This window comes from Astatotilapia calliptera, chromosome 11 (assembly GCF_964374335.1).
Source record: "Astatotilapia calliptera chromosome 11, fAstCal68.1, whole genome shotgun sequence".
NCBI lineage: Eukaryota > Metazoa > Chordata > Actinopteri > Cichliformes > Cichlidae > Astatotilapia > Astatotilapia calliptera.
This window is the reverse complement of record NC_137432.1, coordinates 11,241,595-11,529,952: the sequence shown is the minus strand read 5'-3', so window position 1 is coordinate 11,529,952 and position 288,358 is coordinate 11,241,595. Positions and strand designations below refer to the sequence as shown.

General features: G+C 39.6%; 1 protein-coding gene, 3 long non-coding RNA genes and 2 pseudogenes across 10 annotated transcripts; 1 reads left to right on the top strand and 5 right to left on the bottom strand.

The window, feature by feature from the left end:
- Positions 1–22,928: 22,928 nt before the first annotated feature.
- On the bottom strand, positions 22,929–59,659 carry LOC113032058 (uncharacterized; annotated as a pseudogene).
- Positions 42,435–45,543, top strand: LOC145431754 (uncharacterized). Its single transcript, XR_013912046.1, has 3 exons — positions 42,435–42,721; positions 42,814–42,856; positions 43,137–45,543. It is a non-coding gene; the product is annotated as an uncharacterized LOC145431754 (long non-coding RNA).
- An 8-nt stretch (positions 59,660–59,667) lies between the features above and the next one.
- On the bottom strand, positions 59,668–75,488 carry LOC113031504 (uncharacterized; annotated as a pseudogene).
- Positions 75,489–130,135: 54,647 nt separating this feature from the next.
- Positions 130,136–133,067, bottom strand: LOC145431751 (uncharacterized). 2 transcript variants are annotated; one of them, XR_013912038.1, is made up of 5 exons: positions 132,927–133,067; positions 132,449–132,512; positions 131,938–132,090; positions 131,481–131,571; positions 130,136–130,886 (listed from the first exon to the last, which is right to left on the bottom strand). It is a non-coding gene; the product is annotated as an uncharacterized LOC145431751 (long non-coding RNA). The 2 variants fall into 2 exon arrangements; XR_013912037.1 differs by lacking the exon at positions 132,927–133,067 and having other exon boundaries at positions 132,449–132,588.
- Positions 133,068–165,744: 32,677 nt separating this feature from the next.
- On the bottom strand, positions 165,745–276,028 carry LOC145431753 (uncharacterized). Of its 6 annotated transcripts, XR_013912044.1 has the most exons (7): positions 275,891–276,019; positions 273,991–274,374; positions 227,062–227,198; positions 192,523–192,798; positions 187,374–187,436; positions 172,306–172,362; positions 165,745–166,115 (listed from the first exon to the last, which is right to left on the bottom strand). It is a non-coding gene; the product is annotated as an uncharacterized LOC145431753 (long non-coding RNA). The 6 variants fall into 6 exon arrangements; XR_013912040.1 differs by lacking the exon at positions 187,374–187,436 and having other exon boundaries at positions 275,891–276,028; XR_013912043.1 differs by lacking the exon at positions 187,374–187,436 and having other exon boundaries at positions 165,745–166,110.
- Positions 276,029–282,695: 6,667 nt separating this feature from the next.
- sox4b (SRY-box transcription factor 4b) lies at positions 282,696–285,178 on the bottom strand. The gene has a single exon (XM_026185756.2). The coding sequence runs from the start codon at positions 284,598–284,600 to the stop codon at positions 283,356–283,358; it is 1,245 nt and encodes a 414-aa protein (XP_026041541.1). The 5' UTR covers positions 284,601–285,178; the 3' UTR covers positions 282,696–283,355.
- Positions 285,179–288,358: the final 3,180 nt, after the last annotated feature.

Below are 288,358 nucleotides of genomic sequence, written 5' to 3'. Positions count from 1 at the left end.
CAGGCAATATCGGATCATTTGGAGTCACCTGGTCTATGTCTTCATTCTGTCTTTTTACCTTTATGTCACTGTCACATTCCTTCTTCATCAATGGGCCCTCACTCAGAGTAAACTTCACACTTCATTAATTAATTCATAACCTAAAAGCTGAGTATTGATTTTCAGTAATGGATTTACAAAACTGTTGGACACCTTGCTGCAGGGATAATTAAAAAGAATGAGTATTTGCAATAAATCATCCTTAAAAGGGTTAAAAGTCATCAGAAAGAGGACTTACAGTATTAACAAACAGGCTGTGATATCCTCAGTCATTAAGGACACCAAAGGACAGCTTTTATGATTGTTTTTTTTTTTACCATGGTAACACCAACCAAAGCGGGCTTAATGGGTGTCATTAAACACAGAGAAAAAAAACGTAATTGTCAAGCACTGAAACTCAGAAGTGACGTATTGTTAGAAGGTAATTGATTAAGTCAGTAAAATAGAAGTGGATAAATGTCATGGAGCACACGTTTTTTCTTTACATAGAATATATTTTGATATTTGAAGGGACAGAGACACATGGATTCATACATCAAGTTAACACCTAACACTCATTACCTATACTATGCGTAACAGGCAAATGTTGTAGATCAGAAAAACTGCAACAAAATCTTTATTCGATTGGAGATTTAAAAAATAAATAAATATACACAATACAAACAGATGTAGGTACATCCTCTTGGCTTGCACTCCAACAAGGTCAATTTGTCATTGAGAAGATGTAAATGTATTCAGCCATGACCTTTTATCATAGTAATCACAGCCTACACTTCACTTGGGCAAAACTTGTGATTTAAGATAGGAGACTGTGTTTTATAACACTCTTTAATTTTTTTTCTCACTCTGCCTTCCCTCCCCTTTGTCCAATTGCCTGTTAGCTTCTCGCTCTCTGCTCTCTATCTTGCCTCACCTCCACTGTCTTTCTTCCTCACACACACATGAACACACAGTTTCATACCAAGGGAGACCATAAATCTAGTTGGTGTGCCAGACTGGGCCATGGACGCCATAATTACAGAGCATCAAATGAAAGAATTAGTGTCCCTTTTCTCATTACCATGCAAGACTTGCAAGTCCTCTGCAATTTCTCAGCTTACCTCTATTTTACACCTACACAGACAACACATATACCTCCTTTTCTTCATGTCTTGTGTAAGTGCATGCATATGCCCAAACACTGTGTATTTACAAGGACTGACGCCTACAATATGTGCAAGTGTGCACCTGTATGTGCAATCACAATAGCACTTGGATACTCTTACACAATGAAAAAACACATTTAAATCACATTTGTTGTCTCTGAAATTACTTTACAGGAGTGCTGAGAGTTTGAGGATGGGCTGGGTATTTTATTTCCTCTGTCTATACCCAGAAAATATGAGACAAATGTACAAGCTACACAAAAGGAACACTCGGTTGTGATACTTGACAAATTGTCCTTGTCATACCATTCTAAATCTTTGGTGCTATTTGAAATTCTCCAATCAGAGATCCAGCAAGTGCTGCATAGATGCCATGACAGACAGACAATCCATCCATATGGCCTCCAATATCAAATTCCCTAAGTGGAATTGCTCCAATCACAGACTCCCTGTGCAGACTCAGCGACTGATCTGCAGCACCCTTCCTTTTGCTTTCCTCTCACCTACCTTTCCTGTCAATTACCACTCTACAGATAGATGGAAAACTGCACATCTCAGCACTCTGAGAGCCACCTCTGCTCAAGTATTTCCCAAGGTTTTGATTGCAAAATCATATGAAAAGCTTGAGATAGTGGCTTTTGAGGACAGCTCCCTGTGGAATATAAGAGCATACAAATGGCTGCCCTTAAGTCCTAACTGAACATAACAAGGAGAGAGAGTTAAGAAAGAAAAGGCTCTTTTTCTCTCTCACTCACTCTGCTTTTTTGCTCTGTGTGCGTGTGTGTGTCTGTGTGCTAGAGAAACTACATTTCAAGATTTGTTTCACAAAAACAGCATGTGTGCTTGTTACACAGGAACTGAAAGACTGATTCAACTTAAGATTTAAATGGAAAAGAAATAGAAAAATTAATAAAGGCTCGCTTCTAGTGAAAATGCCTGGTATGTGTAAAATTTAGGGGTAGGTTTAAGGGTAGCAAAGTATTTTGTTACTAGCTTTAAAATTGTGGCATGTGAACATTTCACATTATTAAAATACGAAATCATGTCATGGTCCTCCAGTCCTCCTTTGTGTCTCCACCGTTTCTCTCTCTCCTTTGTTTTCCCTCTCTCTCCCTCTCTCTCTTATTCTGTTTACGTGCTGACTACTCTGTGTGTGTGTGTGTGTGTGTGTGTGTGTGTGTGTGTGTGTGTGTGTGTGTGTGTGTGTGTGTGTTGTAACGTGCGGTGGAGATGAAGCCAGCCGCGGAGGTGTGCAGGTGGATAGCGAATGAGCAACAGCTTCTGACTTTCCAAAAAGTACTCATTTATTTACAATATCAAAAATAAGTGCTACCTCTACCACACATTACTGAAGAGCACACTAGTCCGCGTACACACGGGAGCATCCATTACAGGAGGAGTGCGAAGAAGAACAAAAAAGAGGGTGACACCAGTCGTGAGACAGGAGGCGCCGCCATGTGGTGATACACTGCATTACGATAGCAACTGTTACAGTGTGTGTGTGTGTGTGTGTGTGTGTGTGTGTGTGTGGAGCTCCACCCTTTCCTGGCCACACCTGAATCAATCAAACACCTGTGGATCGCAAGGCAATCAGCTGGCTGCTATTTAAGCTCGGACCTGACCTTCAGTCTACACCTCAGTGTTGGCTAACTGTAGTAGTGTCTGTGGGACCGCTCTTTGAGTCTTTGTTTCTGGTAACTTGAACAAAATTTCTAATGTGCCTATTCCTATGCTTAAGACGACCCAGTGGATCTCTGAGAGAGTGTTTGTTTCCTGGCAGAGTTATGAGGTTCCTAATGTTCAGACTCAGAGAACCAGGGACTTGGAATCACAGAACCTTCCTTCCATATGATTTTTTTTTATTTAAATTTAGCACTGTTCAAGTTATTGAGGCCATTGTAAACATATCAACTTGTGAGTTGTTGACAATGTCTATAAATATTTACCACCCTGAAAGACAGTCTTCAGTATAATTTTGTATAACATAAGTATACTGTGAATGTATTTTCTATTTCAGTGTCATCTCAATGATTGTATAGAAAGCTAACTTAAATTAAAAATTCATAGTCATATGAACTACTTTCTTATTGATTTCTTTGCCCCATTTACATTTTAATGATGTGTGTATTTGAACCTCATTGAACCTAAAAACCTCTAAACACAATTGTTTCCTTACTCTGTGACATGTAGTTATCATCTATCAGTACAGTCCTCAATAACCACCACCCATGAGGTTCACTTATGACACAAGACCTTGGATGGAACATCATAAAATAAATCATTTTAACATAATAAACTTTGCAGTAGAGACTTAAATGTACACGATAACTGTCTGAAAATAAGAAATGCTTCTAATATTTTAAAATACCCTGCAAGTTATCACATAACACAGAACTCACATTAGTATGATTTTCCTAGTGACACATCTTGCCTTTAGCCCCCACAAGGGTCAGGGATCAATTATATTTTGTACCATTTCTTGCCAGATAATAAGTGGAGGTTTCACAACATTAATAATGGAGGCAGCATAGTCTTATTTTTATTATTAGTGTGTGTGTGTGTGTGTGTGGGGGGGGGGTTCGTGTTGGTGTTTTACTGTGCAGTATTGGTTAGACAAATTACATGTAACATTCTAGCTACAGACTAGCAGCACATCATCAGTGGTGAACATAATGATTCTGGGTTCAGACCACCTGGGTGTGTTTCTGTGTGGAAGTGGCTACTTCACTTCTTTCCGTAGTCCAAGACATGCAATGTGGGTTAATTTTTTGAGTCTAAATAGGTTGTAGGTGGAGGTGTGAATGGTTATCTTCCTCTATAAGTCAGAGAATGCCATGTCAATGTTTCCCCATGCTTTTTTAAATAAGTTGATAAATAATACTGCATATACAGAGGCATTGCTTGCCATCAGGCACAGCAGACAACTGCTTATAGGCCCCAGGCCACTGGGAGACCCCTAAGGCCTGACAGACTTTAAACTACAGCAGTGCCATTTTAAAAAAGGAGAGACTTAACCTCCCTGCATGATAGTGTTTAACCAAACCTAATGACAACATTGAAGCTCAGCAAAATTTGAGAGGAGAGAAAAGAGAAAAAAAAGGGGGGGAGAGGATAAATAAAGCAAGACCAAGGTGAGTGGAGTAGATAAGGATTAAATATGTTAATATCTAAATGCTGCTAGCCTTAACAGTAGGGGAGTGACACTTGAGCAATGTAACTTCCACTAGAATCACATCATTTCTTTCTTTCTTTGGTTTTTTTTACATTGGTTAACTTAGCTAGCAGAGGGGTTTAGTGTGTCCAGCTCTGCATGGCCAGCAGTTAGAGTCAGGACCCCAACAAACACTAGAATCACCACTGCACATTAACAGCACTTTAAGTACATCTACTCCAATAAGCTAACAAAATCCTGGCTGCAGTTCATATAACAGCAAAGAAATTACTGACTTGAATAGATGTCAATAAAACAGAGTGCAACTCTCTAGCACAAACAGTTTCAGTTTTTTATCCCCTAGTTATTTAGAAATGCCAAACTCTTACTGTTAAAATTTGCATTCATATGGCTTGAGGCAGTGAAGATGGCTGCAACGTTCACCTTTTACATCACAAATCTCATTCATCAAAGAGAATGGGACATCCCATTAACTCATTGCTTATTCAAATACAGAATCCCAGCAGGTGGATCCTTTGCCTTTCATGGCAAAAAGGGTCAGCGATCAAGAGCTGGTCAGAAATGAACTAAAGGTATGAATATCACTTCAGAGTTCTCTCACCAAGGGGATGACTGATGACTGTTTTTCTGCCTGACTGCCACTGTGGGTTAAGACAAGGGGCTTTATGATGCATGGACATCCTTTGTTACTAATTAACCTTCATACCACACTAATTAATTAGATTCTTCCAAGGTCAAGCTTTCTAAATGGGACAATTAAGTGCCTTCCTCTTAAAGTATTTTGCAATAAATAGCCCAAAGAATATTTAAAAAAGAATGTGAACGTATATATTTAAAAGAAGAGATGCTAAAAAAAAATGTTTTAAAAATATCATTACACTAAGTAAATATTAAATGTGAAATATTATGAATTGCAGAATTATTTTAGCATGCAGTAAACCATTTCTCATGACAAGTGATTTTAAAATACCAATTTAAATAATTCAAGGTCAAATAATAATCTGAGAAAGGAGGCTAAAATAGCATTATTTATTTATAAAATGAGTATTTATTATTATTGTTATTATTATTATTAATAAAAATAATAACGAGCATAAAGTGTGATCAAGACCAAGGATGCATCTGGCTTGGGAATTTCAAAGAACAGTTTAAAAAAAACTGTAGTGACAGGCAAGCAAGGTAAAATGTGATGATGTTAGCATGCTGTGGGCCTAACAATGTTTTAACAACACATTAGATTTCACTAATGATGCTGGTAGCTGCAAAGCGGTAAACATTAACACACATTTTTATTTTCTTTGCACAGATAGACAGACAAATTACAAAAATATGTGGTAAAGGAGAAAAAGTGAGAGTCAGGAAATTAAGCCTGCTTGAGTACACACATTTTCACTAGAAGGCGTAATGGACCAGTTGGACAGGACAGCTTGCTTGTGTTTAGAAGAAAAAAAAACATATCAAATAATGACAGAAGCAAATGCTTGCACTGCCATAGTCCTTTACATACACATATGCACATATGCATGCATTTCACATTTGAATGGAGTGCACAAAGATGTGAAGACATAAACAGACTGTGGGCTAGGTATCATTTGAAAGACAATTCCCCCTGTACAATGGAGCCGATATCTGACTAACGGTGTGGAACCAGCCAAATGTGGGAGCCAACTGGTGCCCACCCTCGGGCTATCCCTGGATTTGGACCAAGTACAAAAAATTGTGTGTGTGTGTGTGTGTGTGTGTGCGTGCGTGCGTGCGTGCGTGCGTGTGCGTGTGTGTGTGTGTGTGTGTGTGTGTGTGTGTGTGTGTGTGTGTGTGTGTGTGTGTGTGTGCGTGCGTGTGTGTGCGTGTATGTGGTATAGGGCCTTACAGACAGTAAGCTCTGGCTCATGAGATAAAATAATTGCCTGGAATGGAATATTATGGTTGACTTGAGGTTGTGCATGTGTGTGTGTGTGTGTGCCATGGAAATACCATAGAACCTTTTTCTCGTGTGTACTTTGCTAGCGGAACAGTTATGTCTCACCATCAGTCAATCAGTAGTACATATACAGCAACTTTGATAAATGGCTAATTGTTTTCCTCATTCTCAGTTGAAAAAACTTCTTCAGAAAACTGTGTATCTGACAGAGATTAATAAACAGCAACGCCATCTTGGATCTCTCATGGATACATCCAATGTTTTATTAAACCCCATATAAATGAAAGCATAGGGTGCCTTTTGCTTTTAAATACAGCAATGTTCTTTAATTTGAGCATGGTGGAAATTTAGATAAGTTTATTCAGAGAAGGCAGATAAGTGATAGAAAATCTATCATTATCATTATTACTTATTCACTGGTATGATACTGTTAGATGACAGGCTCGGTTAGAATATTTTGTGGGACAAATTAACAACTCTAACGAGGTAAAGACTGAAGATACAAGTTACCCAAAGTAGATACTCTCAGAAATTCTGCTGTGCTTTTACTACATAAAAACAGAAGATTTCACACTTTATATTTGGTATCACTGACATGGATCAGAGGTTCAGTATTCAACAACCAGGCTAGAGCCAGTGGCTTTCTATGTACCTACCTGACCAAAACACAGATGATTCATGGAAAGTGTTTAACACATTAGTAACACTCTGCTCATAAACAGATTAAGTTTTGTTTTTTGTAAGATTGTAAGATACATTTTTTTTGACAGAGCACAACTGTTTTACTGTGATTCCACTGTGTATGTGTTTTAAGTACATATTATGAATTTAAGTCTGTTTAATTCTGTTGCAATTCTTTTAAATACCATATCAAATGTATTTTGGATAAAATCACACTGGGCATTCTGTGCCGTGCCAGACTCCCAAGATTTTGTGGGCAAACACATCCAGGCATTAACTTCTTTATTAAAAATTTCAAGTAAAGGATCGTTGTTTGTTGCAAGAGCTGAATCTCCAGCTATGCCTGAGGAGTCTTCTGCAGCTTTCTGTTAAAGAGTCCAAATTCTCCAACACTTTTTGAGACAGTGTTATGCAGTGTCAGCTTGTCCCAAAGTGTAAGACTGTCTAGGTTTTCTGTCAAATTAAGAGCTATGTTGCTTTTAAAATGAAATCCTTACAGGAAATGTTGAATTTGCCTTAACAGCACTCTACTCTACAATATACTTCAGGTCAACAGATGATGAAAGTAGATCTTGTTCAAATATAAACAATTGTTCTTGCAGTTGTTACTGTTTTATTAAATGTGTTGTAAATAATCTTAATACAGTGTCATGGCATCATGAGAAGGCATTTGGTGACAGTTTGCCAGATGCATCTGATTGCTAAAGTTTTATTTTGGACAGTACAAAATTAATAATACCACTCAAGTCATATAATTTTCTGTAGTATTAAGTCCTATAATTTGTATGTCAGTGGCACATTTTAAACAGCAGGTGCTGGCTGAAAGTGCCTTGCAGAAAAGGATGGATTGTCGGGCGTTGTGTGGAGGCGAGGAAGAAGGAACCCAAACGCAGGACTGGCAGGTAGGTGAAGGTTTATTATAGGGAGTGGGTGAACAGAGGGTGAACGGACACTGACTGGCTGGACAACTGAACGGCTGACTGAACTGAGGGAACACACGGGAAGGACAACATAACATCAATGACACGACAGTGAACGAGTAGAAACAGAGGGCTTAAATACACAGACTGATGAGGATTATAATGAGAGACCGGTGAGTACACAGCTGAACATAATCTGGCTAATGACACAAGACGAGCTGACACAGGAAAAGCAGGAAGTGAGCACATGGAAGTGGCAAAATAAACTGAACATGAACAAAACTGAAAACACTGGGTCACCGACCCAGGAACCCTGACATGGATATATTTCGTAAAATCCTGGGAAATTATTTGTTATTTGTCTGTGTTTATTAATTTACCAAATAATAAATATTTGTAGACTGCACAGAATCCTGTTTTCCTTAATGTATCATTTTGCAAAAATGCACATTTTCCACATCTTAACAAATGTGTTATACATTTATAAGCAAATAAAAACCTGAAGACAGAAAACAGAGAGAATGTGTGGGTGTTAGCAAGAGAGAGGAAGGGCTAATTAGAGAACACTGTATTATATTCATTCTCATACACTAGGGACACCCAGTAACACAATGCCTTGGCACAACGAGACAAAATGCCACATCTCCAGGTAAAATTTATTAGGGAGTGATGCTAGATAATATGGATGCCCTGGCTCACATAGGAAACAATGTGTTATCCAGTTACCATTACACCCAGCTAGCTGTGAAAAAAGCTTAGATTAATGATGCACCTGTTTGGTCTATATGGAGTACTTGATAATGGCCTGCATGTTAGGGCTTATTAAGATGCCAGAGAAGGAGAAAACGAGTGGATAGTAGGAGACCAAAATGAGGAAAATAGGGCTTCAAGAAAAATAAAGAAAGGGGAAAAGACAAATACAAACTGAAAGAAAGAGGCAAGAACTGAATAATATAAAATGGGAAAGAAGAGAAAAAAGTGGGAAAAAGAGACTCGAACACACATATTATTTTATAAATTTGACCTTTTGTTCATGAGGGTCATCTTGTATACATTTAGACAGTTTCCAGGATTGCTGTTTTCACGTTCTTTTTGAAAGGCCCCTTTCAGGGTGTACTGGCACAAGATGGCACACACAATAGCTCTATTTCCCCTCTACCTCAGATGCCTTGGGATGTTACAGTAGAATTCCTAACTGACTGCCTGTGGGGGATGATTTTATGGTGCAAAACCCCATAAATGTTGAAAAAATGACAAGCAGGGTACTGGTTGTGCTCAGACCTTATGTGACAATTTTGGGTTTAGAAATTGCAGTTTCTTCCATTTACCAGTGATCTTTGGCCTGTAGGTCATTGCCTTTGATTTTGTATGGATGCGGTTGTGAAAGTTACTGATCATTTGTGTCATCACTTTTTCGATGAAACAGTGCACACGCAATTGTCTTTTTTTTGCCTACATGAAAAACATTCTCAGAAGAGACAGTCTGAAGTTCCATTTACTCCACTATGAAAGAAATACTGAGAGCAAAGAGTGACAATCATCCACCTGCTATGACAACCTGCTATCATTACAGTGTCAAATGACCCCTTGGGCTATATTATATCCACCCAGTGACACCAATTACTAAACAAAGATAAGTTGTAATATCACCAACATACATTTATACTGTGTTTTGTCAAATGTTAATGTTACATGGAGGTCATTTGGGTGTACTTTGAGTATGTGTTGAGGCATTTGATGAACTGTAATGCAGCCAAGTCTGCACCAAAAAATGATGAAGGAGCCTAAGATGTTTCCTTTTGGGTCAACAGTATTTCACAGTGATGGCTACAAAATGCAGTTTCACAGCTCACAGATCTCTTTGCACACATTTGTGCAGAAGAATAAATATATTTGTATTATTTTGGTGAATAATTTCGAAGTTAAAGAATCAGTTGCTTTCCATATTTTACAGTCAGAGCCCTGAGAAAGTACTGAAGATGTTCTGTTCTGAGCCTATTTCTTCCATTATGGAATATGCTTTTGAACAATACCAGCATCAACTTAGCTATGAAATCATCTTATTACCATACAGTCTACTAATCTGCACTCTGGAAAAGCAAGTTATGTTATTCCTGTGATGACCTGTAGGGTACAGTGGTATGACAGCTGGAAAAGGCTCCCTTGGAAACCTTAATGGGATAAGTGACTAAGAAAATAAATCAGTCCTTCACTAGCTATTAATTAGGCATGAAGAAAGAAAATACATAGTTTAAGAGGATTGCCATTCCATGTTAGACATTTTAAATATGTATCTAATATACATTGTATATAGCTGTTGTGGGAAGTTGCTTGAAATTTTGCCATAATTACAGTCCTGAAACTGCTGAAACTGAAGATAATATGGCAGGTAAAACATCCTTGTTTAAGACTTGTAATACATTTTAACCCAAATTGTGTAGTTTGCATTTCAATAGCTTAATAAATAATCTTATTCAGCATAAATTGAGGAGTTTGTTCCTATGTCTCAGGTGGGAGTCAATGGAATGACTATAGGAACCAGCAAATCATAAGAGGAGTGCATTTGCCATTACACACTGCACATTCCCACAGGGACAGTTGAAAAGAAAGGAATGGATAATTTGCTGATCAGGGCATATTCCTTTCCTCATCTCTCTTGCTGTGCATGCATAGTGTCTCCATACCAGAACCTGTGACTGTGTGCGTGCTTGTAAAGGCAGTGATGTGTGCCTGTGTACATGTGCCGCATAGGGAAGAATAAATGAAGATGAACATTCCAGACCCTCTGCTCTTTTCTTGTGTTTTCCTCTATTTTTCTGTCCCCCACCACCAAATATGTATTGATTGCCATGCATATTTATTATCTGTGCTGAACCAGTGGCTCTCTGGGGCTTTTAGAGGTGATAGGCCTCCTCCATAGAGCAGAATCAACAATATTGAACAGACAAGGAATCTCCAAACCTGCCTTTAAGCACTGATGATATAAAGCATTCACTTCTGACTCATTGCATACTCATTGTCCACTGGGTGCATATTATGTACATTGCATGCAATTGGATGTTGGTTTTATGATGGTATTAAACAATGATTCAGTTTTTTCATTTAAATTTTTTGCACTGTATGTGCTGGCATTTTTTATTTTTTTATACATATTCAGATCACATTGTGCCTTTCAGTTTTCTTTTTCTCTTGTTTCTGCATGACGTTTCTTCTTTCTTTATGTTTTATTAAATTTTCAAATTTAAACTTGATTAAAAGGACACTCAACATCACTAATCTTGTGATTCTGATTTTATACCGTAACGTATTTATTAATACTTTTATACTTATAATCAAGCCAAATTATTCATTTTCCAACAACTGCAAGCCATCATTTATTTCCTATCAATAGGCTCACTGAGTATAGAGCTCTTAAAGGGAACGCCCAGAATAAAGACAAGAGAAAGGTCTCCTAAGTGCCTCTTCATCTGCCTGCTGTCATCCTTGACCTAGTACTGATGGTTCTGTGCCTGTTTGTGTGAATATAAGTCTTTTTTGTATACTTAGTGTGCAGTAAAGCATTTAGACTATCAACCTGGTAAGAGTCTTGCTATATAAATTAAACAATATTACAGAAAAATAGATATATTACACTGAACATGTTTATTTATTTGTATGCAATGCATGCCTTCACTCTGCTCTCCATCTCGATTAGGCTTAGGTCAGGTGGCCAACATGGCACCTGTGTGTTTGGCATGCCATCTATCGCTCTCTTTTATTTGTTTTATTTTATTGCTTTTAGTCAATTTTGTGCAACATGTCAGCCCTACATTGTTTTATGATTGCCAGACATTATTGGCCGGTGGACTCCTGCTTGGTTCCTCTTGTGGGATCTCTCGAGAAGGGTTCTGCAAAATCCCCTCCTCTCCGACATCTGCGTTGGCGTGGAGTGGACCGAACAAACCTCCGACCTGTGGATCTGGTTGTTAACGCCTTGGAAGCTCCCAAGCCAATTCCTCTCAGGTTGGGTTTAATTAATACCAGATGGCCAGTGGCAAATAAGACATTCATTTTGAAGGAATTTTTCTCTTCCCATGCGCTGGATTTTCTTTGCTTGGCTAAAAACTTGGATTCCACCCGGTGAGTTAAGTGCCTTTTCTGAATTATTGCCGGCTGGCTGTGCCTTCTTTAGTGTTCCGAGAGTTTCTGGTCGCGGAGGAGGGCTAGCTTTTGTTTTTAAGGCACATGTTGACTTTAAGCAGCTATCCCCATCGACACGCCACACCAGTTTTGAACTGTGTTTGTGCAAACTGGGCCACTCGTCTTCGGTGTTGTGTTTGATTGTTTATCGGCCCCCAAAATATAATAAGGAGTTTTTATCCGAGTTCTCAGAGTTTCTTGCTAACTGTGCATCACGGTATGACCAGATCCTTTTGCTTGGTGATTTTAAAATGCACGTCTGCTGCCCGGGAAGCCCCTGGCTAAGGACTTTCTGGACTGAACTATTTTAATTTTGTTCAGTCTGCTAAAGGTGCCACTCAAGAACGTGGTCACACACTGGACTTGGTTTTATCACATGGTTTATCAGTCCGTAACCTACTCATCGAGGATGTTGTGTTTTCTGACCATATGCCTATTTTATGTGACATTGTTCTTTTTAATCCTGTTGTTAAGCGAGCTGTACCTGCTCGATGCTATCATGCTTTTGGCTCAGATACTGCCGAGCGGTTTTCCATATTGTTTGACCAACTTATTTCTTATCCTCCTGAGTTGTCCACCTCAGATGGATTACTTTCTTATTTGGATTCTGCTTGTAAATCTGTCCTCGACGTTGTCGCTCCTTTTAGAATCAGACAGTATAAGCCAAAGTCTAGTCCTTGGCTAACTGATTTTACCAGAGCCGCTAGAAAAGAATGTAGAAGATGTGAAAGACGGTGGAAAAAAGATAGGCTGCATGTCTCTCTGGAAGCTCTTAAGACTAGCTGGAAAGTCTATCAGAGAGCAGTAAAGGCTGCCAAGCACTCCTATTTTTCCCAACTTATTGCTGCCAGCTTGCATAACCCTCATGTTCTATGTAACACTATAAATTCTGTACTTAATACGGAAGGCTATATTCTTTTGCACTCTTCTGCGGTTATGTGGAATAAGTTTCTTAATTATTTTGTGGACAAGGTTGCTAGTTTGAGACCTCCGACTCTATCTATTGCTGACCCAACCATGCATGGTTCTTGCTCAAGTCTGTTCTCTGCTTTTCTACCAATTGTTTTATCTGATTTAGAGAAACTTGTGTTGAATGCTAAACTGTGTGGCTCTCCAAATGACGTTGTTCCTCCCCATTTTCTTAAAAAGGTATTTCCTACCATCGTACCAAAAATTTTGAACATTATTAATACTAGTCTTTTGTCTGGTCAAGTACCTAGGGAATTTAAGCATGCAGTCATACATCCTTTACTTAAGAAACTAGGCTTAGATAGTTCAGTCATATCAAATTTTAGACCGATCTCTAAGCTTCCCTTTCTTAGTAAGATTCTGGAAAGGATTGTTTATACTCAGTTGATGGACTACTTGAATGACTCTAATTTGTCAGAAATCTTTCAGTCCGGCTTTAAGCCATTTCACAGTACCGAGACAGCCCTCGTAAAAGTTATGAATGACATCCTGATAGCGACAGACCGTGGTAAATATGCAGTGCTGGTCTGGTTGGACATGACCGCTGCATTTGACACAATGGATCACGATTTGCTGATCTCCCGCTTACAGCACTGTGTGGGAATTTCTGGTTCGGCACTTTTGTGGTTAAAGTCCTATCTCTTAAATAGGACCTTTTGTGTTAAGTTGGAGTCGTCTTCATCCTCTGTGGCCCCTCTGCTTTCGGGTGCGCCACAGGGATCTATTCTTGGGCCATTATTGCTTAACACTGTACCTTTTGCCTCTTGGCACGAATTCCCGAAAACATAAAGTGCCATTCCATCTATATGCAGATGACTGCTGCCAGCTTCATTTACCTTTTAGTCATTCTGATAGTCTCCCAACTGGACCTCTGCTTGACTGCCTTATTGATGTTAAAGCATGGATGGCAAAAAACTTTTTAAATTTTAATGATCGGATCGTTTTTCTCACACTCCAGATGTTGATCTTGGCGTTTAACTCTGTGGGTAACTGACATTTTTCTCTTTTTTTTAAAATTAATTTTATTGCTATGTCTGGTTTCTGCTATCTTATTACTATATGCATATTTGTATTGTACAGCACTTTGGTCTACCAGGTGTGTTTTTAAAGTGCTAATATAAATAAATGATGATGATGATGATGATGATGATGATGATGATGAGGTGACTGTGAAGGCCAGGCCATCTGGAGCAGCACTCCATCACTCTCCTTCTTGGTCAAACAGCTCTTACACAGCCTGGAGGTGTGTTTGGGGTCACTGTCCTGTTGAAAAATAACTAAACTAAACTCAAACCGGATGGGATGGCATGTCAGTGCAGAATGCTGTGGTAGCCATGCTGGTTCAGTGTGCCTTCAATTTTGAAAAAATCCCCAACAGTACAACCATCAACCACTTCCACACCATCACCTCCTCCTCCATGCTTTACGGTGGGAACCATACATGTAGAGACCATCGTTCACCTTTTCTGCGTCACACAAAAACACGGCGGGTAGAACCGAAGATCTCAAATTTGGACTCATTAGACCTAAGTACAGATTTCCACTGGCTTCATGTCCATTCCTTGTGGGGTTTTTTTTTTTTTTTTTGCCCAAACAAATCTCTTCTGCTTGTTGCTTGGTTTTAGTAGTGGTTTCTTGGCGGGTATTTGACCACAAAAGTGCAGTCTCTTCTCGACAATTGATGTAGAGATGTGCCCTCTACTGTAACTCTGTGTGGCATTTATCGGGGCTCTAATCTGAGGTGCTGTTAACTTGAAATTTCTGAGGCTGGTGACTCGGATGAATTTATCCTCAGCAGCAAAGGTGAATCTTGGTCTTCTTTTCCTGGGGTGGTCCTCATGTGAGCCAGTTTTATCGTAGCGCTTGGTGGTTTTTGGAACTACAGTTGGGGACACATTCAAAGTTTTAGCAAATTTCCAGACTAACCGACCTTCAGTTTTTAAAGTAATGATAGACTGTCGTTTCACTTCTCTTAGCTGATTGGTTCTTGCCATAATATAAATTCTAACAGTTGTCAAATAGGGCTGTCAGCTGTGTACCAACCTGACTTCTGCACAACACAACCGATGGTCCCAGCCCCATTAACAAGGCAAGAAATTCCGCAAATGAACCCTGACAAGGCAAACCTGTGAAGTGAAAACCATTTCAGGTGACAACATCATGAAGCTCACTGAGAGAAGGCTAAGGGTTTGAAACACCATCTCCTGGTAGACATAGCAGTTGTTGTCTGAGACTGCAATACCAAGCTCACCAACCCATGCGCCATGCATCACCATCCAGTGTGGGATATACCAAGGAGATGCTCTGTCCCCACTGCTGTTCTGAATAGGCCTGAAGCCTCTCAGTGAGATCTTTGACAAGACTGATTATGGATTCTGTGCAAGCCACCTCCTCTACATGGATGACATCAAGCTGTATGCCAAGAGTCAACTAGACATCAATTCACTGATCCACACCACCAGGATATACAGATATACAGGTAGTCAGAACTGAAGGGATTGCACTGCCAGAAGGCAACACTGGAGACATAGAGGACAGCTACAAGTACCTGGGAATCCCACAGCCAAATGGGAACCATGAAGAGGCCGCTAGGAAAGCTAAAACCACTAATTACCTGCAGAGGGTCAGGCAAGTCCTGAGAAATCAACTGAACAGTGAGAACATGATCTGGGGTATCAACACCCATGCCCTGCCCATGATCAGGTACCCTGCTGGGATAATAAGCTGGCCAAAGAAAGAGAAAGAAGCGACTGACATCAAGACCAGGAAGCTTCTGACCCTGCATGGAGGGTTTCACCCCAAGTCCAGCACCCTGAGGCTGTATGATAAGGAAGGAGGCCGGGAACTGGTGAGTGTCAGCACTACGGTCCAGGATGAGAGAACAAACATCCACAAATACATCAGGAAGATGGCCCCAACTGACCACATGCTCAGTGAATACCTCAGGCAACAGAAACCCAAGAAAGAGGAGCAAGAGGAGGAATGATCATGGAAGGACAGGCCCCTGCACAGTATGCAACAATGGCAGATAGAGGAAGTGGCTGATATCCAGAAGTCCTACCAGTGGCTGGACAAAGCTGGAATGAAAGACAGCACAGAGGTGTTAATCATGTCAGCACAGAAACAAGCTTTGAACACAAGATCCATAGAGGCTGTGTAAAGATGCCCCTGAAACAATCCAACACATAACAGCAGAGTGCAAGATATTAACAGGCAGGGCATACATGGAATGCCATAGTATACAGAAATATCTGTGCTGAGTATTGCCTGGAAATCCCAAGGTCAAAATGGGAGACGCCCCCTAGGGTGGTTAAAATTGACTTCCAGATACAGACGGATAAAATGGTGATGGCTAACCAACCAGATATAGTAGTGAAAGACAAGCAGAGGAAGACGGCAGCAGTGATAGATGTAGCGATACTGAATGACAGCAACATCAGGATGAAGGAACAGGAGAAGCTGGAGACATACTAAGGGCTCAGAGAAGAGCTCAAGAAGATCTGGAGTGTGAAGGTAACAGTGGTCCCAGTGGTAATTGGAGCACTAGGTGCAGTGACTCCCAAACTAGGTGAGTGGCTCCAGCAGATCCCACGAACATCAGAGGAGCGCAGTCCTACGAACAGCTGAGAAACTTCGCAGGACCCTCAAGCGCCTGGGCCTCTGGTAAAGGACCTGAGCTTGAAGGATAGACCATCTGGCTTTATGTCAGGACTTCTTGTTTGTAGAGGAAGAGTCTGAATTTGAGTTCTGAACTAGTCTGCCAGATATCTGGATAATTTACCAATTCACCAACCAAAATCGATTTGAGCATGAATAACTCGATATCGATTCATTAAAATCCTGAATCAATTTTTAAATATAAAATTATTTTGCCCAAAACTCCAGAATCTACAGAAACCAGGTCAAACCTCACAAAATTCCAACAACCACCAAAGACATAAACACAAAGTGCGGACCCGGTGACGCATCACCATCAGTGAGATGTTGGCTTTCTCACACGGATACGCTGTCGGGGCTAAAAGCCGACAGCTCACAGATTCTGATGTGTTGCCGGGTCTGCGCTTTGTGTTTACGTCTTTTTTGCACTAGATTCGGAAGCTCCAGGTTTCAAGACTCTCCAAACAATATTGACTGAACCAGCAGCAAAAGAAGATCCAAACTGCGCTTCACATTTCGGTTCACATAAACATTGTCATGAATTCCCTCTTACTTTTGCTGTTGCTTCCACCACGATAAAATGACACTTCACGTACAGCTCTTTCTCTGTCTCTCTGTGTACTCCATCTAAAAATCTCTGTTTTCTGCATTATTCGCTTGCTTATTAACCACCAGTCTACCATTGTTTACAGCGCTGTCAGCCGCTGTTTTTTTTTCTTTTTTCTTTTTTTATTTAACTGACTTCCGACAAGTCACCACATTCCCAAACCAGAAACCGTGGATGGACAGATCGATCCGCACTGCAGTAAACGCCAGGACCGCCTCCTACAACGCGGGTCTCGCCACTGGCGATATGAGCGCCTACAAAGCGGCCTCATACGGCGTGCGGCGCGCGGTGAGAGATGCCAAACGCCGGTACCGGGAACGTGTGGAGTCCCGCTTCCACCAGGGCGACACACGGAGTATGTGGCACGGACTACGCACCATTATGGACTACAAAGCCAGGGACACTGCGCCGATCAACGCCGACTCTGCATTCACGAACGAGCTGAATCGGTTCTACGCCCGTTTCGAGGTTAGCCAGGCGGCTAATGCTATCTACCGCCTGACTACCGAGGACAGTGACATCATCAGCGAGAGACCGGTGACCAGCATCGCGGAGTATGACGTCCGAACGGCACTGAGGAGAGTGAACACAAGGAAAGCGGCGGGGCCAGACGGCATCACCGGCCGTCTGCTGCGCTGCTGTGCTGACCAGCTAGCAGGTGTGTTCACTTGCATCTTCAACGAGTCCCTGGCGAAGTCTGTGGTCCCCACATGCTTCAAAAGATCCACCATCATCCCTGTGCCCAAGAACAGCAAACCCTCATCCCTGAACGATTACCGACCAGTTGCACTGACCTCGGTAGTAATGAAGGTGTTTGAGAGGCTGCTGAAGAACATCATCTCCTCCTCCATCCCAGACACCACAGATCCGCTGCAGTTCGCCTACAGATCCAACAGATCCACAGAGGATGCCATCGCCCACGTCCTACACACCACTCTCAGCCACGTGGACAAGAAACAGGGTAACTATGTGCGAATGCTGTTTGTTGATTACAGTTCAGCGTTTAACACAATAGTGCCCTGCAGACTGTTCACAAAGCTGAGGGATCTGGGACTTAACAGCCGTCTGTGTGCATGGGTGTTGGACTTCCTCACTGGCAGAACTCAGGTGGTGAGGGTGGGCAGGTGCTTCTCCAACAGCATCACCATCAACACAGGAGCACCTCAGGGATGTGTCCTCTCGCCAATGCTCTACTCCCTCTACACTTCAGACTGTGTGGCCACCCATGGCTCCAACACCATTGTGAAGTTTGCTGACGACACAGTGGTGTTGGGTGCCATCTCCAACAACGATGAGGCGGCCTACATGGATGAAGTGAAGAATCTGGCATCGTGGTGCCAGGACAACCACCTCCAGCTGAACGTCAGCAAGACCAAGGAGCTGGTGGTGGACTTCAGAAGGGGTCAGCACAGAGACTACAAGCCCATTATCATCAATGGAGCTCCAGTGGAGAGGGTGCAGTCCTTCAAGTATCTTGGTGTCCACATCTCCTCAGACCTGACATGGGCTGCCCACATTCAGGTCCAGACCAAAAAGGCTAGGCAGCGCCTGTATCACCTACGACAACTGAGGAAGTTCAGGGTCTCTCCAAAGATCCTCAGGATTTTCTATACAGGGGCTGTGGAGAGCATCCTCACACAGAACATGACATCGTGGTTCGGGAACAGCTGTGTGAAGGACCAAAAAGCTCTCCAGAGAGTGATCCATACAGCAGAACGCTGCTGCAGGATTGCTCTCCCCCCGCTTCAGGACACCTACACCAGGAGATGCCGGACTAGAGCAGCGCAGATACTGAAGGACCCGTCCCATCCTGGCAACAAACTGTTCCAACTTCTGCAATCTGGTAGAAGGTTCCGCATCTTCCGGGCAAGGACAGAGAGACTCAAGAGGAGCTTCTATCCCCAAGCCATCCGTGCCCTAAATACACACACCCGCCCTCTCACATCATCTATAATTGACTGAGACAGGACTCTCTTCCAGACACTCTAAACCAAGGCACAATGTACATTTCAAATTCCTTTAATTTTAAATATGTTTATATTGTCTATCCTGCAAAATAGTCAGATGTCTATTCATATTAATGTACAGAATTCACCTGCTTGCTGCTACTACTGCACATTCACCCAGTGTATATGCTATATATATATATATATATATATATATATATATATATATATATATATATATATATTAGGGGTGCAACGATATTCGTATCGATATTGAACCGTTCGATACAGTGCTTTCGGTTCGGTACGCATATGTATCGAACAATGCAACATTTGTAATTTATTTTATCAATTTTCCTTCTGACGATGCTGTCTGTGTTGAGCGCTCAGTGAATCTGTGTTCGACTACTCCGCCTAGGCTGCACTGTCGAGCGCAGATCCCCTGAGCGCTCCACACAGACAGCATAGTCAGAAGGAAGAGCGCAGGGCAAGCTAGCGAGACAGAAGTTAAGCTCTCCTTTCAACAGGCAAATTGAACCTCATTCAGATCTGGCGTTTGGAATTATTTTGGTTTTCATGTGACGTATGACCCTGAAGGTAAGCGAGTCATGGACTAAAGTAAAACAGTATGTTGGATGTGCCATGCAATGCTCTATTACATTGGTGTGAATTAGTGTGTTACCGCAGTTAGCTCGTTAACGTGTTGGCCGTCTAGCCCCATGCACGGAGCGATCGGCGGTAGCTCGTTAACGGAGTTTTGCCGTGTTGTGGCGTTAAGGTCATTTCAACGAGATTAACCTGAAAGCACTAGTGGGAACACAACGAATATGACTGCACATTTACGCCGACATCATCCTAGTGCAAAGACAAGTGGAAGCAGACAAAAAAAGCAAGCATGCTACTAACTTTAGCCGAGTCATTTAGACAGCTGTTAGCACATGATTCTCCTTATGCTGCTGAGAATATAGCCCAGAAGAAGCGGATAGTATAGCTTTTATTTTGGAAAGAGCCATTTCTCTGTAATAAACTCTCTTTTCCAAAGATGAGTGATTCCTCAATCAGATACAGGGCTTGCAATATCGCTAGCCCGACGTCCCGGAGCTAACGATTTTTTTCAGTCGGGCTACCAAAATCTATCTCTGCCCTGCCCGTCGGGCTATTGTAGGAAAAATATATGTCAATGCTTTTGCATTCTTTCAGAAATGTAGCTGGGTAATTATGTCATTGGCATCAGTGAGCCACTGTCAATATGTGACATATTGAAATCGCGTTTGAATTTGCACTTGTTTTTTTGCTTTCACTTTGCAATCGTGCGAACTGTGTATAGAGAGCGACAGCACTGATCTGTGAGTGATGATAATTTGTGCACCAATTCCTCTGACATCGTCTTATTAATCGTTAGCTTACTATGCAAACATGACAAGTGAAATCTCCCGCAGCAAGCTTAAACATGTGAGAGGTTGATCGCGCAGAGAATCGCTGAGCTTATGTGAGTGTGTGTGTAAAAGCATTTCAGTTCTGCTGAGCCAAATAAGACAGGTCAGGGTGAAGAAGTGACAGCCAAATAAAAGCTTGCCACAAAACGGAGAAGTTATGACAAATCAGACTATAAGGCAAAAAGAAAGTGCAGCTTTATGGTTTCATGGACAAAAGAATTTCTGTGGCTGCAATATGACGAGCTAAATAACCAGGGCTGCACATAAGTGGTCCGCAGGTGCGCATTCGCTGTCAAAATAAAAAACACGCACAAGGGTTAGGGTTAAATTTAAAAACTGTACTTTTGAGTTAAAATATATATTTATAATTTTAATAAATGACAAATTAAAAATGCATGAACATTTTTTTTGTATCGAAAAAATATCGAACCGTGACACCAAAGTATCGAACCGAACCGAACCGTGAATTTTGTGTATCGTTGCACCCCTAATATATATATATATATATTTATATATATATGTGTGTGTGTATATATATATATATATATATATATATATATATATATATATATATATATATATATATATATATATATATATATATGTATGTATACATGTTCTTCCTCTACCCCCCCCCCCCCCCCCCCCCAATTTTTGCACATGTCGAGGAGCGTGTCAGGCTACATTTCACTGTGTGTTATACCAGCCGCTGGTTTTTTTCTTTTTTCTTTTTTTATTTAACTGACTTCCGACAAGTAAGTCTCAATACTGAATAAATGTAAACTTTTTAAAATTATGCGAAACTGCAAAATGCTTGGCTGTGTCTCTAATAAAACCTCTATAACTTTGCTCTGCTTCACTTCAGCAGCACCAGGTAATGTTTATATGTTGATTTCTGTTTTATCCTCAGTTACTTTGACATCTGCTGTGATGCTTACACCTTTGATAAAGTCTCACAAGTGTCAGCTCTCTTTTTATAGATATAAAAATCTGAATTATAAAATAATATTTCTGGCTGTCTGAGGCAAAATTTCCTCGATTCAAATCAAACCAAATCGAATCGAATCATGGATTGAATCGATCCATGTGAATCGGAATCGAATCCATTCTAAAGATCAGTGACGATACCCAGCCCTACTCTTGAGGTTTATAAAAAGGTGAAATACATGGGTCACTTTATTACTGATCAAATGAATGATGACGATTAGATATATATATATATATTTATATAGACAATGTTGTAAGCTCTATATCCAGGCAAATACCACTGCATGTAAGTTCAGCTTCTGTTCAGTGGCTTTGCTTAAAGCAGTGGTTCTTTTCTCAATGAGTACCACCTCATAAAATATATGGCTCTTGAAGTACCACCCTCATAACTGACATTAAAGTACAGTAGTATAGGTCTATTTAACTCCACATACAGTTTACAGGAGACAATTTTATTTCTTATATGAATGTTATATATTTCAACTGTCATAAAGCGGATGTGACAAATGATGATAATAATAACAAATGTACTGGATTAAAACATCCACGCTTTGTACATTAATGCTTTGTATTTTGTTCTATTTAATCTGAACAAGAACCTAAAAAACAGTCAGTGATCACTGCTGGCCTCTCTTGGTTGAGAACCACTGGCTTAAAACGTATTGCACAGCACTATATACTGCTTCCTTGTGGTCATCTTACAAGCAATGCAGCATCCAGAAGCTGCATGTTGCATATAATGATGCAATGAGAATCCTGCGTGGGATACCTAGAGGGGTAGTGCCAGTCAGATGTTTGTACCTGTGGGTATTTGGACCTTTAACAAAGTTAATGTTCACGTTTCGGGAACGACAGAATGGTGGTTCTCTAAGGATTGATTGATTGACTGATGGGTAGAGCAAAGGATTCTAACCTTTCAACTATTTCTCTGCAACGGGAACGAATGACTCTTCAAACGTGTGCTGCACCAATATTTATTTGGTGTTTAAACATGTGCATGGAAAAGAAACAGAAAGTGTAATATGTTTTGTAAAATATTACATGTGATACAACAGATAAAGGTAAAATTTATTTATGAAGTCATATATGAATGGAAGCATTCAGTAAAAAGTGATTGATCGGAATAGAATATCCCTGCAGTGTGTCGTGAAGAGTAGGGGGTACAAAAAAGAGTCACTAAAAAGTAGCAAAAAACTTGAAATAAATGACCCTTATTGTCACACACCTACTTTAGAACTTAAGGAATACTAGAAGACTAAATAATTTTGTTTAGACCCAGCCACACTCAGATTCATAGTAAGAATCGAGTTGTGTACCATCAACTTCCACCTCACAAAGTGTCAGGTATTCTGTTCTCCCAGGAATAATGATGTTTATGTAGCGACCTTCCATTCCATTGCATGCAAAGGTTTGTGATGCCCCAGCAGCGATGGATGAGATTACAGCACATCTGAAAACAAATGACAAGAAAAAAGATTAACAAGTAACATAAGACTAATGTAAAACAAAAATTGGATAAATGTCCCTCTCAGATAGTTAAGATGCTGCTCGAAATTGTATGGTGGACGTAACTCTAAATAACGGGGTAGAAGTAGAATTTTTTATAAACATAATTAATGATTGCCACATATATGACTGTTATGACAAAGTTTCAAAGATGAGTAGCTCATTTACCTGGGATTCGCATTGCCATTGTCATTAAGTGAATTTCCAATGCGGATCTCAGCTCCATTGATCCTCTCAGGGCAACAGTCTTGTCTGTTGGTGATAGTCACAGTGTTGATTTTATATGTCTTCAAAAGGTCAAGTCTCCACCATGGATTCAAGTCGTTGTTTGTATGGGCACAGGATCCCTGGTTGTAGTTGCTGGCATGATTCCCATCAATGGCATTTTCGGGTTTGGCATTCCCATACGTTGAAGACTGAGCCACTTGTCCAATTCTGGCAACATTAGTCTCTGAAAAGTTGCAAATATTAGCAATAATATCATAAGAAGAACTCCAAAAACCATTATGTGTTCATTAAACGTGGAAGACACAAGAAGAATTGGACAAGATTTACCTGAAAGTGTACCATCAACTTCCACCTCACAAAGTGTCAGGTATTCTGTTCTCCCAGGAATAACGATGTTTATGTAGCGACCTTCCATTCCATTGCATGCAAAGGTTTGTGATGCCCCAGCAGCGATGGATGAGATTACAGCACATCTGAAAACAAATGACAAGAAAAAAGATTAACAAGTAACATAAGACTAATGTAAAACAAAAATTTGTATAAATGTCCCTCTCAGATAGTTAAGATGCTGCTCGAAATTGTATGGTGGACGTAACTCTAAAAAACGAGGTAGAAGTAGCATTTGTTTTATAAACATAATTAATGATTGCCACATATATGACTGTTATGACAAAGTTTCAAAGATGAGTAGCTCATTTACCTGGGATTCGCATTGCCATTGTCATTAAGTGAATTTCCAATGCGGATCTCAGCTCCATTGATCCTCTCAGGGCAACAGTCTTGTCTGTTGGTGATAGTCACAGTGTTGATTTTATATGGCTTCAAAAGGTCAAGTCTCCACCATGGATTCAAGTTGTTGTTTGTATGGGCACAGGATCCCTGGTTGTAGTTGCTGGCACGATTCCCATCAATGGCATTTTCGGGTTTGGCATTCCCATACGTTGAAGATTGAGCCACTTGTCCAAGTCTGGCAACATTAGTCTCTGAAAAGTTGCATATATTAGCAAAAATATGATAAGAAGAACTCCAAAACCCATTATGTGTTCATTAAACGTGGAACACACAAGAAGAATTGGACAAGATTTACCTGAAAGTGTACCATCAACTTCCACCTCACAAAGTGTCAGGTATTCTGTTCTCCCAGGAATAACGATGTTTATGTAGCGACCTTCCATTCCAGTGCATGCAAAGGTTTGTGATGCCCCAGCAGCGATGGATGAGATTACAGCACATCTGAAAACAAATGACAAGAAAAAAGATTAACAAGTAACATAAGACTAATGTAAAACAAAAATTGGATAAATGTCCCTCTCAGATAGTTAAGATGCTGCTCGAAATTGTATGGTGGACGTAACTCTAAATAACGGGGTAGAAGTAGAATTTTTTATAAACATAATTAATGATTGCCACATATATGACTGTTATGACAAAGTTTCAAAGATGAGTAGCTCATTTACCTGGGATTCGCATTGCCATTGTCATTAAGTGAATTTCCAATGCGGATCTCAGCTCCATTGATCCTCTCAGGGCAACAGTCTTGTCTGTTGGTGATAGTCACAGTGTTGATTTTATATGGCTTCAAAAGGTCAAGTCTCCACCATGGATTCAAGTTGTTGTTTGTACAGGCACAGGATCCCTGGTTGTAGTTGCTGGCACGATTCCCATCAATGGCATTTTCGGGTTTGGCATTCCCATACGTTGAAGACTGAGCCACTTGTCCAAGTCTGGCAACATTAGTCTCTGAAAAGTTGCAAATATTAGCAATAATATGATAAGAAGAACTCCAAAACCCATTATGTGTTCATTAAATGTGGAACACACAAGAAGAATTGGACAAGATTTACCTGAAAGTGTACCATCAACTTCCACCTCACAAAGTGTCAGGTATTCTGTTCTCCCAGGAATAACGATGTTTATGTAGCGACCTTCCATTCCAGTGCATGCAAAGGTTTGTGATGCCCCAGCAGCGATGGATGAGATTACAGCACATCTGAAAACAAATGACAAGAAAAAAGATTAACAAGTAACATAAGACTAATGTAAAACAAAAATTTGTATAAATGTCCCTCTCAGATAGTTAAGATGCTGCTCGAAATTGTATGGTGGACGTAACTCAAAATAACGATGCAGAAGTAGCATTTGTTTTATAAACATAATTAATGATTGCCACATATATGACTGTTATGATAAAGTTTCAAAGATGAGTAGCTCATTTACCTGGGATTCGCATTGCCATTGTCATTAAGTGAATTTCCAATGCGGATCTCAGCTCCATTGATCCTCTCAGGGCAACAGTCTTGTCTGTTGGTGATAGTTACAGTGTTGATTTTATATGTCTTCAAAAGGTCAAGTCTCCACCATGGATTCAAGTCATTGTTTGTATGGGCACAGGATCCCTGGTTGTAGTTGCTGGCACGATTCCCATCAATGGCATTTTCGGGTTTGGCATTCCCATACGTTGAAGATTGAGCCACTTGTCCAAGTCTGGCAACATTAGTCTCTGAAAAGTTGCAAATATTAGCAATAATATGATAAGAAGAACTCCAAAACCCATTATGTATTCATTAAACGTGGAACACACAAGATGAATTGGACAAGATTTACCTGAAAGTGTACCATCAACTTCCACCTCACAAAGTGTCAGGTATTCTGTTCTCCCAGGAATAACGATGTTTATGTAGCGACCTTCCATTCCATTGCATGCAAAGGTTTGTGATGCCCCAGCAGCGATGGATGAGATTACAGCACATCTGAAAACAAATGACAAGAAAAAAGATTAACAAGTAACATAAGACTAATGTAAAACAAAAATTTGTATAAATGTCCCTCTCAGATAGTTACGATGCTGCTCGAAATTGTATTGTGGACTTAACTCTAAAAAACGGTGTAGAAGTAGCATTTGTTTTATAAACATTATTAATGATTGCCACATATATGACGGTTATGACAAAGTTTCAAAGATAAATAGCTCATTTACCTGGGATTCGCATTGCCATTGTCATTAAGTGAATTTCCAATGCGGATCTCAGCTCCATTGATCCTCTCAGGGCAACAGTCTTGTCTGTTGGTGATAGTCACAGTGTTGATTTTATATGGCTTCAAAAGGTCAAGTCTCCACCATGGATTCAAGTCGTTGTTTGTATGGGCACACGATCCCTGGTTGTAGTTGCTGGCACGATTCCCATCAATGGCATTTTCGGGTTTGGCATTCCCATACGTTGAAGACTGAGCCACTTGTCCAAGTCTGGCAACACTAGTCTCTGAAAAGTTGCATATATTAGCATTAATGTGATAAGAAGAACTCCAAAACCCATTATGTGTTCATTAAACGTGGAACACACGAGAAGAATTGGACAAGATTTACCTGAAAGTGTACCATCAACTTCCACCTCACAAAGTGTCAGGTATTCTGTTCTCCCAGGAATAACGATGTTTATGTAGCGACCTTCCATTCCATTGCATGCAAAGGTTTGTGATGCCCCAGGAGCGATGGATGAGATTACAGCACACCTGAAAACAAATGACAAGGAAACAGATTAACAAGTAACATAAGATTAATCTAAAGTAAAAGTTTGTATAAATGTCAATTTCAGATAATCAAGGTGCTGCTCTTTATTGCCTAATTAACTTAACTCTAGAAAAACAGAAGTAGAAGTAGAAATCTATTACAATTTTAATTAATGATTGCCACATATATGACAGTTATGACAAAATTTGAATCAAGTATAAGATGAATAGCTCATTTACCTGGGATTCGCATTGCCATTGTCATTAAGTGAATTTCCAATGCGGATCTCAGCTCCATTGATCCTCTCAGGGCAACAGTCTTGTCTGTTGGTGATAGTCACAGTGTTGATTTTATATGTTTTCAAAAGGTCAAGTCTCCACCATGGATTCAAGTTGTTGTTTGTACAGGCACAGGATCCCTGGTTGAAGTTGCTGGCAAGATTCCCATCAATGGCATTTTCGGGTTTGGCATTCCCATACTTTGAAGATTGACTCACTTGTCCAAGTCTGGCAACATTAGTCTCTGAAAAGTTGCAAATATTAGCAATAATATCATAAGAAGAACTCCAAAAACCATTATGTGTTCATTAAACGTTGAAGACACAAGAAGAATTGGACAAGATTTACCTGAAAGTGTACCATCAACTTCCACCTCACAAAGTGTCAGGTATTCTGTTCTCCCAGGAATAACGATGTTTATGTAGCGACCTTCCATTCCATTGCATGCAAAGGTTTGTGATGCCCCAGCAGCGATGGATGAGATTACAGCACATCTGAAAACAAATGACAAGAAAAAAGATTAACAAGTAACATAAGACTAATGTAAAACAAAAATTTGTATAAATGTCCCTCTCAGATAGTTAAGATGCTGCTCGAAATTGTATGGTGGACGTAACTCTAAATAACAGGGTAGAAGTAGCATTTGTTTTATAAACATAATTAATGATTGCCACATATATGACTGTTATGACAAAGTTTCAAAGATGAGTAGCTCATTTACCTGGGATTCGCATTGCCATTGTCATTAAGTGAATTTCCAATGCGGATCTCAGCTCCATTGATCCTCTCAGGGCAACAGTCTTGTCTGTTGGTGATAGTCACAGTGTTGATTTTATATGGCTTCAAAAGGTCAAGTCTCCACCATGGATTCAAGTCGTTGTTTGTATGGGCACACGATCCCTGGTTGTAGTTGCTGGCACGATTCCCATCAATGGCATTTTCGGGTTTGGCATTCCCATACGTTGAAGACTGAGCCACTTGTCGAAGTCTGGCAACACTAGTCTCTGAAAAGTTGCATATATTAGCATTAATATGATAAGAAGAACTCCAAAAACCATTATGTGTTCATTAAACGTGGAACACACGAGAAGAATTGGACAAGATTTACCTGAAAGTGTACCATCAACTTCCACCTCACAAAGTGTCAGGTATTCTGTTCTCCCAGGAATAACGATGTTTATGTAGCGACCTTCCATTCCATTGCATGCAAAGGTTTGTGATGCCCCAGGAGCGATGGATGAGATTACAGCACACCTGAAAAAAAATGACAAGGAAACAGATTAACAAGTAACATAAGATTAATCTAAAGTAAAAGTTTGTATAAATGTCAATTTCAGATAATCAAGGTGCTGCTCTTTATTGCCTAATTAACTTAACTCTAGAAAAACAGAAGTAGAAGTAGAAATCTATTACAATTTTAATTAATGATTGCCACATATATGACAGTTATGACAAAATTTGAATCAAGTATAAGATGAATAGCTCATTTACCTGGGATTCGCATTGCCATTGTCATTAAGTGAATTTCCAATGCGGATCTCAGCTCCATTGATCCTCTCAGGGCAACAGTCTTGTCTGTTGGTGATAGTCACAGTGTTGATTTTATATGTTTTCAAAAGGTCAAGTCTCCACCATGGATTCAAGTTGTTGTTTGTACAGGCACAGGATCCCTGGTTGAAGTTGCTGGCAAGATTCCCATCAATGGCATTTTCGGGTTTGGCATTCCCATACTTTGAAGATTGACTCACTTGTCCAAGTCTGGCAACATTAGTCTCTGAAAAGTTGCAAATATTAGCAATAATATCATAAGAAGAACTCCAAAAACCATTATGTGTTCATTAAACGTTGAAGACACAAGAAGAATTGGACAAGATTTACCTGAAAGTGTACCATCAACTTCCACCTCACAAAGTGTCAGGTATTCTGTTCTCCCAGGAATAACGATGTTTATGTAGCGACCTTCCATTCCATTGCATGCAAAGGTTTGTGATGCCCCAGCAGCGATGGATGAGATTACAGCACATCTGAAAACAAATGACAAGAAAAAAGATTAACAAGTAACATAAGACTAATGTAAAACAAAAATTTGTATAAATGTCCCTCTCAGATAGTTACGATGCTGCTCGAAATTGTATTGTGGACTTAACTCTAAAAAACGGTGTAGAAGTAGCATTTGTTTTATAAACATTATTAATGATTGCCACATATATGACGGTTATGACAAAGTTTCAAAGATAAATAGCTCATTTACCTGGGATTCGCATTGCCATTGTCATTAAGTGAATTTCCAATGCGGATCTCAGCTCCATTGATCCTCTCAGGGCAACAGTCTTGTCTGTTGGTGATAGTCACAGTGTTGATTTTATATGGCTTCAAAAGGTCAAGTCTCCACCATGGATTCAAGTCGTTGTTTGTATGGGCACACGATCCCTGGTTGTAGTTGCTGGCACGATTCCCATCAATGGCATTTTCGGGTTTGGCATTCCCATACGTTGAAGACTGAGCCACTTGTCCAAGTCTGGCAACACTAGTCTCTGAAAAGTTGCATATATTAGCATTAATGTGATAAGAAGAACTCCAAAACCCATTATGTGTTCATTAAACGTGGAACACACGAGAAGAATTGGACAAGATTTACCTGAAAGTGTACCATCAACTTCCACCTCACAAAGTGTCAGGTATTCTGTTCTCCCAGGAATAACGATGTTTATGTAGCGACCTTCCATTCCATTGCATGCAAAGGTTTGTGATGCCCCAGGAGCGATGGATGAGATTACAGCACACCTGAAAACAAATGACAAGGAAACAGATTAACAAGTAACATAAGATTAATCTAAAGTAAAAGTTTGTATAAATGTCAATTTCAGATAATCAAGGTGCTGCTCTTTATTGCCTAATTAACTTAACTCTAGAAAAACAGAAGTAGAAGTAGAAATCTATTACAATTTTAATTAATGATTGCCACATATATGACAGTTATGACAAAATTTGAATCAAGTATAAGATGAATAGCTCATTTACCTGGGATTCGCATTGCCATTGTCATTAAGTGAATTTCCAATGCGGATCTCAGCTCCATTGATCCTCTCAGGGCAACAGTCTTGTCTGTTGGTGATAGTCACAGTGTTGATTTTATATGTTTTCAAAAGGTCAAGTCTCCACCATGGATTCAAGTTGTTGTTTGTACAGGCACAGGATCCCTGGTTGAAGTTGCTGGCAAGATTCCCATCAATGGCATTTTCGGGTTTGGCATTCCCATACTTTGAAGATTGACTCACTTGTCCAAGTCTGGCAACATTAGTCTCTGAAAAGTTGCAAATATTAGCAATAATATCATAAGAAGAACTCCAAAAACCATTATGTGTTCATTAAACGTTGAAGACACAAGAAGAATTGGACAAGATTTACCTGAAAGTGTACCATCAACTTCCACCTCACAAAGTGTCAGGTATTCTGTTCTCCCAGGAATAACGATGTTTATGTAGCGACCTTCCATTCCATTGCATGCAAAGGTTTGTGATGCCCCAGCAGCGATGGATGAGATTACAGCACATCTGAAAACAAATGACAAGAAAAAAGATTAACAAGTAACATAAGACTAATGTAAAACAAAAATTTGTATAAATGTCCCTCTCAGATAGTTAAGATGCTGCTCGAAATTGTATGGTGGACGTAACTCTAAATAACAGGGTAGAAGTAGCATTTGTTTTATAAACATAATTAATGATTGCCACATATATGACTGTTATGACAAAGTTTCAAAGATGAGTAGCTCATTTACCTGGGATTCGCATTGCCATTGTCATTAAGTGAATTTCCAATGCGGATCTCAGCTCCATTGATCCTCTCAGGGCAACAGTCTTGTCTGTTGGTGATAGTCACAGTGTTGATTTTATATGGCTTCAAAAGGTCAAGTCTCCACCATGGATTCAAGTCGTTGTTTGTATGGGCACACGATCCCTGGTTGTAGTTGCTGGCACGATTCCCATCAATGGCATTTTCGGGTTTGGCATTCCCATACGTTGAAGACTGAGCCACTTGTCGAAGTCTGGCAACACTAGTCTCTGAAAAGTTGCATATATTAGCATTAATATGATAAGAAGAACTCCAAAAACCATTATGTGTTCATTAAACGTGGAACACACGAGAAGAATTGGACAAGATTTACCTGAAAGTGTACCATCAACTTCCACCTCACAAAGTGTCAGGTATTCTGTTCTCCCAGGAATAACGATGTTTATGTAGCGACCTTCCATTCCATTGCATGCAAAGGTTTGTGATGCCCCAGGAGCGATGGATGAGATTACAGCACACCTGAAAAAAAATGACAAGGAAACAGATTAACAAGTAACATAAGATTAATCTAAAGTAAAAGTTTGTATAAATGTCAATTTCAGATAATCAAGGTGCTGCTCTTTATTGCCTAATTAACTTAACTCTAGAAAAACAGAAGTAGAAGTAGAAATCTATTACAATTTTAATTAATGATTGCCACATATATGACAGTTATGACAAAATTTGAATCAAGTATAAGATGAATAGCTCATTTACCTGGGATTCGCATTGCCATTGTCATTAAGTGAATTTCCAATGCGGATCTCAGCTCCATTGATCCTCTCAGGGCAACAGTCTTGTCTGTTGGTGATAGTCACAGTGTTGATTTTATATGTTTTCAAAAGGTCAAGTCTCCACCATGGATTCAAGTTGTTGTTTGTACAGGCACAGGATCCCTGGTTGAAGTTGCTGGCAAGATTCCCATCAATGGCATTTTCGGGTTTGGCATTCCCATACTTTGAAGATTGACTCACTTGTCCAAGTCTGGCAACATTAGTCTCTGAAAAGTTGCAAATATTAGCAATAATATCATAAGAAGAACTCCAAAAACCATTATGTGTTCATTAAACGTTGAAGACACAAGAAGAATTGGACAAGATTTACCTGAAAGTGTACCATCAACTTCCACCTCACAAAGTGTCAGGTATTCTGTTCTCCCAGGAATAACGATGTTTATGTAGCGACCTTCCATTCCATTGCATGCAAAGGTTTGTGATGCCCCAGCAGCGATGGATGAGATTACAGCACATCTGAAAACAAATGACAAGAAAAAAGATTAACAAGTAACATAAGACTAATGTAAAACAAAAATTTGTATAAATGTCCCTCTCAGATAGTTAAGATGCTGCTCGAAATTGTATGGTGGACGTAACTCTAAAAAATGAGGTAGAAGTAGCATTTGTTTTATAAACATAATTAATGATTGCCACATATATGACTGTTATGACAAAGTTTCAAAGATGAATAGCTCATTTACCTGGGATTCGCATTGCCATTGTCATTAAGTGAATTTCCAATGCGGATCTCAGCTCCATTGATCCTCTCAGGGCAACAGTCTTGTCTGTTGGTGATAGTCACAGTGTTGATTTTATATGTTTTCAAAAGGTCAAGTCTCCACCATGGATTCAAGTCGTTGTTTGTATGGGCACAGGATCCCTGGTTGTAGTTGCTGGCACGATTCCCATCAATGGCATTTTCGGGTTTGGCATTCCCATACGTTGAAGATTGAGCCACTTGTCCAAGTCTGGCAACATTAGTCTCTGAAAAGTTGCAAATATTAGCAATAATATCATAAGAAGAACTCCAAAAACCATTATGTGTTCATTAAACGTTGAAGACACAAGAAGAATTGGACAAGATTTACCTGAAAGTGTACCATCAACTTCCACCTCACAAAGTGTCAGGTATTCTGTTCTCCCAGGAATAACGATGTTTATGTAGCGACCTTCCATTCCATTGCATGCAAAGGTTTGTGATGCCCCAGCAGCGATGGATGAGATTACAGCACATCTGAAAACAAATGACAAGAAAAAAGATTAACAAGTAACATAAGACTAATGTAAAACAAAAATTTGTATAAATGTCCCTCTCAGATAGTTAAGATGCTGCTCGAAATTGTATGGTGGACGTAACTCTAAAAAACGAGGTAGAAGTAGCATTTGTTTTATAAACATAATTAATGATTGCCACATATATGACTGTTATGACAAAGTTTCAAAGATGAGTAGCTCATTTACCTGGGATTCGCATTGCCATTGTCATTAAGTGAATTTCCAATGCGGATCTCAGCTCCATTGATCCTCTCAGGGCAACAGTCTTGTCTGTTGGTGATAGTCACAGTGTTGATTTTATATGTTTTCAAAAGGTCAAGTCTCCACCATGGATTCAAGTCGTTGTTTGTATGGGCACAGGATCCCTGGTTGTAGTTGCTGGCACGATTCCCATCAATGGCATTTTCGGGTTTGGCATTCCCATACGTTGAAGATTGAGCCACTTGTCCAAGTCTGGCAACATTAGTCTCTGAAAAGTTGCATATATTAGCAATAATATGATAAGAAGAACTCCAAAACCCATTATGTGTTCATTAAACGTGGAACACACAAGAAGAATTGGACAAGATTTACCTGAAAGTGTACCATCAACTTCCACCTCACAAAGTGTCAGGTATTCTGTTCTCCCAGGAATAACGATGTTTATGTAGCGACCTTCCATTCCATTGCATGCAAAGGTTTGTGATGCCCCAGCAGCGATGGATGAGATTACAGCACATCTGAAAACAAATGACAAGAAAAAAGATTAACAAGTAACATAAGACTAATGTAAAACAAAAATTGGATAAATGTCCCTCTCAGATAGTTAAGATGCTGCTCGAAATTGTATGGTGGACGTAACTCTAAAAAAGGAGGTAGAAGTAGAATTTTTTTTAAACATAATTAATGATTGCCACATATATGACTGTTATGATAAAGTTTCAAAGATGAGTAGCTCATTTACCTGGGATTCGCATTGCCATTGTCATTAAGTGAATTTCCAATGCGGATCTCAGCTCCATTGATCCTCTCAGGGCAACAGTCTTGTCTGTTGGTGATAGTTACAGTGTTGATTTTATATGTCTTCAAAAGGTCAAGTCTCCACCATGGATTCAAGTCATTGTTTGTATGGGCACAGGATCCCTGGTTGTAGTTGCTGGCACGATTCCCATCAATGGCATTTTCGGGTTTGGCATTCCCATACGTTGAAGATTGAGCCACTTGTCCAAGTCTGGCAACATTAGTCTCTGAAAAGTTGCAAATATTAGCAATAATATGATAAGAAGAACTCCAAAACCCATTATGTATTCATTAAACGTGGAACACACAAGATGAATTGGACAAGATTTACCTGAAAGTGTACCATCAACTTCCACCTCACAAAGTGTCAGGTATTCTGTTCTCCCAGGAATAATGATGTTTATGTAGCGACCTTCCATTCCATTGCATGCAAAGGTTTGTGATGCCCCAGCAGCGATGGATGAGATTACAGCACATCTGAAAACAAATGACAAGAAAAAAGATTAACAAGTAACATAAGACTAATGTAAAACAAAAATTGGATAAATGTCCCTCTCAGATAGTTAAGATGCTGCTCGAAATTGTATGGTGGACGTAACTCTAAATAACAGGGTAGAAGTAGCATTTGTTTTATAAACATAATTAATGATTGCCACATATATGACTGTTATGACAAAGTTTCAAAGATGAGTAGCTCATTTACCTGGGATTCGCATTGCCATTGTCATTAAGTGAATTTCCAATGCGGATCTCAGTTCCATTGATCCTCTCAGGGCAACAGTCTTGTCTGTTGGTGATAGTCACAGTGTTGATTTTATACGTCTTCAAAAGGTCAAGTCTCCACCATGGATTCAAGTCGTTGTTTGTATGGGCACAGGATCCCTGGTTGTAGTTGCTGGCACGATTCCCATCAATGGCATTTTCGGGTTTGGCATTCCCATACGTTGAAGACTGAGCCACTTGTCCAAGTCTGGCAACATTAGTCTCTGAAAAGTTGCAAATATTAGCAATAATATGATAAGAAGAACTTCAAAACCCATTATGTGTTCATTAAACGTGGAACACACGAGAAGAATTGGACAAGATTTACCTGAAAGTGTACCATTAACTTCCACCTCACAAAGTGTCAGGTATTCTGTTCTCCCAGGAATAACGATGTTTATGTAGCGACCTTCCATTCCATTGCATGCAAAGGTTTGTGATGCCCCAGCAGCGATGGATGAGATTAAAGCACATCTGAAAACAAATGACCAGAAAAAAGATTAACAAGTAACATAAGACTAATGTAAAACAAAAATTTGTATAAATGTCCCTCTCAGATAGTTACGATGCTGCTCGAAATTGTATTGTGGACTTAACTCTAAAAAACGGTGTAGAAGTAGCATTTGTTTTATAAACATTATTAATGATTGCCACATATATGACGGTTATGACAAAGTTTCAAAGATAAATAGCTCATTTACCTGGGATTCGCATTGCCATTGTCATTAAGTGAATTTCCAATGCGGATCTCAGCTCCATTGATCCTCTCAGGGCAACAGTCTTGTCTGTTGGTGATAGTCACAGTGTTGATTTTATACGTCTTCAAAAGGTCAAGTCTCCACCATGGATTCAAGTCGTTGTTTGTATGGGCACAGGATCCCTGGTTGTAGTTGCTGGCACGATTCCCATCAATGGCATTTTCGGGTTTGGCATTCCCATACGTTGAAGACTGACTCACTTGTCCAAGTCTGGCAACATTAGTCTCTGAAAAGTTGCAAATATTAGCAATAATATGATAAGAAGAACTCCAAAACCCATTATGTGTTCATTAAACGTGGAACACACGAGAAGAATTGGACAAGATTTACCTGAAAGTGTACCATTAACTTCCACCTCACAAAGTGTCAGGTATTCTGTTCTCCCAGGAATAACGATGTTTATGTAGCGACCTTCCATTCCATTGCATGCAAAGGTTTGTGATGCCCCAGCAGCGATAGATGAGATTACAGCACATCTGAAAACAAATGACAAGAAAAAAGATTAACAAGTAACATAAGACTAATGTAAAACAAAAATTTGTATAAATGTCCCTCTCAGATAGTTACGATGCTGCTCGAAATTGTATTGTGGACTTAACTCTAAAAAACGGTGTAGAAGTAGCATTTGTTTTATAAACATTATTAATGATTGCCACATATATGACGGTTATGACAAAGTTTCAAAGATGAGTAGCTCATTTACCTGGGATTCGCATTGCCATTGTCATTAAGTGAATTTCCAATGCGGATCTCAGCTCCATTGATCCTCTCAGCACAACAGTCTTGTCTGTTGGTGATAGTTACAGTGTTGATTTTATATGTCTTCAAAAGGTCAAGTCTCCACCATGGATTCAAGTCGTTGTTTGTATGGGCACAGGATCCCTGGTTGTAGTTGCTGGCACGATTCCCATCAATGGCATTTTCGGGTTTGGCATTCCCATACGTTGAAGACTGAGCCACTTGTCCAAGTCTGGCAACATTTTGACCTTAATATTTAAAAGATAGAAAGATGCACAGAATTACCAAATGTAATTACCAGTGGTGTAAGTAATTTCACTAAAATATCTACAGTCAGCTTCTTTAATTGAATTTTTCTTATAATCTTTTTGAAAACACTTTTTCACTGATCTAATTAAAATATATAATTAAATGTGAATTCTTCAAATCAGTTATTTACTTAATATCTTTTCGTTTGTTAAATTAACCAAGTCCTAGAATTGTAATGAATTCACGTTTACTTATTATATTTCTTAGATACATTTTTTAATCTCACCCAAATTTCCACTCAGCTTTCCTAGAATAGACAACAAGACAAATATTCCAGCCGTAGTCAACATCCTATAGACAAAAGAAAACATTATTTCAGATAAAGTTTATCATATTTAATCTGGAGTAGAGGATTTTACAATTTTTGTTAATGGTTTGCAATTTGCAATTCCTTCTAGAGTAATTTTTTAAATACAATTGTAAATTTTTAAATTATAACAGTAATTAAGACTTGATAAGGTAGAATATTTCCAAAAATATATTAGTTTGACAGTTGAAGGTTATTAATGATATTACTGTCACATTTAAGTTAAGTACTTTTTTGGTTTTTTTCCTTTGGTTTTTTGTTTTCTTTTTGTTTTCTTTTTCTTCTGTTTTCTGGTAATATATATATATATATCTATATAGATATATTTTACAAAATACATGGAAAAGCATCCTATTCTACCAAGGAATTACCTTCAGTTGTAGTTAGGAGTCTCATAGGAGGTTCAATCTGCATTTTCACAAACTGAGCCATTATTATATATTCTTACAGTGATCATGTGATCATGTGACATCATGTTCAAATAATAAATGTTATTTTTGTAACTTTGCTTAGTTTCATATACACCCTTGTCAAATACCAGGTGACTCCCTTTTTCATAACAGTGCTGTGCATACAACAGAACTTTTTGTCACGGACCCAACCAGACAACCTCACTTACTGTATTTCTCTATTCTGAAAACATCATGGGATGTCATGTAATAATTCAGAATTTCCTAGTTGTTGCCAGAGGCGGAGCCAGACATTTGAAACACCCGGGGCTTAGCCCTAAATGGTGGTATGCATGTGGGATTTTTTTTTTTGATCCAGAATTAAAACAGGACTACAACAGTTCAATATCAGGACTACTTAGGACTTAACCAAGACGGAATCAGAACTAGATGATAGTAGCACTAAAAATCATCATAGACCTGCACTACACTTATTTTTTAATTCTACCAAAGTCCACTATTTAGATTGAGAAAAGTTTATATAATTATTTAGCCTTGTTGTGCAAAAAAGCCTGCATAACTTAATAAATGTAGAATTTGAAAAATAGCAAACCTAAAAAGAAACACTAGGTACGAGATACATGAGTACCTATGATACGGTGATACTTTTGGTAAACAACCATTTGACTAACATGTGTGTCTCACCTGCTCTTGTTCCATCTCTGTTCTGTCCTCATTCTCCTCTCTCTCTCTGTTCCTTTCTCTCCCTCTTAGGCAAGGCAAGGCAAGGCAAGGCAAGTTTATTTGTATAGCACAATTCAACAACAAGGTGATTCAAAGTGCTTTACAGAGACATTAGAAACAAGAACAAATAAAAACATGATTTAAAATTGATTAAAACAAGCAAATAAACTAACTAACTAATTAACAAACAAACAAACAAACAAACAACAGTATATAAAATCAAAACAGATAAAATCAGAACAGTAGATAAAATCAGTAGTTAAATGTAAGTTTTGAAATTTAAGCTTAAAGTGTGGATTTGGTGCTTTATTCAAATGCAGCTGAGAACAGGTGAGTCTTCAACCTGGATTTAAATAAACTGAGTGTTTCAGCTGATCTGAGGCTTTCTGGGAGTTTGTTCCAGATATAAGGAGCATAAAAGCTGAATGCAGCTTCTCCGTGTCTGGTTCTGACTCTGGGAACTGATAAAAGACCGGATCTTAGTGCTGACAATCATCAAATATACAGTTGAAACCAGATATTTACAAACTCTTCAGATCAAAACACAAACACTTTTTTAATTGTAACATCAAATCAGACTAAATGTTTATTTTTTTAGATTGATAAATATAAAAAACATATTTGTTAACTTTAAGAGTAAAGAGATAAATTGTCTGTATTTCTTAATTGTAAATGGCACCAAATTGTATTCAAAACTGAGCCACACTTATGGAGCTCCACAATTATTTTCCTGGTGTTTTGGTTGACATCTCTTGATTTTCCCATTTCAAAGAAACAGGCTCTGTGTTTTGCCTTATATGCATCCACAGTTGTGCCACCAATTTACTCAGATGGACTCTACTAACCTATCAGAAGCTTCTTCAGCTCAGAATAGAATTGTCTGGAGTTTTCTTATTAATTAACAATAAACTTAATGTACATGTACTCCTAAATTTGATCAAAGTGATAAAAATACACAGCTCTGTCTCTCTTTATTCTGACATTTAACTAATTCAAAAGATATTTCAATATTTATTTATCCAAAACAAAACAAGTTTACTCTAAATTGATGTTTAACAGTAAAAAAAATGTTCTTGCGTTTTCCATAAAGTGTATGTAAATATCTGGTTTAAACTGTGAATATACTGCTGTGTATTGAAGTTCCTCTTGTTTTGCATAGAAATATACTGAACAAAGCATAATATATAAAATACTACCAGAGTTTTTTCTTTGAAAGAAGCCCCTTATGTCCATTCTTGTATATCCGTACATTACTGAAACCGATTTATTTAGCTGTGGAGGGTAACAACTAGAAGTGGGAATCGCCATACATCCCACGATACGATATTATCACAATACTTAACGCACGATACGATATTATTACAATTTTTTAAAATATTTTGCGATATTCGAATTCTGTACATAAAGGTAAACTTTATCAATATTCATTTTATCTAATATCAAAGTCTCACACTCAGTCTTTCTCTCATTTCAGTCAGTTTTAATGTTGACAAACTGAACGGTTTGTATTACAGTCTAGTCCAACTTAACTGAATGCAACCATCTGGTACAATTATAGCTATTCTGAACTATGCAATTTTTGAAAACTATGCAGCCCCTTCAGCAACTGAAGAATTTGAAAGTAAATTAAAACAAAATATAATTTTACATTAAATAAAAAAGTTTTAAACTTAATTAAAATAAAAAAAATGTCTTAAATTAAAATAAGTAAACTGTCATGTTTATTGCTGCCAAAAAAAAGTTAATCTTTTGCTCAGAAAAAGGATCAACATGCTCTGAAGTCAGAGCATGTTCCATTCCACAAAAACTTTTTTTGTAACAAAATATCGATTTCTGCTGTCCCTGTATCGATACATTATTAGAAAACAAAATATCATGATACTACACAGTATCGATTTTTTCCCACACCCCTAGTAACAACTGAAAATATGAAATAAACAAACATGTACGCTAAGACTCTCTAAAAAAACAGCATTGTTGTTCTTCAGCTTTTCATTTCGCCATTTGTTGATTCACTTGAAGAGCAAGTAGCCTAACGTAATAATGGGTCAAGTGATCAGTTTGATATCTTTTGTGATACACCTTCATATTTACATTATTTGTACAGTATGAATGATTTGCTTTGGTACCTGGTCAAACTTCAGTTCTCCTCTGTCTGCCTGGCTCCGTTTCTCCAACAGCGCACTCGTAGTCAGCAACTGCCCCACCCCACTTAGTGCCTGAGTTCAGATCATACCATTATTAGGGGGGATTTACGCACAGTCGTAAATTCCCACAGTGTGCACTATGTGCTTCGAATATTGTGTGTAGTTTTTTGTTTTATACAGTTGTCAGCCAGGCATCTAACTATGAAAAAATTACCCCGGGCTTCTGAGAAAACAACCCGGGCTTAAGCCCAGTAAGCCACCCCCCCGCTCCGCCACTGGTTGTTGCCATAACTATTTGCCTAGTTATAAACTAGTTTAAAATATATTGATTAAATGTTTTGAACACTTACACAATTTAAGGAGTAGATTTAAGGGGAAAAAATCCCAACAAGAATAAAATTTGTGCAAAACTGATTTTTGTCTCGTTTTTAATTTTCTTGTTCTTTACCAGTACTACAGTGTTTTTTAAGGTCTGTCTTTAACACACTTTATTGCTATTCCTATACCAGGATACCGGACAATGTATGCATTGTGGATGACGTCAGTGCTGAGGAGGATGTGTGGAAGTGCTTCAAAAAGGTGAATGCATGCAAAGCTACTAGTCTGGATGTGAATCCCAGCTGTGTCCTCAAGTCATGCTTGAGGTCGAGCTGGTTGGAGTGTTTCCACACATCTTCAACCTTTCCCTCTCTCTGTCTGTAGTCCCAGCCTGCTTCAAAACAGCCATCATCGTCCCTGTACCCAAATCCTCCACCATCTCATCACTGAATGACTGCCGACCAGTAGCCCTGACCCCCTTCGTGAGCAATACTTTGAGAGGCTGGTCAGGGACTTCATTTGCTCTGGACTACCCAACTCACTGGACCCTCTAAAATTTGAATACCACCCCAACAGGTCCACTGATGATGCCATAGCCCTGACACTACATACTGCCCTCTCGCACATGGAGAAAAGGATGCTGTTTGTAGATTACAGCTCAGCATTCAATACCATCGTTCCCTCGAAGCTGGACAGACAACTGCAGAACCTAGGATTGAGCAGCTCTCTCTGCAGCTGTCTGACAGATGCCACACACATACTGGTGCTCCACAGGGGTGTGCACTGAGCCCTCTCCTATACTCACTCTACACCTACGACTGCACGGCCACTAGCAACTCCAACACCATTGTGAAGTTGGCGGATGACACAACAGTGGAGGGTCTTATCACCAAAGGTGATGAGACAGCCTACAGGGAGGAGGTCAGCGCCCTGACACAGTGGTGCCTGGAGAACCATTTCACCCTCAAAGTCACACAGACAAAGGAGTTGATAGTGGACTTCCAGAGTTGTAGAGAAGCACACACCCCCATCACCATCAACGGCGTTGCTGTGGAGAGAGTGAGCAGCTTCCATTTCCTAGGTGTACATCTGGCAGAGGATCTCACATGGTCTGTTCACATGAACAAAACAGTGAAGAATGCGCAGCAGCACCTCTTCTTTCTCAGGAGACTGAAGAGATTTGGCATGAGCCCCCGCATCCTCAGGACCTTCAACCGCAAAGCTCTTCAGAGAGTGGTGCGGTGTTCTGAACGGATAATTGGAGGTGAGCTTAGCCCCCTCCAGGATGTCTACAAGAACTGGTGCCTGAGGAAAGTGGGGAAGATCACGGACCGGACACTTCATAGACACCTTACCTTCACTTACTGCAACTTTGACCTTTTCAGCCTCAGTCTTGCCTAACTTTATGTTATTGCTGTCACATTTAAGTTGTACTGCTTTTTTTGCTTTTTGTTGTTGTTGTTGTTTTGTTTTGGGGGTTTTGTTGGGGGGAGGGGGTTAAAAATATATATCCAGTATAAAATACGTGGAAAGATGGAAACATATTCTCCCACGGACTTACCTTAAAGCATAGATATGTGTCTCAAAGTAGGTTTGATCTGCATTTTCATATACTCAGCCATTGTTATATATGCTTACTGTGATCATGTTCAAATAATAAATGTTGTTCTTGTAACTTTGCTTAGTTTCATACAAACCCATGTCAAATACCAGTTGTCTGCCTCCCTTGAAGGTGACTGTCACTCCACATACATGTTGTTTGTAACCCACATACAATGAGGGTACCACTTTAAGGACTAATATGAGGAGAGATGGACAGCCTGCCCAACCAATCGAAATGCACAGGTCCCAGTATGCTTTGACCAATGGCAGAGCAGCCTGCCGCTGTATGTCCCACCCATGTGCTCTGTGTTCGCTGCTATGTGTGGAGGTAGTTGCATGCTGGCAGGAGAAAAGAGAGACTGAAGCTTTTGAGCAGGAAAAAGTATTAGATATAAGTTGCAACCAAGTTCGCTGGTTATCAGCTACCTTTCATGTTAAAAGAAGCCACAGTGAGTAAACAGGCGAATGCTGCAGTTTTCTGGCGATTTTAGAAAGTACCGTGTGGAGCTAAACTGTTAGCCTTCATTAGCTCTAGTTGTTATCAACTGCCTGAAAGTTCATCTCAATCTGCTTCCAGAAGTAAGGTAACACTTGAAGCGCAACTTATGTTTATTTTCCTTCACGTCGTATTGCAGTTATTAAAGAGAAAAACAACATGTCCTGTTACGTTATTTAGAGCCCCGCATACCATTGTATTCGGCCGTGATGCACTGAGATCGGTGAGCACATATTGTATGTCTCAGTTAAGTCTGTTTTGCATTTTATTGTTGAGAAACTGAATTTATCTGAATTGTTTGATTAATAACTGTCGTATATGCACTGACTTTACTTGGTTTAATGCATAGTTTGTGTAAGAGAGATGTTTTATTTTTGCAAATTTGAGTATTTTAATTGCAAATTGATGTTGAATGTGATTTCAACAAAATCCTAAATTGTGAATTATAGCTTGAACAGCATAATTAATATTTGAATTGCTCTTCTGACCCTGTCTGTTGACAGGTCAGGGTTTGAAATAGATGGCGAGCCTTCCCACCTGGACGTAGAGAGACTGAGATTCACTTCTTTTCCACTTGATGATCTGCTGCACCTTGCTGTGTGGTAGGACTGTATCACTCTGTTGTGGAAGTTTTCCATTTAAATAAAGCCTGCAGACAAGCGGTGAGTGGTAGCTAACATTCTTTAATCCAAACACACAAAGAACAGAACACCAAGCTTGTGGAGAGCCTGCATGACCGCAGGGCAGGGTCAGCAGAGTCTCACTGAGCCTAGCATGGCTGTCAGTTAAATACCTTCTTCAGGAACAAAAGGCAGTACACAGCTGTTTCACACCTTAAGGTTCACACTAGGGCTGGGCGATATGACCCAAAATTCATATCTCGATATTTTTTAGCTGGATGGCGATATAAGATATATATCTCGATTTTCTTTTTTTTTTTTTTAAGCCATAAGTTAAGAACAAAAAGAGAGTTCTTAGTCACGCTGTGTCCCAGATGTCACACGGGCACTTTTATTTACATACAGCGTAGATGTACATGAAGAAATTACTCAAAAATAAATTATCAGCATTTATTAAATAATCATGGTCCATAAATAAAAGAAAACAATGTTGTTTTTGTGCATAACAAAAAGCTCACAATTGTGCAGTCAAAATGTAAACTAATAGACGCTGAGCATAATAACAAAGAGACAGATTTCACAGCTGCACCACGTCTCTGAACAGGTGCCATTTGTGGTCCTTATACACACACAGTACGTATCACTCCGCGAGGCTCCTCCTCGGTAGCCGTAATCCTCCGACAATCCATCAAGCGGTGCAGCTCCGTAGCTTAGCAAAGTCATATTAAAACATTTTTTGACAGATTGCTGAGCGCTGTGTACCACATAAAATCGGTTCGCGGTCAGTAAGCACAACCAGAATTCATACATAAGGCGCACTGTCGATTTTTGAAAAAATGAAAGGATTTTAGGCCGTGCCCCTCCGGGCTGCATGTCGTTAGCGCGGTTAGCTCGCTAGCGCGGTTAGCTCGCTAGCGCGGTTTGCTCGCTAACACGTTGACGCCATCCAGCCCCACGCACGGTAACTCGCTAACGGAGATTTTCCGCTTTCATCTTGTCATTGCCTGCAGGTGAAGCTATGGGGGAGGGGGAGTTGTGTTCAGTGAAGGAGAGGTGAGGCCGAGTAACGTTGCGTAGAGACAAAAGTGGACGAAAGAGAGGCAAACCTGCGGCTCCACAAGTATAATTATAACGTAACATAGACTATATTGATATAAACGATATTGTCACATCTTATATCTCGTATGAAAATATATCGATATTTTTAAAAAACTCGATATATCGCCCAGCCCTAGTTCACACTCCCTGGCTACTAGGGCTGGGCCATATTATACCGTTCACGATAATACCGGTATAATGTTAGGCAACGATAGGAAAATGAAATATCGCGATAGAATGGGAGTAAAACGCGCATGCGCAGTGCCTTTGTTTTCATACGCACATGGCCGATTGTTGAGTGAAACAGATGAACCAGAATTGGTTTGTAAAAATGGTGCAACTTCAGTGATGTGGAACTGGTTTGGTGTTTGTCCGTCAGATACACAACAAAGCACATTTTTTTGCAGAACATGCAAGCGGCCGTCGTTATTGTCGTATTTGTCGGACTAAGATGCTCTTAAATCTGGGAGTAATCTGGGTCCTAAACTCCGTATGTTTCAGGTCAAACAACACTGCAGCATCACTTAGAGTTAAAAACTGTCTAAATTCTTTCATCTTTAATAAAACGATCAGCATTGCTGCTTTACCAGGTGTAACTATAAAGTTTAACTTCCAGGCATCCATGAAAACAAAATGTATTACATTTAACGGAGTTAGAAGTTAGCAGGAAGCTAGCGGAAGTTAGCTCGCTAGTTTCGCTAGTTACCTAAGCATGATATAGCATGTTCTGACTGAGAGATTTCTGAAAAAAATCAAACGTACAGCTCTGCTATCACTTCCAACATAAATGAAGACAGGAAACTAAACAGCAGTGACGTTTGTAGGGTTACTGAAATTGGGCTAGCTGGTATATAATGATGTGCTACGTGATCGCTAGCGACACAGCTATGTTAGCATAACATAAACAGTGAAGCTGGAGGACGAACACTAACACTTTTCCACTTATAAAAGTTAACGTGAAGGTTCTTCATGGTTAGAGACAAATGCAATCGCATGGCAGGATACTGTAAACGGACCAAACTTCAGTCAGGAGAACAACTGAGATAATCCATCCACAATACGAGGTTAGTCATTAATATACTGCAACAACATGGGAATAGAGCAGCTGCCAGAGAATTCAACATTAATGAATCAATGGTACAGAAGTGGAGGAAGCAAGAAGAATGAGTTTAATAAAGTTTGATTTATCTGACTGCTTTGTTTCGCTTAATGTGCCTTATAATCCCGTGCACCTTATGGTCCGAAAAATGCGTACTGCACACTGCAGTTTAATGTTGCAAAGCACCTCTTTTTAACTTCAGTGGATATTATACATGGTTATGCTCAGGATATGTCAGCTCATTTCTACTGGAAATGCCTTTTGGTTAAACTTTCAGCAAGGAATTTGCATTTGCACTGTTACATTTTTATAAAGCTTTAATGTACATAAAAACCAGCTTCTTGTTTAAGTGAAAATAAATGGAAGGTTGTCTTTTTGCGCTAGTAATGTTGTGGAGTTGTATTTTGTCTCGCATCAATTATATCGTCGGTTATATCGTTATCGCAAATTTTCAAATATATATCGTGATAAATATTTTTGGCCATATCGCCCTGCTCTACTGGCTACCTTCTTGAAGTCCTTGAAGAGACAAAAGACTCTTCGTGTGGAGTGTCTGCTTCCCCCCAACTTCCTTACTAGACCCCCACCATTTGTCTTGCGGTATGTGTGTCAGACATGTTAAAATCCAGTGGCACCAAGGCATTATACAATAAAATAATAATAATAATAATAAAATAAGTGTTAATACATAAGTAAAAGAAATTCCTATACACACTCACACTTTCACGCACAGCTGGTTATACATAAGACCACTGACTGACATTCTCTCACCCCTATTTTCTTTCACACCCTGGGAATTTTTTGGACACTACCCCTTGGACATTTTTTATTTGGGACTTTAAATAATGAGCTGTTGTGTAGAACATTCTCCACATGTGAAAAGAGTGTGAGATTTTCATTTGAATGTACATTGGATTTGTGTAACTGTTTCTATAAGAGTTAAGGAGTCATGTTACTAGGGTGCACCCGAACATTGAAACCCGAGCATTGAAACCCGGACATTGAAAACCAAAAGTAACACTTGGCCAAGTCATTGCTTTAGTAGTTTATGTGTTTTACTTTTCTTTTAATTTTTGTAAGCTTCCTTTCTACCATTGTAAAGTGTCTTTAACCTGTGCTTCTCAACCTTATGGTTTATTTCACTAAAGTTGGCTGGTTCTTTTGAGTTACATTCTTGTATCTGTGTCTCATTTAAACTCACCCGTGTGCTCGTATAGTCGAGCCTATTGGCCCATTGATATATTCTTTTCAACAATTCCCCTTACTGTGTTACATTTGCTATATAAATTAAACAACAATACAAAAAAATAGATATATTATACTGAACATGTTTATTTATTTGCATTGCATGCCTTCACTCTGCTCTCCATCTCGATTAGGCTTAGGTCAGGTGGCCAACATGGCACCTGTGTGTTTGGCACGCCATCTATTGCTCTCTTTTATTTATTTATTTATTTTTTTATTGCTTTTAGTCAATTTTGTGCAACATGTCAGCCCTACATTGTTTTATGATCGCCAGACATTATTGGAAATAGGCTTATCTACCCAAGCTTTAGTTCGGTTTGGAAATGACAACCAAGGCTTTCTGCCTCCCGATTTGGAAGTAACACCACCACACTGGCGTTCCTTACCACTGCCACTGGATGTGCGGAAGCGACGCAGGAGACGGGGTAACCGTGGAGGTCGCCTCGTCAAACTGAGATTCCACGCCACAGCAGTAGCAGACGGGGCTCTCAGTAGCACAACAGCAGCTGCTACAACGAGACTATTTCCAGCGATCCGGAGGTAAAAGACTTTGTTTCATCTGCCTTTCCGGTGCACGGGACTATGTTTACATTGGCTATTAACCCCTCCTCTGACAGTATAAGCATGGTTAGTTCCGAAGAAAGAAGCTCAAAGACTGTTGGTGCATCAGCAGATCACACTTCTCTAGAGGTTGTAAACCCTGAAGGTGGTGCTTTAGTGCCTGTAAGCTACAGCTTTAGCACACTTAAATCTGCGAAGTCAGAGTGCTGTTTCTCATCCGCTCACTCAGGGCAGGGAATTAATCTCTTGCAGTCTGTTCTTTCTAGGCCCGCCTCCCAGGCCCCTTGTGCTCTAGGGATAGCTGTGGCTCAGCACTCCCCTGCACCTGCCTCAGTTCCCCAGGTGAGGGGGGCTGGCGCCCAGCTGTTCCCTGTTCCGGTTTCCGGATCGGCTGAGGCTCTGCTGGTCCCTGCACCCGTATCAGCTCCTCGGGTGGGGACAGCAGCCGCCCAGTCCCTGCCGAAACCTGTGCCAACCCCTGAGGTGAGGCCCGCCAGGACCCAGCCGATCTCTGCACCTGTACCTACTCTTCAGGTGGGAGCGACTGGTGTCCAGCAGGTGCCTGCACCCTTCATCCGCATTTCAGGCTCAGGGGAACCTACACCACCAGCTGTCCTACATCTGCTCCCACAACCATCACTACACTCAGCTGCTCAGGATGCTCCTCAGTCAGTCATTCAGCCTTCTCCCCAGAGCACAGTCCAGCCTTCTCCCCAACCGCCATTACTACCACTCAGTCGCCCTTAGCTCCATCATCCACACTACCACCTGCTTCTCTTCCACCACAACCATCACTACACTCAGCCATTCAGGCTGCTGCTCAGTCAGTCATTCAACCTGTAGTCCTGCCATTAATCATGTCAGCACAGAAACAAGCTTTGAACACAAGATCCATAGAGGCTGTGTAAAGATGCCCCTGAGACAATCCAACACATAACAGCAGAGTGCAAGATATTAGCAGGCAGGGCATACATGGAACGCCATAGTATACAGAAATATCTGTGCTGAGTATGGCCTGGAAATCCCAAGGTCAAAATGGGAGATGCCCCCTAGGGTGGTTAAAATTGACTTCCAGATACAGACGGATAAAATGGTGATGGCTAACCAACCAGATATAGTAGTGAAAGACAAGCAGAGGAAGATGGCAACAGTGATAGATGTAGCAATACTGAATGACAGCAACATCAGGATGAAGGAACACGAGAAGCTGGAGACATACCAAGGGCTCAGAGACAGTGGCGTTTCCAGCGGGGTGGCCTGGGGGGGCACAGGCCACCCCCCCAACCAGACTGGCCACCCCAGGTTAACATAGCTGGACTGGCCATCGGGCATACCGGGCATATGCCCAGTGACTTATTTTTTATTTTTTTTTGTAACGGCATGAACAATGAGAGGTGGTGGATTGGCCAGATGCAGGTCGATGTGTAAAAATAACTCAGTTGTTTGGTGGTGGCTATGGCGGGGCTTCCACAGAGGCCAGCAGGTGGATGAGGGAAGGGGAGGCAGGAGGAGAGCCCCGAGGCAGCCGCCAGTCCGAGTGTCAGGTGAACTGAACTTCAGGTAAGAAGTTATGGCCTGCAGTCTATCTGGGTCAGATATAAACCAAGTTCAGGTGGAGTTTATTTTCGTTGTGCTGACTTTTTACAGTCAGTTACAATAACTCGTACTGCTACTAGCTAGCATGACGGAGTTTCTATACAGCTGGGTGGGTGCTATGATGTTACTGATAGTGAACTTTATTTTATTCATAAGTTTAGTTAGTAGATTTGCCAACGGCTCCTTAAAAAAGTGGAATGGTCCCTCATTCAGAGAAAATATTATGCGTTTCGTATTGAGCTGAGAAGAGACACAGTTTGTCCCGTACTTTCGCTATAATGAAAAAAAGGCACAAAGCTGGAGTTATTCTGTCGTTACGCTGCACAGCTGCATCTTCTTCTCTCATTCTCTCCCCCTGCCTCTCCTGTTGCTACTTCAATCATGAAACTGATCAATGATCAGCTGATCGGCTTTTCTCTCTTGTTTGTTTATCGCCCACTTTGCGCCAGAAAGAGGAAACCAGCAGATGTCGCGCTAAACAATAGCAGGACGTTTAAGCTTGATCAGCTGTTGTTAGAATTTATTTAATATTAATTTCTAGTATCAGCTGATGTTTGCTGGAGCCACAGCTGTAAAACTGCTGGTCATGATATCGGTTTGGATATGTGGTGAGAGGGAAACATGAAACCAGGAGATGTCCTTACTGAATCATCAGAGCTGAACAGGTGATGGAGAAACAGGTTTACCTTTTAGGTCACATGAATGAGTTGAATGGAAGTTATGAACTGTTTCTGAGAGACGAATAACACCAGCATCCTTTTCTAAGCAGCTGACAGCTGGTAACTGTGTAGGGGCGGGTCTAGGAAAGTTTTGCCAGGGGGCAAAACGTTCCTAGATCCGCCCAGGGGGCCAGGTAGGGCATTAACACTTACACCCCCGGAGAGCAGTCATTTCGGGGTAGTACCTTAGACCCCCGCGGAGTCATCATTTTGCGTTTCTACCTTTAAAAGCCGGAGAGCAGTCAAATGCTGGAAGTGGAAGCTAAATTGGCTAGTCATTCATATGTATATTGGGTCGTTACCTAGGAATTCTGGAGGGAGGGGATTGGGGGAGAAATCAACACACATGAGTCTAGGTCCTTTGTTGCTGACATTTATTGATAAAAACAGTAGTTTCATTTCATGTTATTTCCTTTTTCATTTCAAGCAAGGAAGTGGATGTAGTTAGTAAGTAAGATATTTCAGACATTATTCTGACACAGAGGAGGAGATACTGGAATTATAATTAGTATCTATGCATGCATTTGTGATTTTGTTTGACCTTCCCATTGCTCACAATTTGAATTTGTTCACACTGCAGATGAGTGTCTCAGTCCCCAAACAAGCTCTCTTTTTCGGTGGAGAAGCAGTCTCCTCATCCGCAGTGAGTGTGGAGAAATCAACACACATGAGTCTAGGTCCTTTGTTGCTGACATTTATTGATAAAAACAGTAGTTTCATTTCATGTTATTTCCTTTTTCATTTCAAGCAAGGAAGTGGATGTAGTTAGTAAGTAAGATATTTCAGACATTATTCTGACACAGAGGAGGAGATACTGGAATTATAATTAGTATCTATGCATGCATTTGTGATTTTGTTTGACCTTCCCATTGCTTACAGTACAAAAAACCAACCATTTGTACACATATGTACTAATAATAATAAAAAGTGAGTGCAACACTGCAACCCGTCACCCCGTCGTTCAGTGGTCGTTGATCAGTGGTCCATTGTGGCACCATTCAGAGCACTGGTACAATAGTACCAGCAAGATATGGGAAGACATTGCAAATGTACTTGGATTTTAGGTCGCAAGCCACCCAAAACTTGATCCCAAACTTGTCCGGTTTACTGGCAATATACTGCAGGAAACTGCACCGAGTTTTTGATGGGAAAAGCTGTTCATCAACGGTGATATGTAGACCAGGGTTGTAGCACGTGATGCAGTTGGTGACAAATGATCCCCACACACTGGAAATTGCTGCGAACTTATCAGTCTTTGCTCGATCACAGCGGGTGGACTTGTCATCAAAGCGTAGGTGTTGCATGATGTCTTGGAAGCGGTTTCGTGCCATAGTTCCAATTATCTGTGGGTTTCCCAGGTTTGCTGACCAGCAGTCATTTACAGATGGAACCCTGTAAACCCCCCGCAAGATGACAATAGCAATAAATGCCATTAGTTCAGGGAGGTCCATGAACCAACAAACATGCTCCGTTTGCTGTGCATGTTGAATAGTCCATTCTTGAATGCTACGAAGCATGTCAAGAGTGATGAAACACAGGAAGCTCTGAAGGCGACTCAAGATACTTCTCCTGGCCTTAGCCGTTGGCTCTCCATCTGCAGCGTACGGTTCTATAGGGGTGAAAGGGAGACGGGTCCCCACATGTTCTTCACGCCACACTGTGCCATCTTTCGCTGTCTCAGTCCCCAAACAAGCTCTCTTTTTCGGTGGAGAAGCAGTCTCCTCATCTGCAGTGTGAACAAATTCAAATTGTGAGCAATGGGAAGGTCAAACAAAATCACAAATGCATGCATAGATACTAATTATAATTCCAGTATCTCCTCCTCTGTGTCAGAATAATGTCTGAAATATCTTACTTACTAACTACATCCACTTCCTTGCTTGAAATGAAAAAGGAAATAACATGAAATGAAACTACTGTTTTTATCAATAAATGTCAGCAACAAAGGACCTAGACTCATGTGTGTTGATTTCTCCACACTCACTGCGGATGAGGAGACTGCTTCTCCACCGAAAAAGAGAGCTTGTTTGGGGACTGAGACACTCATCTGCAGTGTGAACAAATTCAAATTGTGAGCAATGGGAAGGTCAAACAAAATCACAAATGCATGCATAGATACTAATTATAATTCCAGTATCTCCTCCTCTGTGTCAGAATAATGTCTGAAATATCTTACTTACTAACTACATCCACTTCCTTGCTTGAAATGAAAAAGGAAATAACATGAAATGAAACTACTGTTTTTATCAATAAATGTCAGCAACAAAGGACCTAGACTCATGTGTGTTGATTTCTCCCCCAATCCCCTCCCTCCAGAATTCCTAGGTAACGACCCAATATACATATGAATGACTAGCCAATTTAGCTTCCACTTCCAGCATTTGACTGCTCTCCGGCTTTTAAAGGTAGAAACGCAAAATGATGACTCCGCGGGGGTCTCAGGTAGAAGCCTTCTTGACTTGACTGCTCTCCGGCTTTTAAAGGTAGAACGGTAGAAGCTGGGAATTCCAGTGTTAACAGGGAAAGGGGGGGGGGGCACAAAGAAATACCTGCTCTACCACCTGGCTGTAGTTCAGGTCAGCCACTAATCAGAAGGTCGGTGGTTCGATCCCAGGCTGCCTCCTGCCTGCATGCCAAATATCCTTGGGCAAGATACTAACCCCATGTTTGCCTACTGGTGGTGGTCAGAGGGCCCGGTGGCGCCAGTGTCTGGCAGCCTCGCCTCTGTCAGTGCACCCCAGGGCAGCTGTGGCTACAATGTAGTTTGCCATCACCAGTGTGTGAATGTGTGTGTGAATGACTGAATGTAGTATGAAGCGCTTTGGGGTCCTTGGGGACTAGAAAAGCGCTATACAAATGCAGGCCATTTACCATTTACGTTCTTATTCTCATTTAAAATATCTAGCTTTTATTAAATAATTATCTAAATCTTACAACCAAAGTTTTTATCTGACTTAAAATGTATAGAAATCATACATATACCAACAAGACAGTGTACATCACTGTCACAACAGCGTTTGTTTTCATTCAAAGGCTTTATGGCTTTAATACCTGGTGGGCCGGTCTCTAGTCAAAATGCCCGATTTTCTGTCCCAGTTAATACTGGCAGTGTTACCATGCCAGCTGACTGTATTTCATCATCAGCCAGTGTTGTTCTTTATCAATATTACCAAAGCTTACCATAAGGCAGCATAGAAAGTATTTACTTGCTTTCAGGTTTTATTCAAATGTTAGTCTTTTCAGTTGTTTCCCCACTTTTTTCCTGTTTCAAAATCAAACACCAGTTTGTGAGAAGATTATCTTCTTTTTTTAATAGGCAGATAAAGTTTTACATTGGCATTGGCTAATTTGTCAATTTGTTTGTTAGAGATGTTTGTATTTTAATATTCAAAAATGTTTTTGCCCAAAACATATGTGCACTATATGTCAGTAAAAATACTATGCAAATATTGCTGTCCTTGAATGCTGAGTAAACAGTGACAAAGCACTGATTGTATCTCTTGTACTCTATCAACATAGTATCTAAAAACTTTGCACCGTAGTGGTTAAAATCTCATTCTAATAAGAGTTAAAAGCGCATTCGGTTATTAGGTTTATAGGGTTATTAAATTATGGTTAACGGTTGGTAGAATGTTTTTTAAACATTATCTGCCAATTACATCTGCCACCCTTCTCCAAATCTGTGCCCCTACCTGGCCCCCCCAACAAAAATTTTCTAGACACGCCACTGCTCAGGGAAGAGCTCAAGAAGATCTGGAGTGTGAAGGTAACAGTGGTCCAAGTGGTAATTGGAGCACTAGGTGCAGTGACTCCCCAACTAGCTGAGTGGCTCCAGCAGATCCCACGAACATCAGGAGCGCAGTCCTACGAACAGCTAAGAAACTTCGCAGGACCCTCAAGCGCCTGGGCCTCTGGTAAAGGACCTGAGCTTGAAGGATAGACCATCTGGCTTTATGTCAGGACTTCTTGTTTGTAGAGGACGAGTCTGAATTTGAGTTCTGAACTAGTCTGCCAGATATCTGGACAATTTACCAATTCACCAACCAAAATCGATTTGAGCATGAATAACTCGATATCGATTCATTAAAATCCTGAATCAATTTGTAAATATAAAATTATTTTCCCCAAAACTCCAGAATCTACAGAATCCAGGTCAAACCTCACAAAATTCCAACAACCACCAAACAGCTAAAACAGTAAATGAGAGCAGGAACACGGATTCTGCACAAAGACATAAACACAAAGTGCGGACCCGGTGACGCATCACAATCAGTGAGATGTTGGCTTTCTCACACGGACACGCTGTTGGGGCTAAAAGCCGACAGCTCACAGATTCTGATGTTTTGCCGGGTCTGCGCTTTGTGTTTACGTCTTTTTTGCACTAGATTCGGAAGCTCCAGGTTTCATCACTCTCCAAACAATATTGACTGAACCAGCAGCAAAAGAAGATCCATTTCGGTTCACATAAACATTGTCATGAATTCCCTCTTACTTTTGCTGTTGCTTCCACCACGATAAAATGACACTTCATGTACAGCTCTTTCTCTGTCTCTCTCTGTGTACTCCATCTAAAAATCTGTTTTCTGCATTATTCGCTTGCTTATTAACCACCAGTCTACCATTGTTTACAGCGCTGTCAGCCGCTGGTTTTTTTTCTTTTCTTTTTTTATTTAACTGACTTCTGACAAGTAAGTCTCAATACTGAATAAATGTAAACTTTTTAAAATTATGCGAAACTGCAAAATGCTTGGCTGTGTCTCTAATAAAACCTCTGTAACTTTGCTCTGCTTCACTTCAGCAGCACCAGGTAATGTTTATATGTTGATTTATGGTTTTCTTCAGTTTTGTTTGAGTGCAGAATATTTTTAAGGTTATCTGATTTAAAAAGCCAGGCCAGTAAAATCTCCTTCATGTTTTTCTGTTTTATCCTCAATTACTTTGACATCTGCTGTGATGCTTACACCTTTGATAAAGTCTCACAAGTGTCAGCTCTCTTTTTATAGATATAAAAATCAGAATTATAAAATAATATTTCTGGCTGTCTGAGGCAAAAATTTCCTCGATTCAAATCAAACCAAAACGAATCGAATCATGGATCGAATCGATCCATGTGAATCGGAATCGAATCCATTCTAGAGATCAGTGACGATACCCAGCCCTACTCTTGAGGTTTATAAAAAGGTGAAATACGTGGGTCACTTTATTACTGATCAAATGAATGATGACGATTAGATATATATATATTTATATAGACAATGTTGTAAGCGCTATATCCAGGAAAATACCACTGCATGTAAGTTCAGCTTCTGTTCAGTGGCTTTGCTTAAAGCAGTGGTTCTCAAACTTTTCTCAATGAGTACCACCTCATAAAATATATGGCTCTTGAAGTACCACCCTCATAACTGACATTAAAGTGCAGTAGTATAGGTCTATTTAACTCCACATACAGTTTACAGGAGACAATTTTATTTCTTATATGAATGTTATATATTTCAACTGTCATAAAGCGGATGTGACAAATGATGATAATAATAACAAATGTACTGGATTAAAACATCCACGCTTTGTACATTAATGCTTTGTATTTTGTTCTATTTAATCTGAACAAGCACCTAAAAAACAGTCAGTGATCACTGCTGGCCTCTCTTGGTTGAGAACCACTGGCTTAAAACGTATTGCACAGCACTATATACTGCTTCCTTGTGGTCATCTTACAAGCAATGCAACATCCAGAAGCTGCATGTTGCATATAATGATGCAATGAGAATCCTGCGTGGGATACCTAGAGGGGTAGTGCCAGTCAGATGTTTGTACCTGTGGGTATTTGGACTTTTAACAAAGTTAATGTTCACTTTTAGGGAACGACAGAATGGTGGTTCTCTAAGGATTGATTGATTGACTGATGGGTAGAGCAAAGGATTCTAACCTTTCAACTATGTCTCTGGAACGGAAACGAATGACTCTTCAAACGTGTGCTGCACCAATATTTATTTGGAGTTTAAACATATGCATGGAAAAGAAACAGAAAGTGTAATATGTTTTGTAAAATATTACATGTGATACAACAGATAAAGGCAAAATTTATTTATGAAGTCATATATGAATGGAAGCATTCAGTAAAAAGTGATTGATCTAACTAAATGACCCTTATTGTCACACACCTACTTTAAAACTTAAGGAATACTACAAGACTAAATTCTTTTGTTTACACCCAGCTACACTCATATTCATTGTAAGAATCGAGTTGTGTACCATCAACTTCCACCTCACAAAGTGTCAGGTATTCTGTTCTCCCAGGAATAACGATGTTTATGTAGCGACCTTCCATTCCATTGCATGCAAAGGTTTGTGATGCCCCAGCAGCGATAGATGAGATTACAGCACATCTGAAAACGAATGACAAGAAAAAAGATTAACAAGTAACATAAGATTAATCTAAAGTAAAAGTTTGTATAAATGTCAATTTCAGATAGTTAAGATGCTGCTCAAAATTGTATGGTGGATTTAACTCTAAAAAAGGAGGTAGAAGTAGAACTTTTTATAAACATAATTAATGATTGCCACATATATGACTGTTATGACAAAGTTTCAAAGATGAGTAGCTCATTTACCTGGGATTCGCATTGCCATTGTCATTAAGTGAATTTCCAATTCGAATCTCAGCTCCATTGATCCTCTCAGGGCAACAGTCTTGTCTGTTGGTGATAGTCACAGTGTTGATTTTATATGTCTTCAAAAGGTCAAGTCTCCACCATGGATTCAAGTTGTTGTTTGTACAGGCACAGGATCCCTGGTTGTAGTTGCTGGCATGATTCCCATCAATGGCATTTTCGGGTTTGGCATTCCCATACGTTGAAGACTGACTCACTTGTCCAAGTCTGGCAACATTAGTCTCTGAAAAGTTGCAAATATTAGCATTAATGTGATAAGAACAACTCCAAAAACCATTATGTGTTCATTAAACGTGGAACACACGAGAAGAATTGGACAAGATTTACCTGAAAGTGTACCATCAACTTCCACCTCACAAAGTGTCAGGTATTCTGTTCTCCCAGGAATAATGATGTTTATGTAGCGACCTTCCATTCCATTGCATGCAAAGGTTTGTGATGCCCCAGCAGCGATAGATGAGATTACAGCACATCTGAAAACAAATGACAAGGAAACAGATTAACAGGTAACATAAGATTAATCTAAAGTAAAAGTTTGTTTAAATGTCAATTTCATATAATCAAGGTGCTGCTCTTTATTGCCTGATGAACTTAACTCTAAAAAAAACAGAGATAGAAGTAGAAATCTATTACAATTATAATTAATGATTGCCACATATATGACGGTTATGACAAAATTTGAATCACGTATAAGATGAATAGCTCATTTACCTGGGATTCGCATTGCCATTGTCATTAAGTGAATTTCCAATGCGGATCTCAGCTCCATTGATCCTCTCAGGGCAACAGTCTTGTCTGTTGGTGATAGTCACAGTGTTGATTTTATATGTTTTCAAAAGGTCAAGTCTCCACCATGGATTCAAGTTGTTGTTTGTACAGGCACAGGATCCCTGGTTGTAGTTGCTGGCACGATTCCCATCAATGGCATTTTCGGGTTTGGCATTCCCATACGTTGAAGACTGAGCCACTTGTCCAAGTCTGGCAACATTAGTCTCTGAAAAGTTGCAAATATTAGCATTAATATGATAAGAAGTACTCCAAAAACCATTATGTGTTCATTTAACCCAGAACACACGAGAAGAATTGGACAAGATTTACCTGAAAGTGTACCATCAACTTCCACCTCACAAAGTGTCAGGTATTCTGTTCTCCCAGGAATAACGATGTTTATGTAGCGACCTTCCATTCCATTGCATGCAAAGGTTTGTGATGCCCCAGCAGCGATGGATGAGATTACAGCACATCTGAAAACAAATGACAAGAAAAAAGATTAACAGGTAACATAAGATTAATCTAAAGTAAAAGTTTGTATAAATGTCAATTTCATATAATCAAGGTGCTGCTCTTTATTGCCTGATGAACTTACAGTGGGGCAAAAAAGTATTTAGTCAGCCACCGATTGTGCAAGTTCCCCCACTTAAAATGATGACAGAGGTCAGTAATTTGCACCAGAGGTACACTTCAACTGAGAGAGACAGAATGTGAAAAAAAAAAAAAAAAAAAAATCCATGAATCCACATGGTAGGATTTGTAAAGAATTTATTCGTAAATCAGGGTGGAAAATAAGTATTTCGTCAATAACAAAGATACAACTCAATACTTTGTAACATAACCTTTGTTGGCAATAACAGAGGTCAAACGTTTACTATAGGTCTTTACCAGGTTTGCACACACAGTAGCTGGTATTTTGGCCCATTCCTCCATGCAGATCTTCTCGAGAGCAGTGATGTTTTGGGGCTGTCGCCGAGCAACACGGACTTTCAACTCCCGCCACAGATTTTCTATGGGGTTGAGGTCTGGAGACTGGCTAGGCCACTCCAGGACTTTCAAATGCTTCTTACGGAGCCACTCCTTTGTTGCCCGGGCGGTGTGTTTTGGATCATTGTCATGTTGGAAGACCCAGCCTCGTTTCATCTTCAAAGTTCTCACTGATGGAAGGAGGTTTTGGCTCAAAATCTCACGATACATGGCCCCATTCATTCTGTCCTTAACACGGATCAGTCGTCCTGTCCCCTTGGCAGAACAACAGCCCCATAGCATGATGTTTCCACCCCCATGCTTCACAGTAGGTATGGTGTTCTTGGGATGCAACTCAGTATTCTTCTTCCTCCAAACACGACGAGTTGAGTTTATACCAAAAAGTTCTACTTTGGTTTCATCTGACCACATGACATTCTCCCAATCCTCTGCTGTATCATCCATGTGCTCTCTGGCAAACTTCAGACGGGCCTGGACATGCACTGGCTTAAGCAGCGGAACACGTCTGGCACTGCGGGATTTGATTCCCTGCCGTTGTAGTGTGTTACTGATGGTGACCTTTGTTACTTTGGTCCCAGCTCTCTGCAGGTCATTCACCAGGTCCTCCCGTGTGGTTCTGGGATCTTTGCTCACCGTTCTCATGATCATTTTGACCCCACGGGATGAGATCTTGCGTGGAGCCCCAGATCGAGGGAGATTATCAGTGGTCTTGTATGTCTTCCATTTTCTGATGATTGCTCCCACAGTTGATTTTTTCACACCAAGCTGCTTGCCTATTGTAGATTCACTCTTCCCAGTCTGGTGCAGGTCTACAATACTTTTCCTGGTGTCCTTCGAAAGCTCTTTGGTCTTGGCCATGGTGGAGTTTGGAGTCTGACTGTTTGAGGCTGTGGACAGGTGTCTTTTATACAGATGATGAGTTCAAACAGGTGCCATTCATACAGGTAACGAGTGGGGGACAGAAAAGCTTCTTACAGAAGACGTTACAGGTCTGTGAGAGCCAGAGATTTTCCTTGTTTGAGGTGACCAAATACTTATTTTCCACCCTAATTTACGAATAAATTCTTTACAAATCCTACCATGTGAATTCATGGATTTTTTTTTCACATTCTGTCTCTCACAGTTGAAGTGTACCTCTGGTGCAAATTACTGACCTCTGTCATCATTTTAAGTGGGGGAACTTGCACAATCGGTGGCTGACTAAATACTTTTTTGCCCCACTGTAACTCTAAAAAAAACAGAGATAGAAGTAGAAATCTATTACAATTATAATTAATGATTGCCACATATATGACGGTTATGACAAAATTTGAATCACGTATAAGATGAATAGCTCATTTACCTGGGATTCGCATTGCCATTGTCATTAAGTGAATTTCCAATGCGGATCTCAGCTCCATTGATCCTCTCAGGGCAACAGTCTTGTCTGTTGGTGATAGTCACAGTGTTGATTTTATATGTTTTCAAAAGGTCAAGTCTCCACCATGGATTCAAGTTGTTGTTTGTACAGGCACAGGATCCCTGGTTGTAGTTGCTGGCACGATTCCCATCAATGGCATTTTCGGGTTTGGCATTCCCATACGTTGAAGACTGAGCCACTTGTCCAAGTCTGGCAACATTAGTCTCTGAAAAGTTGCAAATATTAGCATTAATATGATAAGAAGTACTCCAAAAACCATTATGTGTTCATTTAACCCAGAACACACGAGAAGAATTGGACAAGATTTACCTGAAAGTGTACCATCAACTTCCACCTCACAAAGTGTCAGGTATTCTGTTCTCCCAGGAATAACGATGTTTATGTAGCGACCTTCCATTCCATTGCATGCAAAGGTTTGTGATGCCCCAGCAGCGATGGATGAGATTACAGCACATCTGAAAACAAATGACAAGAAAAAAGATTAACAGGTAACATAAGATTAATCTAAAGTAAAAGTTTGTATAAATGTCAATTTCATATAATCAAGGTGCTGCTCTTTATTGCCTGATGAACTTACAGTGGGGCAAAAAAGTATTTAGTCAGCCACCGATTGTGCAAGTTCCCCCACTTAAAATGATGACAGAGGTCAGTAATTTGCACCAGAGGTACACTTCAACTGAGAGAGACAGAATGTGAAAAAAAAAAAAAAAAAAAAAATCCATGAATCCACATGGTAGGATTTGTAAAGAATTTATTCGTAAATCAGGGTGGAAAATAAGTATTTCGTCAATAACAAAGATACAACTCAATACTTTGTAACATAACCTTTGTTGGCAATAACAGAGGTCAAACGTTTACTATAGGTCTTTACCAGGTTTGCACACACAGTAGCTGGTATTTTGGCCCATTCCTCCATGCAGATCTTCTCGAGAGCAGTGATGTTTTGGGGCTGTCGCCGAGCAACACGGACTTTCAACTCCCGCCACAGATTTTCTATGGGGTTGAGGTCTGGAGACTGGCTAGGCCACTCCAGGACTTTCAAATGCTTCTTACGGAGCCACTCCTTTGTTGCCCGGGCGGTGTGTTTTGGATCATTGTCATGTTGGAAGACCCAGCCTCGTTTCATCTTCAAAGTTCTCACTGATGGAAGGAGGTTTTGGCTCAAAATCTCACGATACATGGCCCCATTCATTCTGTCCTTAACACGGATCAGTCGTCCTGTCCCCTTGGCAGAACAACAGCCCCATAGCATGATGTTTCCACCCCCATGCTTCACAGTAGGTATGGTGTTCTTGGGATGCAACTCAGTATTCTTCTTCCTCCAAACACGACGAGTTGAGTTTATACCAAAAAGTTCTACTTTGGTTTCATCTGACCACATGACATTCTCCCAATCCTCTGCTGTATCATCCATGTGCTCTCTGGCAAACTTCAGACGGGCCTGGACATGCACTGGCTTAAGCAGCGGAACACGTCTGGCACTGCGGGATTTGATTCCCTGCCGTTGTAGTGTGTTACTGATGGTGACCTTTGTTACTTTGGTCCCAGCTCTCTGCAGGTCATTCACCAGGTCCCCCCGTGTGGTTCTGGGATCTTTGCTCACCGTTCTCATGATCATTTTGACCCCACGGGATGAGATCTTGCGTGGAGCCCCAGATCGAGGGAGATTATCAGTGGTCTTGTATGTCTTCCATTTTCTGATGATTGCTCCCACAGTTGATTTTTTCACACCAAGCTGCTTGCCTATTGTAGATTCACTCTTCCCAGTCTGGTGCAGGTCTACAATACTTTTCCTGGTGTCCTTCGAAAGCTCTTTGGTCTTGGCCATGGTGGAGTTTGGAGTCTGACTGTTTGAGGCTGTGGACAGGTGTCTTTTATACAGATGATGAGTTCAAACAGGTGCCATTCATACAGGTAACGAGTGGGGGACAGAAAAGCTTCTTACAGAAGACGTTACAGGTCTGTGAGAGCCAGAGATTTTCCTTGTTTGAGGTGACCAAATACTTATTTTCCACCCTAATTTACGAATAAATTCTTTACAAATCCTACCATGTGAATTCATGGATTTTTTTTTCACATTCTGTCTCTCACAGTTGAAGTGTACCTCTGGTGCAAATTACTGACCTCTGTCATCATTTTAAGTGGGGGAACTTGCACAATCGGTGGCTGACTAAATACTTTTTTGCCCCACTGTAACTCTAAAAAAAACAGAGATAGAAGTAGAAATCTATTACAATTATAATTAATGATTGCCACATATATGACGGTTATGACAAAATTTGAATCACGTATAAGATGAATAGCTCATTTACCTGGGATTCGCATTGCCATTGTCATTAAGTGAATTTCCAATGCGGATCTCAGCTCCATTGATCCTCTCAGGGCAACAGTCTTGTCTGTTGGTGATAGTCACAGTGTTGATTTTATATGTCTTCAAAAGGTCAAGTCTCCACCATGGATTCAAGTTGTTGTTTGTACAGGCACAGGATCCCTGGTTGTAGTTGCTGGCACGATTCCCATCAATGGCATTTTCGGGTTTGGCATTCCCATACGTTGAAGACTGACTCACTTGTCCAAGTCTGGCAACATTAGTCTCTGAAAAGTTGCAAATATTAGCATTAATATGATAAGAAGAACTCCAAAAACCATTATGTGTTCATTTAACCCAGAACACACGAGAAGAATTGGACAAGATTTACCTGAAAGTGTACCATCAACTTCCACCTCACAAAGTGTCAGGTATTCTGTTCTCCCAGGAATAACGATGTTTATGTAGCGACCTTCCATTCCATTGCATGCAAAGGTTTGTGATGCCCCAGCAGCGATGGATGAGATTACAGCACATCTGAAAACAAATGACAAGGAAACAGATTAACAGGTAACATAAGATTAATCTAAAGTAAAAGTTTGTATAAATGTCAATTTCATATAATCAAGGTGCTGCTCTTTATTGCCTGATGAACTTAACTCTAAAAAAAACAGAGATAGAAGTAGAAATCTATTACAATTATAATTAATGATTGCCACATATATGACGGTTATGACAAAAGTTGAATCAAGTATAAGATGAATAGCTCATTTACCTGGGATTCGCATTGCCATTGTCATTAAGTGAATTTCCAATGCGGATCTCAGCTCCATTGATCCTCTCAGGGCAACAGTCTTGTCTGTTGGTGATAGTCACAGTGTTGATTTTATATGTTTTCAAAAGGTCAAGTCTCCACCATGGATTCAAGTTGTTGTTTGTACAGGCACAGGATCCCTGGTTGAAGTTGCTGGCACGATTCCCATCAATGGCATTTTCGGGTTTGGCATTCCCATACTTTGAAGATTGACTCACTTGTCCAAGTCTGGCAACATTAGTCTCTGAAAAGTTGCAAATATTAGCATTAATGTGATAAGAAGAACTCCAAAATCCATTATGTGTTCATTTAACCCAGAACACACAAGAAGAATTGGACAAGATTTACCTGAAAGTGTACCATCAACTTCCACCTCACAAAGTGTCAGGTATTCTGTTCTCCCAGGAATAACGATGTTTATGTAGCGACCTTCCATTCCATTGCATGCAAAGGTTTGTGATGCCCCAGCAGCGATAGATGAGATTACAGCACATCTGAAAACAAATGACAAGGAAACAGATTAACAGGTAATGATTCCCACATATATGACTGTTATGACAAAATTTGAATCACGTATAAGATGAATAGCTCATTTACCTGGGATTCGCATTGCCATTGTCATTAAGTGAATTTCCAATGCGGATCTCAGCTCCATTGATCCTCTCAGGGCAACAGTCTTGTCTGTTGGTGATAGTCACAGTGTTGATTTTATATGTCTTCAAAAGGTCAAGTCTCCACCATGGATTCAAGTTGTTGTTTGTACAGGCACAGGATCCCTGGTTGAAGTTGCTGGCACGATTCCCATCAATGGCATTTTCGGGTTTGGCATTCCCATACGTTGAAGACTGACTCACTTGTCCAAGTCTGGCAACATTAGTCTCTGAAAAGTTGCAAATATTAGCATTAATATGATAAGAAGAACTCCAAAAACCATTATGTGTTCATTAAACGTGGAACACACGAGAAGAATTGGACAAGATTTACCTGAAAGTGTACCATCAACTTCCACCTCACAAAGTGTCAGGTATTCTGTTCTCCCAGGAATAACGATGTTTATGTAGCGACCTTCCATTCCATTGCATGCAAAGGTTTGTGATGCCCCAGCAGCGATAGATGAGATTACAGCACATCTGAAAACAAATGACAAGGAAACAGATTAACAGGTAACATAAGATTAATCTAAAGTAAAAGTTTGTATAAATGTCAATTTCATATAATCAAGGTGCTGCTCTTTATTGCCTGATGAACTTAACTCTAAAAAAAACAGAGATAGAAGTAGAAATCTATTACAATTATAATTAATGATTGCCACATATATGACGGTTATGACAAAAGTTGAATCAAGTATAAGATGAATAGCTCATTTACCTGGGATTCGCATTGCCATTGTCATTAAGTGAATTTCCAATGCGGATCTCAGCTCCATTGATCCTCTCAGGGCAACAGTCTTGTCTGTTGGTGATAGTCACAGTGTTGATTTTATATGTTTTCAAAAGGTCAAGTCTCCACCATGGATTCAAGTTGTTGTTTGTACAGGCACAGGATCCCTGGTTGAAGTTGCTGGCACGATTCCCATCAATGGCATTTTCGGGTTTGGCATTCCCATACTTTGAAGATTGACTCACTTGTCCAAGTCTGGCAACATTAGTCTCTGAAAAGTTGCAAAAATTAGCATTAATATGATAAGAAGAACTCCAAAAACCATTATGTGTTCATTAAACGTGGAACACACGAGAAGAATTGGACAAGATTTACCTGAAAGTGTACCATCAACTTCCACCTCACAAAGTGTCAGGTATTCTGTTCTCCCAGGAATAACGATGTTTATGTAGCGACCTTCCATTCCATTGCATGCAAAGGTTTGTGATGCCCCAGCAGCGATGGATGAGATTACAGCACATCTGAAAACAAATGACAAGGAAACAGATTAACAGGTAACATAAGATTAATCTAAAGTAAAAGTTTGTATAAATGTCAATTTCATATAATCAAGGTGCTGCTCTTTATTGCCTGATGAACTTAACTCTAAAAAAAACAGAGATAGAAGTAGAAATCTATTACAATTATAATTAATGATTGCCACATATATGACGGTTATGACAAAAGTTGAATCAAGTATAAGATGAATAGCTCATTTACCTGGGATTCGCATTGCCATTGTCATTAAGTGAATTTCCAATGCGGATCTCAGCTCCATTGATCCTCTCAGGGCAACAGTCTTGTCTGTTGGTGATAGTCACAGTGTTGATTTTATATGTTTTCAAAAGGTCAAGTCTCCACCATGGATTCAAGTTGTTGTTTGTACAGGCACAGGATCCCTGGTTGAAGTTGCTGGCACGATTCCCATCAATGGCATTTTCGGGTTTGGCATTCCCATACTTTGAAGATTGACTCACTTGTCCAAGTCTGGCAACATTAGTCTCTGAAAAGTTGCAAATATTAGCATTAATGTGATAAGAAGAACTCCAAAATCCATTATGTGTTCATTTAACCCAGAACACACAAGAAGAATTGGACAAGATTTACCTGAAAGTGTACCATCAACTTCCACCTCACAAAGTGTCAGGTATTCTGTTCTCCCAGGAATAACGATGTTTATGTAGCGACCTTCCATTCCATTGCATGCAAAGGTTTGTGATGCCCCAGCAGCGATAGATGAGATTACAGCACATCTGAAAACAAATGACAAGGAAACAGATTAACAGGTAATGATTCCCACATATATGACTGTTATGACAAAATTTGAATCACGTATAAGATGAATAGCTCATTTACCTGGGATTCGCATTGCCATTGTCATTAAGTGAATTTCCAATGCGGATCTCAGCTCCATTGATCCTCTCAGGGCAACAGTCTTGTCTGTTGGTGATAGTCACAGTGTTGATTTTATATGTCTTCAAAAGGTCAAGTCTCCACCATGGATTCAAGTTGTTGTTTGTACAGGCACAGGATCCCTGGTTGTAGTTGCTGGCACGATTCCCATCAATGGCATTTTCGGGTTTGGCATTCCCATACGTTGAAGACTGACTCACTTGTCCAAGTCTGGCAACATTAGTCTCTGAAAAGTTGCAAATATTAGCATTAATATGATAAGAAGAACTCCAAAAACCATTATGTGTTCATTTAACCCAGAACACACGAGAAGAATTGGACAAGATTTACCTGAAAGTGTACCATCAACTTCCACCTCACAAAGTGTCAGGTATTCTGTTCTCCCAGGAATAACGATGTTTATGTAGCGACCTTCCATTCCATTGCATGCAAAGGTTTGTGATGCCCCAGCAGCGATGGATGAGATTACAGCACATCTGAAAACAAATGACAAGGAAACAGATTAACAGGTAACATAAGATTAATCTAAAGTAAAAGTTTGTATAAATGTCAATTTCATATAATCAAGGTGCTGCTCTTTATTGCCTGATGAACTTAACTCTAAAAAAAACAGAGATAGAAGTAGAAATCTATTACAATTATAATTAATGATTGCCACATATATGACGGTTATGACAAAAGTTGAATCAAGTATAAGATGAATAGCTCATTTACCTGGGATTCGCATTGCCATTGTCATTAAGTGAATTTCCAATGCGGATCTCAGCTCCATTGATCCTCTCAGGGCAACAGTCTTGTCTGTTGGTGATAGTCACAGTGTTGATTTTATATGTTTTCAAAAGGTCAAGTCTCCACCATGGATTCAAGTTGTTGTTTGTACAGGCACAGGATCCCTGGTTGAAGTTGCTGGCACGATTCCCATCAATGGCATTTTCGGGTTTGGCATTCCCATACTTTGAAGATTGACTCACTTGTCCAAGTCTGGCAACATTAGTCTCTGAAAAGTTGCAAATATTAGCATTAATGTGATAAGAAGAACTCCAAAATCCATTATGTGTTCATTTAACCCAGAACACACAAGAAGAATTGGACAAGATTTACCTGAAAGTGTACCATCAACTTCCACCTCACAAAGTGTCAGGTATTCTGTTCTCCCAGGAATAACGATGTTTATGTAGCGACCTTCCATTCCATTGCATGCAAAGGTTTGTGATGCCCCAGCAGCGATAGATGAGATTACAGCACATCTGAAAACAAATGACAAGGAAACAGATTAACAGGTAATGATTCCCACATATATGACTGTTATGACAAAATTTGAATCACGTATAAGATGAATAGCTCATTTACCTGGGATTCGCATTGCCATTGTCATTAAGTGAATTTCCAATGCGGATCTCAGCTCCATTGATCCTCTCAGGGCAACAGTCTTGTCTGTTGGTGATAGTCACAGTGTTGATTTTATATGTCTTCAAAAGGTCAAGTCTCCACCATGGATTCAAGTTGTTGTTTGTACAGGCACAGGATCCCTGGTTGAAGTTGCTGGCACGATTCCCATCAATGGCATTTTCGGGTTTGGCATTCCCATACGTTGAAGACTGACTCACTTGTCCAAGTCTGGCAACATTAGTCTCTGAAAAGTTGCAAATATTAGCATTAATATGATAAGAAGAACTCCAAAAACCATTATGTGTTCATTAAACGTGGAACACACGAGAAGAATTGGACAAGATTTACCTGAAAGTGTACCATCAACTTCCACCTCACAAAGTGTCAGGTATTCTGTTCTCCCAGGAATAACGATGTTTATGTAGCGACCTTCCATTCCATTGCATGCAAAGGTTTGTGATGCCCCAGCAGCGATAGATGAGATTACAGCACATCTGAAAACAAATGACAAGGAAACAGATTAACAGGTAACATAAGATTAATCTAAAGTAAAAGTTTGTATAAATGTCAATTTCATATAATCAAGGTGCTGCTCTTTATTGCCTGATGAACTTAACTCTAAAAAAAACAGAGATAGAAGTAGAAATCTATTACAATTATAATTAATGATTGCCACATATATGACGGTTATGACAAAAGTTGAATCAAGTATAAGATGAATAGCTCATTTACCTGGGATTCGCATTGCCATTGTCATTAAGTGAATTTCCAATGCGGATCTCAGCTCCATTGATCCTCTCAGGGCAACAGTCTTGTCTGTTGGTGATAGTCACAGTGTTGATTTTATATGTTTTCAAAAGGTCAAGTCTCCACCATGGATTCAAGTTGTTGTTTGTACAGGCACAGGATCCCTGGTTGAAGTTGCTGGCACGATTCCCATCAATGGCATTTTCGGGTTTGGCATTCCCATACTTTGAAGATTGACTCACTTGTCCAAGTCTGGCAACATTAGTCTCTGAAAAGTTGCAAAAATTAGCATTAATATGATAAGAAGAACTCCAAAAACCATTATGTGTTCATTAAACGTGGAACACACGAGAAGAATTGGACAAGATTTACCTGAAAGTGTACCATCAACTTCCACCTCACAAAGTGTCAGGTATTCTGTTCTCCCAGGAATAACGATGTTTATGTAGCGACCTTCCATTCCATTGCATGCAAAGGTTTGTGATGCCCCAGCAGCGATGGATGAGATTACAGCACATCTGAAAACAAATGACAAGGAAACAGATTAACAGGTAACATAAGATTAATCTAAAGTAAAAGTTTGTATAAATGTCAATTTCATATAATCAAGGTGCTGCTCTTTATTGCCTGATGAACTTAACTCTAAAAAAAACAGAGATAGAAGTAGAAATCTATTACAATTATAATTAATGATTGCCACATATATGACGGTTATGACAAAAGTTGAATCAAGTATAAGATGAATAGCTCATTTACCTGGGATTCGCATTGCCATTGTCATTAAGTGAATTTCCAATGCGGATCTCAGCTCCATTGATCCTCTCAGGGCAACAGTCTTGTCTGTTGGTGATAGTCACAGTGTTGATTTTATATGTTTTCAAAAGGTCAAGTCTCCACCATGGATTCAAGTTGTTGTTTGTACAGGCACAGGATCCCTGGTTGAAGTTGCTGGCACGATTCCCATCAATGGCATTTTCGGGTTTGGCATTCCCATACTTTGAAGATTGACTCACTTGTCCAAGTCTGGCAACATTAGTCTCTGAAAAGTTGCAAATATTAGCATTAATGTGATAAGAAGAACTCCAAAATCCATTATGTGTTCATTTAACCCAGAACACACAAGAAGAATTGGACAAGATTTACCTGAAAGTGTACCATCAACTTCCACCTCACAAAGTGTCAGGTATTCTGTTCTCCCAGGAATAACGATGTTTATGTAGCGACCTTCCATTCCATTGCATGCAAAGGTTTGTGATGCCCCAGCAGCGATAGATGAGATTACAGCACATCTGAAAACAAATGACAAGGAAACAGATTAACAGGTAATGATTCCCACATATATGACTGTTATGACAAAATTTGAATCACGTATAAGATGAATAGCTCATTTACCTGGGATTCGCATTGCCATTGTCATTAAGTGAATTTCCAATGCGGATCTCAGCTCCATTGATCCTCTCAGGGCAACAGTCTTGTCTGTTGGTGATAGTCACAGTGTTGATTTTATATGTCTTCAAAAGGTCAAGTCTCCACCATGGATTCAAGTTGTTGTTTGTACAGGCACAGGATCCCTGGTTGAAGTTGCTGGCACGATTCCCATCAATGGCATTTTCGGGTTTGGCATTCCCATACGTTGAAGACTGACTCACTTGTCCAAGTCTGGCAACATTAGTCTCTGAAAAGTTGCAAATATTAGCATTAATATGATAAGAAGAACTCCAAAAACCATTATGTGTTCATTAAACGTGGAACACACGAGAAGAATTGGACAAGATTTACCTGAAAGTGTACCATCAACTTCCACCTCACAAAGTGTCAGGTATTCTGTTCTCCCAGGAATAACGATGTTTATGTAGCGACCTTCCATTCCATTGCATGCAAAGGTTTGTGATGCCCCAGCAGCGATAGATGAGATTACAGCACATCTGAAAACAAATGACAAGGAAACAGATTAACAGGTAACATAAGATTAATCTAAAGTAAAAGTTTGTATAAATGTCAATTTCATATAATCAAGGTGCTGCTCTTTATTGCCTGATGAACTTAACTCTAAAAAAAACAGAGATAGAAGTAGAAATCTATTACAATTATAATTAATGATTGCCACATATATGACGGTTATGACAAAAGTTGAATCAAGTATAAGATGAATAGCTCATTTACCTGGGATTCGCATTGCCATTGTCATTAAGTGAATTTCCAATGCGGATCTCAGCTCCATTGATCCTCTCAGGGCAACAGTCTTGTCTGTTGGTGATAGTCACAGTGTTGATTTTATATGTTTTCAAAAGGTCAAGTCTCCACCATGGATTCAAGTTGTTGTTTGTACAGGCACAGGATCCCTGGTTGAAGTTGCTGGCACGATTCCCATCAATGGCATTTTCGGGTTTGGCATTCCCATACTTTGAAGATTGACTCACTTGTCCAAGTCTGGCAACATTAGTCTCTGAAAAGTTGCAAAAATTAGCATTAATATGATAAGAAGAACTCCAAAAACCATTATGTGTTCATTAAACGTGGAACACACGAGAAGAATTGGACAAGATTTACCTGAAAGTGTACCATCAACTTCCACCTCACAAAGTGTCAGGTATTCTGTTCTCCCAGGAATAACGATGTTTATGTAGCGACCTTCCATTCCATTGCATGCAAAGGTTTGTGATGCCCCAGCAGCGATAGATGAGATTACAGCACATCTGAAAACAAATGACAAGGAAACAGATTAACAGGTAATGATTCCCACATATATGACTGTTATGACAAAAATTTGAATCACGTATAAGATGAATAGCTCATTTACCTGGGATTCGCATTGCCATTGTCATTAAGTGAATTTCCAATGCGGATCTCAGCTCCATTGATCCTCTCAGGGCAACAGTCTTGTCTGTTGGTGATAGTCACAGTGTTGATTTTATATGTTTTCAAAAGGTCAAGTCTCCACCATGGATTCAAGTTGTTGTTTGTACAGGCACAGGATCCCTGGTTGTAGTTGCTGGCACGATTCCCATCAATGGCATTTTCGGGTTTGGCATTCCCATACGTTGAAGACTGAGCCACTTGTCCAAGTCTGGCAACATTAGTCTCTGAAAAGTTGCAAATATTAGCATTAATATGATAAGAAGTACTCCAAAAACCATTATGTGTTCATTTAACCCAGAACACACGAGAAGAATTGGACAAGATTTACCTGAAAGTGTACCATCAACTTCCACCTCACAAAGTGTCAGGTATTCTGTTCTCCCAGGAATAATGATGTTTATGTAGCGACCTTCCATTCCATTGCATGCAAAGGTTTGTGATGCCCCAGCAGCGATGGATGAGATTACAGCACATCTGAAAACAAATGACAAGGAAACAGATTAACAGGTAACATAAGATTAATCTAAAGTAAAAGTTTGTATAAATGTCAATTTCATATAATCAAGGTGCTGCTCTTTATTGCCTGATGAACTTAACTCTAAAAAAAACAGAGATAGAAGTAGAAATCTATTACAATTATAATTAATGATTGCCACATATATGACGGTTATGACAAAAGTTGAATCAAGTATAAGATGAATAGCTCATTTACCTGGGATTCGCATTGCCATTGTCATTAAGTGAATTTCCAATGCGGATCTCAGCTCCATTGATCCTCTCAGGGCAACAGTCTTGTCTGTTGGTGATAGTCACAGTGTTGATTTTATATGTTTTCAAAAGGTCAAGTCTCCACCATGGATTCAAGTTGTTGTTTGTACAGGCACAGGATCCCTGGTTGAAGTTGCTGGCACGATTCCCATCAATGGCATTTTCGGGTTTGGCATTCCCATACGTTGAAGATTGACTCACTTGTCCAAGTCTGGCAACATTAGTCTCTGAAAAGTTGCAAATATTAGCATTAATGTGATAAGAAGAACTCCAAAATCCATTATGTGTTCATTTAACCCAGAACACACAAGAAGAATTGGACAAGATTTACCTGAAAGTGTACCATCAACTTCCACCTCACAAAGTGTCAGGTATTCTGTTCTCCCAGGAATAACGATGTTTATGTAGCGACCTTCCATTCCATTGCATGCAAAGGTTTGTGATGCCCCAGCAGCGATAGATGAGATTACAGCACATCTGAAAACAAATGACAAGGAAACAGATTAACAGGTAATGATTCCCACATATATGACTGTTATGACAAAATTTGAATCACGTATAAGATGAATAGCTCATTTACCTGGGATTCGCATTGCCATTGTCATTAAGTGAATTTCCAATGCGGATCTCAGCTCCATTGATCCTCTCAGGGCAACAGTCTTGTCTGTTGGTGATAGTCACAGTGTTGATTTTATATGTCTTCAAAAGGTCAAGTCTCCACCATGGATTCAAGTTGTTGTTTGTACAGGCACAGGATCCCTGGTTGAAGTTGCTGGCACGATTCCCATCAATGGCATTTTCGGGTTTGGCATTCCCATACGTTGAAGACTGACTCACTTGTCCAAGTCTGGCAACATTAGTCTCTGAAAAGTTGCAAATATTAGCATTAATATGATAAGAAGAACTCCAAAAACCATTATGTGTTCATTAAACGTGGAACACACGAGAAGAATTGGACAAGATTTACCTGAAAGTGTACCATCAACTTCCACCTCACAAAGTGTCAGGTATTCTGTTCTCCCAGGAATAACGATGTTTATGTAGCGACCTTCCATTCCATTGCATGCAAAGGTTTGTGATGCCCCAGCAGCGATAGATGAGATTACAGCACATCTGAAAACAAATGACAAGGAAACAGATTAACAGGTAACATAAGATTAATCTAAAGTAAAAGTTTGTATAAATGTCAATTTCATATAATCAAGGTGCTGCTCTTTATTGCCTGATGAACTTAACTCTAAAAAAAACAGAGATAGAAGTAGAAATCTATTACAATTATAATTAATGATTGCCACATATATGACGGTTATGACAAAATTTGAATCACGTATAAGATGAATAGCTCATTTACCTGGGATTCGCATTGCCATTGTCATTAAGTGAATTTCCAATGCGGATCTCAGCTCCATTGATCCTCTCAGGGCAACAGTCTTGTCTGTTGGTGATAGTCACAGTGTTGATTTTATATGTTTTCAAAAGGTCAAGTCTCCACCATGGATTCAAGTTGTTGTTTGTACAGGCACAGGATCCCTGGTTGAAGTTGCTGGCACGATTCCCATCAATGGCATTTTCGGGTTTGGCATTCCCATACTTTGAAGATTGACTCACTTGTCCAAGTCTGGCAACATTAGTCTCTGAAAAGTTGCAAAAATTAGCATTAATATGATAAGAAGAACTCCAAAAACCATTATGTGTTCATTAAACGTGGAACACACGAGAAGAATTGGACAAGATTTACCTGAAAGTGTACCATCAACTTCCACCTCACAAAGTGTCAGGTATTCTGTTCTCCCAGGAATAACGATGTTTATGTAGCGACCTTCCATTCCATTGCATGCAAAGGTTTGTGATGCCCCAGCAGCGATAGATGAGATTACAGCACATCTGAAAACAAATGACAAGGAAACAGATTAACAGGTAATGATTCCCACATATATGACTGTTATGACAAAAATTTGAATCACGTATAAGATGAATAGCTCATTTACCTGGGATTCGCATTGCCATTGTCATTAAGTGAATTTCCAATGCGGATCTCAGCTCCATTGATCCTCTCAGGGCAACAGTCTTGTCTGTTGGTGATAGTCACAGTGTTGATTTTATATGTTTTCAAAAGGTCAAGTCTCCACCATGGATTCAAGTTGTTGTTTGTACAGGCACAGGATCCCTGGTTGTAGTTGCTGGCACGATTCCCATCAATGGCATTTTCGGGTTTGGCATTCCCATACGTTGAAGACTGAGCCACTTGTCCAAGTCTGGCAACATTAGTCTCTGAAAAGTTGCAAATATTAGCATTAATATGATAAGAAGTACTCCAAAAACCATTATGTGTTCATTTAACCCAGAACACACGAGAAGAATTGGACAAGATTTACCTGAAAGTGTACCATCAACTTCCACCTCACAAAGTGTCAGGTATTCTGTTCTCCCAGGAATAACGATGTTTATGTAGCGACCTTCCATTCCATTGCATGCAAAGGTTTGTGATGCCCCAGCAGCGATGGATGAGATTACAGCACATCTGAAAACAAATGACAAGGAAACAGATTAACAGGTAATGATTCCCACATATATGACTGTTATGACAAAAATTTGAATCACGTATAAGATGAATAGCTCATTTACCTGGGATTCGCATTGCCATTGTCATTAAGTGAATTTCCAATGCGGATCTCAGCTCCATTGATCCTCTCAGGGCAACAGTCTTGTCTGTTGGTGATAGTCACAGTGTTGATTTTATATGTCTTCAAAAGGTCAAGTCTCCACCATGGATTCAAGTTGTTGTTTGTACAGGCACAGGATCCCTGGTTGTAGTTGCTGGCACGATTCCCATCAATGGCATTTTCGGGTTTGGCATTCCCATACGTTGAAGACTGACTCACTTGTCCAAGTCTGGCAACATTAGTCTCTGAAAAGTTGCAAATATTAGCATTAATATGATAAGAAGAACTCCAAAATCCATTATGTGTTCATTTAACCCAGAACACACGAGAAGAATTGGACAAGATTTACCTGAAAGTGTACCATCAACTTCCACCTCACAAAGTGTCAGGTATTCTGTTCTCCCAGGAATAACGATGTTTATGTAGCGACCTTCCATTCCATTGCATGCAAAGGTTTGTGATGCCCCAGCAGCGATAGATGAGATTACAGCACATCTGAAAACAAATGACAAGGAAACAGATTAACAGGTAACATAAGATTAATCTAAAGTAAAAGTTTGTATAAATGTCAATTTCATATAATCAAGGTGCTGCTCTTTATTGCCTGATGAACTTAACTCTAAAAAAAAACAGAGATAGAAGTAGAAATCTATTACAATTATAATTAATGATTGCCACATATATGACGGTTATGACAAAAGTTGAATCAAGTATAAGATGAATAGCTCATTTACCTGGGATTCGCATTGCCATTGTCATTAAGTGAATTTCCAATGCGGATCTCAGCTCCATTGATCCTCTCAGGGCAACAGTCTTGTCTGTTGGTGATAGTCACAGTGTTGATTTTATATGTCTTCAAAAGGTCAAGTCTCCACCATGGATTCAAGTTGTTGTTTGTACAGGCACAGGATCCCTGGTTGTAGTTGCTGGCACGATTCCCATCAATGGCATTTTCGGGTTTGGCATTCCCATACTTTGAAGATTGACTCACTTGTCCAAGTCTGGCAACATTAGTCTCTGAAAAGTTGCAAATATTAGCATTAATGTGATAAGAAGAACTCCAAAAACCATTATGTGTTCATTTAACCCAGAACACACAAGAAGAATTGGACAAGATTTACCTGAAAGTGTACCATCAACTTCCACCTCACAAAGTGTCAGGTATTCTGTTCTCCCAGGAATAACGATGTTTATGTAGCGACCTTCCATTCCATTGCATGCAAAGGTTTGTGATGCCCCAGCAGCGATAGATGAGATTACAGCACATCTGAAAACAAATGACAAGGAAACAGATTAACAGGTAATGATTCCCACATATATGACTGTTATGACAAAAATTTGAATCACGTATAAGATGAATAGCTCATTTACCTGGGATTCGCATTGCCATTGTCATTAAGTGAATTTCCAATGCGGATCTCAGCTCCATTGATCCTCTCAGAGCAACAGTCTTGTCTGTTGGTGATAGTCACAGTGTTGATTTTATATGTCTTCAAAAGGTCAAGTCTCCACCAGGGATTCAAGTCGTTGTTTGTATGGGCACAGGATCCCTGGTTGTAGTTGCTGGCACGATTCCCATCAATGGCATTTTCGGGTTTGGCATTCCCATACGTTGAAGACTGAGCCACTTGTCCAAGTCTGGCAACATTTTCACCTTGATATTTAAAAGATAGAAAGATGCACAGAATTACCAAATGTAATTAACAGTGGTGTAAGTCATTTCACCAAAATATCTACAGTCAGCTTCTTTAATTGAATTTTTCTTATAATCTTTTTGAAAACACTTTTTCACTGATCTAATTAAAATATATAATTAAATATGAATTCTTCAAATCAGTTATTTACTTTTACTATCTTTTCGTTTGTTAAATTAACCAAGTCCTAGAATTGTAATGAATTCACGTTTACTTCTTATATTTCTTAGATACATTTTTTAATCTCACCCAAATTTCCACTCAGCTTTCCTAGAATAGACAACAAGACAAATATTCCAGCCGTAGTCAACATCCTATAGAGAAAAGAAAACATTATTTCAGGTAAAGTTTTTCATATTTAATCTGGAGTAGAGGATTTGACAGATGTACAATATTTTTTTAATGGTTTGCAATTTGAAATTTCTTTTAGAGTAATTTTTTAAATACAATTGTCAATTTTTAAATTATAACAGTAATTAAGCCTTGATAAGGTAGAATATTTCCAAAAATATATTAGTTTGACAATTGAAGGTTATTAATGATATTACTGTCACGTTTAAGTTAAGTACTTTTTTTGTTTTTTTTCCCTTTGGTTTTTTTTTTCTTTTTTCTTTTTTTTCTTTTTTTTTTGTTTCTGGTAATATATATCTATATATATCTATATAGATATATTTTACAAAATACATGGAAAAACTCATATCATCCTATTCTACCAAGGAATTACCTTTAGTTGTAGGTAGGAGTCTCATAGTAGGTTCAATCTGCATTTTCACAAACTGAGCCATTATTATATATGTTTACACAGTGATCATGTGACTGACAGTTGTTTAAAGAATGAAAATTTATGTTCAAATAATAAATGTTATTCCTGTAACTTTGCTTAATTTCATATACACCCTTGTCAAATACCAGGTGACTCCCTTTTTCATAACAGTGCTGTGCATACAACAGAACTTTTTGTCACGGACCCAACCAGACAACCTCACTTACTGTATTTCTCTATTCTGAAAACATTATGGGATGTCATGTAATAATTCAGAATTTCCTAGTTGTTGCCATAACTATTTGCCTATAAACTAGTTTAAAAGATATTGATTAAATGTTTTGAACACTTACACAATTTTTGGAGAAGATTTAAGGGAAAAAATTCCCAACAAGAATAAAATTTGTGCAAAACTGATTTTTGTCTCGGTTTTTAATTTTCTTGTTCTTTACCAGTACTACATTAAATATATATATAATATAAAATACATGAAAAACTGGAAACATATTCTACCAAGGACTTACCTTAAAGCATAGGTATGTGTCTCAAAGTAGGTTCGATCTGCATTTTCATATACTCACCCATTGTTATATATGCTTACTGTGATCATGACTATGAGTTGTTTAAAGAATGAAAAATCATGTTCAAATAATAAATGTTGTTCTTGTAACTTTGCTTAGTTTCATACAAATCCATGTCAAATACCAGGTGTCTGCCTCCCTTGAAGGTGACTGTCACTCCACATACATGTTGTTCATTAACGTAACTACAGATTTGCATTATTTCTTTGTCCACAATCTTATTTTCCCATTACATGACATATTTTCTGTCTGCCTTTATGCATTAATTTCTTGTGCAGTTCCTTTGGCTTTTAGCTACAAACTACATCCTAACTGCAAAAGAAACAGACATAGTTCAGGTCTGCCATTGCAAATATGCTATTTATCGTGATGCTATTAGCTGGCAGCCTGATTGTACTATTGTACCATTCTGTCAGGCTGCCATATCTGATGACATGCCTTGTATTAGCATGGTGTCTGTGCAGATGTTTGCAAAGAGCTGGAGTTCTCCTAGAAGTACAGTGGGGCAAAAAAGTATTTAGTCAGCCACCGATTGTGCAAGTTCCCCCACCTAAAATGATGACAGAGGTCAGTAATTTGCACCAGAGGTACACTTCAACTGTGAGAGACAGAATGTGAAAAAAAAATCCATGAATCCACATGGTAGGATTTGTAAAGAATTTATTCGTAAATCAGGGTGGAAAATAAGTATTTGGTCAATAACAAAAATACAACTCAATACTTTGTAACATAACCTTTGTTGGCAATAACAGAGGTCAAACGTTTACTATAGGTCTTTACCAGGTTTGCACACAGTAGCTGGTATTTTGGTATTCCTCCATGCAGATCTTCTCGAGAGCAGTGATGTTTTGGGGCTGTCGCCGAGCAACACGGACTTTCAACTCCCGCCACAGATTTTCTATGGGGTTGAGGTCTGGAGACTGGCTAGGCCACTCCAGTACTTTCAAATGCTTCTTACGGAGCCACTCCTTTGTTGCCCGGGCGGTGTGTTTTGGATCATTGTCATGTTGGAAGACCCAGCCTCGTTTCATCTTCAAAGTTCTCACTGATGGAAGGAGGTTCTGGCTCAAAATCTCACGATACATGGCCCCATTCATTCTGTCCTTAACACGGATCAGTCGTCCTGTCCCCTTGGCAGAAAAACAGCCCCATAGCATGATGTTTCCACCCCCATGCTTCACAGTAGGTATGGTGTTCTTGGGATGCAACTCAGTATTCTTCTTCCTCCAAACACGACGAGTTGAGTTTATACCAAAAAGTTCTACTTTGGTTTCATCTGACCACATGACATTCTCCCAATCCTCTGCTGTATCATCCATGTGCTCTCTGGCAAACTTCAGACGGGCCTGGACATGCACTGGCTTGAGTGACTTATGTATGTATGTATGTATGTATATATATGTATATATTGTACTATTCTTAGTTAGCGTATTGTCTGTCTTGTCTTAATGTTGGTTTAAAATGGAGCACTGTAACAAAAAATAATTTCCCCCAGGGATCAATAAAGTATTCTGATTCTGATTCTGATTCTGATTCAGCAGCGGAACACGTCTGGCACTGCAGGATTTGATTCCCTGCCGTTGTAGTGTGTTACTGATGGTGACCTTTGTTACTTTGGTCCCAGCTCTCTGCAGGTCATTCACCAGGTCCCCCCGTGTGGTTCTGGGATCTTTGCTCACCGTTCTCATGATCATTTTGACCCCACGGGATGAGATCTTGCGTGGAGCCCCAGATCGAGGGAGATTATCAGTGGTCTTGTATGTCTTCCATTTTCTGATGATTGCTCCCACAGTTGATTTTTTCACACCAAGCTGCTTGCCTATTGTAGATTCCCTCTTCCCAGTCTGGTGCAGGTCTACAATACTTTTCCTGGTGTCCTTCGAAAGCTCTTTGGTCTTGGCCATGGCGGAGTTTGGAGTCTGACTGTTTGAGGCTGTGGACAGGTGTCTTTTATACAGATGATGAGTTCAAACAGGTGCCATTCATACAGGTAACGAGTGGGGGACAGAAAAGCTTCTTACAGAAGACGTTACAGGTCTGTGAGAGCCAGAGATTTTCCTTGTTTGAGGTGACCAAATACTTATTTTCCACCCTGATTTACGAATAAATTCTTTACAAATCCTACCATGTGGATTCATGGATTTTTTTTTCACATTCTGTCTCTCACAGTTGAAGTGTACCTTTGGTGCAAATTACTGACCTCTGTCATCATTTTAAGTGGGGGAACTTGCACAATCGGTGGCTGACTAAATACTTTTTTGCCCCACTGTATAATGCTGTTGTGTCTGTCCTTGATGCAGTTTCCATTTTACCATAATGCACTTGTCCTTTTGTGCAATAAAAATTCAAATACCGTACATATTCCTGCTGTAGACAACACCTCTATTTTCGTCCTCGATGACATGAACTGAAATCAGCTGGTTATAGTGCAAGTGCAAATGGAACCGATAAACAGAATCATTAGGCAAACAGACTAACAAATCAAAGGAACTACACAGCTCCATCCCTTATAGACTCCAATTTGTTCATATAAATGGGAGGTCCTCTTTTCTTTATCGATACATGAAGCCAGATAACACACACTGTAGGAAAGTCTTTTAATTTCATGCTTCTAAATCCAAATAAATTCACTAGAAATATATTGTCTAACCAGGTGTTTAATCTGGATGGCAAGCATCTGGTGCCTAACCAGACAGACCATGGCTTTCACTCTTTGGCTCTGTCAAATTGGGCAGCTTGACATTGATATAAGTTATACGGTGTGATTTTTTTCCCCTATTACCTCAACCTGATACTGCTGGAGACTTCTTCTTGTCAGAGGGGAATTTTTCCTTCCCACCAAGTACTTACTCAAAAGAAGGTTCCTTTGATTTGGTTTTTTTTCTCTGTAATATTGAAGGATCTATACCTTGCGATAGTGCTTTAAAGTGCCTTAAGGTAATTGCTGTTGTAATTTGGCACTATCTAAATTGAATTGAACTAAATTGAATTGAATTAAAAAGTGACAACATGTGCATTGGACAGGCAATAACAAGGCAACTCCCAAAATGGAACGGTTTACCAGGTGGTGGCTACAGTTCATTGCTCCTTCTACCTCCTGACTGATTTTTCTTCCACCCTCTGAGGTTCCAGAGATACTCCAGCTCCTGCAGCATGGCACATCCATGTGTGCCATTATTTGTTGTGTTTCCCAAACAAGTCATGCTAGATGACATTTTAAACAACATAAAGTATACATACAGTACAGTGTCTCTGCCAATTCTGTGTTTGAGTAGCACAGTGTTAGGCTGTGAACAGGTCCCATTAACTGATGGCAGGCCTTCATGCCACCCTCACAGAGTCTGTCTCTCACCTGTTGTTCAGAAATATGTGCAGAAGTAGCCTGATGGAGGTCATGTTATAAGGTTTGGGAAGTGCTCCTCCTGTTCCTTCTTATACAAAGGAGTAGTTATCTACTCCTGCTGCTCGGTTGATCCTTTTCTATAGTCTAGCTTCCCTCATGTAACAGCTACTTTTCTGGTTTCCTTGACAATATAAACATTGTGTTGGGAGCTGATGGCACAATTGAAAGAGATGGACTACCTAGAGTAAGTAAACAGAATGGGCTGCAGGTACTATCTAATGCAACCAGCTGTGACAAGGCTCTTGGCCTCAAAGGCAGCTCTGGAACTGAATTGGAGACTCGGCTTCAGACCCTTGAAAAACCTGAAGCTAACCAGGCCCCCACTAAGCTAACCCGAAAGTAGTGTTAGCTCTCCCCTGGCAAATTGTCCCCAACGGCCAGGAAAGCAATATGGCTAGGTGACGGTAAGGAGGAAGCATAGTCTTATCTGTCTGAGACATTTTCCCCACGTGGTGACACACCTGCTGGGGATCAAACTCTGGTAATCGGTGATTCTGTTTTCAGACATGTAAAGCCAGAGACACCCTAACCCTAACCATGGTCAATTGTCTCCAAGGGTCAAAGCAGGTGACATTGAGGGAAATTGAAAACTGCTGGCTAAGGATAAAGGTAAATTCAGTAAAATTATAATTCAGTTTGGCAGTAGTGACACCTGGCTACGTCAATCGAAGATCACTAAAACTGAAATTGAATTGGTGTGTAACTTTGCCAAAACAATGATAGACTCTGTAGTTTTCTCTGATCCCCTTCCCAATCGGACCAGGAGTGCCATGTTTAGCCACATGGTCTCTTGAGATTACTGGCTATTTGATTGGTGTCCAGAAAACAATGTGGGCTTTATAGATAATTGGGAAACTTTCTGGCGGAAACCCAGTCTTGTTAGGAGAGATGGCATCCATAACTCTTTGGATGGAGCAGCTCTCATTTCTAGAAATCTGGCCAAATTTATTAAACCCCTTAAAACGTGACTATCCAGAGTTGAGGCCAGGAAGCAAAGTTGCAGTCTTACAAGCCTCTCTGCAGTTTCTCCCCTCCTGTTATCACCCCCAGAGCCCCCATGCCCTTAGAGACCGTGTCTGCTCCTAAACAGACAAGCAACAAACTAAAAATTGGCAAAAAACATGAAAAATCACAAAGAAAGAACAATACAGTATCCACATCTGCACCAGGAAGAACTGTTATTATTAAACATTACTCGATTACATCAATTTACTCTGCCTTACAGAAACCTCGTTTCTGGCTTGGTCTGCAGGGTAGGTGGACGGACACACCTGAGCAGCATCCACAATCACGCCTCAACAGCTTAAAAGTCTGTACTGGGTCCTGAGCTATATTCTTGTTGGTGTGTGTTCGGTTGGCGGCTGAAAAGCTGCAGCAGCGTGTAAACAAGCAACCATAATAAAGTGTGCTGAAAAGCGTTGAGATGTGGTTGGGTCTGTCATGGATTGTTTACAGTATCATCAACTTCTACCTCACAAAGTGTGAGATGTTTTTTTCTTCCTGGAATCACAATGTTTACGTACCATCCTTCCATCCCATTACACATAAACGTTTGGGAGGCCTTATATCTTTAAACTATGATCACCCCAACCGGTCGCAGCAGATGGCCGCCCCTCCCTGAGCCTGGTTCTGCCGGAGGTTTCTTCCTGTTAAAAGGGAGTTTTTCCTTCCCACTGTCGCCAAAGTGCTTGCTCATAGGGGGTCATATGATTGTTGGGTTTGTCTCTGTATTTATGAAGCGCCTTGAGGTGACTTTTGTTGTGATTTGGCGCTATATAAATAAAATTGAATTGAATTGAATTGAAAATTGAATCGTCTGTAGTAAACCCAACTTTTTTTCCATCCTTCCATCAGCTTTCAGAAGGGATGCAGGGGGACTGGAGCCTATCCCAGCAATTATAGAGGGTGAGAGTGTACACCCTGGGCAGGGCACTCGCAGATACATAGAATAAAAAAATGCAGAATAATTAGGGATCATTCTGCAATATGAAAACACATCTAGAAGTCCAGGAGTGAAAATAGATCCAGTCTGTATAAGAAAATCTATTATTTTGGTGGTGGCGATCGTGGCTCAAGAGTTGGGCGTTCGTCTTGTAATCGGAAGATTGCCGGTTCGAGCCCCGGCTCCGACAGTCTCGGTCGTTGTGTCTTTGGGCAAGACACTTCACCCGTTGCCTACTGGTGGTGGTCAGAGGGCCTAGTGGTGCCAGTGTCCGGCAGCCTCGCCTCTGTCAGTGCACCCCAGGGTGGCTGTGGCTACACTGTAGCTTGCCATCACGAGTGTGTGAATGGGTGGATGATTGTGTACAGGGAGTGCAGAATTATTAGGCAAGTTGTATTTTTGAGGAATAATTTTATTATTGAACAACAACCATGTTCTCAATGAACCCAAAAAACTCATTAATATCAAAGCTGAATGTTTTTGGAAGTAGTTGTTAGTTTGTTTTTAGTTTTAGCTATTTTAGGGGGATATCTGTGTGTGCAGGTGACTATTACTGTGCATAATTATTAGGCAACTTAACAAAAGACAAATATATACCCATTTCAATCATTTATTTTTACCAGTGAAACCAATATAACATCTCCACATTCACAAATATACATTTCTGACATTCAAAAACAAAACAAAAACAAATCAGCGACCAATATAGCCACCTTTCTTTGCAAGGACACTCAAAAGCCTGCCATCCATGGATTCTGTCAGTGTTTTGATCTGTTCACCATCAACATTGCGTGCAGCAGCAACCACAGCCTCCCAGACACTGTTCAGAGAGGTGTACTGTTTTCCCTCCTTGTAAATCTCACATTTGATGATGGACCACAGGTTCTCAATGGGGTTCAGATCAGGTGAACAAGGTGGCCATGTCATTAGTTTTTCTTCTTTTATACCCTTTCTTGCCAGCCACGCTGTGGAGTACTTGGACGCGTGTGATGGAGCATTGTCCTGCATGAAAATCATGTTTTTCTTGAAGGATGCAGACTTCTTCCTGTACCACTGCTTGAAGAAGGTGTCTTCCAGAAACTGGCAGTAGGACTGGGAGTTGAGCTTGACTCCATCCTCAACCCGAAAAGGCCCCACAAGCTCATCTTTGATGATACCAGCCCAAACCAGTACTCCACCTCCACCTTGCTGGCGTCTGAGTCGGACTGGAGCTCTCTGCCCTTTACCAATCCAGCCACAGGCCCATCCATCTGGCCCATCAAGACTCACTCTCATTTCATCAGTCCATAAAACCTTAGAAAAATCAGTCTTGAGATATTTCTTGGCCCAGTCTTGACGTTTCAGCTTGTGTGTCTTGTTCAGTGGTGGTCGTCTTTCAGCCTTTCTTACCTTGGCCATGTCTCTGAGTATTGCACACCTTGTGCTTTTGGGCACTCCAGTGATGTTGCAGCTCTGAAATATGGCCAAACTGGTGGCAAGTGGCATCTTGGCAGCTGCACGCTTGACTTTTCTCAGTTCATGGGCAGTTATTTTGCACCTTGGTTTTTCCACACGCTTCTTGCGACCCTGTTGACTATTTTGAATGAAACGCTTGATTGGTCGATGATCACGCTTCAGAAGCTTTGCAATTTTGAGAGTGCTGCATCCCTCTGCAAGATATCTCACTATTTTTGACTTTTCTGAGCCTGTCAAGTCCTTCTTTTGACCCATTTTGCCAAAGGAAAGGACGTTGCCTAATAATTATGCACACCTGATATAGGGTGTTGATGTCATTAGACCACACCCCTTCTCATTACAGAGATGCACATCACCTAATATGCTTAATTGGTAGTAGGCTTTCGAGCCTATACAGCTTGGAGTAAGACAACATGCATGAAGAGGTTGATGTGGACAAAATACTCATTTGCCTAATAATTCTGCACTCCCTGTATAGTGTAAAGCGCTTTGGGGTCCTTAGGACCAAGCAAAGAGCTATACAAATACAGACCATTTACCATTTATTTTCCTATGCTGAGGTTTGTTGAGAAACGTTTGATGACCATCCTGCTGAAATAATAATTGTTTGGGATTTTTTTGTAAGTTTGCTTACTGTTATACACAGTCTTGTCAAATGTCAATATATCCAATTGAAGGATATGTTAAAGAGATGTATCTGTTTCATATTTACATTTTTATATAAACCGTTCATCAACGTCATCATCATCATCATCAAAAACAGCAGCAAGAATTCTACAATAATAATCCATGAACTGAGCAGACTAGTAACTGGACTTTAGGGATAAGAATATTGTCCCATTCCTATCTGATAAAGAATTCTAGCTGCTCAATAGTCCTGTGTCTTCTTTGCCATATCTTTTATTTCACGATGTGCCCAGGCAGTCTGCAGGCAGGCCGTTGCTGTTGTAATGCCATATGCAGTTTACCATTGTCTTGCTGAAAAATACCATAAGAGATATGCTTTACTGAAAAAGATATACTTTGGATAGGTACATTTGTTGCTCTAAAAACTTTATACACCTTACATCATAGATAGTGCCTTTCCAGATGTGTAAGCTGTCAGTTTAAGGCACTAATGTTCCACCATACCATCAGAGATGCTGACTTCGTAACGAATGCTGATAACAAGCTGGATGGTGCATCTCCTCTCTGAATGGACCCTCTCCTCTTTAGTCTGGATACCAAATCCATGTTTCCAAAAACAAAATTCAATTTGTTTGACCACAGAACAGTTTTACAATTTGCCTCAGTCCATTTTAAATAAGCTATGACCCAGAGAAGAGGAGGTTTCTCGACCATGTTCACATATGACTTCTTTGCATAACATGCTTTACCACATTTATAGATGGCACAGCCAACTGTGTTCATAGACAGTGATTTCAGGAATTGTTTCTTAGCCCACTGCATGCCATGTATTTAAAAAGGCATGACAGAATCATGCCTTAAATACATTTTCACCTTAGCGCCTGAAACTCATGGGCATCCAGTATTGATGTCCTTGTGCACAGAGATTTCTCCAGATTCTCTGAATCTTTTAATAATATTATGTACTCCAGATAATGAGATATTCAAAGACTTCTCAATTTTGAGGAGCATTATTCTGAAATTTGTAGAATTTTTTTTTTAGACTTTTCACTGCTGCAATATTCAAAATAAGGTAATATTTTTCATGAAATAGTAAAGTTTCAGTTTAAACATTTGATATGTTTCTATGTTCTATAGTAAATAGAAAGGGTTTTATGAGATTATTTTATTTATTTACATTTTACAGCGTCTCCCAGTGTTTTTGAAAGATGGATTTGCTTTCACAGTTGAAGATGGTATGTAAAATTGCTGACAATTGTTTGGTTTGGTTGTAAATATTATTACACATGATTTATTTTTCATCATAATAAAAACAAACAAACAAAAAATTTGATTCTGACTCTATTTGATAGATTGTGAAAAAGGTTAGACGAATCTTCAATTGAATGACAGGAACATGGTGCTTCCTTTGGAGTTTATGCCATGACACTTCAGACCAATTTCATTACAGATATGTTACACACAGTATAGTCGATTGATCAAGACACCAAATTTTTCAATGTACAATGTTAATGTAGTGAAGAGGCATATTCTCAAAAAAAAGAAGAAAAAAAAGTACCAAGAAGAAAACTAAATATCTGAAATTAAAGCATAAGTCTCCCTATTTGGAGAGTTGTATAACTAAGTGTCATGTTGACTGAGCGTCCCACAAGAAATATCTGAAATTATTATTTGTTTAAGAAGTTTTTGTTTTGTTTTGTTTTTTTTACTGTTATTGTTGTAGTAGGTATGAAAGTACAAAATGCAAAATAATTAATTTGATTAGATGACTCCACAAGGACAATTAACAGAACTGTATCACGAGTGTGCAGATGAGAATTCCAGCAAAGCAGACTCAGTTTTCAAAAAGAAACAATTTGCATAAAAATAGCTTCATATATTTGTTAAACCTGAGAAGATACCATATATTCGATAGAAGCAAGCAAGAAAGGAAGAAAGATGACGAGGAATGTTCAGAGGGAATATCAATGAAAGAACCAACTCTCCAGGGAAGCACTCTGCTCAATTGCTTGCTCTCAGGTCCTCCCTAATGACATCTCTAGCTCCAGATTGCCTCCCCCGCTCAAGTACTTGTTTCACTCTATTGTCCCAGAGAGATGTTCCTATCATGGGGTGTTGAACATGTGGAGGTGGAGTGATGTAGTCAGACAATCAAATGATAGGATTTTCTCTTCCAATCATTTTGTCTTTTTTCTCTCCCTGGCTTTGAATGCGCCAAAGAGAAGACAAAGCATTGCTAGCTGAAACTGCCCTTATGCCCTTTGACTTTGGGTCCAAAAAGATCACTTATATTTTCAAATGATCTGTTTTTATGGTCTTTCTCCTTTCCAAATATAAGATATATATTATTTCATTTCACACAGGATTTCAAAACTGAAATCAAATTTAAGAAGAAGAGGAGGAAAAAAATTATTGCAAACATTATTTTGTTTTAGAATTGTCTGGTCCTTTTTAATAGCAGTTCTTTAGGACAGAATTAGAGTTTAAATTTTGACACATCATTAGTGTTTACACTTCAAGTTTAAAATATGAAAAATGATGATTTGACAAACAGTCTATAATGAGCCTAAAAAGACAGGAATCCTAGAGGCAGTGACCGTTGTTTGCTTTCTGTAGAAGTACCACCCACATTTAGATAAGGTTAAGTGGGATTTAAAGACTGTGTCACCAATGACTGACATGTGATAAGTAACAAAGGGACGGCATAGTTTCAGTAGAATGCACAAATCTCTTTGTCATTTGTGTTGAAGAGCAGACATCAGTGGGTGTGCCCTACACTCTTACTGTGCATCCAAGTAGTCGCCATAGGCTTTACCACTGCAGCCACAATGTTTACTTTAAGGGACAGAGTCATATACATAACACTTTTTATGGTTTCACCAACATTTTGGCTTGGTTTGCAATTGTTTGTGGACATATCCATATGCTCTAATTATTTCTTCTTATCCACCGGGACATTTGTTGTCATGCAAAAAATGACATAAATAGCATTGAAAAATATATTTTCATTTTTTTAAAGCTATTTAAGATGCTAACACAACGCAATATCTTATTACAGTATAAAACCACATTATATATTGTCATAAAATAAGGCAATATATAATGAATCAGTATTGCATAGTACAAAAATATGTGCACAAGTTTTCTCAGTATCCCTATTTTAAGTAAATATAGTGTTTACTTTGCGTTAAATATTTATTTGTGGTCTTCAATAGAATGCTCAACATATATATTTTTGAATGTTACATGTGAGAATATTCTTTTTTAACTGTTTGTTGATGTTATTTCTTTTTTCTACTTGGAAGGTAGGGTAGCTTTAATAATAAGAATATAGGCCAGGCATATAAATAGACATCGCTTCCGCCTGAGCCTGTTCAGGCATTATTTGTAATATAGATATAACTCTTTCATTAATTGTTTTGCAAAGTCTGTGTAATATGTAATTAACTGCTTAAAACATTAAAAGTCCAGCTAAGTAGATTCTTTGTTAATCCAATAAGCATCGCATATTTCTGTGTAATTCGAGTAGATTTCTGGTGTGCATTATTTACCAATAATTAACAGAAAAAATACCTTCCTTTTCTAATGTCACTTTATACACTGGAGTAGCAGTTTCACCCTAAAGGTCAAAAAAAAGATGCAAAAATGAAAATGAAACAAATTTGTTAACTTTTTTAAATTCAACACATTTATAGTAAGTCATATCAACTTTTGCTTATTAGCTACCAAGATCCTGTAAAATGCACACTGTTTAAAAACAGTTTTGTCTTAAGTTTTATCTTGTAATCATTAAAAAACATGATCATACCCAAGGCTTTGTACACCCTTTTTCTAAATAGTGTTGTGCAAACTACAGTTGACTTTTTGTCATGGTCCAGTACATTCCTAAATGATCGCTGAGCTTATTATATTTACTCTCTTCTAAAAAAATGTGAAGACTCTGTCTGTGCTTTCATAAAGATGTTAAGGTGTGTCTTTATGAAAGCACCATTGTAAATTGCAGTCTAGCAGCCAAGAGATAATATGTCTAAGTTCCGAGGTTGACGTGCACAAACAATTACTTTAAACCATATTGCTGTACAGACTTACAAATGAACATAAAAGTGCACTAAATGCAAACCAAGGATCAGTATATTCCAAAACAAAAAACAAATGAACAAAAAAAAATATATATATATATATATATACAGTATGTATATATATATATATATATATATATATATATATATATATATATATATATATATATATATATATATATATATATATACATATATATATATATATATATATATACATATATATATATATATACATATACATATATATATATATATACATATATATATATATATATATATATATACATATACATATATATATACATATACATATATATATATATATACATATACATATATATATATATATATATATATATATATATACATATATATATATACATATACATATATATATATATATGAAATAAGCTGTCTCATAATCCCTATTCCTTTTTGTATGAATCTTTCTACATGCTGTATATTTTCCTACACTCATCTTGTCTCACTCCCCTTACATACACTGTCTGTGTCACTCTTTTCTAGCTCCCTTCTCAATTGCTCTCTTCTAGCTCCTTAATCCTCGTACTTCTATAGTGCACTGTTTGTCGCCACAACCTGCACCCCCCTTGGTGTCTACACCCTTCCTGCTTTTTCCTCAGCTCTGAGCAGGGTCAAGTGCAGACTTTTGTCTCAAAACATGTGGAGGGAATTAATTGGTTTCAGTGTTTGGCTCTCTCCAGCTGGCTGCTTCTACAAGGCTGTCACCTGGCTCCACTCCTATTTCTTTTGCATCACTTCTCCTTTTCACATATTCTCACTCCTCCTTATGTTCATTTTTTTATTCTTCTACTTTTCTTTCTCTTTCCTCATCTTTGCGCGCTCGTGGTGTCAGGGCCCCCCTTGTAAGATCAAGGCCTCTCTTGCACCTGAAGGACCCTTACATTGTGTCTAATAAGAAAGGATAATGTGTAGTGCTAGTTGATAGACATATATCATAGAAAATTGTGAGAGCTCTGTGAATTATCTTGTGTCCCTTCATTCTCATATCTTTACCCATCACTCACAATAACATGAATTGATCCTCCAGTTGTCCTTACACCATTTAAGCACACATTCTCACTTTCACACCCCAAAATCAGAATAAAGAATAATTAATCTCCCCTGTCCAACTTTTCTTTTTACACCAACTACCAGACCCCATTCACCCTGTCACCCAAGACATACACCCCATTCTAAGAAAAACAGATAAGTCAGACTGCATATTAATTGGATTTAAAGGCACAACCACGTGCCTGGCGTTCTCCTTGTTTCCATGACAACTGAATCAGGATCCAGAAAGATTTCAGGGCCAAATGGAGTTTTGTGGGTGGGCGTCACCCCAACAGAGGATAAGCATAATTACAGTGAGTCACATAGACAGCCAGAGAATAGTGAAGTCTGTAAGCAAGTGCCCCAGCCATACAATAATAATCTGTTTTATTTTTTGTATGAAATTTGATGATCTGTAGTCTAAGATTATCTATTTAATTATCTATCTATCTGTCTAAATATATTTGCATTTACTTTTGCTTCCAAGCCTTTTTTATGTTTCAGAAGAATAATCATGCTGCTGAGTCACTTATCTACATGAAAGTGCTTGAGCTCTGCTTTTATCGTCAATGTTGGTTTAGAAGAGAAAAAAATAGAAACTCTTTTCACTTTAGATAGTATTTAAACAAGTATGTGTACACATCCTGTGTGTTTTGAGGGTTTTTTTTTTAGATGTTAGATAAAGCATACAATGCTTTATCTAACATCTCAATATTATATGCAGTGTCAGGAATAATGGCCCCACCCATTTTTTTGTCCCAAGGATATGAAGCAGCAGGGAGGCAGACTTTCTGCAAACACACACACACACACACACACACACAGAGACAGAGAGAGAGTAAGGTAGCTCAATGTTTTATGCATGAATTTGGTTTAATTACAGTGATCCTATTTGCATAACCTTTCCTAGTTTGATCAGATATGCTCATCTATATTGCAGCCCTCTGACACTGACTGTTGATAGGTTAATTCTTGTGCATATGTATTTGCGATTGTGATGCGTGCGATTATCTATATAAAATGTTCAAATATATTATCCCATCTTACTATGCACAAATGGTAACATTTCCTCACTCCTAAATGCCACACTGATAGTGGAAAATATTTCCACTACTTTTTGGGGTGCAATCTATTTTTAAAGTAGTTAATTCAAAGGAAATTGGGGGAATATTTAGGACGAAATGTAAGAAAAAGAACTTGCTGATTTCCTCTTGGGCATTCTCTCAAGGGAATTGTATATCCCTGCATGAGACTACAAACATCTTCAGAAGTTTATTTTAATTGCTCAGAAGTGCCTTTTACACAATTGGATCAAAGACTCCCCACCAGGTGTTACCCTGTGTTGCAAAGAGATTTAAAGCTGATTTGACCCGTTTCTGAATTCTTGACCACCTTCTCTAGATTTTCTGGAGAAGAAAACTAGCAGACCCAAAAAACTTACTTGCATTTTTCTAAAGGCTCCTTTCACAACCTTATTCATGGAAAGATTGCTGGTTACCCTAAACAAATATACACAAATATATAGACAGTAACATAGTTATTTGAAGAACAACAAAGTTTTTCTAATTTTGCCTATGAACATCACCACAGTAAAGTGGTGTTCAAACAATTGAGATGTGATCAAACTGCTGACTTTCAAGGGTTTAACCAAAATGTTGAATTGACTTCAGGAATTAGTGCTTCAGAAAATGAGCAACTAGGTATAAAACTTGGGGGTATGGTGTTGTTCTGTCACTTGTTATCTCAGTTATGAAGATCGAAAAATGTGTTACTCTAGACACAAACTGATTTTATATCTATTGTGTAATCTGAAATCTCAGACTAAATCTCTGACTAATCTATTCAAATCTCCCTCCATCCATCCATTCGCTTCCGCTTATCCTTTTCAGGGTCGCGGGGGGCGCTGGAGCCTATCCCAGCTGTCATAGGGCGAGAGGCAGGGTACACCCTGGACAGGTCGCCAGTCTGTCGCAGGGCTAACACACAGGGACAGACAACCATTCGCACTCACGTTCACTCGCACATTCAGACCTAGTGGAAATTTGGATTATCCAATTAACCTATCCCCACTATTCAAATCTATCTATTCAAAACTGTTAACTTTGTCGTAAAGAGGGAAAGAGATTGGACCCAAAATGCAGACTCGGGCAGGCAGAACTTAACTGGAAGGAATGAATACAACTGGGAAAAACTAGGAAGTAAACTCACAAACAGAATACACAGCCAAGAATGAGGAACAACACCAAACCAGATGGATTCAGGGCAGAGAGGAAACACCTGGGGTACACGGCTGAACACAATCAACTGAAGAGACAGGGGAAGCACAGCGAAATATAGTACAAACCGAACAAGTGACTGTCAAGGTAAAACACGAAGTATACAAAATGCAAGACAACAGAAACCTACAGAATAGATAAGAAAACTAAAACAGCCAAAGAACATAAACAGCGGGATGAGAGAGCACACAGAGAATTAAATGGAGAAACAGACAACTAGGCAACATGAAGACAAGTGTTCCTGTGTGTGCTCTTCACAGGAAGGCACCCATAGGAGGTGATGCTGGGGAGGACACACAGTGGCAAGAACCAGACAAAAAGGACACAGAGAGAAGACCAGGGCATGAAAAGGGACCTAATAACAAACCAGACAACCCAAACTGGACTAAACTTAAAAATGCTCTTCTTGCAGCATTTTTCTGTTTGCTGGTGTGTTTTTAAGGTACAGTCAATTTGACATCTCAGTTTTTCTACCTTGTTTTGAAGTAGATTCAGTGTATTGCAAGTATTGTTGGATGTAAAAGATACTTTCGTTTCAGGGACCTTTTACATGATCAGGACTGACTAGGTTGGATCTCTGGTCTTTGACCCTAATTCAAAAGTAACTTTGATTGAGAACCACTGATCTGTTCAATCCTCAAACTTTTCTCAATGAGTACCACCTCATAAAATATATGGCTCTTGAAGTGCCACCCTTATGACCGACATTAAAGTACAGCAGTATAGGCCTATTTAACACCACATACAGTTTACACGAGACAATTTTATTTCTTATATGAATGTTATTTATCTTAACTGTCATAAACAAGATGTGATAATAATAACAACTGTACTGCATTAAAACATTCACAACAGTTGGGATATCCAATCTTTAAGTGATGACCTGATGAAACCTGCTTCTGGGTCCAAACTACTCCTGTTGTATTTTTAACATGTTTTAATGCTTTATATTTTGTTGTATTTACTCAGAACAAGCCCCTAAAAAAGTCAGTGATCCCTGTTGGCTTCTCTCGGTTTTTATCATCACTATACATTTTAAAGCTCAGTTTTTAAAACCTTACAATGTAACTACAGCCATGAAGCAGTATATTAATGACTGCAGTTGTTCTCCTGACTGAAGTTTGGTCCGTTAACAGCATCTTGCCATGCAGTTACATTTGTTCATCTTCCAGCTTCAGTGTTTATATTATGCTAACCATAGCTGTGTAGCTAGCCACCACACAGCACATCATTACAGATCAGCTCGCCCAACTTCAGTAACCCTACAAATGTCACTGCTGTTTAGTTTTCTGTCTTCATTTATGTTGGAAGTGATAGCAGAGCTGTACGTTTAAATTTTTGCTGTGGCGGTTAAGCTGTAGGATTTTTGGCTTCATGACCCTCCTTCATGGTTCGTGCACGTCGAAACTCAGTTTGCCCTTTGTGGCGTTTCAGCTGACAACACGAAATACCATCATGTGGTGGCCTTGCTGGATACACTTTCCACCCGGCATGTGATGACCCTCCTCCAGGACCCTCCCACCCAAGGGAAATACACCGCTCTCAAGGTGCTGCTGCTGTCGCGCTACTCCCTCTCTGAAACAGAATGGCCAAGAAATTCCCCTCCCTCTCGGGCCTGGGTGATGGTACTGCACTCGAGCTCATGGAGAGCATGCTGTCCTTGCTAGGAACGGATGACGGCAGATTCCTCTTCACTCACGTCTTCTTCCAACAGTTGCTGGTACGAGCTGGTGTCGCCAACTCCCCACTGCTGGCCGCGAAGGATTACCACTCACTTGCAGAAGAAGCGGATTGCATTCTCCTGGCTACCAGGAGCTTCGCCATCCAGGGGATAGTTCCCTATTCACCGCCTCCCGCACCCCTACCAATCCTCCCTGGGGCCTCCAACTCATCAATGGTGGCTGGGATGGTGGCACGACGGAAAAGGGCCGTGTTTTTACCATCAGCGTGACAGCGCTGTGCCGCCTTTGCAGGGAAACAAGCCCACTAGCACTTCGTAGTGGCAGCGACCGCTGGCGATAAGGAAAGGCTACTCTTTTTAAAGGACTCACACTTGGGGACACGTTTTCTGGTTTTTTCTGGTATTTAAAAAAAATTGGAGCTTTCCCGCGTGCCACTAGTGGTACACGTACCACACTTCGAGAAAGACTGGAATAGATATATGGATGGGGCAGATTGGTGGACTGAAAAATGAATTGGCAGATATGTGGATGGGTGGATGTGCTTTTAGACGTGGCTTTCCATCTGCATTCCTGTCAAGTGTGCGTAAATAAAGACACAGCCTTTATTTTTGTATGCCTATGTGTCCAATATGGTATTTTCTTATCATAGAGGGGAAGAATTGATTACTGCTTGGACCATTTGTTACTTCAACAATATAGTACCTGTATATGAGATATATATAACATGACAATCCGCAAAGAATGGGAGACATCCCTGAATTTTGTCACAGGCTTGATGAATGTAAAGTATTTAGGTAGAAAGGTGGCATTTTAGGAATAAGGTAACTGTAAAAACCTGTGGTAAGACTGACATCCTTATCCCCTTTTACATGTATTATTATAAAATGGATATCGGTATGTCACCCTTATACATGCTTTAAAAATATGCCAAATAATTTTTATGTGTGTGTGATTTTTGTAATTTAAGATACCATTACAAATAGAAAGCAATACCACCATAATGACTACATGTCAAATAACAATCTTCACTGTCCCTTGAGCATTCTAACCATATAAACCACAGATGGTGTAATTACTTTTGCTTAGCTTACTTATTAAACTTAATTTGTGCTAAATTACTGTTTTGTTTAATAAACAGGGATGTTCATTGCATTTAAATAAGTGACATTTTAACACTATTAATTTCTATAGCAATCAGTACATTTTATGTTATGTCCATTATCATTTATCATTTAATACATTTTATGTGCCATTTATACATTTAAAAGTGGTTATTCATTTTGATAGTTTGATTCCTGTAAATCCATTTTGTTTTTGTCTTTACTCTTTTTCTACTTAGGTTTTTTCTGAGGTTTAAGCTGTAAATAGCAAGAACCATAGAGGGAAAAACTGAGAATGAGTCATTAATTATGGGACAATGGTTTGGTGAGGGGCCATTGAGTGCAATCTATGAATTAGGAGCTGGCCAGCAGTTCCATTTGCATAATACTGGGGGACTAAATTGCAATTCTAGCGATCTATTGAGAAACACTTGTGGGGCAAAGCTAATGCATCCAAGTCAAAGGAAGTTAAGCCCACATTTATAATAAATTATCCCTCATCTATGCAATCACTTGAAGAAATGATTGCTCTCTTTTATCTCATTAGCGTTTCCTCTCTATTTCTCCCCTGTGCCTTTCTCTTAGTTCCTTTTTCCCCACTTCTTTACTGCATTCCTTCTCTGTGCCTATTCACATTTGTATTTGACTCAAATGCATACCGTTAGCAAAGTACGCTCCAGTGTTTACTTCCACCATTCCTGAGGTCACTGCTCCTCTCTGCCATTTAGGTGAGTCTCTGTCCCTGTGCATTTAGTGAGGCAATGACAGGAGATGCATGGTAATAACATCAATTACTCTGAGCTTTTTCTTAGAACATTCCGCTGATGTAAAAGCAACATAAATGTTTATATAAATTAGGGGCTTTTAGAGGTTCCAGGTTTTTGTATTAATCCTGCAGAGGGGGGAAAATTCCACAGGGCAAAAGATCAAAAACGTATATGTTACGATTAATTTTAGCTTAAAACTTATGCATCTTAGATATTGTTGCTAAACACATTACCTTGTCCAAAAAAATGTGCAAATTTGAAAACAATCAAATTAAGAAAAAGCTAGCTAACCTTTTCTAACTTCATTAGAGAAGGTTAGAGAAATGTTTTATATGTACAACAAGAAAATTATGGGATTCAAAAACTGTCACAGTTTGCAACCATGTTCGGTAACTGATGAGGACCCAGGAACAGACACAGGCGAGGAGACGGTATTGAACTTGAAACAAATGGTGAGCTGTTATTATGGCTAATAGACGGAGACAAAAACAAAGCAGCAAGGACAGTGGCGAAATTAAACTAGAACCTAAACTGGGAAAACTGGAAAAACTGAACACTAAGAAAACTGTGACTCAACTGTGATAACTAGGAAGACAAGGACTAAGAACACTAAGAACACTTTGCTATGAATACTATGAACACACTATGAACATGGCAGACTAAATACACACAGGAGGTGATCAGGGGAAGTGGAAGCACATGAGGAAACAGCTGACCCAAATGAACATCATGACTTTCAAAACAAAACAGAAAACATAACGAGACGCCGACATGACACAAGCTTGACAAAATGAAACGCGCAAACATGAAACATGACAGGTTTAGACACACGAACCAACAAGAGAGACTTAAACACAGGGGGTGATAACACAAAGGGATCTAATAAACAAAAAACTACAACTGAGCAGCCTAGCCCATATGGAAAAGATATGTATAAATCTTATAAGGTTTGTATCTGTCTTGTGTGAAACTTGTATGAAAAGCATACAAGAGTGAAAACGGATATAAGATCCCTTATATCTATATAAATGAAAGTTGTATGTTTTGGATACTTACTAAAACAATATATGAAAGTAATGAGAAAGTGGCCACTTTCATGAGTAAATCATATAAGCCTTATATGATTCACTATATGAAGTAGGCCACATCTTATGCAATTTTTTTTCTATTTCTTTTCCATATGGGAGGAGCTTAACATGACAAGATGAACTTAAAAATAAACTATATAAAAATACAAGGAAACTCAAAACACTGGGTCACACGACCCAGGACGATGACAAAAAAACCCACAGTACAACCTAACTTTTAAAATCACTACAAGAACATGTTTTGTCTTAATTTATCACACCGAGTAAATGGGTTCAGTTTGTATTGACTTTGAATCTTTAAATAAGATCTTCTAATAGCTAGATGAATATCAGGTATTAAAAGAAAGCATTTAATACATGGCCAATTAAATTGCAAATGCCATATAACCAAAGCATCCTTAAATCAGTTTAGTGCAAGAAAAATCCAGTATGAGATTGTGTATCTTTAGTTGAGACATCTGGAATCCTGTCAGTGTAGCTGTAATTAAAGGTTACGGCAGCCAAGGCCAACCAGCAGGGGTCTGCCTCCCTCAACCCATGATGCATATCTAACCAACCATTCATCCTCCACTGTCCCTCTGCATTGCCCCTAATCTAGTTTGATGTTTACTAGGAAGCAATGTGGACATGGGGCTTTCCTTAGGAAACTATGTGCCAGCAATAGTCCAATCAAATGGCAGGGCATTATAGTTCATCTTAGTGTATATCTTAAAAAGATATTCAGATGATTTAAAGCTACCCAGCATCTTACAGATAATGTAACCTGATTATATTGAAATGGTTTGTCTTTTAGTGAATGAGGGAAACCACCTAAAACTGGATAATTAGTTGGATAGCAAAACCTGCACTATTTCACAAGAAACTACAGTTGAAGTGCTTTCATTGCCAACATTATTGTTTGTAAAAGCCTAGAGCTACTTCTGTCAATACAAGTATGAGACACAGGCAGGCAGACAGGATTAGCTAGGGCGAAGTGTGATGTGAAAGTCCAAACTATCAGGGAAAGTGAGGTGTCAGGCACCAAGTGCCAAGGACCTAAAGATGCCACCACTGAATGAAACAAAACAAAACAAAATCTTTTCTTTAAACTTTGGCATTTTGCTATTTCTGCAAAGTTTGTCATACAAACAGCTTTTAATATTTTAAAGACAGGCTTGTTCATATATTCCATACTTCCTAGAAATCTTTATACATTTTTTGTAAGGTAAGACAAAAACTGGGTGTTTATTGCAGAACTAGCGAAGCGCCAAATTAAAGAAAAGATTTTATTTTTTGTTTCGTTTTTTTTTTCCCTGCACAAAAACAATTTGACTGTGCAGCCTTCTCACACTGATTCCATATTTAATACCTGATTATGTTTCTTAGATTTTTTTTTCTGACAAAGCTTGGATTTGTTATAGGTTTTGTCTATAAGTTGAGAATAACTAGAATGGCCTATGTGTATCAGGATATATTGGACACAATGTAATGTGTCCAAAGACAGAGGATCTGCAGCTAAAATCCTGAGAATGATAGATTTCTATTTGATGTGACATTGTGATTCTAAATGCATGAATATGTCTTCACCAAAACCCACAAATCACCCTTATTGCACATGCACATATTCTGAAAACACACACACACACATACAAAAACCCAGACTACTTTATGTAATAGTTATTCGTTATCTGGATTCACACTAGCAGGAAAAAATATTGCTCCCCTGCTGAGTTGTAACAACAGTGAAAACTCTGTTGCACTTCTCCTCTTTATCTACTGTTTCTGTCTTCCTCTTCCTACATTACACTTTGTCATTCTACGCACTTTCAAAGTTTGTGTTAACATAAGCCTAAAGGTACTACTCATATTTCCTCAGTCTTATATATGTTAATGCACAAGGGCACAACAATAGTGCCAATTTAATTAATCTTTAACAACATTTATTTAAAAGTCTGGAAACTGGAAAGACTGGCTAGATATGATTTTCATTTTACAACTCTTAAATTAATTATTTGCAGGGTTGTAAAAGAAACTCAGAATTTGATAGGGCCTTTGTTTGTTTGCCTGTTTGTCTAATCATGTAGTTTTGTTTACTAGACTCTTGGACTTAATGAAGAATGAAGAAAAAAAGGTGATGTGTGTGTGTATGTGTTCCTGTTTAGCTATCTTTGTGAGGACCGATATCTGCATTGTACTATACTTGTGAGAACCAACCGGTCCTCGCAAATTTGAAGGCCTTTTTGAGGCTCAAAATGTGGTTTTAGTGTCAGGGTTACAATTGGGTTATGGTTAGGTTTAGGGTAAGGGTTATTTAGGGAGTCATTTTCAATGGTTAGGGTTAGGGTAAGGGGCTAGAGAGACAATTATGTCAAAGAAGGTCCTCACTAAGATAGCTGAACGGTCTTGTGTGTGCGTGTGTGTGTGTGTGTGTGTGTGTGGGGGGGGGGGTACAGTGAGTATTGCAAAAGGGACAAACTGCAAATTACAGAAAAAATAAAGCCAGAAAACACACTGGAGAAGCAGTGACTACAACACAGAAATGTTTTTCAACTCTGTGTTGAGAGTGATGAATGGAGAGTTGTGTATGCCAGGTTCTCTTATTAAGGTGGCAACAAGTGCAGCTATTAGTACTCCATTTGGACCATATCCAATCATACACACATCACACCTACACACACATGCACAATGTCTGCCCTTGCAGGTGTTTGGTTTGCTAACAAGCATCATCTCATTATTCTTTTAGAGAGCCGATTAACTGCTGCAATCATAACAATAATGATCACCAATCAGCCCATAAATACCACAACACCTTAATTCAGAAGCGTGTACCTTGTCTTGACGACATTTTAATATTAAACTTTTAACTGTTCTCTTATTACCTGCCGTGCAGCTGTTTGTTTATACTAGTGAGAACCCTCCTAAACACACACACACACACATTGGGCGTATGTTCCAAAGTTACTTAGTGAAACATGGTTTTTACATCTCAAGATGAAAAAAGAAAAATATACTGCATAAGTGCATCAATCTGACCATGCAGGAAGTATGTGGTACCATGGGATTTACCCTTAGTTTATTTCTATGAAGCAAGTAAGTAGGCGAGAGGAAATCAATGTCTGGTGACAGCTAGTCAATCTTAGACAGTGCTTACATTCTACTCTGCTTGAAAGGGTGGATCTTCCCATATCTTCCCACATATGTTCTTTACAACAAATCCTATGGAGCTCAAGACAGAGAAATCTTCATGTATATCGGACAAAGTCGGAATAAATTGCCTGACAGCATCACTAAATAACTTTAAAACCTGCTGTACTTCCTTGCAAATTGGGTTTGAGTTGACAATGTAATGAATCCTTTGGTGGATGAGCATTTTCCTTTTCCCTTTTGAGTTCTTTTCCAGGACTTACATGTTGACAAAAAATACAATTAATAAAATAAATAATAAAACTACATGATAATGAAAATAACACAGGCTCTTTAAGACTGCAAAAAATCAAAAACATACAAAAACTAAATCGTTTTGCACTTACCTCCTGTTGACTTATTGGAAATGCGCTCTCTAGAGCAAAAAGCTATGATTAGTTTGCTGCTGTTCAGAAAAAATGTTCAGCAGCTAGGTTGTCCTTGTCATCTATTGTATCTTGAGTCAAAACACCCAGATGATCAGTAGACAATCAGGTCATCATAGCCTTAAATGCTCCACTGAGATAACTTATTTTAGGCCTCGTCAGCAGTCAAAAATCAGTTACATAAGGAAAGATTTACATGTTGTTGGGCCTGTGGTGCATGGCTAGAGTGTAAAACAGTAGAAAATTTGATGTATTGCAAAACTGGCTGTAGTTTGCAGGTCCTGAAAGAAGCTCTTTAGCATGGAACAGGAGTTTCATTACACACGAAAAAGCAGTTTAATAAAGCAGATGATATGTTTCTGTGTACATGTAGGAGTTGATTTATCAAACAGTATCAGTAGTGATGCAAAGAAAAGTTCAAAGTTTGAACCTTTTACAATTTTTGAACTCGTTTTATACATTTTGGACTTCATTAAGGTTTTTTGGGGATGCTGTTTTCATTGAAGTGGAGCTTCTTATGTCTACAAACTATTGCATATTTCATTGACATTCTGACTCAAACAAACATGACTAAATAGAAACTTGTTTAATAATAACAAGCTGATATAAGATTAAATATGTTATTGTGCTCTTGCATCAAGGGCAAAGATATAGTCTGTTTTATGTTATGAAGGCTCCAGCTTTATTTTAATATCGTTTAAATGTGGGATACAGCTCAGGTCAGGTTTCCAGGGTGGATTCTTGAATTGTTTTCCAGTTGTGGGGACACCAACAGAAACACTTCTTTTGAAAGCTATGCAAGTTTCTGCCTACGATTTAACTTGTATCACATTAATGAATAAATGGTTGAATAAATACAATAAAAAATCAGTAATATAATAATAATAATAATAATCCCACTTTTACATTGATCTGTTCTTTCATGGTACGTGGCAGAATGATTTTTTATTTATTTATTTTTTTTTGCCTGTCCCGTTTGGATCTTTAGCCATCAGCATTGTTGTCTGAAGGCCAAGAAAGATGCCAAGCGGATATACTTTCCCAAGTGGATCATCATGGCCTTGCCATATTGATTGACCTTTATTATAATTATGTATTTATTTGATTTGATTTTGGGTTGTTACAGACGGGACAGACATGACTGGGGGATAGGACAGGGAGAAAGAATGAAAGAAAGAGAGGGAGAGAGAGAAAAAAAATAGAGGGGAGAAGAGATGGTGAGAAAGGGGGGAAGAAAAAAAAAGAAAAAAAACAAAACACCTGGATCACCTGTATGGAGATTAAAAAAACAGAAGAGAAAACAAACAAAAAAGAGCAACATAAATACAACACAATCACAATAAACTAGCTAACAGGAGATAACAGTAGATACTAAATATTAAATGTTATTGTGCAGCACGCATGATCGACAGCGCACAATGTGCTTTGAGGTAGCAGCCAAGAAAGGTGTAGTTTGTGTCTGTGAACACCCGTGTGTACACCTGTGTGCACACCTGTGTGGATCAGCATGCTTGTATTCAAATGGTTTCTCCATGTAACAATCTGCTAGGGAGTGTGGGGAGCCATAGCTCCGTCCCCCAGGGCATAAAGCAGTTATGGAGGAGATCCAGGCCCCAGACATCCAGAGGCCCCAGTGTACGAGGACCCAAGGAGGACCACCAAAGGGGCAACCGTGCCACCCTCCTGGGAAGAGCTGAGGAGAGCCCCGAACAAGAGGTCACCCAGCAGCCACGGAGCAGAGACCAGAGGGGGCTGCAGTGACGTGCCCACAGGCTCTGCCGGCAGCCGGCTGTGCCAGAGAGGACCGAGCCTCAGGCCCAGAGGCCTGAGGGCACCCCACCCCCCGGAAGAGGCCCAGCCAGGCCACAGGCGCCAGGCCCCACCAATCAGCCACCAGGAGTGAGTCGGTACATACATGAGCGCCCAGCCTCAGACACCAAGAACCACCAACACACCAACGTCTGAGGGTATCAGCCACCGGCAGGGAGTGTGGTTAGGGGAGATAGGCCTCAATACCTCGGAGAGCCTGAGATATTCCCAGAGAGGTGGAGTCTAAGGCCCAACCTGACATATAGACACAGACGAACAGGCGCACGCAGACACAAATGTGCATTCCCACCCCATATACACAAACATACTCGGCACTCACCCGGCATGGAACAGGAGTTTCATTACACACGAAAAAGCAGTTTAATAAAGCAGATGATACGTTTCTGTGTACATGTAGGAGTTGATTTATCAAACAGTATCAGTAGTGATGCAAAAAAAAGTTCAAAGTTTGAACCTTTTACAATTTTTGAACTCGTTTTATACATTTTGGACTTCATTAAGGTTTTTTGGGGGTGCTGTTTTCATTGAAGTGGAGCTTCTTTTGTCTACAAACTCTTGCATATTTCATTGACATTCTGACTCAAACAAACATGACTAAACGAAAACTTGTTTAATAATAACAAGCTGATATAAGATTAAATATGTTATTGTGCTCTTGCATCAAGGGCAAAGATATAGTCTGTTTTATGTTATGAAGGCTCCAGCTTTATTTTAATATCGTTTAAATGTGGGATACAGCTCAGGTCAGGTTTCCAGGGTGGATTCTTGAATTGTTTTCCAGTTGTGGGGACACCAACAGAAACACTTCTTTTGAAAGCTATGCAGGTTTCTGCCTATGATTTAACTTGTATCACATTAATGAATAAATGGTTGAATAAATACAATATAAAATCAGTAATATAATAATAATAATAATAATAATAATAATAATATATAATGATATAAAGTATGAATAAAGTATGATAAATCAATCAATCAATCAATATAACAACAACAACAACAACAATAATAATAATAATAATAATAATAATAATTACACTCTTAGTAATCCCACTTTTACATTGATCTGTTCTTTCATGGTACGTGGCAGAATGATTAAAACATTGTTATATAGCTAGTTATTTTTCAAGTTTAGCCTAGTTTCTGTCTCTCCCTGTAATTCCAGACTGACTGATTAATGTCAGTTGAGGAGATGGGCCATACAAGAGTAAATATTTATGACAGCAGTTCTGTGTGGTTGCAGCTGTTTGAAGAATTCATTTGGGATGACACAAATCCCTTTCTGATAGTACTGCTTGGTGTAATAATTGTTAGATTTTTTTTTTTTACTAATAAATATTTGCTCTGGAGTCTTGGGCATATATTACACAGAGTCATTTCTAAATATTGGCTATTATAAACAGAAAATCGATTATCTAAACATTGCCTGATAGTTACATTTAAGCAAAACTTTTTTTTCACTATAATAATCAGTACTAGTTATGTCTAGCTTTGGTCCATGGTGTTAAAAATACATTATACACATCACATTTTCTTTGTGCAGTCAGTAGTCAGTCAGGTCAATCCCTGTAGGAAGTCTACTTCGAAATCAGTGACCTTCATTCCAATGCCTCCAACTGCTATTTTGACAACTGCAGCCCAATCTGACAGGTTAGTTCAGACTATTATGCTCTCACTCTCTGGTGAGCACCGTGTATTTACTGTGTATAGAAATTATCTGCTTATCTGCTTCAGTTTGAAATTTCATTTCTAAGTTGCTGACCTTCGTTTACTGTCTCTTGCTAAAGAAGCACTGTATTAGCTGTAGTTAAACAATGTTGCTATAACGGCACCCTGGGAGTGAAAATGCAGAAAACTTCAATATCAGAATCTTACAAAAACAACTCACATGTGAAGAGAATAAATAACAGTTAGCCATAAATAATGAGTTGTACCTAATTTGGCAAAGCAATAATATAATCAGGGAGTTCAAAAGTAGCATCCCAAATGCAGATTTGGTACATTCTGCCTGTGATTTGATTCCAGATTGGATATGGATACCATATTCATTTTTAATTTTGTGTAGGAGCTGGAGATAGGAAAGAAAGAAAGAAAGAAAGAAAGAAAGAAAGAAAGAAAGAAAGAAAGAAAGAAAGAAAGAAAGAAAGAAAGAAAGAAAGAAAGAAAGAAAGAAAGATGGGGAGAGAATGCAAAGCTAGTTGAGGTGACAGATCTCTGAAGCCTTGGAGCAGAGCCCAGTTGTCCTCTGTGTATGATTGGTTGGGGGGTAGGTGATGTCAACCCCTGACAGGTAATTTGGTCTGAACCAGGCTCCCCGGGGTCAAAAATGCACATAGACTAAGCTAACACATACAGAGTCACGCACTCATATACACATACGCTGGCTCAATTCTAGCCCAAATCCCCATGGCTACATTATATTTATGTGTGCTCTTCAGAAGGACACTAAACCCAGGGAAAGCAACAATGTTTTAGCATCACTGGACAAACAGTTCATAATAGCCTTTCAGCTTACTGCCATTCAAGTCATCTGAAATTAGCTAAAATCTTATACCTTGTATAATATCGACTAAAGTTAAAAAGAGGTCCTTTGCAACATTAAACTACAGTGTCCCAAATAAAAAAGTCAAATACTTATTTTTCAGATCATAAGGTGCCTGGGATTATAAGGCACATTAAGCGAAACAAAGCAGTCAAATAAATCAAACTTTATTCAACTCATTCTTCTTGCTTCCTCCACTTCTGTACCATTGATTCATTAATGCTGTATTCTGTCACAGCTGCTCTATTCCCATGTTGTTGCAGTATATTAATGACGAACCTCGCATTGTGGATGCATTATCTCATTTGTTCTCCTGACTGAAGTTTGGTCAGTTTACAGCATCCTGCCATGTGATTGCATTTGTCTCTAACCATCAGGAACCTTCACGTTAACTAATTATCAAGTGGAAAAGTGTTACCGTTCATCCTTGAGCTTCACTGTTTATGCTATGCTAATATAGCTGTGTCGCTAGCGATCACGTAGCACATCATTATATACCAGCTAGCCCAACTTCAGTAATCCTTCAAACGTCACTGCTGTTTAGTTTTCTGTCTTCATTTATGTTGGAAGTGATAACAGAGATGCACGTTAAAATTTTTTCAGAAATCTCTCAGTCAGAATATGCCAGAGGTGGGACCAAGTCATTGTTTTGCAAGTCTCAAGTAAGTCTCAAGTCTTTATCCTCAAGTCTCAAGTCAAGTCTCAAGTAATGTCAGGCAAGTCAGAGTCGAGTCTCAAGTCACTGGTGTAAAAGTCCAAGTAAAGTCACAAGTCTGAAATTTTGAATTTCAAGTCCTTTCGAGTCTTTAAAAAAAAAACGAAAAAAGCATGTTGCAGTTATATGCTAAATGTAAATATTAGACCATGTAATTTTTAAATCTGTGTTTTTCTCAACACATGACAAAATAGTGAACTTAGAAAATATACACAAATTGTGAAATTGCACCTCTTTAAAATGCAGCTCAATTAAACCTAGCTCCAAGAATAATTTTCACCGACAGTTCTGAGATAAGCTGCATGTTATTCTTGGATGCGGTTGTAGGACTGGCTTTAAAATCGCATGACAAAAATATCATACATAAATAAATGATTTTTTTTTAAAATATCATTTTAAAAAAAAAACTGCATCACCAACGTAGCCTGGAAAACATTTGCTAGTTACATGAAGTCAGCTATCTCATCGTAGCATATTTATATGCATATTTATAATTATACGCTTCTTGGAGTGAGTGCATACACTCATGAAGTTTAGTAACTTCAGGTCACTGCAACAAGCCCAGGTACAGTTTACCGACGGATGGGTGCAGGACCTTGAAATGCACCGTGTAGAAAGTAAAGACCATCGTACGTATCATAAGTTTACCAGTCTCACAAATCGTCGTCATAAATACACATTCGTTAACCGTTTATTAATAGGACCTTTGAGCTCAATGGTAATTAATTAGCAGTGGAAATAATTTCTGGTAGCATCACAGAAATGTAGCAGTGACAATAATATTGTATGCTGTAATCGTACTGGACAATTAGTGATACAAAACAACTGTTTTATCCTGTGAATAAAAGTATATGTTTTTGTCAATGTACCATAATAACAGAAGCGAAACGCAATATTGTGTCAAGACAATTCATTATTTATGCACAATAAACAAAGGAGCATAGCGCGACAATTTCTGTTCAGCGCCAGACTTGCTTGTAACCTATATCACCAATTATGTTAAGAAAAATGACGTATTAACTACAACAGCAGACTGACCTTTGTGGAAATGCTTGGAGCAGACTAACCTGTGAGCTGGAGTGTTCTGGGACGTTATATTTTGTCTTTGAATGGCTGCAATCCAGTCGCCTCTTTGTTACTTCGGAAACATGGCTCGAACAATTTCTCTTCAACGACGTAATCCGATAACAACCGATCTCTTTACTTGTCGGCTTCCCGTGGCTGTCATGCGACCGGCTATTGTAGTTAATAATACAACAGCTTCTTGACATTTTTGTGTTTCTTTTTATCGCTGTGTGACTGATTTCAATTGAAAGCCTGCGTGTGCTAGTACCGCTTGCCACGAGTTCCCAGAATCCTTTGCGGTTCTACCCGTGAATGACGTCACATTTTCAATCTCTATATAATATGCATGTTAAATTTTATATTTGGGGTAAAATATCAAGTCTTTTCAAGTAAACCGGTTCAAGTGAACGGTATAATATGGCCCAGCCCTAGTATAAATAACTTTTTTTTAAGGCCAAGAAGGGAAAGGAAGGTTCAAATGGTTAATGCCTAATTATTGTTTATATCATCTATGTACTGTAGTAAAGATGCATCATGAGGGACTCTTCATCAGTGGCTGTAGCTCAGGAAGTTGAGCAGCTCAATTACTAATCAAAAGGTTGGTGGTTTGATCCCAGGCTGTTCCAGTTTGTGTGCCAATATCCTTGGGCAAGATACTAACTCCAAGTTCCTCTCAGATGGACTGGAGTGTGAATGTGAGATAGAATCTTAAGCATAAAAAGTGCTTGGGCGAATGAGGCATGTTGTATAAAGTCTTCAGGTATAAGAGAAAAGCTGTACATTAGAATCAGGCAATGTAACACAAAGTTTGTTTGTTTTCCCCTGTTGGCCAAGCAATCTTTTTAAAATTCTATCCCATTTAATTTTATTGATTTGTTTTTGTTATCATTAAAAAAAAACAGTTACCTTTTCAAATTAAATGGATCAGAGGCATTTGATTTATAGTAGACTTCTCTTCTACAGCAAATAAAGCACATTACAATATTTAAAAGAAAATTACAAAAATAAATACATAAAAGAAACAATTCAGCAGAGTAAGTAAGATTATATATGATTACATATGGTTTGTAAGCGTCTTTCCATCAAATGGTTTTTATACTCTTGTAGGAAACGTGTGACAGAGGTTATGTCGCTAATGCAATATTAGATGTCGCTCTAAAAAATTACCAACAGATCTGCAGTGTGAAAACAGGGTGAGGATATGTCTACTGGTTTATAGACTTGGTCAAACAGTGCTGCTTTGGCTGGGATTCTTGCATGTTGGCTTTGGTTTGCAGAATCTAAATAAGAAGACTGTTAATGACTGTCATTAATCCTCTACAGCTCATAACATACTGGATTGGCTGTTTTTGAATAGGCAGTAAACTGGAATGGTGATTAAACATGAAATTGAAATAAATTACTATACCAGTAAAACCTTACCTGTAAAACAAAAGGGAAAATGAAAACATAAAAACTACAATTTTATGGTTTATCTTTTAGTAATTATACATTTTCATACTCTGAAGCTGTGTTAAAGTTCACCTCACGCCTTTGTCAAAAATGCTATATTCATCAGTTAGCTAATTAAAGAAGCACAAGTGTTTTCGGAATTTTCCTTAACAGTTGATGGTTTATTTTAGTGAAGTTGTAGTTGAGATAATAGCCTACAGGGAAAATGTGTGCTTTACAATTAGGATTTGGTGTTGTTATTGTTGTTGTTTCAAGTTTAAACATATCAATTAACTCATTCACTGCCATTGACGTCTATAGCCGTCAATGGCAGTGAATGAGTCAATGGGTTTAACTCATTCACTGCCAATGGCTGGCAGTGAATGAGTTAAAAAAAAGCTATGTGAATACCAAGACATATAAGCAAGACCATCTAAAGAGAAATTCACAAATTCTATCTGAAATAACGTCCTATATATAAATCCTGCGGTGTGAAAACATGTCACCATATAGCTTGGTCAGGTCACTTGTGCTTTGGCCTTACTGTACTTACTAACTGCCTGGTTTCTATCTGTCTATTTGCTGCTTGGATAAATTTGGCCTGGCTCGATTGTGCCCTATCTGATGCCCAATTATTTTCTCCTAGCCAGCACCCCTGAACTCTTATCCTAGTAGATCCCATGTGTGCTGTAGCACTGTCACTGAAGGTTGGCCAGGTCAGTACTGTTTCAGTGAGGCGCAACATATCTGCTTGCTTTGTCTAGATTGGGCACATCAAAAGTTATGTGTGAACAATCATAGACAAAAGGAAAATTCCTGCAGTTAGTTCTCTAGTCAATTTGACCTTGTGGACACGGGTAATGAATGATAAAAGAACACCCCATAGTGCATTTTAGTGATGCACATTGACAGGGAACTCGTGCATTGCCTGATAGGAAGAATGCAAGTCAATGTCTTAATAAAGGCCTGTTGCAGCTCTCAGAAACTGACACTGTATGCAGTTTACCCTGCAGTTTACACAACTTTGTATTGAAGTCAATCAAGTGCTTCTGCTTGAAAAACCAGTGTTCCAGAGGCAATTAAAATTTTACAAGGAACATTGCATGTCAACCTCAACAGATGGTATCGTGCAGAACTGATATCAAAATGACATAAAACTGAAATAAACTTCTGATGAAGGACTTGAGTAGAAAGATGAAAAATGGCAATCTTTTCTTTCCCCCATACTGAAAAGCAAATAAACATATTTACAGAGATTAATCATCTCCAAAAGTTTTTGCAATTATTTACACAACAGAGTTGGACATTTGGCATTGACAAATATCTGTGGTGTGCTCTTTGGCATTTTATATATGACATGCAAGATTAAACAAAAAAAAAAAAGAAAAAAAAAACTAGAACCGTCTAGAAGGAGAGGGCTCTACTGAAGTTACAGTTCCTGATAATGGTGTAAGAGAAATTTCCTCATCATCATCAAAATAACTTATTCTTAGAGAATTTCATCATGGCAAGCAAGGCAAGCACTGTAAAACCAAAGAGAACATGATAGCTCTCCTTGCATCTCAGAGTTCTGCCTCATACACGTCTTACATTGTTTGTTTACAGTAGAGGTGAGAATTTAATGTGTTAATTGCGATTAATTAATTTGAAAACACATGTTAAAAAAATAATGCATTTAATAGCACTTTGCATTCCAAGCAAAGAGGAATTTTTGTCAATGCACGATTTCCTGGTATACTGATTACACTAATGCACACATCAGAGCTACAAAAAATCAGACGAAAGTGTGCTGCCAGGAGTGATCTGAGGCAAATTTCATTTCAAAAGACTACCTGATGGAAGCCTTGATAAAAACGTAGTTTTGTGCAAACTGTGCAAAAAGGAGTTTGCATACCACTTCAATGTTACCAATCTAAATGCACCAACCAAAGCGTACCAAACAAAAGGTGTCGGCAGCCCAAACTTCATGAAATGACTGGTTTCAGGACCAAAGTTAGTAGGTCAGCGGTGGAATTCAACATTAGATATGGTTTCTCGTCTACTAAAGAATCCAGAGGCTAGTTTTGCTGCTTTAGGCAAAAGCACAAGCAAGTAATTTTTCCATCAGAGCTGATAAAACTCCAAAAGCTGGCGACTGTCCTTGAGCCATGCAGGTAAATAAAACTATTTTTTAACTTATTTATACTGTTTCTTCAAAAAGCCCTATAGTTGACAGTTATTATGTAGATTAATAATTGCTTTCTGTCTACTACAGGTTTGTGACTAAGCTTCTTGGAGGTGAAACATATGTCTCATGTTCAGTGGTTTTACCTGCTTTCTGCCACCTGCATCCCACCATGGAGGTCTCTGATGATGACTCAAACTACACGGTGAAATTTAAGGCTCCCTTCATAAAGGACCTATCTCAACGCGTAGCTATACTCAACCGTCAGTGGCTCAAGATAGCTACTGTATTTGCCCCACGCTTTAAGGATTTAAAGTGCCTTGCAAGGGGAGAGTGAGAAGAGGTTTGGACCAGCCTTGAGGCCCTGCTGCAAGAACAGTGTAAAGATGCCACCGCAAAGGAGCCAGCAAAGACAAAGAGCCTCCTCCTCTCTGATAGGTTTGTAGCTTGAACCTATTCGCTGGAACGTTGAAGACAATATAATTACACAGCAAAGCAAGACACGAAGTAGGCAAAGTTCTTCATGATTCTCGTGCATGGGAGAGAACCGGACAAACGCCGTTCCTTTGCTTGACCCCAGTTGCTCTCGTCCGCTCCCCCGTAACACTGCTCTTTTATTGAGGTTACATGAATATGCATAGGTTCATTAACATACGACGTCTACATACAAACAAAGAGTACCTTGCCTGTGTGTGTGGGGGGGGTCAGAGTGTGACCCCATAAATGACTTCCCTAAACCTGCTGGTCTGGAAGTCCAACAGTTCATCTATATGTGAAAAAGCACTTAGACTAAAACTGACATAGCTACGTTAATCCTACAGTAAAACAATAAAACAAGGTACGACCTCTTCCCATGCTCCCAGGATGTAGCCTTTGCAGCCTGCTAAAGATCACACATCCTATCACTACACAATTGATTATACACCTCTAAGCATATATGGTTAAATATTTCTAAGCATAAATGACAAAACCTAACACTCTCTTCATTGTCTTCAGACTCTAATTCAGATGAGGAAGCCCCGTGTAACAGGATCCTGAGTTGGTAGAGCAGAATCCACCATCAGTGAGACAGACTGCCCACTGCAATGGTGGTCCAGTTGAGCAGGGACCCACCCACAGCTGTTTGTCCTGGCCCACAAGTATTGGATTAGTCCTGCCACTTCTGTTCCATGTGAGAGATTGTTCTCACTTGCAGGTCATATTGTAACAAAAAAATAGAGCTGCCTTGAGCTCTGAAATTGTGAGCAGGCTAGTTTGTCTAAGTAACTGGCTGATAGAGACAGACTGTAAATAAGCATGGAGGTATTTTGAGTCCGTTGGGTTTGTTATTTTTTGCACTAAAATGTTCGATGATCACACTGTTTTAGCCTAATGTACAAAATTATTTCCTTACTCCCTTCCTCTTTCTCCCCACTGCTTCGTCTGTATGCCTTGCTTTTTAGTCTGCTGTGCTTCAGGCAGATCACACTTCATGTCATTGAAGTGTGACTAATGTTAGGACACACAATACACAACCAAAAACTCTTTGATCATAATTAACAGTAAAACTGTGCACAGCAAATAAAGAATGAAAAAGTCAAGGAAAGCAGGAAACAGAAAGAAAAATTAGAGTATTATTGCTTGTTACTCTATCTTCCTACCCCATCAAGCTAAACAGTCCCTCAAAAGTCAAGAAACTAGACTAGATGTACAATACACAGCGCAATAATTTTTTTAAAATTTAAATTATGTCAGTTGCAAACACAGATTACTAATTTCAAGCATTTTTTGTTTATTTAAATGTGCTGTCAGTTTAAATAATATGCATGAAACATCAAAGATTCAAGATCTTTTATTTGCATAGTTATACAATTACCACATACAGTGAAATGTGTCCTGATACACTCCTCGAATGTGCAAAAAGAGAGAGAAAAATATATAAAGTAAGTACATATATACAAAGAGGACATTATGTGCAGCAAGTGAGTGAATTATATATATTAAGTAAATTAAATAAAACAATCTGGAAATTTACAGTTCAAAATTTGGGAATGCACATTGTGTTAGTGGGGTGTTAAAGTGACTTGCAAATCACTTCAATATTGTTTAAGCATCAATAATAAATACATTAATAATTAATGTCTGTTAATGTATGTTAATTAATAATTTAGTGAGGGCACATTCCAACTAATAAAGACAGTGTCAAAATAGGACCCAAAACACAGGACTCTTCACTGCAACAGTGCAGGAAAATAACAATAAATACCTGTGTGCTCCCTTGACTCCCATGTTGTGCCTTTGTGCTCTCCGCTCCCGTGTTCTCCCAATCCCTGTGCTTGCTGCCCTCCTGTTTCCACGCTCCTCCTGGGGGAAAGAATGGTATTATACCAGAGTCAGCCATCAAGAAAGAAAGAAAGAAAGAAAGAAAGAAAGAAAGACAGAGACAGACAGACAGACAGACAGACAGACAGACAGACAGACAGACAGAGACACACACACACACACACACACACACACACACACACACACACACACACACACACACACACACACACACACACACACACACACACACACACACACACACACACACACACACACACACACAGACTTTAAGACACTGCCATGGAGTCTTACACAGCAATCCAGCATCAAGGAGCCCTCAGCCAAACTGTTAAATAGCTCCCTGACGAGGCTTGATCAACTTCAGGTGTGTGTGATTCTCCTCCGCAGGTGTGGCCAGGCTCCTGGCTGACACACCCACCAGGGCTGAAGAACAGGTGCTCTGCCACACCCACACACACACACTATACACAAACACAAGGAAACAGGACAGCAGCACCAAAAATACACATGTCCATACTTATTCAAAGACCCAGGTCCGTGACAGACAGGGCGCAGATAGCTCTCCTGCTGTGGGGTGATATGACTGTATGCTGTAAGGAAGCATCTTCTCTTTGTAAATATGACGGTTTTCTGGAACGAAAGAAAGGCAGCTGGGAAAATGCTTTAGTGTAAAAAGTGGAAGCTGGGGAGATGAATATTGTGACGTGTACTGTGCAAGTAACAATAATAACAATTAGAACAATTGTTGACCATGAGAAAAAGAAAGCTCCTGCCTATAGCAAGCCTTTTATTAAAATATATATAACACCCAGCACTCCCCTGCGGGCAGTTTATCCTTCAAGCTCGGGTCCTCTACCAGAGGCCTGGGAGCTTGAGGGTCCTGCGCACTATCTTAGCTGTTCCCAGGACTGCGCTCTTCTGGACAGAGATATATGTGTATATATATATATATATATATATATACACAGCAAATCACTGGAGTTAAATATTCTGGAGTTAGGCATAAAAGTGCGCAAGAGTTACATTCCGGGAGTTTATTTTTCACCTTATACTACAGTCAGTGTTGGGGAGTACTCTAAAGCGGTGTAATATTTAGGTGTTCATTCACTGGGTGCTGAGGAGTCTAATTCAACACATTGCTGGTGTTGTTTGTCTGTCGACCGTTACAGCGCCTATCTGTGTTTCTTTCTTGGACTCCAACATGTAGGAGGTAAAAATACTTTATTTACTTTGGAATTTTCTGTGAGTGTAGTGATGTTATTTATATATATATATATATTCAGTTACATGGATGCACAAGTAAAATATAAAGTTAACTAACTAGCACTACATGTGTTTTCTGTATGTTATGCTGATTTGGAGATAGCAGCTAGGCTAATGCTAGTCAAAAGTTAGCTAACTTACTTATCTTACTGTATTTTAAGATACACATTTCACGTTGTCAATGAAAACGTTTATTTCTATTTCTTAATTTTAACACCAACGTTTAATTTAATGTTAGCTAACTACAGTAATATTCGGTTTAGACTCATGGTAATGGCCGTATTTAACCAAAGAGAGGTGCAGCCTGCACTGATGAGATGTTGAGGTACCATTAACATCAGTTAGTTAGTCCTGCTGCACACTGAGACATGCACACAACCCTGTCTCCAGAACTGTAAAGACAAGGACACAGCAAACATGCAGTCACATTGTCTGCTAAACCAGCCTAGCTAAATAGATTTTAAGCAATATTTAGTGTGGACAGGCTAACTCAATGTAAGACAGTGTTCGTTGATTAAGTTATACACAGTTTACATAAACAACCTCTTCTTCTTGTGTTGTGTTTCATAGTAGTAAAGGTATTTTTTTCCGTAGGTGGCCAAGATGTTGATAAAAGTAAAACACAGAGAGACAAAGAAATATGCAAAATTGGAAGAAGTCAGCTTCACAGATTTTGTGAGAGCAGGTAAGTTATGGTTTGTACTAAGTCATTAAAGAAGAAATGATAATGTTGTTATTAACTAAGTGATGATTTTACTTCAGTGCAGCAGAAGTTTCTCATACCAGAAAATGCAGCACTGAAAGTCACGGATGAGCAGGGTATAGAGGTGGATGAGGATATCTTTCCTGAACTTGCAGCAGTCAAAGAGGTGTGTTTTGTCATCTATACAGCTGAAGGTAAGTAAATATATGCTCTGATAGATTTTGAAGGATTTGATTTGTACAGTTACTCTTAAATAAACATTTTTAATTTGTCTAATATCCTGTGGTAACAATCACAAAATGCTGTTTTCATGGCTCAACAGTAAGTTGGATTTATCACATGCATTTCAGACATCCTGGAAACACAATCATCCAAGAAGCTGCGTGACACTCACACCTTGTGGTATGTAAATTGTATATTACCATAATAAAATACAAAATAACCATCTGTTCTCCTGGGAGAAAGTATAATTTAATCAAACCGTGCAATTTACTGGCCCTGTGTGCATAAATGGTATCTTTGTTGTGTTGTGTTTTTGATTGTATATACCTTGTATTCTAATATTTTTATTTGTCACCCTCAGATTTGACTGTCCTGAAGCAACATGTGGAAGAGCCCTCCTCTCCAAGTCTAACAGATACATTGTCTGTCTCAACCACCAGCAGTCAGAGCAGTGACACAAGTGATGCCGGACTTCAAATGGTTCAGCCTCTATTGGACAGCATACATGAAAGAAATGTAGATACAGTACTTAATTGACTTATACTTGACTCTTTAGTTGCCATTACTTGAAAAAGCTTAAACACGAAGATAAAACAGATTAGAGAAAAATAATTTAATATAGTATTTCATGTAGTTTGCTCTGCAACTGTAGTGTGTAATAAGACTTGCTCTCTCTCTCTCGCTCTCTCTCTGTTTTTGTTATGCATGTTAACCATGAAATGTGTTTCCATGATCAGTGTCCTGCTTTTCAGGTAAATGAAACCATTTTTAAGAAGATACTGGTCCTAGAAAGGGAGAAAGTAAGACATTTCAAATGTTTTGATGCCCAAATGTCATATGGGTGTGATTCACAATTTTATGTTCTGTGAGAGAGTTGCATTACTTAATTTGTTGGCTTGATGGAGACTTTACAGAGTCTTCCTCACGTTAACACTGCATTACAAGAAGTGCTTATTCTGTAGTCATTTTTTTCCTTTAATTCTGTTTTTTTTTTCTTTTCGCCCAATGTTAGGCCTTTCTGACCTCAACTGTTTAGCTGCCAATAATGGTGGATATTATGCTATTACAGTACTGTTACACAGAATGTATGTTAATCCATGCAGCATTCATATTTGAATATGTTATTTTTGATAAATAAAATCCAAACATTCATAATAATCACTATTGTGTTTTTGTAGTAATTTGCACCAAAAACCTAAAACTTTTTTCAATTGATGAGTAACACTACAAAAGAGTTAATATCAAACTTAACTCTAGTTATGAGTTAAATTTTACTCTATATGGTAGTAGAAATTTCACTCCGTGAGAGTTTAGTTTTAACTCCTATAAAGAGTTGAAAAATCAACTCCCGGAAAAGAGTTACTCTAACTCTGCACTAGAGTTCATTCGATGGTCACGCATGTACACTCAAATGTAGTTAATCTGAACTCCCTGAGAGTTTATTCCAAGGACCAGAATTTGCTGTGTATATATATATATATATATATATATATATATATATATATATATATATATATATATATATATATATATATATCTCAAGTAATTAGATTAGATTAGATTAGATAGAACTTTATTAATCCCTCGGGTGGGTTCCTCTGGGAAATCCGATTTCCAAAAAAGCACAGCACCGACAGAAGTTACAGAGTTACAGAATATTATATATATATATATATATACACACACACACACACACACATATATAAATACAGAGACAATATAAATAAAATATACGAAGGGGATAAATAGAATAAATAGGAATAAAAAATAAAAATACAAGTGAATTGCACATTTCAAGTATTGAGGTCTATTGCACTGTTGACTATTTACAAAAGTATTGCACAAAAGGTATTGCACAGTGAGGTGAAGAGGCACTACAGCTTAGTTGTTCCCCCCTCCTTTGTCCTCCTGTTTCCCCTCCCTCTCCCCTCCAGAGAGGAGTTAAACAGTCTGATGGCGTGTGGGACAAAGGAGTTTTTAAGTCTGTTAGTTCTTGTCTTTGGGAGAAGCAACCTGTCACTGAACAGACTCTTCTGGTTGTTAATGGCCGTGTGCAGAGGATGCCCAGCATTGTCCATAATGTCCATCAGTTTCTTTAATGTCCTTTTCTCTGCCACTGTCACCAAAGTGTCCAGCTTCATGCCGACCACAGAGCTAGCCCTCCTGATCAGTTTCTCCAGCCTGGATGAGTCCTTCTTTGCTGTGCTGCTCCCCCAGCACACCACAGCATAGAAAAGTACTCCAGCAACCACCGACTGGTAAAACATCCTCAGGAGCTTCCTGCAGGAAGTACAGTCGGCTTTGGGCTTTTTTATACAGGTGCTCTGTGTTGCATGACCAGTCCAGTTTATTGTCCACCCACAGCCCGAGGTACTTGTACTTGTTGACCACCTCCACCTCCTCCCCCTCTATCTGAACCGGCAGTGGACCTGCTCTAGACCTCCCGAAGTCCACAACCAGTTCCTTAGTCTTTGAGGTGTTGAGTTGCAGGTGGTTTGTGTGACTCCATGCGACAAAGTTCCTCACCAGACTTCTGTACTCCTCTTCCTGATCATCCCAGATACACCCCATGATGGCCGTGTCATCTGCAAACTTCTGAATATGGCATAATTCAGAGTTGTAGCAGAAGTCAGAGGTGTACAGGGTGAAGAGAAGAGGGGACAGCACAGTTCCCTGTGGTGCTCCTGTGCTGCTGACCACAGTGTCAGACGTGATGTCCTTCAGCCTGACGTACTGTGGTCTGTCGGTGAAGTAGTCGGAGATCCAAGCCACCAGGCAGGGGTCCACCTCCATCCTGTTCAGTTTTTCCTGAAGCATACAGGGCCGGATGGTATTAAAGGCACTGGAAAAGTCAAGAAACAGGATCCTGACCGTGCCTTTTCCCCCATCCAGGTGTGAGTGGGCTCTGTGTAGGAGGTACAGGATGGCATCCTCCACTCCGACACCCACCTTGTATGCAAACTGTAGTGGGTCCTGGGCATGTTGTACCTGTGGTCGGAGGAGGTTGAGGAAGAGCCGCTCTAGGGTCTTCATAAGATGTGACGTCAGTGCCACCGGTCGGAAGTCATTCAACTCATTGGGCCGGTTCTTTTTGGGGACCGGGACGATACAGGATGTCTTCCATAGGGCGGGCACTCTCCCCAGTCGCAGACTGAGGTTGAAGACTCGTTGTAGCGGCTCCCCAAGTTCAGCAGCACACGCCTTTAGCATCCTAGGACACACCTTGTCTGGGCCTGCTGCCTTTCTGGGGCGAAGCTTCCTCAGTTGTCTCCTGACCTGATCCACTGTGACACTGGGAGATGTTTGGGAGGAGGGGAGGGGGGGAGATGTCTTGCTGCTGAGAGAGGGATTGGAGGAGGGGGGTGTCATGGTGTCAGGAAGGGGGGGAAGCGAGGGAGGTAGGAGAGTGGGGATTGGACTCTGTAGTGAAGGTGAGGGTGAGGGTGAGGGTGGGGGGGTTGTAGGCTGGTCAAACCTGTTGAAGAAGTTGTTGAGTTCGTTTGCCTTCTCCACAGTCCCCCCCACTGTGCTTTTCTTGGTGTTGTGGCCTGTGATGGTTTTCACACCATTCCAGACCTCCCTCATATTGTTCCTCTCCAACTTCTGCTCCACCTTCCTCCTGTAGGTGTCCTTTGCTTCCCTCAGGCAGCGTTTCACCTCCCGCTGTGCTGCTTTCATCTCCTCCTTCACTTTGCTCCTGAAAGCCTTCTTCTTCATGTTGAGGACAGCTTTGACTTCCTGTGTTACCCACGGTTTGTTATTAGGATAACACCGTACCGTCTTAGCAGGGGCGACCGTGTCCACACAAAAGTTGAGATAGTCTGTAAGACAGTGTGTCGCCCCCTCTATGTCCTCACCATGTGGGCTCAGGAGCACATCCCAGTCTGTGGTGTCATAACAGTCCCTCAGAGCATCTTCCTTTTCTGGGGTCCATCTCCGGATGGAGCGCGTTGTGACCGGCTGCCTTTGGACGAGGGGTGTGTATTGTGGTTTACGGCAGCATCGTAACATGGTGGTTAGCACTGTTGTTTCACAGCAAGAAGGTCCTGAGTTCAATTCACCATCAGGCTGGGATCTTTCTGTGTGGAGTCTGCCTGTTCTCTCCATGTTTGCGTGGGTTCTCTCCAAGTACTTCAGCTTCTTCCCATAGAGTGACCCTGACAAGAATAAGCAGAAGAGAATGGATGGATGGATCTCAAGTAATTAATGAGCACATTAAAACATATTTAATGGGACAGAAATGCCTTGTACTGATCACATTTTTACAAATGTGGAGTAGCTTCTGAGAAAACAGAAGTAGTAAAGTCACCATCAAAAGTCATCCTTAACAGATCTTAAAGAAAGCTGATTTCAGTGTCACTAATAACACCCAGCCCTGATTATCACCAAACCTGTTGAATCACATGAATAGAACCTGTGGAGCACAGTGAAGTAGGGTTTAAGCTCTCAAAAAGCAACCATAGACTCCAGCAAGCCAAAGTGAGAGCCATTAGCCATGAATGGACAAAGGTTGGAACGGTCAGTGTTCATGATTTAGTAACGAAAAAGAGATATGGAAAACAGGGAATGGGAGAATTTTGAAGCTAAAACTATAGCTGACCAAAAAGAACACAACAGTTGTCTAATATTTGTGAAAAACTTCTTGACAAGCCCCAAGACAGAAAATATTCTGAAAACTAACACAGCATTTCATAACACATCATAAGGTAAACACGATAGTGAAAATAGTAAAAATTGTGATATTATAATAAATGAAATTTTAAAAAAAATCTAATGGGTCAAAATTTATTGGAAAGTGTTACAAACACTTGAAGTATAAAAGGGTTTTAAACAAAGGAAAAGTTAAACCAGTGCTACCAAAAAGAGGCAATATGAATATGGTACCTACTTTTTTATGTCCAGCTCTGCTTACAGTATTTAACGTTGTAACATTAAAAATTAGGCAGTCTGTTGTGTGCTGTGTGGCTTACCATATACTTGGCTTTTCTATACCAAATTCTAATAGGTTAGTTTACTAAAATATCTAATCACTGAACATATTTATAGCCTCTAAGGATTATAAAAGCTAATTTAAAACCATGCAATGTCTAGGTTATATGGCCTGGGGCATATGTTACTTATTGGAGCACAAATTAGTCACACAGTGAGGCAAATTAAATCCGAAATGACCATGCAAATGCAAATTAGGGCTGCATTTAGACATACATGTAAACACAGAAGAACGCAGACACAAATTTAGAGAGAGTGCTTCATATTGCTTGGGGATGTTAGATATGAATTCCTAAGAGGTAGCCTACTGTAAAATTGTCATGTTAAGCTAATGATGTAGGGGACAATATTAAAATATAATTATTTGTCTGGACTCATCATGTGTGCTTATGAGAAGTACTATAATGTACATATAACAAAGATTAAATAGCATATAATGTGTAACATATATAAATTATGATTTAATGTGAGATATGAATTAAATTGCTTTCTTAAATAAATGCTCAAAATATAACTCACATAATGAAATGGCCACAGAAGTTTGTGTGGCTGATAGCAAGACTCTTAATGAATAATTTTGCTTTTTTGGTTATAATGGTATGGCAGTCCAGTGGCTATAGCAGACAAAAGTGTACATATGTATACATATGTAGCTTTATACATACTTTATACTTACTTCATAATAAAATGTAGTACATACATAACAAAAACAAGTTTCAGCATATTAGAATATTTTAGAAAAATGTCAGTGAGTGTGAGAAAAAGAAAGTCATGTGATTGTAATGCAAGCCTACAAACAGGATCTATTGTTATAAATATTTATCATGTTCTTCCAGCATACTGTGCTGTACTGAGCTGTACTAAGCTACTGTAAAGAGTGATAAATGTATACTACTTCCACCAATTCTGTGATTAATTATTAACTCTCCTCCAATTCAAATGTTAGCTTGGATAGCATGGCTTTTTAAATATTTTTAGTAAGATTTTCTAAAAATGAGAGACCAGAGAGACCACACAACACTGAGACACAACTGGGTAGACCAGAGGTAAAAAAACAGACTCAGAGACCACATATAAGAGACAGACAAAATAATGAAACTAGAATTCAGGAAATTTAAATAACAAACTCAGAGGCACTAGAACATAACATATTCAGGAACAAGAACTTACATTATCTTATAACGTTCCAACAAACACGCCAGTATAAAACTCAAAATACTAAGTCAAAGACTCAGGACCATGACTCTCTTAACTCCAGCCACAAACAAAATGTGAAAATAAATACTTTTTAAAAAATTACTTTAAATTGGCTAATTATTTTATGCATATTCTTTGCATATTTTCTGTCTCTGAAAATGTCATATTATGTATGTATTATGTCAAATGTAGTATCTGAGTATACAAAAGTGTGAGTTCTTTTGAAACAACTGCATTTTTCTTCTGGCACATGTGGTCGAAGTTTACTCTTTTTGTCTAGATGCAAATTTGTCGAGTCACATTACAGCACGTTTTGCTTTTGAACTGCAACATTTTTAAGAACTACTTGGAATGGGGAAAAAAAGCAGGAGTCTGAAAAAGATAAGTGCTCCAGTGAGTATCTTTCTACAGGAATGAACAGGAAGCTCTAATGGAGAGTAAATGGGGGGTTAGTGATGGTCAGGGGTAAAGTACACAGTAGAAAAAGTTGGCTGATAATTGAGGAGTGGAGTCTGAGCTCTTCTTGGATATTTCTCTCAGCAGGCAGGAAGTGAAGGGGTTACTGGTGGGCCAGAGGAATCCCAGGTGGTTGCAATACATCAACAGCCACCATGCACAGCCACTTTCAGTCAAGTGTTGCAAAAGTAATGGCAAAAGACTCCAGAACCACAGACAGTGTCAGGAGTATCTTAGCTGGACTAAGGAAAAAAGAACTAAACTGTGGCTTAATGGTCCAAAGTCCTCGTTTCAAATGAAAGTAAATTTGATTTCATTTGAAAATCAAGATCCTAGAGTCTAGAGAGACACAGATGTAAGGTGTTGAAATGCCAGTGTAAAGTTTGTGCAGTCTGTTAGGATTTGTTGTGCCATGTCATCTGCTGGTGTTGTTGGTGGTTGGTCCACTCTGTTTCAACAAATCCAAAATCAACACAGCTGTCTACCAGGAGATCAGGTCAGGATTCCATCTGTTGAAAAGCTTTATGGCGATGCCGGTTTCCTTTTTGATTAAACCTACCACCTGCAAACAGTGCCAAAACTACTTCCAAATGGTTTGCTTACCATGTTATTGTCATGTGAATTTTATTGTAATGTGCTTAATTGATAAGCTGACTCACCTGACCTGAACCCTACAGACGATTTATAGGGCACTGATAAGAGTAAGATGTGAAATACTCAGCCCAAAAGTACAGATGAGATGAAGACTGTTATCAAAGCAACCTGGCTTTTAGCAACACCACAAGCTGAATGCCTCTGCCTCACACTTTACTGATGCAGTAAGTCATGGTAAAGGAAACTCAATCAAGTACTGTAGAATAAAAAGCGTACTCAGAAGTTCCACATTTAGTAAATCCTTTTTTTGATTGCTGTTTGGGAATATTCTAATTACATAAGATGCTTGATTTCTGATTTTCGTGAGCTATAATCATAACAATTTAAACAAAAGAATATCGGAGATGATGCCTTTTTGAATTAAATCATGAAAAAACAACTTTTCACAATATTCGATTTTCTTTTGAGCTCCACCAATATATTGTAGGGTCTTTTTCCCATCCTTTTTAATTGCCTCCCCAGTGTTCTTTAAATTTAACTTCCCCCTTCCTGTCCCATCTCGCTCTTACTCTTACTGTTCACTGATCTATCCTCACATTCTTTTTCTTTCTCTGTGTCATTCGTTCAGTGCCAGGTCTTGGTGGTTGGTGGTTCCCTCTCTCCAGATGGCCCACTCTGATCATTTATTGATGACAGGAGAACAGAGGAAGGCATTCCCAGCTGCTGCTGCCTGGCACCCCATTCATTGTGCAAGTGCACATGCACACACACACGCGCACACAAAGGCTCAAATATTTGAACAATGACTCGGATCCATACATGCATGCAGTTATTGGATTTAAACCCTATCGCACACAGACCTTTTTTCTTTTTTTCTTTCTTCCCTGTGCCTTCTTTTTGCAGTGTCACACATTTTTGCATTGCCGCCGTCTAATGTTAGGCATGAATCTGTGCTGTACTTTTGCAGTTTCCCTCTCCTCTCTCTTCCTGCCTGCAGCTCTCCTCCTTTCACCTCCTGCTGTGGTGTTACTGACTCTGTCACACAGGAACAGACAGAAGGAGAGGCGGGGGGGGTCAGTGTGCTAGGCTGTGTACAGTGAGTAAAACTGCAGTTTGCTAATGTTACAAGTTAATGTGCTGCATCTTATGAGAATCTTAAAGTTTATGTTGAAGAAGAAAGAAATGTCATTTTGACCTATTTTTATAGAGTGAGAATATCCTGTACTGGCTTTGTTTTTTGAAAGGCTGCAGTGTTTTGTTTTTATTTTAAATAAGGAAATTGACCGCCCACAGTGCACCTGGCTTCTGCAATTTATATAAAACACTTCTTTGTTTTCCCCTATCACTCTAGTGCTGTGCATTCGCAACCTGTGAAAACTCTTATACAAATTTATATACCAAGTTTGAGCGCCTGTTTTTGTGGAAATGTAATTAAAACTTTGATTATGTTTATCTTGAATAATTGTGCAAACTTCTGAGGTGAAATATAATCCTATCCTGAATCATGTCTGAGTAGCAGTGTAAGTGAAAGTTAGTTGCTGTATTTAGTATTTATAGCGTTTGGGGTTTTTTCTGTTTAGAAAGATGAGTACCATCTCCCTCTGTTCACACACATTGTTTTTTCTACATCTACATACAAAGCATTTTTTAAAATCAGTTTTAACCCTTAGATGCACACGTGGGGTCAAAAATGACCCCATGTGTTGTTTTTCTTCAAAATCTTTAAAATGAAAAGTTGTAATATATTCATATTCCAGGTATTCCTCATAAAATATGTTTGTAACATGAGGCTATTTGCATTTTTATTAATTTTTTCATAAATTTAAAAAAAAAAATGCAGTTTTTGTATCGCTACCCCACTCTTCCACAAGTGGGGTCATAAATGACCCCAAGCAGTTCCTATGGAATCTTCTATGAAACTTTCATTCTTAGCAACTCTGACTGTCCCACTTACAGTTCTGATGGATCAAGAATTAATTTTTACACAGTAACATACATGATTTATAGTCAGGGCTGCACATAAGTGGTTCGCAAGTGTGCATTCGCTGTCAAAATAAAAGTATTCCCGGAAATTCATAGAATATGCGCTTCTTTTGCGGTGGAGGAACGCCAAAGTAATTGCTTACAGAGCTTGCTTCTTCGACATCTTTAGAGTTCTGAACAAATGTCTGTCCTCCTCCAGAACATCTAATGTACGCAAACGAGCGTTCCAACTTCTTATCTGGTGCGTGTCTTTTATTTTGACAGTGAATGCGCACCTGTGGACCATTTATGTGCAGCCCTGTTTATAGTTTCCTGTGCATTTCAAACATTGTCCTTTCTGATTTATTTTTTTAATATTTAAAGTAACATGGCTGCTATGAGGCCAGCTGTGGACCTTGCCCTATAAATGATCCCGGACGGATGGGATGAAGAGCCCAATTGGAGGCATTGACTCAGAATCTGACATCTCAGGTATAGAGGACCCAGACTACTGTCCCCCCCCACTGGACAAGGCCAGTCAGACACAGAGGAGTCCTCTGATGAGTCCTCTGAAGAGGAAATGGATATTGAGTCTAACAGAATGAGGCCCTCTTACTGCTTTAGCCACAATATTCTGAATTAGTCGGCAGGGGCTTGCACCTGGGTTTAGTACTGTCTCCCCAATAGATGCATGGAAGATGTTCATGTCTGATAATATAATAGAAGAGGTGCTGACATGCACAAACATGGAGGCACAAAGAGTAGCCACAGACAGGGGAAAAGAGTGGAAAAATGTAATCAAACATAAGCTCCTGGCCTTCATTTGATTGAACATTCTTGCAGGAAGTGAGAAGAACTGGGATGTACCAGTCAGTGTGTTTTTTGGGAGTCCTCTGCATAACCCATTGTACAAGGCCACTATGTCAATTCAAAGATTTAAAGATATTCGCCGTTTCTTGCACTTTGATGACAAGAGGACCAGAGCCTATGGACTGAAAACAAACCACATGGCAGCTTTCCACTACATATGGGGCCTGTTCCTAGTCAACTGCAGGCAGAAATTAATTCTCAGTGATTGTGTTACAGTGAATGAACAACTTGTGCCTTTCAGAAGGAAGACCCAGCTTCTGCAGTACGGTATATGCAGAGCAAGCATACAAAAGTGATACAAGTGATACAAAAACTGCAATTTCTTAAAATTAATGAAAAAACTAATAAAAATGCAAAGGGCCTCATGTCACAAACATGTTTTATGAGGAATACCTCAAATATGAAAATATAACAACTCTTTGATTTAAAGATTTTGAAGAATAACAACTGAGTTTATACCAAAATGCATTGTTTCTATTTAGGATCATTTTTGACCCCACTCGTGGAAGAGTGTAGGTATTGGTAGGTTGTGCATCCAAGGGTTAAAGTACACTCAAACACTATTTGACTCATAGGTTGGAGGAGCCAGAGATCGAAACACTGACTTTCCAATTAGTAGATCTCTTTCTTTAGTTCCTAAGCCACAACCTCAAAAGGTGGACAAGTAGTCCAGAACCACTTTGGCAGTTATTTTTTATTTTGTTTTGCTTTATTTTTTTGTGGGAATGTAGTCTGTACATGAGAACTTTGTTTTATGTTTCTTTACAGATTACGTCTCATCTTCTTACCTCTATCCACTTTCTGTTGCAGTCTCTTTTGTTCATCTTATCCTTTCCCAGATTGTGTTGGTCCAAAAGTTTTCAGGCAAAACTGAAATACAAAGTCACAGCGCTATGAAGACAGTCAAATTCTCTACGGCAGTTTTCAAAGCATGGTTATTTCAGTTTCAAGTTGTGTGAAGGACACATGGCATGCATGTTTGCTTCTTCTGTCCAGGGCCAGAGAGATTTCTCTGCTGTCCTCCCATATAGCTCGGTAAGAAAACTTGCTGAAATGATATCCTTGAAAGAAGTACAGAGTAAGTATACGACATTATATGTACAGCAGTATGTCCAGGTTCCATAAACACATGTGTCCTTCCGGTGACTGTGTCATGAATAGCCTGAACTGAACATGCTGTGACTTTGAAGTTACACAAGGGAGACTTGCGTGATATACAGCTGGCTTCAGCTGGGTACCCCAAGAGATGCATGAAAACACAAGCGCACACAAGCACACACACACACACACACACACACACACACACACACACACACACAGACTCGAGTATTTCATCTCACATATGCAAACTCACAACAGCAACTTCTCAACCCCAGAGGTGCTATTTGGAGGTAACACGCACTGTTACACTAGAAGAGTCATCCTATATCACAAGTCCAGAAGGATAGTGAAGGAGGAAAATTATGTATTTTTTTGTGTTAGACACATAAAATAATAAATTTCTTTAGTGCAATATATTAATGTTAACTGTAGATTCTGGATGCATTTTCACTTTTCAAAGCACCTGGAGTTTTAAATGTATTTCGGATTATGAATGTAATATTAAAATCAATTATCATGTTAATCAATCATGTCTTCTTAGTAGCTTTCCCCCACAGATGATTTATGTATTCATTTATATAATCTAGTGATGTAAAGAATAAAATGGTATATACTAGCACATGGTCAGAAATGTGCTGTGGAGGCTCATTCATTAAGAGCATGCTAGGAGTCCTCTAGGTGGCACCGTTATCATGTTGGAAGTTAAAAGGCTGTGATTAAGACAACAGTACTTCCAGCAGCAGTAATTCTGACATGATAAAAATATAGCTGTGCAGATAGAAATTGTGTTTAACTTAAAGAAAGAGATCTTTTAGGCTTTTTTTAAACCTTCAATCCATTAAGGAAAATTAGAGTTAGATATCACCTCAACAGTGAACCATGGAAAATGTAACAACTATTTTAATATCTTTAAAGACAATCTATATTTGTTACTTAAGTGTGTTAGGCATTCTTGTCTGATGGAATGACAATCCACCTTAGTGGGGTCAATTACTTGACAGCATGGGATTTGTACTGAGAGTTGTTCTGTTCAATAATTTTGAGTTGGTACACTCCTGCAAGATCACTGAGGTCTGCAGATCAAATGCTCCTAGCTGTCCCAAGGTCCAGATTAAAGCACAGAGGAGACTGGGCCTTTGCTGTGACTGCTCCTAAATTGTGGAACAAACTGCCGCTTCACATCGAGACCTCCCCAACATTAGACACTTTCAAAACCCATCCGAAAACCCACTTTTATTCCTTGGCTTTTACATTAAAATGACTTTGTACTACTTTTATTTATCTTGTTTCTTACTCAAATCTTCTCATTTTTTACTACTTTTTCTTAAATTTTATGTCTTCATGTTTTCCTCTGTTTTTTTTTTAATCTCTTTAGATTATTTTAAATGTATAGCAACTTGCTCAACAGTTGTTGTCTGAAATGTGCTATATAAATAAATTTGACTTTGAATTTATGTTTATCCCAGTGGCTGTGCTGAGTCTGACCCCATGCTGTCAGTATACCAGACAGTATGCTTAAAAAAGACATGCTTAAATAGCAGAAAACTTAAAAGCAAAATTTTTAAAAAGTTATATTTTACATACAAACTTTTAAATCACAATCATTTTTAACTAGACTGAGTATAACTCAATGCCATTCATCTGTTGCAGATTACAGTAACATTTAACTTGTCATTTCATTGTATATCACTGCTACTTGTAAATACTCTATTAAAAGTAAAATACAGCTGTGACGATTTGGTGCAATTCTTGCCATAGATAACAGATTCTGGTCTCAGGAAACATCTGCATGTCTGTGAAAACGGTCTGTGACAAAGGTTAGAGTTAGAGGTGGAGGACAGGATGACAAGAACACATTTGGTGCGCGTCTGTGTGAGTGTGTGCCGATGTGAGTGTGTGTGTTCACCTGCATGTGTGCATATTTAGCAACTGTGAAAAGGTTGACTGCTGTAAGAACCCTGCTGTGGTTTAATCCCTTTACAGGTCAGTAGGGTTCATATGCAGGGACATGTGGTTTGTATAGACATATATGCGCATGGTTTTCACCTACAAACAGGTATTTCCATCTACTCATCGAAACGCTTCAAGGTTGGTCAGAGTTGAGCAGCACAGAGGGCTCACTGTATGTTAAAAGCCAAAGCTACATTCCTGTCTGTCCCATTGGACCTTTAATTGCTCACAGCAGCACATGGATAGTAAAATACCCTGAAAAGTACCACTGTCTCAGAGTGTGAGAAAGTATGCCTAAGGATATGACTTCAAGTCATCCATATGAGCATGTAGTTTGCAGTTTTTCATATTGAAGTTTTTATTGAAAACTCAAAACTCTTCATTCTTTTTCAGCTTCAAACTTACAGGACAAAGGAACTGATATATTCTATGTCAAGTACTGTTGTTCAGGATTCAGCTCTCTCGTGGACTTTCACAGTTTCAGTGAATGGAACATCATCATCTATAAAACATTTTCTTTTTTACATAAATTCTACAAAATCTATTATAGTTTTGAAGCTATACATCTTAAGAATTTTGATGAAGGTTGAATTTTATATTACAATATAACAAAACCTTTTTCTGTCTAAGTTCATGCAAGATCAAACACAAAACAGCAAAGACTTAAAGCAAGCGAGAAAGAGAGATGTGGGTAAGAAAGCCTGGATATAGACATTCAAAATGAGCTGTACCACTGAAGCACTAGCACATTTCCTACTATGTGCTTGCCTGTGTAATAAGGTTGACATAAATCAAATCTTTGTTTGTTTTATATGAATGATAGCAGTGTCAGTTTCTGGATGCTGACTTTTACTTAAATTACATTTAGGTTTATTTGTTTAATACAAACCTTTAAGAAGTAATAATGTCACTTGTCAAACACAGGTGCTTTGTTTTTGTGCTTAAAGAGAAAGCTTGTGTTTTTTTTCCTTTTTACTGCAGGATGTAAAAACATTAAGTTATGTAGTTTATTTTAATTATGCAATATTTATGATAAAATGTTGCTATCTACACTAAGCTAGTATCTTTGGAATCATGAAGTGCATTTGTTGTTAGCACAGTGAAATCTAGCATGCCTAGTAAATTAGATTGAACTCAGAAAATAGGTCTTCATCATATATGAAATGATCACCAATAATAGTAAAATACTCACAGAGTAATCGATTGGTGATAGAACATTCATTTAAGGTCCCAGGTACTTCTGAAGCTTAGTCCACAGAACAAGCACAGGACCAAAAACATTTGTTGCTATAACATCCCAGTCACACTGTTCATGCATTTACTGGAATGAAGACTGAGGATGATCTGCTCTGCTGCTTTAGGCCAGGCCTACACCTTGCAACAAAATGTTTTAGTAGGGTGCTGATCATTTCCAGGCCCTCTCATCCAAGCTGAAACTTACAGACTTTGAGCTCAATCATAAACAGTGCTTGAGTTTATGAAACAGATGACTGATTAAGATTCTTTTGAAAGTGTTTCAGATGTATTGTTCATGACAAGACATCTAAGATTAGGTGAGAGGAGATGTTTTTAAGGAGCTTGAAAGAAAGAAAAGCGTCTGGACTTCCTTAAGTTGTTTGAAGACGTTTCACCTCTCATCCGAGAAGCTTCTTCAGTTCTAGGGACTGACCCCCCCCCCAACAGGCACAATGGAAACTCCCACAGGGCTTAAATCTGGGACTCTCCACCATTTGACCCTAGAACTGAAGAAGCTTCTCAGATGAGAAGTGAAACGTCTTCAAACAACTTAAAGAGGTCCAGACACTTTTCTTTCCAAGCTCCTTAGACTATGATGACCTGGATGACTGAGAACTTTCACAGACACGAGGTGTTTTTGAATTTTTTCAATCAAAAGAGGGCAAAAAGCAAATCTTCTGACCAAAAGTTCTGCTAAACATGTGTCATGAAAAGTTTGGATATTCCCTAAAGCAGAGAAAAAAAAGTTTAAACTATTTGCACTGAGATGTGAGTATTTACATTCAATAAAACAGCAGAGGACTAATGACTGTGTAAGGGTAGCAAATAGGGGAAAACTGTGTCTTTAACGTCTTTGGCTAAACAACTTTTTTTTTGTCTACACTGAAAAAAATATGTTGTTGGATTTACTTAATTCAATGGTGGACATTTGTTGCACACAGATGTTTTGCTTTGGCAGCAACTTAAACAATTGAGTTAAATTAACACAATTTATTCATGTTCAATAAACTTGTGCAATTTGTGTTGATAAAATGTGACTTAAACATGTTTTGATGAAGTAATTTGAGCTCTTGGAATATTTTAATCCTTCACAATTTTCTCACGTTATCCCAACACGATTCAATAACTTTTACCCAATACTACTTGGTCACTTAAATACTACATGTTATCTTCAAATTACATTTTGCTATTATATTCTAGTATCAAATACACAATTTTCAAATGGAGGCCTTATAACAGATTGTATTGTTCTCTTCCAAGATGGTTGCTGGCATCCACCAGTAACCTTTCAAAACAAAATGTCTAATTTCACTGCATTGACAGTAGGTAAAGAATTAAACTGACATTACTCCTCTACTGAATCTATATAAATCAACAGTTAAATAATGTCAGTTCTTCCGTGTTCTCTGGAATCAATCACAGCAAAGAAATTGGACTGTTTCTTTTGAAAAATGTTGGGAAAGAACAATACAAAACATTCTATTTAAGGCCTCTGACATCAAGATTCAGTTAAACAACAATTATAACTAAACAATTTGAGGTAATGTTAGTTTCCATTAACATTAAATTAGGTTACTGAATTGGCAAACACCTTCCTATTAACACTACCCATTTTACCCCAATAACTAAAGAAATTAGCACTTGCAGGTCAAAACCTTTATTCAAGAGACGCAAAAATAACATTGATACAGTGACTGTCAAAAATTACAGCACTGATCATACTGTGACATCTTGGTTCAAAACAGCACACTTAGAAATATTCAACGTTCTTTACTTCAACTGAATGAAACTGAAAATACCATTTCACACGACCCATATGGGATATTTAGACTGTATAACTGTTCACGCTACATCTCTTCACTAGTAAAAGAAAGAAAAAATACAAAGAGAAATTTAAAAATGCTGCCAAACAGACAAACAGAACTTGTACAGAGCAAAAGGAAAAACAAACAACAACAAAAAACGGCTCGTCCTCATGGCAGTTGCAGAGTATATAAAAATGAACCCTGCGATCCGTTCCTGGAATTGAGCTTCAAAAATGCAGCAGAACAAGTGTGAGATTTAAATGTCCTCTCACCTAGAGCTGGTCACCTCACATGCATAACAGTGAGCTTCGTTGCAGGAGCAGTTTTGTCTTAGTTGTGAGCTTTTCTTGAGAGCTGAGTTGCATCCAACTCCATTACCACCCATTGAATCACCTCAAAAGTGTAGCAGAGTTGTGATGGGTAACTCATGTTGAAGGAATAAAAAAGGTCCAAACAGCATGGCTACTGCAAAGGTCACGTTATCCAGATCTTGAAGAACAACATCAGAAAAGTCATTGCCTGGCGCATCTCTGGAGACAGATGTTCATTGTGGCTTTCTCAATCTGTGCAGTGGCCTCAGTCAAGTCCTGGTTAAACACAAAACATTTCTTTAAGATTCCTTTTTAAACTCATCTCTTTTGAATCTACCAGTTCTAATGTTAGAGTAATTTAAACCAATGCAAGCAACATAGTAAATAGCTATAGCCAAAGAGTGGCCTGCCATGCTGCCATTCATGGTCTAACAGAGTTTCTAAGAGAGGGTGAAAAACATAATAATTTCAAATGCTTTACATTAGTTTTTGTTAGAAAGACACCGGCCCATCAGAAATCCAGGTTATGTCACTCAGAAGATGTTAGAATTTAGACTTTCAGCCCCACAATTTGGTTAGCTGTTGGTCAGTTGGTCATTTTTTCAAACAAAAGCTAATATAAATATTGGTGGGATTTTCCTTTGTTCATTAGAATGACAAATTTAAAGTTTTTTCACACTGATGTGACCCCTAATACAGGGGTGGGGATGGGGCCTCAAGGGCCGGCGGCCGAGTTCACTACCAGGCCTCATGTGAACTTCAAATTATTAAAGAGGACTACTGGTCCTAACCAGTCCAATGAGGATCAAGTGGATAACTAAATGCATTTTTAAATGTTGCAAAGCCACAATCTACTCATAAAACACTCACCATGAACTCCTGCACCAAGATGTTGCAATTGTCTTTCACACAGATGCGGAGCACTTTGATGAGGGACTCCGAGCATTAATGTCATCCTTGACTATTATAACAAAGAAAACAGAGATTTGTGAACTTTTCAGTAGCACAGAAGAAAATGATCCCAGACAAAAACTCTTGACTTTTTAAACCAGTCAACATGCAACACCAGCATCTACAAAGCAATATCAAAAGTTCCTGTTTGACATCAACTTTATGGATATATAGTTTCCAGAACATTTATTTTTAAAAAAAGATAATTTTTTCTCAGTGGGCCAGTAAATGCATGACGAAAATTATGGCATCCTTTTAGTGGAATCATTACTCACAGGTAATAGTTGACTGTTTCAATGGATGTAGCATAAAAATCTTTTACTGACCTAATGCAATACATATACACTTTGTAGTTAAAGAATTTTAAAGTTCTTACTGTCATTATGGCAGCTACATCCTTTAGCTTTGTGCCCTGTTCCCCCGATCACTTTGCAAACACTTTCAGCAGACTGTCAGAGAAAAACTCAGCTCCGTCAGAAACCTTGACTGTAAAGGCATGGTTGGGATGCACTGGAATGCTGCATTTTATCTGAAATGACATAAAATTATTTTGAAATAACAGCAGGCACTGTGCTTGGTTAATCAGTAATGTTTTGTTGAATAAAAACTGTGTTTCCAGATCTTATGGGATTAAAAAAAATCCAAAGATGTTTGTTTCTGATTTGCAACCCAACAACCCACAAGTTACAACCTCATTTCAGTTCAAGTGTGCATTAATGCGAGTCCAGTAATCACCTTTCTGGCAATACATACAGGTATAAGTTAAACCTATGGCAGATTTTGGATCTCTCAGTTGTATTAATAGGGTGAGTATGCATGCACCTAATAATTATAAAAAACCTATTATAATTAAGTTACAGAAACGAAAATAGAATATACTTTCTTACCATAACACCTTGAACCCACAATCCATCAGCTGACTCCTGGTGAAATGCAGAATAGAGGTCATCTCTCAATGTGCAGCAAAAAAAACAAAAACAAAAGGACAGCAGGTGAGGGCAGGAGGGGTAGGGATGTAAGCTAGCATAATGCCGCTGATGATATTAGCTAAAACTGTTCAATGTCCAAAATCTCACTAACACCACGGTGCAGTAAATACACAATGTAACTGAAGAGTCAGTTGACAAATCTATTCACACAGAAAACCAAATTATGTTATGAGTGCCTCGTAATTAGGTTTAATGTGATATTACGGCTCTTGTGCCAAAGACAAATTCAAATGAAAAAGCGCCAATTCTTTGACAACAGATAAAACAGCAAATAAGCTAACGGCTCTTTTTTAGCATGTTACATGGCGACACTCTAGACGTTTAACTACATTTGGCTGAATTATGGTAAAAATGAATTCAAAAAATCAAGACATACCAAAAACGTAGAGTTGGCTGCTCGACTTGACTGAGATGGATGCCTTTTTTAAACCACGATCCAAAGCCCGCGAGATGAAATCACGCGTGGTTTCACGAGATTTAACGTTGCTATCTTATTGACTTACGTCACCTGAACATGATATGAACAATTTAATACACCCTTTCTGCATATCATGTAGTTTTTACACTATATAGTTACATTTAACTTTAAAACATGAGGCAATTGTGTTAAATGCATGCAAGATGCTTACATAAATCCAAGAGATGGCCAGTCCCTTTTTTTCAGTGTATGGAAGAGCGTGTTTTCCCTGGAAACAATTTTTAATTTCACAAGCATGCAATAAAACAACAGGTATTTCAGAAATATTCTAGGTATTAAAATCTTATGTTCAAGTATTTTATTAGGGCTTTCACTGAAATCCCAGATTACTTAGTGTGGTATTAAAAATGTTTTTTTTAAAAATCTAATTTACATAGCATACTGTTAGCTGTAGTCCAAGTAGCTAAAAGGATTTTATGAGACTCATCTGTGAGTATTTAACATAAACAAAGCCGCAGGTCTAATGAGAATGAGGGCTGCACACATGCTGGATTTCAGGTCTGGGAGGTCTTTACACTATTTTCTGTATTAGTAATATCATGCAGCTTCCCGGGTGACATTATAAGAGAAAGGTGTTTAAAGAACAACCAATTAAGGTGCAGATGTCACACAGTGCACAAGTTTAGGAACTTGTCTTTCCTATATTATTAAACTTCACTTATCCAACCAATTGCACTGTATAAAAAAGGGGAAAATTTGATTAGAATGATATTTTAAGAAAAGATTACATCTTCTCTAAAGCTATATAAGCTCATTATATTTCGGCAGTCTTGTGAAATCACTTCTACCCACCAAGGCTCACTGATTCTAAACACTGAGGCAGAAAATCTGACATCAGTGCCTGCCAGAGCATGTCATGATGTCATGCTTTGACTTAATGTTACAACTTCAAAGTTAATGTTTCATAATCTCAATAGAAAATCACCAGAAACACAGTTTTTATTTTTATTTTATGACAGATTTATTTCATCTTGCTGTCTCTTCAGCCACATCTCTTCAAGGAAGCCATGGTTTCAGAGGTTGAGAGGACGCAGCCCTTGTAGTTTGTCAAGTGAAGCATGACCTTAAAGTTTTGATCTTTCTATCCAGTGACTGACCTTAAATTATGTTACACTGGAAAAAAAAAATACTGTAGCGACATGTTTCTGCAATCACAAGTGAGGTTTAATGGTGTTTTAAACAAGCTTATCAAATTAAAAATGAGGCTTTATTTGCATGCATTTACATAATTTTCTAACGTTTTCGAAACAGGGTTGTACGTATTTATCAGAAACATTTTCCTTCTCTATCCACTAATTGCAGTGATGTTTTAAAAAAAATTACATACAGAAATACCTTTGATTCACAGGATTAAAGAATGTGTTGTTTGTCTTTCACAGGTAAAGAGCCAGTGTGATGCAATCTCTCTGTAGCACAGTGAAGTAGGGGTTACTAAGGAGGTGTTACTACTACTAGGGGAGTAGGAAAGGCTGGGGCTCTCCAGAAAAACATCTGATGACACTGTGTATGTTAAACAAACAGCAGTGCTCAATTAGAAAATGTCTGTAACAAATGTAAATCAATGTTTCACATGTACTTTATTAGAAGAGACTGTGATGGTTTTGAAATGTGTCCACTATGGAAAAAAAACAATAACTCGTTTTGCTTTTTTCAGCAGTGAGAGTTATAATTCAGATTGACTTCCTCCAAAACACAATATTACAGTCATTTGACTATCAAACAAATCCAACAATATACACTTACCTGCTATACAGTCTTCAGTCAATGGGGGGAGCTATTCCACATAAGATGCAACACAACCGGTTAACAGTGATTTTAAGTTCAAAGTCTGGGCTCTCTTGCAAGACAGGTGGCTATGATGTCAGCTTACATGTTGCATTCCACTCTTATTTATTGCAGAGCTTTCCATACACTTGTTTACAGTCGGAGTTTAGAATAGCACAGAGGGCTTAGCGCAAGGCTTAGAGAGACACATCTGCAGCAGAGCGCACACAACCCGGTGGAGCCAGTAGGTTTTGGAGAGCAGAGCTTGAGTGACAACTGTGTGGCACATGTGACCTGAGGGAATGAATCATGCTTGAGTCAAAAGAGAAGACAGAAGCTGTTATGACAAAAAAGAACATGTGGGGCATCCACCTTTAGTTACTGTTTGTGGCTAAATAGAAAAGCAAAGATAGGAAAAAAAACATGCCTATGATTTCCATCTAATAAAGGCCAGGCACTTGGATATTCAGCGTTGCATCTGGACCGAAAAACAGTACATCTACAGTAAACAATTATAGTGAGATCCACTGGTGATGTGTTGCTTGTATTTTAATACACAATCTACAGTATCATAAGATTCTACAATAAAATAATAACAGCAAAGCAAAACATTTTCCCTTAACCTTTCTTAAATGTAATAGCTTTACTGTCAAATATGTTGTGATTTAATTGCGTTTAGTTTGGACTCATCCCAAATCTTTTCCTCTGACAAAGTCATACACGTGTATACGTGTGTGTGTGTGTGTGGGGGGGGGGGGGGGGGGGGGGGAGGGTGTACATGTTTAGACATCCTTGTGGGGACAGACAATTGGCATACCACTATACTTGTGGGGACCAAAAGTCACTTATGGTGACAAAATGCCTGTCTCCATGAGCTTGAAGGCCTTTTTCAGGCTCAAAATGTAGTTTTAGTGTCAGGGTTACAATTAGGTTATGGTTAGGTATAGGGTAAGGGTTAGGCATTCATTTTTGATGGTTAGGTTTAGGGTAAGTGGCGAGGGAGCGCATTATGTCAATTAGATGTCCTCAGTAAGATATGAAAATGAGAGCGTGTGTGTGTGTATGTACCTATTAGAAATTACAACATGTGGGAATCAGCTCATTATCTCCAACATTTATGCACAATATTCCCTCTTCCCAGCCTGAAAAATCTTTGAGAAACAAACTCTTTGAAGGACATTGCCTTTAGGTACATCTGCCTTCAAAGCTGTGCCTCTCCTTTTCTCTCCCTCTGTCTGTCTCTAGCTCTTTATTGCTAAGCCTACACATGTGTAGCAGAGGAACGAAACTTCAGTTTTTTACATTGCCATTAACCAAAACCCTGTACACACACACCACTGAGTGCATGTGCGTATGTGAGCGTGTGTGTGTGCATATGTGTCTATACGCTTCTGTTTAGGCAGCATCATAGCTGAGTTTAAACCAAAATCCTACAAAAAAGTTTGAAATCTGGCTTGGCTGTTGAGCTGTGGTGGGTGCTATCACACACACATACAGAGTTGTGGTGGGAACGCTATCAAAGAGAGCTATGCCTGCAAGGCACAGCAGCCTCAAGCCCAAAATTGATTTACAGAATAAAAGAGAAAGAGAAGTATATGAGGGAAAAAAGCAACACATTAGATTTAGGATGCAGCAAACAGAGACTCGGAGAGATACTGAGAGAGTGTGGTAGATTTGGGATAAATACAAGTATGGCTGGCTAAACAGAAAGCTTGTTAAAATAATATGGCCCTTGTTAAATCACATTTTTCCTTCTTGAGGGTTTTAAGGATTTAAGGATTAACAAGTCTTGCTGCTCTATCCTTCTCGATGCTTCACTTGTGTTAATTTCAACCTTGAATTCCAAAACTTAATTTCACAGCTGAGCTTTGCTCATCACAACATTATCAGCCCATATCTTTATTGATTTATGGTAAGTCAATTCAACAGAAGAATACAAATGAAAAATTACAGCTTAATGCAGGAGTTACAAAGTTACATGTGAAGGTGGTTTTCATTTAGACTACTAACAACAGTGATGTACCCTTGTACTTGAGTCTTGATGTTGAACAAAAACTTTAAACTTTAGTTTCCGGAGGAGAGAACAGACATCTTGCTTGCATCGCTTTACAGTAAACTGTTCAGCATGGATTAAGAAGGCGTTGTTAGCCAAAGCTTACAGTACATAATTGCTTACCTCGTTCTGGATGCACAGTATTTTCCCATAACAACCACCTTCTATTTTACACCCAATCTAGAAGGAATGGGCTGGGCTGGGCTTCCTGTTATTAATGCCACTATACTTGACTATTATCTACACCATGTTTGTGTGTTTGTTTTTGTTTTAATTGGTTGATTTGCACCATTCTAATGCGTTCTTTTTTCCCCATCTACTGGGCACTCCGTTCCTACTCTTCAGTGGCAAAGGGAAACAGAGCAGTAGAATAGAGGCCAAAAAAGAAAATAAAAACAGTTGACCAGAAACAGGATGACCTGCACCTGAAAAACAAACTGAAAACAAACCACTCCAAATATCTAGTCAGCCAATTACGTGGCAGCACCTCTGTGTACTTACATGTGTTGGCAGGATTGAGATAAGCCAAGCATCAGAATGGGGAACAAAGATGATCTAACTTTGAACGTGGCATGGTTTTTGGTACTAGAGAGGGTGGTCTGAGTACTGGGATTTTCCCACACTGGGTGCCGCAGCAGTGTCCCACACTGGGTGCCGCTCCTGTCAGCTAGGAACAGGAAACTGAGGCTACAATTTGCACAGGATGAGCAAATTTGAATGACAGGAGACTGAAAAAATATTGCCTATTCTGATGAATCTCCATTTGCGGTAAACAACATAAACACATGGATCTATCCTGCCTTGTATCAAGAGTTCAGGCTCCTGGTGGTGCATCATTTAACATCATAGACTTCCTAAGTGCTGTTGCTAATCATATGACCACAGTGGTTATGAGCACAGTGTACCCATCTTCTGATAGCAGTTTCCAGCAGGATAATACATCATGTTGTGTCACAAAGTTCAAATCATCTCAAACTGATTTTTTGAACATAACAATGAGTTCCCTCTACTCAAATGACCTCAACAGTCATCAGATCTTAATTCAGTAGAACTCCTTTGGGATGTGGGGGAACAGGAGATTCTAGTCATGGATTTCCAGCTGATAAATCAGCAGCAACTGGGTTTTTGCTATCATGTCAGTGGGGACCAAAATCTCTGAGAAATGTTTCCAGCACCTTGTCGAATTTGTGCCATGAAGAAGTGAGACAGCTGTGAAAGCAAAAGGCGGCCCAACCCTGTACAAGCAAGGTAAGGTAAGGCTGAAACAATGCAGTGCCTGGTGAGTGTAGGTCAATATTCAATTAACACTGTGTGAATGTGTGTGTGAATGGGTGAATGACTGAATGTAGTGTGAAGCGCTTTGGGGTCCTTAGGGACTAGAAAAGCGCTATACAAATGCAGGCCATTTACCATTTTTACCATTTAACACAGTTGACAGATATCACTGTTATATACAATGACTCAGCTCCAGACTCCCAGTTATTAGACTCAGAGGAAAAGAAACTCTCGTAAATCACTTGCATAAGTCAAGCACTACCTGACTTTGAGGTTTGTTTTCACCCTACCTCATGTTTCAGAGAATCGAGCAAAAAAATAAAATAAAAAAATAAGCAAATAAGATAGATTCACTTCTACTCTCTCACTTTCTCTTTCTGACACACAGTCTTTCACATCACTGAGGGTCAGGTTAGAAAAAACAAGGACCAGAGCTCAAGGGCATCGTGGACTAGTAGTTACTATGCAGAATGTCTGTGTGTGTACACATGACATTTCAAAACTTTGAGTAATTTTGAGGTGATCAATAAAACTTTGACCATAACTATGTTCCAGAACACGTTCTTGTGACTTGATGTGAGTGAGCTTCGTACACACACACACACACACACACACACACATATATATATATATATATATATATATATATATATATATATATATATATATATATATATATATATATATATATATATATATATATATATATATATATATATATACTCAACAAAAATATAAACGCAACACCTTTGTTACTGCTCCCATTCCCCATGGGATGGACGTAGGGACCTAAAATTCATTCCAGATACACAATATAACCATCCCTCCCAAACAGTGGTCACAAATCAGTCCAAATGTGTGGTAGTGGGCACATCTGCTATATTGAGATAATCCATCCCACCTCACAGGTGTGCCACATCAGGATGCTGATCTGACATCATGAGTAGTGCACAGGTGTACCTCAGACTGCCCACAACAAAAGGCCACCCTGGAATGTGCAGTTTTTTGCGCTATTGGGGGTCTGGGGACCCAGAACCGGTCAGTATCTGGTGTGACCACCATTTGCCTCATGCAGTGCAACACATCGTCGCATGGAGTCTATCAGATTGTCAATTGTGGCCTGTGGAATGTTGGTCCACTCCACTTCAATGGCTGTGCGAGGTTGTTGGATATTCGTGGGAACTGGTACACGCTGTCGTATACGCCGGTCAAGCACATCCCGAACATGCTCAATGGGTGACATGTCCGGTGAGTATGCTGGCCATGCAAGAACTGGGACATTCTCAGCTGCCATCTGCCCTGAACAATGTGAACCATGATTCATCCGTGAAGCGCACACCTCTCCAACGTGCCAGACGCCATCGAATGTGAGCATTTGCCCACACAAGTCTGTTACGGCGACGAGCTGGAGTCAGGTCAAGACCCCGATGAGGACGACGGGCATGCAGTTGAGCGTCCCTGAGACGGTTTCTGACAGTTTGTGCAGAAATTGTTTGGTTGTGCAAACCAATTGTTCCAGCAGCTGTCTGGGTGGCTGGTCTCAGACGATCTTGGAGGTGAACCTGCTGGATGTGGAGGTCCTGGGCTGGTGTGGTTACACGAGGTCTGCGGTTGTGAGGCCGGTTGGATGTGCTGCCATATTCTCTGAAACGCCTGTGGAGACGGCTTATGGTTGAGAAATGAACATTCAATGCACGGGCGACAGATCTGGTTGACATTCCTGCTGTCAGCATGCCAATTGCACGCTCCCTCATTGCTTGTGGCATCTGTGGCATTTTGCTGTGAGACAAAACTGCACATTCCAGGGTGGCCTTTTGTTGTGGGCAGTCTGAGGTACACCTGTGCACTACTCATGATGTCAGATCAGCATCCTGATGTGGCACACCTGTGAGGTGGGATGGATTATCTCAATATAGCAGATGTGCCCACTACCACACATTTGGACTGATTTGTGACCACTGTTTGGGAGGGATGGTTATATTGTGTATCTGGAATGAATTTTAGGTCTCTACGTCCATCCCATGGGGAATGGGAGCAGTAACAAAGGTGTTGCGTTTATATTTTTGTTGAGTGTATATACATATATACCTGTATATACTGCAGTCCAGAAAGAGGTGATATATACCACAAAAAGAGCACCACCTCACCAGCAGTCTCAAATGTTTAAAGACACTCATAGAAGGAAAAGGTGTGAAAAGGAAGTCAAGACCAATGCAAATCTCACATTAGGAGACAACCAGCACTGAGCTGACTTTTTGACAACTTATTGGCGTGAAGATAAGTAGTGCTATTTTGGAAGGCTTGCAACCTCTGAATGTCCTGTAAAACAGGAAATAATATGTGCATAGTAAGAAACACAGTATGATAACCATAACAGAAAAATAACTAACTATATCAGTTGTGTGCTTTCAGTTGTGTGCTTTAGTTTTTACTATACAGATGTAAGAAAATCTAGAATACCAAATGACCAATTTCTAAAATAATTTCGGATTTCATTATAAGGGTCTTTTTGATGCTTTTTAAACCTTTTGTTGCATATTCTGTGTAGTGCTCTTGAAAACACAATCTGGGTTTAAAGTACCACTGAAGCAACCTGATGTGGCAGGCTAATGACATCAAAATGCAGATTGGAAGCTTTGGCTTTGGTACAAAAACACCTCTCAGTGCAGTGACAACTGTACGCTGTATTTCACACACACACATGCGCACACACACATACACAGACACACAGGTGTAAGCCCACACAAGCAGACACACAAACTGAACTGTAAAAGCAACCACTCCTCTACTCACACAGTTTGCACAGTTAAATCAAACTGATTTGCTACCATTGTGAGAGGAAATTAGCATAACAAGGATGGGATCAAATGAGGTAGTTACAGCTTGAATCATAAATTGCAGACTGAGCGGACGTGTGGCTGCAAATGGATTGTAGTTCACATCAGTATTCATGAAAAGAGAAAAGTAAGCTTCAGAATGGTTTGGTTTGTTTTGGTTTGGGGTTTTTTTTTTAACTTCATTCAGCCAGTTTTACATTAACACCCTGAATCTTTTGTCTTGTTCTCTAAATGACCAATGACAATTTCTTGTTAGGTTTTATGACTCAGGGACCAAGCAAAATGTTACACAACACTGTAAAATGAAATTTTTGGTGGGGTTTTTCATTATTATTTGTTTTCTTGTTTTTTGAGATATAATGGGTAACAGATGGATGGATGGATGGATGTTTAATGGTATTGCATTGTTGAGAATATCACCATAAGAATTCATGAAAACATCAAATTAAAATCACCTTTATCCATGCAAATGCACAATAAGTGCATCTGAGATGAATGTTTAAAAGGATCCATTATGATTCATGGGCAATGATCAGCAGTGACAGTCATTTTTCTTATGGTACAATCAGCAGTAAGTAAGCACTGAATGAAGTCAGCAATAATAATAATAATAAAAATAATAATAATAATGGATTGGATTTATACAGCGCTTTTCAAGGCACCCAAAGCGCTTTACAATAGAAATAGAACACACACATTTACACTCACACATGAATTACTTTAGGGGACATCTGTGGCTCAGGTGGTAGAACAGGTCAGCTACCAGGCATGTCAGTGGATCGATCTCCAGCTTCTCCTGTCTGTGTGTTAAAATATCCTCGGGCAACATACTGAGCACTACTGTATCTGTTAAAGTGAATTTTGGATAAATGTTCTAAGGTGTGAATGAAACTTCTGCTTTAGGTGCTCAAATTAAGTAGAAAAGTGCTATATAAGTACCAGTCCATTTACCATATATTAGAATCCATGCGTACTGTCTTATGAATATGATTCCCCTTTATAAACACTTCTATCTTTCAGCTGATGTCAATATAGCACTTAATCATAGCAAAATAATTGCACATTATTTTGTATTAGGAAGATGCAGATGACTGCCAGAGTATTAATCCCTTTTTAGCATCACAACTTTGATCACTTTCAAGCTGGAAAACAATTATTTATTAATTATCATAGTTTTAATTATTCATAGAAATACTATTTGGATTTAAAAACTGTTTCAGCAAATAAAACTACTCACTTTATTGCTCTGTCTATTTCTCTTTCAAGATTTTTACTGTCACACCTGCCATGGTTCCTAATTTATTCTATATCTTTTCTCATATTTCAGATTCCTCTGCTTCCCGTTTATCTTTTCAGTAGAGAGTGATGATCAAAAAAGTTCCTATCAAAGCAAATTGTAATATTTGGTTGTATGCTCCACTTTCAATAACAGTATGGAGGAAAATACTTTATAGCTATATAACGTAATTAGTTGGCAACATCTACTCGTCCATTTTCTTCTCCTTACCCAGTTCAGGGAAGCTGGAGCCTATCCCAGGTGTCACGGGACAAGAGGTGGGGTACATCCTGGACTGTTTGCCAATATATGTTGCAGCGCTAACACACTGACAAATGGCAACATGGATACAACTCACCATTCAATTTTTTTAGCCAATGGGAGAATAGGACAGAAAGCACCAGGACCATTTGTAAGTGATTATTAAGAGGGAATCCTATAAGTTGCCCACTGCCCACATCTGTGTCCTCTTGATTTTAAGAAGCATAACAGAGCATGAAGCAACAGTGTTCTGCACTTCACTAAATGATTACACACACAGTTACAGTTTGGAAAAATCTACAAAACAACCCTGCTCAAGCTCATCCATTAAAAGGAAGAGATCAGTATAACAACTTTTAACTGGTTAAAGTCTTGTGTTTTGGGGTATTATAGTGAATGAGGAGGAAATGCCAGCATGATGTGAAAGCGCCCATACTAAACCAGAAACAGAAAGTTATGATTCTTTCCTTAATGGATTTTTAAGCATCTTTTTTCCCCAGCAGCCAGAGAAAGCTATCCAGCTTAAAAGCAGCAGCTATCCTATCCCCTCAAGGAGGTAAATAGCATGTCAGTAATGACTGACGGGAACTGAGTCATCAGCGACTGCTCGTAGACAAAAACAAAACTAAGCAAATATAGGACTTAGTCATCAGGTTGAGACAAATACACTCCCCCCAAAAATTGACGTTGCCGGTGTTGTGTCTGCTGGATATGTAAATAGCCACCTATTTTTAATATCAGTGATGTGTAGTATTATGACTTGCTTTGTTGCCCCCAAGTGGCTAAAATTCCACTAAGGAAGAATTCAAAATAAACTCCCACAAAATGAGAAAGGCAAGAAAACTGTTTTGCCAAAATAATAATGTATTGAAATCAGGGCTGATAACATTACGTTATTCACATAATCAGTGTTGGGTTGTGATTTGTTATTGCTCTTATTTACAGCTGATGACAGCATTCCGTTTCTTCTGACATGCAAACAATGTCTTAATAAAAGATAAGAGGTACGTTAAAAATATTTTAAAAAAGTGCTGTGAACCTTGTGAAAGTAATTGTATCTTGATGAAAATGTATGAAAAAGATCAACCCATGAGCCTCCTGCAACAACAACATAGCATTTAATTGTGAAGACTTGTTGTTCAGACTTCATACTGAATTCATTAAATATTAGGTTAGGACTGGTTCTTCAATTTATTAAGTGTTATGAGGCAAAGTGAAGTGGAACCGGTCTAATTTCTTTCTCTATCTGTTTGAAAGTGTTGCGAAAAAGATGTAATTGATAATGCAGCATACTGACCTTTCCAACCCGTTCTCAACCGACTGCACACTGAAACACATGCATTTACACACATCCAGACTCCGGTTGAAAAGGAAAAAAGTTTATTTTAATAACTTGCATAGTAAATGATTCAATATCAAAAGGTTAATACCATATTCCTGTGTGACATTTTGCTTGCTAAATATTCACCATCCTGGATTTGGAGAGCCTAACTTTCCATATGAATATGAGGTTATTGAAAAATAAGTTTCAAACTTCCAGTCATGGCTGATATCACAAAGAATCCAGATATTAACTCATAAAAAAATAGAACCCAAAACAGAAACTATGGTCTTAATCAAAAAAGCCTTCTTTGCTTATTCTGCTCTATGGCTGATAGTGATGTCTCTTTGAATGTAATTAAACCTGAGCCTGTAAGGATCAAAAGTAAGCTTGTTATAATACATTCCGAGGGTAATGGAAAAAAAAAATAAAGACAAAGAATAAAATCCACAGATTTTATTGCTTTGAAAATTATATTGGATCTAATAACTTAGAGCTGTGAGGCATCATTACGCCAAAAAAACAAGTGAAGGACAGAACAAGAGAAAAGACAGAGCTGAAAGGAGGAGTCCAGGAGAAGAGAAGAGAAGAGAAGAGAAGAGAAGAGAAGAGAAGAGAAGAGAAGAGAAGAGAAGAGAAGAGAAGAGAAGAGAAGAGAAGAGAAGAGAAGAGAAGAGAAGAGAAGAGAAGAGAAGAGAAGAGAAGAGAAGAGAAGAGAAGTAGCAAGTAACACGTGGAAGCAAAAATGTGAGATTAGTGGAGACAACTGAAAGGGCACGCAAGTAAACTGAATCAATAATCCAGAAGGCATCCTCTGTCTTTGTATTTCACTCCAACTTAGAAATCTCAATGAAACCAGTTAATTGCATCAAGCCAAAGAGCCCAAGCTGAGGATGATTAATGAGTGGCAACAAACCACTATGTGTTTATTAATGCTGAATTGATCATTTAGGACAAAGAAATTGTCTTTTGAGGCAGGTACTGTTTGAAGGACAGAGTGTCTTAGTGGCAAAGCTAAACATATGAGCTTGTGAGTTTTTAATTAAGAGCATTAATTTACTTATGACATTAATAAACTGTACTTTGTCAAATTTAGCACATTTAGTTTCCATAAATTTACTGTATTTCAGTTACCATTATTGTTTGCCTTTTATCTCATAAAATGTATTCAATAACTTCACATTAATGAGAATTTTTTTAAACTTGCAGTCATGTGGATTTAGACCACCCACTTGTTTGCTATGAGCAGTGAAAACTCAATGCAATTATTCAACCTACTAGTTCATGACCTCCATTTCTAGAGCCACCATGCTTTAAGTCTGGGTTCATGCAGTTCATTCAAATGATAATCCTCCCTTCAAATAAACAAGCCTAGACTTCCTGCAGACAGCACTTGACAACATTCCATCATCAGTCTTTTGCTCCTCCTCATCGTCACCTTCGCTTTCATAGCTATATGAATGCATTAGGACATCCGTGTGCACAAAATCCCCGCTACCCAGAAACTTAAATTACCACATGCACAGATGCAACTGACTGAAAATCTCCATACGCTTGCTGCACAGGATTAGATCTGAGAACGTGCACTGATGCACACTTAACAAACATCCCCGTCGACGAGCATGAACACATATTCTGACACATGCACTCTTCTCTTTTAAAACCACATGCATTTCTTTGGAACAACAAAAAGAAGAGGGTGAGGAGTTGGGGCAACCACTTCAGCAGCCCTGAGTCTTTACAGTGAGTCACGGTCAAGTCGGCTGGAGAGAGATGGAATATCCTCCCGAGCATGGATTGTGGTAATTGCCTCTGTGTCTGTGTATGGGATAGAAAGAGAGAAAAAGAAAAATTATGTGTGTGTGTGTGTGTGTGTGTGTGTGTGTGTGTGTGTGTGTGTGTGTGTGTGTGTGTGTGTGTGTGTGTGTGTGTGTGTGTGTGTGTGTGTGTTGCCAGCACCACCTCCAGGCTGAACTGATGAGCTCATTATTTTTGCTCCCAGAACCCCCTCCAGTTTCTGGAAACAGCAACACAGCAGAGGGGTCCCTGTGTGCGTGTGCGTGTGTGTGTGTGTGTGTGTGTGTGTGTGTGTGTGTGTGTGTGTGTGTGTGTGTGTGTGTGTGTGTAGGACTGTGGCCTATCCTTTGTAGTTCTGAACTATTTGTGAAAGCAATAAGGATAAAGAGAGGTAGGAGATGTAGAAAGGCAAAGAGCAAAGACAAAAGCAAGTGGAAAAGAGGACAGCGGGTGAGAGCTGTGCTCATGTCATCAGCTCTCAGAGATATTAAGTCAACTTACATGGAACAATATGATTAAAAAGGTAATAATGTACAGAAACTAATCAACATGCCATATTCCAGACAACTAAATTTTGTCTTTAGTCAATAATGTGGTGAAAAAAAACCAAGTGATCACAATCAAGAATGTGATAATGAATATGATGATAAGCTTCGAAGATTAAAATATAACAGCTGATAAAAGACTGTGTTGGAATGTGTCAGATGAAAACCAATCACCGAATGCTGTCTCTTCTCTGCTTTTCTCAAAATACACATCACAAAGTAAAATACCAACCAAAGCAGATAACAAACAAACGTTATATTTTTGATGCATTTGTGTTTTCGGTGATCACATTTCAGTGTAAGACCCATTTTGGCACTGTGGTCATGAAATTACATTAAGAGAAAGTGGAATTAGGTAGTGGTAATAGAGAAAAGAGAGTGCTGTTTTTGAACTCTAGCATAATGTTTTTTGACTAAACTGGGACACTTGTGTTTTTATGCTTGAACGATTCAGTGTTAAGTGGCTCAACAAACATTCCCCTTAAAATGGGCAGGTACAAGCACTGGACTCGATAATGTCCAATGAAAAACATTTTAAGACCTTCAGAAAAGTATTACTCAAGACCACTTTTTAAAAATTCAAAGAAAGCCTCACTTTGAAGCTAAATATAAAGCATTGAGGGCTGGCTTAAGACTTTTTCACAGTATTGTAATGCTTCCAAGCAATAATGTACAGCATAGTGTACTGGTTACATAAGATTTTATGCATAGATCCCCAAGTTTTGACAATTTTAAATGCCTGCCAGAGGCTTCCATACAGTGAGTAGGCTGATATATGGCGTTAATCCCCAAAAGATGACAGAGTTACTGTATAATTAGCATTTCACCCTTCTTACTAAGCAAGATTAAGGAGGTCTATATCTAAACCCACATGCATATACACATACACACAAGGCATCAGATCCCTATCATTTTTATAATTAATGCCAATATAATAAAAGGCGGGACGTTGAAATTTAAGACTCTGGGCAAGACAAGACATCATATGGCAAAATTAAGCTGGGTGATAAAAAACAGACACACACCCAGCTGTGCTGGGTTTGAATGCTTTCATGTGGTTTGAGTTTAGAAAAGGCAGCCTTGGTGTGTGCATGTGTGAGTATGTGTGTGCTCAGTCAATTCATTTTTGGCTAAACGAAAATTTGGTTTTAGATTTTTATGATTTCATTATTTTTGCATGATGTAACTTAAATTTATTTTATTACACTTTATTTATTTCTTTTATTGTGTTTGTTTAAAGTAGGTTTATTTTCTTTACCTTAACAAGCTGAGTTCAGATCAGGTCAGCCGAACTATTTCTTGTGATTTAAATTTTCAGATATAAGCATGTGTGGCTATTACCCAGACAGCACTTGTATAATTAAACCCTGCTGTGTTAAAATGTAATTAACACCACCAGTCATTTCTCATATCACAAACTCGCACAAAGACGTAAGCAGTGTGGAAGCGCACTTCATCATATGAACTAAATATTCACAGTAATCATATTCAGGAAGACCTTCCTTGCATCAAAGTCTGTGTCCTCTAATTCAAATCTTCTACTTTCAGTGTATATTTTTCGCTTTATGGACCAAATTTGCCTTTTCTTTTCACAGGTCAGCTTAAAGAAATCGAGTGTGGTCTATTTACTGCCACTGCAATTATTACTTTTTACAGTCTACAGTGAGAACAGCTCACAGTTTTCACCTGTTATATATTATTGATATGTTAAGCCTGGTATAGCCTCAGTTTTGATATTAAATCAAAAAGTATGCATTCTGATAACTGTGTAGAGTGGTGGGCTGTTCTCTTGCAAAGGTTAGTAGAGGGGAAATGCTAACATCATAACGTTATCATTCATCGTCTAGAGTCTGGCCCACATAGTGATTAAATCAAACGTGGCCAAGAGTCAAGCAGCGCTGGAGGAGACAGCCAAGTAGAGGCTGTACATTGTTAAAGACGACTTGCCCATGAACTGACATTAGCTCAGTTGAGAGCTTATTTATAATTGAAGACAATCAACATTGTTGGCTACCTGGAAGAGACAGCGGTGGAATATTACATATGCATTTCATGTATTTCTGCAAATGCCTTGAAGAAAATTTGGTCAACCCTAATACAGTACAAATTAAATCTGTCATCACCTCCAAACTGGAAAACTCCAAGTGGAAAAAATAAGTGCATGCAACGTGCCAACCCCACAGGTACTGGGATAATATCTAATGATTTCCAATTATTTATTATTTCGAATAACCACAGATGTGCACTTTAACGATATGGCAACAATGTCCAGTCCTTGTTCTCCCGAGGCTCCAACATCAGACCTTTGTACGTGTCTGCCCTCGTCAGCAGCTGGAGTTGCAAGCCTCATTTACTAGATTCAGATCAGTTACGCTGCACCACAGAGTAGCTGCTGAAAATACAGGAAAATAAAGATAGCATCTGAACAAACATATAAAAATGTCCTCTAACCATGGCTATTACAGTTCAAAAAAAGCCAATAGTATTACGAACTAAGTATTGTTACATGGTCAAAAGTTACTTATAAAGCAGTTTTTGTTTAAGAGCTGCCTGTTTAAGAATGGCTAGGAAGGGGATGATGTACTGGAAAAATGATGGCAAAAGATTGCAACAGACTACATTACTATGTTACACAGCAGAATTTCAGCCAAGTAGGATAGGGTAGGAGACCTCAGTCCATAAACTACCAATGTCTGTAGCATATGGAAACATAACAGTATGGGAAACAGCAAGAGGATGAGAGGGAAGGGAGGAAACTGGAAACCAATGCAGAAAAGTCTGAAGAGAAGAGAAGCAAAGTGAAGACTGCTGCCTTGTGGGAAACTTGAGCTGTGTGTCTGGCTGTTGCGTAACTGTAATGTAAGTGAGCTGTAAATAAAGATCTGCTTCCCATGACAGAGCAAGTCACTCTGCGTCACTGCAGCATCAAGCTGCTCATTGGAATGCTGCTTTCGTGGTACATCTGAAATTACACTTTCAAGGTAGAGTTCTTTTTCTCTCAAACATCGCATCAACTACCTAAAACTTGTCATTATAGGCTGGCACGACAAACGGCAACACACTGTGGCTACAGTATGCAATCAACATTCCCTCCATTGTTAACATGGTTTCATGTGCTGTGTATTTAAGCTATCACAAAATTATGAGGTCATCTCATCAGTCCTTTGGAGGAATCAGAAAGGCAAACAGAGCAGAGATTTGGTGTAAAACTTTATGGCAACTTCCTGCAGTGGAATAAAAGCTTTCCCTGTCCTTTCTTTAAGAAAATGTTAGCTTTGTTAAGGAGAAATAAAACTGCACTTATACTCTTCTGTACAGTACATAAAAACCTACCACCATTTAAATGCACCACCAAGTCCACCAAAGTGCAACTTTTAAAATGAATGATGAGGTTTATAAATCTTTTTGAAATCCATACAGAAAAAGTTTAATGCTTTAGGGTGGTGGGGTGGGGTTGACACTTCTTGTTTTTTAAAAAAAGGGTCTATACTCTATAGAAAGAAGAGTTTTTAACCTAAATACATTGAACTGTTAATGGGAGTGTCCAACTCAGAGCATTATAGTTTTTTTAAATGAAAAGCTTGGCTTGTTAAAAATGCAGCTATTAGGGTTATTACAAAAAATGATGAGTAAACTTACCTTCATCCAAAGAATTCTCAGGAAGCCACCATGTCCGGCCAAGAAAAAGTCTAGTCTACTACACAACCCCACCCCACCCCACCACCCTAAAGCATTAACCTTTTTCTTAACCTGAGATGAGAGCACCATCTCACAGACAAGCACATTGTGGTTGTTGGAAAAGGTAGAGGGGACGAGCTTTTGTGTTGAAGCTTGAAAGCTGTTACAAATTCTTTGGCATGTGTTAAGAAAAGCAAACTGGGTTGAATATATACACATCTCTTTTTTTTTGGTTATTTTTCCATTTTCTTTGTTTTTCCCCAAGAGATATTGCACCCACTGACAGACTGAACTTCATAATACAGAAACTGTGAAGCATATGACTAAAGAGGATTGGAGGGGGAGAGGAGCCTAGAGGAAAGGAGAGGAGGTAAGTTTAGCGTGACAGGCTAAAGAGGAGCTCAGCAATGTTCACATGAACACAAGAAAAATTACAGGGGAGTTCTTTGCAGAAAACTGCCAACTACAGCTCAGAAGGTGCGGCCCCAAAGAAGCGTGCATTTATGTGTTTGATCACATGACTCTCTAGCACTTATGCAGCCAATCAGCTGTAGCGATTCTGGTTCACTGCGAAGTTTACTGGGTCGCTACAAATCAGAGGGAAGGCATTGAATGAGATAGGAAAAAGGGAATAAGACTGTTACACTTGCCAGCTTTCTTGAAGGCCTTATTTTTTGTCTCTTATAAATCTCTTTTTTTCATTTATTACTTCTTGTTATAGGAAATATATTTGCTGCTGCTTAGTTTAACTAAAAGAGCAGTGATACACAGATCGCTGTCAGATTCAGTCTCCCATTACTGTGAGTTAACAGCATAAAAATATTATTCATCCTTCACTGTTTCTGAATTCAGGTCCCAGGTGTAAATGTCAGACAGCATGGCAGCACACACCTGAAGTTGTTAAGAAGCTACTGTCAGTATATTTATCACCAATATCCTGCTGAGTGTGTAAATGTGCACATCAGTTTGTCCAACATCTTTTGGTTTCCTGTCTACTTTCCTCCAGCTATTATTGCTTTCTCAACTCTTTTGGACCGCATTCTAGTGCAGTCATTTTCTCTATCCTCTAATTTCTGTCTCTTTTATTCTATCTGTGTTTTTTTTAGCTGCTGTCTTCTTCTCTGACCCCTGCCCCTTCTATTTTCCACGTTTTTCTATGTTTGCTGTTATTTTAATCAGCCAGCCTGTCACCACACTGTCACTATCTGAGATGTCAGGGAGGAGCAAAATAAAAAATTAAAGAGAAAGAGAGAGAGAGGAAAAAAAGAGCTCAGAAATGGGTGAAGAGTGAGGAATTTTTGCGCACTATTTTGATTTTGCTGAAATTGATGTTCAAACGGCTTCTTGCCTCCCTGTAAGACACCTTTTCTGCCGAATGATATCCAAATATACTGTCTGTGGGGAAAGAGGGCTGGGGAGTGGGCAAGAGGCATGAGAACATCACTAGATGAAAAAGATAGATCCTGCAAAGGAAGGAAAAGAAATCACACAGATCAAGAGTAAAATATCAAGAGAGTACAAGATACCAAAAACACAGGTACACAATAACAAGCTGAGATAGCACAGAGATAAGCATGAATCATAAAAGACAAACTTGATTGGGATGAAAATGAGACAGAGAGAAGGAGAACTAATATATGATTACCTGACTGCACAAAGACACCACACACATTCCTTCACAATTTAAGCATATTTCACATATAACATATTCTTAACTTATTCTGTGCCATATGCTTGTCTTATTTACTTACGACTTTGCATGCAAACAGGGCTGTGGATATAATTTAACTATAATTTCCTCCTGCTGTTTCACTTGCCTGCATCTTATTGCCGGCCATATGGCCAACCAGTGTGGCATTCAGTTTACATACAGTTTGCCTTTATTTCCAACATCTCCATCAGATAACATTCAGCACAATCACGCTCGATATTGGCCTGGCTATTCTTTCTCGCACAGCACAATGTTTTTCTGATTACCATCGGAGGCAATATGGTGCATTGCAATTCACTTGCAAATGTTGCGTGTATAAGACCGCATTAAGCTTTTATTGAAGACTGGAAACATTTTTAATATAAGGACAGATAGCGAAGGAGGAATAAGAAAAGCACTTCAATAATACAATTTGGTGTTCAGCAGCAATAGAATACTCCCTCCTGTGCCACAAATGCAGTACTCTACACTGGCCTGTCAAACCAGCTTTTATTATGAGAGGCGGCAAGAGAAAGACAGAGAGACAGCATCTGAGAGAGCAACGATTACAGTATTTTCTTTTTTTTTGGGGGGGGGGGGGGGGGGGGGTATTTCCTGCCACCCTGTGTATGTTTATAGAAACATGCAAGCATGTTTGGTTGGGTTTGTCCCAGGTCTTTTCCCAGATGTTCTCTTTTGTTCTCACAGATAAACAGGAAATGTGTGTGTTTCCTTAAGCTGTAATGCTGCAGGTGACAGGACTGGGCATCTGAAATACTAGATGGACAACAGTGATGGTGTTTTCATTTATTTATTTTGCACTTGCCTTGAATTTTAATCAGGTCTCTGCAGTGAGTTTTGCTCCATGTTTTGTGCTTTTCCTAAGTCAGAATCACACAGACTGTATAACGAAACAACAAAGTTATGCAGTGATACGATGATTAAAACCAGTTTCTTTTCTGTGCTGGTGAAGCTGATGGTGATGACTGCATTGTATGGTTCACCAGTCACTCCACAGCTAATTATGTGCTATTCATTATAAAACTTTGAGAAATTAGTAAAAATACTTATCTCAACCCGGTTTTCATCCAATGAATAAATAAATATATAAATATCAGAGTATTCCATCAGCTTGACACACAGTTCACTGGGTTTGTTTATTTGTTGGTAAATGCAAAGTATTATTGTGCTATCACCTGTTGCTTGGCATCTGTATTATGTGAAATACAATATTGTTGGTTTATAGAAGACTATAAACTTTATAGGGCTACAGAAAACCTGACCTATTCTTTTATTTGTTCTCGATTTAGGCTAATGGATTATAATGATCCAATGCTGAACTGCAGCCCAGAATTTTATAACATCAGCAGCTGTTTTCGAGTGTAATTTTTTTCCAACTCCAATCTGGCCGTTAACTCAAATTAGGAGGAACTTCTCGCTGGTGTAACTGTTTGCTGTCGATGAACTAGGTCTTGTGAGGTTCAGCTAGCACATTCAATGGATTATTTTTACTGACTTCTACAAGAGCTATGTTCCAGAGGTGAGATTTTGTTGAGGTAGGCAGGTACTTCGAGGAGTAAATAAATAAAAATGTTTCTACATATCAGTTCATATTTGAGATAAGGGGGTCAATATTAAATGCTTATGTTACTGAAACAATGGAACACACTCCATAAAGATAAAGCAATAATCTTGAGTAAAATGCAACTGAAATATGTAAAATCAGTGTTATTTAAAATGACTTAATTACTTAAAATCAGTATTTTGGAACATAAATATTTCTCTGAGTGTAGCACACAGTTTTTTTTAACAATTCCTGAACTGTTTGTCTGTTTGCGCTTTACAACCAGTGACTAAAGACTAGAAGACTGGTTTTAGAAGATTGTCCATGCTAGCTCTGGTTCTTCGGTAACTGCTTATGGGGACGGAGGCTTGCTTCCACACATGCATCATCCACCTGTGATCCAGCAGCAATCAGCAGGCAGGAATTTAAGACCAGCTCATCCTTCCACTCATCCCAAGCCCATCAGCAATTCCTATGGTTGTAACTCGGCTGTTATGTGTATTGTTGTTATTTCCCTTATTGTATTTTGCTGTTTCCTTGAGTGTCCAGTTTTGTCGTTTCTGGAACAACTGACCTGCAGCTGGCTTCGCTGACTATCTGACATCACTCATCCACTCTAGCTACATACGTTAGCCACGTCCACTTCACTTGCCCTCCATTTCAATCTGGATCGTCTGGAAATAAAGGATTGAATCAACCACCTTTTTGTGCTCGAAAATACCACGGCTGCTCATTCAGGGATAGAGGCTGGTCAGTGCTCTGTGTGTGGCCTATTTAGCAAGTTATAAATATACAATAGGGGCAGTACAGACTATGGGTTTTGCAGTTTTACTATTTATGTTCCCTGCCGCCATCTTGGATTGTGAATTCTGGACTGGTGGTGCTTCTTTGAGTTTCTGAATCAGAAATCTGACTTGAAGGGGCATTCAGTTGAACCAGAACTCTTGAACTTTGAACTTTTGATGGAATGGAATGTTTAGCCTTAAACACAGCTGCGCGTGTCATTGTAAATAGAAATACCCTGCTTAAACTAATCAATTAGCATATTAGCATAGCATTTCTGTCAGTATGTTACCGTTTTTAAGGCCTGTGGAGCAGTTCACATAGAGAAGTGTGATTGGTAAATGGTAATAGGCAAAATGGAATGATGGGACTAATATAAAACTAGTTCATCATTAGCAACTCACATAATCATATTGTATATACGTTTCTAGCCAAACATGCTAACATTTTGTATCAGTACATTGTTACACTACTTGAAACAGATTTGCTTTTCTCTCACAACCAAAGATTAACCAAAGGCATTTGAGTGCTTCTTCCCACAGTTTCTGCTGTAATCAACTGTTGGTGATGGTACTGATTGTTTAAAGAGGAAGAGAGCAAAAAAAAAAAAAGCGCTAATTGACTTCAGAGAATGTCCACCTGTTAAACGGAGACAATTTCAGCTCATTGTCAGTGATGTAAGTCAATGCAAAGTAATTGGCTGAGGTCCATACAGATGTGACATTCTAATGTTTTGGCACCCTGTTGTTATTGCTTTACTAAATATGGCATGACACACTAATTATGAGGCAAATGACTGGCAGCTTTAATTAAAGGCCGCATTTAGCCATATAAAGTGAACAATTAAATAACTGCTGTCATTTCACATCCAAGGTAATTAAGTTATCAGTGTTTCATTGTCTAAATACTTAGAATACAGGGAATCATAGAAAATACACTGAAGAATGAGCTCTCAAAGCAAACAGCTTTTCTTCCAGATGAAATATATTATTGATAATCTGACATTCATCAATGACAAGAATTAGTGACCTGGTTACACAAGGCTGAGCCTGATTGTAGAGTACTGTAGGTATGGTTTGATTCATAAATACATAATAAAAATGAACTATACACAATCTGACACAAATCTGATCTAGTGATTGATTTGCAGAAAGCATGATGTGAAAAAGAGCCATATTTAATCAGTCAAACAGAAGAACATTTTTATTTTGTTAATATCATTGTTACCACTTGTAACAAATACATCATTCTCCCTTCCTCCTTCGTATTGCCATCCTGTCATAACTTTCTTCTCACTCATAGATTTGTAACATTTACTTGTAGCAGCTTAGCAGCAAATGTATAAGCAGGGGCAAGCTTAGTTGGCTGCCAAGAAGGAGGCCAGATCTCAGTAGGCAACTCATCAAAGATGCAGTAAAGATCTTGTTTCTCCTATAGAAACAGTGTATACATAGAAATGTCTGCAGTGCTGCAGCACCTGTTGGTTTTCAATTCTGCGTTTTGAAGTCTCAAAACAGCATTTTTTTCCACTGCCATGTTAGATTTTTAGGGAAAGATGTTATCATATTTGGACTTGTCATTTGTTATATTGGCTAGCCATCTTAATTTATTAAGTTTTAGTGTGCAATACACAGCCACAAATCTGCTGCTAAAGTTATTTTTCTTACCATCAGTATACCACAGACTAAATAGTTGACATTTTACTTTGTAGATAGCAAATCATTTTATAAATAAAGCAGTTACATTAAATTTTATTGATATAGCACCAAATCACAGCAGCTGCCTCGGGGCATTTTATATTGTAAGGTAAAGATCATACAATACTACAGAGAAAACAGAGAATCCAGAGAAAACAGAGATATTCCAACAAGCGTTTGACCTCCTATGAGCAAGCGCTTTGGTGACAGTGGGAAGACAAAACTCACTTTCCTGGGGCTCAGGGATTGGGAGTCATTTGATAGGACTGGTTGGGGGTGATGGGGAGCAAGACAGGACAAAGAGACACGGTGGAATAATTAAAAACTGTCTGGTTGTTTTTTACGTGTTAGACAAATATAATATTGTATCAAAGTACTCTAGTTATGCAAACATAACATTACATAACATTTGCATCATCATTCTATTTAAATGGTTTTTAACTACATATATTTAGACATAGATTGTATTGCAGCTGTATTGTTAAAAAGCTCAGTGATATTTCATTGTTGAATGATTTCATTATACTAAATGAAAAAATGCTGAGCTTTAGCCATTACAGGAGACAAAGGAAAAAGGCAGAATGAACCAAGCTCAAATTAGAAACATTAAATATAATGTCATCCACATTTTTATGTTGAAGATGTCATAAAATTCAGTGGACCACAACATTTGTATGGTACCCTGTTCCTAATGCATTTGTTTATTAGCTAAGTCTCCAATATTTCAAGTTACTTAGGGGGTTAATCTGTGGGCATGCAGAGTTTCATGTTCAGCTTCATCTTTATATAAAGGTCAAGAGCGAGGCAATCAGGAAGCTGTTAGAAAAGTATAGAGTCATGGAAGAAATCAAGTAGAGTAGCCAAAGGGTGATCAACTCCCAGAGAGGAGCTGGAATGGAGCAGAGAAACTGAGAGAAAGAGGGAGGCTGAACTAGATTAAACTGAGCCAGGCTTTTCAGGTTGAGAAACAGATCAAGTGTACCCTAGAAGTGTTAAAAATGGGTTATGATTGATCTGATGCTGTTGTAAAAGCAACCCATAGCTCAAGTTAGAATCCATGTCATGTCTATCAAGACACAAAAATCATTTGTGTTATACATTTTTTGTTGACTCTGTTTTGGCTCCTCTCATTCGGGCACTATTTTTTTTTCATCCTTAATTTGTGTACTTTTGCTTTCACTTGGTCGGGTCGGGGATGAGTTCCTGCCCCAAGTGGAGGAGTTCAAGTATCTCGGGGTCTTGTTCGCGAGTGATGGGAGAAGGGAGCTGGAGATCGACAGACGGATTGGGGCTGCAGCTGCAGTAATGCGGACGCTGCACCGGTCCGTCGTGGTGAAGAGGGAGCTGAGTGTAAAAGCGAAGCTCTCAATTTACCGGTCGATCTACGTCCCTACCCTCACCTATGGCCACGAGCTGTGGGTAGTGACCGAAAGAACGAGATCGCGGATACAAGCGGCAGAAATGAGCTTCCTCCGAAGGGTGGCTGGCCTCTCCCTTAGAGATAGGGTGAGAAGTTCGGCCATCCGGGAGGGGCTCAGAGTAGAGCAGCTGCTGCTCCACATCGAAAGGAGCCAGCTGAGGTGGTTCGGGCATCTGACAAGGATGCCCCCTGGGCGCCTCCTGGGTGAGGTGTTCCAGGCATGTCCCACCGGGAGGAGGCCCCGGGGCAGACCCAGGACACGCTGGAGAGATTATATCTCTCGGCTGGCCTGGGAACGCCTTGGTATTCCCCCGGATAAGCTGGAGGAGGTGGCTGGGGAGAGGGAGGTCTGGGCCTCTTTGCTTAGGCTGCTGCCCCCGCGACCCGGCCCCGGACAAAGCGGATGAAGATGGATGGATGGATGGATGCTTTCACTTGCTGTTTGGTAAAATTTGGGAACCAAACTACTTTACAAAGATTGCAGTTTAGATTGTGATACACCCATTTCCAAATCTAACCATGCAACTTTAAAAAATAAATGGCCTGCTGTGCTTAGATCTGACGTCAAGTCAGTTCCAAGCCTTTATTTATTTATTTTCATGCCTCTTATATGGGTCTGGACATGAGTCTTGGCAGACTCTCTCTTCCTCGGATGGATGGATGGATAAATACACAAAAATAATAGCAGTTTTCACCTACAACAGTGACAAATAAGCCACAACAGTAGCACTGTTCTGAGCAGACTTATTATGGATTTCAGTTTAAATTACATGGCACAGCTCAAGTGGAGGGATTTTCGGATCATATCACCTACAGCCAAAACTTCAGCAAGATACTAGGAACAGGCCACAATAGATACCTGCAGTTGCATGAGGTAGTGATGAAAATTGCCTTCAGGCTGCACTGTAGGAGTGGAGAACAGAGAAGACATGAATTTCTTATGTACATTAGTGACAGGTGCACACTTAGACACCTACACACATACAGTACAGGAAAATATTGACACTGATTTGTACACACACATGCACAAGCACACACATGCAGCTCGATAGGTGGTCTGACAGAAGTGGTTCATTGTGCATGATTGCTCCTAAAATTTCACTGTGTTGCATCAGCCAGCCGACTCTGTTTTGCTAAATTAGTTTGCCCTTGTTTCCTAGAACAAATGAAACAGTAGAGTATGCTGTGCAAATGACATTTAGAAGGCATATTTTATGTAAATATATACGCTGTATACATATAATAAGATACTGATAATAGCTTTTTAAAGATTCATAGAATATGTTCTTTGTCATTTAATACTTTTTTCTGTCATAGACTCCCTCTGCTGTGTATCGTATTGCATATGTAAGTGTTGATATTTCTGTATGTTTGCGCAGTCATGCTGTATGTTTTACTGTTGATGTATCTGTCAGAGATCCTGAATTGTTTCACTTGCTCTGGATTTTCACTTCTGGCTATGATGGATGTGATTCCCTGTACAACTGTACTGCTTGCAATTTCGTGAACTTACATGCAGAGGGGGACTCTTGCTGGAGTATAGACATTATAAGCCAGCTAGCAGCAATTGAAATAACTGTATTCCAGATCGGTAAAGTTGACATCTCTGTCCTATTACTGTATAAGAGTATAAGCAAAATCAGAACAAAGGACCCTACAAGCCTCAGGTAGTTGATGCCTCTATGCCCCTGAGGGGTAGCCTATTGCTTGCAGTCACCAACAAACATATTCAATACTGAATATGTGTCTCGCTGAGATATGTTAATTCCACAAAGCTAGTCGTGTTTGCATCAGACAAAGAGGTGAGCGCTTCCTTTCTGCTGCCGGTCCCTGTCTTTACAAGAGTAATAGCAGATGAAGTATGGCACGCCACTAGGGACATCCTTGTGCTATTTTTGTGCCATGTAAAGATGATCATGATAAGTTTTTGCCCTGTTTGGGAAAACAATATACTGAATACAGAATACAGTCCAGGTGAATAATCAGCAATCATGGTTCAGGCTTCCACTTTTTAGTACTCAGGGTAAATTAAAAGGATTGAAACGGTCACACTTGGAAGAGAAAAGTGCTTCCACAGTCCATCACATACTGCCACTCTAGGACTGAAACAGGGGGGAAAACACGAGGAGGATGTAGATGTAGCGACTGTCTTTCCTCTAAGTAAAAATGAGACGTGTGAAAAACCTTGTGGATGCTACCTTTAATTTTAAGGAGAGTGCAGATGTGTGCCCCACACTGGAGGAATCTCTTCTGCCTGACTTTAGTATCAAATATGTTTTTTTTACATACACAAGGAGCATATATATTGCCCGTGGTTTTCTCCCTCTGGTGGAGCAAGACCTCACTTGAATAGTTTCTCTCTCCTGCTCCTTTCTTGGTGAAGTCACCTGCCCTAACAGGTATTGCAGGGTTACAGATGGCCAGCTTACAAAACAAAGCGATCAACTTGTTAATAGAATTCTGAGAATACAGTCTCTTGATCCAGGGAGCTACTGAGGCCACTAAGGCTTTCATCCTATCAACATATTACAGTTCTGTTTCACTTGTTAATCTGAGTCAAATATTATTTAGTTAAGACTTAACTACCTACAAGTGTCCAACTATCCTGTAAGTGTCCAAGATAGCAGTATTTTAATGTTTTGGAAAAGATAAAAAAGATTTGGACACTAACCTAAGGATCATGATTTGTTTTTCTTAGTCAGCAGTCACTTTTTGTGATTTTTATTTATTTTTAAACTGCCTTTTATTACATTACACTTAATATGACTATTCAGACTTATCTCCATCTACCCTGTAGCCATTTGATTCTGCGTGTCACAGTTAATTGCAGTTTATCAAAGGTGATGTTGCTTTTCCCACCAGGTTACATGGCAAAGTGGCATGGTCATACTTGGCTAGTGAGAGAGAGCACCTTTGTAAGGTGTTTATTTACAAAACCTGACTGGTTGCCCCGGCCCTTTGATTAAATTTAACTACAGTGCTTTCGATGTCAGGTTGCAAGACATTTTAAAATTAGCTGTGCCTCTTAGTCACACGGTACTTCGTAAAACTGTATTTAAAATAATATGGTGCCTAGAAATTGAATGAGCTACAAAAACCTGTGACGCTACATTATTTCTGTCTGCCCATCCTTCTACTCCTAAACTGTATATGTCTTGTGTTTATGTGTAAACACTCGCTTGAAAAAGAGACGTCGATATCAGTGAGCCAAACTGTTTAAACGCATGCTTTAATAATAACCTTAATAAGCTGTTATAGATGCAGCAATACTTTTTGCTAATTGGAACAGCTTCATTGTTTGACCACCGCATTTCATCATGATGACCCTGATGACCACCACAAGCACACATCAGTCAAACAGTAACGTTGTTCTACATTTTAACTTCTTCAGTCTTTATTCTCTTCCCTGTACACCTTTTTTTCTTCACCCTTCATTAGAGGGAAGCCGAGTTCTTAGTTTCCTAATGGGTAAAAGGAAGCCTTGTTTTATACCTCAGGACACACACCAAAAAATATATCTGGATAATGTTGATGGTAATGAAGTGGGGCAGGCTATCACTGAAAGCCACTGGTTTTCAAAAAAACATAAAGCTACATGCTTCACGATACCCTTCTTATGCTCACTCGTGGCCCTACATATGTCAGGGCATTTGTACATGGCAGCAGACATCATGTCAAGAATTGTTCCAAACCTGCGACAGTGGATATCTGGGATCACAATATTAGACTGATTCACTTCCAGAGTTATACAGTTGAGAGTCTGCCTCTGGAATGCAATGCTCTGTCACACCCATGGCCCTATAATTTGTTCTATGCCGTTTCTTCCTGATTGTCTTCCAGCTACTCTTCTATCAGACTGATGTGTAGGAGCAGGGGTTGATTTTCCAGTGGAGATAAAGTCTTGATCTAACAGAGAATCTCTGATTAATTGTAACCTTGGTTTTAGTCCCTTCAGAAATCTTTAACTATCAGTGATTCCACACTAGCAGGGCTGCTTCTAAAGGTAAATTGTAGGATGTAGACTGGTATGTCTTAAATAAATATCTTAATTTGACAACAACATGACATTTATAAAGAGCGGAGCAAAGTGATAGTCATTTAAGAACCAAGAGTTCACATGTTCTGTGTGTTTTCTGAGAAGAACATGCCAATAAAGTATGCAAAGTGGGATTTAGGTGTGCGTGGTTAAAAGTACATAAATAGGTTTAAAATGGTGTTAAAACCGTGTGACATTTTGTGCAAGGGTGTGATTATGCAGGTATGATAATGATGCTTTTGAGCATTGTTAGTGTCTGACGCTTGCTTGGTTTGTTTAACTAATTAAATAATTAATCATTTCATTACCTATTCATTTATTTGTTCGTATATTTACCCGCTTCATCAGTCACTCATTGAATCACGTAATGTGTTACAAAGCCTTGAATATCACCATATGTTAATTATATTTTTCGGTCAGGTGACAGTTCACAGCTATGAAACATTAGTATTATTTTTGTTACACTATTATTATTCATAACTCCTGCTGCATTTGGCTATTTTTTCATCGAGGCAAGTGTCTGTCTGACAAAGAGTCCCATCTGCAGACAGAGATTAACATTTCTAAATTTTACTAAGTACTTTTAATGGCCCTTAAGTACAAAATGGACCTCATTATATTTGAGTAAAGGGTCATGCATACATTACTTATCTGGTATCTTTTATTTGAAAAGAGTGGCTTTAATACAAAAGCTGCTCTTCAACAAATATTCAAACATGCGCCACTACACGGTCAAGCAGATGGATCGGTGAGCAGTTCAAGCAACTAAGTTATGAAGTAAATAAGAAAGTGATTGACAACTGCAGAGTCTCTGATATACGAAGGGAATCCCAAAAGCAAGGTCTTCGTTAGAAAATCACTCTGTTTACTTTCTATAATATCTACATGATTTTTAAGGCTGAAGAATTATTTTCTTTTCTACATAATCACCATTTCGGTCGAAGCATTTTTGTAGATGCTGTGGCAGTTTTAGAATGCCCATGTCATACCAGCTTGCTGCCATGTCCTTCAGTAAGCATTGAACGTCATCTTTGACCTCTTCGTCGGAGCAGAATCGCCTTCCAGACAAATGCTCTTTCAACTTAGGGAACAAACATTTTTGACATCTATGCATGAGTGTCCATACACTTCTGTCAAGTGGCGATGAATTTCAACTGGTTTAACACCTTTGGCATTCTCAAATAACTGCGCGAACTTTGCACTTGGTGGTAGCGTTCAACGGGAGCTCCATTTTCAAGGGCTGCCAAGCCAAGATTGAGCATCCCAGCGAAGCCATGCATGCTTGTTTGGAGGAAGCACCCATCACAACAGTGTGGCCAGCAGCCATACGAACAGTTTCTCTACGTCGCCACTGCTTTGGAGACCTTACTTTTGGGATTGCCCTCATATTCAGTTTGTATATATTCGGGCACTTTAAAAAAACTGACAAATTTATGTAGGGGTTTAATGAAAATAGAACATAAACTTAGCATAACAAAGCAGGTTTCTACTAACTGCAGTTGTGTATTGCACCTCAAGGAGAAAAAAAAGTTGTTGTGCTTGGATATAGTGTACATGGTTGCTCCTTCTTCCTGTCTGTGCGCTCAATGAAAAAAAAATGCAGTGTTTTCTTTTTCATTCTGATGTGCACTGATGTGCGTGCTGAGATCAGTGTATAGAAATGCACAACATATACTCACATCCACATGTGCGCACACAGTACTGCCAGGCCTGGTTTCCTCTGTGAAGTTTCGAAATGTGTTTTTCATCATGGTAACAAGAATACGTACAGGCCGTAGCAGCAGTTACTGTATGAGTTTGCCCACAGAATTGGTATTTTTAGCTATTGAAACATCATATTTTCCAAATATATTATATCTAAAAGTTAATACAAGTAATTTTCTTCTTTCTTCTGAGCATCACGGGGCTGTTTCGTTTTAATGTGGTCTTGGCTGTAATGTTTTAGTCTATTCTGTTGCCTTGTAAAGCAAAATGCAACAATGTAGTCTTGGTCACGCATAGATTCAGCCTAACTTTAACACTGTTATCTTTTCTACCAGAATATGTGTGATTCTAAAAGCTGCACATCTTTCTTTTCTCTGTTCTCTTCTGCTAAATTTGATCTGATCTCATTGTCTTTTCAAGCCCATCCCTTCTTTAAGTTCAGTTCTAGTTTTCTTTCATATGATTTGCTTTTCTCTTTGATGGCTCTGCTGTGTTGATCGTTTCTGTTCTGTTCTGCTACTGTTACTTTCTGTTACTTTCCTGTTATTTGCTACATTTTTAGTATCTCTGCATCAGGTGCAATGAGTGACAGTTATTGGTCTGGTGTCAGTGGTTCAGGCTTAGGCGTTACCTCTGTTTAAGGCTGATCTCATTTCCTGCACACTTCCTCTGTGGGGTTAACGGCTGGCAGACTTGTGCACATCCTGGCTGAGGTACATAAGAGGGAAAAAAACAGTCATGGCAGCTAACAAGTGGAAAAAGATACATTCCAGCAATTAATTGGACATTGCAGTCATAATATACTATTACACACTTAATTGTCTCTTACAATTATTTAAGCCTGAAAATATGTACTGGTGACATTTTTTTAATTAATTAATAAATTGCAATTACGTAGTGAGAGGTATTGACCAACAAAACATAAAACTTCAATAAAATCATTCCGGTTTTGGAATAAATTCATGTGATAGGGTAAATATAGCTGTTGCCCTACTTATTTTATTTGATAATTATTTGATGTCAAGCATGTAATTTAAACATTAGTGAGTTTTGTCCTCAAATAGTTTCATTCTTGGCCTGAAACTGTGAAACAAGGACAGCAATTCAACTGACACCTTGCGTGCAGTTAAACATGCATGCTTGTACGTGTGTTCATCTGATAAGTCGGCTGTGTTTCTCGGCTCTTTACCAAATTAAATTAAAGTTTAAAGCACAGCTCGTGTTTCAAATACCAGTTTGCATGAATGAGGACACAGATGAAAGCTAACTTAAATTATGTCCATAACTTCCTAAGTATCTAATGAATTTATTTTAGTTTTTCTTAAATAGATACTGTGTAACACTACTGAATATTCAATGAGGTACCGTTCAATGGTACAGTGTGATATACCATTTGGACCGTAATGATAGTCCCAAAGTCTTTGTTTTTCCTGTCTGGCAGACAGACTAGGGGCCTTGAGCAGAAGAAGAGGAAGTGCAATAAACTGTAGGTGGAAAATATGGTGGGTGAACAAGTGAGGCGGGGGGTCGCATGTGACGAGGGAAGCTGGTGTTAGTAACCGCATGCAAAGATAGAAGGAGAAAGATAGGCCGGCCTCGAAGTTCGTCCCTAAGCGAACCCTGCTCTGGTATTTCACATGCTCTATGCTGGCTGAAAATGGACATTCTTATATAAAAAACACTTTTTTTCTACTCTTTAGCCATGGCAGTGGAGTTATGGGACAGGATGATGTAGCTAAAGAACCTCTAAAGAACTTCTGGATGGATTGACATAAAATTGTGCGTTGAGTTGCCATGGCGCTGCGCTGAGTAGGAGCCAGCTGCAGCATTTTATAGTATAGGGATTTTTGACTTCATATTTGGTACTGCGATATGAACTTGTTGTTTTTATATTGGCCCTATGAGGATAAAGAACTGGTCAATAAGCATATTGTAAAAGCAAGCCTACGCCTAGGTTTCCCTACCCTATGAGTTAAAAGTCACCTCCGATCAAACTCAAATCAAATTACAGACGTGAGATATTTTTCATCTAAAGTCACCACCATCATTATCGCAGCATACTGAACGAGCTGCTGAACTCTAAACTATTTAAAGAGCTTTAAGATGCAGATGTGGAAGGAAATAATTACCTCTCTTCTCTCTTTTCTCTCTGAAAGCAGAGGAAGAGGCACTTGGTTCTGTACCTCTGAGCATTCCCAGACTGCTGGTATTCTCATATGAAAAGTAAAGCTTCATATTTTCACAAGTCTCCTGAGTGATCATTAAAGTTCTTTATGTTATTTTAGATTTTTTTCTCAAAACAATGCAATATTCATTGATAATCTATGTTGTGACGATGAAAGTGGAAGTCTTTAGATGTTTTGCAGTGCTGGACATACTTCTCCAGAGTTTTACATATTGTATGAATAGATGTTCTTAATGTAGTATTTGTTCCCTTGTGGTTAAATTGTAAAAGCTACTTCTTGAGAGTTAAAATGCACATATATAGAGAGTATATATGTGAATACACTGTTGTGTTGGAACTTTTCCTAGATACACTGTTCAACAAAGAATTTGCAATGTAAAGATATAAAGAGGGAATTTTGTCACCTTTCACCTGTGTGTGTGTGTGCATGTGGATTGTCACTTGCCGAGTGCATGTTATTACATGTGAGTCGCTCCCTTTGAAACTACTTTCTCTTCAGATCAGTGTAAGGGCAGACAAACACACATGTGCACACACGCACAAAAACACAGGCGTGCGCACAGAGACAGAAACAATAGTGACTTTCATCCCAGTAAGGGACTCGACATCAACGGGCTTTTAGCATGTTTTACCAGACTAGCACAGGTTAGTGGCTATGATTGTTGTGACATCCACCACTTCTGAATGTTTCACATAAAATCCACAGTGATGTTCCTATAGCATACAGGAAATGCCACACTGAGGCCCTTTTCCCTTTTAATTACAGGCCCTTGTGCAGACATATTGTTTTTTTTTAAAAACAGATTTACAAAAAAGCATTTAAAAAGTGCTTTCATTGTTTTTTTTTCTTTATTTCCATACAACATATTAATAACACAAAAACAGATTGTTATCAAACTTTATTTTGCAGTCAGAGATACAATGAGCTGCGAAATGTAACTCTTACAGATGTGATTGCATATTCCCAGCTTCTAACTCGAACCGCTACATGATACCCGTATTTTTAAAATCAAATTCTAGCAGTTTAAGGCGATGACAAACAGCTATATATGAGGACTTTTAGTGATGCAAATGCTCAAAATGTTTCACAAAAGTTAATATTTATCACTGGCTGCTTTCATTCTTGTTTTTTCCATCGTGCTGTCCTCTTTAACCTCACCCGTCTTCTTCAGTTTCCTGTAAGCTTCTGTGTAGATCTGCACTGTGCAAACACATACATAAGAAACAGATATAAGAATTTTTAATTTTAGTGCATTTAGTCTTTATGGATAAAAGTTTCAATTAATTCAAAAGGGTAAAAGAAGGCGAATATCTTCTTCTTCTCTCCCTTTAGTGGTTGCCACTTTCTCACCACTGAAAATCTTAGGAATACAATTCTGCTGCCGCCTCCTGTTTTCTCAGTGACACGGTCTCCAAATCATACATCATAGCAAGTCTCACTAATATCTTGTAAACCTTCCCTTTCACTCTGGCTGCTGTCTTTCTGTCACAAATCACAGCAAACACTCGTCTCCACCCACCCCACCCTGCCTCCACTCTCTTATTCACCTCTCTTGTGCACTGCTTGTTCTCTGGAATGGTGAACCCCTAGTGTATAAACAACCTTACCTTCACTATCTCTTTCTCTCCTTGCATCTTCACCTTTCCACCTGTCTCCCTCTCACTGTGACACATGAAATGTTGCGCTTGTACTCCTGTTCTTCCTCTTCTCACTGGTGAAAACCTCCACCTCTCCCAGCTCTCTTTCACCTGTTACCTAATCTCACTACACATCACAATTCTTACCGATGATCTGCATGTTTGCGACTCTTCAGACAAGAGGAGGTATGTTTGTGGCCCCCATGTGGCTGAGTTTTAACAAAGCAGAAATATGATGGGTAAAAACAACAGTTGCTATCTTTCGTTGAAATATTTTGGTTACCTTGAGTAACAGGTATTGCACATAGCACATACGTTTATAGTACATACTACTATGATGAGATATTTGTTTGAAACTGGTGGAATATCAAGTTAATTTTTAACCTCCTAAGACCCAAACTCTTCCACGGCATGCATTTTTAATTTCTCTTTGATAGTTGGGCATATTGGGGCCCGATTAACGTAAATACAAAGAATTACCAGATCTTTTTTTTTTTTTACCTTATTTTTGTTTTTAAGAAAAATAAGAGCCACATATGAGGATATTCGTTTAAAAATTTGATAGAACAGTAGCAGTATAATGTCCTCGTAAGTGGATATCAGGCCCTTGTAGAGCAAAATTGAGTATTTTGGTCTAAATAACCCAAAATGTGATGTCCACATATGTGGACGCCAGGTCCTAGGAGGTTAAAGGATCCAAACTACCTTTGTGATAACATTCAGTGCAGCTCAGATTTGGGCCCCAACAGTGCAACATGCTCTTTCTAAATTTCATAGGTTGCCTTGCTTTCTGCCCTTATCTTTTACCACTAGCTGTCCAAAAATAAAAAAAAATCCCAAACTGTCACTCTCCTTACCACGCTGTACTGTTACTGGTTGGAAAAAAGCACCAACCACAGGGCCAGCTTTTCTTATGAAGGATCTGCACCGTAGGGTATCTATGCCCAACTGGCGTTGTCGTCACTGAATCAATATTTGGCGCACAGGGGCTGTGACTATTATCTACAGACAAGAATTCAAAAAGAAAGACGCTGGCATTTGAAATTCTGGGAAAGTTATTGTAGGATCATTACTAAGCATACTGGAAAGTGTAAGCTATAGCCTGAAACAAGTCAGAGTTTCGATGTGAAATGAAAAGAGCCTCATGAATCACTACTCTTTAATACTATGTCATTAAAAAAAAGAAAAAAAAGAACTGACATATAAATCACTAGATGTCTGTATTATTCCCAGGGGGCATGTATGCTGTGCACAGTCAGGCTGCTTTTCCCCCCAACATGCCAGTCTGGCAGACTTCACATCTGGATCACTGTTATTATCATAGTCATAACATTCAACAGGGCATGGTATTCCAGGCACAATTATACAACTTCCAAAACTGGAAATCAATTTTGGAAATTAAGTTTATGGGTTGTCTATAAGTACAACATATTTTTAGGCCTAAGAATATGCGATTAACAGACAACAGCACTCAGCATGTCTGTACCACATGTAAAAAGTTGAAATATACCATAAGTATACCTAAACGCAAAGGATGAGTAGCTTAGATATATAGTTACAGTACTGACTCCCATAAGATTCACTATGCAAGTGTAGTATAAGATAAGATTTTATACTGATAATAGGGGAATTAAGTGCTATCTTCTTAACTGTAGCCACATGGGAATATATTGTGAAACAAACTAAAGACAGCTATTATGGATTTATCCTACAACATTAATTAGACAAAATTAACTCCAGAATGGATCTCTCATACGCCAGACAGTCAGACAGTCCAACTACTATATATTACTGTGTGTCATCTAGCAGTGAACACTTTAGCTGTGATTCACCATGACATATCTAAACAGCCACTCTGTCTCTTCTACGCACATACACACACAGACACACAACTACAAAGAACAGTTGTGCTAGCATGTATTCCTGCACAGTTCTTAAAATGGAACAACTGTTCACACTTCATTGCAGTAGCCTCAGCTTATCAAACGCATAATCACCGTCTTTATCTGAGCTACTGATGTGTCACAACAACACAATGGAAGAAATGTTACCATCCAGCATATGAATGTCTGGTCATCTCTGTACAGTGTTTGTACTGTCATCATCATCATCATCATCTTCTTCTTGGCCATGCAAGACCAACAGCAGCCTTAAACGCTCTGTTTCTTACTCACATCATTGGTCTAAACAATTAAAATCAGCCAACGCAACAGTCAATTCAAGTCATACAAAGGTGATGTTGAAAGGCGAGTAAATGAAGGGTTGTGAAGAAAAAAAACCACATTGTGATAAAAGGAAAAGAGTAAACGACAAAGAAAGAATCAAATAAAATAACATCCCAATCCTGATCCTGCCTTATTCCCTGGCTCACTTCCTCTCTTGTTCTGCTCTTTCATTTTCAACTCATTTTGCTGGCTCACTTCTTCCTCCAACACCCCCTCCATTCTTTCTGTCACTCTCTCCCTCCATGAGCAGACAGGCAGAGACAGGGAGACTGTTGTTGTGCTTGCAGTCTGACACTATCAGCTCATAAATCCCTGTCAGCAGCTTGTATGCCTCCTCTCCTCTCTCCCTCCCCGTCTCTTATCCTCCCTCCCTTCACTGGTGGAGAAACAGAAGAACCCAGTGACCTGCCAGTGAAGGTTTGACTGGCACAACCACACACACATTTAGAGAAATATATATAGAGCATATACAGTATATACAGATATATAGATAGTCAGACAGACAAGCAGACAGACAGACATCTCTGATTCTCATGCCTCCCCTCAACTGTCTCTCTTTTGCTAGGTTCCTTCCTCCCTGTCTTTCTTTCCCTCAGGCAATGTTTGCCGGCAGACAGTCGTCACTGACAAGAGCTTCCTGTGGTTAGGGGTAAACACCTGGGTAATGAGGCCATGCTGCACAACAACCCCAAAAAAAGCAAAACAGATTCACAGACCTCACTCACTCTGCCGAGTACTGTAGACTCACAATCGGGTCACGCAGCCACACAGGGTCACACGCACAGTCACACATGCAAATAAATCTCACGGGAAAACAAGCACAGACATGAACACATTTAAGCACATACACAACCGCACATGCACATAACTGGTTCAGACTGAAAAACAAGAATCTAGACAGAGTGGACATGGATTCAAGAAGGTTCTACTTCTGTGCCGTCACTAGTAATTTGTTCCTCAAATGCAGAAACAAATCCTTGTCTAAGTCATGTCAGCGAAACACTCAGTCAGGATTTTTGACATACTGCAAATGCTCAAACTGAGTGTGAAATGTGAGTGCTGCTGCAGGGAAGAACAGAGCTGCCTGTCTCGACTGCAAAGTCACAAAAGGACTTTTCCACTACAGGCAAGTTATTGGCCCACACCTGAACCTGTGCCAGCTGTCCAAAGTGCTGCCTTTGTCACTCCAGCATTCTTGCAGCCTACAGGAGATGGTACAAGCTGAAGTTTGGTGTGTGGTCACAGGACTGCGCCGACTTTTTTGTGTGTCTGTGTGTGTCTGCTTTCGTGTGACGAACAGACACATCATCACCACTCAAATATAAGTGGCTATCTGTCTAACTGTGAGTTGACTGTAGGGGGAGCAGTAATACATCGTATTTCTGCAAGTTTGTGTCTTGCTTGCTCAGCAAGGGTCAGATAAATTGCTGGTATTTTTTATTACTGACAGATTCTGTTGTTCATGGAGTTCTAGTGGGAAAAAACAGCTCTTTGTCACTAGTTTTTGATGAACCTTGAAAAGAAGGATTCAGTGACCCACCTCTTACACTTTTTCACATATCATATAAGACTAGATAAATAAGTGTGGAGGAGCTGCAACAGAGGAAATTAAATTTTTAAGTATGACAAATGTCCCTGTTCAACATGGGCCATAAGCAAAGACACAAGGACACATCTCTCCAGATTACAACTATTCTCGGAGAATACTGAGCCACTTCATGTATATTTAAAAAAGCTTTGATTTACAGACGTACATTTAAATGCATCCTGGATGGGAAACACAAAAACCCATCACGTGACTGGGTTGGGCAGCAAGCACAGTATATTTGTTTTTCCCCATTCCTCAAATTTTCACTCTTCTTATGAAAATTTTTTTAGATGCACTCATATTCAAAGCTCTGAGGCAAAATAGACAATTTCCCTATCAGCTGTAACCAATACTTCATTTTCATGCCACTCTTGCTTTTTACATTGTGCTTTTATCCAAATTGATTTTGTCACAACAGAATTACATCTTACTGCTCCACTCCTTCAAAATATTGTGCAAGTATCAAAGCCTCAAGAATCTTCCATGTCAAAAGCACTAGAGTGCAAATGATTCACTCAGCAATCATGTTAATCTGTTATCTCTGGACAACAAGGCGCAGCCTGCATCGCATGTCTCATAGAAGTAACAGGGAAGCTTGTGGTGAATCATCAGCCCTACCAGACCCGCACGGTCTTAAGGGTTGTTTTAGTTTTGAGGAGGATTTTTTTTCTTCTTCTTTAATGGTCTTCATGCAAGCTATTTTAGATATGGTTCAACTGAGCAAAAACACCATGTGTATTGTATGTATCTGGGTTTGCATATGTCTGTACGCGCACGCTTGTGTGGCCCGCATGTCTTTGTGTGCAAAGGAAATGGCTGACAGTGAAAAATGTGACCAATTCTAATTTTAATTGCCGAGTGAAAAAACAGCCTCTGCATTTGTGGGTTCTGTCCAGACGAACAGAGGAGAAGGGGTTTAAGCATGAAAGCGTATTCCTTATCACAATTAAAAAGTGTTTTAACATACCGGCATCCCTTTGAAGTTAGATTAGCAGCAATATTGGAAAGATCAGCCCCAGTCTTAAACAATGGAAATTGAATAGGGGAAAAGAAATGACTTAACAGAGCCAAAGGTAAAGTTTTCCTTTTGTTGTTCATCTTTTTTCCCCCCTTGAATTTGGCCTCATACAATTTTCTGATAGATTCTCTTGTGCAGAGCGACTCTTTTTTTTTAGTATTATTATTATTTCTTTTTTAACATAAAATTGCTTCATGTCCAACCTAGGGAATGGATTGAGGGGACTACGGCAGAAAAGAAGAAAACTTAATTTGACAGCGCAATTTGAATTGGAGATCCTTCTTAGAGGATTTGAAGCCTGGAGTGACAGACGAAATTGTACATAGGCACAGCTAAGAACTGTAATCACAATAAGCCCATATAAGCGTCTTGATTGTAAGGGTCTGAAGCCACACGGTGGCTGTCTTGTGGAGCAGCAATCTACATGCAGAAGCGCACAGTGGAAGACACACACATCCACATGCAAATACACAACAACAGCTATGGACTTACAAGTCAAAATTCCCATCAATACAAGAAAAAGCCACTCCTTACATAAAGACATGGAAACCCATGGGAAGACACAAGGGCTGGAACTGAGAACAGTGTAATTAGAGAGAAAGAAAGATAGGTTAACCCCAGGCACAGAGGCAGAAAGGGAGAGAGAGGGGAGGAGAGGTGACAAGGTTGAGAAAAGTCCCATGTTAACCTGGAAGAAAGAAAACAGGAACAAACGGGGCAAAGAGGAGCAAACAGCTGCTAAGGATTTACATGCCGTAAATTATTTATGCAATCAGCTGTAGGAGCACAGAAACAGAGAGAGAGAGAGGGAGGCAACAGAAAAAATAATCAGGGTTGCAGAAAAGAGAACAGGGGGTGAAAACTGAGAGACGTAGACACGTCTTTGCCGTAAGTTACAACAAAGAGAAAATGTTACACTTACCCTCACACTCCTGTCTAGACACAGCAATCTTTCCCACTGAGCCTCACTCTGACACACCTGAAACAAACAGTAACACTGTTTACCTACACATGTTACTCTCCAGTTACACGCAAAGCTTCAGATGTCTGCTTCCAGGCTATGAATGACAATGCGGCGTGCTACACGAGATGATTTTACGTCATCTCTGAGACTGTTCTCTGTGAGTTTGAAGTCTAAACGCCAAACCTTTATTCATCTTTCTGAAGATTTCTTTACATGTCTCCTAATGCATGTGAGTGCCTATGATCTATATCACAAGCCAAACAACCCATGAAACAAACTCACTGTGCCTCTACTGAACTGTGCATTATTAATTTCAACCTACAGCAGGTTCAGTTCAATTCAATTTTATTTATGTATTTTTTTTAAATTTGCTGTATGTTCCTACTGCAGGTGCTAATGATTCACTGTTACTGTGCTGCCATGTATGTTTAACATTATTTACACACTGACATCACTTCAATAAGAACATCTGCTCCGCATTTACATAAAACACTGTAGTTAGCTTCCAGTCTTGACATTTTTTACACAGTATATATATTTAGCTTAAATTACAGCAGCTAAACAGCAGCTAAACACTGTAGCTTATACAGTCCTTAAATATTCTGGTTAAAAACAGCCTTGTAGGCTGTATTCTGAGTGTTATTGTGTGAGAATAATAATACAGTGTGTAAAACCCAATAGCAAAAGTATGAAGAGAAACATACATCAAATTTAATTTCAAGAGCCTCTTAACTTTCTGCAGGACTCAGAATGAAATATTTACTAAAAGAAACTGAAAAGGACAAACTGTATATATTTACTTTTTTTTTTGCAGTGATTTAGTAATTTAATGACACTGTCAGTCTTAAACTACAGCACTGCCTATTAAATTCTACCATAAACTATGGCACATAGAGTACATCTGAAATACCACATAAAACTAACAGCATCACTGCACCCATTGCACTCGCTCTGTGCTCACTCGTACACTGTGACGCCCAGGAGCTTTTTGAGAAGATGCTGATCCACAAATTCCCATGGGTTTGGTGGAGTGGACCGGAGCCAGTGGAAATTGCAAACAAACACTGGGGCTGCTGTGTCTGATGTGAGCAAAAACAACCTCAAAGACCTCATTCACACATCACATCTGTGCGTGTGCGATTGTGCATGTGTTGGGAAGTTCATAAAGAAAAGTGGGAAAAAATGGGAGCAACTGTGCGTGTATCTGTGTGTGTGTGCGTGCGCGTGTGTGTTTATGAATCTGAGGACTTGAAGGCTGTTCAAAGGCATTACAGCATTAAATTTATGAAGGCATTCACAGTAACACTGGCAATAAAATAGATCTCAGCTCCTAGCAAAAGTTCATATTAGGTCTTACTGTGGCAGGAGAGAGTGGGAAGGAGGAAGAGCGCGCGTGTGTGTGTGTGTGTGTGTGTGTGTGTGTGTGTGTGTGTGTGTGTGTGTGTGTGTGTGTGTGTGTGTGTGTGTGTGTGAGTGAGCGAGGGTGGAGGAAAAAGAATGAGGTGACACTAAAGGTCAAGAGAGAAACGGAGAGATGTTGAGAGGAAAACAAAAAAAAGCCAGAAGAGCAGAGGAACACAAACAGAAAACAATTTCAAAATGGGAAGAGAGAAACTTCTCATGACAGGCCAATGGCAACAAAGACCAGAACCAAAAATGCAAAGAGCAGCAGAGAGAAGCAGCAGCTCTCTCCTCATGTCTCTCCACCCCATGGTTTCAGTGGCCAAGTCCACACCACATTATGGGTCCCTAGGTTTTTTATAATGGCTGGGTGTGTTCTGATTCCCCGCTAAAGTCATTGCTAGTTAAATTCCATTCCTAATTAGTGGTGGGAATGAGAATGGAAAGGGGAATTGGTTGAGGAACAATTAAACATCACTGAGGGAAAACAATATTTTCAGACAACATTTGACACCACGAGCCGTGACAGTGTGGGACGAAGCATACGTGCCCACACGGCAGATTTTTCTTCCCCTCCAATCAATTTCAGACTTTTGAGCCAATTCATGTATAGCTGCAGTTAATACAACCTGCAGATATACATTTGTTGTTGACAGAATACATGGCGGGCAGTGCTGGGCAGCAACTAATTACATGTAATGCCAGAGTACTGCGGTCAGTTTTATACTGCATGTAGGCCCTGCAGAGCTTAACTAAGAACTATTAAGAACTGTTTTGTTATTTCAGGCTAAATCCTGAAACTGCAAATATGGCAGGAGGCCTGCCTATTCCACATCAACTGTGTTGTTGCACTGATGTGAACGGCAAACATTTGAGGTTCACAGCAGTTTCAAGGACTTTGCTGGCAGTGATATCTGCTTGACTGTTGAGTGCTCCTCTGGGGTTTACATTTACTAATCAAAATTTCTGTTTTGAGTTGAGTCTTTGTGATGATATTTATGCTTAATTTCTATGAATATACACATCAAAAGGGGCAAAAGGACGCAAATTTGAAAAATCAATAGCTAGTATAATAAGCGCTGACATTATGGGTTTACTACATTAACCATAGAAGACAGCACTATTGCATTTGTGTGGGATCACTCTGAACAAAATATCCAACAAGTTTTGACTCAATAAACACATTTATTGCAATAACATTTGGAGACTGAGAAATTTAAAATAAGTGAGCAGTAGCTTCAAGGCACAACTTCAAAAATCCAAAGTGTCCAAAACACGATTTATAATAAAAGTGCAGTTTTGTGGAGAATAAATGAAATAAACTGGCATCCTCGTTTGTTAAAATAGCAAGTTTTTTGTTAGCACTTTTACTCAAGCACTTGTAGTGAATGACACACACTCACAGACCCTGATGCACCTGATGTAAAGTGTTAATATGAGAGAATTAAGAATGACTATCTCAATGTTGTGATGTTTTAATAGCGTGCAGGTGACTAACATCTCGCTGATGGGAATTTGTTAAAGACAGACGTTTAATGAGCAGCTCTTGAGATTAAATGTGCCAGGATAAATAAGACTGGAATAAAACTTGGATATTATTGTCAATACGTGCTCAGTGAAAATATCTTGTTATGCCAAAAAAATACGATTCAGAGAAACCAATAGATTTTGTATGGACATTTTTGACTAGCATTACTTGTAGGGAAACCCAGCATTATGTTACGAACTCCAAATTTTTGGAGTGGTGAGCGGATTCTCCCACTTTAGGACAAAACACAGGCTCACATTCTTTGCTGTTTCCTTTTTTTTAATGAGTCACTCACTAACCCTACCTCCTCATAATGCTGACCACATAAATAAGCTCTCCCAAAAACCTCACAAAGCTCACATTAAAGTGTCATTTTTCAACTTTTTTAAACGTACTAAACAGTAATAGTTTGTTTTTCAGATTTCCATCACCACTGCTGCAAATTGCAAATGTGACCTTTTTTTTTCTGGAATGACACCGGAATAAATTATTTCAGTAAAGCACTCAGGCAGATTTTAGCTGCTCAGCTCTGTGCTTCACTCAAGCTTGTGGCTCTGGATACATGTGTGCAAGGGTGCAGAAAGCAAAGCTGCACATAGTGTAAATCTCACAAGATATATCATAACATTCGAGTCTGTGAAACTGTCAGTTCAAAGGCTCTTGGTCTCTAGCATATGGAGCAGTGATTTGGCAATTTAGACTATTAAATATAGACTAACAGTGAGCTAATGTTTGTCTATGTAACATGATCAAAGCTGCAAACATGCAATTATGAAATGAATGGCCTCCCTATCTCTACTGTTGCTTTACTCTTTTAATTTGCCCATAAAGCATTTTCAAGCAAACATTGTCACGCTAGAAGTCAAATGTGCTGACTAGCAGCATAGCCATGAAGTCAACACACTGGAATGCACTTCCATCCCCACAGGAGCGAAAGGATGAATTAATATTTGATTGACATGTAGTGAGCCAAGCTACCGAGTGTAAAATGTGCGCTGAAAGCAAGGAAGAAAGTACAGAGAGAGGGGCATTATGATTGATTGACTGTACCTACTGAGCAATTAGAGTGAGATTAATTGGTTAGTTGTCACTTCATTTGACTGTTATTAGCCAAGGAACTCCTCTCTGGAAACCATTTAAATGCGAGATAATTGACATAATTGTTCTGCAGACGACAGAACTCCTGTGGTACTACAGAACACAGTCTGTGGGCTAACAAGAGAAAAAGATTAAAGGAAGAAAAGAAGGTTGAAAATCAGGTAAAATCAAGAGGAAGAAACAATATTTTGTACTCGTGAATATTTTAACAACATTTGAGGTCAAGGAAACTTACTGCTTGTGTGTTTTGAGCTGTGGATTTGCCAGGATATGTCTCCACACTAAGTGAAATTCTTCTTTATTACATATACATGCACACGCACTCACACACATACACACACGCCAACACAAGGTCGGACTTAAAAATTAGAGCAGGGTATGAGGCGACCTTGTGAAGCTCCCGTTAACCAAATAAAAAGTGTATAGGATTGATGATCCTATCAAAGCACTAACACATAACACATCGTATATTCCTAAACTCATTATCCATTAATGATCTTCCTAACTCATTCACTTTAAATGTTCATAATGTTTTTTAATATTTAAATATACTGCAATTATTGAATCGTTGTATAATTAATCCAATGCCTACTGCAACTGAGCCCATATTTTTACACCTCTGTCTTTCCCGTTTTCACTTGTGCGATAAAACATTCAAACATTTACACTCTGCATATCAGTGTGGGAGATCAAGAGAAGTCAGCCTGCAAAATAAGCTGTCACGAAGATTAGATGTCATCAGTAGCATTGAGGGTCTAGCCCAATATTGCAATAGCATTCATTAAAAAAAGACATCAAATTACATTCCAAAGTGACAGTAAACTATGCGTTTTTCAGAGATATGATACAAACCAATTAAGGATAGTGTCTGTTTTCACAGTTTTAGGATTATCAGTGTGATAACTAAGCAGAAGACTAGAAGATGCATTGAGATATATCCGGCGCTGGAGGATCTTCCACGGGTTCAAACAAGGATGGTTCTGCACTGCATCTGCAGCCAAATCTGTTTCTTGTGTCCAATTCATAATGAACTGTTTGGATGACTGATTACATATAAAGTAAGTATCTCAGAGAGATGACACAAACAATAAATAATAATGAATAATGTTACAATAAAATGATATTTTTTTAAGCTTACATAAGCTTTTTCACTGAGTAAGAAACAGAACAGCTACACATTTGCAAGGTGTGGAGTTTACTTTGGGAGTTTAAAACAGTTACACGCCCAAAGGAAATAAAGGGCCCAGATGACTGTTAATTCAAGCTGACCCTTAAGGAACCCACATTAAGGATTACAAGACATCTTGTCCTATATGGAGTAATTTAAAATGACTGCAGGTAGTACACTGGGTTTAACTCCATGTTTTTATTTCAATATTTTAGCATGCACCCATTAAAGAAATGAAACCTATGAATGTGTTTAAAGTATTCTGCATTACTGAACATGTCTCCTGTTAGTACTGCACTTTTTCCAACAAGATCAAATCTACCCAGCGTCTGGAAAGAATTACAGTATGTTACAGTTGAGCATATCGTTCCCTCGGTGAACAGGAAATGGTTTATTTCTCCTGAGTGGAGCCTGTCCCAGCTAGGGAAGTGGCTAACCACATGAAGCTAGTGCGATCCAATCTGTTTACACACAGTAATTTGCACAGGTGAGAGAGGGTGGGCTGCTGGGATGAATGTAGGAGCCTTGTTTAGTTCTCACCACTGAGGAATTCAGGTTGTTTAAAAAAAAAAAAAAAGTAAAAATCATGAATTGATTTCATTTATTAAGCCCTGCTAAGATTTGTTCAGGCTTCAAATCATGTGTGCAAAAAAGGTGTGATGGATTTGTTTCAAAGTGATAACAAATGTAGGGAATGAAAAGATGTCTGCATTTAATTAAAGTGCAGCTGACATGAATACAGTCACGTAATATGGTATAGACAAGAAGGTGTGACGAGACACTATCTGGGAGCTATAAATATACAACAGTTCGTTATCAGGTTTAGTTCTATGACAGAAATGCAAGCAGCACAAAGTGGTTTAGCAGTCTGCACATTAAAAAGCAGCACTACTGTTTGACTGAACCAAGGGTCAGCAGGGGCCTTTTGGAGCTTTTACTCCCATATATTTTTGGGGCTTTTAAACAGATGTTCCCATTTCCTCCAGTTCAAAGACATATCAGGTAAATTGGACTTGAAAAGAACTTCCCTGCTGCATATATGGCTGGCTTCACATCCAGCTCAATTCATCATAGCCAAATTTTACAAAGAAAAATCTGTGTTACAAAGGTAAGCCTGTCAGGAGGAAGAAAAAGAAACAAAAAAAAGTCTTACAGTTGAGCCGCCCTGCTTTATTTTCCACATGCTCAAGTGTGCTCATTAGGTCCGTGGTATCAACTGCTTCTCCTGCGTTAATGTGGAGGTGTTGTTGGCAGGTCATGGACGCACAGAAGTGTGAGTCTGACCCGATCATCTGGGCCTTGTACAAAGAGGCAAACAGGCAGACATGCACAAGTGCACAAAGAGACACACTCTTGAGTCTTCCAAAGATTCTTGTATTTATTCAAAGAAAGCGAGTCTTGGCAAAAGATGACACAGCTCCTAATCAACCTGGTCTCTCCATACAGCAGCCTCATTGAAAACACGTTTGTGTCGTCTACAAAGCGCCGACATCTTATTCTATTTGTACTTTTGAAAAGCAAACAGAAGGTTAGGTATTTATTTTACATGTTTTTCATTATTCCGTGCTCATTCCCTCTCTCAACAATCTGCGTCCTTGATCTCCGTGCTCTGTGCTAGATTTTAACTTTGTCACTTTCCTACTTTCCCTTTCAATCCAAGGTCATGCAAAGGTTACTTCATTGTGACAACTTTCCTTTATTTTTTGTATAACATACAACAATCCATCCTAGCTCTGGTGGATATGCCATTCTTATGAGGTTATTCTGACTTGTTTACAACCTTTCCCTCCCCTTTCTTCTCCTCAAATCATTCATTTGCCCGTCCACATTGCTGATCGTTCATCACCGATACAGCCGTTCCTCCGTCTTTATCATCCATCTTTAGCTGCAGTTGTTTATGTCTGCTTGACTCTCTGCCGTGCTGTTTACTGACCGCCCTTGCTTTTTTGGGCTCCTCTCCTTCAACTCTTTACTCTGTTCAATTTGTTATAACTTCTTTCATCCCTTTCCATCTGTATCACTTGAATGCATGCATTTTAAATGGACTTTTTCCCTTTGTTTTCAGCTTTCCATTCAGTCTGCTCACCTCTGCTGAAAGTTAGGTCTTTACTTTGTGTTTTCCCTTATTCCCCATCTTTCGTCTGTGTGTAGTATACATTCAAAACTTGTTCCTTTCGGAGAACTTATGGAGCTCTTCCAACTCTCTGAGATCACATACTGATAAATGCCTATCCTTATTTGCCTCCAAGGATGAAAGGCAGTAAAGAAATCACAAATATTTGACCACAACAAACTTGATAACACCACCCCCTGTAACGGGTACGTGCGTGTGAGGGGTCTGAGGTGTAGCGTTTGAAGGCAGACCGAGGAGCAAGAGTATGCACACAAACACACACACATGCACACGCATACATCGTCAGGCCCTGTCAGACATCCATCTCACACTTCAGTAGGCTATTTATTTTTTCTGTTTTATTTATGCAGCAATCTCCTTTCAAATTCAGCTCGCACCCATTCGTCTGACTGAGCGGCTGCCCTTTCTTTTCAAAGTGTAAAATTTCATAGACCTTGGGCAAAAATGGAAGAATGGGTGCGAGGGAGAGAGAAGAAACACTGCTAAGGTAATAACCTGATTTCGCCTCAGTTGGTTTTGATTTAAGAGAGGAAGAGTGTGTCAGAGAAACAGCAGGCGCTCTTCTGTCTCGCTTCCATGGCAGATTTTTGAAGAGCGAGGAAAGAGAGGGAAGGAGACGCAGAATGAAAGGAGAGACAACGCGAACAAAGAGAGATAGAGACAGTGAATCACACCCCATGCCAATAAAGTGAAGTGAACTGACACAAAGAAACAGAGATACCATTGAGAAAATGAGCGTTCTACAGAGGGAGACAGGGGAAGGGAGATGGAGAGGAACGCGTTGGGGGTGGGGAGTGGGGGTATTATCAGTGAATGAATTTTTAATAGCACAGAGATCAACCATGCCCAGGAGCTCAAACAGAAATAAATACCTTGCCTCCTTACTTTAAAACTCCTTTTAGAAAATATAACCACAGTACACAGTGGTTTTTTTTTCCTTCCAGGGTTTTTAATCACTCAGGAAAACGTGACAGCATACCTGACACCAGAAAACAAGGAGGAACCCTGACAGCAAGACGGGCAGGGACAGAGAGGCTTATGGGTAAATACAAGGTTGCACGTCACTCACACCACATACACACCAGCCAGCTGATTACCGCAGGTGTCTGCATTCACACATGAGGAGCATTTGAATTTTAAACTCTTCCAAATACATGTGTCAGCCCTCGCCCATCTGTCTGTCACCCTGCAAATGCCCTGACAATAGCACGAGCACAATTAACTTAAGCTGAGAGAATGTGCCAATTTACCCCCAATTTCCTGCTTACAGCGTCAGACGTTCCTTTCAAATGTGTATTTTTTTAGCATAATATATGAGGCAGGCCATTTCACTTGCCAAAAGCATCTCCATTTCAGCAAGGTTGTCCCAATTTGCTGATTTTGAAGCACATACCAAATTAGCGCGCAAAACATTGCAATTTTACCAGCTGCTGCGTGTTCTGTTCAAGTGTACGTCAGCGTGAAAGGCGATTTCAGTTTAAAATCTGGTCCGTGGTTCTTTCTATTTACATTATAGACTCTTCCAATTCTGTAGTTGTTCTTTTCCCAGAAGGTGTATTCAGAGAGGAAGAAATGCTGTGAGTTTAGCCTTTATATTTAAAGAAACAAAAACAAATAAAACAAGTTTATGAATTGTGCATTACTGCTAGCCAGCAAAAGCTAGGGAACTTTGAGTCTGCACTACAAATGAATAAGGATATGTATTAATAATTATTAACCATATTCTTATCATCAAAGGACATTAATAATAATTTCTACCTTAAATGATGCATATAGCTTCTTTAGACATGCCCAGATAGCTGTGAGTAACTGTCAGTGTTGGAATAATCTCTGTTCCCTGTGAGGTTGACACCCATCGCTAAGGCTACAGATATGATACAGTACCAAGTCAGTGGGAAACCAAGAAAATGGGAAAAAGATCACCAAAGTTCTTTAGAACAGCTTCAGAAGAAGCGAACAGCAGCTGCACTGAACTTCTCATTGCATTTCTTGCAGAGGGAGATTTATGCAATTACATTAAAAAATCATATATGTCTTAAAGTAAGTGTGTGCAACTCTTTTGTTCACTTGGTTAGCATTTGCAGAATTTATTGGCATCCAGATCCAAGCATTTGGACAGTTACTTGTTTGTTTGTTTGGCAGACCAGTCAATTTCAAATAAAAATGAAGGCTCTTTCAAAGTTAATGGGGTGTTTAATACGTTGAACCTGGGAAATCACAGTTGGAAACTCTTTGAAAAAATGGAATGGACTTTCATAAAATACGAGCTAACAAGCTAATATAAGAAATATCTAATGAACTACATAGCAATCTACACTCAGTACATGCATTTCTACTCAACAGCTGCAACTCTGAATGACGCTTCCTTTTTGTGTAAATGGGGTTTTCTTGTGCACGTGATGGTACGTTCTAAGGGATCCATGCTCTACAGAATAATTCTGCATTAATTTCACAGTTGCAATTGATCTGCATATTGTGACAGTCCACACACATGTGTGCAGCTTCAACTGACCCCTTTGCTGTTTTCATACTTAATTTGTCACACCCTTACCGATTAGTCGACACTATAAATGTAAACGTTTCTTCATAAAACAAAGACAAATGGTTAAAGTGAGACTTTACGTATGTCCAGTTATCCAATTAAGGTGAATTATTCTTAAACGTTTCGTGAGTTATTCTTTGCCTTCATCCTGTTATCCAATTCAAACCTGTCAACAAATCTTAATACAGAGCGTCAGGTTAAATAAAGCTCAGTTTACCTTATTCAGATTTTCTTAAGTAACATTCAGTAGTGTTCCTAAACGACATTATTTATTTAAATTTATTTGCATCATTTATTGTCTACTTTGCCCCTGCAGGAGGAGGATCAGGCTACTCTTTTCCTGGCTGAACTAAAGAAGCAGCGGAGTCCTTCTTCATGAAAAACCTGAAGTGCTTTTTCTTCTTTTGCAGGCACAGTTCCTGCAGATCTTTGTTCTGCGCTGTGAGGTTTGTCATCTCATTGAAAAGCTCTGTATGCTGCAGCTCAAGTTTCTTACACCTTTTCTCCAGTTCTTCTAATTTTTCCTGCTTTTCTTCGTGCTTTTCTTTGAGCTCTTTGTTTTTCTCTTGCAGTTTTCTTTTAATGTTTTTCTTGTTGAACTTTCCTTTCCTTGTGCATGACGTTGTTTGTTTGTTGTACTTTGTCAGATATGGCCAGTAACTCTTGATGTCTCCTCTGCAGGTCGTGAAGTGTACACTGGATGTCTTTATGTATTTATTTTCTGTCGTTGCTTCTCCTCTTGCATTTCAGTGTTTGTGTACTGCACTTTGTTGCAAATGGGTATTTTTGCTCACCATTGCTTAGATTTTACTCTGCTTTCTGTGCATATTTTTTCTAGTTCTTGTTTCTCGTCCTCAATTTCAATGTTTTTGTCATTTGCTTTGTTGTATAATACTCTTAACTGTACTTTTCTTCTCAAACTCTTGGAGATCATGTTGCATTTCTTTTTGCATCTCTTCCAGTTGTTCTTTGTCCTTCAGTAGTTGTGCATTTCTTTTGAGTGCTTGTTTAAACATCACTTGAAGCCCTTCATATTCTTCTCCATGCACTGGAGCTTGCATTGCATCTCCTGGTCTTTTTCTTGAAGCTTACACTGAAGGTTCTTGATCTTCTTTCTCTTGTTGCAGTTGTGTATTTCTTTTGAATGCTTCATTAAACATCACTTGAAGCCCTTCATTTTTCTTCTCGAATTGCTGGAGCTTGCACTGCATCTCTTGGTCTTCTTCTTGTAGCTTGCACTGCATCTCTTTGTGTATTGTGTTTTGGAGTTTGCACTGTATGTCCCGGTGCTTCTCCTGTGTTGTTTTTCCTTTATACAAAGCTCAAATGCTCTTCTGAGGGGCTTCAAAAAATCATCGCGCTGAGGAGTGCTGGGGTAATCTCTTTGTCTTGGGTAGTGGGGTTTTTTTTTTGACATTTTGATACCTTGTAACAACCCCTCTGTAAAGGATCCGAATGTTTTCAAATTCTTCTTAGTAGATGAATGTTTGACAGCTGCGAACCAACTGACGTATTGACTGAAAACTGAAATTAGACTTCAAATTTATTTTGTTTCCTTAGGAGTTATGACAACAGGCTGTGTATATAAAATTTAAAATGTATCATATTAGAGTGTTTAATACACTGAACCTGGGAAATCAAAGTTGGAAACTGTTTGAAAAAAGGCTTTCATAAAACACAACTGTTACAAGTCAGATGAATCATGGGATATAGCACAGAAGCTGGGAAAAGGCACAGACTGCACAGTTCAGAAAGCTAGCATGCACTGAGTGCAGATTGATATGTAGTTTGTAAATGATTAGATATTTCTCACCGTCTTATTAAGAAAAAATTGTGATTCCCAGAAAGTCACTTCAAAAACATACTTGGTCTAAAACTGCATAAACCTTTGTTATTGTTACCTTGTTATAGCTAAAACATGCTGTAGCAGCAACCTTATTAGCCAGTAATTTCTCATGGGACACTGACAGATCCAAACCTGCTGTGGTCTGGCTACAAGAACATGGCTTGAAGCCTGCATGGATGGATTTTGATGGATTCTCAAGATTGAGGACCTTAAATGCTTGCCAAACTAACAATGTTCCACCTCTTTACACTGAAAAATGTCTTTGGCTGTATATTCTTAGTATCATTATCCTGTTAAATTATGAGACGCTGTCCAGGTTAATCATTCTCTAATGAGTTCTGAGTGCTATGATCCTATATACAGTACTATGCAAAAGTCTTGAGTGACCCCTCATTTCTTCATATTTTGGTTGGAAAATGGGATATAGGTTGAGGATATAGGTTGAGGATATAGGTATCTAAATGTGCAAGCACAATTTGTGCATTTCTAATGTGCTCGAAAGTCAATGTTTGTTATAACCACCTTAGAACTTTTAGGCAAGTGTCCCAATAATTTCTTTGAGTAGCCTTCAAGAAAAGTTCTCAAAGCTCTTCTTTGGGGGGGTTGTTTAAAACGCAAAATACATTACCAACATGGCGTGCAATGTTGTTAATATAATGTTCCCTGCCATTTCTTCTGTGAACACCGTTGTTTTTAGAATGTTTGATTTCAGCAAAGCAATTGGCCTTGATTTTATCAGATGTGCTTCTTGAGTGTTTCTATTATGCTTACTTCATTTGCTTTTCTTGTCTTTACTTGCAGATGGCACGTAATTACAGCATATTTTGTATGAAAACGTTTAAATAAAGCGAGAGCTGCCCACACAGTGTCACATGTCCAATTACTTTTAAACCTTTTCTTTTGTAAGTTTCATAAACTTAACATAAACTTCAAGTCAAAGTTGAGATATGGCACTTTAACTGTAGTTTCCTCTACTTTATGTAAAATGAAATCACCACTGACTGTCTGATCACAGCGAGAGAGGACGGTGGTGCAGAGCCAAAGGAGATGATGTGGTCTACGCAGTGATGGAATTCATTTCTTTCCCAGTCACTCCCAGTAAGAGTCATTTCTGTTGTTTAACAAATCTATTGACTTTTTATTTTTAATTTTAAGTCAACAGACTGATGAAAATTCCAGCAAGCAATTTCAGAGAACAGTTCAGCAGTGAGTTTTTCAAAAGCAATATGGATCAACAACCACAGAGAATTTGGGATTCGATTGTTGTAATCTCCTACAGGGGAGATGAAGCCATATTGCACTACACAGATACTGTGCAAAATCTAATTAATCCAACCTGAATCTGAATTAACTAAAATACAACCCGTCTTCTTCTTCTTCTTCTTTTTTTAACCCCAACTCCAAACAGCTCTCCTCCTTCTAGAAGTAGAAAATAAAAAACCCAACAATATATAACATCGCATCCACTGAACTGAAAACCATGATTTTGTTGTTGCTCGTAGAGAAAGTATCTTCACTCTAGAGAAAAAGCTTTTTTCTGCCTCTATTCATGTAGAAAAAAATGAATGATCTATAAACACCACTTACACGTTTTACTAAAATTGCTTACTTCTAGGATTATATTGTTAGGATTATAACAATTGCCAGAGTTGTATCAATAGTATAATAAGAATATGACTTTGGAATGAACATCATATCATGTTTCTGGGCTCTCTCTGTTTTGGAGTTAATCTACCATATTTGATAGCAGCTGTTGTTTATTTTGCCTAGAATGGAGGACTGCAAGCACTGGGTTCTATACACAAGAACTGTTTCGCACTGGTAATGCACAAAGAATGATAAAATATAAAGAAAACAGACAGTGTTTTCATCCCTGGGTGTCAAATAGTACTCTTCTGTCAGAAGTTGCTGCCGTCAGCGAGGGTAGCAGTGGGTTCACCTATTGCCTTTAGTTTAGATTTAGGTACCTAAACTATGTAGACTCAATCCCACCATGTTGCAATCAGAATCTGTCTGCATAAATGAGTATTTCTCATCTGTGATGCATCTCTTTGCAATCGGGAGCTGGAAGCCAAATTCAGAATCAATCCTTTAGAAAAGATAGGTTGTCAAGCGCCTGTCATTTTGCCCTCCTAGAGCAACTATGTCACTATTTGTGGAGCCGTTTCTGAATTTCTCTTTCAGATCTATAAGGTTCTTACTGGACTTAAATTTCTGTTTAATGTGAATTTCTTTTGTATGCAGACAGAAACAGATTTGCCATTTTCACCAAATTCACAAACAGATTGCAAGCGAATGGCAACTTAACTCCATTCACTGATAGCAGACCGATAGCAGCGAACTACCTTAGTCTTATTGCCCTTTTTATAACCATCTTGATGCACTGAAGTCGCTTTGAAGACAACAACTGACTACAAGTGGACCCCATCTTTAGAACAACCATTTCAAAGACAATGATATAACAAATTCATTGCACAAAGTCAAAATAATTTTGGTAATGCTGCCTTCTCCAACCACTGTTGGATAACACAACAGCAGCATTTGATTCATTTAGAGTCAGAAAAGGCTGAAAAGCAGTAACATGCTGATACAAACGGATGAGGACTGAGAGGGGAAAAAGCAGAGTAATGTTTGTTCACTGCAGGTCTGAAATCTCTAAAAGTGGAAAATCTATAAAATAAATAAATAAAATTCCAAACAATGCATTTTGCCTTCTTTTCATAATAACTTCAAAATTGTTTTGGGCACAATAAGCAGCTAATCAGTGACTCTAAATGAAAACTTTTTCCTTGAGCCACTCCAATATCTGTGCTAGCCATAGTGATAATAGCAGGTTTCACAGACTTATAAAGCTTCTGCGTGCTCATCTCCAGTGAGACAAACAAGGACAAACACGCACGCAAACAATGTGTGTCTCACTGAAGCCGACTCAGCTGTAATAAAATAATATAAAGTTGTACCACATTTCAGTTCATATCGGAGCAGTGGTATTATTCCCTGCACCAATTCCTATTATCACGGGCTCTCAAAATGACTCAAATTAAAACTCACATTAATCCGACAGTGTAATCCCTCTACTGCATGGAACAGTCTTTTCAGTCTGAGTGTGGATTAGAGAACACTGAGACCCTGTGTTGGTGGTCACTGGTGTATAACACCTCATAAAGATAATATGCTATGTGTGTGCGCGCTTGTGTTTTTCCTGCTGCGACGGTGGTCAGCACAATATAGCACAAAAAGCTTGCGTGTGTGGGAGGGGTTGGGTGTTGTACATGTGGATAATGTGCTTCTTTTACCCTTTGTGGTTACCTGGTGAAGAGGAAAATCCCTATGAGGTGGTCTTCTTGCTATGTGGACTACAATGAAAGCGGCCTGTAACAGAGGAAATGGTGAATTAATAAAATAAGCCCCCTGAGTAGAACACTGTTTGACTAGTCAGAGGGCACAGAAAAGGGATGGAGGGAAGGGTTTGGCAGAATAAAGAAAAACTGAGAAGCACAGATAAAATGGCACTGTTTGTACATGTTTTGTGGCTGTCTATAGGTTTGCAGTGGTGCGCTGAATATATAAAGGCCTAATGCACGCTGAGTGTATTTCATATTATCCTTTAGTGAATCAAGAAGGAAATAAATATATAAGTAAATGACAAGTTTTTGTCTCAGTGATCCCCGAACAAGACACACACACACATTTTTTTGCCTGCCCTTCTTACTTACAATCAAGCAGCTTATCATGCTGCTCACACAGCATCCTGTACAGCATCTTTAAGTATCAATAAAACCCTAGCTGCAATCACCACATTAAAAGAGAGGACAAATGCACCTCTTGACCCAGACACATCTGGTTAATGGAAATCTGAAACATTAATAAAAACGCTATCGGTGAGCAATGCTCGGCTGCACACGACTCAGTGGAGCTGTGAATGAATATGCTCATTTTGCACGGTTGCTACATACCGAATGGGCACAATCTTAAAGGTGTTCCTTACTATAAAAACAGTTCATCTTCATTTGAAACAATGATATTATTTGGAGTCTGTGTTTGTGGATGTGTACGCATGATCCATAAAGAGATGTACACTATGTATATATTCATAGCTGACTTTTATGGCTGTGAAAACAGGTCCCACTAGTCTACAGTGGCAAACAAGCAGATATTATTTCATTCATCACCCCTAAGAGCTTATACTGTAGACTAGTAAAGCTGAATGCTGATGAGCTGACCATGAATCACTGCAACATCAAGTATGTTTATTAGAATGCTATTCAGATTTATTATTTAGTCTGGTCTGGTATTGTGACTTTGTTAATATCTAATATAAATGACAACATTATTGTTATTTGACGCTTTGGCAAATGGTTAAATAAAAAAATAATATGCCTAAGATGTATTGTTTCCATAGCGGCAACGACAACAGCAACTTCATGTGTACCTACTACTGCACCCATTTTTGCAGAGCTGCTGGAATGGCACACCAAATGAATCATTTACAGAAAATTTTGATTTGTCAGTGCAGGATAGATGGATCCTGGTCACGCTGTATAACAAAAGCATGGGTGGGCATTTACAAAGTGTCAGGTACAGTGCAGAACAAAAATCTCCTAATCTCCTTACTCTTTGCTGTTCATTATTATTTTACAGGGCAGCCGTCCCAAATACATAAGGCCCCTACCCTGCTCAGCCCAGTCTGCCAAGCACCAATGCTGGGTTTGATATTCTTCCAACATCCAACAGGCTATGATTATTTCATTCCTTTTTTAACATAACGCATCAATTATTCAACCTTTGCGAGACCAGATTTGATTGCGTTTTTATTTAACAAAAATGACTGTGTGTGCGCGCGCCTCCACCCATCTAAAGGAAGACTGAATATAAAACGTTCCGCAAAGATAATACCTCATGGCTTGAAAGAGTGATGGATGGTGAAGGGGGTGGAGTAGAAGGAGAAAGAGAGAGAGAGAAAAAAATACAAGTACTCTGGAATAAATGATGACTGCATTAGCATAGGATAGCACAGGGTCCCTTCACTCTACAATAAATTGCTCCCCGTCTTCAAGGCAAACTGCCCACACAACAAGTGCAGCCATGACATTGGAAAGCGGGTGTGCACGGGTGTTTGCTTGGACTGATTCTGCTGGAGTGTAGCACTGCTGCAGCACTGCAACAGCCATGGAAAAAAGAGTCGGTTATTATGTAGCAACACAAATCTGTTACATCCAGGTTTTTCAGTGCAGTTAAGTAAAGTCAAACACCCAGCGGTTAGCGGGGTAAACTTTCATTGTTTAAATGTAATGAAGGCCTTAAACTTAGCGCTCAAAGCATTTCATTTTTGTATTAATTAGTCTGCGACGCCCAAGACTCATTAATTCACACCTTTTCAAAAAATTATCCCTTTATCCCTTCGCCTCATTTCCTCTTTCTCTCTCTCTCTCTCACACACACACAGGCTCACTTCACCTCTCTCTTCCCTGCCATTCTTCTCCTCTCCTTGCATCCTCATCTCTGCTAATGAGCCTACTTAAATCTATGCCAAAACACAAACAGCATGAGAAAAAGAAATAGGTACAGTGCTTAGTCTGTTTGTTAAAGGATTCATCATGTGAGCTGTTTTCAATAAATAATAAATGCAAGCGCTGACTTTTGTCTGCAGACGAGACTTTGGAACATGAATTATGCATTGTTATTCTTGGATAGGCCAACACAGGGACAGGGTGGCAGTGTGTGTTGTGTGTGCGCGCGTGGAAGTGTGTGTACATGAGGGTAGATCCTGATACACACTGCGAAGACAATGTTTCTGAGGCTTTACAATCAAGGCATGTGGACACAGCTCACTGTGATTACAACTCGAAAGACATTGTTTTGTTTGCAAATACACATGCTGCCTAAACCTTAAGCTCCTGGAAACTCAGCAAGACGTTTCTGTTTCCAGTTAGAAAGTTGAAAGGATCGCAAACTGCACTGCTCGACTATTATTAGTCGTTTATCTTATTCTAATCAAGTCTCTTTTATGGTTGGATGATGAAGGGCAGGATGTGTGTGTTTTCACTCAATTGCCCTGTGTGTGTGTGTGTGTGTGTGTGTGTGTGTGTGTGTGTGTGTGTGTGTGTGTGTGTGTGTGTGTGTGTGTGTGTGTGTGTGTGTGAGAGGTGGTCCTCCTAGCACATTTGTGTTCACAGTATTTTTCCATTTGATCCCTTCTCTCTCCCTTTTCTCCTCTTTTTGCAGCTTTTCCCTACCCTATAATCACTACGACAACAAAGGAAGCTTCGTTCCCGCTAGACAGTGGAAAGGTTTCACTGGCAATGTTAAAATATCTGTGTGTTTTCCCCCCCACTTTATTGTCTGTTGTCACCAGGAAATATGAGTAAAGAAAAAAAGCTTGATTGAAAATCAGCAAAGAAGAGAACAATTACAAAGAGGAGAAAAGAACTCACATCCGCCCGTGACAGCAATCATCACTGATCTCTGCTGTCATTTTTACTCCACAGTAAATAATTCATCAAAAGAAACAAAGGGGAAACAAATATGCAAATAAACCCCAAAAAGGCCAGTAACATCGGCCTAATGCCACAAGGGAAGAATAGCAGTGGATTATCATCATGGCAGGTTATGACTGTGATGAATCTGAATTTTTCTTGTTTCATCTATCTTGACAGTACTGAAGTCACACATACACACAGGGGGGAAAAAAACCTGGAGGGATTTGAGGGTTTGATTGAGGAGAGGAGGGAGGGGAGGGATTAAGGACAAGGGGAATGGAAGGATTGGGTGGAGGGGCAGGGGGGTAGTAGACATCGGAGGGAAGAAGAAAGAGATTTGGGAGGGGATGGAAGGAAAGGAGGGAGGGAAGCTTTTGAGGGTGTATTCGACAGTACTGTGAAAGGTAGCCATCAACGGCTTTGATGAAAAGTGCAGGCCTTCTAAAGCTTAGGAGTGACAGCATATGATTTGGTCAAAGCATGAAGCTTTTCAAAGGTAGACATTCTCACTCCCATTCATCTCTCTCAGGTTGAATATAACTTTTGGGCTGAGCTCTGGCAAAATTCTGAATTGGTTTGACAGATTGACTGCATATTGTCCCTGTGACTTACTGACAGTCGGCTGCCTGGAAATGTAGACATCTCGAAATGAAAGGGGATTATATGTAATGTTTCAACAGCACTAAGATCACAGGGTATTCAGAAAGACACATTTTGTATCTAGAAAGTGACACAAAATATGTATGTCCTGTATACTTTAAAGAAACCTAATCATCATTGCCCTGTTTCTCCAACAGCAGCTATACAAAACACCAAGATGTAAGAGTAATAGCTTTGAATGGATTTCCAAAACTGAAATTTCAGTGTTAAAGACGTACAAAAAGACATCAAACACTTTTTTTTACATGTTATAAAAGTCAGTCACCCTTAAAACTAACTTCATCACTCCTGCAAATGCACCTCTTGTGTATGTTATGCAGCAGAGTGTGTGTTTCCTACATTTGGTCACATACTCTTCTTGGAGTGGTGCTTGAGGCTTATTAGCAGTTTGGCTTGGTAATGTGACAATATGGACAGGCTTTCTGTGCCAACAGTCGTTAAAATCAAGGGCCGAGGTTTACAGTCCCAGGTCAGTGATAATAGGCAACGAGTCTGTCAGATGATACCACTGTGTCATTTTCATTCACATACATAAATACATAATGTTTGAAATTACATGCAATTTAACACCTACGCACACAGATGGACAAACACACACTCGTGATGCTGCTCTTACATGTAAAAGCATGCACAAAATTGAAAACACATGTCTGTGAAGCTCTGGTCCGGCAAATGTGTATAGCTCTCTCTCTCATACACACACACACAGATAATAGTGTCTAATTTAGGCCCTCATATCTGTAGGGTTCTCCAGAGGACTACATTTCATCAGGAATACACCGATGACCTACATACTAGGAATACACAGACACACACACACACACACACACACAGTAATATATCCACAACATGCTTCAACACTGCCATACATCCCTAGACTATAGGGGTCTGCATGCAGACACATATAGTTCACTCCCCATACACTCTGGGTGCCACTTTTCACACCTAATCAGTAGCACATAAATGCAGAAGTGTAAACATGCCTCAAGTCAATGTATATGTGCTTCCATTCACCCACTGCAAACACACACACATACACACTGACTGTATGCAAAAAAAGATATGAACTCACATCCACATTAAAAGTTTGAAACATATCCAAACAAAGACCTATAAAGTATAAAATGTAAATCACATATATACACACTGAAAGGCTGTAGCTATAATATCTGGTCACATTACAGCACGTTAGAGTAGATTAAGATTAAATATGGTTTATCCTATACAGAGATAAGAACAAAGATATGTGTATAACAAGATTAACAAAAAATCTATTCGGGTTATTGTTTTTATCCTGACATGATCATTTCAGCACTCACCAGAAAACTCTTTGTAATGCTGCTTCATTTAGGACTCCAACCGAAACAACATTCAACATTGCGGTTGATTTCCACTTTGAGTGGTCCTGCTGTCCTGCTTGGGGCAAATCTTCCAATAATGTGATACAGAAACTGCACCATGTTTCTGCTGAGGAGGACTGCGATTGCTGTATCGATGCTGTATTATGCATTCTGCTGGCACCAGACAGACCTCCAGTCATCATTCATCATTCATGGGCATCGTCTGTCAGCATTTCAGTCTATGGCCAAGAGGACCTGACAAAGAATGACAGTGAGCAAGAGAAAAAAGGAGGAAAATGTAACTAAATGCACCAGAAGGCCTGATTCATACACAGTCACCAAACACTAAGAAAGAGATTAAGTCAGAAACACTGACAGAATGAAAAATAAGGAGATAGAGTAAAATGTCGACTTTTATGAAGGAGAGAGGAAAGAAGAGTTGCCTGCGAAAAAAGACATATATTATTTCTACGAAACACATCCTGAAATCTTGAAAAGTGAAAAAACATATTCATCAACAGGTTAAGAAGACATTTAGAGTCCCTGCAATAAGACTTTTGGCAATAGTTGGAGACACAGGCAAAGACATTTATGGGTGGCTGTCTGCTCAATGCCATGCTTATAAATGGCTAAAGGAACCTGACTCATACATCTTATTGGTTTAGAGAAGAAGGAACTGAGGTTGGGACCACAAATGATGCAGAAATAGACATTTGAACCAGCATGGAAACACATTAACTATTTTCACATTTATGGGTGGTTAGAGGACCTGACTCATACATGGTGGCATCTATACTTCCTTTTAGCTCCAAAGCTTAAAATTTATAGCAATAGCAGCTTTTGGAGCTGATGTTGGACCACAGGTGATGGCGTACTCATTGGATTGTAATATACTGTATTTCCAATTGAAGCAGACACACTGCCTTATCTGTGATGTTTATGCAACAAATGAAAGATTCTAGTTACGTTTCCATCACTCAGTAAAGAGCATATTAGGATAACTGATAGGAATCTAATTGAGACACAGAAGTTATTGGATGTTACTAAACAAGTATCAACTTTTCAGGCTTTAGGCGATATTTTATTATACTGCTTCCTCTTGAACTAAAGCAACCTCGGTTATGTGTAGAAATATCGATTCCAGCTTCACTCCCTAAATGAGTATACAACACATTCACAGCCTATGATTATATAATTATCTGTTGCCTCAGTAAATCACTCTAATTATAGGCGCACTGCATGCGACAACTGAATGAAATGCAGGCTGTGTTTTCATGTACATAAATTGAGCTCGTAGAATCAAAAGATTCTGGTGTCGTTTATTTCAATAATAGCACGGACTGTTTGAGGCAATGCATCTGAAGGTTTGCACATTAGTAAGATGATCAAGATGCTGATGCTGATTAAATGTGCAAATATTGGAAAAACTGACACAAGACAGCTTTTTGTCTGTCTGCAAGGGCGATGACATTAATTCCTACTTTAATAATCAAAAGCACAGACACTCGTCTGCTGAGACTTATACTAACCTTCTGAGAAGCAAAAAGGCGCAGCCTGAAAGTTCTGCTTGTGCCACAATATTACAAATTTTCTAACAACAATAAAATTTGTTTTTTTAGACTCTTATAATCTTTGTAGAGGTAAGTTTTAGTTTCCACTGACAGCTGACTTACAGCTGTCTTTCTTCAAGCTACAACCACTATTTGGGATTGTCAGCATCCTTTACATCGAGTTCCAGATGCTTCTATTAGGGCTAAAGTTTAAGTTGTACGAAGATAATACTAATAGATACAGGTTGTCCTTTGTTCCATCTGTTCTTCTTTTTGTTTGTTTTTCTAACAGTGTAGGATATTTGGACCTTGTATTGTGTTTTGTACGATGTACTATAATTATGTATTGTGTTGTGTTGGTCTACTGTCTGTTAAGGAAATTGCCTTGTGGGGAAAGGTTTTACTTTTGTACTCTGCCTTTCAAAGATGGTCTCCAGACAGATTTATTTCCACATATAAGTGCATTAATCAAGGAACAGTTACGGATTATCTCCTGCTATGCACCACAGACCAACTGCCCCGACGAGGAGAAGACAGAATTCTGGCGCGCCCTCGACGACCACCTGCAAACGATTAGCCCTGAGGAACACGTGGCGGTAGGCGGCGACCTAAATGGACATGTAGGAGAGGGGAGAGACGGATATCACCTATTCCATGGCGGCCAAGGATTTGGGACCAGAAACGACGACGGTTGCCGGGTACTGGACTACGCAGAGGCCCACGATCTTGCCGTGACCAACACCTTCTTCAAAAAGAAGCCGGCACACCTCATCACGTACTCCAGCGGCGGCAGAGACACCCAAATCGACTACTGGCTAGTCCGAAGACCCCATCTCAGCCTAGTCACGAACGTAAAAGTCATACCATCAACCAATATTGGCCCTCAACATCGGCTACTTGTGATGGATCTCCGACTCAACCTTGGCCAACGACGACGAAGAACACCAACCACGACGGTGGAGAAGATCAAGTGGTGGCGCCTCCCTGAGTGCAAACAGCAGCTTATGGACGCCCTTGAACACCTCGACGTGGACTCCAATGAGCCAGTGGACAAGGCTTGGGAGAACATCGCCAGTCAAATACGTGACGCAGCAGGCAACACCCTTGGGGGCGACGAAGCCAGGGAAGCACTTCATCGACAAGCAAGTATGGTGGTGGAATGATAGCGTGCAGCAAACCATCAAGGAAAAGAAGTCGGCACTCAAAGTGTGGCTTCAATCCCGCAGCGATGGCGACTACCAGCAATACAGGGCCCTACGATCGGCCGCAAAGAAGGCGGTAGCAGCGGCAAAGGCATCGCACTATGACCAACTGTATGAAGAGTTGGACACGCCCGGAGGAGCGAACAAAATCTACCGCCTTGCCAGCAGCCGCCATCGAGCAACACAGGATATTGGCCAGGTCAAACACATCAAGGATGCCAACCATCAAACCCTCCGCGACCCGCCCGCCATCCTCAATCGCTGGAGCGAGTATTTCTCCGATATCTGCAACGTGGAGTTCCCTCACCAGCCAATCCACAGTGCCCCGCCCGTCCCAGGACCTGTCCCGCCAATCACCATCAAGGAAGTGGAAACAGCCGTTAAAAATATGAAGAATGGTAAAGCGACCGGACCAGACGACATACCAGCCGAAGTCTGGAAGCTGCTCGGGCGCCAAGGCGCCTTAGTCCTCGCCAGCCTGTTCAATAGCATCATCAGAGACGGGACCGTCCCAGCAGCCTGGTCAACCAGCATAACGGTGCCCATCTGGAAAGGGAAAGGCGATGTGGCTGAATGCTCCAACTACCGCCCGATCCGACTCCTAAGCCATACCATGAAGGTTTTCGAACGGATCATCGACGCCAGGATGCGAGAAATCATCAACTTAACGCCCAACCAATGTGGCTTCATCAGGGGGCGTGGCACGACGGACGCCATCCATGCTGCCTGCTTTTGGAGAAGCACCGAGAGAAGTCCAAGACCATCCACATGGCCTTCCTCGACTTGGAAAAGGCGTTTGACCGTGTCCCACACGACCTCATCTGGCACTCCCTGCGATCACATGTAGTTCCTGAAGCCTACGTCAACTGGACAAAGCTCCTCTACCGACAAGTCACCAGCGTGGTCAGAAGCCCAGTGGGAACATCGCCGCCCTTTAACATCAATGTGGGCGTCCACCAAGGCTCGGCACTCTCCCCGCTGCTCTTCATCCTTTGCATGGACACTGCGACGGCGGATCTCCAGTCACCCCATCCCTGGACACTTCTCTACGCCGACGATGTCTTCCTGGCCGATGAATCGCGAATAGAACTGCAATACCAAACGCAGCAATGGAAGACTCGCCTAGCTGACTTCGGCCTGAGGCTCAACACCAACAAGACCGAATACTTAGAGGCTGGCCCCCAGACCGACGGCACGATCAGCGTCAATGGAGAAGATCTGGCGAAAGTACCTCATTTCAAATACCTCGGATCGATGATCAGCAATGACGGCGATATCCTACTAGATGTACGAGCCAGGATCAACGCAGCGTGGATGAAATGGCGCCAAGTCACCGGCGTCCTGTGTGACCGAAGAATGCCCAATCGCCTCAAGTCAAAAATCTACAAGAGTGTAGTGCGCCCCGTCGCCCTCTATGGATCCGAGTGCTGGCCAGCCACCGCAAAGCACGAACAAGCCCTTCACACGATGGAAATGCGGATGCTGCGATGGTGCCTAGGCCTAACACGATGGGACCACGTCATGAACACCGACGTTAGAAAGAGGATGGGAATCGCGCCAATCACAGATAAGATACAAGAAGCGAGGCTGCGGTGGTACGGACATGTGGTACGGAGCGATGAGAACTCAGTGGTGAGAACAGCACTGCGGCTCAGCCCCCAAGGACGTCGACCTAGAGGCAGACCAAAGCGGAGATGGATGGACCGAATCAAGGACGACGTGAAGAAGATCGAAGCCGATCTGACCGACGCCCTTGACCGACCCAAGTGGAGACGACTTTGCAGAAAAGCGGACCCTGCAACCGAGCGGGAAAAACGCTAGGAGGAAGAAGAATCAAGGAACAGTTAATAACACATTTTAGCTAGTGCACGACAACATGCCCAGTCTGGAGTGCTTCAACGGGATTGCTGAGGTTGATAAGAGAAATGTCCTGACATATATTGGATGGACTGCCATGTCATTTGGTACACAAATGTCATGTCCCCATCAGGATTTGAACAGATTTTTATTGATTTCTTTTAAACTGGCACATAAAATTTGGGATTTTTTCTCTATCCAATTGTTGTTAACATGCTAGCATTTAGAACGTCTGTGATGATGTATAGTCTCATAGACATACAAACATGACCATAGATTTTCTTTACATTGTTTCCCTTTGCTTTGTTCATTTCAAGCATAATTTCTAGTTTAAAATCATAATTTATTCAAAATTATTTCTACATTCCATCAATGTTAAAGCAGCTACATATAAAAAAAATATTTAAAAATTAAAGGTATCCCAAAGTAACAAAACTGTACAAATGAGGACCTTTAGTTACAGTTACACTGTTGTTTTTCTTTATGTACTCCTGTCTGCAAAATTTAACAACACAAACTGAATGTTATGTAATGAGGTAAGTTGCAAATGAAAAGTATTTATCTGAAATAAGAAACAAAGAAGAGGGAAATTTAAAGCGTAGTCAGACAGAGAGTAAGAAGAGGTTGAGTAGAACAAACAGCACTTTGTAATCACACATTCACAATGTGCTACCAAAGAGCTCAGCTACTGTTATGTAAACCAGGATGAAACATTCATAGCCAAAAACCTCATCGGACTATCGACCCATTGAGATTGTGCGTGAAAGACGCATATGGAGGGCTGGCTACGATCTGAATCTCATCCATAAAAACAGGAATGCTTAGAAAGGCTCAGTGTGTTAGACAGATGTCAAACTTACTGAATTACCGGTACACTACTTAAGAAACACTTTTACTGGTATGAACTGAAAAATGCTTCCAGAGAAACTAAAGTTGTATTGATAGGGATTGTTGGGTAGAAGGGAGAAGATGAAGGGCAATAAGAGGGGTATATAAGAGGGGAGAATGGAAGAAAATACAGATAGGGATTAGGCAATAAAAAGACAGATGAGATCAAGAGACCGTTCTGACACGCTCAAGCAGCCAATGCTTTCTGTGAGCCTGGGAGCAGCTGAGCTGAGTGGTTGCACACACTCCCACATGCACAAACACACACACACACACATATGCACCAAATTGTGATGTGGTTAGCCGTGACTTTGTGTCTGACTGGGTGTATATATGAGATGTTTAGAAAGGGGCTGTACTGTAGGAAGTTGTGCCAGATCCCCAACACCACACCCCGCCACCATAAGGAGTAGGAGACTTAGTGGGCTTTTGGCTTCTGTTGTGGTTCCTTTAATTCTCTCCCTGTCTTTTTTTTCTGTCTCTGACTCTCACTCAATCTCTGTCCTAGCTGTCTGTCTGTTTCTCAGTCTGTTTCTCAACGCTCTGCTTCCCTTTGGCTGTTTCTCCGGATTTTCTTCTCTCTATATCCATCGATCTTTCTCTCATCCTTAAACCATTCATCCTTCACTTTCTTCAAGGCAATACACATCCGTGAATAACATTTGAAGTTATCTAACGTCATGTGTCCTGCATGTAACAAATCAAATAGGAAGGCGCGACTCAAGAGCCAGCAATCGAAATTCAGTCGTGGAAAAAAGAACATGACAAGAACTTGGGCAGTAAAAAAGCAAACTTTTTACAAAAACCATCAGTAAAACCTGTCCTACAAATGACTAAAGAACCTGATCTTTTACACATGTGTGAGCCAAGATACTGTAATTTGACCACACGGGCAGTTTAGTTTATGACTGTAATAAATATGGGAACGTCCTGTCAGATAAACCACAACACTCATACGGTGGTGTGGTGTGGTGTGGTGTGATCATACGGTGGTGGGCTTTGTTAAGGTTTTGGGCTTCTGTTGTGGTTGCTTTGTACCTCGATGCCATTTTTTTCCTCTAAGGTTATCCTGGCATTTTTCATCAATCAACTTCTTCTCTGTTTCACCCTGCTTTCTTTGAATATGACTTAATTTTCCTTTAATAACTTATAACTGAATATGAGCAATAATCACATTTGTTCCTTTAGTTTTTCTAATGCTTATTGCTACACAACTTTTTTTCTTCCTTTCTTCCTCTTCTCCTCATCTTTATTTTTTCTTTTTTTAAACTTAAAAAGTTTTAACCTGCCTTTTGCAACACTGGTCGGCTCAAGACTCTGATTTTTCAGTAAACCTATTTGTATACACCCACACCTTCCACACAGAAGCACTGAAGCACACAAATACAGAGAGCACCACGGGTGCATTTGTACACACATGGAACCTGACAGTCTCATTTTCTGCTATACACACGCAATCTTCTAACCTTCTATCAAGCGACCCTGCATGCCTTGTTCACCCATTTCCTACACCTCAAACACTCGCACGGCAACTTAATTAAACCACACTTAAGTCTAGATTGTTCAGCTGGGTTGTTTGAGAAAAAGTGGACCAGGTATTAATCATGTCGTGGGGCCATAAAACTGTTTACACAGACACATTGTGGGGTCTTCTCTTTCGTGTGGGGGACAGATGGGCAGATATTTTTAACGCTAGGCTAAACCTAGCATTGGGTCAAGTGTCTAATTGGAAAAAGCTTCATACAAACGTGCATATGTGTGTGTGAATTACAAAAGGTCATGGCTTCTTTTGCATTGGCTCTTTTTCCTTGTTGTGAAAATGAAGTGACCTTTGACCTATTAATACATTCTAAAGCTACCCTTACTTGCCTCCTGCCCATCTTTCATTCATTTGGTCCCCTGATTTTTTCTTCCTATTTCTCTGGCTCTCTGTCTGTCTGTCTGCATGTACCTCACTCTCTGTTCCCTAATGAAATCTGTTCCCGGTGGGGTAAAGGGTCAGAGCCCCAGATACACACATGCACACGTAAACACCAAGCCGTGGAGGGAACACATACATACACATGCGGATAGGACACATGCAGACATGCACACATCCGTGTGGATAAAAGGATAGACCCCCACCAACATTGCTACAGCCACACACATACACAACACACACAGACACACACTGACCCAGAAATCCCCTCTCTATTATGCAGAATATCAGTTGGCTGATGGTAGAGCTGATTATGCAGCTACCCTCTGCCAGCCCACAACTCCCTGGTGGATATCTGCCTTTAAAACTCCAATCCCAAATGTCTTTTTAGCATATCAATAGAGAATTATATATTCCTAAACAGTGGGACTTACATACATACAGTTTTTCACAACTTTCTCATCTCATAATGTCACAGTGTGAGTCGGATTTTTCTTTGTTTTGTTTTTTTAATGTGTGTGCAAACATTCCACACAAAACACACTCGAAAGTAACATTTAGCCGTCACACTGATGTAAAGACTACAGAGGTTTTCTGTCATGATTTCCTTCTCCCTCTGTCACCATAAATATTGCATAAGCAAATTTAGACATGTTATTTTCTGAATTATAATACGTTTTTGTTTTGTTTTTTTAAAGTGTGTGGCAAAGTCTGGAATCTTAAACCTTGTTTATCATTGGCCATGTGATGCTGGGCTTGGGTAAATGAAATCCACCAGACCACATGACTTCAGCAGGCTGGTCAATGCTCTGTGCCAGCACTACAGCATGTAATATATATACACTGCATAGAAAATACAAACACTTACGTGCAAAACAGTCCCAGTTTAATCAGTAATATTAAATATTGGTTATTCACTCAAAACATTTAGATTATAAAAATGTAAATTGTACAAGACTGCTTGCATAAAACTTTTATTAGATAAGTAAAATATAAATATTAAAGACTACTGATTTAGCAAACTTCAAATCACTAACTGTATTACAGTTGTATATGTGGGTGGTTGTGGCTCAGGAGGTAGTGCGGGTCAGCTGCTAATTGCTAGTTTGGTGATTTAATACCCTGCTCCCTGTGGCCAGTGTGATTTTACAGTTAGAAAAGAATAATTATGGTCCTTCTATTCTCAATTTTCACCCTCCTTGTTCACATTTTAATTTTATTTAATGCAAGTTTCCTTAATTTAAATAGGCTATTATACTTGTGGACTCTAACAGAAGAATTATCATGGCAAACTAGAGAGAGAGAAATAAAAAAAAGTCCACCCTCAAATAAATGGCTTGATAACTTCAGAATTAAAAAAAACTGACCCTCAGTGTTTCTTGCTGCCTACTCCATTTATAATAAATGTAAAAGCTCAATGTGATGTGCAAATGAGTCAGCAGAAACACAGTAACTAGCTCCAGATCGCTCTGCATATGCACTGGCTTTCCTTGGCATCAGAGGGTTGGATTTATAGATTGGTGCAATGTAGATGAATGGAGTAGTGACCCTAAGAAAGATTGCATGCTAAGCAAATAAGAAAGGTAATCTTGGTTTGTGTGTGTGTATATGTGCATGGCCATATATGTGACTAGTACACTGCCACATGCTTGTATATCTTTCTGTTCATGTGTGCATGAGCATGTCTGTAAATTTGTGTGTGTGTGTGTGTGTGTCTCCGTGTTTTTGCGTATGTGTGGTTTTGCTTGCTTTATCGTGATGAGATATGAATACAGCCCCTCTTGCACTTCATTAATAATGCTATGCGTTGCCATTCTGCATGTTTTAGCTCGGTAATTGAAAGGCCATCTGTGGTCTACTGGGGAGGTTTAGTAAAGGGTAAACTGCGTGGCTCGTTATTTTAGGTGAAGGAAGCCCTCGGAGGCCAAAGCAAATTAGTTTGTGTCCAGTTTAACCTTCAGAAGAGTCAATTACAGGAGGTAAGGCGATTGCATGCATGTTCTTCAGGACTTTTTGAAGAATTGCTTATATGTTCTCAAAGAGCAATAATAAAACAATGTCAAATTGACCCCGTGGCTCACGCTAAACTAAAGCACATACTACTTTGTCAAAAAGACAATATGCAAAAACAAAGATAACTGATTACGCCAGGTGTGCCCGTGTGGGTGTGCACGTGTCTGCTTTAATATGTCTGTAAAGACTATAAACATGGAAGCGGACATGACCCGCACGTCTCAGCAGTTTCCTGTGTAAGCTGTAAGCTGTGCTCTGTGTGTGTGTGCGTGTTCTCTCGTCACTCGGGTCTGCAGAAAAGCCCTTTTCACTCTATTATTGTGTCTCAAAGTCTGTGCACCAGCCCACGTGTGTCTGTCTTCGCATTCGTCTCCTGTCACCCGCAATCCTCTCTACATCATTAGGACCTGGCAGGGGTTTTTCTGGTCAAAGTTCACTCTTTCAAAGGTGGGCAGCGATCAGGTCAGGTTTGGTGTGAGGTGACAGTGAACAAGCACAAAGCTGTAGCACTGACACCTCTGAGGACTCGGGAAACATCCAAAATGGACAGCAACTTCAGTGTAATAAGAAAAGGGCAAGAAAAGGTAAAAGCTAATAAAAAATGAGTAAATGACTTATATTATTTTAAGAAAATCACATTAGTAATTGTGGCATTTCAGGCTCACTGTCACAAAAAGCAATGCACACCACAACCCTCATAGTAGCATGAAAGTAAATAAAGTACTCTCTCTGTCTTCCAGATACCTTTAGTTTGTTGTTTTATGTTAACTCCAATCTTAATAAACCCCTTTCTTTGGTTTATTTAGTGGTAATCATTGTGCGGACAGCGTCCTGTCACATTCCCTGCCCCTATGGAGGCATGTTGTTAAAACAATAAACATCTGTACAAAGAAGAATGAGAAAAAACTGTCTGAAAGATGACTCATTCATCTTGTGTCAGTCTGTGTTGGAGAAAGGAAGAAAAAAAAAGACTTGAAAGGGGAGGAAGTTCAGGTTCACCCTGGAATTAAGAATAGGGCATGTTTAGCTTACATACACAGAGACATCTGTTGACATCCACACACCAACACAGCAGTTCCCTCACACTAACACACTCACTCTAACACTGCCAAAACAAATATTTCACACAAGCACTAAGTCAACCTATTCACCCAGTCCCAGCAGTTAAAAGCAAAGTTTTGCCCTCCGGCTAAACTCAAGCCTGACCATAAGCGAGCCTGCGCTTTCAACTCATTTTATTGAATTCCACTTCACTGCTGTATTTTTATTGTTTTTATTTTGTTTTCTATACTGCTGCATTCTGTTTTGACGTTTGACAACTTGGGAAGACTTGGTGAAATAAAATTACGCCGTGTGCCAATACATTCTTTTTTTGTCTTATATTTCAAGACATTGTGTGGTTATGCTTTATTGCTATCACATTTCTGGATATTTGCAGCGATGATTACGGCAATGAATGTATGCCGCTTCAAGTACACATAATAGTGCTGTTAAACACCATATGCAAAAATGGTGAAGTGCCATCCAGTATACCACAGCAGTTTATCACTTCAGCTATAGCTGCACAGACGAGGGTTTTGGTCTTTGAAATGTCAAAAGGAGATAAGAAGGTGAGTATGCTATAAAAGGCACTGACGAGTCTCTCTCCCCTTTTCTGCTTACAGATGCAATATTTGACATGCACAGCATATGCAAACATAAATTTACAAATTGTGCATGCCATATATGAATGCAAGTGTTGTTTACACAATGACTCACAAAAACCATCCAATGACTAATGAAGCATAATGAAGCTCTGAGTAGATAAAATACCACGACTGAAGAGTAATGTAATGGCATCCAGCGGGACAAAGCTAAGACCTACATCTGATGCTTTCCTTTTTTTTGTCAGTGCAGTGGCAGCAGCCTCTGTCTAATCATCTTGTTTCTGTTTAGTTTTTTTTAGGAGGGAGTGCATATTCTTTTTTCACAGTCTCATTGTTCAGATTGAAATCTCTTTAAATCCTGTTACAAAACACATCCAGTTTGAAAACACGTGCAGACGGGTATGTTAGGAAAGAATATTTAGATATAGACTCTAATAAAGCTGTATGCCTTTACAGAGTGTGTGTATTTACGTCATTTCTGAGCCACCTTTGATCATCCTCGGCAGCCTCGCCTCTGTCAGTGCGCCCCAGGGTGGCTGTGGCTACAATGTAGCTTGCCATCATCAGTGTGTGCATGGGTGGATGGCTGGATGTATAAAGCGCTTTGAGGTCCTTAGGGACTAGTAAAGCACTATACAAATACAGGCCATTTACCATTTATAGGCCATCCTTTATTTTTTATTATTCCAGCACATTCTATCACGGATAAGTCGTGTATGCTGAACTACTCACGAGAGAAAATCGATAAACCTTTGATTTCACTTCATTTCACATAAACATGAACTCTTTGTGACTCCAGCGTGTCTGTTGGTGGCCAAGAGGGCTGGGGGTGGCGCTGTTAGGTTGGTGGTGGTGATGGGGGTGGGGTATTGAGTGGGTGCATGTGTATGAATGTATGCCCATCTCCCCAGATGAACAGGATGTGGGAGGTCAAAAAGGAGAGGGTCAGAAGTCAAGCCTGACTAAATAATAACCAGATACTCTTTTCAGTAATACACACATGCACACACACACATATATGCACTCACAGAAACACAGACACACACATTGTCCAAACGCAACTCTATATGTTGTTATTTTTGAAAAGTCTGGACAGTGTCTTCCTTTGTGACCTCCTTACACAAAAACACACTTGAATATGCTCTGTCTCTTTGCCTGTGTCTTTGGCACTTAGACACCCACCTTCACACACACATGCACACACCACACACGCACACACGCATATGCACATGAGGAGCAACATAGAGGATTGGAATAACCAGGGTGTCCTCATAAGAAAAACAAGTCTAATTTTACATCAACTAGCAAATACTCTGTTCCACCTGCATTCTCTGGGAATAGTGCATGCTGACCTCAAACCTGGAAACATAATGGTTGTGGAACGCCATCAGTATCCCATCAAAGTTAAAGTTATTGACTTTGGCCAAGCACGTCCCATATCTAAGTGATTCCTGGTTCCTGAGAGCAGACGGTTTGGTACAGAGAGCCTAAAATTATGCTTCGTATTCCATTTAACCCTTTAAGACCTACCATAGAACCAAGTCCACCAGAGCTTATATTATATTTTATATGCTGCAATGCCATTTTTGGGAGCATTTCAAGTTGCTATACATCAATACAACCATTATAGCCCAAATTTTAATAATATGTATGCATTAAGTGCATAGTATTTACATAAACTACAAAAAAATTGAAAATCGTTTTTGTTTTTTTAACATATATTTCTAGTTAGAGAAATTTAAGAGGCTTATCCGTCAAAACTGTAAATACAAAAAAGTTGCACAAAATAGTTTCCCACCACAGGAAATTTATTTTGAGTGTCTTCATAGTTTTATTTTTGAAATACACCAATTTTTATACACTGCAGGAAAAATGAAAATACATATCATAGTGCAAATTTGCAAAAAAGCAGCATATGCATCAAAATAAACTATTTCCAGCAGTGCAATAGGAGTCCTAAGCATCCCAGAAACGACACAGAAAGTCATAAAGTCAAAGATAACTTTTAAAAACACCAGTATAGGCTCATGAGGCCCTGATGGTAAAAAACTACATTTCCACGAAATGACGTCACTTCCGGTTTCGGGCAGGTAATGGCGGACATGTGAAAGTTCGCGATGACGTCTAGGAAATGTTATGAACAGCTGATCGGATCGGCAAAGCGTGTTTATGGAATATTATGTATTTGTTGTTGCAAGTGCTTTTTATGCAGTTTTTGCATAGCTATATGTGGAAGGAAACCGTGACCTAGGACAAGCTGATGGCATCACAACACTGGAGGTTCTCCAGCATCTATTCTATGACACTGACCTCTCTACGAGTTCCCTTTGCATTGACATTAGAAGGACAGAGGGAGAAAACCTTGTGATCTCTCAGCAGACTTAAAATTGGAAACAAGAAACACCACACAAAATCAATCTCCTGCAATCCCCAGCATTGTTTCTTTGACCCCAGACAAAAGTAAACATTCAATTTAAAACCACAAACAGGGATTGGAAAAAGCAATTAACAGCAAAATTACAGATGCATTCCAGTGCAAATGCTTATCCACATTGTAAAACCCAATACTCAATTAAATCTGATTACAACAGTTTAATATTTTAACAAAAAAAATAATTAAGTTGCTCCAACAATTATCACCTTGGCTTTTTTTTTCACTTCCCCCACCCCAACCAGTCACTGCTGTGACAACAATCTGGTTCTGCCAGAGGTTTCTTCCTCTTACAAGCAGGTTTTTCATTCCCACTGTGGGTAAATGCTTGCACATAGGGAATCGTCTGATTGTGGGGATCACCAATATTCTACAGGAACAAGCAATTCTTGTGAAAATTTAAAACAAAATAGACTAAATGACAAAAAAACAACCAACAAATCTGGTCTTGAACTTGGGCAAAATTTTGGTGAAAATCCATTCAGTAATCACTGGGTGAAGTTCTTACCAATATTCGAAGCAGAGCAGCAGGTCTTGTGAATTATTGAGGGACATAACATCATTTCTGCACATCAGTCCTTCAGCCAGACCTTGCACAACACATTAAGACAGATAACTTGGATACAATTTACTGTTTATGTCATGTTAAATAAACCAGCTTTAAGCATCAACTAATTGTTGTTTGTCATTGTTCCTTCCCCTCAGTCTCCTAGTAGGTGTATCTGTGGTATTGATTTGAAAATTCTAAGTCGCCTCATTTTTAAGTGATCCCATTCACAAACGGGTGTGCTCTGTTCCACCTGCCTGAGCAGATACCGCCACAGTGTCAAAATGAAACTATTGTGATTTTGACAAAACTATTTTAATGTTATATAACAAGTTATATAAGGTATATAAAATCACTGGACACTTTGTACCATTGTAGCACCAGCTTGGACACTCTTTTACATTAAGTACTGGCACAGATTCCACAAGATGCTGAAAACATTCCTCTGAGTCCTTACTCTGACATGATAACATCACACCATCGATGCAGATTTTCAGCTACAAATCTGTGATAGAAATCTCCTGTTCTGCCACATCCTGAAGGTGGTCCTGTTGGATTAAGGTCCGGTGATTCTGTAGTCCATGTGAGTACAGTGAACTCATCATGTTCAGTAAACCATTGGGAGATGATTTGAGCTTATTAACAAAGTGTTGTATCCTCCTGGAAGCAGCCATCAGAAGATGAGTACACTTTAGTCACAAATTAATTCCGTTATAGCTACTTTGTCACAGGGATGGCTACGACCAGCAACAACACTCAGGTAGGCCGTTATAAATAATGTTCGATTCGAAGAGGCTAAACGCGTGCCAAGAAAATATCTCCTACACCATTACACCATCAACACTAGTGTGAACTAGCTTGAGAACTGTTGATTGCTGGATATTTTCTCTTTTTCCAACAGTTCTCTATAAACACTGGAGATGTTTGTGTGGGTAAATCAGCAGTTTCTGAAGTATTCTGAACAGACAAAACCCATACCAGGTTCAAAGCCAGTTGATCAGGTGTACTTAATAAAGTATCCATGAATGTACATGAAAAATATTTGAAATATTTCTCTTAGGTAGTGAAAAAACCAGAAACAATTAAAAAGACAACAATAATTCTAGCTTGTCTAAAGTAGTGCTGAGCGTCTGCTGACTTTGAATCATAATCTGATCGGTGATCACGTACAGTTGGTAAGACAGGCTTCCACTGTTTCTGTCACTGGCAGAGTTTTCTCAGCCTCAACCTGCGACTTTAAGGCTTTAATATGACAACAGGCCTAGCTCCCACATTAACCATTAACGTAACTATCTTTTTATTAGCCACAGCCGCTAGCTAACTTAATGATTAGTCTAGTCCAACAAAATGAGGAGTAGGGGAGACCGGGGATAGTTGTAACATTTTTGACATTTGTCTGTAAATTGGAGCTCTTTTAAGGTAGTGGATTCAAAATGTAATGCAAAGTATTTACATGTCTCTGCTAATACATAGTGCAGCTATTTTCTCTACAGCACAATTACCCATTGCATGGTATGGTCTCAAACACAAAGAGTGAAATGTTACAATTAACCCCATAGTCTGGGTTAGTTGTAACATATCCTGGGGTGAAATGTAACATAATGAAATAAGGGTACTGACAAAACATTAACATGTAATCTTTTTTATTCAACACATGAATGCACTTAGAGCCATTTATGTAGCTATGTGTGTGTGTGACAGAATGCCGAAATCTAGCTTTTGAACATATTCCAACCCCCCAAAAAAGACAAATTATGGAATTTTCTGCAACTGAATATTTCATTAATTTTGGTTGGTCTTCCTTGAGTTTGGCCTCATTGGCTCAGTGGGCATTATAACCTACAACTCTTGCACCAATTTTGAACATAACAATGAAGCTGAAAAAATGTAGTTGTTCACCAGCATCGCAATTCCATTACTTTTTATCATGGCTTACCTTGGTGTGGTTTGCAAAGTGCTTCAGAAAGATGAGGAAATCTGTTTCTTGCACCCATCCTGATTTATTTCCACTACCAGTACTTCCTACTGGTCCATCTCTGACACAGTGATCTGCATAATGTATGTGTGGGAACACAAACAGTGGAGGAATTGTGTTGCCAATGGCATTAACTGCATATACAAAAGCGACTAGTGAACCTCTCTCTGCTGATGTCGTTGCCCCAACTTGTTTAATATAAGTTAAAGTAATAGTGTGGTAAGTTGTAACATCTGCATTATTGTTACAACTAACCCAGACTCCTATAGCCATGAACTAGCTAACATTACAGCCAACGGCTAAAACATTAGCACTAAAGACCTACACAGAATATATCCCCATAGACATACAAATAACATAATTCAAGTTTGATGAGTTTAACTGCAAAGCAGATAATGCTATTAGAAATTGAAATAAAGAAGAAAAACTTACTTTTTGGCATACAAATGATTTTTATTCGTGTTAAATTGTCTGTGTTTGACAAAATGTGCTGATTTTTTACATGTGATAGCAGAACTGAATTAGGCATGCACAGGATGAATCACATCATTTGAAACTTAGCCCTGATTGGAGAAATTGGAAGTGTTACAACTGACCCATGTTACAACTATCCCCGGTCTCCCCTACAAGAAGGATTGATATGGGGGTGGAGCAATCCTTTCAGCAAATGCAAGTTTAGACCCTTCTTTTGTGGTGATCAAAGACCCCCAAATTTTGTGACATTGCCATCATTGAAAGTGTCGTAATTTGCCAACTCATCTACTAGAGACGGGACACAATGAAAACACGTCTAACTGTCCCGTGTTCTTGATATCACAATGCTTCTACAGCTGGGGACATCACTGAGACTTAGAAAGTGTCTGCTTATACATATTTTCTGTCTAAATAGCATAAATAAAATAAATAGCATAAATATTAATCAATATAGGCTAGATATCTGGAGATTACTAGCTTCATTTAAACCTTCCAAATTAGTGGTCCTATAGCTTATTGCTAGCTGCTAGCAATAAGCTAGCTGCTTACTTCATGTCAAAAGGATGTTAATGTCAATGGCCAACGGCAGCCTGTATTCAGTTTGAATATGGCTGTAAATTAATATGGATAAGTTTATGCCTTTTATTGGATTGGAAATTTCATTTCATCTCACTGCTACATTTGACGTTTAGGTGACAGCACAAAGAGTGAGAGGGGACAACAGAGAGGCAGAGAGAAGGATAAAGACAACAAAGAGAGAGACAGCAAAAAGAAACAGGAGCGTGTGGATAGGTAGTTATAAAGCCAAAGTAGCTTCTGTTTTGCCCATACACACTGATGATGATTTCACATCACTAAGCAGGGTTATCAAATGTGTATAGAATCTTATGAGAATCTTATAAGTTTCCTAAGATTATATTTTTGTGTTATTTTCTCATTGAAAATAATGTGTTTGTGTGTAATTGTCTGAGCAAAGAAGAAGCGAGGAGGATGTCGAAAGAGAGAGAGAGAGGACAGAGAGATTGTAGAAGAGCAGAAAGAACCAGGTGAGCAAATTAGCAGATAATGAAGTTCGGTGGAAAAACACACATTATTTTTCACAAAATAATTTTAAATGTATTTATGAATGCTTTGTGTGCTTTCCAGTAGACACTTAAAAATGCCAGTGGACATTCTACACAAAATGTATTGATATGAAAATTTGCATTTGACGGGGTTCGTTTTATTCAAAAAAATGTCTGCCAGGATTGTTCCCACTACACTGATGTGACACACTACAAATCTACTCTTTGTATGGGAGTACATGATGGTCTGTGCTGGGTCTGTACAATACAGGGAGTGTTTTTCTGGATTCAAAAACATTGATGTAAAAGCTTCTCTTTCAGCAGTTTGTTCCTTGTTCTGGTGAATGGATTGGTACTGTGCTGTTTCCCCATCTTTATGGAGTAATTAGCCCTCCTTTTATTGTTGAAATTATATATATATATATATATATATATATATATATATATATATATATATATATATATATATATATATATATACATATATAGTTGAAAGCACTTTTAAGCACCCCACTGCCATGTTTATATTACGTATATACTGTTCGGGTCACTCTGACCCGACTGTCAAAGTGGAGGTTAAAGGGGTCATAAACTATTTGTTTCTTTGGATCTGTAAGACATATTTCACCCCAAACACACACATACACACATGCACACACATACAACCTGAGAGCTTGTCCCGTTGACAGGGTATCAGTCACGAAACAGGGGAAAGAAAAGGAGACGAGAGCCATACAGAGAACCAGGGAGGCTAGATTTAGCCTGTCAGTCTTAAAAGGTCAAGGGTCACAGTGGGAGCCAACTGACATATATTCACTCAAATATGCACACACACACACACACACACACACACACGCATACATATATATAAACACACAAACAATCAAGTTCATTAAAACAAGGTCAAAAGTGGAGGGCAGGCAGCTGGCTAGGTTTACAGAGAGAAAGAGAGAGTGCAGACAGCTGAGGAATTTTACTAGTGTCTGCAAGCAAGTTTAAAAGGGCACAAGTGAATGTTTATAGTAGGGCAAAGAGGTGCAAGAACTTATTTCAATTGTTCTGAGTGGACTTTATATCAATAACATGCTTTTAAGAATTCATGGGCACTTTGTTAGTGAATTCAATCAGCAAAAGAGAAGCAGTTAATGATGCAATAAAGTTATGGGACCAGAGAAAAGTTGTCTTTATGTTTTGCCACAAGCATTCTGAAGTTAAGCCCTCATTTCCTCTCAAAGCAGAAAAAGGAAGCAGGTAAAACATAAACACTCCCCAAGCCAAATCCTCTTCTTTTAAACTTCATGCCACTATGGCACACCTTCTAATAATCCAGATTAGTCTAGACTTGGACACACTAATTCAGCTCTTGTCTTGGGACTGAAGATCTGCTTTCCTTTTTAAGTCCACATTGGAACAGCTAGTGCCATAATGAAAAGACATAGACAAAACTCATGGGTAGAATATATCCTACCATTCAAGAGTTTTATGGAAGAGAAGATAGAGGCTGTGCATAACTAACACAAATGTAGTGTTGTGAAAAAGTTTTGACCCACACCCTCAATTCTTTTTATCTTGCTTCCAAGAAGCCAGACTTTCTTGTCTTATATTTTCCCCAAGTAGTCTTGAGCAATAGTTCTCCAGGCTTCCTGGAGGTCTTTTAGGGTTTGGCTGCTTTTGTTTTGTTTGTTAAACCACTTAACACTGGCCAACGAATCATTCAAGCATAAAAAAGGCACCTAACTCAAGAAATGACCATTGCTGTGTCTACACATAACAGACAATACAGAAAAAAAGATTTTAAACTGTAGTTTGTTTAGTTTGTTACTAGCAGCCTGACACAAAAACAAGTCATTTCTTCACATTTCTTTAGTTGAATCTATGAAAAATGCCAAAGAAAACATAGTTTGATAGAAATAAATAGCAATTCTACACAATCAAGATGATTCCCAAAGAGCTATCAGCCAAAAACTTGGCATATCTCAGTGTGGTATACAGTGTTTCCTAAACAATTTGAATAACCTGGACAAGCTCAGGACAAAGGATGAAGCAGCAGACCTAAAAACTATCTACAGCATAGAAACAGTATCTGAAAGTCATGTCTTTAAGAAATGGGAAATTAAGTAAACATGTGACACAGGATCTGAGAGATGCATCTGACCCTTCAGTTAATCCACTGCTCACCGAAGGAAGAAAAAAGGAAAGAAAAGGCTGAGGTATGCCAACTTATACAAGAACTGGACTAAAAATCTGTGGAAACAGGTCTGATAAAGCGATGAATCCAAATTTCAAGTTTCTGGTTCACATCATCTTCAGTCTACAGGGTGGGCCATTTATATGGATACACCGTAATAAAATGGGAATGGTTGGTGATATTAAAATCCTGTTTGTGGCACATTAGTATATGTGAGGGGGCAAACTCCTCAAGATGGGTGGTGACCATGGTGGCCATTTAGAAGTCGGCCATCTTGGATACAACTTTTGTTTTTTCAATAGGAAGAGGGCCATGTGACACATCAAACTTATTGGTAATGTCACAAGAAAAACAATGGTGTGCTTGGTTTCAACATAACTTTATTCTTTCATGAGTTATTTACAAGTTTCTGACCACTTATAAAATGTGTTCAATGTGCTGCCCATAGAGATTGAAAATGTGACGTCATTCAGGGTTAAAACCGTAAGGGATTCTGGGAACTCGTGGCAAGAGGTACTAGCGCACGCAGGCTTTCAATTGAAATTACAGAAAAGAAAAGAAACACAAAAAATGGCAAGAAGCTGTTGTATTATTAACTGCAATAGCCGGTCGCATGACAGCCACGGGAAACCGACAGGTAAAGAGATCAGTTGTTATCGTATTACGTCGTTAAAGAGAAATTGTTCGAGCCATGTTTCCGAAGTAACAAAGAGGCAACGGATGGCCTAGATTGCAGCCATTCAAAGACCAAATATAACGTCTCAGAACACTCCAGCTCACATGTTAGTCTGCTCCAAGCATTTCCACAAAGGTCAGTGTTTTGTAGTAGTTAATACGTCATTTTTCATAACATAATTGGTGATATAGGTTAAAAGCAAGTCTGGTGCTGAACAGAAATTGTCGCGCTATGCTCCTTTATTAATTGTGTATAAATAGTGAATTGTCCTGACACAATATTGCGTTTCGCTTCTGTTATTACCATGGTACATTGACAAAAACATATACTTTTATTCACAGGATAAAACAGGTTTTTTGTATCACTAATTGCCCAGTACGATTACAGCATACAATATTATTGTCACTGCTACATTTCTGTAATGCGAACCAGAAATTATTTCCACTACTAATTAATTACCGTTAAGCTTAAAGGTCCTATTAAGAAACGGTTAACCAATGTGTATTTATGAAGACGATTTGTGAGACTGGTAAACTTGTGATATGTACGATGGTCTTTCGTTCTACACGGTGCATTTCAAGGTCCTGCACCCATCCGTCGGTAAACTGTACCTGGGCTTGTTGCAGTGACCTGAAGTTGCTAAAAACTTCATGAGTGTATGCACTCATCAAAGAACCGTATAATTATAAATATGAGCGTGGTGAAAGTTGGGCAGCACGCTCACATCTTTTGTACACTCTGTGTGCTCGTAAGGGTCCAAACCTTTCACTCCTTTGATTTTTTCCTCGTATCTTTTCTTTGACTTTTCGTCGAGTCTGTCTTTGTACGGACCGGCCTTGTTCTCCTTTGTTTTGTACATAACTTTTTTGGGGGACAAAGAAAAAGCAAGAAGGTATTGGAACTGAAGAATGAACGTTTTGCGGTGCTGCAAATGTTTGCATTTGATGCATTGCTTTGATTGTTTTGCCACGAGTTCCCGGCATGCAATGCGCGAAAGTCACGTGGTCTGTCAATCTCTATTGTGTTGGATTGTCAATGCAACCCTCTTCTCCCACTCTTCATACACTGATAACAACACCGCAGGAGAAATGCTAGCACAGGCATCCAGTATCTGTAGTTTCAGGTGCTGCACATCTCGTATCTTCACACCATAGACAATTTCCTTCAGATGACCCCAAAGATAAAAGTCTAAGGGGGTCAGATTCGAAGACCTTGGGGGCCATTCAACTGGCCCACGACGACCAATCCACTTTCCAGGAAACTGTTCATCTAGGAATGCTCGGACCTGGCACCCATAATGTGGTGGTTCACCATCTTGCTGGAAAAACTCAGGGAACGTGCCAGCTTCAGTGCATAAAGAGGGAAAACATCATGTAGCGATTTCAAATATCCAGTGGCCTTGAGGTTTCCATTGATGAAGAACTATTGGACCCACTACCGTTGTACCCCATATACCACACCAAACCATCACTTTTGTTGTTCCAACAGTCTTGGAGGGATCCATCCAATGTGGGTTAGTGTCAGACCAATAGTGGTGGTTTTGTTTGTTAACTTCACCATTCACATAAAAGTTTGCCTCATCACTGAACAAAATCTTCTGCGTGAACTGAGGGTCCTGTTCCAATTTTTGTTTTGCCCATTCGGCAAATTCTGTGCGCCGATCTGGGTCATCCTCGTTGAGATGCTGCAGTAGCTGGAGTTTGTAAGGGTGCCATTTGTGAGTAGCTAATATCCGCCGAAGGGATGTTCGACTAATGCCACTCTCCAGTGACATGCGGCGAGTGCTACGCTGTGGGCTCTTGCTGAATGAAGCTAGGACAGCCACTGATGTTTCTTCATTAGTGACAGTTTTCTTGCGTCCACATTTTGGCAAATCCAACACTGAACCAGTTTCACGAAACTTAGCAAGCAGTTTGCTAACTGTAGCATGGGAGAGGGGTGGTCTCGTAGGGTGTCTTGCATTGAAATCTGCTGCAATGACCCGGTTACTGCGTTCACCAGATATCAACACAATTTCGATCCGCTCCTCACGTGTTAACCTCTTCGACATGTCAATGACTGTGAACAAAGAGAAACTTGTAAATAACTCATGAAAGAATAAAGTTACGTTGAAACCAAGCACACCATTGTTTTTCTTGTGACATTACCAATAAGGGGCAGCACGGTGGCACGGTGGTTAGCACTGTTGCCGCACAGCAAGAAGGTCCTGAGTTCAATTTCAACATCAGGCCGGGGTCTTTCTGTGTGGAGTTTGCATGTTCTCCCCATGTTTGCGTGGGTTCCCTCCGGGTACTCCGGCTTCCTCCCACCGTCCAAAGACATGCAGCTTGTGGGGATAGGTTAATTGGATAATCCAAATTGTCACTAGGTGTGAATGTGCGAATGAATGTGAGTGCGAATGGTTGTCTGTCCCTGTGTGTTGGCCCTGCGACAGACTGGCGACCTGTCCAGGGTGTACCCTGCCTCTCGCCCTATGACAGCTGGGATAGGCTCCAGCGCCCCCCGCGACCCTGAAAAGGATAAGCGGAAGCGAATGGATGGATGGATTACCAATAAGTTTGATGTGTCACATGGCCCTCTTCCTATTGAAAAAACAAAAGTTGTATCCAAGATGGCCGACTTCTAAATGGCCACCACCCATCTTGAGGAGTTTGCCCCCTCACATATACTAATGTGCCACAAACAGGATTTTAATATCACCAACCATTCCCATTTTATTACGGTGTATCCATATAAATGGCCCACCCTGTAGAGGTCAGGATGGGGAAACGGTGAGTACATCCATCTGTAAAACCTGGTTGAGGCTCTGTCATGGTTTGGGCTGCAGTTCAGCCATGCAAAAAAGTACCATAGGATTTTGATCCACTATGCCATAGGTGTCAAACTTTGGCCCGCGGACCAAATTTGGCCTGCAGCCTAATTACATTTGGCCCGCAAAGCCATACCAAATTACTATAAGAGCTGGCCTACTGGTATTATACAGCTAATGTATATATTGTTTAGTATTAAGCTTTGCTTGTTCCATATTCAGTTTTTCAGCAAAACTTGTTTGAGTCTGTGAAATGCACTACACACAGGTACACACACACACACACAGGTCTTTATCACCAGATTCCACATTTATTTATAGTTTTCCCTGGGTTATGACTGAAGACAGTCTGACAGCTGTCGGTCCCAGCTGATTTCCCTCTCCCCGCTCCTCTCCATCTCACTATAAAAAGGGAAGGAAACCACCATCAGTCCAAATCGCCATCAGCTGTTCTCACCGGCATCTCCAGCACCGCCCCGTTGAGCTCACTGCACCACTCCTCCCCTGCAGCCGCGCCCGGGACCACACCTGCGCCACACACCCCCACCGCCCGACTGAGGCCTGGGAGCTGTCCGGCCGAACCTACTCCCCCCCCCCCCCCCCCCACCCCCCCACCCCCGCGAGCGAGAAGGGAAATCAGCCACCGCCATCTGCTTCTATGGCCTATGGACCACCTTGAACTTAAAGGGCTGTACAGCCAGATACCACCGGGTGATCTAGGCATTGGCATCCTTCATGCGGTGGAGCCACTGCAGCGGGGCGTGGTCCGAGCAGAGGGTGAATGAGCGCCCCAGGAGGTAATAGCGAAGGGAGTCGACCGCCCACCGGATAGCCAAGCACTCTTTCTCCACAGTGCTGTACCGTCTTTCACGCTCTGCCAGCTTCTGGCTGATGTAAAGAACGCGACGGTCGACCCCCTTACCTGCTGGGACAAAATGGCCCCCAGCCCTCTGTTCGCGGCGTCAGTCTGCAGAACAAAAGGGAGGGAAAGGTTAGGAGTGTGAAGCAGCGGCTCCCCACAGAGAGACTTTTTCACCTGCACAAACGCCGCCTGGCACGGCCCCGTCCACTGAACCAGATCTGGAGCACCCTTTCGGGTGAGATCGGTCAGGGGGCTGGTCAGCTGCGCAAACCCTGGCACGAAACGGCGATAGTAACCTGCCAGCCCCAGAAACCGTCTCACCTCCTTTTTAGTCTTGGGGATGCGATAGCCGCCGTCTTCTCCACCTGTGGACGCACCTGCCCGCCCCCCAAGTGGTACCCCAGATACTGTACCTCCCTCCGTCCAACCGCACACTTCTTCGGGTTGGCCGTGAGCCCCGCCCTCCTCAGGGACTCCAGGACCGCGGCCAACCGCTGTCCGAGGGACCGCTCCAGCCTTCGTCGTCTTCGCTGGAGGGTCCGAGGGACCGCTCCAGCCTTCGTTTGTCTTCGCTGGAGGGACCGAGGGACCGCTCCAGCCTTCGTCTGCCTTCGCTGGAGGGTCCGAGGGACCGCTCCAGCCTTCCGTTTCCACTGGAGGATCCAAGGGGCCCGTCCAGCCATCAGCGTCGCCGCAGAACAGCAGCCGGTGCCGTATGCGCTGGTCATGAATCAAACATTTTCTTTGGGGTTACATGTTTTAAATGTTTGATTTTTGGGTGGGGGGAACTGTTACGATTCAGTGTTGTCAGTGTTTTGTTTTAGGCGTGACTGTTATGTGTTTCCTGCTTTACTTTGAAAGTCTGTCTTATCTCAGTGTGTTCAGTTTACGCTTCCTTGTCTCGTCAGTTCTGATTTGCCCCAGCTGTGTTTCCCTCCTGTGGTCCATTCCCTGATTGCTCCCTCTATGTATTTAAGCCTTGTGTTTCAGTTTGTCATGGTCGCGATCTCCCCCCCGGTTGTAAATAGTTTGGTGTTTTGATGTAAATAAATGTCTTATTTTGCTTTGAGGTAAATAGTTGTCGATACTTTTGTTTTGGGATATTTTCGTGGAAAACCGTAGTAGTTGTTTTGTTGTTTTTTTCCCTTATTTTTATTTTTCCTGTGTTGCACGCCGGTTGCCTAGGCCGGGGTGTAACACTTTCAACCTCTTTAGAATTGTAAATACTCTGTTTGCACATATTTCAGTAAATCACAGCACATAATATAAAGAAACAAGCGAAACAAGTACACGATACTTGTATTAGACTGTAGCTTGCAGTTCCAGTAAAATGACACAGACTTAGTTGGACAAAATGCAACTTGATAGGTCAAGAGACCATCAGAGATAAATGAAAGATGCTGGATAAGTGATTGATGGCATCTCCCAGGCAGGGTTTGGGAGCGTTTTTGTAGTTTTGCAGAGACAGAATTTCACAGGATAAAACAAGTCTTCAGGAACAAATACTTTATCAATACCTTATCATTATGTGTGGACACCACTTAATTAGAACACATTTTCACATGCAGTGACCCAGAGCTTAACTGTAAGCTCTACAAGAACTATTTACAGAAGAAAAAAGAGTTAGGACTGTTTATAATGGAGTAGGCAACACAATCAGTTCTGCTGAGTTGTTGGGGTTGACCGTGTTGGGAATAGCTTTGACCCTATCTAAGAAGTTCCCAGTGTATTGACTATATTCCTCAATTATTTTGTAATTTATTTACTGAATCAAGCAACAGGTTTTCATTTAAAAAATTCCCTGAGTCCAGCCTTTTGACTGGTAGTTTATTTCTTCACACACTCAAAGACAAATGGGCATATCTACACACTTAATCTCTAATCACACAAGCTGCACATGTTTTACAAACAAATATGTCATGCTTTCAGACAGGTAAGGTCATACACAGAGACATGCATTTCTCCTTGAGTCTCAACACCATATGGTCTACTGGCCAGGCATTTGCACTCACAAGCTCTCACCCAGACAAATTAGACCATTATTGTCTCTGACTTCTGGAGAATGTGGCTATGAGGAGAGACGGAAATAGAGCTGCGATCAAGTGGAGAGATAGAGAAGGAGGGATTTTGTTGCACTTTTTGGTGGTAATGATAATGAAGATGACAGTGGTGCTGAGTTTTAAGAGTACCTCTCAGCACTGGCATTAACAAAGAAAAATCAGAACTCTTAAACATGCAAATTTAGAGCACAAGGCTTCTTTGAGGATGTTGTTTTTGTTGTTTTTGTTTTTTATCATTCTTTGTCATTCAGTATGCAGCACTGTGACTCTATTCATTTCCATTCAGTATTGTTTGAGGCACTGTAGGTGGTGCTCATTGCATTATCTGTTGAGTGAAAAGGACTATAACTGCTCATGCTGTGGTTCCTAGATCTTTATCTCCTGACACAGAGGTGTCATAAAACACCTCTTTGGCTCCAGGTGATTTCAAAAGCAAACCTGCACGTGACATTTACAATTTCAACTGCGAGTAGCAAAATTTATCCATCTGAATCCTGTGTGTTTGTCCCTGTAGGCTTTCTTTTCACAGTGTACCAGTTTTACCTGAAAGGGATCCCCATGAGGTCCAAAACCTCAAGGATAGAATAAGGCCCAAAACCATGACCATTCACTACAAAATGAAAAGCCAGGCAAGACAGAACAACATGGGTAGTCAAGGTAGAGCAGCCAAGTGGGGTAAAAAGCAGCACTGAAGGAAAGGAGAATGGAGCTGAGCATGTGGTCAACACAGCAGGAAACCCAGTGGTCATTTCACCCATGGACACACACATACACACAAACTGGTAGACGTACCGATAAAATAGAAACTGCATAGTCAGCCAAACATAAAGACAAACTGCAAGATAGGCCGAGAGCCAGGTGAACAGATATGAATGCACACGCACACACGCACGCACACATACACACAGACGCATCCACAAAAAACACAGATAGATAAACTGGTCAAGCTGGTCAGACAGGCTGAGTATGCTTTGCCTGCGGGAATGATCAAGGCTAAGCTGAGATGCACAGTGATCAGTCTGTGTATCTCAGGTCATTATGTGCGTAAAAGAAAAACACTGTTTAAAAATTAAAGCATGTTGCTCGTCTTTTTATACACCAAAAAACAGTACCGTTACAAGACAGCTGAGACTTAGAGAACAGCTGAGCAGCTATAGCAGCTAAAGGAATGTTATCTGTGTATCTACGATCATCTGAGCCAGACTATAATAGTGCATTATTACGATGTGGTGTGACAATCCAATCTGATGGCAGCAAAATCTCCCAACCACACTGGGAGGGGAAAGATTGCATGCAAACATTCTCTCTTGCTAAATCAGGCAAAAGGAAATGACGCTTTGCACAATGGTTCTGCTGTATTATTAGCCCCTCAGAGGAAGCTGCAATTGTTGGATCAGACTCCGAGAAAGAGTAAAGTAAGTCTGGGAAAATATCAGCTTCCTGCAATGACTTCAGGCTTTAGCCTGAGCAAGTATTTGCCTCTGCCTTTCTGGCTTTCTCACTGCTTCAAGCACTTTCTTACCCCATTTCTATCCCTCAAACAAAGAGACTATTATTATTATTATTATTATTATTATTATTATTTATTATTAGTAGTAGTATTATTCCCAAAAGTTCTTTTAAGCCTCTGGCACAAGCCTCTACAAGCAACAAGCCTTGGCATATAGCAGCAAAGTGAGAGAGAGAGGGATTGAAAGCATACTTGAACATCTCCTTCAAACTTATTCTGGTTCTCTGGTTGGTAGCCAATCTGTGTATCCCCAGGGCAGCGCACACTATCTATCTGACCTCAGCTGAACTGCCTCAGTAGTCTCAGATAGAAGGGATATGAAAAGCTAACGAGAGCAGTAGAGAGCATGCAGGACGGAACGCAATGACTTCCCTTACAGGGTCCTGGTGGAGATGATAAACCCAAGACCCTTCATTATACAGCTGCAAATAAAATAAACGCAACTCAAGGCTAAACTGAGTCAGTACTTTAAAACCAATAAAACATAAGGCCCGTCTCCTAAGAATTACCTTCCTACACCGCTAAACTGCATTCTCAATTACATTTCAAGGGCAACTTAATTCTTCAGATTTGTGACATTTCATCAATAGTTTCAACCTCATGATATATTGGTTTTGCTGCTTTAGCTGCTCTTCAGTTGAACAATCATACAATAGATGGGGTGGAACTCTTTCACCCTGGTAACCCAGAAAATGAAGGAGGAGCTCCTAAGGTGGTTAATGTGATAAAAGGTTACATTTTAATCATGATCCCTTTCCCTGAAATAAGTAATCAGTTTTAGTGCCCAAATCTAAGCAAATAACAATTCAGAACAAAATAACAATAACAACATAAAATCTAATAAGGGAAATAATAATACAGTTTGCTTGTAGAGACATGGTTGTTGTACAGTATGTTATCCATTTACTGGAACCAGGCAAAAGAAGATTCTGCAAATTGGTTGATTTCAAACACATTTCAGGTCAATACGCTGTTAAAACTATGACTGAAACCGCCATGGTGATATGAAAAATTAATGTTGAACAATTGACTTTTTGGCTGAGAGTCAGAGAAGAAGCTCAATATCACGCACACATGTGAATACTAAATATGAAACCAGACAGCCAGATCAGATCAGACAAGTAAAGCTTCACCTCCTAAGTTTTACTATATTGACACATTATCTCATTTGTTTTATCTCTACTACTTTCTTTTTTCTTTTTTTAAAGCCTATATTAAAGGTTCTGTGGGGGGGGAATAAATATATGGGAAAAATCATAAATACAAATAGGATGACAGTTTCATGCTGATATAAAACTTAAACTGATGAGAACTAGTAAAGGTTTCAAACATGTCAGGGGAAAAGACTGTTGGGCTTCATTCCCATGTCTTCTTCTCACTGTCAGTGGTGATCATACTCATTCAGTAGCAACTTTAGCTCTTGTTTTCCAGATGCGAATGTTAATGATTACCCAGTCTTAAGGGTAAGCTAACCAATGCTAAGCCTGTAGTCTTATATTCAGTAGACAAGCATGAGGGTTCATGACATTTCCCATGTTTTGGTAAGAAAATTAATAGGTGCCTAAACTAACTAGTAATGATTATCAATGATTATTGTAAATGTATAGCTATCATTTGCTCTTGGTATTGCAGACAACTAAGTCATTCCATTTTATCACTGAATAATACATACTTACACCAAGCCATTGCTTTTCCACTATACTTATAACCTTTTTCATCCTTCGATCACCACATATGTGGCATTGGAGCCAGACTTAAAGCCAGTAAAGCACAAAGAAGTTTAATATGTCAAACAACAGAAAGAATGTAATGATAGTAAAGGATCCAAAGGAAAAAGTGTGGAAAAGGAATGGAGTGGAGACGAACAGCTGCTGAAAGAGGTTGGGTGTTGGGCATGAAACGATGGAGGACAGAGGAGAATGGAAGGACAAGTAGAAAGAGGAATAAACTGAAGGAAAAACATGAAAGGAGGAGAAAAAAGAAGGAAAATGTGAGTGGGTGTTCATAAGCATAAGACATAGTGAAGAAAATGATGGAGTTGGCACTAGGGAGCAAAGGTAAAGAATAGGAGTGATGAATGTGGTGGAAGGGTTCAGTAAAGGCCTTGAATCCAATCAAAACACTGTTTTTGATTCTGTTTTTCATTTCACCTAAAATAATGTTTCAATAGTCACTTGCTGAAGTTGCTAAGAACCAACCCTGGTCTTTGAATGGGTACTTGTTTTGAGCAAAACACTTCTCTGTGGCCTCAGCTGAACTGTGCAAGCTCACTGCAGCTGGAGCTTGGGGAACAAGGCATTGTGGGGATTAGCTAATGGTTTTTCACACTGGCAACCCAAGAAGAATGGTTCCTGCTTGTGGCGATGTAGTTGTGTTGCTAGAAATCTATGCTCGAGGTCAGAGCTAAGGATCATGCCTTACATTACAACCTCCAACATGTCTACCACCTAGTAGATACTCTGCTTATATAATCAGTCACACGTTCAGTAACTTGTATATAATGTGCTATTCTAAACGTATTCTTTCTCTAGTTAACTTCTATCCATGTGTCTGCAGTTTCAAAGTAAACTCAGTCAGGTTTCTGGCACCCTGCTTTAGCTCCAGCGCTTCCTACTACTAACTGAGCTTCTCCATGGCCACTTTTCTTTGCTCAGTTCATTTAGTCATTTAGTCACCTTTTTGTGCAACGGCATCTTAACCAGTTCCTCTGATTCTTGTTGCCTGCATTTACAGCTAACTTAGCTGTAACATATGTTGCAGTCCAGATACCTGGAAACACAAATGTCAGATTTGTTTGGTTCCTCGCAAAGTAGAGCCATTCAGGGATCACAATCATTATGCTTTTTGCTGTTGCAGTACATTCATGGATAGAGATTGGACTTTCTGAGTAGGAAATCGAGGTTGAGAGGGCATCCCATAAAAACTTCTGACTAATTCAAGAATGCACCAATGGAACAAAACTAAAAAGTGCCAATACCAATGGACACATGAAATCTGCAGCCATTGTAACGGTTTGTCTTTGCTTCAACTGTTTCCTTAAAAAGACTCCAATTTTTTAAAAACTGTTACATTTCATGGTGAAAAGCCTGACTTTCACCAGTTGCTGGTGATTTATGAGTGGAACCCTCCAGAGCCCCACAATGATGCAGTGGGACACTGAAAATGAGGAGAAATATTGGCAGCAACCATCATAAATACATTATACATTAACAGAAAATATTATTACTGAAAGTTCAGCTTGCTACACATTCTCCCATAAAATAAAATATTGATTAGGATTGATATGTAGAGTATGAGTAGTGCAGACAGACTAGGTTTTACAGTTGTGTATGTTCTCAGTGGTAGCTCTGTTTACGAGAAACAAGATGCACTTTCAAAAACAAACTGTGTACACATGCAGTATTCAGTGGTGCACATGGCCACATCGATGCAAGGAGTGAATCGGAATCCCTATGAGATGCTTATTTTTCAGAGGCTGACCAAAAATACTCAGTTAGGTGTGCACACTTCCTGTGAACACAAGCACATGAATAACTTTATTTCAAAAGCGCTCACAAACTTTTTGTGAAGTTTCTCTGAAACAGACAGGCGAAATACACATAAAGCCTTTAACAAATGAATAACAAATCTCGCATGTGTCAAGCCCTTCACAGACTCATACATATATGCATAAAGATTCTCACATGCACACACGTGCAGTGCGGCTGCTTGCCTCCCACATGCACTGCTTGTGACGCATTGGAAAAGTCATTAGACCTGCACTTCCTCTCCAAACAGAAGAGAAGGAAGAAAAAGACTGTCTTACATGAAACACACAGGAAATGTGTGGGTGACTGCTTGTATGTGTATGTGTATGTGTCTGTTTCTGTGTGCGTGCGTGCATGGATGCGTGCATGTATACGCAATTGTATATTTCTATGTGCATGCACGTATCTGGAGATCTAAGGTCCCACCCTAAGGGCTGGTGACCGAGGTCTTGTAATAGCTTGCTTTGATTGTTTCACTGACTAGACTACAGCTACAATTACAGACAATTAAGACACTCAGCCAGTGATTGGCTTGCTCAGCAGGCTAAGCTGCACACCGTAATCTTGTGGATTCAGCATTTGTCCAAAGCTTATCCCCCTATTTTCAGATTTGGACTTGAATAAAACCAAGTACCCACTTAAGTTAGGATTACTCGCTCCGAGCATTATTTAGCACATCAAAAAGCCGTCTGCAAAGGCATCTCTGATTAAATACACAATAATGGCAGATATTTCTACGTTTTTTCATCATACTTAATGTGTAAGTCAATATAATCTCTCAACTGTGGATACTGTAGTTACACAAGTTTCATTTCTCTCTACAAAAAAGGTAAAAACAGTCAGAGCTTCTGCTTTTCAATGGAATTTTTGGCACTAATGTTGTAACTTATCACTTGACATATGGGGTGTGTGTGTTTCTCGTTTTGTCTTCCTATGTAGGAGCTGTGACTTTGCATAACGTCAAAACCAGCACTTCCATGCGGGGAGGGGGCATATTCATATTCACCGCAGTAAATACGAATGTGCATGTGTATGTTGAGTACGTGTTTAATGCTATATGTGTTAGCAAGGGTAACTGAAGCGAGTGATCTACAGAAGCATTGTGATAAAATAAATTGTACAACAGGGATGCTGTGTTGGTACTCAAAGAAATCCAAAACAACCAGGACAGGAAGAAAGACAAAAAATGAAGGAGGCAGACGGTGAATCCTGGGGTTTGGACATCTGGAGAAGTGTCAGGAAGCTCAGTCACTTCATCACTGAAGGTGTAATATTTATCTATGTGCACTAGAGCATGTCAGCCTACACACACACATGCATACAGTGTACCAAAAACAGCACAGACAGGTGAAGGACAGCTTTTCTGACTGACACAGGGACACATATTCCCCTTCACACAGACACACACACACAAACCAGTGATTAGTTTGGACACTCGCTGCTTATCGCTACAGTGAACATCTGTTACCTCAGCAGGATTTTAAAAAATGCATTTTTGTGTGCGTACACATACAGACATTAACTTTTCCCACAATATTTAATTTTCTACCACTCTCTTTCTCTATCCCCACAAAAATACACACACGTCTACATTAGATGTACTGCTTCCATGCCCTACTTGTTTGGTACTTACTGTTAGAGTTACTAATTTCTGACACTGACTAAAGGTATCCGTTCAAGGACCAAAAAGCTGTTTCCAAACAGTAAACATGTAGTTGCATAATTCTGGGGGGGTTTTGGTTTGTTTTTTTTTCTCTTTTCTGCAAGTGAGCTCTGGGTGTCAGCCTTCTTGGGGCCTTTGTTCTTCCCGTGCCTGGTGCTTTTCTAACTGGGTGCTCTCCTTTCCTCTCACCATCTGGAGGCATGCATGTTAGCTGAGCATAGGTGCAGATGTGAGATATACTGACCGACTTGTCAAAGCTTAAGTAGAAAAATGCTATGCTATGTACTAATATGCAAAGGTACAACGTTAGCACTCAAACGTCCTAGCTGGCTGGAGAAAATCACAGTCTTATGCAATCATAAACATTTTAACAACATAGTTTTGTTATGTTTGTTTTAATGGGAACCAGGCTGAATGTCAGTTAAATCTGGATCAGAAGTCTTAGTCATTCAACGTCAAGCCTCACCTGGAGAGACCGCAGGAAAAACATTGCCCTGCAAGTACAATAGGTCCATTTATTTTTCTGAGTGTACTGATTCTTAATGCAATTATAAACAGCGTTATGGTGGATGAACTGAGGAACACCTGTTCTTTAAGATTCCCAGGGGTATAAATTTCTTTACTGCTAAAGGCAAACACACTGTCAGGTGCTGTTTGTTATCATGTGAAATAGAAGCTCTGTGTGTGGGAGATTCACTATTCCACACAGAGAGGGGAATCCCCCAACACAGCAGACATTAAAAACAGGTGCTATTAACCCTTATCTGCAACTTTTGAGCTTCAGGGTGAATATTTAGTATTTCACTTTTCAAAAGGGACTCTTTTTAGTTCCAAAACTGTAATGCCGAAAACTCGTTTTGAGCATAATGTTTGGGTGTCCAGCTGGTATCAGTTTATTACCTTTAGTCAGTACAAAAAACAACTATCACAAGCATCACTGTGAGCATCAAATCCTTGTAAAAAGATATTTTTAACTAGATGCCATCCTGAAACTGATACACTGTTCAAACAGGATACTGTTAACTCAGTATTGGTGCATAATGTCAAAGTGCAAACCAATGTGAGAAAATTTAAAAAGGTGATCAACATTTAGGAAGTTTTGATGGTTAGCCACTTCAGACTTCTCTCTATCTGTGGCAAATGTTCCGTTCTAGTTGCTTTCGCAGTCGAACTTGTCTTGATAACACGAATAGATTTCCTGCTTCTAACTGTAAACAACCCACACACAAGTGGTGGGATCTTAACATTTTGCACTTTGCGACAGCTGTTGCAACCAAAATGTCAGTGTTGACTGCACATAACGTGCTACCCGGTGAAGGGGAACCAAAAAAATTATCCACTTTTAGCATGCTGTCAGTTGGTTGAATATTTACATCTTGCTGTTCTGTAGCTTGCACCACTTTAAAAATTGCTTACCCCTCCATTTCTAAGATTGAGGTTTCAAAAAAAATGTATTTCATATTTAATTCACTCATGCTCATGATAATCATCTCTCCAAAACACTGCCAAATTAGATGTGAATTGATATTTTTTGCATGTTTTAATGCACACAATATTATCATCTAATTACATCACAAATACAGGAGACAGAGTTGTTCTAACCTAAGAGGTTATTAGTGTATATTGCCAGTAAAAAGCACATTAGCATAGTGACTTACCTTGGCAAGCCAATTCCCCTGTACATTCTCACTGTAGAGGTCTGGAGTCAGTGAGGATTCTTCCAGTGTTAATTAAACCGTCTGTCTTGGAGAGAATTAAGGTCGTGATCTCCCAGACCTCACCACTCCCACACTCCCTGAGAAGAAAAGAAAGAAGAAAAAGGGACTTAATGAAGGAATAAAAGGATGAAATGGCTTAATGAACCGCCTAACGAGGCCTGTGGCCGTTTAATAAGGGCTTATTAAAGCTTAATTAGAGAAATAATCAAGCTTGTTTGGAGTATTTCAGTGTTGACTTGTGGCTGATTGTGTTTTCATAGCAACTGGATAAACAAGGAAGAGTTAATACTCCATAGGAAAGAAGACATGTCCAACTGTGTGTCTGTCTGCGTACATGTGTTGTAGGGGATTTCAACAATAATTAGGTTACGACTTGAAGATCCTTCCAGTCACACGGAGGACTCACGCTCATCATTCGGTCACATGCTGAAATCGTACTGACATCCAATTCAAACACTGTGGCATCCTGAACATGGGCATAAGCAGCCAGCGTGTTTACTCCATGCCTGTTAAAAGTAGCACTATCAGCAGCTTAGTCATGTGTACTTTGATATCCTGGTGTAAAAGCCTGAGCTTTTGCATGCAACCTGAATTCCTGTACTTTTTTCCTTATTATAAAGCAACTCACTGACTAATTATAGAGTTGTTCCTATTGTAAAATGATGCTACGGATTCTGATTAAATATTTGCGAATGAGCCACTGAGTTTGTCCAGTATAAACCCAATGACTCATCAGGCAGAGTCACTCACTTACTGACTTAAAAACAGCACACCATATTTTCTCTACAGATGTTAGCGTGACTCACTTGAGTCAGACACTAAGTTACATTGTGCCTGAGGAAAGATCTGAAGAGAATGCAAAGTATACAGGACACTTGAGACGTCAGCTTTTCATTATTCATTCAGTGATGCCATCACTTCTTTGAGGAGTTAGAAAGGCTCAGCATGTGATGTATCCTTCTTGTATGTGCCCGCGAAACTCTAACGGCACTGGTTCTCCACTCTGGTTCTCCAGTTACTGATTCATTAAGTGATTCAGCTTTGTTAGACCCTTTTATGGACTTTGCAATATTCAGTGACCTCAACAATTAAAGGTGTTACTCATCCTTCTTCCTGAGCAGGTGAGAACCCCAGACAAGCCAGCTAAACAACACTGCATCATGAGCAACACAGCTTGTTTGTTCATGCAAATGAATTCAAATATTCATGTAGAACCCCATGAATCCCTAAATAGGACAGAGGGACGTACTATAGCAAGTCAGAGGATGTAAATGCCACATTTTGTCTTGATTTGATTTTGTATGCTATGGGGTGCTAATAGAGCTGGGCGATAGAACGATAACGATATGTATCGCGATATAACTTTTACTCGATAGAGAAATTAAGCTATCGCGATAGACCTCGCCGCTCTTGTCCACTTAAAAAAAAAAAAAAAAAAAAAAGGTCAGCCAATCCAAATTAAGTAGCGCAGAGCCGAACCAATCACAGCCGCAGCGTCACGTCGCATGACTTGTTACGTACAGCACAAGTGCCAAGCCGCACGTGTGTTTGTTTGGGAAGCAGCCAGCACGTAATGGAGGAAATGAGTGTGCCGACTAGAAAAATCAACCGAAGAGAAAACAGATGATGGTTCCAACGCCGGAGAGATTGTCGAACGGAAGAGCCATAGAAGTTCCGTAGTGTGAAGGTATTTCGGCTATTTCAAGTCTGACAAAAAACAGAGTAGCGTGCACTGTAAATTGTGCCGAAAGCAAGTCTGGAAATACAATAAACTGGTGCATGCGTCACACTGTGCGCCACGTTATTGTTTCGGTGAAATGAATTTCTATAATACTGTTAATTCTACTCTGCAGTGTTTAAATGCTTACATATACACACAGTTACTGTCCGTCCACACATACGACTCTGTTCTGCTTCTATGCCCCAGCTTTGTTTACTTTTTCCCACCGAGGCTTCTAGACTTCTGATTGGCCAACATTTCTGCGCGGTTAGGAATCTAGCGCCACCTGCTGCTTTGGCATGTTCATAGCAGCGTTTTCCTTCATTTCTGCCTTTATGTGTGGACGGGATTATTTTTTAAAACGAAAGCGGAAAATCTCCGTTTTCAAAAATACCCGTGTACGTGTGGACGTAGCCTCAGTCTCTGACTGGAAGCGCTAATTCGTCATTCGGCTTTTGTCAGACTAAAGTAACTGTTAAAACTGTTTGAAAAGCTAAGCTATACAACAAGGAGAGATTGAGAATTTCCTTTTAGTTCTCAGTTTATTTGATATTGACAAAAGTTAGTCAGTTTTGTCTGTTCTTCTGTAAAACAAACTAAGATTTATTTTTTGAATTAATATTTTGTTTCTAAGTGGAATTGACAATTTAGTCTGTTTCGTTTGTTCTATTTTGAAACTTAAACGCTTTAGCGTCTGCCTTTTGTGTAGTTTGCAATATTTGCCTTTATTTATCTGAAAAAGTCTCATGTTCCTTAAGTACATCTACCCTGTTGAACTTATTATGGGAAATAAATATTTAAATAAAAACAAGCTGCTGATTATTTCACATTTTACTTGTGAGCAACGGCACATTTAAATCTTACAAATATAGTTATTTGGCTTATATCGTGATAGATATCGTTATCACCTGAAATGAAAAAAACATATCGTGATATGAAAAAATCTCATATCGCCCAGCTCTAGGTGCTAACCTTTAACATCATAACTGCTCATATACAGAATAAATACCAAATAAATGAACTTTGACTTCATCAGCAGTTCCTTGTAATTACTATTGTTGCTTTTAAATTATTCCAAACACTAACAGTAAAGGTACCAGGTTAGACCGCCATTATATAAATATATATAAAATCTTGGTGTAGAGTGGGCATGCTTTCTCAGCCAGTTTAGTAAACTGAGTGCTTTTTCCCAAAGGCAGCATCCAGTGGACCCCCCACCCCCATGAAGAAAAGGGTAGAAAAGAGCAAATTAGATTAATTAGCTATTAGATTACAGTGTAAAAAAAATGGTTCTTTACTTTGTATTTATGCATTTTAACAGCTTTATATGAAAACTTTTTATCTAAAACACATTTTATCTACATTTCTATGTCATATTTGATCAGTAAACATAAACAAGATAAACAGTATTCACTTTGGCAGTTGTTGTGATTGGCATTATATAAATGAAATTGAATTTTACTCAACTGAATTGAAATGTTGCATATAACTATACCTTTCAGCAAGATTACTACATTGCCTTTCTGTCAGTTTTCTGTGAAAACACAAAACTTTGCAATAGAGAGCTTGTATGTCCCTCAAGCCCTTACTGCATCTTTGATGAACGCCTGCTGACAAGTTTTCAAGTTTCTAACCTTGGGCTGGCCGCTATGGTTGTAAATTTTCAGATGCTTTTGACCTCATATTTATTTCCTTTCATACCAGTTTGAAGTTTACAGCTGAGCTTTCACTGTCTAGGAATTATGTCATTTAGCCTGGGGTTAGACTGAAGACATATTCTTGAGGGTTATTAAGCGATCTTGGACATTACAGAGTAGATACCCTTGGAACACTGCACAGAGATGTGTGACAGCATTTCATGAAGAACCGCTGAACCCTCGCAGTTGCAGTTCACGGGCTGTGTCTCTGACAAGTCTGCTAAAATAAAAAACCCCGCGCTCATTTCCAGAACGCCAAACAGCTGATGATTCCGGCAGAAGGGCCAACGATTTCCACTGCTCACATATTTTTTCCCCCTCCAATTCTAGACATATGTCAATTTTATGTCAGAGGATTAGAGATGCCAGTTATTGTTCTGCAGCATGTGAATGATGTCAACTTTCCCACAGGGCCTTTTCTTTGAGATGTAGACAGCAAAGCAGCTGACAATTCCTGCAAAGATGCCAACACACCACATCATTTACACAGCTAGCTCTTCAGTTCTGTCAGTTCTTCGCTGAAGAATTATTGGGAGGTTAAAGATGATGTCATCTTTCCAGCAGGGCTTTAAATCTCAGAGTTTATTATGCTACTGCACTGAGCTTTGGGAGCTGATAATGATGACAGCGGTGAGGCAGATGATATTGCTGGTCAGTGCAGTGGTCATGGTGGTAATGACAATGGTGATGTAAGCTTCCCCAAAGCCCCCCCCCCCCCTTTTTTTAGTTTAATAGCATGAGCAGCTCACCACTTTTCTTTAAAGAAGCAGTGGCCAGATGACTTTAGCTGACTTCACCCCTTAATCAGTCGACTACGCCAGATAGTATCAGTATCAGTAGATCAGAAGAAAAAAAAACACTTACAATGTTACATCATCATGTGGTGTCTAACCTAAAGAATGTTTAACAGAATTTTAGAACGTTAATGCAAGATTTTACACACTAAGCCAAAACATGCCTGTTAAAGTAAGAGAAGTATCAGATTTAAGTGTCTATGCTTTTAATGCTGCAAGAACACTTTCAGCTGACAGTTAATATGTTGGAAGAAACCTTCACAATTATTAGGATGAGTTTGTGTCTTTGCCAAAGTTCTGCTAAACAGAGCCCACAACCTTTGGAGAAGTCTGAAATGCAGGCTCAACTGCTGAGAAGGCAGTTCAGCGTCTTTTGCCCTATTCAGAATTGATGAGACATTGTGTGCTCACACTTTGTATTTATTGTCGAAACCAATTACTTTAACATGCTCATGTTTCTATGGTAATGCCAGTGAATTATAGCATATCACAACCCTGTTCCCAGAAAAAAAAACTGCAGGCATCATCATTGTTTCCATTGTTTTCAGTCTTTCTTAGCATTCACTCATTTCCAAAGATTCCCTGCGATTTTCCAGTTCCACCCTTCTCTCTTACTGCAAAACTATAAATTATGTCACTGGGTTTCATGCTAATTATGGCTAAACTGACAGCACATGCAGAGTTAAAACATTTTAAGATCAAACTCCCGACTATGTTGGAGCTTTAAAAGGTGAAAAAAATATTGCAAATGCTTCATTTTATAGCCCACATTGTGTTTTACTTATTATAAAGGATGCTTTGATAACCTTTTAAAGCTTTGAGATTCAAAGTTCTTTCTGGAAGTTCCATAAACTGTACGCTGTGCACTTTTGCACCTTTTCCAAATTGTGCAAAATCTAAAGCTCTCCTCCGACCCTTAATTGGCATCTGCCTCTTTATCTGTTTACATTAGTTTCAGTTGTTTTCAGCAGTCTCTGCCATGGCCTTCTTTCCTCCCAGTTACACCCTTGTGTGTTAAAAATATCACTAGTTTTAGGGGATGATGTCATTCTCTCAGCGGGGCTTTCCCACATTCAGCTGATAACACATGTGGTGGAGAACTGTTAAAACACATGGGTGTGTTACAGTTCTAAACTCCTAACCCATATCACTCTTCCATGAGAAACAGACCAAGGAGGGTATTTGGCAAGGAAAATGGTGCTCTTTTTCCCCTGACAGCAACGAGCAGCTTTAAAGCTCATCTAGATTGTGATTACGTTTGCTGAATACAATAACCAAGGCCATGTTGTTGCAGGCAGGCCACAGCTGTGATGTACTCCATAAAAAAATCCCAAAAACACTTCATGCTGTGGTCGTTCGTTTCACCTTGCTGATTTAAAGAAACTACAACTTCTGCTTGAACAGCGCAGCGTTTCCACATATTGTGATGCCTGAGCATTGACATCAGTCCAGGTTGTGACTGGATTGTTAATCTGCATTGCTGTAAAAAGAAAAAAAGAACCACTGCTCCAACAAAAACCTATCAAAAGATTATATGCTTTCACTCAGATAATCTACACTTTAAGCCAGGGTACTTATAGAAAACTATATTACTTAAGTTTTGATGCATCCTCAATCATCCAGGTAAGGAAATTCCACAAAGTTGATTCTGTTCATCTGGATGCAGTGTTTTTAGAGGAAGTCACTTGATGAATGGAAAACACTGCATCCAGATGAAAAGAATCAACTGTTTGGTATATTACTTATGGACTAGTTATTGAAGCCCTTTGGTGACTGGGATGGCTCCAGTCCACCCGTGACCCTAAACTGGAGGAGCAAAAAAAATGGACGGATGGATGGATACTTATAGAAGAGTATAGAACATCTTAATATATGAATGATTTTATGACAGGGTCTGTCTCATCAAACACGTCTTATGTGGTTTTGCTGCACACAAGGCTCATCCACCTATAGAAATAAGCAAGCTGTAATGGAAAGTCCTGCAGTATACTGGGTGAAGTAGAAAGACTGAAGCAAACTGAAGTCCCTTTGGGGCACTCTGGATAAACTCAGCTCACATGGAACCTCAAGAGGAAATTGGACTTGTTTATGAAGGAAATTACATCATTGGGATTGGTTCAGACAATGACTTCATGCTGACAAGATAATGGCCAAGAGAGAGAGAGAGAGAAAGAGAGAGAACAGGGTTGGTTGCAGAAGTAATGTGTACATGTGAAAGGTTAATGAGTTCGACGTAGTTATTTAAAGGCACAAAATGAACTGCTCCACTGCCACAACTGTTAAATAGTGGCTCATAAATACCGGGTGATTATAATTTGGTAATGTTGCATTGCTTGTTTTTTCCTTATGCTATCATTAGCTCTAATGTTGGACAAATATTTTAAGCAGCAATTTAGAGCAAGCTCTTGCACACAATAAGTGAACAGTAGTTTCCTTGTGTTTTCAGTGCACTAATACATTATTTCTGCTTCTACATTGTGGTTTTGTCATGTCAGTATAGTAAGTATTGGTTTATGGAAAGATCTATTTTCGCTTCAATATATACACTTGATTTTATGTTACTGAACGTAATATAAAATAATAAATGAAGTAATCACCTTTTTGAAAAAGGAAACAAAGCTGAAGAATCCAATGATCTACCACTACTTCTACTTGAGACATTGCTGTATATAACCTCTTTTTTTCTCATGTGCTTCCATCTATCACCACTGGAGAGCTTTGTCCTACATGTAAACATTGGCATGAACAATACTGCTATCATACAAGGTAGCTAGAGACTGCTGAATAAGGCCCAAGTCACCCCAGCCCAGAGACCACTCAGCAACCACCTGGCTATCACGGGAAAAAGGCAAATTCCTCAATGGCTGGTTACTAGCTAAGTACAATAAGAGCTCGGGATACTTGCTGGGGATACTTCTTTGTGATAGCTTTGGTTGCTAGCAGACTGCTGCAGTCGCCTGTAGTTTGCATGGAATACACCGACTTATCTGCTAGCACATGCCAACATCTAGTGTTGTACTACTGTAAAAAGTGCAAAGTAAAAAGCAATGGAGATTGTTAGCCTTCAAAGTAAAAGTTGTGTGCATTGTGTGACAGAGTTCTAATAAAGGGTAACTATGGCTATCTTTTAGTGAAAGAAATGGAACATAACAAAAATGCCAAATTGTCTCTTTAAACATTGATTTTACAAACATAAATCTGGCAAGATGTAAAGGTCTATTAGCACTACATGATACTGTATAAGCTCCTTGTGTGAAATTATTAGATCTGATGATATAAGTAGACTGAATTGAGATAATGAGTTCAAGTACCTGGAAGATGAAAACATATAATTATCTCATGTTGGGATTTGAATAAGGTCTTGGAAGAAATGCTTACCGAATGTCTGTGTAAAACATTTAATTTTCTTGGACACCCTCAACTTTTCGGGGATTTAAATAAACAAGGTCTCTGGTAAGTATAAAATATTAAAAGATAAGCAACCTATTTCTGCTACTGTATTGTGAAGTTTTTTTTCTTTCTTTCTTTTTAATGTTGCTGTTCCAAGACTATTCAGTTACACAAGGGACCATAACAACTTTCCAAAACAACATTCAGTTGCTCTGCACTTTCTGTAAACTGCTCTGTGACGACCTCTAATTGTCCCGGGGATTGGGACAGTGTGATTGAAAATAAAAATCCTTCACATAACAAAAAAAAAAAAAATACCAGAGGGGTTTTAGAGGAGCTCTTGGACCTCCCAAGAGCAGAGCTGGACGAAAGCCCAATAACAAAGCTTACTGCTGGGTTAGGGATCTTAGAATATGCCCTGGATTATGGAGCCAGAGAGCCAGAACATGCCCGGGGACAGTGGTGGAAAACTAATACTGATTTTGGCTAAGGAGGGTTACTGAATTTTATCAGAGTCCATTTGTGTAGTTTGTTATGATAATGACAGTATTCTTGGCATAAAAACAACGCATTTTAATGGGGCAAGTTTCTCTACTAGAGGTAGATGTTTTCCTCACATTAGTACTTATCACACCTTCCCCCAAGCCACCACCTAGAGCAAATCACGATAGAAGAATAACTCTAAAATCCTAAAGTGCTAATGATTATATGCAGACTGCAGAAACAGACTGTACCAAAGATGTGTATGAGCAAATCAGTCTACCCAGCTAGACTGTTGGCAAGCGGCACAAGAGGAAAGAAAGGGCTTACCCATAACTCAAATAAAACCAGACACAAACTCCTGAAAAGACCCCATCAGCTGAGTACTTCAGGCTTACAGGCTCAAGCGAGACACTGTTGCCAAGATACATATGTATTTCTAAAACATACCAGTTACATTTTCTTTTAGTTACCACCAAGTCTGGTATATTTTCACAGCTTATTTTAAACCTTGAAAATGAAAAAGTAATTTACAGCAGCTCCTGGAATGAGGCGCGCAGCACATTCGTAGTCTGAGGGTATCTGAGCTCGGACTGTTTCCTGAAAGCTCATTTAAATGAATTTATTTCAGCCAATATATTTCAGTCAAGTAAGGCCTGTCAAGGATTATCTTCCCAGGTCTGACGACAAAGAAGTGGAGGAAGTTAATTTACACAAACAGAATGGTCCCATCTGGTGTGATTAGCATAGTACATTGCTAATGCTAACTTTTAATGGTGTGATCATCTCACATGCTCATTTTCACTGAATCCATAATGTGAAATTAGCATATTAGAACAACATATTGTCTCTCACTAGCCCAGGGGCTTGATACAAGGGTGTGTCAGATCTCGTTTTGTTTCCTAAGCTTCAGTTTGAATAATGAACAGCATTACTCACTTAGACACAAAATGTTAAAAATGAGGAGAGGAAAATGTAAACAGTCATTTAATTTATTACCTTTTCTTATGTCGAATTAATAACTCGCTCTTAAAAACAATCAGAATAAAGACTTAATCTATTTAATTTTCTTTTTGGTCTGTCCCATGTACAATGCCTCTTTATGCAAGAGAAAGGAAAAGTGTAATTTAAAAAAGGCTTTAAAAGTAGCTATATTGGAATAACTCCTTCCTTCATTGGGACACGGACAACTGTATAGATAAATCACACAGAAATGAATCACTAGAAGTTGTTAGTGAGCTGTGGTTACACAGAGTCGAAGCCTAGACAGGCTTTCCTTTCAGCCTGGAGAAAGAGTACAGGTGGGGAGAGGGGAGCAGGAGGAGGAGGAAGCCTACATATTTCACTTCCATTCACCTGCTAACATGGCCTCTCAAAGAAACCTTTCATTAGATTTTCAGAGCAGTCATCTTAGTCTGCCCGGTGCCATCAAATTTAGCTGTCATATTACACTGGCTCTTTTTGCGCTTTCATCTGGGGGATTTTTCGCCTCATGATTTTAATACAGGAGTTTTGGCAAAAGAGTTAAGCGTGTGGAATTCCTCAGAAACGAAACGGTCGTATCAATCAACTGAGTTAAGATTGGCACTGTTAACCTGCACATAATCTGAACAGGAGGCAAAGTGTTTCAGTGATGTGATACTATGAGAAGGAATCATTCTGCTTTATATCATTCAGGTGCATCTAATGTTATCGATAGATTAACTAACCTTTTTACAGTGATGCCTTTTTACGGACAAAAATCAACATGTCATTCAAAAATTAATGTAGCTTTTGAGGGTTTTTCAAGCTCAGAAATGGGTGGAGTCAGTGAGGTAAGGGTGGCAGGATTACACTGACATTTCCTGCAGATATGTGTGGTTCACATATTTTTCAAAGAGTCCTTTCAGAAGGTGATAATTTAGTCTGCCAACACCTCTTTATAATCATTAACTTTAGGGAAACGTAGCCAACCCGGTTTATTTTTTTTTCACATAGTTTGCAGTAAGAGGAATGCTCCAGGCATACACACAGAAAGAGGGAGACAGAGAGGGAGAAACTCAGAGCTTTCACCTTAAAATAGAACACATAAATAACATTCTGTTGATGTAAGACTAGAGAGGATAGGCTGGTTTCAGTTTCCACCGAATGAATTCAGGCCACCCACAGATCATATAGAGACTCTCCATATACTGTACAGCTAAAGAGTGGTGTCAGCAGCTACTCATAACTTCCTACACTCCTGCTTCTGTTTCACTCTGTTCTTCACCTCTACCACCTTGTCCATTTATGCTGACCCTCACAGTTTTACTGTATTTTTATTTACTTTCACATTATATAAGAAAATCTCTCCCTCTTTCACTCTCACGTACTCACTCTTTCTAACTCAGATGTGGTAAAGATGATCAGGGTGGTTGTTGGGGCCAGATGGACTTTTCTGAGTATTTCAGAAATAGCTGGTTTACTGAGAATACCACACACAGATCATTTCTAGAGTTTATAGACAACTGTCCAAAGGCGAGAAAATATTCAGTGTTGCCTGGTCCGATGAGTCTTGATTTCTGTTGCAACGTTTTGGATTTCAGCATTCAAATTTGGCACGAACAACATCCTGCGTCATATCAACAGTTTAAATGCTGCTGGTGGTGTTGTAATGATGTGGGGGATATAACATTTTCTTGGCACACTTTGGGTCTTTTTAACACCAACTCAGCATTTTTTAAAAAGCCACAGCCTGCCTGAGCATTGTTGCTGATCATGTCCATTCATTTATGATCATACTGTACCCATCTTCCATCTTCTAATGGCTAAAGCACCATGTCACAAAGCTCAGATCATCTCAAACTGGTTTCGTAAACATGTCACTGTATTCAAATGGCCTCTACAGTGAACCTCGAAGTCAGAGTTAGAGAAAATAAAGGCATTTGAGGGAAACCTGAACACCAACCATCTGTATGCACACCACTAAACACAGTTTCAATCCACCGTCTTTACTAAAAGTGAGCATACCTAAGAACCTAAAGATGCAACAACAGCTTCACAGCTTCAGGTTTTTTTCCGAGCTCTGTTTAAAGCAAACACCTTTCTCACTCACTATGTGTTAATAGGCCTTTCTGCACTGAATCATACTTGTTACTAATCTCTGGTTCTCCTTTTGTCCTGTCTTCCTTCTCTCACCCCAACCGGTCGCGGCAGGTGGCCGCCCCTGTGCCTGGTTCTATCAAAGGTTTCTTCCTGTTAAAAGGGAGTTTTTCCTTCCCACGGTCGCCAAAGTGCTTGCTCATAGGAGGTCCTGTGATTGTTGGGTGTTTCTCTGTATGCATCATTGTAGGGTCTACCTTACAATATAAAGTGCCTTGAGGCGACTGTTGTTGTGATTTAGTGCTGTATAAATAAAACTGAATTGAATTGACTTGAATTGAATTGAATTGAATATCTAAGCCTTTTACTTCAGCAGTTTGCATATAGTAGCCCATCTGAAAGCGGGCTCAGTACATTTTCTAGGAACAGTGGGAAGTTAAAATACCTCAGTTTGAGCATTTAGTCATCAACTTCAATAAATTAAACTATTAATTTGGTTACCGCATTAATAATTGTAAAACTTAATCCAAACTACTTATCAGCCATTCAGAATAATGCTGAAATCAAATGGAAGTGAGGGGTGGTGTTATTGCTACCTGCCAGCAACTCCAACCACAGTGGGGTTTTTTCTACAGCAAAGCTTGACCTCTGACCTCAATAAAACCTGAAAACTCTGTTAAGGGATCAATAGAGTATCAAACGTCAACTTTAGCTACCCAGGAACTACAAGTACCCAAGCAATATTAAACCTGAAGCCTCTGTGAGAAAGGCTTTATAATCTTCACTCAGCAGCGTGAAAGGAAGTCTGTAATTATATGAATTTTACAACAACTGCTTCTTAGGGCTTTTGTGACAATTGCAATAAACACAAAGATAACAGGAAAACATCCCAAGCAATGCATTTTCTTTTGCATCTCTTCCATTGTAAAGTTTTGTATTTAATTCCACGAGACTCGCTTATTATTCACTCTGCAATTTCACATAATTTCCCTCAGTTTTCTGTCAAAGCTGTTAAGACGTGCAATTATATGCCAAACAACCAAAGAAAACTAAACTGCTAAAGTTTGTGTTTAAATACACGTGTTCAAATGTTAGCCCTATTAGGCAAAAGAAGCATAATTTGGGTCATGAACACAGTTTGGCCACCCAAGATGAGAAAAAGAAAGAGATGGAAACTTAACAGTGTTTATAACTTAAATGTGGATTATAGGGTAGACAGAGAGAGAGCGAGAGAGGGCGAGAGAGATTCAGTTGCTCAGCTGTAAGTAATTAAAGTGCAGCCCTACCCCTTCCTCCCCCCTCGCAAACAGCCTCACATACACGTCTATTATCTTTATTATAACTTTGCTTCCTGATATAGTATATTAGTTGTTAGTTTTAGTGAGAACAAGCACAACAGGCCTATCTTGTTAAAATGTTAGGTGTGTGTGCGTGTGTGCATGTGTGTGTGCGTGTGTGCGTGCGTGCAAGCGTGTGTGTGCCTCAGCTTACTCAGGTAGAAAGGAATGTCTCCCATGGCAAGTTCCACCACAGCAGCTAAACATGCGGGATTTCCCACATGGGCACCTTAATCTTTAAAAAGAAGTATTAGAGCTTCCTGTGATGATTTACAGCTCCCTTTTTATAAATAAATATTTAAAAAGCACTAAAACACCCTTTTAAAAAAGTGGACTATAAATTAGCTTAGTAGAGATTTTTGAGTCTCAGACGTGGGACAGCATGACTGACAAGCTGGCAAAGATTGGTAACTCTACCTAAGAAAAGTTTTGGTCATGACAAAATCATTTTGAAAAGGAAAAAAGGGGAAAAAACACACACTATGAATAAGAGTCAGCTGCAAACCATTTACTGTGGAGGCTAGAGACCAGCTGCCAACTCTTAAACAGCATGTCTTATTGGCAAAGCTAACGCACAGCTGAAAGTCTTATAGATAAAAGCTTCATACTGTACAAAGCCTGAGGTTCATAAAAGCTATTATAAAAGCTTTATAGTGTGAACAAAGCTGGAAAGCTTACTTTTGGAATGTAATCTATTACACAGAACAGATCAGCAGCTTAAAACTTTTTAGCAAAATATTTTTATGGAACTACAGTTTTTATCAAGCTGTGGTACAGGAACTGATCATTAAAACACTCCTGGACTCTCCACATGGGGAAATACTGACATTTTATAGGCACTAAGAATCTGGCTAAGGGCACAAAAGTGAGAAAAGTACATGTTGTGTACCTCAAATGTAAATGTTTCATTTGTCAAAAGGCAGAGATGTATCAGTTTCAGCTCAAATCTTAATCAAAACAACTAACACACCTCAGCTTTACACTTAGAAATTACCTAGAAATTAAGAACGCACACACAAACAAAATTATTTCCATTTCCTAGATTGTTTGCCAAGCACTGCAGGTCCTGAGCCAAAGATTTGCAATGCAAGGGGTGAAGAGTTCAGTGTGTGTCAGATGTGCAGTTGAAAAACACTGAAATATGCGCACACTAATAGTTATGCACATGAAATAAAACCAGTCCCACAGTGCAAGTCCTTCTGACACCAACAGAGGCCACACATGAACTCTCAAACCTTGAAACACCTGAGCACTTTATACTCTGACACAGAAAACCAGTATATTTTACATCTCAAACCATAGCTAAGTCCGCCCCCGTGTTCAGACATGGGAATCATTTTTATTATTTTAATTATTTAAAACCTCAAAAAACACACAGAGGGAGAACTTCATAGTTTGTACTCCCAAAATATAATAGATTAAGCTACAACTAAAACAGTACAACAGTGCTCTCCATCTACAGTATTGCTTGATCCCATTCCCATACTTTAACGATCCCATCCATCTACTGCATCTCTGGGTGCACGCTCTTACCACACACTTTACACCTTTTGTAAAATCAAACCGATACTAAACCTTTTTTCATTTCGTTTATCTAGTCTCTTTTAGGCTCAAAATTACCGATTACAACCTCACAAATGTCCTCGAGCAGGAAAATTAAAATTTCATTTATGATATTTATTTCAGTGTTTCCACTCGCCTGACAATAATCTCAATTTTTGCTGCTTTTCATCCACAGAAATAATCATTTTTAAAAATGCATGAAATGAAAAGCTTCATTAAGAGATGTTCATATAATATCATTTCTTTAAGACATATAATGTCTGCACAGACGTAGACCTGCACAGTTGTCATTTGTCCAATACGTAACCACAGGGACTGAATGGGCGGTCTGTGTTAGGGTGTGTCATCTTCTGAAGAGTCGAGCTCCAAAGAAACATTATAATTGTCTGCAATACCTCTCACCATGTCTGGACGAAACAAAGCCCCTTTCTGCACGTCCCTTATATCCACTATAGCTCCTTATCTCACAAATGGGCCCTATACAGACACACAATCATCACATACATCAATGGCACCGAGGTGGACAAACACGCACAAAGCGCAGATATCACACACGTTAATGGCACTGGACTTGATCTTTTTACTGCTGTCTATTTGCGCTGAGAGACGCGACGCATTAAAAAAAAATAGCGGAGAGAGACCCTTTTTCACTGATGAAATGAAAGGCTTGTGTTGGAGCGATCTGTCAGAGCAACCAAAGGTTCAACGGTGGGTCAGACGAGCGGGGGGATTTTTTTTTTTCATTGCGTTACTTCTCAAATTACATGAGAAGAATATAAGGAGAGAAATGGAGTGACAATGGATGGCTGAGGCTTTTACACTGAAATACTAATCACATTCAGAAGGAGAAAGGAGACAATGGGATCAGGCTTTCTGTTTGTGAAACTCTGCTCGCACTTTAATTCTGCATAATTATGCAACAGTGGTAAATGGAGCATAACACTAAAAAGCTAATTGCTTAAGGTGATTTTACACAGAGTTCATGGGGAGAGTGAGGTCTGCTGAAAAAGAGGCCGTCGGTACACGAGTATCAGGATCAATCCCTTTTTCTCTCTCCCCGCTTCCTCGGTCTTCAGAGCTCTCTAATTCTCTTCTCATTATTCTGTTACTTTTTACTGCCTTGTTCTCTTCATTGGCTCTCACTCTCTTTCCTGCTGCTCCTGTTTCAAAGAGTCAGTTCAACCACTAACTGAAAATGACCACAGGCGCTGGGAGAGAAAAGGCAGGAACTGTGTGTGGAAGGGGCGGGGGGTCGAGAGAGATGATCAGATCAGTGACAGACATGGAGGGGAGCGAATGAAAAAAAGGCAGCAGACAGACCCAGGGACTCTTTCATCCAATGGAAGTTAGGGTTAAAAAGTCGCAGGCAGCATAAGTGTCAAAGGCAGACTATAGAGGCCATTCTTCTCTTCTGCCGTCTCTTGCCTCACAAAGCTGTGGCGTTAGGCTGAAATATGCTTCATTGCTATAAAGTAAGCCTAAAGAAGTTTCTTTTGTGTGCGGTGAACAATAGCGGTCTGTCAGCATTTCTACCACATCTAAATGAAATCAGAATTTGAAAAATCCTTTTAATAATCATCCGCACAATTGCAGGGCTTCAAATGCTCTAATACTTTCCCTTTATTCATTTTTTTAACTGTCGGTGAGGCAGACCCACAGTTTCTCAAAAACAGCAGACGGCGCTATTAAAAGAAACTTTTTTGAAACGGCTTGTTGAGTGCCGTTTTGACTGACTGATGCAGGTTTCAAAACATACAGACACACAGAAACAACTGCATTAGCAATGATTATAAAATGAACGTGCCAAAGCAAAATTTATCACTTGGATGTTGCATAGCAACTGCCACTTGTTTAGCTACTGTTCAAGGACTTTTCTGAGAGTAGAAATAGGACTGAAATCTTGTTTATTAAAAAGAATATGTCTTCCACAGTTCTCCCCTGTGTTATTACGCCCATATATTATCAGAATTATAGCTGAGCTATGAGCCATGTCAGGCTGCTCTTTACATGTTTAGCGCAGCCAGGGGAAATTGTTATGGCACAATGATTTTTAGGTAAAATAACCAATAAAATGATTATTATTCAATCTGCGATACAAAAAGCCATTTTGTTCCAATATGATCTCTAAGAACATTTCACCGCGGCAGTACAACTCAACAACAGAGAAGCCGTACAGGATCTGTAACTACGGCTTCAGAACAGGAAAAATACAGAGGAAATGCTTTCCCACTTTACCTATCACTTCTCACCGTAGGAAATAACTTCTGGATTGCCAAAAATGAAATCTAGCGGGAAATAAAAGATAAGCATGCAGAACACCATGAAAATGAAAACATTTGCCTCATAACTGTTACTCTGGGAAAATAAGTCAAGGTAGGGAAGCGGCATATTTAGAAGTTATAAACAGCTCGCATCGAGATCACAGAGATTACATCTACAAAACCAGAACACCAGAGGGAAGAAATCACAGGACACAGCGAGGAAAAGGAAAAGAAGAAGAGAAAACTAACAGTGAATGGGGGAAAGAAAAAACACAACAAGATCCAGCTTAAAAACAGGGTGGGGTAAGTATGGATGCAGAAAAACAAAATGAGCTAGGATAAGAAAATAACTCAGGCACTGATAGAATGAGACAAAAAGACGATGGACTGCTTGTTTGTTTATGTCCCTTCACTGCACTGACATTATAGTTGATCTCTGCAAACTTTCTGTTCAATGTTTCCTCAAATTTTGTTTCTTGCTGTCTTTTAACCTATTTATTAGAAATCTTTTTAGTCAAAAGGCTTTTTTCTGGTCCTCTTTCTTCACTTACCTTTTTTTTTTAACTGCCAGCCCATCATTTCAATCACGATCTCTTATCACAGACTCACAAAGCCTTTGTGAAGAAGGCACAATATAAAACTACATAGTGAGCTAAAGAGATCTCCAGATCACTAAAAAATAATCTCCCTATACCCCCAATAATCCTGTGTGACATTTCAAAGACATTACTTTGTAAAGCTCCAGATTGCCTGCGCAGCAGACACCAGAATCAAATATCAAACGCGGACTTCTCGCACCATTATAAGTATGGATTTTGATGTCAGCGTGTTGAATGGTCACACTCTGTAGCCTCTGGTCAAATGTTGAGTGGGCAGTGAAAGTATAGTGTAAAAGGATATATGATGGAGAAAAGGGGTGCTTGAGTGAGTGTGCAATTCTCAAAAGGAACGGAAAAGAAAAGTAGTGTGCACAACTTCTCTTTTCATGTTTTTCTATATTTTTCTATTTTCTTTTCTGTACACAAGTTATATGACCTGCGAGCAGCTATTTGTTAGTAAGCAGACTGTATAAATTTTTTTTTCTTGAGTGTTTATAGGGGTGGGGAGAAAAAGTCGATACAGCGTGGTATCACAATATTTTCTGGACACTGGATACACTTAGCTTGACAAAGCTGCCTCTAAATTCAGAGCAAGCTAATGACTTAGCCACATATGTAAAAATAGGACATTGCATCTACAAAAAAACAATAACTGCCCCGTGATTATATTGATTTTATTTTTTCAAATTCTGCAACAAATTGTAACATGAGCTGACTAAACAGTAGCCCACAGATAGAGGGTGTCAACCACTTTTGACTGCAAAACGATTGCACAGGTTACCTAATAGGAGAGCAACCTTTGTGCAGATAGTTGCAGTCTAACCTGGAACGACTGTTTATAAAGGCAGACAGATTGCCAACATGTTGCATAAGTCTGAATGAGTCTTTGTCTGTGAGCACACCTAGCTGCTGGCTGGTTGTATTCTGGTTATATCCGTGAAGAACACGAAGGTTACTGAGTGCAAATATAATGGTTAAATATGAATTTCTGTTTATGTAGACAGCAATAGATATGTGATTTTTAATGATTTATTGCAGGTAATTGCTGTAAAATCACAAACAGACTGCATGTAATTGCCACCTTGACTCCAGTCAATTTCAGACTGACTTTTGATACCATTCATTGACATTGTTAGTGTACTTGGTAGTCTTATTTTCCAGCAACAAAGTAACTGAAGTGAAATATCTTTATCTTGTCCGTCAAAACTGACACTGATGACATATTACTTTGAGGAAATAATCTGCAGCTGAAAAAAGGTTAAGAATGGCAGCATATGTTATTGCAATGCTCAGCATATCACAGAATGTTTAAAATTGCACTAATATCAGAATATCCTATTATGAGCAAAGTATTGTAATAATTGTGTCATGCAGTGTGTGGTAATTCCCACCTCTAGTTAGTGTTAACCTCCAAACTTTTAGACAGCTTCCTTGTTCTGGGGGGTTTCTAGACAACACCCTCATGCTGTACTGTGACAGTTCCCAGCACACAAATGTTTACAGCCTTTCTGTTCATATAAAAAAAAAGACACACATTCTTTTTTTTTTTAACTTACAACAAGGACCTCAGTTGGAAAAAAGTAAAATCAGAAATGACGAGAAGTTGAAGAGAACCTCCCTTGTGAGATTTGCAGACTGTTATTTTCACTGAGATTTGTTCTGTTGTATTTCTCCAATAGGCTGTTGAGTGCTGTAGCAGGGGGATAGTCACGCTAGAGCTGCTTTGTATGAATAACATTTCATGTGCAATAATCTGTGGCTTTCTTGTCACAAAATTACGTACATGCACACGCGCGTGCGCACACACACAGATATACACACACATAGACTAGGAACGGTCTCAACCATGGCTACAATCACACATTACATCTCAGACTCACAAAATGCAAAAGAAAAAATGCAAATGACAAAAAAAATGTTTCCTTACCACTGGAACAAGCGGACCAAACAAAAATTAATAAGTAATCTGTGTGTAAATGCATCCCATGTACAGACACATCCCTGATGGTTGCAGAAAGTCCACCTCCTCTTAAAAATGTGTGTTGGTTATTGTTACGTGTCTCGCTTGTTTTGTCAGCATGAGAAACTTTCTCTGATGTCTCCAAAAATGCAGCCTTTGGGCCATGCACCTGCAAGAATCCTTGACCTCATGACTTGGAAGGGAAACATTCCTGCAAATAGGCATACAAGAATGATGCGAAAACTTGAAACCCGCACTGCAATACATTAAGAACAGGAATACTGTGACATGCGAGACATCATGTGCCAGGAGATAGCTGTCATTTTAAACATTTCTAACCAGAAAAAACAAAGCACTTAAAAAAAAAAGCACAATCAACTGCAGTGTTCTGGACTGGATCTTGAAGTGACACTTTCAGATACTCTATTTGAAATCTTCTGTCTCTGCACACTTTTTACTTTTTGTCAGTCTGTCAACATTATGAAATTATAGATCACCTTTGATTCCAGAATGAATAAAGAATAAAGAAAACGTTATTGAAGTGAATAAGAAAGAAGGAGAAAGCCACAGACAGAAAGAGAAAGAAACTAAAGCTATAATAAGTTACAATGTATTGGCAGTGTAACAATCAGAAAACCATTTTATTCAACTCACGCCTAACTGCCTTCCTGTTTCACTGATCCTCTGATTTATACTAACCTATAACTCAAACCACATGATCTGTTCTGAAAGCACCCGAACAGTCAGATGAGCCTAAACATAATGTCCCACAGGCAGTGTTATGTATGGATGTGGACTACTTGTGCAAGCTCACATTTAGCTTCATGGTACCAGTAATGGTACCGACTAGGCCCTGTAACTGTAGGCTCGAAAACTGTGAGGTTTGAATGCTATGAATGAGTGAAAAAAACAGTCGGAAAAGATCTCAATTAGAGTTTAGACAGACTAACAAAAATCAACAAAACAAATAGCATGTTAAAATATACATATTTAACACTTAAAACATAATTTCCCCAACTTAGCAGCTTTCATCGAAGCATGTCAAATTGTAGTATTGTCAACTCAATATGTAAAAAGCTGCAAACTGATGTTAAGTTTGAGTTTCCTTGTCCTCGTGGCAAATGTTGATGAGCAGCTTTCGACATAGTAAGTAATGAAATATGTAAAAATGAAAATACATAACCATTTTCAAAATTCAATTAAAAACTTCATCACAGTCATTTGGTGTCAGCTCCCCTGCATCCGAATGAAAAATGAAATTTCTCACTCGCACTTGTCAACAGCAGACCGAACAGGCTGTCAAAGTGTCATTTCCCACTCACCGGGGTAACTATATACACAAAGGATTAGTTTCAGAAAATGATAAATGAAAAATCAGAACAGATAAATACAAAAACATGTCACTGTGGAGCTTTAACTTAATTAAGAGCACTTAAGAGTCCTGATCGCTCTCGGTGAGACAGCTCAACTGTGCATGTGTTAATCTGTGTGTCTGCATGTGCACAGCAGTGACTTTCCCCTACTCCAATTAACAGTCATAGCAGGAAAAAAGGTAATTACAAAGCTAAGTGGGAGACTTGAAGTCATGCTGGGACACATAACCTAGGCGCACACGTTTAGGCAAATAAGCACGCACACTGAATCAAAATACAGAGACATGAGGGTTTGTCAGTTCATCAGCCCGCACAAAAGGAGGGACAAAACACAGATACACTGTGACAATTCAATCACATTTAAACTGTGCTGCAAGGAAATACTCTAGGATAAGTAATAGATACTTTTTTTATTCAGCAAGATGATCCAGCGCAAACCACGTAATTAAATGTAATGCATGCGAGGATAAAATACAGGGGCAATAATATAGAAGTAAACACTAGGAGTAAAGGGACGAGAGACACTGAGAAATAAGGCTGGAGGAGGTGAAAAAAGGATGAGATTGCAGCAAAAAACTGTAATCTATTATGAGTGCGACATTATAGAGATTATAGAGGTGACGTTGTATTTTTCTAACCAGAACAAGATACTAACTACCTGGTTAACTTGTCCATGCAGCTTGTCAGGCCTCAGCAAAATCCCGCCACAGATACAGAAACAAACAGTGTGTTACATAACGACAAACTCATGATCAGGTTTTGCAACTTTACCGCCATGTAGGGTGATACAGATGTGCTCTGTTGCATTTTTTAAATTGAGTTTTTTTCACTTTTTCTTAAACTGGCGCCGCATGTGTTTCTGTGAGTGTAGGTGTGAGCAGAATCCTGGAAGGCAAGACAAACTGCCTAAACTCAGAGGGTGTATGCATGTCGAGACTTGCCCGGAATCATGCTGAAACTGGTGGTTGATTAGCAATCTGCTGAGGAAGAATCTACACACTTTAGAAACTACTAAGGAGCAGAACTAATAGTTGAAAGTAAAGCATTCTTGATATCGCTCATTGTGATCAAATGTTTCCCTTTGTAACCGGGTTACATGACTGATGAGCCGATAAGGGCGTCCATAATGTTTCCCATGAGCCCTATAAAGTCTTCCATCCACACATATGGAGCTATTTACATGGAACAGTGAAGACTGCAGAGTCTGACGTACACGCACACAAGCCCACACGTGCATCCATACACATGCACTCTGCGTCGTTATCACTGCTATCAGTTAATTTATGGCCTTAGATCAAACATCAGGAAAGGATGCACCTGACACTCAACCACATATCATCGAGAGACAAACAGCTGTCTTGTTATTTAGCGTTCTGTCATCGCTGCAGATTGTGCAACAAACAAAAAGAGACGACGACCCGTCTCACAAGCACATACCACAGAATGTCACCGCACGGTGCAGGTGCAATTGTGAAATTAGATAGAAGAGTCGCAGAAGACTCACAGCTGTTGGTTTATGACTTACTGTCATAACCATAACTGTCATTCAGCACAACTCATTTCTGTTTATGGGCTCTTCACCCTGTCAAAGACTCTGTGCTGTAAACTGTTTTTTGATGCATTTCTTTATTTCCTGGCTCTCTCTCAGTGAGTCAAGATCCCTTTTTTATCCCATCTGAACTGGAAATAAATGAACAGGCAAACAGAAATGCACAGTTCATGGATGGTTGGATGGATACATCAGTAAACATATGCATGGATGAACATCTTGATCTTGTCATTCTTAACAAACTTGAACTTTCTTTCTTTTTTCCTTTCTTCACCTCTATCTCCATATTACTTTAACACTTTTAAAATCAATCAAACCAAAAAGTTCAAAAAAAAAAAAAAAAAAGGACATGACATGAATGCAAATTTCAGTGTTATTTTTTGCTCTTATTTACGCCACTCTGGAGCTGCTGCTGCCACAGGAATGACAACCCTTGTTGGGATTCTGTCGCATCAAGCCGGCACATTTGAATGCTAAACCCATTAGCCAAGCATCACTCACAGTCAGAGCTGGCGATGATAAATAACCCAACCAGAGAAATCTGATTAGGAGAGACGAAGGCATGGGGATCTGAGGGAATGAGTAACAGCAATGTCGCTGTTATCGGGCCTCAGTCAGATTGGAAATCACACACCGAGAAAACATGAAATGCTCGTCTGCAGTGGGTCGTGTCGGCTGTTTTTCTAAACCACGGATTGGGACCCAAAATTGGGTATTTGGTGGGCTGCAATTAAATGAAAGCTGAACTTTGTGTGCATGCTTTTAAGCTCTTACACAGCAAAGTCAGCACAACAAACAGGCTTGTAAATATATATATATATATATACAGTGTACATAAACCAAGAATCGAGCTGTGGTTGACTGCATTCGCATTCACCTAGCAGTCAACCACACAGAGATAAACACTCAGGTATGCTTCTCTGTTTGTGAAGCAATGCCTCCGTTTATTATTTTTATCTTGTTGTGGGCTATAATTAATAATACTAGACAGTGGTGGTCTGTTATCTAAAACAAAATGAAAAACGGTTTGTTGAGGTCTGAGACAAAAAAAATTAAGAGCACAAGGACGTATTAAACAGAGAGTTCAAGACAAATTTCATACGCAATTCTGGGATGGCAGATAACGATCTAATATTTCAAAAACACAGAAAGCATTCACTGCACATTTAAAGATTTCCATGAGCTGAACCTGACCTTGGAAGATTATTTGGTGCCAATGGGGATGTGTTAATATATGAAGCACCAAGCTGCTGTTTTAGCTAACATTTACATGCTGATACATTGTTGTCATCAACTTTGCTATTTGTGTACTAGAGTTGTGCATTACTGAGTTTACAAAAACCTGCATGGGGTATTATGCTTTCAGAGGTGTTGATCAAAATATCTCTTTACCTCAGTGGCCCTGTTGAAATAATCCTCACTGACCCATGTGAATGCCACTTTGTCAAGTCTCAATAATCTATCGTTAATTCCCCGTGCCAAGCTGTCAATGTCAACAAACATTTAGCTGTCATTACTGGTAGTATTTAGGTTTAAATGTTTGAAAGTTTTGCTCTGAACTAGACAACGTGTCCATGTTTGTAATGTTGGTGCATGTCTAACACAGGTATTGGATGAATAATACAACAAGTTATTTTGTTAATGCACTGACAGACTGCCCAATAAGTGTACTGCAGCTTTTTTTTTACGTCTTGTTTGCTTGTATGCACTAATTAGCACATCTATGCATCTTTGCAATTTAACCATACAGTACATTTACACACCTTGCTAACCAGGCTTGTTAGCGTTACTGAGTGATTGTACTCTGTTGCAGACATGAACAGCTGGAGACACCTCTGCTAAGTATTCATTCCTGTTTGACTTCTCTTGAGGTCTGCCTGAAGGGCAGATAGTTGATGCATAATAATGTGCCGTCTCAGAGGACGAGTCTGCACAGTCAAAACATCAACACGGACATTCAGTCAGAGCCTTGCGCTCACCATCCGATGACAAAATGTACATCACTCTAAGTCAAAGAAAAAGACTTGTGTCAGCACGCCATCCTCTCACTCAAACATGGTCACTTCTGGCTCAAAAAACTATAAATATAGACTATTTGCCAAGAGTACACGATAATGTAGACATAAGTGCACGATCACTATAAACACTAACACTAAATGAAAATTATCCACGGTTCATGGTTCAGGACAGTAAGCTTTGGTTTTATTAACAATGTCCATCACTCAGACATCCATGTTTCAGGAAGCAGGTGGTAATGCACCAAGCAGGACTACTCAGTAGGCAGGTTAGCAGGGACTTCTCCGAACATTTGAGCATTCTTAGCTATAATCAATACTTTTAGTGGATTCACGCATGACACCCTGATCTGTTTGACTGCCAAGCATACCCACTCTCTGATTCTGCAGATGCACACATGCCTGGACTTCCTTTCCCAATGATTTGGATCCAGAGTGAAAAAAAACATGGAGCTCATTAAAGAGGGTTCACTTACAGTGCAGAAGCTAAAAATAAATCATCAAAACTGCTTGATCCAGTAGTTTAACACAGAAAAACGGCAAAAATCGAAAGCTAAGTTAAATAACTGAATCACTGTGCTGATACATATTTAGCTGCATTGCTACTACTACTATAACAATTAGAAGCCTACTAGGACATTTTTATGTAATTTGTTTAGTGGTGCACATCGAAAATCTTCATTTTTTTTCTTTTTGGAAGATAAGCATCTCCAAGCACTGCTGCACTAAAAAGGTCAGCGTAGAATTGCACGCAACATTTTAATGAGACAATTGGTTGAAATTCACGAGTCAGATATATACATTTATATTGTAATAATATTCTTTAAGGTCAAGCTGAATTTAATGAAGTAATTGAGTACAAGGCAATTCTGTATAGATAAAAAGGGGTTTTGCGTTCCTATGTTTTAACTGAATTACAAAAATCAAACCATTTGTCCTGGTTAATTATTAAGAGCAAATTCAATTTACCCTCACCACTTCACTGAAAAGCCCATATACCTCCTATGCAGAGCCACTTACAGATTGCATAAGCATTCCTGCTGACAAACAATTAAACAAGCACTAATGCACGCACACACATTGATTGACCTTTCCTACTGAGTGTTATTAATACACGCAGGTCATATTAGGAAAGGTTAACGAGCAATAAGGCCAGCAGCACTCACGTGGAATATAAACAAGAAGAAGGCATAGGAGCTCATGTGGATTTCAGTACCTGGGCAAGATATTTTCAATAAAGTAATCACAATAAGCAAATAACAAATACACAAAAAGCCATAAACTTGGTGAGAAAAAAAATAAGTGACAACGGCAAGGATTAGAGATGAGTTTCGTGCAACTCCTGAAGTGTACGGGCGTTTGCGACTGATTCACAATCAGTCTAATTTACTTGATATAAAATGGGGCAATTGTAAACGTTTAAATAACATAACGACTTTCATCAGTTGTGTTACAGCCCTTCCAAAATGCTGACTTTGTTTGTTACCCAGACAAATTAGTGGGCCGGGCTACAATCAGAGACTTCCTGTCCCATAGTGCCTTTCACTTTTACCTCACAAAGTTGCCGCCTAGAAGATATTTAAAGCCAAGTAGTCAACAACTGAAAATGCATTTTGAAGAAATCATACAGCTTTTAATATGCTTTCTATTAACCAGACAAGTTGTAAAAATGTTGACGATGAATGCGTAACAATGTATTTGATTTACAGCTTTTGCTGCTACAGCATTGTTAGTTTTAATGGTTACGTTTAGGCACTCACAGATCTTGGTTGATGCGAGTAGCGTTCAGGCTTAGTACTGAATCCTGCAGTGACTTGATTGCCAATATTACCAGTAATCACTGATCTTTCACCTGTCATCCACTCCATCCACCTCCAGTTAAATCTGCTGCATTTCAATGGCATTCATTCTTTGCAAAAACCTGGACCAAATCAAGCCAGGTTGTGACAGTTAAATGGTAAAGTTACTTAAGTTAAATGAGTTCCTCTTTAATGCTTACCAGACTGAACAAGCCAAGGCTATAGAGGGGATAGTTAACTATATCCTTAGTCTAAGATTGCTAAATGTTCAAACTTACAAAAATAAAACTGGATGATACTATCATGATCTTGTAAAACGAGCATTCACTCTTTCCTTAACAAGACGACCAGATCAAAAGATCCATGCAAAAGTTGATGGCTACCATATGTATCAATTAGGAAAGTCCCACACAGAGGAAAGGCATGTGGTTGCACAGAAAATATACAACGCAATATGCATCACAAATGATCTGAAGCTGATCTCTTTCTTTCATGCATGTCCAAAGAATGTCCCGGACATTCATCTGAAATGAGCTGAAATATATCTCGTCCTCCTTCCCACATCACAGAGCTTGCGTGCACGAGTTGGTGCTTTAATAGCTTTGAAACGACTTAAAACACATGAAGTCACAATAATAAATGTAAGTCACAAATGACTTGGAACATCCTCTCTCACTCTGTCTCTATTTCGCTCTCTCGCTCTTTAAGTGGGTCAGTGTGATGATGGTGTCAGTGTCTGGACTCAGCAGCAGCATATTTGCATCAGTCATCCTAACTAGACCGTGAAGAGAAGGATTTCCCTGCTCAGCTGTGCCAGTGAGTCAGTGAAATATACCCCTTATAAAACCCTGCTGGATGGAAAAGAAGCCTGAGGATAACTTGGATCCATTTAATGGGCTGAACTTCAGGCTCTTTGCTTTTGGCTATGCAGATACATTGTAAGTGGGAAGTAACATTGCATGAGACTGATACCTCACATAATGCTTCAAAGACCCTGTAGAGATCATTATATGACTTCTGAAGCACAAATACATATACTGTGCAGAAACACACCATGTAATGCATTACTATCTTTTTGCTAAATGTTTGAAAGAACTCACTGGGTTTCGTTACCATATTTGCAACTTTGGCTTTCATTTTATCTTTGTCTCAGTATTTAAAGGAATGTGGGTTTCTTAAAAAAATGTAAATGTCATAGCATGAAATGAAGAGCGGCAGGGAAAACATTCCGGGTTGTGAGCTGCATCAACACTTGTGATATTATACGCTTAATTCTGCTGAGACACCAAGACAGGCCTCTTGTGTGCTTTAAGGCTGGATAAAAACTTGGTGGTGCAGTCAGTGCTTTGCAACCAAATTCAACCTCTAATTAGGCCCGCTCATGCAAATTTAGGAGAATGTGGCGGTGGAAAAAAAATAAAAAATTCAACAGCCTTGGGACAACCCTAAACTTGAAATTTTGGCTGTGATGGCAACTTTGGAGCTTAATTATCTGAATAGGCAGGCTTGCTGGGTATTGTCAAAAATAGCTTTGGATACTATTAAAAATTTGTGATGAGGCTGAACGATGGTTAATTAAAGTCACAGTGAGAAGTGAGCATAATGCATGCTGCATGTTAAGATACAAGCACCCAACTTGGTTCTTTGTCTCACCTTTCTGACAACAAAGTCCATCATGAATAAAACAAGTCTGAACGTTGTTCCAAATTGGCTTGAAATTTTGTGCAACTAGTAAAATTTATGTGAGTGTGTATTTTGTGTGTGGTTTATTTTTTTGTTTTGTTTTTTTCCCCTATTTCTTATCTATGCAAGATATCCACTATGGATGTCACTATAACCAATTCCAGAACCAATACAGTACCTTTCAATACCAAAATTTTAAAGAAGCTAGCATGGCATAATTGAATACTAACTGATACTAAAAATTACTTTTAGTATGACTAATCATTTCAAACAGCATTGTTTCCAGCAGCTGGCTCGCAATGTGACAGAACACTCCTGAAGACAGGCAGGCATAAAGCCCTTCTCTTCACCAGCACCTGACACATGAACAGCAGCGCAGCAAACTTAGCATAGCATCTTAGGCTACGTTCACACTGAAGGTCTTAATGCTCAATTCAGATTTTTTGATCAAATCCGATTTTTTTTGTGTGGTTGTTCACACTACAAATAAAATGTGACAGCAAACGCACCCTAGTGTGAACCGTTCACGGCCCTCAAAGCGGCCTGCATGTGCAAAAGAAGATGTCACACACAACGCGCTCTGTTTAGACCCAGACCAAACAGTATTGTTTGACTGATGGCCCTTAATATAAAGACTTGTTTCGAACTTTACGTTTCCCAATTTTGCTTTAAGTTATAAAGTTATTTTGTTATTTAAATATGGTCTAATAATTATCCTTGTCCGATTATTAAGTGATGACGTGACGAATCCTACTTCCGGGCCTAAAGTAGTCTGCATTTAATATGGCTTTTGTGTTGTTAACATGTTTAATGCTTTGTATTTTCTTCTATTTAATCTCAAAAAGCTCCTAAAAAAAGTCAGTGATCACCGTTGACCTCCCTCAGCTTTTATTACCGCTAATCATTTATTTAAGCTCAGTTTTTAAAACCTTACGATGTAACTACAGCCCAGCCCATGCAGCAGTATATGAATGACTAACCTCGTATTATGGATGGATTATCTCAGTTGTTCTCCTGGCTGAAGTTTGGTCCTTTTACAGCATCCTGCCATGCGATTACATTTGATCCTGACCACCGAGAACACTCACATTAACTTTTATCGAGTGGAAAAAAAGTTAGCTTGTTTATATTATGCTAACATAGCTGTGTTGCTAGCGGTCACGTAGCACATCATTATATACCAGCTAGCCAAACTTCAGTAACCCTACAGACGTCACTGCTGTTTAGTTTTCTGTCTTCATTTATGTTGGAAGTGATAAGAAAGCTGTACGTTTTAATTTGTTTCCAAAACCCCGCAGTCAGGACATGCTATATTGTATTTAGATGGAAGCTAGCGAGCTAACTTCTAATTCCGTTAAATGTCATAAATTCCGTTTTCATGGATGCCTGGATGTTAAACTCAGTTGTTACACCTGGTAGAGCAGAACGCTGATAATTTTATTAAAGATGAAAGACTAAAGACAGTGTTTTAACTCTCAGTAATGCCACAGTGATCATTTGATATATGGACCTGCAGCAGAGTTTAGGCCCAGACATGGCTAGTGACGTCAGACTGAACGATCGGATTGCTGTTAGAGGAGCGGTGCTTCAAAGGATAGTTGCAGATTTTTGTCAGAATCTGCAGATTATACAGATTATTATACAAATAAAATGTTCACATTTCTCCAACGTTGTCTTCCCAACAGTTTCGCTAACATCTACAATGGAAAGCCAGGAAGCGTTCACGATGTCTTCTTGGGCGCTTCTCCGGCACTGATAATTGGCGTCTGTCTTGTGTCAGTGACGCAAAAGACAGATTTAATTTAATAGATTTAAAAAGACAGATTCAAGGGGCGATCGTGGCTCAAGAGTCGGCAGTTCGTCCTGTAATCGGAAGGTTGCCGGTTCGAGCCCCAGCTTGGATAGCCTCGGTCGTTGTGTCCTTGGGCAAGACACTTCACCTACCGCCTACTGGTGATGGCCAAAGGGGCCGTTGGCGCGATATGGCAGCCTTGCTTCTGTCAGTCTGCCCCAGGCCAGCTGTGGCTACAACTGTAGCTTGCCTCCACCAGTGTGTGAATGTGAGAGTGAATGAATAATGGAATTGTAAAGCGTTTTGAGGTTCTCGAAATGCAATCCATTATTATTATTAATGTGACATGACCATTCAAACAGCAGTCGCTTTCTAAAATATCAGATATGTATCGGATTCAGTACCACATACGAAAGTGACTTAGGTCGGATTTGTGCTGTTAACACTGTCATACCATGATCGGATATGGGTTGTATAGGGTCAAAAAAGTGCGCTTTCGCCTGCAGTGTGAATGTAACCTTAATGACTCATACCCCAGTCTTTATGAGGTGTTTTGTTAGGTCAATAAAGCTTCCGGTTCAACAACACTTAAGAAAACACTTAATTAAACACTTAATATAAATACATACCTGGTCAGAACATTTTAGCATTAGGTGTTCAGCTTTTACCCTTATTAGCTATATGTTAAGTCACAATTAAGGTAGCAGCTATTAGCAAACATTATCAGTCCTGCTTGTCCGTAATGTTAACAAGCTTCCAGTTTTATTTGCACACCCCTAAAAATATGGTGCCAAGTCACCAGAAGCACAGAAATTAAACAGGGTTATAGTTGAATTCTTTTGCACCAACCAGTATTGTTGTAGTCTTTTTTGTTTTTTTAATAAACCTCACAATTGTGTCATTTTTTCTCTCATGGCATCTAAATTACCGTAATTGTCGGGCTATAAGCCGCTACTTTTTGCACAAGCTTTGAACCCTGCGGCTTTTAGTCAGGTGCGGCTTTTCTATGGATTGTCCATGATTTTTGTCATATCGTAAGATGATTTGTTTTGTTTGTTCCGCTGTTGTACAGCACCACGTTGTCTGGCGGAAGGGCATGTGATCAGACACACAGTATCGGGGTTCAAGAGTGGTATGTTGGTCACAACATACCACTCTACTTTGAACAAACTTCAAAGTAGCGCTACGCGTTCAGCGGGAGGCGTGGATGACGAGCGGCGATAAACTTGCGAAAAGCAGGTGGAATCTGACAGCGTGGAAAAGTGTGAAAACATCCATGATCACCAACGGATTTTGAAGGGCTGGACTGCTGCATGATGGAGAGGAGGACACCGCTACAGCCCTTCTGAGGGTGTTCGACTCTGACACTGACAACTAGGGATGGGTATCGTTTAGGTTTTATCTGATACCGGTGCCAAATCGGTACTTTTGAAACGGTGCCGGTGCTCAAACGGTGCTCAAACCGGTGCTTAAAGAATGGAGAACACAAAATTGGTCCAAAAACCTCTCATGTTCAGCTGTTTTTTGTAAAAAGATAACAATGTTAGCCTTTTCTGCAGCTATGGGGCATATATGGTATCACTCTTGGCTGGAAGCAGTGCTTAAACAATGGAAAAAACACAAACTTTGTCCAAAAACCTCTCATGTTTAACTGTTTTCCACTTTTTCTTTGGTCATTTTAGCCTTTTTAGCCAGGGTGAAGGGAGTATCTGCCATCAAACAAGAAGACAGCCGCATGTAGCTATGATGATGTTTGCTAGCTCACCTTACATGCATTAATGTAATAACGTGGTTAGCCTACTCAACGTAAATTAGCTACTCATGCAGAGAAGAACGGCTGCTGCCACCATCATCCGTCATCATTTCTGCTACACTGGCAGGGCTAGGGGCCAGGACTCTCCTCTTCGTGTTTTTGGGGGATGTTGCATAACAGGCAACCCACCGGCAGTAGATGTGCTCGGTGTGAGGTCTCGCGGCAAGCTATCAAATACGGCGCATTTCTGGGCTTTTAAAAAAAACGCTATGCGTCACCAGGTGTTTCATCGGATTTGAGGTGTTACCTCCTTTGACAGTATCACAGTATCAGCTTAAAGCACTTGTTGCAGGCTGCTGAGTTTGCATATTTTGCTATGAAGTACAGCCAGACTTTTGACCGCTTCGCCTTGGACATTTTTAATCTGTAGCTCTGCTCTAACAGAACGTACGTACCTGGCCCCGCCTACTATCCTCGGAAACGTAAAATGATTGGCTAGAATCTAAAGTGTATCACAGCTCAGGAAAAAAAAGCACCGAAATAAAGCACCGAAATGTGCGCTGCTTTTCGGTCTGGTTACTACCGTTTATGTCAGAACCGGTGCCATCATGGCACCGGACACCGGTACCCATCCCTACTGACAACAAGGATTTGTTTGGTTTTGAAAGTGACAACGAAGGAAAGAAGCTGAGAGTGGATGACGAAGCCATCCTGAGCCTGTTCGTATCCGACACTGGAGAAGAGGACTTTGGTACTCATTTATGAAGCACAGTACATGTTTCGTACTTGTAATTACCGCTACTTGTACATATACCTAAAAAGTTATGCAAATATGTACCCATAACTTGTTTTTCAAAATATTAATAAAAGGGGTGTGTCTCCAAACAGCCATCTCTTTCCTGACAATTCCCTTTGTGCATATTCTCTAACATATGATAAGTCAACATTGAATCACCTGCGGCTTTTAGTCAGGTGCAGCTAATATATGTACAAAACAGGATTTTCCCCTGATTTTAGCTTGTGCGGCTAATATTCAGGTGCGCTTTGTAGTCCGGGAAATACGGTAGTATCTATGACATTTTCCTGGATATTGGTATCGAGTTTTAAATTCCAGTATCACAACAACCACAGGATCCAGCACACCTGTCTCACTTTGAAGCCTTTCGTAACTTCCCCAAGTTTTCAGATGATGTTTTTTTGGTTTTGGTTTGTGTTTTTTTACCCGGACTTTGGTCAGCTGCTAGTCAGTCGCCTGGGCCTTGATCTCAAAAGTTTCTCTCGGGTAAACTTTTAAGTAGAAAAGACCCCTGTTGCTACTTTAAACTCTTCATCTCCTCTTTCGCCTCCTCCTCACTGCTCCGAAGTGCTTTGTTGATAAACCCACTTTAGGGCTCACCAGGCTTGTCAGAAGATCTTGCCCTTTGTTGTGTTATGGACAAACCGGCATTTTTGTGTGCATGCGTCCACATAGAAAAACGACTGTGAAAAACTGTACCTAACAGATTAGTTAAAAGAGCACACCCCAGCCCTACAAACATAAATACAAGCTCTAGGGATTTTCTAATCTGGATTTAAGCTGATGTTATCAGTAGATACACTACACTCACGCTAAAAATGCATGCTGTTCTGTCATTATCAGAGCAGGAAGCCACTCTTCTCTTCAGATGCTACTTGGTGCTCCAAACAAACTGAGAAATACTGAGCGGTCTGACTCACCAACACACAGACGTATACATGTAACACTAGCTAGATCATTGGTACCACTAGCTGCTCAGAAAGGACAGTTCTTCTGCCAAGGCAACATGCATTTGGCAAACTCTGTGAGAGGCTGCCATGCAGTCTTCTGCTCACTTAGCACTTTACACACAGTCTGTCGTACTTTGTGTTACTCACTCAGCAAAAGCTTAAAGCATACATGAGCGTTTTGTGTGACAGCAGAAAAAAAGAATTCAGCCCTGGATAACCAGAAAACAAAGAAATGAAACAGAAAAATGTATTCTAAGTTTGGTGCCTTTGGTGGTAGAAGCCCAGCTCTTCCGTGAGCTCAGAGTGAAATCATAAGAAAAGAGACTTCATTGAGTTTGTTAACTGCCAAACAAACCCACTAGCTGTGGATATTTTACTCTGTCTTGCAGAGAAGTTAAAGTGGGTTCTGTAGTTCATGTTTAGAATAGTTTTTAATTTGAAGGAAAAATTTTCACATGACAAACAAAGACCAAAGTCACAGGTGCTCCTACATATGCCCAAACATCCTTTACTTCTTTTCTTTCCTGCTTCCATGATGACTGCGTGGACGCTAACATACCCCTCACCCAGTTTCATCCACACATATGCAGAGACACATCAGGCATCAGTTTACCTGGCACGCATGCAAAGAAAGACAAATACTGCCTGACTACCTACTTTGGTGCCTGCAGCAAAGACACTGTATACTATGTGTGTGTGTGTGTGTGTGTGTGTGTGTGTGTGTGTGTGTGTGTGTGTGTGTGTGTGTGTGCGTGTGTGTGTGTGTGTGTGTGTGTGTGTGTGTGTGTGTGTGTGTGTGTCAGAGTCTGACAATATGAGAAAAACCTTGAGGATGAATTTGAGGAAAAAACAAAAAGAGTGTACCAACTTAGGATAATCTTTTGTCCCAAAATCTGGCCTCTATCTTTTATAGACACACACAAACACACACTATCAGAGCTCCTACACGGGACTGCCAGCAGTTAAGGCCAAAACACACATGTATGCACGCCTTCACACACAAGCAAAATACACAAAGTGTATGTGGCATCAATTTCACTGCAGCACCTCACAGCCTGCCAGAGCCTCTCCCAGGCTTGATGTCTGCATCTGCTTGTGTTTTTCAGTTCATCTATAGGTGGACGTATGTATGCACATGGAGATCTGCGTCAGTGCATTACAACTGCATCTAGTTTGGTTTAGGGGAAATTACACATTCTGGTTATTTTCCCTCTCTACATCAACACAGTGGATTACTTTACAGTCAGTGATGGGCCTAAAGTCTACAACTCATGGACATCAACAAATGCTAAGATGCTATTTGAGGCCATCACTGAAGCTTCTTCTTTGTGGATCTTTCTGCATTCAGTTTGTGCTTCAGTAACTGCAAAGCACGCACTTATGGGTTGAGATCAGGTGACTGGCTTGGCCATGTAAGAATACTGCATTTCTTTGCTTTGAGAAACCCTTGGGTTGATTTTGTAGTGTGCTTTAGGTGCTGTTCCACTGCCACTGTGAAGTGTCGGCTCAGTTTTGCAGCATTTGGTTGAATCTGAGCAGAGAATATAGCCCTCTACACTTCACAATTCAACCTGCTGTTTCTATCAGCAGTCACATCAACACTAAACATCAGAGATCTGGTTCAGCCGGGAGTCATACACCCCCGTGCCATAATACTGCATCTCCAATGTTTGACTGTTAATGTGATATGCTCACATGAGCGGTTCCTTTCCTTCTCTTTACTTTTCCCATCATTCTGGCACATGCTAATCTTGGTTTCATCTGTCCAAAAAAAATTTCAGAAGTGTGCAGACTCTTTTAAATGTTCTCTGTCAAAGTTTAATCTGGCCTTTCTGTTCTTCAGTGTTTCCATTGAGTTGCACCCCTCTGTATTTACATTCATGAGGGCGTCTCTTGGTCGTTGACCTCGACAGTGAAACGCTCACTTCTTCAAGGATGTTCTTGAACTGGCATGATTTTATTAGACAGATTTTTCTTAACCAAGGAAATACATGCATTTCAACACACATACATGAAGAAGTAACGATAGCTATTACTATTATTAACAATTAACTACTCTTGTGCTTTTCACAGATTTGCAGCAACTCCACATTCCATGCTGTTGAGTGCTTAAAGATTAGTTTCATGCTTGTTTTCATCTTCTTATCCATCTCTACTCCATGTCTATAAAATGATTGAAAGTGCATTCAATGCATTCACATTTTATTCTGGGTTGCAAAGCAAATAAAGTGAAGTGTTCTTTAGCAAAGTCTTTGATTTGAACATGATAAACGAACACCAAACTCATAGGTGCTCTTACATATGCTCAAACATCCTTTACTTCCTTTCTTTCCTGCTTCCTGATGACTGGGTTGGTTCATTGAAGGAGGTCTGCTGAAATACTCGAGGTGTAGTAAAAATAAATATTTGCATTATTGTTACAAAGAATGGATTGACTCTCAATGGAAATGCATGTGCAGTAGTGTACTGAATGTCACTTAAAATGTAATAAGAAAAGTGTGCCGTACATGTACACTATTCTCTCATTATATTCACACTGAGATCAAACTGAATAATCCAAAGCCAGCCAAAACGCCCTATGTTACCTTTCAAGTCAAAGTGGAATCAATACTTAATATATATGGAAACACATACATAAAAGCTATTAGTGTCCCCTGATGTGATCAGTGAAGTGAAGTCTCAGGGAACCCTTCTGACCTGCACCAATGCCAAACAGGACTCGTGCTATACAGCCCTGAGGCAGTGTTTAGGTGTGCAAATGGGTGGCTGAAAAAAATAGTTGCTTATGTGTTTATGTGTGCATGTAGTTTGTCTTTTCATTTGTGTGAATATGCATGCGTTTCTATGTACATGTATGCGTGTGTGTGCACTAGAAGCAGCATAACCTGAGGCTGTGACAGACGGACTCTAAACCATGTTACCAACACACCCCAGTGCCTCACTTAATAGTGCATGAGATAAGAACATTTGGACGTCAAAACAACCCCGCTACCCCTTTTCTCTATGGGAAATTAAGCTTTATGGAGCCCTAGTTTAAGACAATGGCTCCAGTGGTTTGGAAATTCCTTGTCACTAATTTAGAGATATCCTAATGTGTTGAATAGGAAAGGTAATCTAAATATAGACACACACAGAATTTCAACAGCACAGAATATGGATGGGATCTTACACAAATGTACATGTCGTATGTATACACACATGACGAGCCCTGCAAAACACAAATGGGAACTGGCATAGATTTCAGTTCAATTCATTTCAGTTTAATTTTACTTATAAAAACACAAAAACAAACTCCATCAAATCAAAATTGACTGAGTGCAAAATATTAGCTGTACCTGCTAGAGGCCAGTTAGCACCATAAATGTTGTGAAGATGGTGAGCAAATATTTTATTCTCGGCAGATAAAATAATTTGTACAGATCCAGGTCAAAGCCAACTGTACTTGGTATTATGCAGGTAGCCTAAAATACATGAAAAGTAATGTGAACTCGCTAAAAAAGGAATAAGTCACCATCTTTCCCATGCAGGTCAGAGGTAATCTAAGGAGGGAAACTCCTCAAGAAGTGAGCTCTCACAGTGATTGAATGAACACATGTGACGGAGGAGGACAGTGACTCAGTCATCAAAAGAGAGAAGGAGCAAACCAGTGCAAAATGAAGGGGTGCTCAACGGGCTATGTTAACATGGAGAACTACAATGGTTGAGAAAAAAATATGGAAATAGAGTTAAGTAGAGAGCAAAAAAAAAGCCATTAGAGCTAAGAAGGCATTTGAGCATAAGACAAAGAGAGTTAGAGAGTGGGAGGTAGAGGCCAACAGACAGACACAGCTAGAAACAGAGGCAGAGCTATAGAAACAGACAGTCATGCAGCCAGCCAGAGAGGCAGCCAGAGATTAAGAAAAGCGAGAGTAAGACAGACATGCATCTCAACTGTGACAGGCAGACAGCACAAGGAAACTTAAAAAAGCAAATTCTGAAAGACAGCAATGCAGACAAGAGACTGAGGGAGGGAAAAAAAGAAAGCAGAGAGACAAAAAAGAAGAAAAAGTCAAAGCGTAACTAAAGGAGGAAGAGGGAAAGTGACAGAGGAGGTAGTGCAAGTGCAGTGTGTGAGAAAGAGGCCAAGATGATGAGGCAGACATGCACACAGACTGATGGAGAGTGCATAACTCAGTGGGGACTCTAATATTTTTGTCCAAGGGCACAGTCCAGCATAAAAAAAATACTCGACATGACAAGGACAGCTTGTCTTTGCTCTACACAACCAAAATTACCAGCCATTCATACTGTGAAAAGAAACTGTGCCAAATAAAAAACTTTGTAAGACTGATGATCTTTGCAAGGTCGTCACAAAGGGGTGACAACCTCGCATTTTGGGGTCCCAGAATGCACTTAATGTAATGATGCCACTTTGTGTTGTATTCTCATCAAATGAGAAATGAGATGCTTTTGACTTTCACAAAGCCTGAAGTGATATTTTTAGACTCCATGCGAGCTACAGGGACAGGTGAATCAGCACAGAGTGACAGTACATTACCAGTCTAGCCGCACTGAGACGAGAATAATACAAAACCATGTCTAAAAGTCTAGAGCTGCACTTTCAAGTGAATGCAAAACGGTACCTAAAGTTTTGAGGAGGGATGTTAACATTTGTGGCTGGCATAGCCGTCATGATCAGATTTGCATTTCTCTCTAGCATCATTCCTGTCAGTGTGCAGCTGAGTGAACTGGCAGTGAACTGAAGAGGAGGCTGGCGCAGTCCTCCCACTGTCTATTGTGGCAAGACAGCACTTCAGTGTGAGTCTGTGTGTGATGGAGAAAATCTGAAAAATGAAGTCAGAGGTAAAAATTATATATATATATATATATATATATATATATATATATATATATATATATATATATATATATATATATATATATATATATATATATATATATATATATATTTAAAAATACAGACTCAGACATGCAGTGTAGGCAACAGGGAAAAGAAAGATGGAATAAATTACAAGGGAGGGCAAACAGATATGAGAAAGTGAGAAATCACATGAAGGAAATGAAGTGAAATAGATAAGAATGGACGAAAGAAAGAAAAAACACCTTCTGTCTGCGTGCTTTCATCCTGAACATCTTTGTGTCTGAGTGTCCCTGGATCACTGTGTCAGCAGTTCTCATTACTATACATGCTGAGGACATCAGAGATCTTACCAAGTAGCCGGTAAAGCATCCTCTGTCTCACAAATGAGCATGGAATCACTGAGGCGCTTGAAACACCTTGACACTCACACATATGTCTGTTTTCTAAGCGTCCTAAATTAGGCACATGGATTAAATTTGTACGTGCAGGAAGATTTAGTTGATTCTGGATTGAATTTTAGGCAGAACAAGTCCAGTCAGTTTCATCTAGTCTGCCCGAAGTGCTGAAATAAAGCTAGGCAATTTGTAATAAAAGTAAATGAGTCATATTAATGGGCAATTAAGCTGCATGTGAGCATTCTTAATGCCCACTAAACCAATTAAAGTGTACAAGGAGGTACCTCAGTTTGGAAAAAGAGTGAATTAATATTTAACAAGTTATCAGCCTGAACACCAGAAAAGAAACATAGTGTAGTAGCTGTACTAGGTAGCCAGGTTCTGAGGAGTAAATTAGTTCCACTCCTTATAATTAAGACAATAGTAAATGATTCCTATTTCCACAACAGGCTCGCTGGCAAAAAGTAAGTACATTTATTTATTTAGCGCCTTTTGAAATCACAAAGTGCTTCACACCAAACAAAACCAACAATGGCAAAAAAAAAAATTTGAATGAAATAAAACAATAAAATGAAATGAAATTCTACCCAAATGCCAATTTTAAAAGATGAGTCTTCAGCTGCTTGTTGAATGAGTCCACTGAGCCCACTGATCATAGGCTTCTAAAAAGTGGGGCACAGATTACGGAGCCACTGATGAGTCTCGCCCGTGACAGATATCTGATAGCTTGTTTGTCAAAGTGTGCCGAGTAACTGCCTAATGTATAAATAAAGGTATGACTCATTCTTAATCAGCTCATTTCTCAGGTGACCTTGTCTGAAAAGAAATTTGCCTCCAAATGTGATTTCAAGTGGATTGTTAGTCTTAATAAGAGCAGGTTATGTTAAGGTTTTATGAACTTTGCCCCCAGCCGTACAACCCAAACACTACAGGCGGATGATGGTGCAAATATGTGTAAGACTTTCAGTGATTGTCAATGAGTCAGACACACTATGGTGGGTTTGAGTCATAATCAGTCTTATTCAGCAAGGATATACAAGCACCATGAACTTGACCTTGTGCAGCAGAGCTGGTAACCAAGTATAGCACAGAATAGCTGACAGCTGATGCAAAGCAATTGAATGCATAATAATAATAAGAGTGGGACACAACTTGGCCTCATTCAGCCGCATTCCCACCAGAGATTTCATATTGACCTCGTATGACCTGGAAAAGCAATATGTCAACCTTTATACTCCACTGAATTTTTAATATTGCCCAGAAAAGCCTTAGCTTGAGGTGCATTGCTTTAAACAGCTTTTAAATTAAATGTGAGCCCTTACTGTTGCGTGTGGTGCCATGTTTTACAAAAACCTGCGCTTTTATCCACCTGTGTCCATCGTCAAGGCTGTATCCAGCCTGGAATTACTGCTTTATTCAGAGCAGGAAATTAACTTGAGTTTATTCAGCCCATTTCCAGGCACTCAGATTATGTCCCGCACTGGACTGGAAAATCGTGTCCTTGCAGATACTCTCAGGGTAAGACTTACAGTCACAGGCATTATCTGCCTGTGACTGTAGGAAGGAATCCCAGCATTTAATATTCACCATCATAGCTATAAATGGCACTGCCATGCACATAGATAAACTCTGAGTTATCTCTCAGTATGACATTCACCATACTGTAACAAGTACCAATCACACTGTACTTTATCAGCAAAAGGTCCATTTTAAAACAGAATAAGATTTTAATTGATGAAAGGGTAGACATGAATATTTAAAATAAATGCTTTTATGGACTTTCTAAAACTTTGTAGTCTTTTTGCAACAAAAAGAAAGAAAAGAACAGCATGCAAAAGCACATCCAAAGAAATCCAGGCCCTGTTGGCAGATATGGTTTAAATGAGGCTCCTGTCCTAGCTGTCTACATGTCACCTTATATCTCCCAAAAGGTTAGGAACGGCATTGAGTAAGATGATGTAGATATCTTTATTCTACTCGGTAATCTTGATAGCAACAAAATTCCCATTCCTGAAAGCAGAGTTGTTTGCATAGAGCAGGACAGTTTCGAGTCTGATATCTCAGCTAGTGTTATGGGACATAATCTGATTTATCACACTATATCCAGCTAAGCTCAAAGATATCTCCATCAAAACATCAAAATAGATTTGGTATTAGTCAGCCAAAGTACACAGTCCTGACATGGTGCAGAGGCAAGATGACAGAAGATAATATTCTGGATTAACCTGCTTGAATAATACTTCTCCAAAAGCAGAAAGCGCATATCACAAAATATCAAACAGACACAAAAAGAGACAACACACCACCTAACTCTAATATTGCCACCTATAACTGGAAAAACCCCACTTCCACTCGCTATCTATTTCTCAAAAAAGCTCAAAGATATACTTTGGATTTGCATGTCATTAAGACACAGCATTTTTTATTTAGACATTGTCTTTATGTTTCTATATATATTTCTATATCTGAAGTTCCCAGGACTAAATGATAGAGTGACACAAGAGACAAGAAAACTGTACTTCATATTTTGAAATAAGTGAAAAGAAAAATCATCACTATAAATATAATATAATAAAATATAATAAATAAATAATTAAGGGAAACTAAGAAAAAATCTCAAGTGACATTTCCAGGGCAGCAGGATTGTAGCTAAAGCTCATTTATTGCATTCTCGAGATTCTCACTCATTCTCCTGCGCTTTTATCCCTGTATGAAATATTTGCTCTCTTGCTGTGATTGTTTTGTGTTGTTTTTTAAAGTTAATATTTTAAATAATTACTGTCAAAACATTATAAATCCTTTAGGAAATCAAAGGATGTAGTTTCAAACAGAATAACTGTCTTTAATTTTCCTTTCAGTTTACAGAATATGGCTGGCAGCTGAGGCAGGTTGCTCCCTAATATAAGGAAGCATCATTCTCTGGCTGACAGAATACATCTTTTGGAGGGAATGTGGAAAGGTGACACAAAATCACTGTAAATTTGTTTACAAGCACACAATGGAGGTAAGCAACACCTCTTCTGTCATCTTATATCTCCTACTTCTGTCAAATTACACACAACCTGAAAAAATGAACGCTACTTTGAGTTCATTTCATCTAAAGCACCAAAATACACAACCTTTATGTAACTCCTAACTTCTGCCTGCTGATCAAGGGCAAGTATTGACACCAAACTGACTCCGAGACACCAAAATGAAGCGGCCAACGTGTCTAAACTAGAAAATGTGAACTACATGGACATGAGTGTAATCGAATGCATGGGGGAAACTAAGAGCTCTGTTTAGCAAGAGTTTTCGAGTCGCAGGGACATTTCTTCCAGGAGTCACCAAAAGTAGCTGATTGTGGGGCTTAAACCAAAAGAAATCCAGCAGTGTGCACTTCTTCTGCACCTAAGGTCCTTTAGTCCTCATAGACATGCTCCAATGGGGAACTCTGCAATGTATGTTACATTTTATGAACTGCTACTGCTGTCACGACTTGCCCGTGAGTGACTTGACGGTATGCTATTTTTAATTTTCAGTGCTGCTCTGCTCTGTCAAAAAATGACAGAAAGCCTACATCCTTCCAACGCTGTTAAAAGAATGATGGAAAATAAAGTAAACAGATACAGTCGGGTCATGTACTTGCATCTAAGAGTGAGTACCCAGCACTGAGGACAGTCCAAGCATTCACTACTGGAGGGCATTCTCCTCTGACTTGCTGGTCTGGGAAAACAGTGCCAACTCAGTCTAGGTCCAACCTCGAAAAAGCAGCGTGCTGGCTGCAAGCTGGGTCTTCATCACTGGCAGCTTTTCTTTCTCTAACCTTGCACTGAAGGCCAGCGTCTCTTCACTCCCTGTGTTCTGGCTCTGCTGCAGATCAATTAGCTTGAGACAGCTGTCATTTCAATTAGGCTGTACAATGCAGTGCCCGACTGCTTATCTCAGAACCGTTTTCTCCTTAACTGGATTGACACACATCTTACTATTTTTTTTTCTTCTATTTTTCAAAAGGGGAAACATGATGTTCAAAATGTTATCTCTGTAAAACTATAGCAAAAATCGAAATGGGCTTTGCAGTGTTGATGGTGACGTTACACACATTACCTCTGCAATCGTAGGAAACTGAAAAAAGCCGGGCATGGCTGGGAATGGGACTTTATATTAAAGCGGGGGTAAAAAGAAAACAGAAGTAAGTGGATATAATAAAAGCTGTCAGTGAAATGATTTACTGAGCCCTTATCAGATTAATAATCCAAAGCGAATCACAGTATTGAAGAATAGCAGCAATGATATCACTTAACTACACTGTGCCTGTAGCAAGGAAGCCAGTGTTCATGTGCTAATGACACGTGTGTGTTTGTGTCTATAAAATCACTGCTTTATAATCTTTTAACTACCAGACAATCACAGATTTGTCTGTGATAAAATCCTAGTCCTCACACATATGTCTATGCTTATACCAGGCAAGTCATGTGTGTGTGTATGTGTGTGTCTATGTGTACTCATGTGGGGCATGCCTGTCCGTGTCTGTGCGTGTGTGTGTAGCAGATTTAGCTTTGATAAAACCCCAGTCTTTAGAGGGATTATCAGCCCATTCCCAGACAGCAACACGCTCTGCATTTATGGAGGTAATAAGTTGATCCATAATAGACAGACCACCAGACAGCTAAAGGCTGTTATTGGAAATTGTGTCCCCCATATCTATACCTGGGCATAGATGAAAGAGGGTTGGAAAGCAATATCTTCAGAGACAGTCAGACCTGCTGTGCAACACCTCGTGCGAGCTATCATCCGGTGAATTTTGATTTGGCGCTTACCTTTATGTATTGACTGACTCGTCATGCTACTGTTTGTGGTGTGGTTTTGCCTCTACTAAAATCCCAGAGTGCAAACGTACAGCGGCTGCCAAGTGTAAGCACACAACGTGGCACGACACAAGACATCAGCACGCAGACTCAAAAATAATTTAGCTAAATGTTAGTACTCTTTTATTTAATGTTTCAGAGAGCTTAAATTGCCATTTGAATCAAAGCTATTTTCACTGAAACCAATCCAGGTGTATTTTAGTGAGATTTCACTCACTTTAATGTTATCTGACACCCATTTGTCGTTGCGTGACTTGAGCGTTTAAAAGTAGGGCAAAACCGGTGAAAAGGTCGCACGTTTGTGGATGCAGGCTGTTGTTTCCTGGTCAGAGCAATAAAACTTTCTCTGCCATTATTATTTCCCAAAACAAACCCTTTGTTGATAATGAGCTCATAGCTTAACTTATGGCTGCTTCTCTCACCACAGGCATGGTGACAGAATTACTATAAACTGAAGAAAGGCTGGTATAAAGAGCACAATGATGCTTGCTATCTGCATTATCCTTGTCTTTTTTATCTCTCTTTCTAACTCTTTTTTCCCCTCTCAGTCTGGATCTCTATTTCCTTTTTTCCCCTCCTGTCTTCTCTGCCCATCATTTACCCCCATGTCTGTTCTTTCTGCTTCATCTCCCTATGTTTCCTCTCTATCTCTCCCTACGCTCCCTTCAAATGCTCTGCCTTGTGCGCAGTCATAAAGAAATAATTTATTCCTGTCCCCCAGTGCTGGTATGTATTAGCATGCCAGCAGAGCACGTTAACTTATCTCTCGGCTACAGGCGCTGAGTGGTAAAACTAAGCTCTGATAGTTTGCAACAGGATGACCACAGAATGCCTGTAGCTCGGAGAATTAGGGCTGTCGTCATGATTAGTAATGGTGGGCCTGTTTTACTGCACTGTAATTCACTGAACTGTACCAACTGTATGACTCAATGATATGCAAAAAAGGACTATCAGCCCAAAATCGGCTGGTGGAGAAAATGAAAAGATTATTAACTGCTGCTGTTTTTGACAACCAGCCCATCTCAACCAATTCTGTTCTTTTGTTAAGGCGCGCAGAACATAACACATACAAAATCTGTTTGAGCGGCTGTTGCGCTCTGAAGGTCCAACTCAAAATTTGTTTGGCCATCTGTCAGCGCTAGTATCAGAGCATCAGACAGTACATATGAGACTGTAAAAATAGCATGAATTAGATAAAGCGCAGTGTTAACATACACAGTTAAGGGTCGACGGTGTGTAGGCATCACATGCTGCATAAACAGATTGGGCCTTAAGTGGCATTTGTTGTCATTTTGTTGCTTAATAAACCAGAAAACACCAGCAGCGTACACATAAATTTATTATAGGGATTTTATGTGAGCCACTATCAGCTGCATTTCCCATAACCTCCATACAGCGAGCGGTAAAAAATAAACCTGATAGCTTTCAAGAGGCCCAACCACACAATGTCTAGGAGAATTAGGCTCATTGTAGTGATTAGTTACTCTGGGCCTAATGTTGTATTCTAATCTAATGCACTTTGCATAGCATGAGTCGGGTTTACAGACATGCTGTGCATTATAAATGGATAGAAACAATGTAGATGTAAGAATGCTGGCATCTCCGGGATGAGAATCTAAGGTAATACATTGCTCCAACTCTGCAGTACAAAGCGTGGCTCTTATTAGACTTCACTTCCAGGCAGAGAATGAGCTGCATTTTAGTGTAACAACAAACAAGGATGGATAAGCGATTATAGTGACACAGATTTAGTTGTGCATATGGCGCATAGAAAAAGAGGGTGTTAAACCATTCCCCACTTTAATGAGCAGCTTAGATGGATATTGAGACTTCAGAACTGAGAGATGGCACAGATTGCTGCGTTAATGTCATCCTGTGTAACTCAGTGGATTAGGTTTAGATTTGCAGCTCCCACTAGGGCGACCGCATACAAGAATGCCATTCAGAGTCCACTGAATGGCAAATGCTAAGAAAACTGCCCCGCACTTGATAACAGCATTACTGATAAGCAATGTAATTAAGATGCACAGAGTGGAGCATGCTGTATTGTGGGAAAAAGCACCCCAGTGCAATCTCTATTAAGAGCCAAGTGCCGGGCATGTCATAATGATTATTTATTATAACCCTGATGTGTCTGTTTTACTCACTATTTCATTATCTGAGTACTGGATGCAACTGCACAACTCAAATTCACTATGTCACATGTAAGAGCTACAGAGTTATGAGTGCAGCTTAATATGCACTTCCTGTTCATTTATATGTTACATTGCAAAGTTGATATGATTTGTGTTAAATAAAGCTTCCATATCTCAGAGTCCAATTTGCCATGCTCCCTCTTCCTCCCTCCCTCTATGTCTGTCTGTGTGTGTTTGTGACTCATCACCACCCATATTGTGCCACTGACCTATATCTGCCCTACCTGTGTGTCACACTATCGACTGACCTTGATTCCAACTGATCTACTCACTTCCAGACAGTGACGTGAGTCTTTAGCACAACACCAGCAGGAAGCAAGTAAAATATTTCTCTTCCAGTCAATTCCACTGGTTACAAGAAGAAAAAAGTGAGTAATGTGATTAAAGCCGACAAAAGCATTGTCAGGGACCCGCATGTCTTTTAGTAACTAATTTGAAATTTCGAACTGATTTAAGGGATATTATCGAGGTAATCTTCTCCAATGATTCTTTGCATTTTAGCCTTACTTTCAATAATTTAGTATACATTAACGATGTTATTTGGCTGGATTTTATTCTTCTTTATAATCTTATTTAATAGTATCTCAGAGGCTTTTGGCAAATCATTTTTAAAATGTTATCTGATTGCTCTTTGCATGTTTAAAATGATAAACAACTCATTTCTGAGCAGACACGGTAGATTAACATCAGAACACATAGCCAAGAGCCACATCCCTGTATCTCTGCCTCTCTCTCTCCCGTTCTCTGCTGCAGAGTAATGCATGGTGAAAATGTGATGCTGCAGGACCATGTGGGCTACCATGCACAAAGCGACTGGAAGGTGGAGCTTGGATGCTTACAAGTTCCACTGTACGCTCTCATTGGCTCTCAATGACATCATTGATAAGGGGCTGCAAAGAGAGAGAAAGGAGTGACTCTCCTCTCTCCCTCACACTCCTGTATAGTAGAATGCAAATGCAGGTTAAGAAGGCCAGTTGAATAGCTTGTGACTCTTTTCTGACTCTAAGAGATTCGTCTGAATTAGTTGCTGCTAAAGCATTAGGCGAAATACAAAACTGCCTTCTCCATCGTAGGATGGTCTCGCTCTCGCCTGACCCCTGAATGAACTGAGCATTTGAAGAAAGATTTCTCTTTCTACAGAACATTTCGCAACTGATGAATGCTGTGGATCACAGTGCGTGCAAATTATGCGACTGTCACGCAATCGTAAGTGAAACTAACTATCAGTGTTAAAACTGATCAGACCGTGGACACTCAAATTTGGCCCAAAAGCGTTCTTGGGCTTTATAAAAGATAACTGAAGTCAAATCAGATGAAACATGCACTCCGACTATGACACAATGATGCTGCTGTGCTATGCCGAGACCATGCACAGATAAAACTAAACTAAAATATAAACATGTCATGAGGTAGGGACTGTACTACTACTGAACTGTACAAACTGCACATCATCAGATGAACTTTTAGCTCATTATTTTACAATACAGACTAGTGGTCATGTGCAACAAACTTGGACTAAACGTCCAGCTTCATTAAGGTGCTTTGGGCATTTCATGGTTATTCACTGTGTTATTAAAAAAATGTCCCCGTGCATAACAAGTGTGGAATACAAAAAGACATTGCGAGAATTGCAAGTTTACAGTATTGGTAGTCATCATTGTTTAACCATGCCAAAATTATCTTAGTTTCTCAGGGGCAATGACTAATGACTGGCATGATAAGACAAGCTGGTTGCCTCAAAATAATCTTTTATCAACTGTATATTGATTTTAGCTTTAAGCCTAAATAATATATGGCATTACAAATAAACTCAGATTACAGTACAGGGGCAACACAACGCCTTACAAAATACAGCTGATGACAAATGTAGCTGGAAAATAGTGTGTGTGTGTTTGTGTGTCCCTGCGTGTGCTAGGGATTTCACACATGTACCAGCCCTGCAAACAAGTGGTTGAACAAGTGCCACATACCATCTCCCACTAAAGAGTAATATTACCTACCCATTCTGGGGACTGAGAAGGATCAGGAAAGCAATATCCTGCTATCCCAAGGACTTTGGCCCAGGACGCGTCTTGTATGGTGGCATTCTACATGCACATCTTTTATAATCCTCAAAGTATCTCCATGAGGTTTAGATTTCCAAGTGTGCCTAAAACACAATCCGACTGGCGCTGCTGCTGCTGAAGTCTAAATCCTCATGAGATAAGTCTTCATGTTCATCCAGAAGAAAAGTGAACAGTCTCTTAATCCTTCATTTCATCTTAAAAATGGCTTGATAGGTGAATCTGTACATCTTCCGTGTGTTTTTTTTTCTACACATCTTTTTTATTTTCTTAATCCATCAGAAGCAAGCACTGTACTGGTTAAATTGCTTAAATTCCCACCTAAGGACAGTGCCCAGACAAATAAAAAGAAAAAAGAAAAAAGGTTAAAGGCATTGCAGTCAGTCAAAGCTACAGCACATTTTTCTCATTCAAATGGAATCCCAGTCTAAATCATATTAAACTCGTACTTTAGGAGTGAATAAGCAGCGTAAAAGTGTGTGAATGAACTGTATGAGTCAAATTTGTTTTTAGAAACTTTTAAATATATATATTTCTTTATATAGAATAACAAACTGATTTGGTTTCAAACCACATGTAAATCCTGTAGGTGTGAATTCTCCCCTTTGCTGAATAATGCAAAGTTTAAGGGTAGAGCTACTCCACTGTGGAATGCTTCAAATCCACACAAGTTGTTTGGCCACACCTTCACAACATAAAGAAAGTTTGTTTGTTTTTAAATCGTGTCCACTTTATTTTTTTTAAATAACGAGGAAAAATAATAAAAAATGAAGGTGGAACTTAACAATAAAACTCAATAAACAATAAAAAGTATTTACATTGACATTTCCCGGGTATTTGCTTCTTTAAAAGAAAACAAGGCAAATAAAAGCTATTCAAACACTTTGAAATACTAGAATTAAACAACATAATTAAAAAATATATATCACATAAATTTAACTTTGCAAGTTTGAAAAAGAAAAGAAAAAGTTGTTTCCTGGTGGATCTGCGCTCCTTTCTGCTAGCTTTCTTTGTATGGACTGAGAACAAAGGAGCCTTTACAGTAGCCTAACAAAGAAGCTGCAGCGACTTATACCTGTTGATCTATTTCCAAATAAACTCTAACAAGTTTCTTAAAGATTTTCAAGACGAGCTCGCTTTAGATTCACGTCATTGCATCTTTTTTGTTGCCTATAAACATCATTTCTCATTAGTGCGAAAAAAAAGTTTAATTCTGTGTTACCGTTTCTTGTTTCTTGGAGACTTTACACCTGATTGCACTGCGCGGAATTCCCATAGTGCAGAAAGACAACTTCGCAAGAACGTAAACACAACAGTCATAAAACTACTGCACTAAGAAGGAAAAAAGAAGTATTTACAAACTATCCATCAGCCAACTGTGATTTTTCTCGCGTGCGTAAAAAGGTCCTTTCCTCCGCAAACTTCTGACAGGCTTTGTCTTGTGTCGCAACATCCTCGAGAGACAAAAAAATACAGCAACCCCACAAACTCTGCCTCAACTCCATGAAAGCTCCCTGACAATTGCTTCTAAGTAGCACAAGTTGAGTGTTAATGAGCGTTATGGAGATGCGTGTGTGAGCATCCCCCTCAAGTTCTCTCCTCAAAGCGACCCGCATCAGACAAAGGAACAGGGGACCGCTCCTCTCGCTCCCTCTCTCTCTCTCTCCTTCCTTGCTGCCTCGATTTCTCTAGCTCTCTCTCCCTCTCCCTCCTGCTTTGTGCTCAAGTTTGAGCGCTGACGCACCAACTACAGCCGCAACTTTTAACTGGGAATAAATTCCAAAAAATCGCTCGAGGATTGAAAGCAAAGACAGTGTGCCGCTTGGAGACAACTCACCTGGGCAGTCGGCTTCCTGTGCGCGCGCTGCTGTCGGTTGTAGGAAAAAAAAAAGTTTGAGAGGGCACATCTAGCTTTGTGTTGTGGAGTCCCCCTTTGTCTACACGTGTGATAGATGGATGGGGCTCTTTTTTGGCCGCGCCTAGTTCATTTCGCTCTCCAAAGAGTCCCGCCCTCTCAAAGTCAAACAACTATGCACAAAACAATGTACACTGTGGATCCGTGCGAGTGATAAAGATCACGGTGTTGGGTTCTATCATTATACTTATTATTACTATTTTACTTTATTTAAACACACTAACTCCCCAAAAGTTTTTTTTTTACAAAGCAGCTAATTATGTCTGTCTGTGTCGTGGGATATCTATTTATTCTTTTTACCCAAATTTTTTTCTTCTTGCGTTTGTTTATTCATTAAAGCCTCTTTGTGGCACTGGCTTGCAAGGTGCTCTTCACTGAGCATTCTCTCTCTCTCTCTCTCTCTCTCTCTCTCTCTCTCTCTCTCTTTCGTTCAAGTCGCAACCAAAAGAAACCCTCATAAAACTGTCACACTAGAAAATCTTTGCTTCCGAAATACTTTTTTCCTCCATTCTTCTTGTCTTTTGGCTGGCTGACAAAAACTTTCCTGTATCCTCCGCGTGGAGACAACCATTGTGTCTGGATAGCAGTAGCAGGGGAACAAAGAAAGAGACCAAAAAAAGGGGGGAAATGATTTTTATTTTTATTTTTTTTAATAAAGAATGAAGTGGTGTGTGTATATCAGTGTGCTACTGCTACGTCAAATCTTATGCAAAAGCTTTATTTTGAGTTTGGAGAACAGTAACAGTGATACACCAAAACATGCGTAAATAGAATATTTAGACATCTTTGCACCCTGTAAATACATAAATATTTATTCATTTATTTAATAAATTAATTTGATTAAGTTCATTTACATGAGCAAACTTTCTAGTTTTTATAACTTAACTTGAAATTTTACTTAACCACTACCTTAACATCAGTTACTCTTTGTTGTATAACTCCTTCCAATAGGAAATGTAAATCTGTATGGATGTCGTGAGAAATAAAAAAATAAATTAAAGGAGTTTCAGAGTTTCAGGCTTTTTTTTTCATTAGGAAGGCTGCTTTTGGTACTGCAGTCGGTGAGGGTGGTGCTGGTAATATTACATGTGGGTGTGCTGGAAGGAGGGGGAAGAGGGAGATGAGCAGGGGCAGGGAAGAAGTCATAATCACGTCTCCCTTCTCCCAGTTATGTGCAGCTCTTTGTCCCGGCTGTAACGTTTGTAACGGCTGTAAAGGAGCACGCAGGACAACAGGAAACATTCAAATGCAAATACATGCAGTGACAGTGATTAACCACACTGCTGTTCACAGGCAGAAGAAAAAGCCTCTGTGGCTCTGCCTATTGGACCTGACCTGGGTCCTGAAAAAGCAGCGTACTAGTCAATACTGCTTTTGTGTGCGGCATTCTTTGTGTACACCGGTTTCCACAAGTGTGTGAGTGAATGCATTTTGGGAACATCTAGACACAGCCAGTTAGGTAAAAACTTAAAAACTAAAGATAGCCGACAACACCACTACTGTGTCCTTCATTTATATGCCATACAAATACAAATAAATAATAAAAGGAAGGAGCTACTCCTCACGGAAATCTGTGTATTAACAGCGACTATAACAAATGGTATTTGCACATCAATAATTGGGGGGGGTGTAAATCACAGAAAGCAGATAAATAGTGATATAGTCACATCACCACAGCAACACCATCTACCCCCTTGGGTTTAGCTCAGGATGGATATATTATATACAGACAGACAGAGATACAGTCATACCTCTCTCTGCCCCTCCGGCAGAGCTCTTATCCCCCCCTGCTGTGGTTTTACTGGGCCACTGACTCCAGCAATCAGCCTGTTCTGCTCCACTCTGCTCTGCCCTGACTGCTGCCTGCACATCTCCCACTGAGGAGTCAGCTGAGCCAGGCATGAGACTGCACACTGAACAGGCTACATACAGCTTAGAGGAGCTTAACACACACACAGACACACAGAAGTGCTGGAAATCTTAAGAAATTTGCAAGATTATACCAAACAGTACAGATATTATTGCTTCACAATCATGAGGACATTAAGATATGAAGTATGCAGTGGGTGCTAAAACTGGCAGCTGAAATAACTGTTTATTTGCAGTGTAAGGTTAGTTTTAAAACACGACTAATTAAGCTGCTATAAAATGCATATATCTGCATTTCATTAAGGAGATAGTTAGCAGTCGTATCATGATATCCACTATGGATTTATGCACTTGTACACGCTCACTTTGTTTCCACAATCAATGCAGATTTGTTTTTTATACATCTACTCCTCGTTTATTTAAAAGTAGACGTCAGACAGTGAAAAAGGGCATCAAGATGCATCTAATTACGACAATAAAAATAACTGATAACTCCTAAACATGCTGGTGTTTTTACCATACATAACAGTTTCACAAAACCAGTTACACTAATAACCATGGAACACTTACAGTAATTTAATAAAATAAACTGTTATGCAATAAAACCAGTCGCTGTGGGCTTCGAGCTGCATCGTCTGTTGTGTTAAAGTATCTGACAAAAGAGAAATAGCAACAATTAATAATAATAATAACAATGATAATAATAAATTAAACCATTAATATTTGAGTTAAGTATACAGTCTCTTGCCTTGTTATCAAAAAATACCCATGTCATGTGGTATGATGCACATGCCCGCACACACACATGCACACACACAGACACATCCGCATACTGTAGACAGACATGCTTGTCAGCTACGCTGGAGGGCCCTTGGCTGACTGCTGCTAAAACAGCCCTTCCCCCACAATAAGGGTCTGTCTGGGAGAGGGGGAAGGGAAATCATGACTGAATCAAGTCTGAATGCCAGCGTAACGGCACAACAGGCTGGAATAGAATAGAATAGACATATCTTGGATGAAGATAATTATGTATTCAGTAATGAGCCGCCTTCATTCAGTCACTTAAGGTGGTCTCAGTATGTGTGTGTCTTTGATTAATGACGTAAATAAGCAGTGTGCTATTATATAGAAGAAATAAGGTGCTTAGGCAAACCTGCCCTAACTGCTTGAGGCATATTTTGGTCAGTTGCAATGGTGTGGGATCGCTTTTCATGATCAGTTCTTGGCTTGGGTGTGTTCTCTTTCATGTATTATCCAGGGGAGGTTTGAAGGGGAAATAAAGGAGGGGTGCAGCAGGCAATTCATATTTTCCTTTTCAGGTTGTATTCTTGCATCATCTTTCTAACAGTTTTCCGGTTACCAGGTTGTTTTATTAAATATTCAGGGATAAAGAGCGTTCTATCCATTCAATGCTATCTCTTCTGTTTTTTATTACTAAAGAAATTCACGTGAACTCCAGAAGTAACATTGTAGCAACACCAAAAGATACTCTGAGGTCGTTGTTAATCGTCATGATTTAGCGCTGCTGGGAATACGACTTGTGTATTCTGTTCGATACGTGTGACGCTAAACTATTTTCTGCTTTGACCCAGTAGCAGCGTGGTTTTAAGTTATGCATAATGCATTAGAATTTTAAACTCTAGAGGCATAAATCAATTTTACATGTGTGCTTGAACAGATGGGTGCAGCCTTCATGCGGTTTCTTGGTGATGTGTAAATATAATAAAAACAGTAAATACAGAAAAAGGTCATGTCATTTATACAAAAAATTAAAATAAACAAATCTACACGTTTGAATATCTGATGTAGACTTGAATCCTAACATAAAGCTTCCATACCACTTAACTCCAGCATCAAACTTATGTCACAAAGGGGTTAAGAGCATCGCCTTTTAAGCTTTATTTACAGAATAAAGTGGATAGTGACTCTAGGGATGCTGACACCTGCTACAAAACTCTTTCCAAACCAAACCATCCCATTTTGTGGTGACTAGAATTTAAAGTGTGTGTGCTTTTTTTGAGCTGCGACAGTTTTCAGAAAGTTTCCTATATGAATGAGGCATTTACACCGCATTAAGAGGAAACTTAAATAAAAGTCCCTGCAATGTGCAGACATGGATAATATAAACTGACTTAATGTGCAATTGTCACAGTGGCTGAGAAAGTTTACAACACAATATTTGAATAATTCTTCGCTAAACCACTTTTCTTTCACACTGCAGACCTCACAACCATTTTTGCTTGCCTCTTAAAATTATGTAAATAGTAGTTTTTTTGGTGGGGGAGCGTGTTGCCACACCGCTGGAGTGGATTTCCCCAAAAGCAGTTAATGCTCATTACTCAAGACAGTTTTTATAAGTTATTTTGAGCACTTAAGTTATTTTCAGCCCGCATCGCAAACGTTTGCTTTCAGTTGTCCATTTCTCCCCAAGTAAACCATGGCTTGATTAACTTGGGGAGAGAAGAATAGAAGAGCCAATTAAAAGCAGCTGAAGTGGTGAGTAAAAAATCTTCATCCTCTTATAGAAAACACTTAACAACATATAATGTAATAATTAAACACAGTTTGGACAACTACTGTTAGGAGATGAACTTGGAACATAATAACACAAATGTATCATGTCTTGGGTATTTGTGGCATTGAAAGAGAGATTAAAAAACAAACAAAAAAACAACACTCATGAATAAAGAAAAAAGCTGTTGAGTTTCAGTTCCAGCTGATATTTATTTCCTTCCTTGAAAAAGTTCTGTACACAAGTTTGTATCAACAATCTGACAGGCAGTGAATGGACACAATTTAGCTGGCATGAGTCCCCGCCCCTTTTCTCTGAGACTCAAAAAGAGGGTGGGTACTTTTGTTTATGGCATGATTAGAGACAATAAATGATAATTCTACACATCATATTGCACAGGATGGATGAAAAATAAAGTTAATATATTTAAAAATGCTTTCATATTTATATATAAAAAAACAGTCTGAACTGACCACCTCGAATGTAGGTAATGATGTGTAAAAGATGGCAGCTCTAGACAGTGCCTGTCCTCGATAGCAACAACGTACATAAACACACAATCTTTTTGCTTTATGATACAGTCAAATATACAAAGACCGAGTTCACGTTTCATCGCTTTTCCTCATTTTTTTTCCATTTTTTTCTGAAAAACACAACAGCTAATAACCTGAATCTGAAATACAAATGCTATTCACCATGCCATAAAGATACTAAAACAATTATTAGCTAATAGTTAGCCCACAAGTAGAAAAGATTATATATTCAAATACAATGAGAAACGCAGTACAAGTAGGTGTTTGCAGAACTCAAGTCTGAAATTTGAATACGCTTGATGTTATCATCCTTGTTGTTTACTTGCTGCAACGCTAGTGCTATTTCAATCCAGTGGTTGATTGGCAAATGTGACATCAGTTAATGAAAACATCAAGAAATAAGTCAAATTTAAAGCTACAATCTCCTTGTTGTTGTCACAGGCAAGATATTTGACAGGAAATGCAAAAGCAAAGTGGCTGCTCAAGATAGTGATGCTCTTAAACCCACATGGCCCACAGGAATAGCCTGCAGAAACAATGCGTTCCTGTGTCTTTAAGGAGCCTGCAGTCTGGCACTGTAAACGTTGAAGGTAGGCTGATACAAAGGCTGATGCTGCTTTCAAGTGCTGTCGGGCAAATCGCAATTAAATCCTTAGAAGTTAAGCATGTCATGCCTGCAGGCTACGGTCAATACAGGATATTGAAATATTTAGGGACTGGATATCAGAGAAGTCTTAAGAGCATATGCTGGTAAAAGACACGCAAAGTTTGCCTGTTTACTGAAGTAAAACATGAATTACACACCTGAGCCACGGGGGCTCCTTCATTTCGTCAGTAGGTAAATGTAGTTTGGTGCCTTTGATTTCTAAAATCAAAAACAATTGGCACCGCGGTTAAAAGGTCTGTTTTGTTGCCTGTTTTTGCGAAAGAAAAAAAAGAAAAAAGAAAGAAAAAATGTGGGGGAAACGTTTGGACAGGCAACAAAACCTTAGAGCACACGAGCTTACTGTAAGCACTTGAAGGCAGCATGAAAAGCAGCCTGCCGGTGGTATTAAAAATTAGAAAATCCAATACAGCTGTATTAGTAGGCTACACACACCGATTGTTGACTCCCCCAGTTTCTATATAGATTTGTACAAAAATACACTGAGAAAATAATCAAACTGTTTCCTCTCTTTTTAAGTGTCCAAAAGTGTGTACATTTAAATATAAAAAAAGAAATCAAAAGTTGTGTGTTTTTTTTAAACTCTAGCCCTTCGCCTGAGAAGGAAATGTGACAGACACAGACATACTGACAAACAATCGTGTAAGAAAATAATAATAATACAGGACTAGATCATGTATACAAGAAATTAAAAAATGATCAAGTCAAAAATGCTTGGCCCAGTATATAAATACAACATCCCATATAAAATGGCATCTGAATACATGTACAAAACAAAGCTCAAAGGATGGAGGAGAAAAGGGGAAAAGAAGAGAGCGAAACCGGTGAGGATTTCTCTATAGTTAAAATCTCGAAAACATTAAAAGAATTTTGGTCCTGAATCATAGAGAACATGTGTATAAAGTTCAGCACAGATTTGAAGTTGCGTTTGAATCCTGAAGTCTGAAAAATTACAACAGCTGGTGATTATTTCAATGTCCGTTTTTTCCTTTCTTTCTTTTAAAGAGAAGAACCGAAGCGAGCGCCACCTATCCATTTAAATAACCCTAATACTAGTTTTTAAACTGCTCGACAGTCTCACAGAAAATCTCAGCACAAGATAGGAACAAAGTAGGCTATCATGCTTAACGTGTTTTTTTCCTTTTGCTTTTTGAGAAAATAGTCGACTTAGAAAAAAAATTTAAAAAAAACTCCAACCCACCTTGGTTTCACTTTTTTTTTTCTTTTTTTTTTTTTAAATCCCTCTTTAGTGACACACCACAACAACAAAAAATGTCGCACGGCAGTCCCATTTCTGTACCTTTTTAGTGGTGAAGTTCACCTGGCGATTGGTAAAAAGTTGCAAAATGTCTCTTTTTTTTCCTTTCTTTCTTTTGCTAAATCGTCAACAACATTGATTAAGTGAACGACGTGCAAATCAATCACAGTAAAGTTGTTCAGTTCAAAACAGTCCACGACTGAGCGTTTTCAGTCTCCAGTACTACTTCCTCTTCTTCTTCTTCACCCCCTTCACTGTCGTGTTGGTATTAAGTCCCACAGTCGACGCATCCAAAGAAAAGTAGCCTAGAAAAGGCATTTATTTGCTTTAAAGTGTAGCTCTCCAAGGATATGCAGCCTCTTGCCTATTTTGGGGGACGAGAAAGGACTGGGGGGTAGTTTCAGCGGGGCTTTAATAGTCTGATGCAGTTAAACCTATAACACAAACTATTGCGCCCACTTATGTCCCCGTTTCTGTTTGTGGTCTCATTCTTCTTCTCGTTATTATTATTAATTTGCTTTCAGGATGTTACCTGTCGTCTCTTGCCTTTCTCAGTACGTGAACACCAGGTTGGAGATGGTGGACTCTAGCCAATCCCCGGAGATCATCTCGCTGACTTCGGGTGTGCAGTAGTCGGGGAATTCGAAGTGGGACCCTCCGGAGCCGGACTCAAAGTTCAAATCCCAGTCCCTGTCCAGCACCGAGGAGCCAAAGCTCCCCAGCGACATGCTATCAAAGCTGGGGCTCGGGTTGATGTCGAGCAAGTCGTCCTCGAACTCTTCGTCCTCCGAGGAGGACGAGGAGGAGTGCGACGAGGCGGAGGAGTGAGAGCCGGAGGGGGTAGGCGAGGAAGCCCGCCGACTGCTGTACGTGTGCCCACCGTGGCGCTCCGAAGAGCCGCCCAAGCTGCCGCTGCTGCCGGGGGAGTCCGCACCCTCCTCTCTGCCGCTGGCCGCGTCCTCGTACAGGCTGAGCGGGTCGCTGGAGTCCGCCGAGCTGCTGAGCGTCGGGCTGGCCGGGACCACGACGGAAGACGCCGGGCTCACGCTCAAGCTAGTCCCGCTGCTCCCCAACACGTACACTCGTCGGGGCTTCTTGCCATCAGGTATCTGCTTGGCTACTGAGGAGGAGACGGACTTGGACTTGTAGAGAGAGTTGTGGTGGTGCTCTGCTGGGTGCTCAGAGGCAAACATTGATGCTTTGGTGCTATTGCTGCTGCTCCCGAAAAGTGATTTGTGGGGTTTGCTGCTGCTGCTGGGTGATTTGGATCCGGTCTTCCTCGAAGAGGAGGACGTCTTAGTGCTGGTGTTGTTGGAGCTACAGTTGAGCTTTTCCCCCTTCTCTCCTGCGGGCTTGGATGCGCTCGATTTTACCTTCTTTCTTGGCCGGTACTTGTAGTCGGGATAGTCCGCCATGTGCTTCAGCCTGAGCCGCTCCGCCTCTCTGATGAAGGGGATCTTGTCGCTGTCTCTGAGCAGTTTCCACCGCTTCCCCAGCCTCTTTGAGATCTCGGCGTTGTGCATGTCCGGGGACTGCTCCATGATTTTTCTCCTCTCTATCTGGGACCACACCATGAACGCGTTCATGGGTCTCTTGATGTGACCGCTGGGAGTTTTACACCACGCCGGGTTGTCTCCCAACTTGTCGCCGGCGGTCGAAGAAGCGGTGGAGCCCGGGGAGAGAGGCGAAGCGGCCGTTTCAAGGTCCATGCACGCCCCGGAGTCGGAGCTCGAGTCCCCGGCGAAGAAGGACAGCGCCTCGGTGGTGCTCTCTGTGTGGCTCATTTTCTGCACCATGCTGCCCAGCTGTGCAGACAGAGGGGGAGAGCGGTGTGCTTGCTCTTTCTCTCCCTCTCTCCTTGCTCCTCTGATTCACTATTAAAGCAAACTCAGCTCTTTTCTCTCCTCCTCTTCACAGTTTGAGCCGAGTAAAAGCCAGTGCAAGAAATAATTCACTCCTGAGATGCGCAGTAAACTCGGCAACACTTCAGTCCAGAGTAGCCTCAGTCGGCTAGATGCGTAAAAAGAAAGAAAAAAGTTTAATTTCCAGCTTCTGTTGGCGTTTAAAACAGCACGGATGGTAGCCCAGTCTCCACTGTGTACCCTGTAATCAGTCTCTCAGTCTCCCCTTCTGTTATAAAAAACCAGTTTAGCCGTGGGGGCCACTGAGCACAGTCTATGCAGCTGCAGAGCGCAGACCGGGTGCCACACTGTGCGCTCGGGCACTTACAAAGGGCTCCCAAGTACAGTGTGTAGGGTAAGTGCTTTTCTCTGCATCAGAAACAAAAGCCATGCATGCTGTGTAAGGGAGAAAAAATCAGCTAGAGCGAGTTACACTGTCCGCCTCCCATCAACTACAGTCGCGATTCAAGCAGCCCTCACGGCCCGGCCCCCTTACTTGCATTTATTCCTTCCCGTAATACAACGGCGATAAAAATCCACCAATGAAATCCTGTCGCTAGCCTGCCTGCGCGCCAGACTCACGCCCACCTCGGCGCCGATTGGCCAAAAATGGAATCTAATAATAATCAGCGCGTGCAATGAGGAGCCTCGTGTCTGACCTCATTCCAGAATACAACAAGAAACTTCATTTTTTTTAAAGAGACATTGGCTTATGTTATGAACACCCCCCTCACCACCAGCCCATGTGTATATCATTAACATGTAGCCTTGCTATAGGAAAGCTAAGTATACTTCACCATATGGCCGTTTAAACACAGTGCAGTTTGTACCAGCGCGCCCGAGACGGCACAAAAGCCACGCACTCTGTTTTAACCAGCCTCCTTTTCTTCCATTATCCTCACACAGAGAGTGAGGATATTGTGCATGGTGCGCACCTATAATAAAGCCAGCTGATACAGTGGTCCATTGCCGTGTGCTTGCAATGCTAAAGATAACACACTCTAAGGTTATCTGGCGTATACTGCAGGCTATATTATAATGGGATCACTCATTTAAACTGATTATCATTCTAACGACTGACTGAAACATGCGATAATTAGTTTAATTGGTGATAGTTTGCCTACAGGTGGTCACCGTGCGAGCAGACTGACATGATAGTTTGGCTGGTGTGAGTAAAGACTCCAAGACAGCCAAGCTGTATATATGCTTTGCTTTGCTTTCACTCCTCTCTCTCTCCGAGGCGGGGTTGGGCGGTCTTTTGTCACATAACACATATCGAACGAACCCTCTCCAGCGCACTAGAAAGAGAGAAGCGAGGAGGGAGAAAAAAAGGAGAAAAAAAAGAAGAAGTAGGCTGTGTGTGCGATGTGTGTGCGCATTAACCGCCTGCGAGAGCGCTTGTTCTCTGTCTCTCTCGTTCGCGCGCACACGCACACACAACTCAAAACTGACACTCAGTGCAGTTTTTCGTAACACAAAAAGCACCGGTGAGAGAGAAACGCACGGCACAGCGCAAGGTAAGACCACAATCAGATGAAACGTGTGTACAAAAACAGAAAGCCAACAGACAGCATCACTTTATCTTGTTTTCCTGAATCTTAACACATGCACCTAATAAAGGTGCGCAAAAAGTATCTGGGTAAAAAGAAAAAAAAAACATATTTTGCTTGTAGACATATTATCATCCTAAAGCAATCACAGCACGTAGTAGGCTCTGTTTTCTCGGGGCATCCAGTTCACCCAGTATGACAATTTGTGATTTAATCTACTTTAAATGTAATGAGTCACATAAATGAAAAGAGACGAATGAGAGTAGGACGTAGGAAGGCTTTAAACTACAATGCGGAGTTAGGAGTGACGCTAGATGGCGTCGCATAGCCGGAGAGGACCCTGTCTCGGTCTGTGCTACAGAAAATTTAGGGAGAGTAAAAAGAGATCAACCCCAGCATTGAATACAGTTACCAGGGGTGAATTACATAATGTCTCTGTGCGACAGGGAGGCATCCAAGCGATACGGTTGTGCAGAGTGAACGTGTATCTGCGGGTATGTTGGAATAAGGTATAACAGACTGCACTGAGGTAGAACAGGCTGTGGAATTAACTGGAAATGGAAGCAATATGGTGGTGTTAAAAAAAAAGATTGAAAACAGTCACCACTTTAATGATTCTGGCTTCCAGGGGAGCATGCCTGTTTCTTCACATTAAAAAAATCAATCTAAATAATAATTTAAAAAAAAATAGTGCCAAGTGTCTGTGTAACAGAGAGAGACCAGGAGAGTTGATCAGATGTTCAGTGTCTTAATGAAAGTGGAGTCAGAGGTGACTTAGACCGCCACAGGGAAATTAGTATGAAAGTACAGTCGCCAGAGTTACTGGATGCATTTCACTGGATACAATTATATTCAATATGGCCTCGTATCTGCAGTGCATCCAAGTAAAGCAGTGGGTAATTGGGCTCCAATTTGTGTGTTCATGGAGCAGAACTGCAATGGATATAAGAATGTTAACTCGTAAACTCACACTTTGCCATAATGCATCTTTTATTATGGAAATGTGGGACAACACGATGCAGTTTCACTCTTTGCTATAGAAGTCGCTGTGCTTTAGCCCAGGAATGACCATTTACTGTACAAGTTTAAAGCTAAAAACACACACATTTCAGCTTGAGTCTGTTGAGGCTGGTACAAATTCAGTAGTAATAATAATTACAGACAACAATTTCAAGGGTAGTATATCTTCTTCATACATTTTCCTCTCTTCCAACAAACTCTTGGGAGCTCTGTGCACCTGGAGGGACAGCTGGTAAGCTTTTAAACCTAACACCTCATTCAGTACCTTGAGCAGGTGTTGTATATTCTATTCTATTCTATTCTATTCTATTCTATTCTATTCTATTCTATTCTAAAACATAAATGCAACCTTCCACCTAGTTTTGGTTTCACAGTTAACTTGAATACACGGCAATTTCTTGGCACACTTATCTGTCTTTCTTTCACTCTGCCCCCCCCCCCCCCCTTACCTTCTCTGTAAACATTAGCATGCCACACACACACACACACACACACACACACACACACACACACACACACACACACACACACACACACACACACACACACACACACAGAGGTTCGCACGACCTAAAAGGATAAGTAGTGCATTCAAACTTTCCTCTCGCTTTCTCCGTCTCTCTCTTTTACTGCCATTGTTACACTAAGGTGCAGCTGCCACGCGAGTCGGAGTGGGTCGCGTGCCAACCCCAATCTCAACAGGTGTTCTTTTTGTACACACCCCAAGCCCCCAACTTCCTTTGTCTGTCCTCACTCTTTCCTTCTCACACACTTTCTCTCTCTCTCACTCAACTCCTCCCTCCATTTTTCACTTCACTAACTTTTCTCGCCCTCTCTCTCTTTTCTCTCTCTCTTTTCTCTCTCTCCCTGCCCCTCCCAGATCCAAATTTACTTGAACCAAATAGAATGACCACAATTAAATGAAGTTAAGCATAAAAACGTGTAAGAAAATACATTAGCACACATTACATCCTATGTTACATTACACTTAAAATATAATACGACTTGAAATGGGTAAGATGGTAAAAATAAACATAAACATGAGAAAAAAAGGTGGAATTCAAAGCTTCTGAATATCCTGCC

What these genes read in the sequence shown, in the direction of transcription:
- sox4b (XM_026185756.2), bottom strand. Translation starts at nt 284,600, where the DNA reads ATGGTGCAGAAAATGAGCCACACAGAGAGCACCACCGAGGCGCTGTCC.